A 288,358-nucleotide genomic window follows, 5' to 3' on the forward strand; every position below is an offset into this window, starting at 1 on the left:
GCATTCACTAGAGCTTGTGAAATTTCTGAAGGGCTTAGTGTAAACATATATACAGATAGCCAGTATGCATTCAGGGTGGTTCATACTTTTGGCCCACTATGAGCTGAGAGGGGATTCTTGACATCACATGGAACAAAAATTCAACATGGTACTCTGATAGTCTGGTTGCTATCAGCACTTGCACTTCTAGACAACTAGCAATAATGAAGTGCACCGCACACCAGAAAGTGACGGACAATGTAGGAAAAGGAAACACTTTTGCGGATAGAATAGCCAGACTGCTACTGATCTGCATTTGAAAATGTATGTGCTCGATTCAGCAAGATGGGTTACTGATACTTGCATGATGGAAGAAGGGATTAGCAATGTAAAAGATATTCAGGCTGAAGCTACTCCAGAAGAAATCAAACAGTGGGCTGAGGGTCCAGCGGGTCTAGATGATGAAGGTTGTTGGGTGGACAATGAGAAACAGAGATGGATTTTGCCCAACGCCTATGTTACTGCTATAGTCAACATGGCTCATGGTCCAACACATATGTGCTAAAATAATTTGTCAACAGTTAGATCCCATCTGGCATAATGCGAATATCCAGAAATTTGCTGAAAGCTTGGTTCAGAGTTGTATGATATGTTTACACCATAACCTCGGAAAGGGAACACGAACACCAAAGGGTAGTTATTTTGAAGAATAAACTTGCTACAGTATGTGGACACAGCAATTTGAAATGGCCTGACGCTTTAGCAATAGCCTTGCTATCAATGCGGACGACTGCACAGTAAAAAAAACAGGGCTCTCCCCCTATGAGATTGTCATGGGGAAACCAGCCAATGTATGGCATGCACCAAGACCACAACGATTAAGGGACATTAAGTATACACTTCTGTCTGATTAATGTGATCAGTTGACTCAAAACTTGTGTTTGATTCACCAACAGGTACGAGCAGCCCTCCCTGTAAAATGAGGGTCCAGGTCACTGACTCCGACCAGGCGAGTGGGTCTTGGTGAAGAATTTGGAGAGGGGCACCTGTCTTGCACCTCGCTGCAAGGGGCCCTACCAGATGCTTTTGGCTACGCAAACAGTGGCACGAGTGAACGGCAAGTGACCCCGGATTCATGCGACACATGTGAAAAGAGTTCCTCATCCTTTGCCATATGATAAAGGGGATGAGAAGGAAATTGATGATCCCAACACTCCAAGTGAGCCAGCTCTGATCAATACCAAGGAGATCGAGTGTGCTATAAAATTGCTTCTTGAGCCCCTGGGGCCTGGGGAGACCGCAGCTTCTTCTTCATTTTCTTCTTCACCATCGACCAACGTTGCTTCTTCATCCTTTTCAGAGTGTGACAACGCACTATTTGCTGACCATTCTGTACCTGGTGTTTTAAGGTACAATCTGCGACCACGAAACAGGATTTAGATTTAGCGCTTGACATTACGTTAATGTAATAGAATAGGAAAGTGTGGCTAAGATTCTGCACCTACAAGAAACCCACAGGAAACCAATGTTGAGCCAGTCCCTCATTATTCCTCTTCTGCATACGATAAGAGGCAGGGACTGGTAAAGTTACCTTCAAGCAAATTTGGCCACGTGGCGAAGTGCCACCAATGGATGAACTGAAAAGAAAAAGCCTAACAGTGAGGCTTCTTGACGGACACTGAGAAACTATGCCTGTGTTTGAGGCCCCTCGTATTAATGATGAAATTGACCCTTTTGCTGACAATAGGCCTGTCCATTAAAGGTCATGGTCCCCTAGGACCAAATGGATACTGATCACAATAACAGCTTGTATTGTAATTACATTGACACTCGTATTTTGGTATTAGGAAAGTATGCATCCACTTGATACTCTATTGCCGACTGCAAGTTTATCTACCATGTCTCCACATGTCTGCATTCACATACTCTTGGTCCTCGGCACATCCGATATAGAGGGGGTTATCATAACAACACCCTCGTGATGATTATGAACGCCACACATGCCATTTTTGAATAGGACAGACTTCTGGGTTGGCACATGGTTCTGGGATCTGTTACGAACTTGGGACTGGAAAATATTTGCAGTTCTGATGCATACAGTGTCTTCCTGCCATTTGTTCCATGATAGGGGGAAGCTGTGCACAAGACATTGGTAAACTAGAAACAAATACACATCTGCGGGAAAATGTTACTAATGCCTTGGTAATGCAGGAGGTCACCATAAAGGAATTTATGGCAATCAATGTTTATGAAAATGACGATTCAGGATGTTCTGATGATGATATGTGGTCCTTGGATGATGCTAATGTTTGAATAATGCTCTTGGCTTATGCCAAAAGGAGGGTTTGTGAAAATGTATTTTCTATAATACCACCTGATAGTAAAAATTGGCCTAAGCACATTTGCATCACACTGTAATATCACATTGAATGAACGTGAAACAGGCTGACTACGCTGCCATTTTGAGTTATCCACCATTTTGATCGCCTCCTGCTTTCTGTTCCATGTTCAGTACTTGTGTTTTCATCTTCATAGAGCAAGATGAACTTTGTGCTGCTTTATGATGTTAACTTAGATAAGAATGTTGAAGCTGCTAAGGTGGATTGTTTATCCTGCACTGAAGAACCTTGAAGCTAAACAAAAGCTGTACTAATCAGTAATTTAGATGCCATCTGTCCCAACAGTGCCTTCCATGTTCATATAGTAAAGTAGAATAATGAATAGCTGAACATGCTCTTCTGCAGAAATCTTTGTTTCTTTCCTTGGAACTAACTGACTTTAAGCTCAAGAACAAATGGTAGACAAATATAAGTGAGTAAAATGAGGAATGTTACCTGTGTCTTGTATTTGTAAAACATGTGAATTGTTTAATGGAAAACAGCACACTATGCAATGATGTTTGAATATGAATTAGTTATGTAGTTAGGTCGCAAACCCTAGGCTCTGTATTATATGAAGAGCGGCTGGAGGATGTGTCCAAGGCTGTGAAGAATTTGTATAAATATGTGTACTTGTGGAATGTTCAGTAGTCTCTCATCTCACAGTGTCTGCTTGCACACATTGTGGGTTTTTGAGAACCAAGTAGCCACCTGCTAATAAATACCATTGTAACTTTGACCTTGTGACTGACGTATTTCTATTATGTGGTAGTCAGCCTTGATATTTTCTATCTTTCTGCGATGATTGGTGCTCGGTCATAATGTGTTGTTTTCTTGAAACGTGTTTTTAAAACCTGTGATTAAAGAAAACGAGTGTTGGAAAAAATAAAAGTGAAGGGTTAAGAATGAAGGATGTTACTCCACTTGTGCACCTTTGCAAGCAGGTGCCGAAACATGCACCTAAGCTTAGCCAGTACAGTGCAGAAGGGGATAAAGGAACCGCAGACAAAATGCTTATGCTGTGGCCACAAGGCGGATCACTATCGAAGGCAGTCTTGCAGCATATGACGACATATCTGCATGCTGTATATACTGGAAAGAAGCTAGACAAGCGCCTAGTGAGCTTAGAGGTTTGGAAAATGTACCAACAAGAGAAGGAAGAGGAGCCTCCTTTAGAATGGATACTTAACGTATGCAGAGAGGGGGGTGAAGAGCCTTCTGTTCCGCCCGCCCCATTTGAAATAGAAGACGAGAACAAGAAAGGTGATGGGTTATACCCATGAAGGGAAACTTAAAGCAGCAACAGGGTATAGCAACCCGGCTTATGAGTCACCTACGCAAAGTAGTGACAAGAGCCCAGAGAAAAACAGTGAGAAAGATATCATCTCTAAGGTTCCGAGGGAGAAGGAGAGACGCGATAAGGAGAGAAGTGATTGAGGAAGCACATCTATATATACTGGTGGAGAAATAAAGAGATGGAAGGGAGAAAGAGATAAAACTGATGAGGTAGCGCTCTTACAGAACGAATGGAAGGTCAGATTTTGCTTAAATTCGATGGTAAAGGCATTGAGGATGTAAGACAAAGGGGAGATCAAGACGAGCAAGATAAAAAAGATAAAGAAAGAGAAGAACGATTAAAGGACTAAGGAGCTAAAAGAAAAGAGAGACAGACGAGAGCAGTTCTATCAAGATGAGCAACCTAAAAAACATGAAAGCAGAAGGGAAAAGAAAATGTGACAATAAACAAAGAGCAGTTCATGAGCAGGAGAGGTTAGAAAGAAAAATAATAGAAGAGGAGAAAAAGTTAAGGGATAAAAGGATGCAAAGGCGAAGGGATGAGGAGATACGAAGGGCAAATGAAAGGAGGGATATGAAAAAGAAAGAGGAAGACAGAGTGAGAGAGGAAGCTATCTTGAATATTTGGAGAAGGAAGTAAGGGATCCTAATGCAAAGGTAGCATGGGAAGACATAGAGGAATTTTATTCCAGGATACAAGTCATTACCAGGCCTGTCTAAAGTAAATCTAGAAGATGAGTTTGACTCAAGGAGCATTGGGGAAGCGATGGATAAAGTATACCATGACATGAAAGCTCAGAAAGAGCCAAAGGGGAAGGGAAAAAATGACTGTCTAGAGAGCCCTCAGTTATATGACACTGGGGAAGCCTCATGTAGTGTGAGACAAAAGGAGCTGTCTTTGGACAGACGGTCTCTAAATAGACATGAAGACGAGAGAAGTTGCACAAGTTGGGCACAAGAAATGTCAGATGAAGAAAGGGAAGCTTTCCATGGGGAAGAGCGAGATGACGTATGTGGTTCTGAGGGATTCTTTTCTATGGATAATGAAGTAAGATTGTCGGATTTAAAGGTGCCTGTGTCTAAAGCGACAGAGTCCTTGACACAGTCAGACAGACCTAGGGGGCAACTCCATGGTCAGAGGGGGGAGGCACCACCTTATGTAAGTAGGTTAAGATAATTGCCAGGTAGTCGGCGATGTGGCAATATTGTCCCTGCAGTGGACAGACAAATGATGACAGATGAGAATGAGTTTGGGGCATCACAGTTCACTTTGTTAGAAAAAGCAGGGGCCAGACCACAGTATATATGTGGCCCCAGATGGATAAAGATAATCTAAGGTGTAAACTCCCAAGTATAACTTCTGGCACTGGGAAATTGATACATGCATTAGAGAAAATGACGGGAGGAAACACGTCGGCTATAGGGGATATAAAAGGTCTTCAAATCGCAATACTTGGTGAGAGAGCTGAGGACATGTGGACGAGGGTAGGGTACCCTGGTGTGACTACAGTCCGCACCGCTCATGATGGAGCAACGTTCAATAACTGTAGAGCGGCAGTTTGGAAAGTGCATCGAGTATTATATCCGGACATGTCCAATATGGGAGCTATAATGACAAAAAAGATGAAGCAAGGAGATGATCCGTTGGTTTATATTCAACATTTTCAGGAATCTTGGGTGTTGGAAAAGCGCGAATCTTGGGGGAAATCTATACCAGTATTCTACCATATATTATGCCAAGGACTGCCAGAGCCAGTACAGAAACAGCTCAATGAGTTAGTGAGGATATAGGCTAAGCCATGGTCGGAAATTCATCTGATCTTTGTGCATTATTGCAGACTCCTACAAGAAAAGAATCACAAAAAGGATGATGCTCGCAAAGGTGAGGAGGCGAAGTTGGTGCAGAAAAAATTATCCAAGTACGCCATTGAAGGGGCAATGTTGACCAGCGTAGATGGGTCAAACTCACAGCAGACAGTAAACATGCTGCAGGTGAATAATCAAAGACAGTTTGATCAAACCAATGGTGGATTTACTCCATGAGGAAGGGGATTTCGAGGACAAGGTTGCCAAGGTTATCAAGGGAATAGGCAGAGTAATCAGGGAAACTTTCAGAATAACCAAGGTGGGTTTCAAAATATGCAGAATGGTATTCCTACGGGTGTCCTCTTTTCGGAAATGCATGGGGTTCCCTGTTTTCCTTGGTGGCTTGGACACCCTACGCCCATTTCTGTATGGTGTGCACTTTTGAAAAAATCCTGAGATTCCGCTGTTGGAAATACTTGGTGTTAGCTGCCTTTTCGGCTTTCCCCTTGGAGCCCAGATAGGTGCACCCACACATGTGAGGTACCGTTTTCATCGTGAATTGTTTTTTTTTTGACACATTTCGGGTTTTGCTGGGGTTTCTGGGTAATACATTCTGGGCCGATTTGCGCAAGTTGACCTCTGTGGATTCCCATGGGTGTCCTCTTTTCAGAAATGCATGGAGTTCCCTGTTTTCCTTGGTGGCTTGGACACCATAGGCACATTTCTGGGAGACATGAAAATCTTTGCTGGAAAGACTCCTCTGGCTGTACCCCTACACGATGAGGCAAGTACAAGCATCTGGGAAGAACCACAGCATGTGCCGACAAGATCGATGATGAGGAAGAAGGACGCAGAAGCTGAAAAGTATATGGACCAAGTGGACTGCGGCTTTGTTTGGGACACTCTTTTTAAGTCATTTATAAAAGGGACAGGAAATACAAATTCGAACACTCTGTGCATCTTAGTTGCAGGGATAAGGGAAATAAAGTTGGGGGTTCTGGGTAATAAATTCTTGGCCGCTTCACTCAAGTCAGATTTCTGCGGATTCCCACGGGTGTCCTCTTTTTGGAAATGCATGGGGTTCCCTGTTTTCCTTGGTGGCTTGGACACCCTAGGCCCATATCTGTATGGTGTGTGCTTATTAAGAAATCCTGAAATTCAGCTGTCGGAAAAGACTTGGGGTTAGCCGTGTTTTTCGGCTTTCCCCTTGGCGCCCAGGTAGGTGCACCCACACATGTGAGGTACCGTTTTCATCGGGACACCTGTGGGAACATGGGAAGGTATGACATTTGTTGTGTTTGTGTGGTTTTCATAACATTTCGACCCATTTGCCGGTGCCCTTTGTCACACAACCCTTTAATTTCCCAAATGTACCCTACATTTAGTTGCTGCTTTAGGCACCATACACTTTTTGTAACCTGCACAAGTCACCTACCCTTGAAAATGTCTGCCTGTGCTTTTTCAAAAAATGTATGCAGTCCATTCCTCACCACATTGGTTTTCCTGATTTACACATGCTAAGTACGTCTGTTCAGGCCTTAAGCATAAAACTCCTGCGTAACATGGCTCACTTTTTGGCTTGTGGTCTTGCTTGTTTTGTGAAACACTACACAAAATGTGTGATTTCCTAACTGCAAGAGTTGGGGTATGTAGCTGAGCATTGTTTTTCTCAAAATTCATGGAAGCCATTGCCGTACCAAGCCAACCATGTCCACCACATACCTTTTTTTCAGTCATGTTCCCGCTTTTTCCCCAAACTATGGAATTTTCCCCAACCTAGTTGTTGCCTGACCTGCAGAAATCACTCCTTCCTAAACTCGGAATTGTGTCTACTTTTCTGAAATGTATGCCTTTTTTGTCCTCCAATTTGGCTTTCCTACCCTTTTCTTCCATTCCGTCCATGCATGTTCAATTGGCATAAATGGCCAAAATCGACTACCTCTCACAAAACGGTTGATAACCACATCAAAATAAAAATATATAATTTCCACTCAACCTGTTCTTGAAAGCCAGGAAATTGGGGAATTCAGCACAGCAAACCATTTGTTCCTAGCTCTTACAAGGAAAAAACCACAGGCTTCTTGGTACATCATTTTATTGGCATTTTCTTGAAAAAACCCAAAATGTTCCCCCTTTTTGGTTATTTTCCCTCACCCCCCCTATAGCAACCTAGGATTAGGTTACGACCGCCTACATGTGGGAAAAAAGGGGCCAAATTTGGCCACGATATCTCATGTAACAAAAAAGTTACAAGGCATTGAATGGCGACATACCGAAGTCACCAAAAAAGGCCTTCGCACTGGGGGGGGGAACTCCTGGCACTTAAAGGATCAAAGAAGGTGTGGTTGCATTGCCTACCACTGGCACTATATGCTTTGAGGAGCCAACCAGGTTCTGACCACCATCTCACGCCCCACGAAATAGTGACTGGGAGACAAATGAGAACACCCCTAATACCTCCATCCAGAGTCAGAAGTGATGCTCAGCCAACATCAGAACTGTTAGGATTGGAACTACGTGATTATTTGAACTGTATGACTTCCAGTATCTCTATCATTTCCCAACAGTTTCAGAGACAAGGGTGTAGAGCAGTACAGAACACAGAAGGAGATGCTTTGACAGACTAATTTAAAGAACTTTCTGTTCCCAAGCTATTCTCAGGAGATGCAGTTCTAATCCGCAATCACGAAAGAAAAAAGTGGGATGAGCCCCGCTTTTGTGGTCCTTTTATTGTAGAGGGCATCACTCTGTCTGCTGTTAAAGTGCTGAGTAAGTGTACCTGTTTTTTTTCTGGGAGACATGAAAATCTTTGTTGGAAAGACTCCTCTGCCTGTACCCCTACACGACAAGGCAAATTCAAGCAGCGGGGAAGAACCACAGCATGTGAAGACAAGATCGATGATGAGGAAGAAGGACGCAGAAGCTGACAAGTATAAGGACCAAGTGGACTGCGGCTTGGTTTGGGACACCTCTTTTAAGTCATTTATAAAAGGCACAGGAAATACAAATTCAAACACTCTGTGCATCTCAGTTGCAGGGTTGTTGTTCTTAATGCCACAGTAGCTTATTGACTTTGGACTGAGGTATGCTTAAGCCTTGATAAGATGCGGGTTATGCCAGATTTTGATCGTGGACACAGCAATTGGAAAAGGGTATAATACCCAAATTCATATAACACAGAGTTCCTGTTTGGATTTACTTATGGTGTTACCCAGTGATGACCTTACGTAGAAACATTCTCACCTATTTTGAGTTAGTACTGAACAATTGTCCTTCGCTGGTGGGGAGAACCACCCCCATTCCAGCCTTTTTACAAAATCCTAAAAATGAAGAAGTTATAAAAAGATTGCTCATAGTCATCACTGAACAGTTCTTGCAATTACCTGAATACAGTGCGGAGAGTACAAATGCCCCTATCAAATGAAGCAGCCCATAGACTAGTCAGTGTGGTGTTCTTTCGTCTAATTGAAGAGTATCCGGACCTGGTTGGGAGGCACACTGATGTGCGGACCTTTCTCCGGGATCCAAGAAACACTGCCAATCTGAATATGATTCTGGAAGGTATCATTATCCAAGTGACCATCTATTCTGAAAGAAATCACAGGTCGGTGTAGAAACTTTCCGCTAAGGGACAGATCGAGAAGTTGTTGATAATGAAAGACTTTTAGTTCCTGCTGAAAGAAATTCGATATGTCATCAGGGCTGAGGCAGATTCGAGGCATAGATTGGGAGATAATCTGTCGTTCAGATTGTATAGATTTACCAAGATCATTTTTCTTCATACTAAAAAGGCCTCTATCGTTCGACTAGTGAAAGACTGATCCCAGAGACACAGAGACAGTGTTTTCATCATTTAGTAAGCAGACAATTGATCAAGGACAACTTGCTGAATCAAGACAGCAGTTTCCAGAAGCAGTTAACCATACAGAAACATCAAAGCCTGTTCTAAAACATTAAAATATTTAGCCTTAGGTACAGATCATCATTTGTCCCCTCATACAATCATGATGGGGAGGAGGCTGTACATGGCACTTTCACCTGCACGCACAGCCTCCGATGCACACAAGTCAGCAGACATCCTAGGGGAAGTGTTTCAGGGCTGTTTTAGGGATCTCACCAAAACTGCACAAGTTATATCTTCACAGATTGCATCTTCTTGTCAACAGCTGGCTGCATCTGAAAGCTTCAAGCATGGGTCCCTGCAGCAACCTCAGCTCTTTCCTGGGGAGGAACTATTTATTCATACTTTTGTTCGGTGCTGGATCCAGAGAAGATTCCACGTGCGTCCTGCCACTCAGAGTGTGTGAAGGTCGAAGGCCAAAAGTGTTGTACACAGCTTTCGGATGTTAGACAAGACACTAGTACCAGCCCACATCCGCAAGAGCAAATCCTTTGTGAAGAGCAACCAGAAAATACATACGGTAAGTATTCTTATGAGACTTGGGACATTTGTTAGATTAGGGCATCCTTGTGGACAAACTGACAATGACCATTCTCTGATTACTCGAGGAGCTGCAAGCAGGAACGAAAATGTTATAATGAGTATTTACCTGTTGTTTATCTCTCTTCGTTTTGTGTTCATACATGTGTAATGGGAATTATATGGGCGGGGGTTGGGGAGGCTAGGTATGGAAAAGTTGAAAAGTCAGCAGTCATTGATGTAAAGTACAGTGATGTACCAATACACAGGAAAATAAGGGCCACAAGGGTTTGTTGAAAATGAAGGTGTTGTTTCAGATAGTGTCGTTGATGTGCATTACCATCCGATTCAGGTAATATGCAGAGATTAGAAGAGACAGGTCTACAGATTCCTGTTACATCTGTTCCCTCATTCCACATGTTGCAGGCCCTCCCAGACTGTTAATTCCCAGAGAGATACCACCTCAAATAGCACAATGTTTAGTGCATCTGGCCCTGTGTAGAGTATGTGGCTTATTTCAATGGCAGACAGTACAGGCTACGATAGCACCTATCGATGAAACTGAATGTGCTAAAAGAAATGGCAGAGAACTGAGCAATGTGAGGTGCATCTTACACCCTCAATTGGAATTGGAAGGGTTCCTTGTTTTCTCACAATCGATGGAAGTGGGGAATGGTAAGTTGCAGAGCATGAGGATTGCAGGAGCTCTAAGAAGAAGTGGCACATGTGAACGGAAATGTTTATCAGATATGGAACTTGTATATTGGAAAGATAGCTTGGCTGAAGCAAAAAGAAAAACCTGATATTATCCAGTTTCTGACACATTGTTCCATATGTTTCAGAAGCGAAGGCACAGTGCCAGTGGGCATTAATCAGACTTGCAGTAAAATCATCTGAGTTGCAGACCTTGCTGTTGGGGTGTCTGCTATTATGGATACTTACTGGAACTGTGGGGACTTTGCGTATCTTCAGCTCCCACGAGCATGGAATGGGGTGCGTAGGATGTCCACCTTGCATACTCATAGTACCTGACTCTCATCTCACAGTCGTTAATGTGCCACCTCAAATTACACCTATGTGCCCTGTGCCCCCGCCTCTACAATGTGATATCAACTCATGACTATTGAAGGACATAATTTGTTTGACCTTGCAGAGACATAAACATTCCAACTATATTTCATCGACGGCTTCAGAGACACTTCAGAACATTCCTGAGCAGTTTAAATTATTCAGTGCCACTGAGGTTTTCTTTGCCTCCCACTTTGTGTTCAAGCTGCTGCAAATGCCAAGTGGCTCCAAGTGACTCATTACAAACTGCTCCAAATGTCTAATCACACCGAGGATGGCTTCAAGGCCATTAGGAGGAAATGACAAATATTAGGCTACTGGCGCTCCAAAATAGTTATATTCTGGACCTCTTTACTGTGATGGAAGGGGGTGCCAGAAAATAGGTAGCTCTTGCTGCACATATATTCCTCCCAATGACCTGGACAATGGCTCTTTAAGGCATGCTATTGGAGCTTTGCATAATGTATGTGTTTGCCATGGATAAGGAGGCTGGAATACAAAGCCAAACATGGACTCTTTGTATTCATGTGTACCTTCTTGATTGAGGCTAACTGTCAAAATGGTAATGCCTATCATTGTATTTATGCTTGTGATTTTTTGTTCCTGCCACGTACTTTTAAGGTGCTGTTCTGCAAGGTGACCTAGAACAGCCAAAATGATGTTGCTTACTTTGACCACAGTTAAGGGCACTCCTATCTTAAAACATGTAGGAACACAAATTGAATTTAGGATGGATACAAGTTTGATTGATCCTTCAGGTACTCTCTCTTACCCTCCACTTGATTCTGGTAATTATGTGGAGTTGTGTGTAGATTGTGCAGGGTGGTTGTTTTTGTCCTGTACCCCAGAGGAGTATGCTCATCATGGGGAAAGCATGCACGATGCTCGTAAGGTTTGGGTCCCCAAGGATGATTTTATCAAACAGAGAGATGCAAATAAATTAGTTAATTAATTACCTATAGGGGGGAAATTGGAATGCACATACAGTGTCGTAAAAGGGAAAAGAGGTTCACATTGCGTACATTTGAGTAACCTGCATGTGGCTTATTTAAAAAGCGGTAATATTGCAGTTGGTGTGTGTTCTATGTAAGTTGCTGATTTGATATGTGTTATTTTGTAGATAGTTTGAATACATTTTAGTTTACATTGTTGCTTGTTATGTTGCTACATGATGCAATCGCAAATCTCATTGTGTGAGGTACAAATTTGTAGTGCATAGATGTGGGGTGAGGTAAAATTATGAAGTAGATACACGAGGACTTAGGATAAATGTGTAGTTAGATTGCTATGGTCTCGACAGTTATGCCATCTTTACATACGATTCTTCTCTAAGATTGCATCATAGTTAGAGCCTTAGGCTGCAGAGTTTCTGGTTTGCAGCAGTTGAGTGCCCTTCCCCAGCAAGTGTTTTGGATGACCGAGGTCAGGAGAGGGGGAGGAAGTGGAGCACATCAGGCAGACAGCATAGCAGGCCAAATAGTTGCTGGAGGCAAGAACGGAATGAACTGCCATTAGATTTGTTTTCATGGTCAGATGGATGTGTAGATGCGAGGGACCAACATCCTGGAACACAAATCCTTTTTATTGAATGACCAGTGGGTCCAGATAAGTTGCGAGGGTCGGATTGGGGATAGTCAATAGATACATTAAATGAATGCTCGAGGGCAGAGCTTGACTGGTGTTTTATATTTCCAGTTCGGCTCTCAGGAAGATGAGCAGGATACGTGCTGGGGAGGCCATATGATTTAAGATGGAAATCACATGAGGTGTTACAAAGGAATGCTGAAGGAGAAGTTTGGAGCGCCAGCTGGTCTGGGTTAATGAGAAGACCATTGTTCAATCAAAGGAATGGCCATTTTTCTCATTCATCCCTCTCTTGATGTAAGCTGTCCAAATGAGCATGTATGGTTCATGATTACAACAGTTTTAATGTTAGGGTGAGTATTATGAACCAAGCCATGCAATGGTTATGCATTTAGAGATTCACACATACAATCCTTTTACCACAGACTTGTTTATCAAGTTTGATTGATCCTTCAGGTACTCTCTCTTACCCTCCACTTGATTCTGGTAATTATGTGGAGTTGTGGGTAGATTGTGCAGGGGTTGGAGGGTGGTTGTTTTTGTCCTGTACCCCAGAGGAGTATGCTCATCATGGGGAAAGCATGCACGATGCTCGTAAGGTTTGGGTCCCCAAGAATGATTTTATCAAACAGAGAGATGCAAAAAAATGTGTTAATTAATTACCTATAGGGGGGAAAGTTGGAATACACATACAGTGTCGTAAAAGGGAAAAGAGGTTCACGTTGCGTACATTTTAGTAAACTGCATGTGGCTTATTTAAAAAGCGGTAATATTGCAGTTGGTGTGTGTTCTATGTAAGTTGCTGATTTGATATATGTGTTATTTTGTAGATAGTTTGAATACATTTTAGTTTACATTGTTGCTTGTTATGTTGCTACATGATGCAATCGCAAATGTCATTGTGTGAGGTACAAATTTGTAGTGCATAGATGTGGGGTGAGGTAAAATTGTGAAGAAGAAACACGAGGACTTAGGATAAATGCGTAGTTAGATTGCTATGGTCTCGACAGTTATGCCATCTTTACATACGATTCTTCTCTAAGATTGCATCGTAGTTAGAGCCTTAGGCTGCAGAGTTTCTGGTTTACAGCAGTTGAGTGCCCTTCCCCAGCATGTGTTTTGGATGACCGAGGTCAGGAGAGGGGGAGGAAGTGGAGCACATCAGGCAGTCAGCATAGCAGGCCAAATAGTTGCTGGAGGCAAGAACGGAATGAACTGACATTAGGTTTGTTTTCATGGTCAGATGGATGTGTAGATGCGAGGGACCAACATCCTGCAACACAAATCTTTTTATTGAATGACCAGTGGGTCCAGATAAGTTGCAAGGGTCGGATTGGGGTTAGTCAATAGATACATGAAATGAATGCTCGAGGGCAGAGCTTGACTGGTGTTTTATATTTCCAGTTCGGCTCTCAGGAAGATGAGCAGGATACGTGCTGGGGAGGCCATATGATTTAAGATGGAAATCACATGAGATGTTACAAAGGAATGCTGAAGGAGAGGTTTGGGGCGCCAGCTGGTCTGGGATAATGAGAAGACCATTGTTCAATCAAAGGAATGTCCATTTGTTTCACTCCTCCCTCTCTTGATGTAAGCTGTCCAAATGAACATGTATGGTTCATGATTACAACAGTTTTAATGTTAGGGTGAGTATTGTGAACTAATCCAAGCATCGGTTATGCATTTAGAGATTCACACATACAATCCTTTACCACAGACTTGTTTATCAAATGTAGAGAACTCTGATCACTGCAATAGTCCTGAAATGCTCTGTGATTTAATGCAAAGCATACAGGAATCCTCATTGGTGCTATTTGTCCCCTTTCCCACTCCCAGAGACGTATTGTGAAAGAGTACAATAAGAGTGTACCAAACTGTCTATTTTGAAATGATAACCTTCTATCAGAAAATAATTCATATGGTTAGTCTAGTATTGCCCCTTGCAAAATACATGTGAGAACAGAACACCTGCAACACATAGCCCAGTAGTCAGTGAGCCCTCAGACCTTGGTAGGCTGATCACGCGCAGTGTGCTAGTACGGACAATTTGGAACTGTATTCAGGCAAGGCCTTCCCTAAGAACAGGTGACAGAAAAACCATGTACTTGGGCAGCAACAGCTATGTTTTCACATTAGAATTCTTCTGTGAAGTACTTGAATTACAATGTAATGAAACTATCTTCATCTATATAGCAATTATTTATTGATACTGAGGAGGGGTTTTGTTCACACGACAGAGGTGTAGTTTGGGAGTGAGGTGAGCCAGGAGGGGAAGGCGCATTCTGATGTTTCACCCTTGGCACCAAGTTGGCTAGAAACTGCCCTGGTGAAGAGGTTGGTGACATTGCACAAGGTCTGGGAGGATGTTTGTGATTTGTTGCCTGATGTAGGGTTTCTCATTTCCTTGAAGATTTTAACAATTTCTTTCTCCAAGTAAGTCGCTCTTCTTGGTGCGTTCTGCGTAGTGAAATGTTTTGCGTTTAATAATAAGTATTGTTGAAGGTGTCTTGCAGCTTATAATGTTTTCTCCAAGCTTGTCCTAGTTTCAGATTTGTTTTCTTCTGGGTTCTTAGATGTGTGTGGTACGCTACCTACTTTCTGTCTTTTGTTTTGTCAGAATGGGTGCCTGGTTTCAGAAGTGTCAGGATTTTCAATGCTTCTGAAATCCTTTTCTGGGGCATCTCAATATATTACCCCGGGATCGAGTTGTCTGCTCCTTGTGGATTTGGTTTGATGTACTTCATTAATGTTCAGAGTTGTCTAACTTTTTGTGTTTTCCTGTTTCTTCTTGTGATGGTGGCTTGTGCGTTTTTGAGTCATGACCTTGTGTGATGGTGTGTTGATGACAAAAGATACCATGAGGTTGTTGCCCCACAGAACATAAATGGGAGGGGCAGAACTTCACAGAAAATTGCACGGTGCATAGTCAGCAGAATGTGTTTCTACTTTGACAATTTGTTTAGAGTAAAACTTGGCCATTTAGAGATCTGGTAGAGGTGGTGTTACACCACAGAATTAGCCACTCTATGGTTTTCTGCGAAGGTGGGATTGTATGAGGGTGGTCTGTATATAAGCAAGGAGAGGTTGGTTTGATGGTTTAGGATAAAATGGAATATGAGTGCTTTACAGATTGTGATGTACATAGGTGGCATTGTCGCGATTGAGGTGCTCCCAATTTGCCATATCATTACTCCTCTTTTACCTACTTGGGCGGATTAATGGAGTTTGAAATTGTTCAGGTTCATTCCATGTGCTATCACTTTGTAATTATCATATAATCAATTGGTTGTAGTGACTAGAATGCCAGTGATTCCTGCACTGAGGATTGTGTGAATCTCCGGGCTGTGCTTAGATATAGAGTGAGCATTGATCAGGGTGTAGTATATCTTATACTCCTAGGTCCTATCCAGAGACGGGCTGAAGATGTGTAAGGCCTAGTGCATCCTTTTAATTATGGTCCTCTTAATTTGCATCTGATGACTTCACATGAGGTGACAATACTCCAATCTAATCCCGGAAGAATTAAAAATGCTGGGATTGGAACATATGCCCAGCCGTTTAAACATAGATTTTAGCAGCAGGCGTATTAACCCACTGGCTGTCATTACTCTATGCATACTGATTTTTGACACACTGGGCCAGATTCATGGAATATTTTGCATGGTTCAAAGTGATAGCACTGGTGACGCAAACCCTGATTCGTGGAACTGTGCAGAGTGTATTTTTGCAGTGCAAGGTGTTTTTGTACTGCAAAAATGACTTTGTGGCTCCATTACGAGTTTGGCGCTGCAGGAAAAAAGTGGTGGTAATACCGTTTACCTCAATTGTTCCCGCACTGCCAAACTAGAAGTTTGCTGGTATTACCGCTGCCAGGAACCACTGCAATTTCTGAAGGTTAATTGGAGGAGTTACCTCAGCTGCATGCTGGAGGTAACTCCTTCCTTTTACCTCCAAAGATTGCTGGTATTACAATCCAGCAATACCGGTGGCGGTAATACTGACACAAATCCCCACTGGAGTCCTATGGACTTCGTTAAATGGAGATATACACTGACAAACTGCCACTTGTATTCAATCAGGTGGTATTACCACTGGAGGTAATACCTCCGGTGGTAAATCGTCTCACCAAGTGGTGGTATCTGTAATTCTGTTTGCTGCCATTCCGGCAATCTGCCGGAATACCGGACAACTCAATGAGCCCCTTTGTACTGAATTTGCACTGCAAAAATACACTTTTCACTGTTCCATGAATCAGGGTTTGTGTCGGTAGTGCAGGCAGATGGGGAGCAGGTGCAAGTGGATCTAAGTCACCTGGCCTAAGCCCCGCCCACCTGGTGCCTTCCTGCCTGCTGTTCTTTTTCACCACTTAGCAAGCCCCGCCCAACTGGTGCCTTCCTGCTTGCTGCTCTTTTTCACCACTTAGCAAGCCCCGCCCACCTTGTGCCTTCCTGCTTGCCGCTCTTTTTCACCACTTAGCAAGCCACGCCCACCTGGTGCCTTCCTGCTTGCCGCTCTGTTTCCGTACTTAAGGAGCCCTCCAGCTTCTTTTCCTTTGCAGATGGGGAGCAGGTGCCAGTGGATCTAGGTCACCTGGCCTAAGCCTCGCCCACCTGGTGCCTTCCTGCCTGCCGTTATTTTTCACCACTTAGTAAGCCCCGCCCACCTGGTGCCTTCCTGCTTGCCGCTCTTTTTCACCACTTAGCAAGCCATGCACACCTGGTGCCTTCCTGCTTGCCGCTCTGTTTCCCTACTTAAGGAGCCCTCCAGCTTCTTTTCCTTTGCAGATGGGGAGAAGGTGCAAGTGGATCTAGGTCCCCTGGCCTAAGCCCCGCCCACCTGGTGCCTTCCTGCCTGCCGCTCTTTCACCACTTAGCAAGCCCCGCCTACCTGCTGCCTTCCTGCTTCCCACTCTTTTTCACCACTTAGCAAGCCCCGCCCACCTGGTGCCTTCCTGCCTGCCGCTCTTTTTCACCACTTATCATGCCCCGTCCACCATGGTGCCTTCCTGCTTGCCGCTCTTTTTCACCAATTAGCAAGCCCTGCCCACCTGGTGCCTTCCTGCTTCCCGCTCTTTTTCACCACTTAGCAAGCCCTTCCCACCTGGTGCCTTCCTGCTTCCCGCTCTTTTTCACCACTTAGCAAGCCCCGCCCACCTGGTGCCTTCCTGCCTGCTGTTCTTTTTCACCACTTAGCAAGCCCCGCCCAACTGGTGCCTTCCTGCTTGCTGCTCTTTTTCACCACTTAGCAAGCCCCGCCCACCTTGTGCCTTCCTGCTTGCCGCTCTTTTTCACCACTTAGTAAGCCACGCCCACCTGGTGCCTTCCTGCTTGCCGCTCTGTTTCCGTACTTAAGGAGCCCTCCAGCTTCTTTTCCTTTGCAGATGGGGAGCAGGTGCCAGTGGATCTAGGTCACCCGGCCTAAGCCCCGCCCACCTGGTGCTTCCTGCCTGCCGCTATTTTTCACCACTTAGTAAGCCCCGCCCACCTGGTGCCTTCCTGCTTGCCGCTCTTTTTCACCACTTAGCAAGCCATGCACACCTGGTGCCTTCCTGCTTGCCGCTCTGTTTCCCTACTTAAGGAGCCCTCCAGCTTCTTTTCCTTTGCAGATGGGGAGAAGGTGCAGGTGGATCTAGGTCCCCTGGCCTAAGCCCCGCCCACCTGGTGCCTTCCTGCCTGCCGCTCTTTCACCACTTAGCAAGCCCCGCCTACCTGCTGCCTTCCTGCTTCCCACTCTTTTTCACCACTTAGCAAGCCCCGCCCACCTGGTGCCTTCCTGCCTGCCGCTCTTTTTCACCACTTATCATGCCCCGTCCACCATGGTGCCTTCCTGCTTGCCGCTCTTTTTCACCAATTAGCAAGCCCTGCCCACCTGGTGCCTTCCTGCTTCCCGCTCTTTTTCACCACTTAGCAAGCCCTTCCCACCTGGTGCCTTCCTGCTTCCCGCTCTTTTTCACCACTTAGCAAGCCACGCCCACCTGGTGCCTTCCTGCTTGCCGCTCTGTTTCCCTACTTAAGGAGCCCTCCAGCTTCTTTTCCTTTGCAGATGGGGAGCAGGTGCAAATGGATCTAGGTCACCTGGCCTAAGCCCCGCCCACCTGGTACCTTCCTGCCTTCTTCTCTTGTTCACCACTTAGCAAGCCCTGCGCACCTGGTGCCTTCCTTCACCATCACTGTCTTGTGGCCAATGCTGGATTTGACTTTTATGGACCATTCATTCACGGTGCGTCACTCTTTCTCAACTCTCATGCTGGACTTCCTTTGCATCTTGTACTCATGGTGGCCCTGAATCATGCTGTTCCCATCTTCATCTTGTATCCTGGCTTGCAACATTATGTGTTACTAATGACTTCTGCAATTGTATTCGCTCTCCACTCTTGCTTCTCCACTCTTTTTGACTGCTTACTCTCTTTTCTCTCCTCCTTTCCCTTCTCCCTTTTCCTATCTCCTACCCTTACTTTCTTCTATGCACTTACTCTATCAGAATTGTCCCTGGACCTAATATGATAGCAACCTCGTCTGTTTCCTCCACCCTCCCATTGTTGTTGTTTTCCTCCCCACCACGCCTTCAGCACTATCTGAAATGTCATCAGCCCTAGTATGATAGTCGCTTGTTTTGTTCCTCCCCTCCATTTCTGCACCCCTCTCCCTCACCTTTTGTTTTTCTCCGGCTCTACCAGAAATGTCGTCAGGTCTAGTACGGTAGTCGCCTGTCTGTTTCCATTTCCTTCCCACTCTCCCCCTCCCTTCCTTATCTATGTCTTCGCTCTTCCACTATCTGAAATGTCGTCAGGCCGAGTACGATAGTAAATTTCACATCCTTACTGTTCATGGCCTGTCAGAATGTGATTGTATTTTCCCTTGTTCCCTCCCTTGCCTTGAAGCGCTTCGAAACACATTGTGTATAGCTGCTATATAAATAAACGATCATATCATAAATTCAATTTTCAGCAGTGCAAAGTCACCTAGAACCGTGCAAATAATTCCATGAATCAGGGGCCACTTTTTGTTGTCATCACCCTACCCCTTTACCCAACGCATACAGTTACTGTGACAATTTGTAGTTTTGACAAACATTTAAATCAGGCCCTTGGTATCTTTCATGTTACAAGGGCAGATAGACTATTGGCCCAAAGTTGCAAAATGTTATTAAATGTTGATCACCTGACATAGGCCTATTACTCAACGCAGACTTAACGAATCAAATCCGCTAGCCTTCTGAGGCTCAATTACATATGATTGAACATTTTTGGGCCATGTAGCAATAAGTAAAAAAGTGTGTGATAGCTCATTGGGTAATACATATGTGCAGAGATCAGAAAGCAGCCTGAAATTCAGAGTGTAATCCCAGCATTGCACCGCTGCCTTTTGAAAGCCTGTAAAATGAGTTCCATTGCTTTGAATAATGAACACTTGTATAAAAGGTTCATCACAAAAGTGTCCCATCAAAGCATGCATGCAAGGAGGTGTTACCTAATTCCTATAATGCACACAGAAAGAAACTGTGTGCTATAGAAATGATCAGTGCTACTTTTCAAAACACTGAAAAGCTTTTTCAGTCAGATTTACCAATGCAACAATTTCGAGGATGAAAACAGAATATTGCACTATATTCAAGTAGGGGGGAGATCATTTGGCCCTGTTTTGTAAACGGTTCTGTAGCCAGTATTTTCCAAAATATGAATACCTCTCTGCTGAGAATACATGGGGGAGAAGGGCTGACGACACGTGTGGGGGAAATGCTCTTGACATGGTGGGGGGGGGTGCAGCACGGAGGGGAAGGAGTTTGTAACAGCGGAAGAAGAGTCTTTAGACACGGGGTGGGGGCGTGAAGGGGCTGGTGACACTGGTGCCAGGGGGAAAGGCCTGTCATGGGAAAGAAGGGTGTGAGAAGGGAGGTGACATTGGGAAGTAGGGGCAGGTAAATTGGGTGTAGAATGGGCAGTGACAGACAAGAATGATTTGGTGAAACGGGGGAATGGGCAGTTGTCATGGGGAGAAGGGTCTGGTGACATGGTGGAAAAGGGACTGGTGACATGTGGGAAAGGGAGTTAACATGAGGGAGAATGGGTAGGTAAAAGGGAAAGAAGGGGCATGGGGGAGAAGCAGCAGATAACACAGGGTAGAAAGGGCAGGTGACATAGTATAAAGGGGCTGGTGATGGGGCAAAGTGGGTGGTGAAAATAGCATGACCTTGTTTCCTCTATACAGAGGAATCGTAGAGCACGCCTTCAATTAGAGGTGAAGTGGGAGAATGGAACAAAAGGCTCCCACCAATCCCCTCACACCCCTGGCCTAGAGGATTGCGGCCCAGACACTCGCCACGAGAGGAGTTTGCCCATCTACCAGACGACCAAATACCCTGGAACAGGAACATACGGATGTGCCCACCAGCCTGCCCACCAGCCTGCCCTGCCCATGCCGACACCTAGCCAACGGTCAGTACACCCGTGCAAACATGCACACTGGACACTCCCACACCAATCCATACAAAGAACATATTCAGTGCTATGACGTAGGTGACGGACACACCCACTGACACGCATCTTTATTATTTTTCACATAGGTTTTTTTTAAAATGCAGAAACGCAAGACGCACAATGAACTCATCTAAAATGCTTGCTCACGCGTCTCCTAAACCCATGCATTGCAATAAGAAATATAACAAAGACATGATACTGGGGATCAAAACGTCTCCACCTATGCACCAGGCCCAAGTAGGCCGCAAGCAAGAGCCTCCATGAACATTGAACGAGCAAGAGTACAGTTGCTGACCCTGCAGAACGGGCCCGGCGAGAGCAGACAGTCAAGGGCACAATGTTGCAAACTCGCATGCCGCAAGCCGACGCCAAGGTCACACCTGCAAATTAAGCCAGGCACACAGTGGAAAATGCAATATTAAATGTGCAGAATTCTGCCTCAACCACGGTCTCTCCTCACGTGACCAAGCCGAACCTGACAGGGTGCCAGGCCCAGGAGGAGGGAGGCGCCTGGATCCCACGTTTTAAGACACAGGCAGATACAATTAAGCGACTCAATAGACATCTGCGGCGGTGGGAGTAGTCTGCCTTCCAGCATATGAATAAATCCTCACATTGTCTGCACATACCCATAGTGATACATTGTTGCAAATGACAGGTGCACCGCGAGCTGGGAACAGCGATGGTCCCAGACTGGGGGGCTCGTGAGTGGACCAATCACAACATGGGGCTCTTATCACTGACGCCATTAACATTAGCCAATCCACAGGGGTCTTCATGTAACAATTTTCATGTATCAAATTGAAGGGACAACCCAAGTATACCACCTGACTGACCCTCAACCACTAACAACATTCTCTATACGTATGCTATACTAACCCTACCACTCGAGGAACCAATCCAGAGTGGCGATAGGTTTTTTGCTAACTTTCCCAGGTGACGCAAATAGCGCGTCATACTAAGGTAAAAAGGGCCTGCGAGCCCCACGATCGGAGAGAGAGTGTCAGGACGGACGCGTACGATCCTTGACCCATCCCTGCCGTTTTGTTTAATAAACAGCAGAATCACCTTGCTTCTTGCGTGTGCCTCATACTCATTTTTTGGGATACACGGGAGGAGTTGGGGCCTCCCTGCCCGGAGGTCCGCGGACGGCCCAGCCGACCCCGGGAGAATTTCCCCCCGACAAGTTGGAGGCACTGCTGAGATCTGTTTAAGATCTGCTTTTATTTTATTTTTCCGAGTACTCCCGTTGCGAGGAGGCCCGGCGGCGCGGCCCCCTCTGCCGCTGCCCCCTTTTGAGGACTACAGGACCATCGCGGAACTGCGAGAAGACCGAACAGCGCAATCCGGATATTGGCCTTCGGGAGCCGGTTGAGAAGTATCCCGCCCGCGGTTGGCGAGTGTCCAGACGTGGTCCAGACGAGGGGAGGTGGCGAGCCGCTTAGAGGGGTGCACACAGTCGAGCGGCCCCGCATCAAGAGAACTTGGTGAGTATGCCACGCACAACAAGCAATGTGAAATTGTGAGGGAGGGCGGAGGAATTGAATACGGGAGGCGGGAGGTGTTACACAGGTGCGCGGCGAAGGTTGATAAAATTAGTGTTGACGGTGAAGTGAATGGTAGCTGGACAAGTGCGAGAGCAGTCCGCTACGTTACGGAAGAGGAGGGGGCGGAGCACGAAAACATCATGTGCGGCCGCTCGTAGACACTGATTGGCCCAGGTCGCGACCACGTGTAAGGGTGTGTGTGTGTGCGGCTTCCTACAATTTGGTGATTATTGATCAATGAGTAGATGAGGATCCCTATTGATCGAGCAGGAAACTCGATAGATAGATGACGTTTCCCTGTAGGCGGTAGCTAGCTGGTTGCCTAATACGGAAGATAATTGGCTGGTTAAGCCCTCCTGTCGAAGGGCGTATCACACGCGAGGCGACGCAGCGTGCGCAGTCCGATTATATTGTTGATTACCTTGTTCCAGGCGTGACAGGAAGACAGCTATGGGGTTAACGGGGGTAGATTGCAAGCGTATTTCGTACTTTTAAAAACATGTAAAGAACTTACCAGTAGTTTTTGAAGAGATCGGTGACATCACCAGTAGGGCTTTCATAGGATATCTCGAACACAAGGCATTTTTCTTTCGGAGTGTGGTGGGGAAGAGAATTATGGTAAGGGAGTGGAGACGGAGATAAACGGTAACGAGTTTATCGGGGAAGGGTGAAAAGGGGGACGTGGCTGCGCACGGAGAGCGCCGGCCACGGCAAGTGAAGAAAGAGGAGGAGGGGTAAAAGAAAGTGGGACGGCTGTATAAGAACGCCACACGGGGCACGCAGCCGCAGGGGGCTACGTGCGCCTTCGCCGCAGGGGGCCGTAAAGGTGTTTGGTAAAGGAAGAAAAGAAAGTAAAGAGTATACAAATGCAAATGCTATATTTTTCTATTTTTCCTTAGCGGACAATCGCAAGTCCCCAAAATTACGGGGCCAGGTAAAGATCTAAGATTGTATAGTGTACACTGTTAGCAAGATGACCGCTACCAACTAGGGGTAGGATAACAAGTGAAGTGATACTATGTCATACGGGACAGGATCGGGAGGGTGGGGGAACACCCTCACTACCCCGCTACAGCACATATGTAAAACACTGTCACCCCATAGGGAGAAACTGATCAAATATAGCATAGAATGGACACAGGGGACGGACAACTAAATGACGACACCATGGCCGCCTAATGACAGTTTCGATCCATATACCCAACATTCACTGTTAACTCATCTGCAAACACATACAAGGGGAGGAAGCTGATACACCACGTGGAGGTGTTTAACTTGTGGAGGATGTTTCAAGGGTCCCGACCAGGACCAAACGGAATGTTCGTTATGGGGGAAGCAACGGAAGAGGAGAAGATTAAGGAGGAAGGAGAGAATGGGGAAAAAGCAAGTGAAGGCACACAGAACACGGGGAACGGACGAGAGGGAGGAGAAAAGAATAACAACCTAAACAAAAAGGAAATAAAAAAGGAACAGAGAAACAATATGCCCCTAGCGAAGGTAGTGAAAAAGGTGGAAGGGGAGTTATATCCTTTAACAGAACTACGAGAAATAGTACAATTAAGGGCGGCTGAGGGGTACTCGAACCCGGCATACAGCCCGCCACCATATACAGCTACAGGTGGCCACACGGGAGGGGAGCAGACTAGTACGACGGGATCAGCTTGTACGAAGATGCCCGCAGGGGAGGGGAGGACTGACGAAGAGCAGGTTGCGGAAATAGGGCATGATGAGTGGACAGCTGCGCAGGTACTATTAAAATTACGAGGTTCATTAACAGGAGAAGAGAAGGAGGCAGTAAGGAAAATGGACAAGGATAATACCAGGAAGAGTGAAATGAAAGGGGAAGTGGGCAAAAGAAAGGGGGGAGAGCTGTTAAGAGAAAAGGAAGAGATTTTGGAGGAACGATTAGCAGAATTAAGGGATGAGCAGAATGCACTGATCAAGCAGCTTGAGAGAGAGGAAAGAGAGAGAGCACGGGAAAGGAAAGAAAGCAAGAACGAGGTGGAAAAAATGAGGGAACGAACTGAGGAGCAAAAGAGAGAAGCCGAAAGGGTGAAGGCATTAGCAGAAAGGGTATCCAGAGCAGCACTGCGTGACAAGAAAAGAGAGGAAGAAGAGAAAGAAAAAGAAATGGAAATATGGAAGAGGAGATTAATATCAGAAACGACAAGGAAATAGGAAGAGGGGAGGATGATAGAGGGTATATTAGAGGACAACAAGGGCCTACAAGGGAACAACAGGACATCCAACAACAGCAGGCACTGCAACCGGGAAATGTGCAGCAACAACTAGTAACACATCAACAGCCACAAGCATATTCACTGCCACAACAACAGGTAGCGATAACACAACAACCCCAAGTGCAGCAAGTACAGCAACCTGCCCAAATTCAAGACCATAACATAACCTCTACCAATACACAACTACAGCAAACACAACTGGGAAGGGTGACGGTCCTGGGACACAACCCCTACACAGGAAGTGGTCAGTCATTATACCCACAATAGGACAGCCCACAGACGGCCTTGGTGTGTCCCATCCTGTCGGTAACACCTAATAGTGCGGAGGAACCACGCATAGAGGTAACGATAGGTGACAAAAAATTATCATTCCTTGTTGACACCGGGGCGACCCGGTCTTGCATAAGGGAAGGTAAATTTAAGATGTCAGGTGAAGCCATGAACACCCAAGGATTCTCTGGGGCTAATGGGTTGGTTCCCTTTACTGATAACATTCCCTTATCAATAGGGGATTATGACATGTCCGTCCCGCTTTTATATTCTAGAGCCTCACCAGTAAACATACTGGGGAGAAACATAATGAGCAGGTTGAATATGACGATCTCCTTTACGAAGGACGGCATAATTTGCTCCACTCCAGGAATAAACATGCTCACTGCACAACAAATTATGCAAGCGTACTGTGGACAGATAGTGATTAGGTCTGAGCCAGTAGATGGTGAACTGTTCCAGTACGGAACAGACATGGCATTTGCATGGATGCCAGGAATAGAAGGAAAGATCTGGAGGAGGCCAACAGCCTATTTGTTTAGACCAGAAACACCAGCCAATGAACCAGAAGGAAAGGTGATTTCAGTGAGCATAGAGAGCATTATAGCAACTGCTGATTATATCGCAGTACATGCCCAAGACAGAGAAGGAAGAGCCTGGAGGGCAGTGATAGCCCTAGTAGAGGGATGCAGGCTCACCCAGGTGTCAGACGAAGAGCTCTTCTCAGAAGAAAAGGAAGAAGGTGAAATGGTATTTATGATGAGTGTAGAAATATGGCTAAGAGTGACATACAAACAAGTGGCACAGAAAATTGCAATGGCACTTGAAGCACCCACATCCACCCCAGTTCCCTTCTTTGAGGAGGATATGGCAAAGGTACCAACATCATTATGGACTACTAGTCCCTATGACGTGGGGTGCATAAAAGTTATAGGGGGAGTAAGAATAAAATTGAAAAAAGGTGCAATACTCCCCAGAGTGAAGCAGTACCCACTATCAAAAGAGGCAGATGAGGGCATATGTAAAACAATAACGGCCCTTATAAATAATGGCATATTGGTACCATCAGAATCACCATGTAACACAGCTGTATACCCAGTGCGCAAAGCTAAAGGAGGGTCTTGGCGCTTCATCCAGGACCTCAGGCCCTTGAACAACATAGTGGAAGCAGAATACCCCATAGCATCAAACCCGGCCACAATATTGTGTGGCATTCAAGCAGAGGCATCACGATTTACAGTGATTGACCTCAAAAATGCCTTTTTCTCAATACCCCTGCATCCAGACTCACAAGATCTAACAAGCTTCACGTACAGAAACACAAAATGGAAACACACCAGGTTGCCACAAGGGTACTGCGAGTCACCCTCAATTTTCAACAGAGTAATACAGATGGACTTGGGTAACATTGAAGTGGAAAGCACAGTGTTGCAGTATGTTGATGACATAATAATTTGAATACAAGCGAAAAAAGATGCAGAGAGGACTCATTGAAAATGCTGACAATATTGGCTGAAAAGGGTTACAAGGTAGACAAAGAAAGGTTACAGTACTGTCAGGAACAGGTACTATACATTGGTCAGCTCATATCCCAATACGGAAGAAAGATTGCACCACAAAGAGCACAGGCCATATCAAAAACGCCGTTGCCCCAAACAGTGAGGGAACTGCAGCAGTTCCTGGGACTGTGCAACTACTGTAGAGCATGGGTATTTGATTACAGCTCATACATAGGACCCCTACTTGAGGCCTTAAAAGAAGCTAACAAAGGGGAGAAAAAATTGGGGTGGACAATGGAAATGAAAGAGGCCTTTGATGAACTGAAAGATGCAATATCAACTGCTCCGGAACTGGCCACCCCAGATTATGAACAACAATTCTTTATATTTTCACATTGCGACTCAGCAGTAATGAAAGCAGTGTTGGCTCAAAAAACAAGCATGGATTACAAACCAGTAGCGTTTTACAGTGGTCACTTGGATCCTGTCATGTTAGGACATTTCCCTTGCGAACAAGGTCTCGCCACAGCTGCCTTTGCGGTAGAGAAAGCATCATCAATCACAATGGGGTGCCCAACCACACTATTTGTGGAACATGCACTATTTGCAATATTGAACAAGCCTAAGTCCACACTAACCACGCAGAGGGCGTCAGGTTACGAGATCATCTTATCTAGACCAGAATTATCAATTGTTAGATGCAGCACAGTTAATCCTGCAAGGTTTATAGCAGAGGTAATTGAGGAAGGAGACTATGCACATGATTGTGCACAAACTACCGAAATGTACTCATGTACTAGAAAAGTTGAAGAGAACGCACTAGATGGAGGAGAGCTCTTGTTCATTGATGGGTCATCAACAATTGACCAAAGTGATGGGATAAGGAGAACTGGGGCAGCAGTGGTAAAAATGACAGAGGAACCGATGTGTGTGGCGGTGAAATGCGTACAATTACCACAACATTACTCTGCTCAAGCAGCAGAATTGGTTGCACTGATCTTGGCGTTAAAGGAAAGCTTTGACAAAAGAGTGACTATATATTCTGACAGCGCATATGTCACATCTACTGTCCACTCAGGATTGTCCAAATGGAGGGGAAGAGGGTTTAGGAGAGCTGACGGCACCCCCGTGCAACATGCTCTCTTATTAGCTGAACTAATTGAAGTAATAAATGACCCACAAGAATTAGCTTTGGTCAAATGTACTGCACACACAAATGGTGAAGATCATATCTCAAAAAGAAATGCAGCAGCAGACGCACATGCGAAGTATGCTGCATATTTTGGTGAGATTTGGAACCCCCCAGAGTCAGAGAGAGGGAGAGGGAGGGGGATAGCTAAAGAGATGTTGATAAGAGAGGGGTACACCCATCTCCCAGCCACACAGATAATGGAGCTACAAGCGGCTGCACCAATGGCAGAAAAAGAAATATGGGTAAAAAGAGGATGTACAATGTCACCAACTGATGCACTATGGCGCCAGGTTAACACTGGAAAGATGGTAATGCCATTGGCACTATTGAACACCGCCCTGAGCCAACTCCACCACCCGGCCCACACAGGCAAAGAAGTTATTGCAGCACAAATAGGGAAGATTGGTTCTGTCCCGAGTTAAATTCCCATGTGACAAATTTTATCAGAAATTGTCTCACATGTCAACAGTTCATGGCCGGTCACACGCTGAAAGTGATAAAAGGTACTATACCCCGGCCAGAGGGACTCTTCCTGCACATCCATATTGACTATGTTGACATGATCAACGTATGTCAAGGAAATAGGTATATGATTGTAGTAGTATGCCCATTCTCCAGGTGGATTGAGGCAGGACCCTGCTCACACCCAGATGCATTCAGAGCAGCTAAATTCCTAGTGAGGGAGGTTTTCCCCAGGTGGGGAGTGTGCGAGGTACTGCGGTCGGATAATGGCCCGCATTTCGCTAATGAAATGTTCCAGCACATCACATCCTTACTGAACATCAAGCATAAATTTGCATGTGCATATCACCCGCAGGCCAATGGTATTTGCGAACGCCTGAATGGCCTACTGAAGGAGGCAATTGCAAAGATACAGCAAACAACAAAGAAGAGTTGGTTGTATTGCCTTCCGCTAGCTCTATTTGAGCTGAGGAATAGACCAGGCTCCGACCACCACCTCACTCCTCACGAGGTGGTGACCGGACGTCAAATGCGCCTTCCTCTAACGCCAACATCAAGAGCATTCACAGATTATGAAAATACTGCAACTGTTCTTGGTGATGAAATGTACCAGTATGTGTCTTCTTTGATTACTAGTGTAGTGTTTGTGTCCCAACAGCTCGAGCGCACGCGGGGCGGGTCTAAGAGTGATCAACAAGAAGACACGGATAAAGAAGTGGAAAAGGAAAAACTGTGCAAAATTGCTAAAGGTGACCACGTGCTGCTCTGCAATTTCAATAGAAAGTGGAACAGCCCACGCTTCACTGGCCCCCACCTGGTAGAGGAGGTATCTACGAGAGCAGTAAAGTTGCAGGACAAACGTGCTTGGAATCACCTACACGACGTAAAGATCTGTAAACTCCAGACCCGCCCTGGCGTCACCGACAGGGCCATTGGAAGAACAGCAACAGCGTCACCCACGGAGGAAGAAACTTCTACCACAGCTGACGGCCTAAGTGTCTCCATACCCTGCCACCCCCCAGATTCCCCAGAGACAACTACTGAAATAGAAAGGGGTAATTCCCATACCGCCCACCCCATGGTCACACAATCAAAGAGTAAAGAGTCTTCCGCCAGTTGAGCCCCAAACCCTCTGCCCATTGACCCCCTACCCACTGCAGTAATCACCCAACTGAAGGACATTGTCTTGCACATATACACATGTAAACACTTGAATGTTCTCTTTTTTCTTTCTTGCACATGCAGGTACCGCGTATTATTGTATTGCTAAGAAAACAGATAACTAACAAAGTTCATTGCCCAGGAGTAGATGCTACCCTCAGACGATAACTACCCTGAAGAGCTATCACACCAATTTGTCTATCACATAAAAAGGCCAAAGTACCTGAAAAGAAGGAGGGTACGTGTCTACTACATAGCATTTCTCTTGGCCATAGAACAATCAATGCCCCATCTTCACCAACACTTGCCTGCCCTAAGAGATAGATCGCTTAGATTGGCTTGGGAACAGCTCTTCGCCTGGGCACTGAACGACTACTTGATAGGGAGAGCTTGAAAACAACAATTAACACTAATAACAAGCATATTGAGAATTTTCAGGCGGGCAACTTTAACGTCGCAAGAATAAACTGCCGGACTGCAGCAAGGTAAGAGCAAAATGCCGGTGAGACTAGCCTCTGTAATAAATATGATAGAGATTTTGATGATCACCGGGTTTTTGGCTGCCTCTGTATGGCAGAAAAGTTATGCTATCAATATTTTGGCTGTACCCAAACCTAATATACCCCCACCCACGGCTGCAACAGGTGTTCCGCCAGGTGGTACTAGCAAAATTCCACACAAGGGAAATAGAGTTAAACGCAGCACATACTCAGATAATAAAGGTATCGGCAACTACATACAAGATTCAGCACACGTCTCGAACAACATGTGGTACCAACACATGACCCAAATAGGTAAGCAGACAACAGAAGACAGCTGCTACGTCTGCTCATTGATCCCATACGCCATGAGCGCTTCTCGAACTTTTGTTGCCACGGAAATAGATGAAAAGACAGCACGATGTATAGTATACTTGGCACTGTTCCAAACGAAGGGGAGATTTCAAGGGACGGTGGTGCACCTGGTATGGAAAACGCGAGACACATATCCATACGAAAACAACTTCCTCAAGGCTTATTTGAGTTACCACAAGACCAGTGTGCATGCTGAAGCATTCAGATACATGACAAGTGGCCCTGAAAAAGGAGAAACAAAGAAATTAACACTACAATACCTACCATGTGATTGGTACGCCACTGAAGTTCCTGGTAAACACGGATGTTGGGAAAGACCACTGGTAACGATAACAGGGAAGGTGTACATGGACAACAAATGGGAGGTAGGAGTGGTTGGCAGCAACATGGTAACGAGAGAAAATATTACAACTATTGCTGAACACAGTGACAGATGTTGGATGACTTGGGTCAAGTACGTACCCATGCTAACGTGGATAGAGAAGGATGAAGACCCAATAACAATACTGCCGCTGTCTGCACCTAAGGTATGCTACCAACATAGAGGAGAAGTGGACGTGGGATACAACACCAACTGTGCAAGCGTGATGGAGCTACCTGAGGGGGGAGCAGGAACAGCAGTATTAATGGACCATTACTGGGCCTGCGGAGACAAGGCATACCACACACTGCCCCCTTTGTGGAATGGTATATGCACAATGGTACACGTTAATGTACCATCAATAGTGGTGCCCCAGAAACATGTGAACGTGGCGAACTTCCCTAAAATGGATGAAGGAAACAAGAGGAAGAAGAGATCTGTACAACCTCAGAAGGGGCCAGAGAACCAAAACAACAGCAACAACACTGTCCTGAATAGAAAGAAAAGACAAGGAGAACCTCTGACAGGAAATTACCTATGGGGAAGGTCGGAAACAGCACTCACTTCAATCCCACCATAACACAGACTATTCAGCAGAGCAGCAATGTTCTTCTCCTCAATAATACATGCGGGACTACAAGCTTACGCAAACGCAAAATGGCTCCAGATAACTCGATGGGAACTAATGATGACAATTAATTCTACAGTAAATGGATTCAACGCAATAAAAGAGGAACTGCGAGCAGTAAGGATGGTAGCACTACAGAACAGATATGTACTGGACCTCCTTACAGCAATGGAAGGAGGAGTTTGCGCAAAGATAGGACAATCCTGCTGCACATTCATTCCTGCTATCGATGCTGACAATGGTACACTGGCAAGAGCCTCCATGAACATTGAACGAGCAAGAGTACAGTTGCTGACCCTGCAGAACGGGCCCGGCGAGAGCAGACAGTCAAGGGCACAATGTTGCAAACTCGCATGCCGCAAGCCGACGCCAAGGTCACACCTGCAAATTAAGCCAGGCACACAGTGGAAAATGCAATATTAAATGTGCAGAATTCTGCCTCAACCACGGTCTCTCCTCACGTGACCAAGCCGAACCTGACAGGGTGCCAGGCCCAGGAGGAGGGAGGCGCTTGGATCCCACGTTTTAAGACACAGGCAGATACAATTAAGCGACTCAATGGACATCTGCGGCGGTGGGAGTAGTCTGCCTTCCAGCATATGAATAAATCCTCACATTGTCTGCACATACCCATAGTGATACATTGTTGCAAATGACAGGTGCACCGCGAGCTGGGAACAGCGATGGTCCCAGACTGGGGGGCTCGCGAGTGGACCAATCAGAACATGGGGCTCTTATCACTGACACCATTAACATTAGCCAATCCTCAGGGGTCTTCATGTAACAATTTTCATGTATCAAATTGAAGGGACAACCCAAGTATACCACCTGACTGACCCTCAACCACTAACAACGTTCTCTATACGTATGCTATACTAACCCTACCACTCGAGGAACCAATCCAGAGTGGCGATAGGTTTTTTGCTAACTTTCCCAGGTGACGCAAGTAGCGCGTCATACTAAGGTAAAAAGGGCCTGCGAGCCCCACGATTGGAGAGAGAGTGTCAGGACGGACGCGTACGATCCTTGACCCATCCCTGCCGTTTTGTTTAATAAACAGCAGAATCACCTTGCTTCTTGCGTGTGCCTCATACTCATTTTTTGGGATACACGGGAGGAGTTGGGGCCTCCCTGCCCGGAGGTCCGCGGACGGCCCAGCCGACCCCGGAGAATTTCCCCCCGACAGAGGCAGATGAATCAAGCCATCTAAACATGGATAATGACTCGCTGTGTGTCGAAATCCGGGAGGGCCATGATCTAACTCTTCCACCTATTATGATTAATGCATATGCTAAAAGCACATATTCCAACTCTGCAGCCACCCCAATAATAGCGAATTTTTTAGAAAACGGTCCGAAAATTCAAAAGATACTAATACTATCTTCTAGGGAAAATAACACTACTATTAAATGCAGACTCCTGGATACACGCTCTGTAGTGATGCATGCAATTGAATTTGGTGACTGCATCCTGGAGAATAACTTTGACATCCTCATTTTAACTGAGACATGGCTCCATGATGCAGCGCTGCATTCTATAACACTTGCTACGCCTGATGGATATAAATGCCAGCACACCGATTGAAAAACTGGACGAGGGGGTGGGGTGGCTATGATTTTTAGACTAACTCTAGATTTTTATATTTCCACAATCCCACAACTGGATTTGCGCTAGGCACTTAAACTTCAACTTAATATCGATGCAACACACTCACTCGCCTAATCATTTTATACAGGCCACCACGAAGCACCCCTCTCTTTGAAGAACAATTGCTGGCACTTATTGGAGGCTTGTGCAGAACTAATACCGCAGTCACCATTCTGGGGGACTTTAATTTATAGGCCAATAATTTTCAGGGTGTGGAGGTACTATCTCTTTTACAAACATTATCATCTCATGGGTTTTTACAACTGGTGGATAAACCAACTCAGAAAGCAGGACACACACTTGATTGGATATTGGCCAAAAACCTGGCACTAACTCTACAGAGCGTAGAAACATGTCCATGGTCGGAACCTCTTTTTGGTACACTTCAGCCTACCACTAAAACTTGAGAATGTTTCGAAGGAAAAAGCTCCACATGGGGAAATGCGTAATATAAAAAATATTATGGCTGAAGCCTTCCAGTCAACTATACAACCTTTACTACCACCTCTAAGTGGTGGACCCTCATTGGAAGAATGTACTTCTGCGGTTAGGGACGCGACCAATAATGCGTTCAATATCCTTGCTTTCCTCTGCCCCTTTAAAAATAAGAAACAGAAAGGCTATAAACTTTGTTTCCCCACGAGTTAATCCTTGCCAGAAAAATAAGAGGACATTGAATGCTGTTGGCGAAATCATCCCTCTCCTCTTACTCTGACTACATATAAACTATCAGTAAAGGAATATAAGGACCTGACAATGGAAGCCAAACGTATATCTCTTAACACTAAAATTGAAAGAGCCTCCCTCAAATCTAAGGAACTCTTTGCAGTTCTTAAAGAACTTAAAGGCCCTTCCACTGAACCAAGACTAAGTATTAATGATGACTGGTGTCAGGACATACTGTATACTTTCTGTCAGAAAACTCAACTTCATCAAACACGCATTAGGAAGACCATAGAGTCACAATGTTTAGTCGGGGATACAGTGTTCCCAGGTTTGGATGATTCTGTTCAAACCATAAAACCCTTCGCCTTCACTAAAATGACGGAACAAGAGGTTTTAGAGATTATAGAAGGGCTTAAGCCAACGTCATGTAAGGGGGATATATTTCCTACTACCCTGTTTAAGCAATTTGCAAGTACACTCACACCATGGGTCACAGAACTTGTTAACCGTTCTTTCGCTGAGGCTGTGGTTCCAACTGTTATCAAGGAAGCCTGGATTACCCCACTTTTAAAGAAGGATAACCTAGACCCTTTGGTACAGGAAAACTATTGCCCTATTACAAATGTTCTGTTTATACTTAAAATTCTCGACAAAATAGCTTACATGCAACTTCAAGCATTTCTCGAGACAAATAACATGTTGGCAAAAGAACAGTCCGGTTTCCGAACCAATCATGGAACTGAGACAGCTCTGCTAGATTTGGAAGGCAGTATAACGGAAATTATAGAGGGAGGAAGTTCTGCATTATTGCTTCTGTTCGTCCTCTGTGTTGGAATTGGTCGATAACGACCTTTTAACAGACAGACTTAAAAAAATATGTTTATTGTCTTCAGAAGCAATATCTTGGCTAAAATCCTTTCTGGGCCCCAGAAGTGCCTACGTTGCTAATGGAACCTCACAGTCTCAGAAGGTCCCTGTTACTTGTAGTGTCCCCCAGAGATCTTGCCTATCCCTGTTGCTATTCAATATATCGATTAAATGCCTATGTGACCTGCTAAAGTCTATGGGTGTGCAATTTGCCAATTATGCTGATGATACCCAGATAGTTCTTAAACTATCTGGGATCTACAAGGATGATCTGGTTACCATCAATGAGATATTTGGGGCAATCCAGAAGTGGATGGCCCAAAATTCTCTAGCTCTTAACTATAATAAAACAGAGCTGCTTATCATTAGCACACCATACAGAATGAAGAACCTGGGCACTTGTTATAAGGCCTTTGAGATAAGTGGCAACAATATCCCGGTGTCTGATTATGTAAAAACTCTGGGAGTATTTTTTGATGCCCACCTCACTTTTCAGAAGCATGTATTGTATCTTAAATCATCATGTGCCTTCTTTATACATCTTCTGTGGCCAATCTGTCCCTATTTATCAGTACATAATAGAGCATCAATTGCAGCAGCCATAGTCAACACTAAATTAGACTACTACAATAGCCTCCTTATGGGAACAACTATGGGCAATATCAGGAGACTTCAGATCATACAGAATGGCACAGTTCTGGCTGTCTGTGGGCTGTCGCCAAACTCACATTAAAGAACACCGGAAGAAACTACATTGGCTCTCCATAGAGCAACAACTAAACTTTAAAGGACTAGTTATTTTTTTTAAGTCTTTCAGGTGATGCACCAGAGTACCTTAAAACTAGATTTAAAAAAGCTATACCAAAGCGGACTCTGCGATCGAATAATCAGATGTTACTGATTCAGCTGCGTACAACCCTGAAGAAAATGGGCGGAGCAAGTTTTGCTGCCTGTGTTCTGGAAAACTGGAATGCGATCCTGCTACATATAAAACAGTATGCGACATTGCAGCAGTTTAGGAAGTGTCTTAAGACATTTCTTTTTGAAGCCTAAGTTTAACAATAAGTAACTGACGAAACTCTGACGCCGTGAAATGACTCTGCTAGTCACTATCGTTAGTGACTTTCCTAATCCATTACCACCTTGGCCTGTTTTATGTTTTACGTTGTTTGTCTATGTGAGCGCCCTGAGACCTTTGGGTTAGTGTTGCGCGATACATGAATGTATTTAGTTAGTTAGTGACGAGATGAAGAGGTATGGGGGCACAAGGGCCTAGTGACAAGGGGGAACAAGGGCCTGGTGACACAGAAGAAGGACCAGATGACATGGGGAGAAGGGCTGATGACATAGCAAGAAGAGGCAGGTGACAGAGGAAGAAGAGGCAGTGAAAGGGGGTGAAGGGGCAACGGGGGAAGAATGGACTGATGACGCGTAGGAATGGGCAGATGATATGGGGGGAAAGGGGTGATGGCTTGGGTGGTGGAAAGGCTGGTGACAGAGGGAGAAGGGATAGAGGACCCTGGAGAGAAGGGAGGAAATATGGGAGAGAAGGGGCAGGTGAGGGGAAGAAGAGGCTGCAGACATATGGTGAAAAGGGAGTGGGGTTGACCTGGGTGTGGAAGGAGAGGTTGCGACAAAGGGACGAAGGGGAGAGAAGAGAGGTGAGACATGGGGAGAAGCAGATGTGGTGACATGTGTGCGGCAAGGGAGAGGCTGTGACACTGGTAAGAAGGGATATGAAGAGAGGTCACTGGGTAGAAGGGGCAGTGACACAGGGAAGAATGGGCTGGTGACATGGGGAAATGCACAGATGACCTGTGATAAATGAGCAGGTGACATGTAGGGGGGGCTGGGGGTCTGCATGTCACACAGGGGCATGAAGGGGCAGACCGACACAGATTGGGTGCAAGGGGATGACACAGAGGAGGGAGGTAAGTAACATGGGGGAAAAGAGGCAGCCTGACAGGGAATAAGGGGCAGGTGAAAGAAGTATTGTGGGGGAATGAGAAGCTGGTGGTGATAAACCGAGAAAGAAGGGCTAGATGTCATGGCATTCAGGGAAGAGGACTGCTGGGGTGCGGGGCTGTAGGCTGTGGTCACCCATGTCACACCGGGGAAGAAATGGCAGGCACAGAATGGGGATAGCGAGTTACCATGGAGGGGAAAACGGGTTAGCTTGACAGGGGAAGAAGAGGCAGGTCACAAGGAAGGAAGTGTAAAAGGGGAAAATGGTTGGGTACACAGGGAGGGAAGTGGAGACAGATGAACGCGGAACAAGGTTCAGGTTGAAAGGATGGGCTGGGGATATATACAGGGAAAAGGGGCAGATGAGGCGGGCCAAGGGGCAGTAGAAGGACAGGTGAAGGACAGATGCCCATCCATCTGGTGCTGCAGGTGAGTTGAATTAGTTGAAGACCCTCCTGGGCCTTTGTTTTGGTGCCTTTGCCCGTTGTTTTGATCCCCTGCCCCGGCTGGCGCTCTTCGTTTCCCCGGCTTCTCTATTTCCCTCTTCCTTCCCTCTTCCCTCCCTCCTCCCGTCTCCCAGCCCGCCCACCGAGCCTGATAGGCCATTATGATCTGCCTTGGCTGGCCTAGTCGCCAGCGCAGCTCCCTGCTCGCCTCCTTCCATCTGGCACTGCAGGTGAGTTGAATTAGCTGAAGACCCTCCCGGGCCTTTGTTTTTGGTGACATTGCCCATTGTTTGAGCCCCCTGCCCCGGCCTGCGCTCTTCGTTGCCTGGTTTCTCTATTTCCCTTTTCCCTCCCTCCTCCCACAGAGTTGATGACGTAATTGTAGCAATAAACGTGCTACCAGTAAAATAAAAATGCCTTAATCAGCTCTGCCATCAGCCACTCGATATATTAACAGTATGCGTGTCGCTCACTCAAGGGTGGTGAAAGCCAACATTTTTGGTTTTTGTATAAGTATTAGGCATTTGCCATGCACTGCTATTAGATTCCCAGGTACTCACACCATTTTTGCACCTGCTACCATCAATGGGCAGTTAATACCAATACAGCACTGCCTGGCAAGTGCCTTTGCCACGCCTAAACAAAAGGCCACACTGCTGGCTTTACCAATGTTTGTCTATTTTGGAGTGTGACTAGTGGCTTTGCCTGTGCCCTCCGTGAGCGCGGACGAGCGCTGGAAAGACTGTGAGATTGAGCGAACACTGGGACTGCAGTCACAGACCTCAAATGCTGGACTGCGACCTGTGCCGGTGACACAGACCCCGTCAATAGCTCCGCCACACGCCCTCCACCAACGAAGAGCGCGCGAGAACCGTAACACGAGAATGCCAGAAGATGGCAGTAAAGTGCACCCCAGAGAGTCACTGAGCGCTCGCTCTTATTATTTTTATTAAGATTTCCTTTTACCGAATGGCAGCTAGATGGCTCTCTGCGCCTCTTTATGTCACTGAGAAGGCGAAGGGCACATTAATTTTTAAACACATACACTTGTTTTATTTTTCATTGAGTGCTAGGTTGGTAGTCATCCAACAAAGAATAGTCATAAATGCAGTAATTGTTTTAGTTCGTCGTTTGGACTGATTAGCAATCTGTGTAATAAACGAAGGACTCCATTTATAGAGAATTAACTGTCGCTGTGACTTAGTCGAAAACAAACTTAGAATACACGGGACGTGGGCGCAGGCTGCTAGCATTGGCTTGATGGACGTTATGGGTACTTTTGCACTTCGGCCGCTATGTCTGCTCCATGGACGCCATGCACTTAACTATTCTGTACGTCTAATTGATCTTCAGCACTGCTGAGTGTCTGGGCAATGTGGCGGGTGTACAGCAGACGGAAAACGCACCATGCAAACACGTGCGGAATTGGTATGCTAGTGTCATTCATGAAATCAAGTTACGTTTGAATAACGCAGTGAGAATATGCTTTGTCCGTCAGACAAAACGTGCAGTATTTGTAGAGCTAGAAAAAAAGGTATGTTTCGCCCCATTGTTTCCAGCACGTCGTCCTCTTTAGCGAACACTAGACACGGACCTGTTGAATGCTAGCACGGGAATATGGGAGTTGCACCCAAAAAGTATGCCTGCAAGGTGTCATGTTTTTAGAAACATTTGAGTACGCTTTTACGGCCGTTCTATACTTGAATTCATCTTGGAGGAGAGAAGGCACGGGGTGAAGACGTGTGTCAGTTGAGAGAGGAGCGCCTTCTCTGTGAGTACTTGAGTTTCTGTGTGGGGTGCTGTGCCCCTGTCCGGTTGTAACACGAAGCGGAGCATCTAGTATCCCCCGAACGTGCCAACTACCCCCGGCCGGGATGCCCAGGTGCAGAGACGAGTGGCCAGTCGTGCCCGTCCTTAAGTGGCATAGAGCCCTCCCCAGTCAGTGCACACCCTCAAGTCACGGTCTTCCCGCGGTACTTTGCGGCTCCTCTCTGCGATGTGCCTCTCCCCTGGGGGCCTGTAGTAGACGGATGAATGGACCGGGCGAGTCCCTCAGCGCCCAAGCCCCGCCCCCGCGAAGGCTAGCCCCGCCCACCCCCCTGATATACCCTCGGCCGGGCGTCAGGGCTGCCTGCCGCACAGGTTCGGAGGGGGCGTGCAGGATGTGCCCCTCTGCGCCCTGGCTCGCGCACACTCCCACCCCCGCGCAGAGCCAACATGCCTCCGCCGCCGTGGCAGCCCCTGTGCACTCGGAGTAACTCCACCGCCAGGAGGATGTGGGACCCCAACTCTTCCAGCCTGCTGAGGGAGAAGGCGAACGGCACCAGGTTGGAGGGCTGCGGCTCGGTGTCCGTGCTCTTCCCGCTCACCATGATGATCACGGGCACGGTGGGCAATGCCCTGGCCATGCTGCTGGTCTACAGGTCCTATGGGAAGAAGGAGAACGCGCGCAAGCGCTCCTTCCTGCTGTGCATCGGCTCCCTGGCGCTCACCGACCTGACGGGCCAGCTCCTCACCAGCCCCATAGTCATCGCCGTGTACCTGTCCGGCCGCCAGTGGAGCCGCATCGACCCCTCGGGCAGCCTGTGCGCCTTCTTCGGGCTCAGCATGACCATGTTCGGGCTCTGCCCGCTGCTCATCGCCAGCGCCATGGCCATCGAGCGCACCCTGGCCATCCGGACCCCGCACTGGTACTCCAGCCACATGAAGACGCGCGCCACCAAGTCCGTGGTACTGGCCATCTGGCTGGGCGTGCTGGCCTTCGCCCTGCTGCCCGTGGCCGGCCTGGGACAGTACACGCTGCAGTGGCCGGGCACCTGGTGCTTCATCAGCACGGGGGACACGCACATCCCGGGCAACACCTTCTTCGCGTCCACCTTCGCCTCCCTGGGGCTCCTGTCGCTGATCGTGACCTTCTCCTGCAACCTGACGACCATCGTGGCTCTGGTGTCGCGCTGTCGGAGCAGGACGGCCACCTCGCAGGCCAGCAAGCAGTGGGAGCGCATCACGATGGAGACCATGATCCAGCTCATGGGGATCATGTGCGTGCTCTTCGCCTGCTGGTCCCCTTTACTGGTGAGTGGGGGGGGGGGGGCGGTCCTCCGCCGTATTGTGTCAGAGAAAACCTAATGCTTGCGACTTTATTCACGCAGGAAGTTGTCAGTGATGTTGTTTTCTTGCAAGGTTGCGTCTGCTATCAGTGGTCATGGAGCCCTTGCTGTGTGGAGCAGGTCACTTTTTTCTTTGTGCCACTGGGTTGTGTGTGTGTGTTCGCCTGGGATACGGAGGTACGGCTATGTCTCCCACATATGACCGTACAACCTGGGTGGTTTTCAGGGATAACTCCACTGGTCTGTGTTTTCCAGGGGTAGGGGTGTGCTTTACAGGGACAGGTCTGCAGCTGCATATTTTCTAAGGCTACTGGTGTGGGTTTTTCAGGGATATTTATTTATTTATTTGCATTTTTTAAAGTTCTGGCGGCGAGCTGTTACAGGAATATGTCTTAGTTGCGCATTTATAACACGCTTAAAGTACCCAGAGGTTTCTAAGCGCAGACACGGAGATCGAACCTGTGTTGCCTCGTGTCGTCTTGTTTCCAAGGTGAGCACGTTGCCGCTGAGCTATCCTCCCGGGACATTTGCCACTGGTTGGTGTGTGTGTTCACCTGGGATCAGGGCCGCAATGAGACTTTTTTTGTGGGGGAGGCTAACTGGTGATGGGCGGGGCTAATTTGGAGGCTCTACCTCCTCTGTAACTTCTTGAGGCATCCTAACAATACTATTCTGTTGAAGCTTCAATGTTACAAGTAGTTAACCCTCTCAGTTACTTCAGAAAGCACCAACTTAAGAAATGCTGTGAGACTGAGTGGTCACCTACCCCTCTCCCCTTCCCACCTACCCTCTCCAATCATCCCCTGGCATGCAAGTAATAACCCCACACCACAATTTCAATTGCCTATAAATAGATGCATATTAATGCAAGTGCACAATGCAATGCTTTATCTTAGTAATTGCACAGCCTTTGTTGACAGTGAAGGCCCTGGCACCGTTTAACCTCAGTGTCCTGCTCTGTCAGCTCTGTAGGTCAGCCAGGCTTAACCATTTCGACGGGTGGTAGAGCTAGAGCCCGATCAGCTCAATGGTGTTGCACCACTGCCTGGGATACAGGTACAGGAATGTCTGACCCGTATGATAGTAGCACCTGCCTACATTTGAATTGCAAAAGCCCGGGAGACTGACGTAACCTGACGCAACGCCCACACCCACTGAAGACCCTGCCAACATGGTTAAAGATGTTTTTTTTTTAATTACACATGTGGGTGGAATACTGGCTTGGCTGTTAAAGAAGGGGTCGACGCTGGGTGTAACTTAGACCCCTTCTGTACCTATTTACACATTCTGCAGCCTGCATCCAAACACGTCAGTCAGCAATGCAGTTGCTGCGAGTGACATTTGCCCTCTGCACAGGCCCACTCCATTTATAAGGCCCGGCCAAGGCTGAGCTGGAGAGCTGAGTTCGATGCAGTGTGACCCCAGTCTGCGGAAAACCCCGGAGACTCACGCTCTTCCCCGGAGACCCGGAGAAGAGTGTAAAAAACAGTGGTCGAAGTACACGAAAAGAAGTAGTGGAACTATGTTCACTGCTGGGCTGCCCCCAATGCCCACAAACCCTATCACCATGCCCACTCCCACACACAATACAAACCCCCAAACACATGCACCTGCTGTTTAAAGGAACGTTCACTGCAGTGCACTGAACGTGCACGTTTCAATTTTTTCCTACACCTTCATTTTAAAACAAAACCATTCTGGAGCAGTTGCTTTTTAAAATTAAAGGTTAGGAACAGTCAAACTTAATTTTAAAAAGTATATGCGCACCGCTCCCAACCACTCCTGCTCACTTCGACCACTGGTAAAAACCCAGAGTCTCTGGGCTAAACCCGGGGATTAGGCAGGCGTGAGTACAACCTGTGTGTTTTCTTGGGATAGGTCCACTGGTATGTGTTTTCTAGGGGTAGGTTAATTGGTGTGTGTTTTCCAGGAAATCGGTTCTCTGGTGTGTGATCTCCAGGGACCGATCCGCAACGGTATGTTTTTTTAAGTGGGTAGGTGCACTGGTATGTGTTTTCTAGGGGTAGGTTTCTTTGTGTGTGCTTTACAGGAGATCGGTCCTCTGGTGTGTGCTTTCCAGGGACGGGTCCGCAGCGGTATGTTTTTTTTAAGGGTAGGTCCACTGGTGTGTGTTTTCCAGGGATATGCCACTGGTGTGTGTTTTACAGACACAGTTCTGGCCTATCTTTTTTCTACAGGGATATGTCCACTTGTGACTGCTGTGTGTTTTCATTGTTCCACCAGTGTCCTTTCTAGGTCCACTCGTGCACATACCCCATGGCTGGAGCAACGTGCGTGGGCTCATTTGGGATCGATTCACTGGAGTGCCCCACCGGTTTGTTTGCTCCCCTAGTATGGAACCGAGGCTGGGCTCAAGTGGAGTGTACACACAGGTGGACGCAGTCACCCCACTTTTTCAGAGAGCAACTTGATATGCTAATTTCTGGTGACACCACATTCAATTGGTATGTTAATGAGTCCCCACATTTTTTTCAGGCTTGACCCCTGAACCGAGGGGTTGTTTTCCTTAGGTTTAAACACAACGAAATCAAGTCATATTTTCACTATAACTCTTCACTAGACAGCAGTGTGTTGGTCGCTGCCCCTACTTCATTTGATGCCTCTGCCAGCAGGATAGGTCGTGGCTGCACTCACAGCCCCCACTCCCTGCGCCAACCTAAATTTGAAGCTTAGCACAGATTGCACGGGGTCGTGTTTCCAACCACGTGCTCTGTAAAGTCATCTGATGCCAGGTACCCAGGGCACACTAAAGACCCGCGACCGCATTAGCGCATCGACGGTCAGGTCTCAAGAGTATCTAAAAGAACCAATGCTTTCATTTTTTTATTTTTATTTTGTGTTTAAGTGCATATGGCTATGTCAAGCCTTTTGCACTACCTACAATAATAAATATTACATTTATAGTACATTTGTATATCAACAAATACAAACATCTCATAGTTCTAAAATATTGAACCAATTATAAAAATAGTAATACCATTGTGTTAAAAAAGAGAAAAACACTTAATATTGCAAATTTAATATCAAATACATGCACTTAACACTTCTAAGCGTATCATTCATGATGTTCTACGCAATGGTAAACTTTGATAATGCTATTTTCCATACATGATATGACGCTTTCGTTATGCCAAGTGAAGTGGCAAAATACAGAGTAGCCCAGAACTGGTCTGAGCATACATTTTCCAAATTGTGGCAATAACTGCCATATGCTCTTAAGTTTTGATTTGTCAATCTGGAGCAGTTTGTTTGAATATGTCTGGCGGTCTCAATATACTTGTTACATAAGCGACACTTTCTTTCTTCGCACGGTCCATGCTCCAGTATACTCATATACAGGCACAATATGTAAAAGTAAATGGAGTATGAAACCTCTTAATAATGGGTTGGTAAGTTTGAGTAAATAAGACAGCGGCTGGTTCAATGTATGTCTCTGTCTCGAATATCTTTTCTTAGGTGATAGGCTCGCGGTGGATTGTCTGCGATCCCAATCTATAGTTTGTATTTAGACTCTTTAATAAAACTTCCAAACTCAAGTTCAAATGGCATTTTTGAATCAATATCTGCCAAGTGTGTCTCCACTGTATTTACGGAGGGTCTGATTCATGGAATGCTTTCCTATGGGATTGCACCATTATAAAACACTTCCCTGAATCAGGCCCTAAGTGCATATGCACATGATTTCTACATGGAACAGAGGCATGCTTAGCAAATAGCAATAGCAAATAATAAAGAATTTAGCTTATCCTTCGCCCGTTCAATCTTGACAAAGAACTTACATCGTGCCGTCTTCCATAAAGTTTGTAAAGACAATGGGCCTCATTACACGGTAGGCGGTAACCATGGTGATATTAGTGCCATGGTTGCCGCCGGTATTTTACCGTGTCCGCCTTGGTGGATGGCGGAATTACCGCCCTACTCCAAGGTGAGCGGGGGCGGTAATTCCCCATTCACCAAGGCACTTCCCCATTCCCATTTTTGCCCCCCTAGGGCATAATGGGAATGGGGAAGGAGCTAATTACGGTACCGTAAATTGCGGTACCGTAATTAGCACCGAGGTCCCTTTGCGGCCCCCTACTTTAATGGCTGGTAAAACCAGCCGTTAAAGTAGGGTCCTGCAAAGGGAACTCGTAGTAAGGGTTTACCAGTACCCTTACCAGTACCGGTAAACCCTTACCGCCTACCGTGTAATGAGGCCCAATAAACCAAGTTCTAGACGTGAGGCTTCTACCGGCATCGAGCTGGGGAGATTCAGCAGGGAACGCAAAAGCTTGCCTTGAACATAATTTAGCCATGTTATATGCCTCGCGGATAGAGTTTCCAGACCATACATCATACTGGGAATAACTCCCTTTTTGTAAACTTCAAGCTTACGTTCGATTGCACCTCCACATCTGCAATTAATGAAATTCTTAAGCACTTGCCATTTCGTAATTATCTTTGCGGTGATAAATGCCTTGTAAAATCGCAGGTTGGGTGAGCTTTAAAGCGTAAACCCAGCTATATGTATGACTCAGTGTTGTGAAGCCTTTCATCTCCAAATCACCTGGAAGGGGACTGCCTGCAAATTCTATTAGATCCAATAGTCATATGGCTTTGGCGTGATTCAATTCAAGACCGTTAAGGGTTACATAATCATAAAGAGCTGTGTTGGAGTGTTGCAAGCCCAGAGGCATGTCATCAATTAAAATCGTATCATTTGCATAGCAGATCCACGAAATCGGAACGCCAGACATTTCTGGAGGGAAGTTTCTGAATTTCTCTAAGTATGTTTTAAGATCCGCCATAAAGTTTGTAAGGAATAGGGGCAAGCGCACATCATTGTTTAAGGCCGATATTGGTGGTAATGGACTTTGTGAGAATGCCTTCTTGGGAGGTCCTTACGCAGACCGTGGTGTCTGAACATAATAGCTTAATGTAATATAACAACAAAGGGTCAATTCCCCATTTTCCAGTTTGTTCCATAGTCTAAGACAATGAACTTGGTCAAAGGCTGCAGAGTGATCTATGAAACAGAGATAGAGGCGTGCATCCGGATATCCTTCCAAGTCAGCCGCCATGAGATCAAATACCATGTGTTGTGCTGCATCCCTTTCGAAACCAATCGGTTGTCTTCTAATGAGGTCTATTGACTCATCCAATATATTTAGTTGTTGCAATAAGAGCGAGGCAAAGGTCTTGCTGCTAGTGTCTAACATAGCAAAGAGACTAAAATTTGATGGGTCCGCATAACTACCCTTCTTGTGTATCGGGATCAGAACGGAAGTACGCTAACTGTCTGGTACGTTAGCAGTTCGCATTATTCTGGTATACAGTGTTTAAAAAGTTGTGCCCACATTTCACAGTGCTCTTTATATACAATATTTGGTAGGCCATCAGATATCTTGAGTTTTCGTATTTTGGCAAGTATATCCTATGCGTTAATTTTTATTTTAATTGACTGACACAATGATTGAATACGATGCACGTGCATGGCATGTTTGGCAAAGTTAGAGCATTGCTCGCTCGTGCAAATTCACTACATCCTGCAAAGGTGTTCCGCACCGTCAAATTTCACGCAGGTTTCAAGGAAATATGGCGATACTGCAAACAGGCAACATTTTCAAATAATTGTGTACAGTCCTCAGGAAAACCCCAATGCCACACACAGCAAAATATTCGAACTGAAACTGAATGGACCGGCTGCAGAGATTTGTATGGTTGTGGGATTTGGGTGAGGGTGTAAAAAGTTAAACTAACACAGTTTTCCTGGCTCTGGCACATTTCATATTTGGGCAAGGCTATATTGAGTTGGCTTTATGAAAATGTGTTCCTTTTTAAGCAAATTGCTGGCAAAACACAGTGGTGTAACACAAAATGTGGCTGCCCCCCCAAACACGGCAGCAATAGCCCTGGCTGCATCACACTCCGTGCTGGCCTGGACCACCAGGCGTGCGCAAGGCACATAGTGATCATGCTGCATTGCCCGCACTGCACTAGATGAAAGATGCAAGTATGTGCTTTATCCAAACTTTAAATCTATTACCCAGTGTAGAAACAAGGGGGCTGTGCCTGGCTCTGGAGTCTTGACACCCAAATGTACTAGTCAACTCTGTTCATGGCCAGTAATAATACCATAAGAAAACATGTTCATGTTGGCTCTGTCCGTACATGGGGATACTGGCATATACTAACATTGGGCCTCATTACGAGGTTGCCACCAACCATGTAACACCGAATCCGGCACCTGACTTCCTGGTGGCGCGGGAAGTCAGGCACCAGATTTGAGAAGTCTCCATTCCAATGGAGTCCGAGAGAGACGGAAGCACCGGCACCGTTGCTAACAGTGCCAGTGCTTCCGTGAGGACTCTGCCTACTGGCGCCGATGCGCCCAGCATGGTCAGACCTGTCGGGCGCAGCGGCCCCAGCAGACAGACGCACAGTGTGGCAGTCCAGAAACAAGGGTTGTTTCTGGACCGCCACGCTTGTAATAAGGCCCATTCTCTTGTTGGCTTGGCCCTTAATGCCAGTAGAAATCTCCTGCCACAGGAAGAAAATATGTTATGCTGCACAATTTCCTGCGCAACCCCCGCACTACCATGTAATAATACTGACACATGCATACACCTGTTCACACACAATTCACTTGCTCATTTACAGGCGCACCTAACCACCCATACATCATACACTCACTCACTTACTACATAATACATTACACAGCCCTGCATACACGCACGCATACATCAAACATGCAGCACACTTGCATACACTTACAACATTTTGTTTTTCTTACCTGCTCGGACCTGAATCCGTTTGGCCTCTGCTCTGCTGTGGTTGCCGTGCGCTAGCCTCCACCACACAGACAGGAACCAGGAAGCAGGGAGAACTTACTGGGTCTTGTCATGGGCACTGGGGACGGAGCACCAGGCGGCACAACTGGAAGTTTCTTTTTTCAGTCGCTCTGACTTAACAAAGAAATGAAATCATTCCTTTCGGAAGTCGGAGCGCTTGCTCTCTGAACTCACAAAGAAACGAAGCAACACGCCTGAAGTCTGAGAGCACGCACTCTGACTTCAGAAAGATAAATGTGTTCCTGAAGATTGCTGGCCGCCCACCTCCAGGACGTGTGGCGTGTGCACCCTCTAAACTAGTGGTAAATAGTGTGTAGCGTGTAACGTAACCAGTGTATTTACAGAGTACACGTTCACAGATGTGTGGGATCTTAGCCTTGCTAACTATTTATTGTATCTTGTTAGAGGTAGGAATTGTGTAAACTATGATCTAAACATGTTCAGGGCGCCTTTCTGTCCATGTTTGTGCCTCCCACTGGGTACATACAGTTGGAAATCGACATGCAGAGTGGTCCTGATGGGTACATTGCCATGGCGAATTGTGGTATGTGTTGATGCAGGTTCAACTGCACAGAAATAAAATCCCTGGTTCGTAAGTGTTTACCGCTACTTTTTATGCAGGCCCTGGCCTCTGACTTCGTCCTGGTGTCTTCATTTTTAGCGGGTGACCTGCATTCTCCTGTGCTGATTACTTTTGTTTCTGGGGGTTAGTAGGGGGCGGGGGCTCCTTATGGGTAGGTAAAGAGGATGCTTGCTTGTTCTAGCCGGTGTGTTCTTACAGAACCCGAGGACTTTGGCAGGAGCATTTTCTCCTGGGCTGTCTACTATTGTTTGGAGGTGGTTACTGTTAGTAGGTAACGAGGGTGGTGGTTTGTTCTTAGCTGATGCATTCGGTTGCTTTGTGGTGTGCAGTGTGCATGTTACTCCAGAGCCTAAGGACTTTAGGAGCAGCATGTTTTACTGTTTAGAAACTTTAGATGCTACCATTTGAAAGATAGGCTTATCCCACAGGCAGATGCTGTGGAAGAAAGTATGTGTGCGTGTCCAGGGGAGCCACATTTTCCGGGGGTGCCTGGACTTAAGCGTCATACTCTGGGCCCTGCCCATAATTGCTAACAATCTTGAGAAAACGGGTATTGGCTGGATGCAGGACGGAGTTCAGAGGAGCCACGCTCCTCTAGTTGAATTTGCAAAGTCCATGACAGCACAGTGGACGAAGCTCGTCCTGCAGGGAGCTGAGTGAGCAAATGTTACTGTGTAACGTTTACACCGGTGGATCACCCCAACCGGCTGCTGTCCCAGGGCACTCAGGAGTAGTGTCATTGTTGTAACCCGTGCTCCGGTATGCAAGCCTTTTAGAGCTGCAGCGTCAGCCCTGCGCCTGGATCTGTCATGGGATTTGTGTTACCACGCTCGTTGCGCTGCTGCACAGCACCAACAGGCATTTCAGTTTGTGGCAGGCTCGGACTGACTTATAGGGCAATAGGCCTATGGTTGAACCAAAAACGCAAAACGCTGACGTGGGCCCGTTTTTTTGGTTAAAGTGGGCCCGTTTTTTTGGTCAACGTGGGCCAGTTTGACGAGTTACTTTTATATGCAGCTAATAGTTTTGACCAGCGCTGCTAAATAAATATTCATGAAAATTCACAATTTGCATCACATTTTATCCCAAAACTCCCCTTTGGGTACTACTCAGTCTGTCACAAACGGAATGAATAGCCACTTGCAACTGCGGGCCATTTTCTTAATGGTGCATAGTCCATTTTATGGCCCATCCGACCCTGGTTTGTAGTGCACGCTCTACAAATGCTAGCACATGTATTCCTTGAAGACAGGACTTTTTCCATGACTTGTGCTACATCTATCGGGCCACAGGACCCAACACATCCTCATATTAAGTTGAGCTTTCAGATAATTTCCTGCTCTGGGCATCGGGCATCGAGATGAGAACATGTTATCCAGATACTAACACTTTCCCTTTCTTTTTCTCTGGTTTTAGCACTTCTCTTCCACATGTTATGTGAATGGATAGAGATGATATCTGCTTGCAGTTAACTCACAATGTTTTATTCAAATTAGGTTATCAAGCCATTCACAGCTTGCAGAGGATTTCAGTGTTGGCTTTTGTGTAAGCATGTGATATGCATTTGTCAGGCATTAAGATAAAGGTACTACCTGGCTATGAGAAGGAAACAGCTGGAAAAAGGTGTGAGTACCTCGGCAAATGATGTCAGTTCTTGGTAAATGCCCTATATCTATACACAACCAAAAACTGCTGGCTTTGCCACTTCTTATTTTTAATAGGACTTCGGTGCATGGAACAAATGTATATAGCTTATAAATCAAGTTGCTGAACCCACGCTTGGTTTAGATATTTTATGACGCCAAGAGCTCATGTAGAGCTGCAATTAAGTCATTAATTATCAGAAGACTGTTTTGGCAGGCCCACACAACACTAAGGGCCTCATCACGAGTAGGGCGGTAACGCTGGCGCTATCTGCCCTACCGCCAAACCCACCGGCGCTATTAGCACCGGATCACGGGTTTGGCGGATTTGGAATTCCCCATTCCCCATTGAGCCCATTCGGGAATGCCCCATTCCCCATTGGGCTCAATGGGGAAATTTCACTCTCATACCGCCGGCAGATTTCCCGCTGGCGGTATGAGCGTGAATTTTTCGGCAGATTTCCCCCCAGCTCAGAGCTGGGGAGAAATCCGCCAAAGCCCTGATTTGGCGGACCCTTAAATCCGGCGGTAACAGCGCTACCGCCGGATTTAAGGGTTACAGCCAAACTCGTGATGAGGCACTAAGTCTGTTACAGCGTGATAATGCTAGCTCAATGAGATCCCAGCAGGGTCTGTTGTGTTCTGGGAGGGAATAGGCTCTGGGATGAAGTGGACATAGAGTTTGGCATGGACTTGTGCCATCGACGGATGATGACTAAAAATCCAAACAACATCCACACAATGTGTTTCCCTCCTCTTATCGCATCTCCTTCTTATCTGTAGTCCAATGAACTCGTTTTGGTTTATAGCCAAAACTAAAAAGGGGTTATACAGAGGGAGAAGGAAAGAGGGCAAGATGAGAGGGAGAAAAGGCCTATCAGGGGCTAGATTACAGAAACCTTGCACTGGCGCAAGTGCAAAGTTGCACCGTAGTAGCACTAGGGCAAAGTTGCCCTAGTTTAAATAGCATTTGCACCATATTTGAAAACATTTGCACCCTGACAATCGCCATTTTTCATTTTAGCACTTGTCCTAGTGAAAAAAAGAACATGCACTTTCAGTGCATTTTTGAAGCAAGGCATCGTTTGACCTAGTGGTAATAGCATTCCTTATTATCACTAGAGCAAACTTTGCCCTGCTGGAAACATGCTTTGAAAGTGCATGTTTTTTGCACTGGGACAATTTTAAATACAAAGAAAAATGGCAGGGTAAAAAGGCGCCTGTACGACAATGATTGGATTGAGACTTTGGACCTTGTGGCCTCATCAAAACTCTATGGAAAGTACTGCACAACACTAAGCAAACGAGGGACCATACCCCCATATTTGAGTAAGTTTCCTTCGGCAATCTTACAACAGCAATTCCTCAGATTGTGCTTCAACCTATTCCCTACTAAGGAGATTCTTGAAGTAAGGAAAGCCAAAGAAGCAAGAGATTATGGCTGCAGGCTGTGCGGCCATGAACTAGAATCACTACACCACATGATTATGAATTGTCAAGCGGTGGATGATACTCGATTCAATTTACTACGAAAATTCTTTGTTGACAATTGAACTTTAACCAAAGATGAAATTTGGCAACTTCTTTTGCAGGGGACCCGGTTTTCACTAACGTTTGCTTTGCTTTAATTGGTGTCAATCATATTTCTAAAGCTGGAGGAGAAGAGGAAAGACTAAACTAGTCTTGCATCAACAAAGTGAGAAGGAAATGAAAGATTCATTTTAAAGTATTCTTTCACTCTCCATTTCAAGGAAATGTATTAATGTTATAATTTTTAATCCATTTTACTGTCAGAAGGATCTCATTCTTTATTTGTTCTTCTCCTTTTGATCTTTTATCTTTTCTCTTTTCTATTTCCTTTTCTCCTTTTCCTTTTTTCCTGCATTGTTGCATTGTCGTTTTTGTTGATTGGAAACACATCATGTAACAGCAAAACAGTTTCTATGGGCACTAATGCTAATAAAAAAAGAAAAAGTAATGGCAGTCAGCACAGTGAAAATGTTTTCAAATATGGCCACAATGTTTTTATTACATTATTTGAGTGCATGCGATGCTCTCTATTAAATAATGTACTACTGCAATCAAATAATGTCCTACAAGATGGGGTGTACAGCATTCCCATGCAACACAATTTGGCCCATGCTTTATCAATGGTCTTTATAAAACAATGCTTTACTTTAAAATAGCAACTAATTCATGTTAAACAGACAAAACATACAATTCAGCACTCTAAAAAATATGCTATGTTTGTAGGCTATATTGAAAGAAAAATATAACTTAAATGTGATTTTGCATTTTTGATGAAATTTCAAAGATATTGTGCAACTTGAATTTTGGTGTTATACAAGACAAAGATACTCAAAGTGTTTATAAAAAAAATCATATGAAAGATAAAGTCATATCTTTTGATAGACCCACATATTGTCAGATTGTTGTTAGAGATAAAATTAGTGTAACATGCAGATTTGTCTGTTAAGATGACAGTATATATCTTTCATGCTGCATTTTAGGCTCTGAACTCAAAATTATCTAAAATGTACATGTCATGTAGAAACATCCATTATTTAAGCTCTTGGTTAAACAAGAATAGCCGGATCCCATTACACAATACTCTGATCAATTAATACAAGAAGTAATGGCCCATCCGTGTTTACCAAGACAATGGCTTGTTATACCAAATGTAAATAAAAAAGAACCTTAATTATGAGCTTAATATTGGAAGTTTAGGCTAGAATATATTCTTGTTTTTAGCTAATCTGAATGACCATCCTTGATTGATGTGCGTCTGGTCAACCTATTAAATATATGTTGAAAAAAGTAGATGCCTAGAAAGGCTCATGAACTGCGACTTTGGAAATCATTAGTTTTACCAAGCATGTGTGTCTGTTACATTAAGCTGCCTATTGAAATGTTCCTTTGTTCAACAGATCATCTTTCTCAAAACATTTGGTTTTTGTTTACACAGTGTCAAGTCACACACACACATATAACATGAAACTAAGAAATGTGCAATCCAAAGTCAATTTAAAAATGGTTCAGAATAGTTTACAATTAGACATATATAATTAGTTACCGTTTCTGAACCATTTTCAGGATTTAAAAAAACACAATACAGAGCTGCATTCAGCAGAACATAGATCATGTGCACATAAAATGGACATATTAAAATATATGACATGCATAATTTGCATAGTTGAATAACTTCATCATGCATGAAGTGGAAGAAACATACATTATAGCTCTGGATTCAGAATATTCGTACAAACCTAAATATGCTATATTTTTTTACTAATGTCACTTGTCCATATAGATAATTATTTCAAAATACCGAAATATTATTTTCTCACTCATTAGGGCAAGGATAGTTCATAGATGACACATCTCCTAATACATTGAAGAAATGAGGATCACCATAGTGGCTGTGAGAAAGTGAAATTCACATATCAGGCACCTACCACATGGCCTACCTAACCCAAAACATTGTCAAATGATGCTGCATATGTGGAGTTTTCTGGGTATTTAGGCTCAAACACATTGATGGAGGAGCATTTTTATGGACAACGGAGAAGCAAGAGAGTGCTGCGTCTCATAGCAGAGAGACAGATTCGGATTCCACATGGATGTAGCTGATGGGGGAAATCTCTCTAAAAGAGCCTTATTCAGACAGGGCCGATTGCATAAACCCTTGCCAAAGCAGGAGCATATTACCTGAGATGGATTTTGGAGCAGGTGCACTGACTGAAGAGAGAACCTACCGGGCTGAGCAGCCTAAGGCCAGTCAGTGTTATTACCTGTCCTGGGCCTTTGAAAGGCCACCAAAAAAATTAGTAATCAAGCCTTAAAGTAATTAGACATTTTTTTTAGAGAATTAATTAAATCTCAAATAGCACTTAAAGGTACTTAAGAACGCTCTTTAAAAGCTGTATCAGTGAACAAGGGAATATAGTGTAAAGTGTATATGCTTGGTGATTTAGAATATATCTTTACAGACCTGTGAGGGCCTTTAATGAGGTATGAGGGACCATAATGCCTGGTATGGTGTGAGCTGCAGGTTTATAGAGGCATTAGAACACCCCCAGTATTTAATTACATTAGAAAAAGACCACTGACCAATAAAAGCTTAAGAAATACATTTTTATTGGGAAAAGGGTTAGCATTGGGGGGGTTAATTATGGAAAGCAACTGCAGGCGTGTGTTTTTTTATCAGGCAGTGCAATGCAGGGGTAAAGTTACATGTATTAAAAGTAAATATAATATTGAATTATTTCAACACAAACTCAAGTGTATTGTTAACTTTCTGTTGGTGGGCACTACAGGATGATTACTTACTTTTGTTTGCAGATTTTGCTCTTTTCTTGTTTGCTGTGTTTGTATTACACTGTTCTGGAGTGCAGAAAAAAAGGTTTCCTTTACTTAGTTTTGTTGAGGGGGCCGGGGACACGTCAAATATGTTTGCACGGCAATGTTGCCCGAGTTACTGAGAAAGCTTTAATAATGTTAGCTTTCGTGAGGGGGCTGAGCTATGTTGTGTATACTCACACTGTAAAACGCAGATAAATTGTTGCTGGAGTTCATTACAAAGCTTTCATTTGAAATGTCTTATAGCCGGTATCCATAAGATGGAGCGTCCTGGGCGAACAGCAATGTCTTGAGCTGTTTCCACAAAATCCAGTACAATAGTTTATATGGAAGTGAGTTCCAGTTTTCAGAGGCAATGACTGGGAAGCTTGAGCCCCTAGCCCTTTGAGTTTGAATCTGGGGGTAATGGGACGGTTGGTGTACATCGTCCTCGTGGGTCTGGTTGATGTGGCCTTTAGGAGTTTTTGTGACAGGCATCTGGGTGCCGTGTTGGCTAAGTATTTATGCGTGATGGCCAAAGTTTTGAAAATAATCCGCCGTGGAATGGGGATCCTGTGGGCTTTTTTTCTGGCGGTGGCGATATGCTCTCGCCTGTGGATGTTTAGTGCAGCCCTGAGAGCATTATTTTGTATGAGCTGCAGTTTATTGAGATTTCGCGCAGTGTGGAGGAGAGTGTGTTTTTCATGCTCTGGAACTTGCCTTGGAGAACGGGAGTCATTCTACAGTGTTCATTCCCTGCTGCCTGCATGTCTGGAGGAGGAAACACATATCCCTATAGTCGGACACGCAGAGCGTGTCACGGAGTGTGGAGGAGCGTGCGTTTTTCGTGTTCTGCATGTGCTGGGTGACGTCTCCCATCCTGTCCTCATTCTCCGCTCAGGATTTCTTGGATTGCGTTGCAGTATCCTCTTCTCCGGATGAGCCTTCTTCTTACTGTTGAGCCAATCTGAATTTCTCCTGCATTGCTTAGAGAGCCAGTGACCACCATTGCCCCTTTGGCCGTCTGAGTTCCCAAGCTTCCTCTGCTTTTTTGCATACAGCACTTCTTCTGTAGTGCGGCCTAACTTTATTTAACATCATTGGCGGAGTGAAGGAGAATCAAATGTGAGCAGCAAAGTGACCCTCGGGGACTCACCTCTCATTCAAAATTCTTTGTGCGAATCCTTGGATAATTCTGTTGTTAGGGGGACTCGTAGTGAAACCGTAGCAGCAGTGGCTGCTGCTTCTGCTTTATTTGATCTGCCACCTGCTGCTGCACTCCTTCCCCCTGAGGATTTACAGTCTGGTCTGGGGCATTCTACTGTCTTTGCCGCTGAGACATCGGGGGCAACTGCTGGGATTGTACTGGTAGGGGGGTTGGTGCATGTTCCTAATGTATCTCCTCTACTGCCTGCATGTACTTTGAATCTTACAGCAGATGTTGTAAGCCCTTCATCATCCTTCAAACATGAGATCAAATCATGCCCAAGGAAGATCTATCGTGTAGGGGTAACCAAAAGGGAAAAAGCTTGTAATCCTTCTCCTCCTTGCTTAAAATCACCTCTTAAAATTAGCAACTACTATGCCAAGCTCACAGTACCTGTGAATCAGCTATAGACAGGGTCCTTGCAGTGTCTTTGGTATCACCACCCCAGCCCCCCTGTAAGCTTATCAGTGAGTAGGAGGCAGAGGTATCTTTGTCCATTCCGTGCTTGGGTTCTAGGCTAATTAAGTTTGTTTCATCTGTGTTGGGGGGCAGGAAATGGGACTTTGGACCTGCCCCTTACTCCCCATATTCCATCTATTTCTACATCTTTGCAGGCTCCGATGGATGTATTTGGGATCAGCCCTGCTACAGTGGACTCTGGATGGTTCCACCTATTGACCCCCCCCCCCTGGTGGTCCTGTTGTTGGCCCTGCTGAACATGTTACTGATGCTGTGGCTGCTGTCACTGCAACCATCTCTGCTGAGCATGCCTGCATGTCAAGCAAGGGGGTGGTTTTGGTGGTTGTCGTCCCCGCTATTCCTCTCTTGGACCTTGATCTTTCCTTCTATCCTGACAACTCCAAAATCGTACCTGCTTGTCTATCCGATGCGCATGAGGATATTCATCCTCTTGACTTGGTGGCTAGTTCTCATTCCACTCCAACTACACCAATTCCTCCATGGCAGAGTAGTGATAGTATGAGAAGTTGTGATTCCACTGCAATGTTCAATGCCCTGGATAATCTCCTGTCTGCACTTCTTGCAAGATCTGACACTATCTTACTACATCTTGATTCACAGGATTTGGCTATGGTGTCTCAGACTGCTGCTTTAAAAACACTGGAACATGCTGTGTCCTCACTAACTGTCCATGTTAAATCTATTGGTGACCAGTTGGATCGAGGAACTTTGATTCCTATTCCACCTGGCAATCCAAGGTATCTGACCCTGGCTGTGGCACCTATATTTTTACCAGTGGCCCCTTTAGGTGCTGTAAAATTTGACAAAACTTAACAACGACTTTTCTCGGAAAAAAAGGAAAGTCATATGTCAAGCCAGGAAGTATGCCAACAAAAGATCTTCTACCCAGAAAGGGGACAATGCAAAGGTGCCCAGTGTCAAGCAAGTCCCTCTCTTCATCTATGGCTGTTTTTCCTACTGATACTAACTTTTCCTGGACATTAAAACCAATCTGTCAATTGCCTATTGAGGTGCCCACCTCAAGCACTCACAAACATTGTGCCTCTATAGTAGGAACAATTGTGCAGTCCAGACTTACTTGTGCATTCAAGATTTTGGATCCATCCATGTCACTGAAGATGTCCAAGGGTCCTCTTCGTCGACTAAAGATATGAATGCTGGGGCAAGGATTACTTCTCCCCCAAAGGACAGTGGTGAGAAAAGAAACAAGCACAAGGACTTTACACCTGTCTATCCTTTTTAAAGTATTTTTGACGACCCCAAGGTCGTATGTCCATCTAAAGCCTTGATGGGTCTGGCTGCTGGCAGCATGTGTCCATCTTTGCTGTCGGTGGGGCCACCGGTATTACCCAAATTACTGGCTCTGCCCCACTGAAGAACGGTGTGAGCTCTTCTGATAGGGCACTATTAATTTGCAGTCTCTTTCGGAGAGATCAATTTGATTACCTAATCGAGCTCAAATCTTGGAGTTGTTGTACTCCATCATACCTCTTCATTCAATTAGCAGCAATGACATCAAGGCTGTGCTGCAGCGTGAGTGGTGGAGTATGTCTTCCCTTATGTATATTTTTCTACAGACTCTATCATTGACTATGTTGTGGATTACTCACAGTTGTTGTTTAGGGCTGGCTACGAATGTACATCCCTGAAATGCAATTCCCTTCCACATCTGAAGTCTGGGGGTGGCTTGGTAGCTGGGCATACACCAACATCTGATCACCAACTAATGAACCCATCCCCTTTTGCCATTGGGCAACGTAGTTTCCCCATCCAATTCCATGCACGGTGGGATGACCACTGCAAATCAATGGGGGGGAGGGGTCGCCGCTGGTCTCCCAGATGAAGATGTCACTGGGAGTGGCTTGCTGGAATGGTGAGGCAGAGAAATCTGAGGTGTCCCTAACCACTCCTCGTATATCATTAGTTGGAACACCAGGGGGAATAAACATGTCTGAGGACGAGGGGTTGTATGAGAAAGTGAATTACTTTAGTATACTAGCCCTCTTGGAAAAGTGGATGGTTGATCCACTGATATTAGATGGGTGGGTAATTGTGCAGAAACTGGCACTAAAAGGTCCTCTGGGTAGACAAAGAGGTGGATTGATCTTGGGCATCAAAAAACCTCTCTGCCTGACTGACATTTCATGTGACTCCCCTAATATCCTGATTGAGACAGTGTCGGGGCAGGGCACGTCAGGGTCAAAGGACATCTTAGTAATTGACATCTATGATCCTCCATTTGTTGCCCCCCCATTGTGCCCTAATAGGAGCATTGGAAAGGTGGCTCGACTCTCAGACAAACTCAGTAACATATTCTGGTTGGGGATCTCAATTCAAGGCTCCCCACTGACCAGGAATCTCTGCATGGGCAGTCGGAATTCATGGCCAGCGGCTCAAAAGGCAAATCTAGAATAGACCGCCGTTGTCCTAGGCATCTGTGTTGGGCAACCCTTCTCTATTCAAGGGGATTCTCTATGGTGAATGGGGCGCGCCCCTCGGATTGCCCCCCACAGTTTACACAGTGTGCACATCTCAGCTCCAGTATCATCGACTATGCATTCGTGAATAATATTGACCCAGTAGTTATCGACATGGGTATTCAATCGCGTGAGGAGAGTGATCACTTTCCCATCATTTTATTATTAGATCTGGTGTCTCCGAATTATGGTGTCGGTAACATTGGGTCTATAGGGGTCAGCAGAGTTGGGAATAGGGTCAGCTGGAACCACATAGGTATTGAAGCTGCACGGGTCACCAAACAAAGGGTTCTTTTGAACTGTCCCGATTACAATCAGGGGGGTGACGTGGCAGAGGCTTTGAAGGCAATTAAACAATTCAAGGGAGTGATTGATGAAATCCTGGCACGTGCGCCAACCGTTAACAAGAGGCACAATCGGAGAGCAGATGGGTCATCCTTACCATATAGTCACCTCTATGATAAGTCTATTCGTGATAACAAAAATCCTTGCGTGTTGAACTGCGCCCCCCACTAAAAGAAGAAGCAGACCCCACAGCCCTTGCAATCAGAAGGAGGGAGATAAAGTACTCCCATTCCAAGTGGCTTCGGTAGCAAAACTATCTAAAAGAATGCCAAAAGTGGCGTGACCTAGTACTATTCTCTGCCATAAATGAAACCAAAACACTTTGGGAGATAGTAAATGGCCATGGCACATCTAATTTAGAACTCAATGGAGTACAGGAATCTGAATGGATTGTTTATTTTTCTTCAACCCTGGGACAGTCCAAGCGGATTCTGTCCACTGTTCCAGGTGATACAGGCCATTGGATGTTGGAAAGGAGTGTACAGGAGGTTGTAGGGATTATTGGCGCCAGTAAATTATCTAGAGCCCCCGGGCCTGATGGGCTATGTAATCTTGTAATTAAGGCGGATGTTGCCTTATGGGCCAGGGCCCTCCATCAGCTTTTTAGCTGTATTTCCATCACTCAGATGGTTCCCTGTTCTTGGCAGGACAGTGTTTTGGTTCCTGTATACAAGAAGGGCGCTCGAGCCGACCCACGTAATTATTGCCTTCTGGCCATGCTAGACGTCTCGTCCAAGATATTCGCACGGATTCTGTTGGACGAGCTGACTGCGTGGGCAGAGGCTAATAATATCATTCCCTGGAATCAGACTGGTTTTAGGAAGGAATGTTCTACGTCGGTAAACATACTTGCACTGACCTCCGTTGTTGAACAGGCACGGCTGGTCCGCAATCGCCCGATATATGCAACGTTCGTACATTACATTTCTGACTTTGACACAGTAGACCGAACCAGGCTGTGGGGGAAGCTTGTCGGTTGTGGGATCGCACCGGGCCTACTAAAAATTATTGTATTGCTCCAAACTAATACACGTGTCAAAATAAGGCTGGGGGGCGAAGGTGGAACCTCTGCTTGGATCTCAACAGAGGTGGGCTTGAAGCAGGGCTGCCTTCTGGCCCGATTCTTTTCAATCTCTATCTTTCGGACATGGACTTTAAATTGGTTGACCAGAAAACTCTTCCACCAAAGCTAGGTGACGTAGTTGTATTATGGATGGGTTATGCGGACGACATTGTCATCCTGTAATTGATGCCAGGTGGCCTGCAATCTTCCTTGGACAACCTTAACTCTTATTCGACCTTGAACTCTCTAAAGGTAAACATCAACAAAACAAAGACCGTGTTCTTTGAAACATCATATAGGCATGCAGTTAGAGTGAGGTGTAACCTGAAGGGTGTGGTGGTCGAGGTGGTGTCCCAAAACATATACCTGTGTTTTGTTTTTGAAGCTTGACCTAGAGGTATGTCCCATCTCTGCAGTCTTAAGGTGCGCATGGCACTAATTGTGGGGGCTATATGCTTTTTTGCACTACGGGGAGGAGGTTACTCATTGGGGATACTCCTCAATTTGTTTTCTGCCAAGGTTGTGCCAATCCTGTGTTGTGCAGCGGAAGTCTGGGTCCTGGGTACTTTGGATGCAATATTCAAGATTGAGGTTAGGCTTCTAAAGTGTCTGCTAAGATTACCATCCTATGTTTCGGTAGAGATTATCACTTTGGAATTTGATCTTATTATCATCTATGAGCGTATTATGCTCAGCAGCTTGATGTTGTATTGGAAGATTTCGCATGTACAAGTTAACACCCTGATGGGGATCCTGTTCAAAGCTCTTGTCACACAGGCTGCTTTTATGAGGAATTCAATATTGGGTAGGATGTTGAGTATGGTCAATCAGTGGGTTGTGAGTAACCGGACGGGTATGCTAATGTTAAGTGCAACCCAATAGAAAAACGTAATGAGAGGGAAATTGGTCTCTCTTAAAACGTGAGCAAATGGTTGTGTCTCTTGCTGCCAATCCACTGCAGCCAGTTTATTTCCATATATACTTGAAAGACAACTGGTGCCTACCTACATTAGCAACTTTCTGGGGAATTCCCTTGTGTGGGACTATCTATGCCTTAAATTCAATGCAGTACCCACTCTTGAAATTGTCGGTCGGTGGTCTAATACTCTCCAGGGGGAGGGCGGGTAGATGTTGCCGGCTCTGTGGTAATGGTGAGGTGGAGATGGTTCAACATCTCCTGACATATTGTGAAGCACTGGTTGTGTTGCATGACAGGGACCTTAGGGCAACAGGACTGGACTTCCGAAGCCCACCAACTGTTCTAAGGGGCCTCTTCATATCTGGCTCCCATGAGGGACTGATTGTCTTTCTCACTAGGTTGTGGAGAGAGGTACATGGGATATTCAAAGTTTTAGCGGATTGTATGCATCTAATCTATATTGTTCTCTCTAGAGGATGATTTGGTTTTCCTTTTTCGCTTCCTCTTTCCCTTTTTTCTTTTTTTTCTGATGTCATGTTTCAAAAGTTATTTGTTTAACTGTTTGATATTTAAATTTTAAAAAATGATTTTGCGCAGATGTGCCTGCAAATAGGGTATTGCAGTAGTCCAATTCCGAGCCTACAAGTTCACGAGCGATAGTAAGCTCTGAATGGGTGAGTGACGTCCAAAATATCCCAATATTTGAGGTCTGGCATATTACTCAAAGCATCATGTCTTTGCCGCACGATATCCATGTGCCAAATAGAAAGCCATGCTCCTTGTGGGAACACTGGATGGGCACTAGATAGGGATAATTTCTACTCCTTAAAAAACAACGATCTGCTTCATTGTGACTGGCAGTAAAAACTCCATTACAATCTTGTTGTATCAGAAATGCCATACATTTTTAATAGAATACAAGTTAATTTCTCATGACAATCTGTCTGCCAGAAAATAAAATCCCATCATGATTTCTGTCATCATGGCTAGTCCCTGCCATTAAATGCCAAAGGCCTATTAATTTATATGCAGTTTTATTCTATCCAGGCAATCCCAGTGAGTGACATCAGGTTACTTACTGTACAATATGTTAGGAGTGATGCTCAGTGTGCTGCAGGACGTTACCAGCCATGTCCACCCCCTCGCCGGGGCATGAAAGCCATTTGCACCCCAGGGTTCATCCGGGGTGCAAATGTTTATTTCCCCTCCATGTCCGGGAGATTCATGCTGCTTGGTCAAACGATCTCCTGAGCGAAAAAAAAGATGGCCATCACCATAGGGAAAAGTCCCTTTTCCATGTCTATGGCGGCGGCCAGGAGAAGCACCGGGACCGGAGCACAGGGCTCTAGCCCAGAAAGTAGGTAGGTAGGGAGGTAGAGAGTGGGGAAGGGTATTGGATTGTTTTGGGGGAACAGAGAGGGTAGGGAGGCAACAGGTAGAGGCTCCCTGTTGCCTGCCCACATTAAATAAAAAATGAAATGGCGGTATGCTTTGTTGGGCCTCAGGTGGCTGGAAGCACTGGGCGGAGAATATCTATCTCGCGTGCTGTTCCATCCACCTTATTGGTTGGCATCCCTTCCCTGGGTGCAAATGCATAATACTCCAGTGATACTGTTTAATATCCAATATGGCATACATTGATCTAGTATAGTGCAACCTCTGCTATTATATCAGCATCTTGGTAGTAGGTCCTTTTAGAGAGGGGGGTGGAAGGCAAGAACAAAAATAGTAAGTGTGGTGATTACAGACATAAAGATCCCATGTCTTGTGTGTGGTATGTTTCTTGCATATTTCTGCTTGGTTATGTGATAATGAGGTCAACCTGAGATACATGGTTGGTGAAAGCTTGTTGGAGGGCTCTGTGTGACAAGCTGGAGGGGGTGGTGGTGATGGCTCATGTCTAATGGGAGGTGTATGTGTTGGGTTAGTGTTAGTGTGAGTAGGGGGGGCACGTACTAGCTTTTGTCCAATGTGCAAGTTGCTAGTTGATGTTTGTGGGATAAGGTGGAAAGACAATTGGTGTGCATGTCAATGCATACCGAAGCACAGCAGAATGTGAATAGGTATAAAAAGGAACAGCATGGCCTCCCAACCACACCTCTATCACTGATCTCTACAGAAATCTCTCATTTTCACATTCTTACTTTGCAGAGTCAAAACCTGTCCCTCTCTCTCTGATCATTGTATACTGTGTGCTGTAAGATATATTTTGGTTGATATATGTAGATCACATCATGTCGGGAACCTTCATCTAATACGCCCTAAATATAAAGTCCATACCACAATTCTGGGCAAGAAAAAGGCTTGATCAAAACTTTAATTACTTCAATAAAGAAATTAAAGGTGAAATCAAAGCAAAAGTGGTCTCCAGCGTTATGCAGGGAAAATCACCACAAAATTACACAGTCACAGACAGCTGGGCTACGAAAATGAAAATGACATGCCTGTATTTATCTCACTATTTATCACACTTAACACCATTTACATAAACAAATATATAACTATTGAAGCAAAACAAAAGCCAAATGCCTGCGCTGGGGATTGCACTCTGGGGAAAAAGGCTCACCACCTGGTGCCGAAAAATGAAGCTCGCCAGCACAAAACGAACCGAAATTTCAAATTCCAGTTTATTGGCCTCTCAAGGGACAGAGTAAAACAGATACAACGTGTTTCGCAACCACCTGGTTGCTTGTTCACGTACAATTCACCAATCAGGTTTAAAAATGGAAAAAGAAGGCCGGGCAGCTGAAAACTCTATGACACCAGAGGTCGTAGTCCTACCTTTACCTCGAGGAGTCTGTTGCTAGCAAATTGAATGAAGTAGACCATTAAAGTAATGTTAATGGCGAGTCACTGAACAGATTTCTATTATTAGCAAACGTGTACATAGTGCACCGTGACTACTGAAACAATGGCAATTAGGCTTAAAAGCCTCTACTTTGCTAAACTAAGGCTCACATCCACTAAGTCCATTACAACAGTATATTTATAAATATGTAATCACAAAAGGCTGCTGCCTTCCAAGAAAAGTGTAAAGTACTTTTAAATACTAAAACACCCAACACAGTACATGCAAAAAGCTATAACACGCTACAAGAAGAGTCTGACTCTAACGGAAAAATCAACTGCGCATTGGTTATCAACTGCAAACACAAACCAATACAAAAGATATGAAGTTAAAACAATGTGTCTAATCATTAACAGTCGAGTAACCTAGTTACCTAAAACCTGATTACATTTAATAAAATACATGTAAGAAGCATTTCCTAGCAAAGCTCAATGTTCCTTATCTGGATACAGACTTCACAGCCAACGAACCAAACAAGTAAGTAAAATAAGTACATGTGAAACCCGTTAAACTGTCCTGTATTTAGAGTGCATAGTGCCTTAATAAAAACCTAATGGGCAGTCATATGTTATATCTGACCCTGAATACATGAGGGAAACTACTCCCAACTAAGGTGCAAAGTGCATGTTGTACCTGAAGGGAAGGGTCTAGCCCAATCAAACTAATCAGTGCATAATTATATATTTCAACTAGCCGGTGTCAAGTAAGGCAACCCTCTGGCTGTCCTGTATCTAAATTGCATAGTACCTAGGTAAAAACTAAATTGGCAGTCACATTTTGTAAATGGTCCTGTATCTGAAGTGCATAGTGCCTAGATAAAATACAGAATAGGCAGTCAATACATTTTTGTATATGAACCTGTATGCATAAGGGAAGACTGCTCCCTGTTTTGTTGTATCTAAAGTACGTGGTTGCTAGATAAAAACAAGATGGGCAGTCACGTTTTGTATATGATCCTGTGTCTAAAGCCCATAGTGCCCAGGTAAAAACAAAGTAGGCAATCTCTTTGTTGTATATGACCCTGAATGCATAGGGGAATAATTGTTCCCTGCTAAAATGCAGTGCATGTAATACCCTAAGGGTGAGGCCTAGTCCAGTTGAACTTGTAAGCGCATGATCTCATATTGCAACTTGCCCATATCCAAACTGCAAAGTGCATATATAGGTACTGCTAGGCAACCAAAGAGATGAAACAGACACATAGAGCATAAGACGTGAAGCCCTACAATTGAACCTAGTGCCTGACCAGGTAAACCGGACAGGACCAATCTAAATGATAGAAACTAGAACACAATAGCTGAACATTGCCTTATGCTACCAGGCCATAACTAACACAGGAAAAATTTAATTCGAACCAAATGGGCAGTTGTGGTGCACAAAAGTGAGAGTTTAGATTAAATTGATCAAAGAAAGTCATAAATGCAATTCCAACTAGAAAAACAAACAGAACATACACATTATAACAAGACCATAACCAAACTATGCATAATTCATAACAGTAAACTGTCAAGAAAACACCAAAAATATATTTTAGAATTAACATTGGATGAGTTACATTCAAGAAATTAAATAATTAAGTAATTTGAGGGAGAATTGGAAAACAGCAAGCAAAAAGCAAACAAACAAAAGAAACAAAAAAGCCTTTTGAGAAGATTAAGAAAAGTAAAAACACATAAATTAATAGGCATGGTTTTAATGTTCAGAGGAATGTGTAAAGTTCTTGATCTATATTATATCCTTTGGGCTTCTTTGTTTCCAGATCCAAAATGCATTTTGTCTTGAGTTGCTGCAACATAAATTCCTTATTACCTCCTCTGCATGGCCTCTTGACACTGTGAATTGCAAAAAACCTAAAACTTTCAGGTGTACTGTCATGTTTGTCTTTAAAATGTAGAGCCATAGGGTACGACAGATCACAGTTTTTGGTGGCTCTCATGTGTTGAGGAATCCTAAATTTGCCAATCATGCTTCCTACGTACCATATATTAGATGGGAATGTGAGGATATAAACCACAAATTCTGTGTTGCAGGATATTCTTGACATGATCTGCACCTTCTTCACAAGTACAGGGTGTATGTAGCTCATTTTGTATTGTGCAAACTGACAAGCCTTGCACTTGTTGCATTTGTAGAACCCTGCAGGCCACGGGTTCAGCCTGGTTGCCTGTGCCCCTAATCTCTCAGGTCCGCATAATCTCTTAGGAGGCATATAACTGGAGTCTAAGAAGTCTTTCAAATAGGTAGATTTTCTATATATTATGTTCACTCTTTGGGGATAGGTTTGCATCCAGTTCTAAAACATGCCAATGAAGATGTAATATTTGGCGAATTACATTGGAATGAGCACCATATGTAAGAATCAGTCTTATCACGCCCGTATCCTGGGTGGTTTCTGTATTTTTGCTGGAATGTAGAATAAGATTTCTATCAAGCCCCCGTGCTTTCAAGTAGGCTTGTTCGAGAATAGCCTTCGGGTACCTTTGCTTGTGAAAGTTTTGGGCTGTTTTTCTCCACTCTGTGTGAAAGTTTTCCAGCTTTTTACATTTCCGCCTGATCCTGATGAACTCTCCATATGGTATACTCCACTTTAACATCAGAGGATAGTTGCTGCTAGCAAAAAGTGGCAAATTGGAACTGGTTGGTTTGTGGTATAATTTTGTAATAATCTCTCCTTGTTGTGGTTTCACCCACACGTCCAGAAAGATTCTACATTCCCTGCAGTGCATTTCTGTGAATTTGAGTTCTAGTTCATTATTGTTAAGAATATGTGCAAACTTCTTCTGTTTGTTTTCATTTCCATTCCACAAGATGAAAAGGTTATCAATATAGCATTGCCATAAAATTATTCTTTCAGTATAGCAGCTATTCTTATCTGTCCAAACAATTAATTTTTCCCACCAACCCATGGTGAGATTAGTATAGCATGGGTTTAATATGGTGCCCATTGCTGTTCCTTTCAGTTGAATATAAAAATCATTGTTGAAGTGGAAGACGTTGTTGGTAAGATATGTGTCTATCATCTCTATAATCATTTTGCCATGGCACATGTAATTTAGACACCTAGTGTTAAGGAAGTACTTGCATGCTCGTTTTCCATTGGTATGTTGAATAGAGGTGTACAAAGACACTGCATCCAATGTTGCTAGCATGAAGTTTGCTTCCCACGGAACGCCACTGATTTTACTCAGAAAATCCTTTGCGTCTTGGAGAAATGAGGGGAGGCCAGGGGCAGAAGAGTTTAATTGACGTATTTAGAAACATTTTCAAGCAAGGCTCCATTAAGGGTCACTATTGGTCTCCCCGGAGGTTTGGTGATGCTCTTATGGAGCTTAGGAAGATAATAGATGGTAGGCATCACCAGGAACTTGTTATCAAGAAAGCTGCTGAAGAAGGCCTATATCAGCCCCTTTTCTTGAGTACAGTTGTGAGCTTAGTACTGATCTCTGCAGATGGGTCGATCTCCAGTTTCTTTTAGCACTGACTGTCCGACAGTTGTGTTGCTTCTTGGATATAGTCAGTTTGATTTTGAATGATATAACTATATTAATTTCTCAATTGCATTAGGTTTTCCAATATCACATTTGCCATTTATAGGCCAATATTTCAACACTTTCACATTAAAACATTTCAGTTACACATGAATTTACATTTGCAATTGATACAAAAACAGTGCTTTCTCCAATATACAGGCTAGAATCACAGAACATTTTATGGCCTCTGGCTTCCCTTATAGATGTGGTGCTGTGGCCTGCTAAAAACTGTAATTTAAAAAATGCTGATAATGACTTGCATTAGAATTCTGCAGTTTGTGATTTGGGGAAGTGATGTTTTCAATTTAAAATGCAATTAATATTTTGACTCACCCACTCAACCTTAAAAATACCCCTCCCCTTTCAAATCACATATGAATCTCTCTGTGCAATTTCAGAATGGGGGGTTGCATGGGATGAACTGCATATTCACACTATTTTTATGGGAATAGAAATGACTCCTATTCCTTATTATAGAGCTATGTTCTTCACATAATGCACATTATCAAACATATCTTCATTAAGCTCATATGGATTCCTTCGTATCACAGCCCAATCTTAACTATTTTCTGTGAAAACATTTTAAGTAGACTTTAGCAAGATTATGATTTTTAATGGGCGTTGCGCCAAATGCACAGAAGGACTATCAGTTTGACAAAATACTCACAGCGTAATGCAATCAGTTTTCCTGAAAGAAAATCTAACTTCGCTATAGTGAGGAGCAAAACACATTTCCTATTATAAGACTCCTGCATTCTATTTGAATTAGAACACCCTAGAGGGTGTTTGACTGTTGTGATTGGTCAATCTGCGGGCTATACAAACTGGTATAGCCTGCAGATTGATTACAGCCCGCAAATCCAATTGTAGGTGCTGAACTGTGGTCTCGTCGCTGCCACCGCCCATTGAAGGCTGTGAAGTGGCCACGTTGGTGTCTGTGTAATTTCAGAATGGAAAGAGTTAAATTAAAGAGTTAACTCGTTCCATTCCGTATTACACGTTCTGAACCAACTTGTGCCACATAGCCAAGCCCACTCATATGAAGCATGAAGAAACGCTTTCCATTAGCAAGGAAAGCATTTCAAGTTGGTGAGAAAGAGAAGCTGAATGTTTTAGTAGTGTGGAATGTGCCCTCTAGCTTATTTCACAGCAATTAAGGAACATGCAACCTTGCCCTGACATCCTTAGTGCAGCTTTGTAGGGGAATGAGTAACCGAGAAGAAGAATTTGAAAATGTAATTTGTTTATGTGCATGCTATGATTATGTGTGTGCAGATGCATGTTGGGCATGTTTTGCTACTCTATGTGACTGTGCAATGCTTGAATGCTTATGTTTTTTGTAGTGTAAAAAAACCCCTGAAATGTGTTTAATTAGCACACTGGGCAGACATACACACAATTGCATACTCCTCCCACCCAATCACCTTCCACCACCCTACAAAAAAAACACAACCAAGTCAATGTGACTGCAACATTTATGTATCATTTGGCAATTCTTTCTACTTCAGTTAAACATGCCTCATGGATTGTACTTTAATTAAACATTGAGGGTGTTCAAATATCTTTATAGACCTGCAGCTCAGGCTGTACCGGGTATTATGGTCCCTCATGCCTCGTTAAGGGCACTCGATTCACTCAGGCCATTAACTAGTTCTTCAGGGCCCATAACACCCGGTACAGCCCTCGCAACAGGTCTATAAAGCTATATTAGTGCCCCCACCCCCCAGCTTCCAAACCACCCATTCCAAGGATTTAGCATAGATGAGGCTGAAGGGGAAATCTGATTTGCTTTAGGATATTTTTGTACTTGCTTTGGGGTAATTCTTTTTATTCATGGAACCAACATCAGTTATTAGGCATCTGGTCACCCCTGATCTCTGGTCCCCTCTGGCACTGCTGAAATCTGTTACCATCAGCTTCCGTCCCTCTCCTGGATAAGACTCATTTCCACATATTGGCAGCTTTGCACCCTTCAAGTCGGACAGACAACTTGTTAACAATCCAATGTCAGAATCGTATCCCCTCTGTGTTCACACTTCCCACACATTTGTAATAATTATGCCACATAATTTGTTTGGTCTCACCCTTCCATTGGCTTAACTAAAGGTCAGACACTCCCACAGAATTCACACCCTGAATCTTCTTTGGATGATTTTAACCTCTATATTTAATTTACATAAGCAATGGGTGGAGCTTATTTCACTCCTACACCCCATAAATCATGTCACAAAAATGCAATTCAATGACATTAAGATTTATTGGAATTTGTGGGTATGCGACTTACTGTGTGGCATATTGCTTAATACGTCATGTTTTTTTCTTCTCGTTTTAATAGTTTCTGATTAATGGTTTCAGATTAACCAGGAGTTTCCAGTCTTTAAAACACACCTGTTCATAGGTCTTGTACTTCTAGAATTATGAATAATATTTGATTTTGCATATAGAGTTAATGGTAAATGACATGTGCTGTTTTAATTTAACTTGGAGTCTCGTGCTCTTGGTTAATGATTGATCTGGCAATTTTGACAGGCCCTATTGCTCTTATTGCATTAGTCAAAGCAAACACCTGAATTTTTTGAGAGAGCAGGGTGAAAAAGTGCAAGTTCATTGATACATTTGCTCTAAAGGTGGCATGTAAATCCAACCATATGTTCACCATAGATATAAAGCTTCTATGAAGCCAACTGATGTAATATTCATGGATTTTTAAAGTATTTTTCTAACATTCTCCCATGGAAGACTCCCAAAGGTGGGAGAGTAGCTGGCTCTTAGTTGATACCCAGGTCAAACTGAAGTCAGCACAATATCAGGCTGAATTAAACTTAATGTATTCAACCCAACACAAGAGAATCACGTTTTTTCTAAAGATTATACTGTATGATATTATTTATGTCCACTATATTATAAGCTTTGTAAACAATCTGGAAGTTGTTGGAGAAATAACACTTTACATTAAAATACTCTAAATGATAACTCCTTCCCTTCATTTGATACAGCAGGAAATGTCTGAGTGTGCCATTCAGAACAGTTAACAGCATCCTACCATAGGAATTTTATAATTTTACATTTTGTGTAACATAGTCTGTGTTGTCTGGTTAACAGGATACATTTTTTTAACCATTTTGGGCCTTTTCACGCTTTTTAAAATGAAATTCTGTTTCAAACTGGTGCATTCTGCATCTCCTGTTTTCCTTGACATTGGTAAAATCCCAGTTTTTAGGTGGAATACTCAAAGGCCCAATGTGTTAAGCACGTCCTTCTAGGTGCAGAGGTGATTACCTGCATATTGTAGGAACAACTTTGTCATGGTAGCAAGTAAGAGGTGGAATTCATATCTAACATGCTGCATTTTTATGGCGCCTCTCACATTTAAACATGGACTAGGCTCCATTGGCCTTTGATTTTCTTTACAGTCATTGGCTTCACACTTGAAAGGAGCAGTGCAGTTCCCAGATTCTTGGCATCAGTTTGCTGTAATGACTCAGTCCTGGGTTCTTTTTACGTTGACAGTGAAACAAGGATGAAAGCATCAGACAAAAGCAGTTGAGGGAAGATGGTGACTAGGGACTGCACTCATTGCCCTGGGTGACATCCTAATGATTCTGAGAGGCTTTAATCTTTTGTTTCAAGGAAAGAGCAAATGGGTGATGAAAAACAAAGGCACTCATTTCCCCTACTTTGGTATGTGGGTAGGCATTCCAAGAGCTGTCACAAACCTCAGTCTGGTTTGCTCATGTGTTGTGCCCATAGAGGCATGCTGGAATTTTGCCTGCCAGGACAATGTCAGCCTGATGAATAACAAGGTTAATCAAGCAATAAGGGTCAGAATTACAGTTCATTGTTTTCCAGAGGTGTACCCAACCCAGTGTCTCCAACAGGAATCAAACCCCTATCATATTGCACACACAACCACAGGAAAAAAAGGGACCGTCCCACTCACCTGGATTTAGTTTGCTTCATAATCTTGGTTACATAATGTTTCTGAAGTCCTGCAGGGGTTTCTTCATGGGAAGATTGATGATATAAGGAGCAGGACCTATAAAGTGTGGACTGAGGATTCCTCCTTTTCCTACGAAGCAGGATGCATCACCTTCTGACTTAATTCAGGTGCTATGGCTGCAGGAAGGTTAAGAAACATTAAATGACAGTGGAAAACAGAGCATGGAGACAAGAATGTGCAATTCAATAACACTGCAATCTCGAATTAGCAATATCTCAGACCCCTTGCTAACTCTGTGGGAGAGCTCACTGGAAAGGTCTTCTCAAGAGCAAACGAATGAAGCCTAGATTCAACATTTCCTAACAATTGTGTTTGCAGCAATGTACAAGCACAGGTATATGTTCAGTATATGTATTCAGTTCAAAATAGGCACTTCAGTGCATCATCCTCTTTATGGCAAAGCTACGGAATATCTTAAAGCCCTGGTTCTACCTTATCAACCTACAAGAAATTTCCCATCTTCCACCCTTGCCCAGCTGCAGGGAATTAAGTTCACAAGATCCAGAGGTTTCGGAAGATCATTCCTGGCCATTGTGTCCTACTTTTGGAATACTTTACCCCTAAATTGCCTAACTTGAAGCGTTTTAATAAAAACCCTGAAAACACATCTTTTCAGGTAATTCCATGGCCTCACTAGTTATGCCTTCCTGTGACCCTTGAAATTCTTACAGATGATCACTGTCCTGTCCTTTAGTTGTCCTTTTGGATTTTTGTTGCGCCCGGATACCTGCGGGCTGTTGGTGCATTACAAATTTAAAAATAAAAGAAAAAAATATATATGCTTTTAAAAATCCCAGACCGGTGGGACAGAATCAGTACAGATCCCTTTCAGTCTTGTTCTTTGGGCTCAACAGCATCCCTAAATGTGGGCACTTTCTGAGGTATTGATGTGGCATCAAGTTGGCGAGCTGTCAACTGTGTCAACTGTGTCAACTGTGTCCAACAAGGGGCAACATCACTTGGCACAAACAAACTTGGTATGTGCAGGTGTTGTTTGGGCTGGAATAGTTTGCAAGCACTCAACACAGTTTGAAAGTTTGGAGAAAGCCACAGTCAACCTCTTTTCTTCCTGGGGTGCTTGTGAGGCCCTGTCCAGGGTCTTCAAGTTATGATGAGTCCATCCTCAGCTCTTTCCAGTCAGGAAGCTTGCCAGCGAACACTTGAAGGGCTCCCACTTCCAGTAGGCAGAGTCCTGATGACCTATGCTCTAGTCGCAGTCAGGCGTTCAAGAAACAGGTTTTTGGTGCGATGTAAGACCCTGACCTGTGTCTCTTAAAAAAGGTGAGTTTGTATTCTGCCCTTCCCAGACAGGAAGGTTGCCAGGTGCCACCTCCAGAAGGAAGGTTCCTGTGTACCGATGTCTCAGCAGGCTTTTGGATTTTGAAGCAGCAGGTCGCTCCAAATGGTCCAATGAAGTCAGTGGGGGAACAATCTTGCGCTTTCCTTGGAAATCTTTATCTCGCCAGCAATGTCTGAGTACTTTGGGCAATCTGTACCCCAATGAAGTTTCAATGAAATGCTTCTCTTTGTGCAGTCCAAAGATGATTCAATTAAGGGGGGGCTGAACCATTATATAATCATTCTGCCATTGTGGATTGCTCCACTTCATGCCGTCTGTAAAGGGCCAATACAGGCTGCTGGGACTAGAGGCTTTGCCTAGTGCTGGTAGCCCCAGCGTGTTTTATCTGCAGGGATGGGGCACTGGAAGTATGGGTGACCTAGGATTTCCCAAAATGGCAGGACCCAAAATGGCAGGACAATGCTTTTTTGTAACAAATCTGCCTGTCTATCTTCCTCCCCTTTCTCCCAGTTTTCCTTACATTAAAGAGACTCCAGTCATTATTATTTCCTTGTGTGATATCCCTATTGTGCTGGCAGGATTTCTTTTGAAAAACCAGTCCCTTTCTTACTCCCTGGCGGTGAATACTGACCTCTTGGGAAGGTGTTAAGCCTTCACTGGGGTAGAAACCTTCAGCCACATACAGATAGGCAAAACCTCTGGCAGCGGTATGGAACACTAGTACCAGTTTGGCAATAACATACCATCAGATGGTTTTGGCAATTTGTAACTGGAATTCATTACCCGATATAGTTTATGTTTAGTCTTAATCAAACCAGTCCTTGGCGTTCAACGGACAACAATTGAAAGCTGTTTGTTTACTTTCAAAATAAGTCTTTAGTGAACACATCTGCTAAGAGTGAAGACCAGTTGCTGCTAACATGCGTTTGGCATGACAATTTCTGATGGCCAGCAGCAAATATACAGGTGTATTATATGTGGATGTTGGTATATTCAACTGTATGCCCAATGTCTGGCAGGGCCATCTGGGTACAAACCCACCAACACCAGTCTGTAAAACACAATGCACCATCTGAAAGTGAAACTGTGTAGCAAATCTGAGTTTCATGGTTGAGTCCATTTACATGGGCTCCTAAAATAAAAATAAAATAAAAACATCCAGCAGATGGAAAACTCTCATAAGGGGGTTGCAAGTTATTAGACTCTATTGAATAAGAACGCATATGGGGGTTTTCGCCAGATTCTGGAAATGTAAACACGTCTTCAGGTCATGATAGTGAAAGGTCTACATTAATCTGGTACTAAGTCAAAATATCTTTTTATTTTTTGCAAAAACAAAATAGACCAATTTAGAAAGACCACACTGAGACCACCCCGAGCGGTCTTTTTAAACCAAGCTGTCATGCTCTTGTCACACACAAATGCGCACAGACAAGGCTGGGATGGGCAGGGGAAGATGAAAGTTGTAGGTGTGAGAGGTGTGTGTCTGTATTTGTCTGTGTGTATGTTGTGGGAGAATCTTTGCAGTGTGGAGGGGAGAGGGTGGGGGAAAAGTAAGTGTAAGTGTGTTTGTGTCGGTCAAGGAGGAGTGGATGTTGTGTAGAAATCAGGGTTGGGTAGGCAACAATGTGTGTGTGTTTCTGGTTGTATGCTTGTCTGGCTGTGAGGGGAGTATGGATTTGTGGATAAATGTATATGGTGAGAAAGAGCAGGGAAGCGAAGGGGTATTTGGGGGTGTAACCCCCTATTTAAAGCTTGAAGGCAGGCAGTGGATCACATTCAGCAGAGGTTTGGGGAGTGAACTTCTTCCCCTGGAAAAGTGATTTTTCTGAAAGTTAAAGGCCACACCAAATCATCCGAAAACAATAGGGGGCTGATTCATGGATTTGTTAAACAGGGATTTGCGGGCAAATTGGTGCACAAATCCCTGTTTTTCGGCGCACAAATTCCATGAATCAGCCCATGTGTCGTTTTTGAAAATATCACATTGGGTCATGAGTCCTTATCAAGACGTTTATCATTAGTACATTCGGAAGGGTAAATAGCTGTAGGAAACACATTAAACTCCACTCATTAGGAGATTTGGAACCAGTGCATCTGCGATCCTTTTAACTAGTGGGTTGTAAATGTTTCACACAAACATGGAGAAGTAATTAAGCATATCGAGGGAGCCCAAATAAACTAAGAACATTTTGAGGAGCTGTGGGTTCTCTCTCCTCATGAGAATATTTGAAAAATAATGGGTTGAAATGGTGTATTCTAAAGCACACTTTCAGTGCTCAGTAGCATTTCCCAGTGTATTTTCATTTTGCCTATATAAGGGGGAGAGCCGCACTTTGTTGATTCATCTTTGGACGTGTAAAATTGGAATTATTCACCTGGAATTCTGTTGGGGCTACAGTCTATTCCAAAGTCCTCTACCATAGAAAACATAGACTTCAAAGCAAGAGGCAGGCCCTTCTCCCTTAGCCTCCTGAATCCCAGGTGGGATAACCAGCTGGCTGGGCAAGGCCTAGTGCATCTGAGGCAATATTACCCTAGACCATGCCACTGGAGGTAACAGAACCCTGCCTCTCCAAACCTCTGTGGCTAGGAAGAGCAGAAGAAAGGACTCCATTTGCCCCTGACACCCAGGACAGGGTCTCCCAGCAACCATAGATCCAAGGACGGAATCCCTGGCTCTCCCTGAATTTTCAAACTGCATTGGCACCAGTTTGTGTATCTTTGATGCAGTCCACGCTGCTGCACTGAAACTACTGGAACCATCTTCAACCTCGTTGCTTGACCGCCTCCATATCTTTGATTCCCATTTGCCACCAAAGCTCCGCTGTCTCTGGACCTGAGACTTTCCGGATCTTCCAGCATCCCAAACTCAACAGTACCTGCTTGGTTAGCAACTTCTTTGATCTCCAAGCCGACCCCACCAAAGTACTGTGACACTGCGTTGAGCATCATTGCAACCCACCGCTGCCCTTCATTGGCGGTCCATTGCCGAAATCAGTCTCATGGTTCAATGCCAAAAAAGCCTGGCTCAATCCTGTTGCGCCGCAAAGACAAGAACATAAGGTGGCCCTATCCCCCTTGTCCTCCTCAAAGGACCCTAGTGATTTTTAAGTCCATTTTCTGCCTTTTTAAACACACCTTCATAAATGTTTACATTTAGCTGCTTACATCCATTGGCTACTCCCTGAATTCACCCACAGTGCCCATTTATTCCAAAGTCTGCATTTTCTGTCTTTTGTTTAATCACTGTGGGGTTTATGTGTTTTAAATTAGTTGTGGGCATTGTTAATTTTTATTAAAGTTCACATTTTTCGAGAACCTTGGTTGGAAGTTCTTTTTCTTTTAGTACCATCGCACTATTGTTGTTTGTGTTGCATCTGTAGCAGCTCGCTCCCCTGATGAAGAGAATTGTGTGTCCTCAGGCCCGCGTTACCAAAATAGGCGAATAAGGTGTACCTGTCTTAATTTGTCTGGTTCATCTTTAGGATCAATATCAGTTTAGTAGTAGTGTGGGGCTGAGTAGGCACTTTTGCAACTACTCATCCTTCTACTTCTTCAGATCAGCAGTCATTTCAGCACACTTACCTGCAGCCGGAATAGGCCAAAGCTTTAGCACATAGGTAGGAACTGGCCAGAAAAGTAGACTGCAGGTAGAGGTAGAGGACGGTAGTAGTAAGAAGTAACAATTTTGCACGATAAACTCCACTACATTGTGTGCAGATGAATTCCGTTTGTACATGTGCTAACACCAAATGTTTTTACTTGTATCCTGCATCTTTGACCCCCAGGCACAAGGACAACTTGTTTTCCGATTAAACAGGCATACGTCGCTTGTCCAACGCGCAATTCCGTATTGTCCAATCTGAGATAATGTGAACTGCTAAATATTTGTTCCTGGGCTGAGATTGCGTCTGTTTGTCACAAGGTTTATTCCTTCTTGAGCTCAGTTACACGTTTGATCTATGTGGGGCCTTTTGCCAAACCCCATTCAATTTATTTTGGCGGGCATCTTGTTTAGAGACAGTTTAACTTGACAGAAGACAGTGCCGCATTGTTTTAGGATGCCAGAGAGCCACGCTCTGTTTGAGGTCGTACTCTCCATTCCCCTAGCCCCTCCACCCACTCTTTCTTTCACTTACACACTCTCTTCATGTTTCCCTGAGGCGAGAAGAAAGCGCAGGGGTGGAGGCTCCTGTAACATTTTTCTGTTTGAGCAGCATCGCGGAGACTACATGACAATTTGACACTACAAAGCCTGTCATTCTTTTTATTGTGTTGAACAATGTGCATCTACTGCTGGGTTTGTCATATCTCCCACATGTTATATTTGTGTGTTATTGTAAGGGGAAATGAGCTTACTGGATTCTTAAATCGGTTCTTTCTTTACTCGTAGAGCGATTGCGTGTTCTTCTGAAAATGTTACCTCTGAAAATATGGAGTGACTGCCAGTATGACCGTTGGGCTAATCTATGCGGAGACCCTTTCAAAGAATGCACCCCTGCAGCGCCCCATAATAGCATCTACATTGTGGAGGTCCCTGAATAGCCTTTAGTGTTTAAAGCCTTTTGGTGTAACTCGACTTGCCTGCAAATTTCCCTGACAGTTTTAACTATCTAGCATCATTTGCTTGCCTCCAAATCAAGCAGCCTCCACGTAAACACTCCTTACATTCCAATTTAGAAAGAAGAGTTCCATGCCCCATGTCCCATCAGACGGTATTACCCAAATTGTTCGTTTACAATTGTTCCAATGAACAATTGACCGAATTTAAAGGGTCACAATTGACCTTTTCACAATTGACCGAATATTTATATATATATATATATGTATACATATATATATATATATATATATATATATATATAGGGGTTTTGGGGGGTTTGACATTGGGTGGGGGGTTTTGGGGGTTTCCCCCCACCTATATGGTACAATTGACCTTCACAATTTGGTCAATTGTGAAAAGGTCAATTGTCATTCGAACAGTTGTAAAATGAACAATTCGTATACAACCCATCAGACTTTGCATCCCACCAGATCTGGGGCCAATTGGAAGTTTGATTGCAAGATGTACCACTTTTATTAGTCCCATGGGCCATGTCAACAAATGAGGTGACACATTTACTGATGCTCTGCATGAGTATAGGCAAGAGTAGCAGCAAAAGTGCCTACTCAGCCACTGCACTACGAATAAACCAGCAGTGATCCCAATTAAAAAGGTGAAACAGGTACAGCTCGACAAGTATAGCTCCTTTATATTTTAGGGTCGTGCCTTACGAGGGTAGACTGTACACTTCAGGACGGACGTGAGCTGATACAGAAGTAAAACAAAAAACAATAGTACTGGGGTTCCAAAATAAGACTTTCTAATCAAGGTTCTGTAAAAATAAGGTACTTTAAACTAAGAATGCAAACACCAATCAAAAACATTATAACCCGCCCCTGTAAAGGAAATGCAAACAATGCAGACTTTGGTATAAAGGGCATGCTGGGGAAGAGATGGGTGCACAGGCACTTATTTCAGCAGAAAATGTCAAGGTTATTGCAGATGCCATTAAAAAGGTGGTGAGTAATTTCATGCAAGTCAGTAGGCCTTTTAAGGTGGACCATAGGGACAGAATCATTGTCAGTACCTTTATGTTTGCTTTGCCGGCTTTTCGGCATCAAACCAGGAGTCTGGAAACTTTCAGCATTGACCCACGATCAAGTTGGAGAGCAGTGCTGATTTGATTCAATGACACAGTGCAGTTCGGAGGCGGTGACGTCTGATGTCTTGTGGGTCAAAGATGCTTGGAAATGGCATGCAATGTCAGGTTAGCAGTGCTAGAAGACTTGGTGGTTTTGGGTGCAAGGAAACAGAGGCTTGGGTCAGTGGTAGAAGTGTATAAAAAAATGTAGTGGAGCTGTGACTCTGGCAGGGGACAGAATAGGTAGCAGGGGAGCAACATGCAACACATTTTTCAAGGGTTGCAACCATGCTCGTTGACAGCCAATTGAGTTAAAACAGATCTAACTTTAACTGGAACTGCTTTTGGGTGTTAATGTGTAGAAGTGTGAAAAAAGTAGTGGAACTGTTAACAGTTAAAAATAAAAGTAGTGGAGCGCTGCTCCAGACCGTTCCTGCTCACTTCGACCATTTGCTTGGCTTCAGCGGCAAGCATGCTCAACTGGCTGAACACAGTGTCATGGTACTGCAGCAGCAACAGCTTTATGTTTGAAGAGGCTGTGAAGCTAGATGATCCAGCAGATCTCGGAAGACGGAGTTCAGAATCAAGCAAAACTCAGAGATGCAGGAGGTGGTCGTGTGGTGAAATCAAAGCTGACTGGTGAATTCCTTGCAGCAGCTGGCATGGGTTTGAAGAGCCAATACTGGCGTTGAGGCAGTTCACAGTTCAGAGCTATAGGGAGCACAAGCGGTTACTTGGTTACTGGGAGGACCAGTCCAGAGTCTCAGGGGCAACCAGGATACCAGGGTACGAGCGGTCTCAGTTGCAGTAGGCTTTGTCCAGCCAGATGGTCATGCCAAATATTCCCTTTGGATGAGTAGGGAGAAGAGCTTGCCTCTTCCTTGGAGATCCTGATCTGTACCTCTAGGGCAGAGGACTTTGGAACAGCCAATACTCATAATCAGGTTCCAGGTGAATTCTTCTTCAAACAGTGTCTAAAAGCAGAATCCTCTAAGAAAAGGGACTTCAACATTATGTAGAAAAAATTCTGCTTTGGAGTTGCCCTTCTAAGCCAGTTGTTAAGGGTCAAATCCTGGCTTCCGTAACAAGTGTCCTTTGCTTTTTAATGCATTACCCAGAGTGCTCTGTCTATATAAAGTGGGGAGGGGGACATGAGGCTTGGCTAGCTAAATCCAAGATGGTGGGAGCCCTCCTTAGACTAAAGCGTTGGCCTGGGCTACTCTACCGCTGCTACCTTCGCTTGTCTGCCTTCTTCAAAAGGACTCAGATAATCATCACCCTGTGAGAGGTGGCCATGGTAATGCCAACACTATGGTTGAAGCACTAGTTCACAGCTGAACCCACAGTGAGCATTCCTGTTCCCTTGTGAATGTATAAGCATTCTCAAGGGGATCAAAAAGAGGAGGGTTACCTGAGTGGGACCCACATGGTTGCTTTGGGGCACCCAGCCCAGAAAAACTGAATACACACCAGGCCCTGTCATAAATGCGTCACTGTCTACCAAGCAGGCAAGCGAGTGCTTGTGGCTGTACAATTGCATAGCCCCAGTAGCCACTATGGCAAAACCAGACTTGTCTTATAAGTAGTTTTAACCAAATGTGATCAGGCTTTTGGGGGGGTGCACAATTATGATATTTGAATGATGGGTGTTTACAGTTTAAAAGACAACTCCTCCTATTGGAAAGTTGTATTCTAGCGTCTGTGTTCAGGAATGCACATGTGGCATTTCAACCTGCCATGTTACCTATGTAAGGCTTTTGCATCCTCACAGATGTCATTATGACACTATGACTTGCTCAAAAGAGCCACTTGAGCTGGGCCACTTGAGCTCTTTAACCCAATTAGTGTTTTATCATCATTTCCAGGAATGGACCATGTTTAATGCAAAGGTCATTACTGATCAGTCGGACCAGTATACTTGGAAACAGCAACACTTCCTCTAAGCATCCCTACCTGTTTGTCCGTAACGTCTTGCGAAAGTCTTGAAGTGCACATGCGTAGCCTGAAAGTAGGCCCCACAACTCACTCTGAACACATCCCTGTTTCCTAGACCTTCTTCTGATCTGCTCTGGCAAGGAGGTGCCTGCTTTTGGGTGCACACTGATGGTGGGTGAACCATTTCACAATGCATGCAAAGCAGGGGACTTAGAACTTTCTCTTGGGCTGAAGACTTTAGAAGAGCAGCTCTTTGGAGATCCTGCCACAGCTGAGAGCACTTCATTTTTTTGCTTTAGTGAAAAGTATTCTGAAGATTTGAGAAAAGTGGTGTAAGTGAACTCACATAGGCAGCAGCTGAGTTTCAACATTGGTAGAAGTGCAGAAGCAGTCTCCCAAATAAAGGCGCTGCGAAAAGTTAGGAGGATTATGCTGGTGTCTGGCACCTATTACTTAATATAGGGGAGATTCATGCACTAGTAGAGAAGTCTTTGGCCTTTGCTACCTTCTTCCAAACCTCTGCTGATTGCTAGATATGCCTGCATCCAGATTCATGGGCACTGACCACATTCCACACACCCGAAAAGTTTGTTCCAGCACGTACACATGATGTTCCACTTGGTAAGTTGTTAAGAGAGAGTAATATTCTTCATGGATGATGTGTTAGTACATGTTAGGCTACTCCACTTAGCATGATGCCGGATTAATCAGAGTGCTATCCATTCTGTTAGTGGTTTGACTCTCAGTGAAGAAAGGTGCAAGTTTATCAGATGTCAAAAGAGTACCTGGGGCAAGGGATTTAAGCACAATAAACTCTTTGGTGTGTAGGATTACCAATATAAAGACTTGTGTTGAAGGTCACATAGAGCTCTAGGAATATCAAAAGGCTTGTGTGTTAGTTATCGAGGAGGAAAGAACTGGAAACCCAGCACTTATTTAATGGAATGAATGATAAACAATCCAATCATAGACAAGCTCGCAGCGGGTGAATGTTTCCGGTCGTGGAGCCTCTGCTCAGGACTCCAGCAAATAGGAACAAAGACAATGAATGATACAATCACACTGCGTGTGTGTCCTCAAATTTGTTTAATGCAACTGATCAAAGTTCATCCTGTTTAGACCAGCCGACACATGTTTCGAGCTCTGCTCTTTTTCGAGTGCTGAGGTATTTTACAACATAAAAAATCATAAAATATTAATGATGGAGAAAAACAATAGAAGAGGAGCCAAAACACAAAGCCAGAGCGGCATAAGGGTGCAGTGTCAATTCCAAAAATTCAAGTTATATATATCCTAATATCTTGCAAAAAAGGATACATTTCTATCATCCGTTGCATATCCCGGAGAGAAAAAACCACAACGATAGACAGACATGTATGTCAGTTAGTACATGTGAATTAATTAAATGATATAGTGTGTAGTGTGTCACATGAAAACCTGGGTACATTGGGCAACCATGCCCCTGCATGTACCTTACAATCTTTTGTGTACAGGATCCAAACTAAAAATCAAAAGAACATGGTTTGCTTAGTTATTATTGAATTGCCTCTTCGTTAAGCCTCAAACACAGATAAACTGCTATTCCAATATATTGTAAAGATACAAGGTCATAACTCATCATACAAGCAACTTATCTAATTATTTCCCAGGCAGACAAAAATATGTATTTAAACAAGTAATGGTATGCATGCGGCAAAATGTGCTTCATATGGCCAATAATAACTATTCAATCATTAAACAATAGTCAGAAAAAGAGAATTCTGAATTACCATATATTTCCTCACAAGTGCAGCACTGCGTACCACTGTTAGCGGTCCAATATATCAGCGTGATGCACCAGAAGCGTGTCAATGTTCCAATTCGATCGATGGTAGAAACACAAACAAACAAGAACACACACGTAAGCGATATGGGTGATTACCCAGTGTCAACATATTCACATCCATTTGATTGCGCAAATCATTGCTATCCTGATGTGAAGCTACACAAATAAAATCAAGCGGACCATACCTGGATGGAGCCTTTCGGCAGCAAGATCTAAACGCGATAAATGACTTCTGCCGTTGCCATTGAGCCCTAATCCTCACAAAACTAGACTACTGCAATATCTTACTTCTAGGCACTTCTAAAAAAAACCTAGCCAAACTACAACTTCTGCAAAACAAAGCCCATAGAGCTGCCCTAGGCATTAACAGAAGAGAACACATCTCTCAACACTGAAGAGATGCACACTGGCTACCAGTGTTCTCCCTTGTTCTCATCCCTAGCCTTGTCACGGTCTGAAACACTTGTGTATGAGCGCGATAAAAATAAAGTATCGTATCATATCATAACATGGGGAATGAAAGGCAAATATAATAACAATGAAGAGAAAGAGAGGGGTTGTCCTACTAGGCCTTGTGAGCATTCAGAACCTGCAAGTGCAGAAAGAGAGAAGGGATGAGGGAGGGGGGTAAGTGCTAGGAGTTCCATGGAGTGAAGTAATAGGGAGTGAGTTGCAAACAGCTGTTAAGTGCCTGGTAGAGATCACTTGGTAAGAGTGGTCAACTGCCAATACAATAAGAGACAGCACAGATCAGTGGGTGCCCAAAGGCAAGTGCTGGGAGTGGGCGGAGACTGAAGGCGATTGGAGGAGAAGGCCAGGACCCACAAGGACACATACATGCTCTGGTGACCAATCTCATTGACTGTGGGGTTTAGCAAGAGAGGGAGAGGGGGAGGAGGAGATGAAAAGGCAAGTCTTGAAGATCTTCCGGAATTTGAGGAGATCCAGCTCAAGACGGAGAGGAAGGGAGCCAGCCGAGGAAAGAGATCGGCCACCAGCTCTCTGTTTAGAGAAGCACGTGACATGCCGAGAGTTGACGCTGGAGGAGCGTAGAAATCTCGAGGGAGAGTATTTGGCAAGAGCTAGTTGTAGATAGCCTAGTCCCTGGCCCCAGACATCCTTATGGATGATGTGGAGGGATTTGAATTTGATCCTTGCAGCAACCGGGTGCTAGTGGAGAGATTTTAGGGCTGGAGTGATGTGGTCCCTGGGCTTGAGGCTCACAGCTCATTGGATTTTATCCAATGAGCCATGCAAAGCCAGGGGCATTTTATTTTCCCAACCTTGCCTGACCCATTGGGGATGCTCGCTGAGGAACTGCATGTTTGTATGTGCGAGGGAGGGGCTCCTGCACCTCCCCCCACACACAAATGGAGCAGGGCTCTTCATCATCAGTGCTTCGGCTTTGGCACGCATGTGCAGGAACTAGGACGTGCTCTTTGCTTCCTGTTCATGCTATGCGGGATCTGCAGCACTTGGAGGAACCATCAGGACCAGGCCAGAGGTGGGGAGGAAGCCCCAAACACCGCTTCATTGGTTCGGCCTCCCTTGCTATGCTCCATCACACTGGCATATTGGGTGGAAATATTTACGCCCCTCCAATTTAGTACACAATTGTACCAACACCAGTGCTGTAAACCATGGTAATAAGCAGTATAGAAAACACACTATATTGGTTATACTTTCTTTCCATGGCCTGTACATACCACCTGTGTATGATGCTTCAGAGAAAAGTATCGTAAAGAGAAGATTCATTTATTGCACTGGTGACAAAGCAGTGTTGACCGTGGGTATTGAAGTCTTTTGTGATAGTACTTCTGAACGCAGAGATGTTTTGTGGTGGCGTGTGGTGGATGCAAATTTGAAGGGTTTTCTTTAAATGTGATGGTGTCCTATGATGCCGGTGGCCTCCCAGTCTGCCCATACTGCATCTTTGTAAAGTGCAAAGGGTTGGAGGCGGCATTCTCCTCTAAGACCCAGAGGCAAAGCTTCCTCATGTAGTCATTAATGTGGGCAGATCAATCGTTAGCCACACCTGCACATCTCTTTTCCACCTGTATGACAGCTAGTTCTGTTAGGTTATTGCTGCTGGGGGTGCAGAGATGATTTTGTTCTCGCAATATTGATAACCTGTTGAAGCCCAGGGGCAAATCAGTTTTTCTTCTGGCTTGGTAATAATGTGTGCTGTAGAATTGAAAGCACAAATAGCAGCAAAGACAAGAAGTACACCTCAAAATGCCTCTTTGTTCCCCCGCATATTTACTAAAAATGTCTGCAAAAACTAGTTTTGCACCCCCTGCCTTGAGCTCTACCATTGCTATAATCAACCCCCCCTTTGAAAGGCCTCTGATCACCCTGCGCTGGCAAGTATAAAACCCATGTAATGACACATTATCTACCAAAGATGTTTCTTGTAGAATAATCACATTGTGAGTACATAATAGTGCACACAATTCTTCAGAATTGAGTAAATGATAAAACCCTTGTGAATTCCATGAGCAAATGCTAAAAACCCAGGCGATGTATGGAACCCGCACTAATTAGCCTGTACAGCGACCAGGGCAGCATGACCAATCTTCAGAAAACGCTTTCCAACTTTTCCACTTGTTGAGGTAGCGTTGCTGTGCAGACTTGATTCGGTTCAGCATAGCATGCAATTCTCAAACATGACATAGACGGCCCACCATTCTCTCCCAAAGGTGTATATTTAAAGGACTTATTAGGACAAATATAAATGTCGTAGCCTCTTAGACAAAAGTCTTCGGTTTCAGCAAAAATAAGATCTCTAACCAGACATGAACTAGCCGTTACTTCTACCAAGTCCAGGCTGCTTTCATCATAGAAGGCAATTAGTGCAATGTCTCTTGCGACTGCCGCATTCAGGAAAGGTATTTCATGTAAAATATCTAGAACAGTACGTCTATTCAAAATTACTCCGTCTTCCTGCGGGGAAATGGGCACCAAAATGAAACCAGGGGAGTCCAGTTATGTGGCAGACCTTGTTTCTTTCATTTGTAATGTTGAGCCCCTATGTTTCATCTGGTTAGCGTCCCTGTCTTGGGGAATTATCTATTGCAGTGAACCTTTCTACAAGCCATGGTGTGTTGACTGCTCTGGATCTGATTGGCATTCAGCACTTGTACGAAGTTGCTTTCCAGTACTGTTGCTTACTCAATAGCTAGGGGATGGTTTTTCCTGATAATGTGGAAAGTTATGTTCGTACACACAGGGAAGCTGGTTGTCCTATCTGGTGTCGTGGCAACTGTCGAATTGCATGGTAATTGATGGGGGATTACTTTCCAAGCCTCTTTCAAAATACCACATCATTTGAATAATAGAGCAATGTTTCTCTGACACTTTGTAGTGTTCTTATGGCTAGTTTCTGCTGACTCAGATTGTAAATAAGGGAGCCGATTCATGGAATTAATGTGCGCTGAAATTTTCAGCCCAAGCGTGTGAAAGCGTGTGAATCGCAGTGCCAGTGCGAAAATCGCAGCGAAACCCGCGCACAGCGATTCATGGAAGTCCGTGCGTGAGGAAATTCCAGGATATGCGCCAAAATTCTGCGTGGCGCACGCTGGCGCACACGTCTCCAAACAGCGTGCGCTAAGCGCACAGCGAAATCGCACATAGCATGGCGCACACAACAAAAGTAGGAGGAACAGGGGGCGTGACACGCGGAATGGGGAATAACTCGTGAAAATGTGGGCGTCACGGGGGATGTACAGGAGGCAAGTGCGTGGAACGCCCACACGCACGTTCAAAACACATATTCATGGAATCAAATGGGGCTAACGCATGCGCCAAAAAAGACGCGCTAATCCGGAAACACGTACGCCAGCAGGAAGCAGGCGTGTACGTGGACAGGCGCAGCATAAAAGTACGCGCAAACAACAAACAAGCACAGACGCCAGGATGAATATACCGTTCCTAGCAGCAGTGGTCGTGGGATACCGCAGGAGGAGGAGGAGGATAGTCAGGCCCAGAATTTTTACACCCAGAATTTTTACACCCAGAACCAGCCTTTTTGGGATGCCTGATGACCAGGTGTATGGGAGGTACAGGTTTCCACCTCACATAATACTCGACCTGGTCAGTGAGTGGGAGGATTACCTCACATCACCCACCCTGTGCTCCCAAGCACTCAGCCCCCTGCATAAGGTCCTCAATGTACTGCACTTCTTGGCCACTGGATCATTTCAACGGACAACTGCTATAGTGGGGGGGGGTGTCACAGGCCACGCAGTCACGCTGCCTACACCAGGTCTTGGCCATCATGACTGCACGCCCATCTGTCCGCAGGCACATATACCTGCCCAGAACACCTGCAGAAAGGCAGGCTGTCGTCCAGGATTTTTACGGGGTGGCACACTTCCCCAAAGTGCTAGGTGCCATTGACTGCACCCATGTGGCTCTACGTCCCCCCATGGCATCAGAGCACATCTACAGAAACCGCAAGCACTGGCATTCCATCAACGTCCAGGTAGTATGTGATGCCAAGGGAATCATCACCTCAGTATATGCCAACTATCCAGGGTCCACCCACGACAGTTATATTTACAGAATGTCAACCCTAAACCGGGACCTAGAAGCTGGGCGGCATGGCGATACATGGCTGCTCGGTGAGTATAAATGCCACAGCACATGCATGCATGTCAGATACTGAGCAATGTCACAACCCCACTAATGATACCCATCACCACCTGCCGAGGGGACAGTGCCTACCCTCTGAGCACCCACATGATGAGGCCAATTCGGAACCCCACCTCGCCACCCGAGGTAAGATACAACACAGCCCACATTGCAACCCGGGGCATAGTGGAGCGCACATTCGGAGTACTCAAGCCACTCTTTCGCTCCCTTGACCATTCTGGCGGGCAGCTGTTATACGCTCCCCCAGTAGTGTGCAGTATCATAGTGGCAGCATGTGTCCTGCACAACGTTGCAACAAGCCGGGGCCTGCCTGTGGACATGGTGGTGCCCCCACATCCCCAACCACAAGCACGCCCACTGCGCATGGGAGGGGAAAGGGCACGGGGTGAGGCAGCCCGTACACAGCTGGTGGATAATTACTTCACCTAAAATCACACCCTTGTGGAGTGCACACAGCCCTCGCACATGCCAGCTGACAATCAATGATGATGACATAAGGGACAGCCAACTGTCACTACCATACCAGCCTGAGATTGGTCACCTGGAAGTGTTACATTGTGTGCCCTACCTACACAAACACCAGCAATGCTATGTCATCAAAGGACACACTTCTATGCTGCAGAAATCATTACCCCCTTGCAAAATACAACATGACAACAGTGCCATGTCACGCAACCCCTCCCCAGCACCGCCACCCAACACACCATGGCATGTCATGCTATGTGAGAGCAAACAAAGGAATCCCCAAAACATCACACAAGTGTCAAAGTACAGTATCCTCAATGGAAACTGCCCACACACAATATGCTCCCAGTAATGTAGAACTAACAACACACATGACCAAATACTTACCAACAATACAATGCAGCTACACAACCTCAAACATAGCATAATCATGATAGTACTAAGTGAAAGTAGTGGTAGTCTTACAACCTGATCATGCCAGCACATCGGCCACTTCCAACTGTACAGTGCTGCTGCCACGCAAATGTCCAAGTGCACTGCTTACAACATGAACTCCATCTCCAAAGTAGATGGCCTTGTGAAGACATGAGGAATTAACCTGCAAATTAGGCGAAAGACATGGATGCACAAACACATAGCAATACACCATGCAGTGTAAAATTCAACAACAATATCCACTAGGAATGTATGCACAGTATTGACTACAGACTGCTCACACAGCTCATGGGAGTCCTACATCACCGTGTAAGTCAATGTCACTTGGGCACACCCTTTGCAAGCCCATGGAAATGGGAAGCAGGAGGGGTGTGTGTCTCACGAACCCAAGCATCTAACCCAAACTCAGGACAAGCCTGTATGTGCCCAACCGGAATACAGTGGATGCCCACGGGAGCCACACAAGGCAACACACTGCAACAAAAAAAAATAATAAAAAATCAAAAATGGCCATGTGGGGGGCAGGGGAGAAAGCCACCCAGGGGGCCCGATGACAGGGTGCGCACCAACACCCACCTGTGTGGATGTTGTGAAAAAAAAAACACCTCCATGGGCTCATGGCCTGCACGGCTATGCCAATGTGGGAGAACTGCTGCTGTCGCTATCATCACCCTCTGCTGCTGCCACAGGAGGTGGTGCTGCCACAGGAGGTGGTGGTGCAATGGGAGGCAGCCCACGCAAAGCCCTGGTATGGTCCTCCATGGCATCAAGCATGCAGGTGTGGAAGGTCTCGTTTTGGAGGATTATAGTGCGGAGATCCCCATGCAGCACCTGACGTGATGCACAGATCTCCTCCCGAGTTGCCTGCATCTCAGCTGAGAGCGAACGTGTGAGCCGCTCCAGCTGCTGTTCTGTCCTCAAGTTAGTGGAAGCCTCAAGGTCAACAAGAGTCTCCCTGAGGTGATGGAGTTCTACCCTCAGGGCTTCCCTGTGGCCCTGGGACTCCATTGATATCGATTGGCGTAGAGTCTCCACTGCCACCCGTCTGCCCCTGTTGGACGCCAACATGTCCTCCCTGTGTGATTGGCAAATGGAGTCTGTTGCCTGCTGTAGTAGCTCCATCTGCCTGTCAGGGGGGATAGTAGAAGTGGCCACCCTCTCCATTGCTTGAGCCATCATCTCAACTGATGCTGCCTGTTGGGTTGCCATACCGTAAATGGATTGTTCCCATGCAGTATTGCCTGGTGGCGCACGGCCACCGCGTCGGCGGGCACCACACCTGTTTGGGGCAAGGCTATCTGCGCCTTGCTGTGCCGGCACTGCCTGAGGCTGCAGAACTGCATTCCCCCTCTGATCTGCTGGCCCAGGAACAGGATCAGATGTTGTGGAGTGTGACCTTGCATCCGTAACCGCCAAAGGCAGATTTACCAACACTGACATCCCCATAGAGGGTTCTACCCCTGGTACAGGTGGGTTGGACAGAACAGAATCCCTGCCAAAAACACTTACCTGCAATGCCACATAGGTCTCATCATCCGAATCAGCACCTGAATAGAGGTCTGGGGAGGTTCACCCAGAGGCACCCCTCGATAGAATGTTCTGCAGCAAGATTGGGTTCTCACCCACCACCACGCCACGTCCCCCACTGGTGCCCAGTCGTGCCTGAGATTCCTCCTGGGTCTGCACCATCTCCTCAACCTCAACAGCATCAAGTGAGTCATCCCCTGCAAAAACATGAAAGACAAAAAATGGAAACAGACATTAGCACCATAGCACACAAATAGGCCTGACAAGCTACATAACCAGTACATGATTTACACAATTTACACATGTCCCACATGACTATAACCCTCCCATGCATGCACTGTCACTGAGTTTGAAGGGGACCCAAAAGGCAGACACTGATGACACCTACATGGAAGAGCAACACATTTGATGCATGCTGGGTAGCACTGCCATCACACTTTGGCCTGTGAGTGGCATGTCCAATACACATACATGACACATGCCATCACACAGATGGCATGCACCATAGCCATGGTACATTCCACAAGTACATCCATATGTCAGTGAATGAATACTCAAAAACAAAGAGGTGATGGCTGGAAGGTTTAGACTTAATCTTAACCACTGGCAATGCTCTGGGCAACCCTCCAGACCACCGTTCTTCGCCTGCCAAGCCATTACAGAAGGGAAAGACCATATGCAAATCAGGCTTGGCCCCACCCCAAAAGGGGCAGTCCAGCCCGAACTGCTAGGCCACATCCCTTCTGCACGAGACCACAAGAATCCCCAAACATGTTTCTCCCTTGCTGGGGCTCATCAGTGAGGAGTAGCTTGGGTCTCTAGAATACTGTCAGCCATCCATGTGAGATGGACATGATGAGATGAAAAATGCTACACAGTGTGACAAAATAGGCATGTGCCACACACTGCAACACATCCAGTGTACACAAAAATACAGTGATTACAGGCCGATGTACACATCAATGGTTTGTCACTTCAACATGACCGGAAACAACTATCATGTTCCACATTCAACAGGCCCCCAAAATTCCTTTGATCAGGCCAATACTCAATTAGCCTGAATGCTCAAATCATTCATCTAACAAGGTAAAACATGTGGTCCAATGTGGGGTTCATCAATGACAGAAGCATTTCACAAATGTGACAATAGGGCTGAGGAATTCGTAGCCAAAGTGGGAGAATTGAAACAATCAGCCTGAACGAACACTGAAATATACAAACAATGTTGTTGCAAGATGCCACTTCAAGGGCAACTGCCGTAATGTTGAGCCAAATTACTAATGTGGGCAGAAGGGATACTCCCAAATCCAAGGCCACTGAATGTTTTGGATGAAGCACATGGGTGACCCATACCACTCAGGCAGACACACCCTCACCTGGCACTCAATCAGAACCCGTCACCCAAACAACATACACATGCATTACACACACATGCATGGGCACTTACCGGACAATGCTTCATAATCAGGTAGTCCTCCCACATCTTGGATCTGTTTCTCTGTGACGAAGGCCCCGGCAACAGACTCATGTTCAGTGCGTTTGTTGTCCTCTTGTGGAGACCCACCACCAGTCACCAGAGTAGCGGCATGATTTGAGGCCAGCTTCTTCTTTGCTCTGCGTTTCAGGTCATTCCACCGCTTGTAGTAATAATCAGTTGAGCGCCTCACAAATCCAAGGGCACTTATGTGGTCGGCGATGGTCTGCCAGTGTGCCTTACGTTGACCAGGTGTGGTCTTGTACCCTGCAGTCACCAGCATTTCGTGGCTATGTGCCGACACATACTGCACAAGTGCAAAAATGTTCCGGATCATTGAGGCAAGGCTTCCTTCAGGTACCGGAGTGTGTAGCCGTGTCTGGGGTCTCAGCCTGTCGTGCCAGAGCACCCTTCTTCCTCTTCTTTAAAGGTGGAGCAGAGCCAGAGTGTCTTACGCCGCTCTGGTCAGTAGAGGCAGAATCACTGGTGGACTGGGTAGTAGGAGTGTGGGAATGCACAATGACCATAGTTCTTGATGCAGGCATTGGTTGCTGGGTAATGTTGGCAGGGGGAACGTCAGTTTGATGGACTGGGACTGACACTGTCCTGGCTGGGAGAGTTAGAGCTGGGGTGGATGGAGCTGCAGCTGCCCCTGCAGCCTCCCCACCCTGCATTCTTGGGGCAGCAGATGACATAGCTGCCCCAGATCCACATGGATTGGTGACAATAACTTGCACTGCCACATGTGGCCTAGACTTGCTGACCTAGAAGTCAGCCAGGGAGTCATCCTGTGCCAGGTATGGTGCCACAATGGGCTGGTCCAACAGGGGCTGAGCTTGGATGGTGTCAGCCACGTTTCCCTCAACCATGGGGGGGGCATGGGTGTCCCTGATTGTTCCTCCACACATGGGGGCATAGGGGCACCCTGCAAATCCCGGCCACGTCCCCTACCGTGCCCACCACGCCCACCTTTTGAGGGTCGGCCACCTTTGCCTCCCTTACCGCTTGGTCGCCTCCCAGCCATGGCACTGATGTTGTTGTGCGTATGGGAGTTGCAGTAAACTATTGTCCTGGGCAATTGGGAGTCAAAGGGGTAGGATACCAGATGGAATTCGTACCCTACTGCTCTAACAAGGCTGTCTGTGACCTTGGGGGAAGATGACGGGTCACGCAATGCACAGGCAGCCCAAAAATAAACGTGCACACAACCCCTCGTAGACCACGTGCGTGAAAAAATGAACTCGCACTATGCTGTGGCACCCAGAAACACAAAAATAAGCGTACGCGTAATACACGCAGCCTACAATGACCTCTGACGGGGAACGTGACACACGGGGCAAGCACTGTTGCTAAGTACATGCAGAACTCACCGTCTGCCTGGAAAAAGAACGTGAAAAATATGCACGTGTGCGCGTTGGCAACACCCCCGCCAAAAGAAGAATTGTACGCTGTCTGAGGAGACGGGACAAAAGGAGAAGTGAACTCTGTTTGAGGAAACAGGCCCAACAAAAAATCCGAAAAGAGCTGTCAGAGGTAACAGGGAGTACGAACTAGAAGCGCTGTGAAGTAATCGCGTGTGAACCGACAAGAAGTACAGATTTCACCCACTCGCTCTCCACGAAAAGCACGTACAAGGAAATGGCATCCTACACGCAGCTTTTAAACCGGCCCACACGTACACGTCAGAGATGCATGTACGCGGGCGCTTTCATCCAATTACACGCGATGACACTCGGACGTGCAGTTTTTCCACGTGTGCTCTGTCATCACGTGCTATGAAGGAAACACCTGCGCGCGTAATGTAACTTACGCGCCTACGCACTAAGGGCCTTTGGTCCAATGGAATCGCGTGCGTGCACTGACGTGCTTACGCGCTAAGGCCATTTCCTCGAATTACACACTGACGTGCAAGATTGTCACGTGCCGAATCACTCCGTATCAAACTGGCCACGCGAAAACACACGGAAGACCACGCTCCTGCCCTGAAGGCCATTTTCCTGCCGCCCAGAGCCCGAGCACGCTCCCACCTGCCATCTGCTGCTGCCTGACTGCCTGTTGCCCACATGCCCTGCTATTTGGTGCCTGCACATCAGCCATCTGCAGGGGTCCAGTTGCTGTGTTCACCCCTTCTGGAACTGAAGACTCCCGACTGGGATACCATCACTCCACAGCCCAGCCCCAGGACACAGTTGCCCACCCACGCCTGCCTCGGGGGTCGCCATGTCGGGGCAAACACCATCTGAGACCACTGGTGACCCCCAGCCAGAGGGGCAGAGGGCCACCAGGATCAGTCAGAAGGAAGTTGGTGTCCTGGTGGAGCATGTCCTGGGGCAGTATGATGCCCTCTTCGGAACATCACGCACCAACAAGGAAGGACGGGATAGGATCTGGGATGACTTTGTGGTTGCCATCAACACGGAGGGGGTGGCAACCCGCAACATCAAGCAAGTCAAGAAGCGCTGGGAGGACTTGAGGTCCAGGACCCTCAACAAGGCCCGCCGCCTCGTGGAGGGGGGCCGGGGCAGCATGAGTACCATCCAGATGAGGGTCCTGGAACGCATAGGCCCAGCGCTCCACGCCCATATCCTTCGGAGGCAGACCCGTCCGGAGTTGAGCGATAAGTGGCCAAGCATTGCTGTGCGAGACAGTGCATGTTGCAGGTTGCTGGTTGTCTGATACTTGCCTGTATGTGTGAACTAGGCCATGTACGTATGTGTGTGTGCAGGGACATCATGGTCATGCATGTGAGACCATTAATGTGTGAACCACATGGTTGGTGCATGTGTTGCAGTGCAACATGCGGAGCAGCATGGGGAATGCACATGCCTGTCTCTGTTATTGGACATGGATGGGGTGTGAAGGATGGGTGCTGCTGTCATGGACATGTATGGTGTCCATGTCTGTGTGTCTGACTTGCGTGTCTGTGACTTGTAAATGCCATGGATGCGTGACACATGTCTGTGACAATGTTCAGATTCACTGATGCAGCCTACTCATCCTTGTATCCACTGTGCCTGGGGTGTACGAGGCCAGATGGATGAAACTACGGTGACGTGTGTGCATGTGATAGGCATCACCCATGATGCATGTGAGTTTCAAACCAGCATTGTATGTTTCAAGAGTCCCTTGGACATGTATGCTAATGTTCATAGCATGCGCCATGCCTGTTAATGCATGTGTTTTGCCTGCACTGACCCATGTGTTGTTGAGGGACATGATGGAATTGATGTTTGACAGTGCCACTCATCTGCTACTGCTTCCTGTCTAGGGGACCATTGTACAGTACCCTGATGCTTGTGTTCTATGTCTCCCTCTACACAGCGGCAAGTGATGAAGAGGGCAGCGACGGCGCTGTGGAGCAAAGAGGCGGGGATGCCCCCACCGGCCGGCGACGCAAGGCCCAGTCACCCTCCCAGAATTTACCATCGTCTGGGAGTGAGGGGACTGGTGCTGCGTCTGCCACTACGGCTGCAGCGGAAGGGGTGGGTGAGCCCCCACAGGGGCTTGCAACGGCGGAAGATGGTGTGGAGCCATCCAGGTTGGTGGTTTCCACAGAGGAGGAGGAGGCCGCTACTGAGCCGCACATGGGGCCTGGTGGGGGTGGTACCACTGGTGCAAGTGGTGCAGTCCAGGGCCAGGGGCAGGAGGCAGCACAGGTCACCGTGGAGGGGCCTGTGCATGTCGCTGTCCCTGACCCTGTGACTGCACCACCATACACCAGCAGGGATGCCCCATCCCAGGCCCGTCCGCAGGTAGGGGGGGTGTCCATGTCATCTGACACTTCTCTACCTGTGGACGAGGGTACCCCTGGCCGTATGGAGAAGGTCCTGATTGGTGTCACGTTGCGCACGCGTGACATTCGTGATGACGTGCGTGCTTCCCGGGGGGAGCACGCACGTCATCACGAACAGCAGCGTGCCAACGTGGCCCAGTTGGGAGTGTCCATGGTCGGGGGTTTTGTACATGTGTCGGCCACTCTGGCGGCCCTCTCCTCCTCTGTGGAGACTATGCGCCAGTCGTTCTCCATGCCGTCTTCCGGCCCAGATGCCACCAGGGCCCCCTGTGGACCTGCCCTGACCAACGCAGCCAGCTCGGTGGGGATCCCATCCCTGCCACAGTCGGGAGTCGGAGGTCCAGCAGGGGTGGACACCACAGCAACTGGACCCCAGCAGATGGAGGATGTGCCGGCATCATCGAGCAGGGCATGTGCACGACGGCATCGGTGGATTCCATCAGCCTAGATGCCGTTGTGCTGGCAGAGGCAGTTACGTCGGAGGCAGTGGCAGGCTCAACGTGGGAGGCATCATGGCTCGGGGCCATCTACACCAGAGGGGCAGGCATCGGCCGAAGGGCAGGAGGACCCTGGAATGGGAGTGTCTTCCGTGTGGCAGCCGTTGGGCCAGCAGATACGTGTGGAGCGGCGGCGGGCGGAGGAAGCACGGCTCACAATGGTCAGGGCGGAGAACTCCATGCGCAGGGTGCTGAGGCGGGCTGAGTGCCTCGAGGGAATTCGCAGGGAGTTGGAGGTGGACATGGCGTTATCGCTGCAAGACATCAGGGCCAAAGAACAGGCCAGCCTCCAAGACATTGAACAGGAGTTCGATGATGCCCTGGCCCATGACATCCACAAGTTAGACGTTGGACTTGCCCACCGCCATTGTATATAGTTCATTAGTGTTAAGATTCATTTATTTATTCTTTCATTTGGGGCGCACGGACTATGCCCCACATTTTTTGTATATAGTTAGTAATTAGGTAGGTTTCATTGTAGGTTTCATTTATGTCGTTGGGCTCATGGACCCTGGATTTGCTATTTGTACATAGTTTTACAGTGGATTTTTCTCATTCATCTTTATTTTTCTTCACCATGGAGCAATGGATATTACGCTTTTCTTTCCCTTTGGATTTGCTTTGTTGGACGGTGACTTTGGACACATTTTCATTTGAATTAATTTGGATTCTCATTTTTTTTATTTATCATTTTTTGGGACATGCTGCATTTTGATTATTATTGGCATTATTGTGTATTTTTATTTCATTCCCTTCATTTTGACTTGAATACATTTTTGTTTCTTACTTCAATGTGGTCTTCTCTCATTGGTTTCATGCATGCTGGGGGGTGGGGGTGCAGAGGGTCATGAGTGGGACATGAGTGGGGGCCTGCTGGCAGGTGCCCTGCACTGCTGAGGGGTGGGGGTGTAGGGGGTCATGAGTGGGGGCCTGCTGGCAGGTGCCCTGCTGGGGGGTGGGGTGCAGGGGGTCATGAGTGTGGGCCTGCTGGCAGGTGCCCTGCACTCCTGGGGGGTGGGGGTGCAGGGGGTCATGAGTGGGGGCCTGCTGGCAGGTGCCTGTCAATGATGGGGGGTGAGGGTGCAGGGTGTCATGCGCTGTTGATCAGTAGTGCAAGGTGACATGTGGCTTGGCTGGGGGGCATGCCCATGGTGGATGGGCTGCCTGCGGGACATGACCAGGGTTGGGAGTAGTCCCCTGTGGTGTGGGCTGCCTGCTGGGTCCGTGGAGGGTGCAGAGGGAACACCTGGGAGGACCCACACTGCCAAATCACGTGTAGGACTCCCCTGCACCCCTGAAATACACGTATCCTGCTGAAATCGCGTGTAAAACTTTCCGCGCACCCCTGAAATACACGAATCCTGCTGAAATCGCATGTAAAACTTCCCGCACACCCCTGAAATACACGTATCCTGCTGAAATCGCATGTAAAACTTCCTGGGCACCCCTGAAATACACGTATCCTGCTGAAATCGCGTGTAAAACTTCCCATGCACCCCTGAAATACACGTACCCCGCTCGCACTGGGGCAATATTCCAGGGGTGCGCGGGAAGTCTCACACGCCATTTCAGCAGGGTATGTGTATTATGGGGTTCGCGGGAAGTCTCACACGCGAAAGGGCCCTGTGCAAGCGGGGTACGTGTATTACGGGGTGCGCGGGAAGTTTTACACGCAATTTCAGCAGGGTACGTGTATTACGGGGTGCGCGGGAAGTTTTACACACGATTGGGCCTGGGCGAGCGGGCTACCACTCACCGTCTGCCTTGCGTGTAGAAGAACGCGTAGCCAACACCCACCCACTGTGAAGTAATAGCGTGTGAACCCCAACGCCTGGAAAACACACGCACTGCACCCCACGAAAAGCACGTACAGAGCAATGGAAATCCACGTGGGATCTTCAAGCCCTGCCAGGGCAACGCCCGTGAGCGATACGTCACAGACGCGCTTACGCGCCAAGGGCCTTTGCTCCAATGGAATAGCGTGCGTGCGCTGACGTGCTCACGCGCTAAGGGCCTTTCCTCGAATTACACGCTGACGTGCAATTTTTTCACGTGCCAAATCACTCCGTATCAAGCTGGCCACGCGAAAACACACGGAAGACCACGCTCCTGCCCTGAAGGCCATTTTCCTGCCCCCAAGAGCCCCGAGCACGCTCCCACCTGCCATCTGCTGCTGCCCGCCACCTGCTGCCCACGTGCCCTGCTATTTGCTGCCTGCACATCAGCCATCTGCAGGGATGCAGTTGCTGTGACCACCCCTGCTGTTTCATGTGATGTCTGGCTCACCTTTGGCTGCTCATGCTGTTGTATGTGTATGGATGGTGCTGGCTGTTGCCATATGGCTGTGGAATTGCTCAGGTGTGTGAGTTGACATGCCATGTGTGTTGGGGATTGTGATGCCATGTCTGAAGTTTGACACTGCCACTCATGTGCCACTGGCATGTGTGTATCAGTCCATTGTACAGTGTCCTGATGCCTGTCTCCTATCTCTCCCTGTCTGCAGCGTCAACTGATGAAGAGGGCAGAGAGGGTGCTGTGGAGCACAGCGGCGGGGATCACACCACCAGCCGGAGATGCAAGGCCCGGCTCCCCTCCTAGGTTGTGATCTCGTCAGGGAGTGAGGAGTCCGGTGCCGCGTCCCAGGCTGCAGCTGCCGAGGGTAGGTCCAAGAGGTCGGAGTTGGACTCCTCGGCAGCAGAAGGGGCAGCTGAGACCCCACAGGGTGCGATGAAGGAAGATGGCACGGAGTCATCCAGGTTGGTGGGGGGTTTGGTGGAAGAGGAGGCCGCGCAAGGGACAGAGACGGGGTCTGGAGATGGGGATTCCACTGGTGCCAGTGGTGCAGTGCAGGGGCAGGGATAGGAGGCAGCACAGGCCGCCGTGGAGGTGCCTGTGTGTAATCCTGTCCCCGAACCTGTGACTGCATCATCCCGCACCAGCAGGGATGCCTACGTCCAGACCCGTTTTCAGGGAGGGGATCCGCTTACAACAACTGGCCTTCCTCTCCCTGCGGACGTGGCTATCCGGGACCGGGTTAAGCCTGTCCTGGGTGAGGTGGCGTTGTGTCAAGGGGACATGCGAGGTGACCTGCAGTCTTTTCATGGGGAGACTGCACGTCATCTCGAATGGCTCGTTGACCACGTCAGCCTACTGGGACAGGTCACCCAGGCCGGATTCTTCCGTTTGCTGAACCTTGCTTCTACCCCCTCCTCACCTGAACCCCCTATGCACCAGTCGTCCTCTGTGCCATCTTCCCACCCATGTATCACCTGGGTACCCTGTGGAGCTGCCTCTGACCATGCAGCCAGGCTGGTGGAGGACACATCCCTGCCACAGTCGGGAGTCGGACGTCCAGCAGGGGTGGGCACCTCAACAACTGCACCCCAGCTGGAGGAGGATGTGCAGGCAGCAGGAGCCAGGGCACAGGCAGCGGCACAGCAGCAGCAGCAACACGGTGGGAGCCATGATGTCTCAGGGCCTTCATCATCAGAGGGGCAGGCATCGGCCAGGGGGCAGGAGGACCCAGGACTGGAAGTGTCTTCCGTGTGGGAGTGGTTAGGCCATGCAATAGATGTGGAGCGGCAGTGGGCGGAAGAGGCACGGCTCATGATGGTCAGGGCGGAGAACTCCATGCAAAGGGCTCTGAGGTGGGCCGAGTGCCTCGAGGCAATTCGCAGGGACCTGGAGGCCCGGATGTCATTGTCCCTGCGAACCCTCGGGGCCTTAGAAGAGGACCGCCTCCAGGACAACGAGCAGGAGTTCGATGATGCCCTGGCCCGGGAAATCAGGAAGTGAGCCGTCGGACTAGCCCGCTGCCATTGTATATAGTTAATTAGTGTTAGGTTTCCTTTTGGTTTTCATTTCATTTGGGGCGCTTGGACAAAGCCCCACCTTTTTGTATATAGTTGTTCATTAGGTAGGGTTTTTGTAGGTTTCCTTTCAATGGTTGGGCTCATGGACCCTGGATTTGTACTTTGTATATAGTTCTACACTGGATTTCACTTCATTTAAGTTTCTTTTTTACCATGGATCAATGGATGTGTCTTATTTTTACACTTTGGATTTGTTTGGACGGACAGACTCTTTGGACCCATTTGCTTTTGATTGATTTGTATTCTGCTTTCACAATTTTTTTTTTAAATATTTTGGACATGCAGCTTTTTCTTCATTATTTCCATTATTGTGTGATTTTTTTTTTATTCATTTGGTTAATTATTGAATACACATTTATTATATACTTTACTGATGTGGTCTTATCTCTTTTGTTTTGTGCATGTCACAATGTTGATCTTTTCACAGTCATGTGTCACCATTGCGTGGGTTTGAGGGACATTGATTCATGGCCATGCTGCTTATGTATTTTCTATCATGACTTTGGGAATTCAATTTGGGGTGTTTGGACTGGGGTGGGATTTGGGTGGCCAAGAGGAGCATGGGTCTGGAGTGTGATGACCTGTTGGGGGGGACATGAGTGTGGGCCTGCTGGCAGGTGCCCCTGACTGCTGGGCGGTGGGGTGCTGGGGGTGCTGGGGGACATGTATGGGGGCCTGCTGGCAGGTGCCCCTGACTGCTGGGGGGTGGGGGTGCAGAGGGACATGTGTGGTGGCCTGCTGGCAGGTGCACCTGACTGCTGAGGGGTGGGGGTGCAGGGGGACATGTGTGGGACATGAGTGGGGGCCTGCTGGCAGGTGCCCCTGACTGCTGGGGGTGGGGGTGCAGGGGGACATGTGTGAGACATGAGTGGGAGCCTGCTGGCAGGTGCCCCTGACTGCTGGGGGGTGGGGGTGCAGGGGGACATGTGTGAGGGCCTGCTGGCAGGTGCCCCTGACTGCTGTGGGGTGGGGGTGCAGGGGGACATGTGTGGGACATGAGTGGGGGCCTGCTGGCAGGTGCCCCTGACTGCTGGGGGGTGGTAGTGCAGGGGGATATGTGTGGGGGCCTGCTGGCAGGTGCCCCTCATTGTTGGGGGTGGGGGTGCTGGGAGACATGAGTTGGTGATCATATTGCAACGTGACATGTGGCTTGGCTGGGGGGCATGCCCATGGTGGATGGGCTGCCTGCGGGACATGACCAGGGGTGCAGGGTAGTCCCCTGTGGTGTGGGCTGCCTGCAGGGGCCATGGAGGGGGTAGAGGGGACACCTGGGAGGACCCACACTGCCAATTCACGTGTAGCGTTCCCCGCTCTGACAGCAAAATCACGTGTGAAACTTCATGCGCAGCCCAGTAATACACGTACCCTACTCCAATCCCATGTGAAATTTCCCGTGCACCCCTGAAATACACGTACCCAGGCCAATCGCATATGACACTTCCTGCGCACCCCTGAAATACACGTACCCAGCCCAATCGCGTGTGAAACTTCCAGCGCACCCCTGAAATACACATACCCAGGCCAATCACGTGTGAAACTTCCCGCGCACCCCTGAAATACACGTACCCAGCCCAATCGCGTGTGAAACTTCCCGCGCACCCCCGAAATACACGTACCCAGGCCAATCGCGTGTGAAACTTCCTGTGCACCCCTGAAATACACGTACCCAGGCCAATCGCGTGTGACACTTCCCGCGAACCCCTGAAATACACGTACCCAGCCCAATCGCATGTGAAACTTCCCGCGCACCCCCGAAATACACATACCCAGGCCAATCGCATGTGAAACTTCCCACGCACCCCCGTAATACACGTAACCCACTCGCACAGGCCCTTTCGCGTGTGAAACTTCCAGCGCATCCCTGAAATACACGTACCCAGGCCAATCGCGTGTGAAACTTCCCGCGCACCCCTGAAATACACGTACCCAGGCCAATCACGTGTGAAACTTCCCGCGCACCCCCGTAATACACGTACCCCACTCGCAGAGGCCCTTTCGCTTGTGAAAGTTCCCGCGAACCCCATAATACACGTACCCTGCTGAAATCACGTGTGAAACTTTCCGCGAACCCCAGTAATACACGTACCCCACTTGCACAGGCCCTTTCACGTGTGAAACTTCACGCGCACCCCAGTAATACACGTTCCCCGCTTGGTGTTTGCTGTTTGGCAGCCCTGTAAACTGGTCCAGGGTTAGTGCAGCCCTTTGCGCTGAATTGGGAATTTTGATGGCTTTTCCTTGCGCGAGGGCGTTCTTGGGGGCGTAACTGGCACTGCTGCAGGGTCGCTGTGCTGCTCTGCGCCACGGCTGGTTTTGGAGGCTAAAATCCATGAATACGCTGTGCGCGGAAATCGATTTTTGCGCACGCGGCTGGCACAGACATTCGCACGCGCACACTGTGCGCCAGCCGCGTGCGCCACTTTTGTGCGAAATTCTATGAATTACCCTGTTAATGATCTTGCAAATGTCAACAAGCAGTTTCTATTCACCTACTTCGATTTTTGCTTCTTTTTCTTTTTGCATGGTTGAACCACCTCTTTAGTTTCGTTGTTCCATTTCCCTTTCATCTTTTGGGGAACCACATTTTCATTTGGTGATGTGACTGAGTGGTCCATAATCAACACAGACTGGTCCCCTAGGTCAACTATTGCCCCAAGGCATAGACATTTCTCAATTCATTCTACCGACAGAGGGGTGTCAGGGTAGCCCAAATCCTGTATGTACTGATTCTCTTCATATTCACTTACTGTATTATTTAGATCAGCAGAGACCAAGGGCTTTCCCTGGCCTTCAGCAACCATTAATTTGTCTGCTGTCCCCTGATGGACCCTGATTAGAAAAGGGTAATTTTTCTTGATTTAGCTTTGGACAAGGGATACAGAATTTGGAATTTACACAGAATGAGCTGCAATGCCGGAGACCTTCTCGTAAAAAGGCATTATGCAGAATTCTTCGTGGATCTTAGTTAACTTTTCCACAATTCCTAAAACCTTGTTCTTGAAGAAGCATCTAACTTCTTCCTTTTTAGGAATCTGTAACACTGTTCCGTAAATTTCATTTATCTTTTCACAATTTGAGCGAACCTCTTCTTTTAAAATATCAAACACTTTTTATTAGTGATCATAGGTGAGAAGATAAGATTTTAGTGATTTTATTTATTTTTAGGACATAGATAGTGAATGATCAAGAATGAATCCAAAATACGTACCTGCTTAACTATGCTGCAACTAGGACCCAGAAGAGTTGGCCAATACCTACTAGTCTCTGTATTTTTGGAGGGCTGCACCTCTCTATTTCTGTTTTCTTGGCATTCGGCTTTAAACATTCTTTCTCCGCTAACTTACTGAAAATGGTCATAATGGCTAAGAATGATGTGCTAATGTCTGTGTGCTTGTGGGCTTGTCATCATATTCTCATTGCCTTTCCTGGGCTGCAAACCTGCTTAGAAACTTCACAACGAGATACCAATGCTCCTCAAAAGTACTTGAGCTGAATAATTGCTTTGGACTCCAATAATTTTCCAGTCAATGGGAGGTTGGGCAAAAGTTAACAGGATCATTCACATCAAGGAGCGTTTTAGGTGAGTTCAGTAATACAGCTTGGTTCTGAATTCTGTAGGTGCCAAGCCTGTAACAAATGATGAATGTATGGTATTTAGGATATTTTCTATACATGGTAGACATATTTTCAACCCACCCATGTCTCCCGTCTTTCCACTGCTGGTCTGCCTGGCCACGTCCTCGACTGGTTCAGGGCCTTTCTGGCCAATCGTTCCCAGTCAGTTTCCCTCCCTCCATTTCGTTCTAACCCTGTTTCACTTTCCTGTGGTGTCCCACAGGGGTCGGTGCTGTCCCCTATCTTGTTTAACGTCTACATTAGACCTCTTTTGTGTCTCATTCAGTCTCATGGGTTTTGTTACTATTCTTATGCTGATGATACTCAAATCCTGGTCCGCCTTGACCACACTCAATCGGATACAGCTATTCGGTTGAGGAAGTGTCTTGAAGATCTGGGGGCCTGGATGTCGACAAATTGGCTGAAGTTTAACAGCAGCAAGACCGGGGTCTTGGGTGTTGGGTCTACCTCCCCCTGTCTGTTTCGCACTGACGATTTCTGGCCTCTATTTCTTGGCCCTCTCCCTAAGCCTGTGTCGTCTGTTAGGAACCTAGGCGTTAAGATCTCCGCCTCCCTTTAAATGGACGAGCAGGTTGCGGCGGTCTGCAAAACAGGCCATTTTAAGCTCTGCATTCTCCGAAAGGTCCTTCCCTTTATTCCTGTAAAGTATCAGTCCCCGGTTGTGGCAGCACTGGTCCTGAGTGTGCTAGATTATTGCAATTCATTGTATCTGGCACAGCACCGCTATCTGATCAACAGGCTCCAGCATTTTCCAAACACGGCCGCAAGAGCTATTCGTCGCCCCCCGATTGGAGCCCATATGTCTCCACTATTAAGGCAGCTTCATTGGCTCTCAGTCGAAAAATTGATTTTGTTTAAGTCCTTATGTATTGTCCATCATGCCTTTTATGGCCTAGGGGCAGAATATCTGCAGGCGAAATGTCTGCACTATGTGCCTGCTCGCCCCCTCTGCTCTCAGTCTGCTCTTCTGGTTGTGCTCTCTCGGATTAGACCGTCACGAACCAAGTGGGTAAACTTTATCGGTGACAGCTACAAAAGCCTGGAATGTCCCCCCCTTTGCTCTAGGGGGACTTGTAGGGGGACTACTGATCACCTCACGTTCCGTCGGCTACTGAAAACTTTATTGTTCTAAACTATCCTGATATTTTACTGGAATTTCTTTCACGCAGCCAGCGCCATGATGCCTTTGGGCCTATGTGTGCTTAATAAATTCGAATAACATAACTTAACATAACATATTTTTTTGAAACCATGGGCTGTGCAAGGATTGTTTGGGAAAACCGGTGCTTCAATAAGGTGAGTAAGAGTTTCTACTTGTGTTTGGGATCCTTGATATACGGCTGAGTGGCTGCAGGAGTATTGTTTACTCTTCCATCTGTTTTTCTGTCTTCGGTTCCAATGAATAATGCTTGGGATAGGAATAAGAAAAGGAATAGGAATGATAATAGGCTTGGAAATAATAATTGGTATAGGTGGGCCCCATAACTTCTTGATTTGTTTTTTTAAACACAAATCCCATCCAATGTTAATGCACACACTTAGGGGAGGGGGAAGAGGGGCACATTATATGATGAATAAAAGATGATTCAGTTCCTTTAAGAATTAATATTTATTTTGCCATATTGACAGGACAAAAGATTCCGTTTCGGAATCAATACATTAATGACAAGGAAAGGTATGTACTGCACACAATTGTAATAGACCTGCTCCTGTGTCCTTTTGCTGGCAAAGAACACGTTTGTCGTGCACTTGCCACAAAGGCACAGAAGCTTCCTTTGACAAAAATGGTTCTAGCTGGGCCTTGGAGAAGCATATGCTATGCTGCATCCACTTATGCGTCCATGGGTGGTGTGACATTTTGTTATTTTGTTTTCCATTACTGACCTTTTTAGTGCACTGCCACAAATTGTGTGCCTGGTTTTAGCCGGTGTAATTTTATTGCTTTCTGTGTACTCTTGAATTTTCTACATGTGGATAGATACTTTGGGTATACAGTGTTACCATGCGTTTGCGGTTAGTGTGGCCTTTTATTTAGACATTGGGTTGTGCATAAGTGGTACATTTTGCATGTATTGTTTCTCCGACTGCCTCCCAAGGAATTTGCATGTTACAGTAAAACGAAAAACAAGGCAGTGAAGAATCATGTGGTCAATGAGGACTGCGGTCAATTCAGGAGCCAAGGGGGATGACCACAGCAGGATGTAAACGTGCATCCATAATGCATGCAAGTGATTAGAACACAAGTGCTTTGTCTTTTCATCTAGGGAAGTGAGTGAGTGTTAGTGACCATCAATTGTTTTTTTAATTTCCATGTTACATAGTGTTATAGCATCCCATTAAAAATGCAATCCCGTTGCTAGTTTTTTTTTTTAAGCAACTGAAACCGGGGGCTATGATAATGTGATCTGGGTCTGTAAAAATGATGATTTGTCTTGGCGTCCCTGATTTAAATATTTGTTTTCTCTCGGGGAAACAGAACAAAGCAATCTGTATTTCGGCCAGGCCTTCTGCCAGGCCTTTACACAGCACTATTTATCATCAATGCTTTCTGGCAATTAACATCCAAATTACAGGAAGGAACCCCACTGAGAAGAAAGTTGTAAACTAATAAATTAAGCACAATAATGCAGCGTAATTCCATTGTTCCTTTGCAGATAGCCAAATGAGAAACCTAATTCCGCAGGTTGTCAATTTCTTTATTGTGAGCAATCAATTACCGTCGTGTTTGTATGTTTCAAACTCATTGTTCACTGATACAAAGCTAAGTATGACTCCAACAGATGCTTTTGCCTCGATAACATTAATAAGAAGGCTGCTCATGATTCCTGACTAGCCAAGCTATGGCATTTTAAGTTAGAAATCGTTCATAATGTATTGGTCTCAAAGTGCACACGCTTGTCTGGAGGTTGATATAGTTTGGCTCTACCCTGGCTATGCGTTCTGTAGTCTGCAGAGACAAGAACAAGGAACAGGGTGCAGTAGTGGTAGAAATGGGGTATAGGGAACACAAAGAGGGGGTTACAAATGGAGTCAAAGCAGTTTAATGGCAGAAGGATAGTTTTTGCAATTATTATTTTTACTATTGGGGTATTTTGTTTGAGCGCAGACCTAGCTTCGAGAATCAACAGAGTGCTTTACAATCATAGGGGGGAAGAACATGGTGAGGGGAGCAGAGAAACAATGGAGTTGGTAGTTAACAACAGGGGAGGGGCAAGGAGGGACATTCGTCAGTAAGGGAACTACAAGCAACTACGGGAGGAAACTGTGCGGATCAGATCACCAAGTCTCAGGTAAAGTGAGGAGTGGGGTGTGTCCATGTAACCAGGTGTTAGGTAGGAGCCATTCCTTGACAAGGAGGGTCTAGAGCTCCTTCCTGAGCTGTATATGGAAGGGAGCGAGTCTGATCTTGACATGGATGAGGTTCCAGAGTCTTGGGGTGTAGACAGAGAAGACCTGCCATTTTCCGGTTCTTTCCTTCCTGCTCAGAGTTCAGGTTTGAACATGTCCTTACTTCTTTTGGATCATGGGCCTCCAGAGATGCTGAGTTTCTCTGTGATGTAGCTTAGCTTGGGGACTTAAGGGTGACAGACTTTTGATAATGCAGTACGCTATGAAGATGGTAAGAACTTGCAGTGGAAGCCAGTGCAGTTCAATACGGGTCAGGATATTGCCATCGTATTTGTGGTGTCCTTTGACGAGTTGTGTTGTTGCATGCAGGACACATTTCCGGGTTGTCAGCATAGTTGCTGGAAGGCCTTCCAAAGGGGCATATCCACCATCCAAGTGATAGAGGGCTAAGGCTTGGACAGCAAATCTGAAGTGGTGCTCTTGGATGAAGGGCTTGATTTTCAGCAGGAGAGGAAGTTGGTACCAAGCTGTTTGTGTCTTCCTTGCTATGTGCTGTTTGGAAGAGAGGAGTCTGTCAATGTTGAACGCAAGGGACCTGGGGCAGTTGGTCAGCTGGGGGTATGAAGCCCTTGCGGTCCATAGCAGAGAGCCAGGTCTGGATGTCAGGCTATTCAGAGTTTTTGGTCAGGAGTAGGAATTCAGTCTTGGAGGGGTTGAGCTTCAGGTAATCACTAAACATCCATGAATGAGACGCAGGCCTTGAGCCTGTGGATGTCTTCGATGGAGGATATCTTGAGGTAGCACTACGTATCATCTGTGTATTGATGGATGTGGATGTTGTGTGGAGCAAAGAGGGTACCAAATGGTTCCATGTAAAGATTGGACATCATGGGTGGGAGGAAGGATCCTTGTGGGACTCCACAGGTGATAGGTTGAGTTGGTGATCTGGAGGAATTCATTTGTACAAACTGTTGGTGTTTAGCAAGGTCTGGTTTGAACCATCTGATGGTGATCTCACTGACCCCCATTCTGCAATGTAAATTGTTGGTGCATGTCTGGTGCTCTACTCTGTCAAATATGGCTGAGAGGTCACAGAGAACCAGGAGGCAAGGATAGCTTTGTTGGGCTTATGTGGATCTAGCCAAACTAGATCACAGATCAGGAGTGTAGAAATAAAAAGGATACATTCTAAGGCATCTGAAGGAGAAGAGAACATTTATGTGAGGCTAGATTCAGGGAGATAAACAGGTATTACTGAAAGTCGTGTGTGGCTATGTGATTGTACCACTGCACCTACTAAAGTAGTACTGTGAGTAACAATAGTATTACTAGCAGTAATTCAGTAGTAGTAGCATCAGGAATAATAAGATGTCTACCACGACTAAAAACCGTACTACCACTAATGACAGTAGCATCACTACTATCTGTAGCAGAAGTAATAGTTCAATTACTACTAAATGAGTATTACTGCTAGTAGTATTGATAATAGTACTAAGGCCAGTGGTAGTACTGTACCAGTAGTACTAGTACTAATAATAGTTTCAACAGTGCAACAGCTGATGATGCTAGCAGTTGTAATGCAGCTGCTCATGTGAACCCTCATAATACTACTACTGCTAGTAGTAATTGTAACTTTACAACTACTATTGGTGTTACTAATACTACATCTGCTGGTAGTAGAAGTACCACTGCAGTTACTTTTGGTATTGGTAGTAATTTGGCTACTGGTATAAATGCAATTACTACTACAAGTAGCAGAAAAGGAGAATGATTATTAGCACTGCTACATCGGCTGGAAATAACAGTACCATTACAATTAATTTTGGTGTAAGTAGTAATACAGATACTTGTATAAATTAAAGAAGTAGTAACAGCAAAATAGTTGCACTAGTAGCATCAGAATTAGCAGTACTGCAACCATGAGTAGTAATGGTAATGCAACTACTCTGGCAGTACTACTGCTAGTAATAGGATTGTTGCTAACAGTACTACTTTTGGTAAACCGTTATTTTTACTGCCACCTGCAGTAGTGCTATTACTGCTATTTGTACTGCTAATACTGTTGGACACATTTCTATGATTAATAATAATAATAATAATAATAATAATAATAATAATAATAATAATAATAATAGTAGCACCACTACTTCTATTATTGATTATTGGTGTGGCCATATTAGTAGTAAAAGGAACACGCAACCCTTTACCTTACCCCTTGGCTGCAATAATGAATCTACAAACGTTCTATCCTCATCCGATGTTACGCCCCCTTTAATGGCTGCAAGGTATCTCACGACTAGAAGGTCAAACGTAGCAAGATACATGCTTGCAAAATATTAAATTATTAAATATATGATGGGTGAGAATGTTTTCTACATTTTATAATATTTAGAAGATAAAATATGATCAGTGAGCAACGACATACTATTTATAAAACCAAAGTCAGGCAATCAGATTTGGAAGGGAGGATTGGCCAGTCCTGAGCCCCAATTGCTTGGAAAATCACGGAGTTGCCTAATGAGTCTGGTTTACTATGCCTGGGGCTCATACTACATGGTGTAATACAGAGAGTCGGTGTATGATTGATGTCATTTTCTGATCATTGCGTATTCAGGTAATCCAAGGGCGGCAAGTGTGGGCAAGGGTGGTATTATACAACCGTGGCATCTCTTGGCAGTTATGAACAACCCCACCCATGGGAATGTTATACATGAACAAAATGTTCCTGCCCTTTCCTCTGTGAAGAGACGTGTGTGAACTGGCATACAATCATAAGTCACAATTATGCAGTGCAAGTCTTTTAAAATACAAAACCCTCCATGCAGGTCCCTTCAATAGTTTTCCAAGTTTGTTATGGGTCATGGTTGACCTTGTCAGGCATAATTGGCGGGAGGAGAAGGCGATGGGCTGAGAAGCTTATAATAAGAAGCTGCCCTCATCGATAATGTGGTCATGTGCCTCTGGTAGAGGCGCAGAAGTGACCCGAGAATAATCAATAATCAGCACTTATTCCCTTCTTCATTGTCCACGTGATCCTATAAAGGTGATGGAGATGATTTATTTTATTTTAAATGGTGCTGCATTCCTCATTCAACACTTCAGAGCACTTCCATGGAAAGTGTTTGAATCCAATTTGCTTGGACAAGTCTTGTTCCCCATTTGCTTGGTTAATTAGCATATTCGGGGGCCATATGGAGACATGAACAAAAGGGATGCGCTTAAAGACAGTACAGAGAAAGGGACACTGAAGAGGTGACTCACAGGTAAGCCAAGAGACAGAGACAGAGGCAAGAGAGGCATTTATAGAGCGACGAGGAGAAAGAAAAAAAGAAAAACACATAGAGACAGAAGAGAGGCAATTTAGTAAGCAGGGGTCCCAACCAAGAGAGAGCTGTACACAAAGGGGAAAATAACAGCGAGGAAATACAGTTAATGTCACCAAGTGTTAAAAATATAACTGTTTTTGTCATCAGAAAAAGAAGCATGGGCCCCTCTTTCTGTGATGCTTTGGCTCAACTCTATTGGCAACATTGGCTGAGCACAACCTTTTGTGTCGCTGTTTCTTATTTCACAACTGGGTGGCTCCTTGCCGTTGAATGGTACCAGAGAGCCTGTGGCTCCATGGCTGGCCACATGAGTGGTGCGAGCAGGAGGTGATTGTGACGTAAGCATATCTTGGGAGGATAGCTCCGCGGCAACGTGCTCGCCTTTGAAGCAAGACGACACAGAGCAACACAAGTTCGATCCCCTGGTCAAGCTTAGAAACCTGTGGGTATTAAGCGCATTATAAATAACCTATCTATCATAACCCATCATATTCAAGCACATAGACGTTCAGATGCCTAGTGCTTTAACTGGCAGCAGTGGCAATGGGTTATAGTTATGGCTGCCTTGCTACCTGCAATTGCTTTGGGAGAAAGGGTAAGAAGCTTCTACTCACCAATTAATTATCAAGCGACTCATACATTGGTTGCCCCACATCAACTTGTCGCAGTACTCGATGCTCACACCTCTATCACTTCTTTATTTTATTGAATCTTTATACACTTTTATGGACAATTCACAAAGTAGGTCATAATGTCACTGGGATCCGCTACTTTACAGTATGTACAGTATGTACATGTAGTCAACATATTTGCTCCTTTGTGGAGGCAGGATTTGGTGGTGCAGGCCTGGTCCTAGCAAAAGAGGGGAGATACTGTGTACAACATATTGCGTAGACTGAACTGTATGTTATTAGAACATTTACTGTAAAGCAAACTATGTGCTGTATTGTAGTAATGCCCACTTCTCACCTTTGTACTCTTTCCAAAAGCAGTACTACTGTACATGTACCAGAGGGCAATATGATGTTTGCAGGAGGGATCCAGTGCATTGGCCATGCGTCTGAGTCAGTACCCCATACCCCCACATGTATTAAATCTGACTTCCTCAACAATGCCGGCAGCCGCCCAATGCACAACTCCCATCTTTTTTAGTTCACTCCTGATCTTCCGGAAACATTTTGCTCTTGGCAATGTGTCATAAGCTAAAAGCTGGGGGGCAAAGGAAAGTGTGCTTGTTGCAGCAGTGATTTTCTTTTTAATGTTTTAAAATGCGAACCATGCCCCATCAAAACCTGCAGACTACCAATTAAACATATATCAGGACAGCATTCGAAGATAGATGATTGCTCAGGCATTTCATAGTGGGTTATAGAATGTAAGCGCCAGGAATACATGAGTGAGTAGTAGTAAAACCACGTACTCAGTCCTTAAAATTCTACAAACAAACAATGATTCAATCATAAAAGTAAAACAGACACATTTAAGAGATATACCTCCTTTGCCTTTCATTGTAACGTGGGCCAAGTGAAGGCTATATTATCAAAAGTATAGCAACCCAAACAGGAAAGTATAATAGTTTTAAAAAAGGGACTGTCTAATCAAGGTTATATAAAAACTGATATACTTTGATTAAACACACCAACTGCAAGAATAACTAACTAGAAAAAAACACTGTACACAACCCACCCCTATGGGTAGAACGGAGAACATGCAAAGAACAATGCATCACTCTGGCTAAGAATACAGGAGAGAACAGATATTTAACAATAAGATATTTTGTGTGATGAGAAAAGTACACAAGTGACCGAACCAGTGTCTAAGGCCCAAAATGGACATGGGGAAGTTATGGGCCAATAGAACCTTATTTGGTTCTTTGGTGGGTCAACAGGATCAAACCAGGTTTCAAGCTGTTTTGAGAGTGGATCAAACCCAATTCAGGTGAAGCCAGCTGTGTTGCCTCAGGCAGAAAGCTGACGTTGACCTAGTTCATATGTGGTTTCTCAGAGCTGTTCAAAGGTGGCCTTTCAGTGATGCAGGTCAGAGTACTTACCACAATCGATTCAGGGTCGAGGCGGTTTGAGACATGCAGTAACCGCTTCATAGGATTGATGCATGACTCTCCAGTGGTTAATTGTGGATGCCAGCAATTGTTTGAACAGGTGAGCTAGATGTTCTGCTGTAAGGTGTGATGAAGCAGTGGTTCGAGACAAGCCGAGTCGAGTTGTTTGGTAATTGCTGGTTTGAGTCAATGAGTGACACTCGAGCTGTTCTAGGCGAGTCGGATGATGAGCGGTTGATTTGTGACAAGAAGGTGAGGGGCTCTGCGAGGACAGGATGCAGCATTGAACTGGTTCGAAGTTGCAAACTCTGTGGCTCAATGGCAGCAAACTGGGTTCACATTCACTTTGACTGGTTTGATGCAGTAGAACAGAGGGCCTTAACTGATCTAGTCCACCGCTCTGAAACCCACTTCAGGGGCACTAGGACAGGAAGATTCCATTCAGGGTTTGCACTCCCTGCCCAAGGAGGTTTTGTGCAGAGTCGCAGGTCCTGGTGCACAGCAAGAGTAACACCCAATGGGCTTGGGAGAGAGTCAGGAGCAGAGCTTGTCTCTGCCTTGGACTGCTCCTTCTTCACCTCAGTGCTTTCGGGCTTTGGAAAGATCAACTCTCCCAAAAGAGGTCCACATGAATTCTTCTTCAGGTGTTTGTCCAAGATTGAATCAAAGAAGGTGTAAGAGACCCCTTCTTTTAAAGGCAAAAGCCAGAGGTGATTGGACTAAAGCAAGATATAGTGGTTTAATCCCTACCCTTAGAAACAGTGGACCTTTCCTTCTGACATCATAACCAAAGTGATGTGTGTTAAAGGAAGTGGAGGGCGTCAGGGAGGAAGAGAGATACAGAGTGAAAACATCATGGTGGAATCTTCCTCTTGCTGGTCTGAGCTCCCGATAGCTACAATTCCACCCCTTTTCTGGTGCATAGCATCAAAGGCCCTTTTGGTATGCAGAAACCTGGTCCCCTTTTGGGATGGTGTGCCCTTTGATTCCTGTTTCCCAGACCACCTCCTGCTGGGAGCCTGCCTCACTTGAGAGAGGTGTTATCTGACTTCACAATGGTCCAAAAGGAGAGGCATAGCCCTCTCACATGGGGGGAGGCTGTCTAACAAGAATACACACAACTCTTCCTCTGCCGAGCTGAGCTCACAGTGCTGACACATTTATGATAACAAATGGTGTGGCTCTAATATGTATGAGAGATGCTAGCCACCATACCTCAACTCAGGCATTGCTTATATTTAAAGTTTACATCTGCCACCAGGATAGCCACTCTCATACTTATATAGTTTGTGAACAGAGGTGCATTTCTTAAATGGGCCCTGACTCTGCACTGTGCCTAGGGAAAGAAAGTGCAGGCTACCGAATCAGCAGGGCACATATGTGCACTATGTTTTTGGCATAGAGTTTGTGGAGAAGGGAGTGGGCCAGCAGTCCAACTTATCTGAAAGAGAGTTACCCACATCATTTTATATATAAAACAAATCCCTAAAACAGAGCTTCTACACCCTTCACCATAAAACATTTAATGACATTGTACTGTGTGCTGCAACATATGCCGCAGAGCATTTGATGATGCCGAGAGTGGTCGGATAGCAGTATTAGTTATTACTGCGACAAACGATTCTATATAGGGTGTAATTCCACCATAAAATGAAGAAACTGTTGCAGTGGCTCCTCAGAAGAGCACCAAATATCTAGTATGGTTCGGACTTTATTAGCCTTCTATGTCTACAAGATGGGGGCTTACGTTCCATTCCAGTAATCCCCACAGCTTCTTACTGCAGCTCTCTACTTCAGATTGCAGTAGCAAAGGGGGCCACCCAGCACCGCCACACACCAGGGTGCCTATCAGCCACAGAGATCCTGCTCGAGAACTCTACTCTTGGCTCATTGAATGGAATATGATGCGTTAATGGGTACTCTAGCAGTCCATCAGTCCCCCAACCGTGGGCATCACAATAGCCTTTCGACGAGAGCTCAGCCACGTCCCATTACAGTGTATTGTGCACATACATGATGTAGATACTTCCGTTCAAGCATTGTGTAGAGCGCTGGTTACCCATTTTAATTGCCGGACTCTGCAGTAGTGCAAAATATAGAGTTAATTCTTATTATCTACTCGAGTTCCATACAGCACGGTGGGCAACCTTTGGGCAGCAAGTGAAATGTGAGATGTGAACATTAGAAGTTATTTCGCCTAGAAAAGGTCACAGAGCAGAGGGCGTGAAGTGTGAGCCATGTAAAATACTCCATACATGGAGAGAACCAAGTTGATTTGTGCTGCAAGATCAGGCACAACGCAAAGTCCTCAACAGTCTCTGGCAAAGTCTTAAAGACTTAAGACTTTTTTTTTTTTTTTCTTTGTTGATGTCACGGATCCTGTGGATGAAGAAAAAGTCATGTGCGGTTTTGATGAATTCTTATGAACAGAATCAACCATTACTGCTGTGTTAAAGTGGGTGAAAGCACACAGCTTACTGTAGCTGCATATCTGGCAGTGACTACATGTCTCAGCATGCACCGCATTAATAGCACAAAGCTTGTGGTTGGCACTGATCTGGCAGAGACTACATATCCCTGCGTGCACTGTTAACAGCACACATCTCACTCCGGGTGAATATCTGGAAGTTACTTCATGTACCAGGATGCACTTCATTAAGAGCTCAAAACTCATTTAGGTGCATCGCTTGGAGAGACTACACTTTATGTATGTGCCCTGAACCAGAGGCAGCCCCCCATTGTATACTGTACTCTACATTTACACATACCCTCACCGTACTGTTATCCATTTCCTCCCCAATGCCCGATTTAAACAATAGATTTCTCTGTGATTAACTTCATCCTATGCTCCAGCAATAAGATTGCCTTAAGATGCCAAACTGTCCTCTCATTTTGTTGAAGGAGCTCATGTATAGGAGTGCATAGACGCTTGAAGGGAAAGATGGAAGAGAAAGTCAATGCCACATACCACAATATTTACTTCTTAAAATTCTTGATAGTTCTCTTTTCTGGTTTGGTAGTAGATTGAGTGCAGTGTTATGAAAATCCTAAACATCAGCGCCCATTGATGGATCTGCTGAATGTTTAGCCAGTGCCACAAAGTGCCTTCATTTTGTCGCTCATTGTTGGAATGATTGACCTACCGAATGCAAGTAGAGCAGTAATTGACGTAATTACACTGTGATACCAATGGAATTCACAATTAATGCTTGTACAAACCTGCCAACAAAGTGCCCTTAAAAATGGATTGCATGCTACAGAGGAGGGGCAACCATGGGCATGATATTGAATCGGGTGGATCATTCTTTGATCAATTACTGTGTGACGATCAGCCATTTATGCATGGTGCCACCATTAAACACCACATTAACAGGTGAGCCTGTTTACCTGAGTTTAATGCTGCTCAATACATTTCAATCCTTCTCACAAATTATGAACGCAAAGTATCCCAAAATGCAGTGAATTAAATAGAATCTGCCTGAGCGCTTGTTCACACCACACAGAATAAGCCCAGGGCGGTGCGCTTGCTTTAGAGCACTCGGGTGTGGATAGCTCTGTGCTGTCCATGACAAAGCCCTGTTTTAGCCAAGGCACACTCCCAGGTAAATGCTCACTAAAATCTCCCACTTCATAGGTTCAAAGAAATCAAGGGCAAGCTCGCAAATTTTATTTCACTGGGATGAGAGTAGTAGAATAGTACATTTCCAGCCTCAACTCCTCATCCTGCGAGGACACGATATACAATTAAATAGATAAATAAATGAATACATGGAGCCAAGATTAACCCCTGAGAGTCCTTACAGTTGGTGGAATTGAGATTTGTAATTTTGACCAATACGCTGTCCACGTTGTCCCCTTGTATTGTACTTGGTTATTTATAACGCGCTAAACACCCAGAGGTTTCTAAGCACGGACAGGGGGATCGATCCTGTGTTGCTCCACGTCGTGTTGCTTCCAAGGCGAGCGCGTTGCCCCTGAGCTATCCTCCCGAGCTTGGTCCGCGATTGTTAAAATAAAATTAAAAGAAATGTCAGATATATACTGAACTGTACTCTACCTTATATTGACCTGAAAGAAAGGGATGTGACCGATTCCCTATTGTACAGTGTGTACTTTAGCACACTTGTTCAGCAAAACATGCATCACTTGCCGACATATGCAAACGAGTACCCTCCGTGCTTTACAGCACTGTTAAGCATGCTATAGTGTCTGTCACCTTTATTGAACACAGAACGCGTATCATTTCTCTGATGCTTCAGGTGTCCCACTATGAAGAGAGTGGAGAGGTGCACATATTTTCTCTTAAGGCATGTTAGCAATAGGAAAAAAGAAATTGTCACCAAGAGGTGACTCAAAATTACAAAGGGCCTTATTCAAGAAGGGAAGGTGGCCCCAAAGTATTCGCTGAAATTACAAATCTCCTTAACTCCAGCTGTAAGATGTTTAGCTATGATATGTTATTTATAATGTGCTTAATACCCAGAGGTTTCTAAGCGCGGACCCAGCGATTGAACCTGTGTTGCTCTGTGTCATCTTTCTTCCAAGGCGAGCATGTTGCCTCTGAGCTATCCTCCTGAGAGCTGTGCAAAGTCAGACAAAAGAAAACGCTTTGTGCATATTATAGAGATACAAGAGAAGGAGTGGGCAGTATTATAAATGTGAAGAAAGAAAGAGACGATTAAGAAAAAGACAAGACTACCTGCAGAAAAGAGAGAGGAATCTGTGAGTGAGGAAAAAAACAGAAATGATGGAGAAGTTGGAGGTGGAATAGTCAACGCAGGAAAGACTACACCTTTATTTTTAGAGTTGTTTGTGGTCAACCAGGACTGGATAACAAGACGATGGGCAGAAAGAGTACAGTGGATAGAATCCAAGAACGAAGAGAACAAAAGAAATATCTGCCAATTATCAACATGGAAATTGCATGAAAGACTGAAATAAGAAATGATAGCAGACAAAGGAATGGTGTAAAGAGAGAATAGGAGAGGACTTAGTACAGAATCTTGAGGGGCACCAAACTGAAGAGTGTGAGGGGAAGATTGCTGGCCATCCCAGGAAATGGAATAGGTGTAATCAGAAATATAAGACTGATATAAAGCATGACCAGCACCACAGATTAAGTTTTATAACGTGTTTATTCAATATAACACATAACAAACCCCACCACAGCCTCCTCACATCAACTCTGGCCCTCCAACTGCTTTCAGCAGAACACAGCTACAATCCCCCATACATATTCCGTTCCTCCATTTCATTTTCTATCCATATATCAAGACACATCATAACAAAGCCTGAAACCATAGAAAAACCGAGCTGTGAGGCCTAAAACAGAAAGGGGGGAAAGAAGACTAGAGTGGACAACTATATAAAATGCTGCAGAAAGATCAAGAAGAACAAGAATTGATGAAAGTTTAGAGTGGCATGCAGAAAGTTGGTAACATATAGGAAAGCAGTTTTGGTGGAATGAAATATACGGAACACAGATTGATGGAGAGGTAGACAAGAATGGTGTCCAAGATATGTAAACATTTGAGAGCAGATAATCCACTTAAGTACTTTAGAGAGAAATGACGGAAGGCAAATAAGGGAGAAATTAGAGGCAAGCGAAGAATCAAGAAAATGCTTTTTAAGAATAGCAATAACAATGGCATGTTTAAAGAGCGTAGACCTGTGGTATAGGAGGAGATTCGGACAGAAGAAGATGCAATCAGATCAGCATGGGATAGAACACAAGGCCGTGTCAGAGTCTGAAAGAGGGACAGAGAGGTAGAAACAGAAGCAGTGGATAAAAAAGAATTTCATAATGAGGTGGGGGAGAAGAGAAAGAGGTGCAGAGAAGAGCGACTTTCGAGTTAAAGTAATTTGCAACATTCGTAGACGAACAGGAGGAGAAAAAGAAGGGTTAGGGATCACATGATTTGACAGAACAGCTAGAAAAGGTGATGAGGATGGGAAGAGAATGTAGAGATGAGATTAGAATAATGCTCAGAAAAAAGAGGGGGATAGGTCCACTCCTAGACTCCTCACTAGAAAGTGAGGGTATAAGTCCCCTTATCCTCTGTTGTTCCCTCACTGCTACTTCATCATCATTTGAGAATTTAAGGAAATATATGAACTTAAGATACAGGGACTCTTGATATAGATATGATTTATGTTGAATTCAAATCTAAATCTCAATAGTGGGGTACCGTAGTGGCTGATCCTTTCACAAACACCTTTTTGCTGAAGGGAGTACTTGACATCATGTCTGGTCAGCAATGGTGATCTGGTTTTTAAACAAGCATTGGCAAAGACAGTTTGCCAAGCGGAGAATTATGTGCTTTGTCAATACTGGTTCTACTTGTCAGGTCCATACCAGGAACAGCCTCAGATGAGAACAGTGATGCAGACCCACTGGCTGAACATTTATATATTTTTACTGTTTTATTCTCTGTTTTCTCCTCCTCTCCCTTTTCCCTCTCTCTTCCCGCCCTTCTTTACTTTTTTTACTTTTTTGTATTCACTTACTCTTATCAGAATTGTCCCTGGACCTAGTATGATAGCAACACATGTTTGTCTCCTCCCCCCTCCCTTTACTTGTCCCCACCCCATCACTATCTGAAATGTCGTCAGGCCTAGTACGATAGTCGCTTGTTTTGTTCCTCTCCCTCCTTTCTCTTCCCCCTCCCTCACCGCTTGTTAATCTCTGACTCTACCAGAAATGTTGTCAGGCCTAGTACGGTAGTCGCCTGTCTGTTTCCCATTTCCTTCCTATCTGTGTTTTAGCTCTTGCACTATCTGAAATGTCACTAGGCTGAGTACGATAGTTAATTTCACATTCTTGTTGTTCATGGCCTGTAAGAATGTAATTCTATTTTCCCTTGTTCCCTCACTTTGAAACACATGATGTATAGGCGCTATATAAATAAACTATCATATATCATATCATAGTTCCTTTTCAAGGTTCTGCAATATTCATTTATATATTCTGGATCCCTGTGCAAGTCTGGTTTATCTATGAGCATGCCACTGGCCTCCCTTCTTTCACATGTTGAACTGTATATGCCGCCTAAGGCTTCACACTAGTAAATTCTGCATAAATAGCCTCCCCGATGAGGAATGGGTGGCTGTTCTTGATGCTGCATTACGAGTGTGGCCGTCTGGAAACAAGGGTTCCGGTAAGCTTACAGGCACCCTTGTTTCCAGACCCCACTGTATAATTTTGCCTGCCAAGGCCGTTGCGTTCGGCAGGTCTGACCCTGCCGGGCGCAACGGCCCAGTAGGCAGAGTTGCCATGGAAGCACTGGCACTGTTAGCAACGGTGCCGGTGCTTCCGAGTGCCCATTCCCGTGGAGTCCTGCTTCCCGCTCTGCTTGAACTTGTAATTTCCAGGTGGCACTGTGAAGTCAGGCAGCAGATTCAGTGTTTCGAGATCAGCAGCAACCCGCAATCTCGTAATGAGGCCCCATGTCTCTGGTAAATGAAGAGTGAGAAATTAAGGTTTCTTGACATTCTAGCTTATGTCATTTCACTCCATGTAAGTGCTAGTAGACTGGCGCAGCAGTAGTAACTACGTAATAGAGAAAAGAGTCTGCTCACAGGGTTGTGAGTGCATGGTTCTGGCATTGGTGCTTTAAATGTGCTTAGAGGCACCTTCATGTGACAGATTTCCAGGTGTATGAATTGGATTACACAATGAGCGTTGAACGCTTTTTCCTGGAGTGATGTTTTTTTCTTCTCTCCTCTAAAAGCTTTTTTAATTTGTGGCACTTAACAGTTACATAATGATTGACATAGAAGCGGTTACATTTTCTGGCATACATGTATACATACGAACAGCCCACACTGCATTTATTACCTTAGCTTACAATAAGTCTCTGTGACCCGAGGTACCCAAGGTAGTGGGGTAGTTCCCCAAAGCTGCCCATTTCCTTGGGGCACGTCCTACACCGGGTTCATATTGCATTTGTTTAGACATATGTATTTGCCATGCCTGTTGAATAATTGTTGAGGTGTTCAGCATTTATTTTGTTTTGAGTTGCCTTTTGTATGAAACAGCAATTTACCATGAAGTTCAAGCAAACATTGGTAGTCGTATCATATAGCTGTCAAGTTCCAAAAGTTCCATGCATGACACCTCGAGCCAGTTCTGTTTATTTCTCACAGCATGCTGGGACTTGTAGGCCCATCCTTGCAAAAGGGAACACAAAACTACAAGTTCCAGCATGCAATTGGAAAAAAAAAATCAGGACCGGTTCGAGGTATCACACATGGAATTGGGAAACTTGGCAGCTAGGCACTTGACATATGCATAGACACTTATATGTTTAGATAAATCGCAAGGATAAAGTATAGGAATTATGTGATGGGAATCTGGTGCAGTGGCTGAATTGCTGGCCTTGAGCATAGAGGGCAGGGCTATATCCCTAAATTTGCACTTCATTAAAAGCATGTTTGTCTGTGAGTAAATTTGAAAATATGTGTAATGTATGGTGTAGTATTTAGTACTGTCTTAATTACATCCATTCTTCTCTTCACATCTGTAATGTGGTTTCAGTGGGACCGCACATTATTTTCTATTTAATTTAGAGCACCTTCTCTTTGAGTTTCCGCAGCAGCATTAAATGTTCCCTATTTATATTTAATGAAGAACCCCCTCACCAAAAATATGGAAAATGTTGGCATATGCCAGTAATATGGCATCATAAACGGCTGGCTTAAATGGCAAAGTATTTTCTGGGGAGGAATGCTTTCAACTCTTTATCTGAACTTGATCATTGACTGGACATAATTGATTTGCAATTGAGTTGTAGATTTTGAGAGCACCCACAGATAATATTTTTGTAGTGCTTGTTGTTTTATGAATCGTGGGAATCCCAGTTTTAGTTGGTCCTTGCTGCAGAAAGGACATAACACAATGAATTATTTGTAGCTACTTATGATTTGGCATCCACAGTTTGTTTGTAAATTTATGGGAACAAAGTTATGTCAATTATGATAGTGGGTCTTCATTGTGAAGGGTAGCCACATCAGGGGAAATTCTTGTTTGACCATTCATTCACCCTTGGCCTTGTTATTTCTGCAATTGAAATGCTCCACAGCCTACCTCTCAGACCCTGTGATTGGATAGGCCAGGACTTGCTAACATGTCTATTCAGCTTCACCACACTACACTAAACCACCACAGCCTATTTAAACCAATCAAGAAGCCACACCGTTCATGCAAGAAACTCACTCTGTCAAACATATTCAGCACTTGCACATGAATAGAACAAGGCCCTCTGCACCCTGGTACTTAAGCAAGTACTCACAAAAAATATCACTCATCAGTAGGCAGCAAGAAATAATCTGATGGCAATTGCATCAAGAAAAATACCTGAGGAACCTAAAATCCCTCCTTTCAGCATGCAAGGAACTCATCAATTGTATTCGCTCTCCACTCTTGCTTCTCCACTCTTTTTGACTGCTTACTCTCTGTTCTCTCAACCTTTCCCTTTTCCCTTTTCCTATCTCCTCCCCTTACTTTCTTTTATGCACTTACTCTATCAGAATTGTCCCTGGACCTAATATGATAGCAACCTCGTCTATTTCCTCGACCCTCCCATTACTGTTTTTTTACTCCCCACACCCCCCTCCAGCACTATCAGAAATATTGTCAGGCCTAGTATGATAGTCGCTTGTTTTGTTCCTCGCCTCCCTTTCTGCACCCCTCTCCCTCACCTTTTGTTTTTCGCCGGTTCTACCAGAAATGTCATCAGATGGTTGGAGGGGAGAGGTGAAAGCCACCAATGCCCTGTGAACTGACTGCTGCCAACTCACTCCATTTGAAAGATTGTACACATTCTAATGTCAGCCCCTGACATTGAGCTTTGAATGACTCCATAGTCAATGCCCAGCCCAGCTGGCTGGCATCCATAGTTATCAGGATCATATCCAATGTATCCAATAGCATTTACTTTGCCAGGTGCTGTGCATCAACCACCACTGCAGGTCTGAGGTTATCTTGTTTTTTATTGGAATGTGGTCTTTGTAACTAGTGTTGCCCAGCTACCAAAGAGTCAGTGTAATGTATCACCAGCTTCAATGTGTACCTTGCCTAAGGGCTGGAAAAGTGTTGCTGTATTATGAACCTGGATGCTCAGCCAATTCCTGGCTGAAGATGATGGTGAGACTCAGGAAGAGGTCTCACAGCTTCACCCTTTATGCTTGGTGAAGAAACACCATCTGTAATTTGGCATAAATCAGCACCCAACTGTAGTCTAATCTCTGTACCGGTTTTACCTGAGACCTCTTTCAATTCACTGGAAATACCTGTTGGGCTAAATGGTTGCAGATCCTCTGGGAGTGTTTCCTCTCCCCCTTCAGTCTTATTGAGTATTAATCAGTCATGCATTTACATATTTATCTGAATACCTTCTTGGTGAGGAACTGACATGACTGGTGCAACCAATTCTTGGTGTGGATTTCAGACCAAAAAAAAGGACCACATACTGGAAATGTCTCACTAAAATACTAAACTAGATATATTTCTTTTTTTTTGTTTTTTATTTATTTATTTATTTGTTTTGGTAGCAAAAATAAATTTGCACCTTTACAAATTATACAAAACACATATAACACATATAAAATCTTACAATACAACAGTAGCACACAGATGTTTATACAACCAAGCAATACTAAAATCTATATCTCTTTAAAATATTAAAACATTACCTAAAACATCAACAAGCGTCCTCAAAGTCACCAACTCATAGGGTCACAAAATCACAGTAACATCGCTGCATCGCCGAGACACCACCTCGCAGAGTCGAAATGACACAAAAGCACAAAATCGCAGGAAAGATCAGTGATACTAAATAATAAAACTAACCCATCTTAGACTAACCAAACCTGGTAGAGGTACTAGAGCATCACAAACCGCCACCAATGGTGGCAAAACCCACTATTCATCGAGTATGCAAACTCTCACAGATGTAAAAGTTTACCCACTCCAGAACGTCCTATTGAGTGGCGTCAGATGTTCTTCAATTATTACAACGAGTCGAACGGTTGCTAATATAATGGAGTTGGAGTTTCCCTGCATACATCGCAACCATACTAGGTGACGTTCAAACAGGGAAAACGACGAAAGGTAATCAGCCAAGCAGCGTTTTCGGTGCTTGGAAAAAAAGCTACAGAACATGAAAAGGTGAGGCAGGGTTTCAGGCTCAGATGTACTTAAATAAAATCTGCAACCCTCCCTTTTTGTCAATGTCCTATAGCATTTCCAATTTCTGATGCGAGCACCCGTGTGGATAAGATCCATACGGAACCGCATGTAATGCCGTCTTGCTCCTTTGTCTGGAAAGGCTAGAATGTATGGCAGGCGTGGAGCGACTGCATGTCTAAAAGAGGCATATGTAATAAAGGACGAGTAGCGTCCAATACAATCACAATTTTGGGCCCAGGAATTTTTAAAAAAACGCCTTTTGACTTTAACAGGATTATTTACCAGGTCATTCTGTGTCATATTCAAGGAGATTAGGACCGCTTGTATCTTCTCTTTCACACATGTGATCGAACTAGGACACTTTCCAGCTATCATTTCCTGGAAGTCCTCATAGAGTGAGTTAGTCGGAGGGGAAATCATTTTAGAGAAGGTAGCAACCATCCGCCAAGTTAGTCTGTCTTCTAGTGGGTATAAACCTAGTTCATGAGTGATAAGAGCATTTGGTAAGAAACCGGGAAGCCCCAAGATGTTCTTCCAAAGTTTACCCTGTAGAATATTTAAAAGGGGCCCCAAATTCAACAGGCAGGTGTCTAATGCATAGAGAAGAATGGGCTCTATCTTCATAGTGTAATATTGTATCAAAGGCAAAAGAGAGTAGCGACAATATTTGTTAAAGATGATTCTCATTTGGGCCAAGAGGGGATTAAACTTTGCCATCAATACGGCACGCCACTTGTTGATTGATATTCCATTCGATATATGGTAGCCCAAATACTTAATCTCATCTTTTCTCAAGATCACCTGATCATTTATGGTAAAGTTAACTCTTGGAAGCTTTTTTTTGGCAGAGAAGACCAGTATATGCGATTTGCTTGGATTAATAATCATATTGTTAAGCTTACAATAGTCTCCAAAAAGGTTTAATTTGTTTTGGAGTCCAAACGGCACTCTGTCAAATAATATGATGTCATCAGCAAAAGCAAGCCAATGAAGCCGCATGGATCCCAGTGTAACCGGAAAAGAGTTAGATCCCTGCCAAATCGCCTCTACGTCAGCGAGATAAAGGTTAAACAGGACTGCTGCCAAATTGCAGCCCTGCTTTACTCCAATAAATGTCGGTATGTTATCAGACAGGAGTCCTTAATACTAAACTAGATATATTTCTGGTGAGCTCCCTTGATTGAGAGTGATAGTAAGCGTCCTAGACAACCAGAGTCACATAGGGATGTTTGCATTCCAGAGATCCAGTAATGTAAGCAATAGCCTTTGGTGTAACATAGGGAAGATCCCAGTCTGGTTATCCGGTGATTAAAGAAATATTCTCTGGTGTGTCATAGGGAACAAGGCATCCTGGAGATCTAGAGATGTAAGGGATAGACGCTAGTGTAAAATAGGACAGATTTTCTGGATTGTCTCCAAGACTAAGTGGACTTATAGAACTCAGGTATTATACTTGTGAATCCTTTGGTATGAAAAATATATGGGAATAAAAGCCCTTTCCTTCTTCTCCCTTCAGGTCTTGCTCCACAGCTGACTTGATGACATGTCTTTGATCATATCCTGTAAAATCTACTTGCAGTTGGACATATTCATAGTCTGAGTCATATCTAGGCTCCTAGACAATTCTATTGTGTGGCTCTGTGTACCTATTAATGTCATCTGTGATGAATTCTTCAATGTCAGTCCTTCTCTCTTAGACGGGGACCTTTCCCGTGGAGCCAGGGCGGTGCAGCCACAGTCCAATAGTCTCCCTGGGAATGGTGAAACCTGGGAAGATCAAATGGGGAGGGGAGAACCCTTATGGGACAAGGGAGGACCATCCAGAGAGAACACAGTATCCCATAAACTTGCCTCACCAGCCCCGTATCACCAACTCACCTTGAAAAGGATAATATGGTTCACCTAAGTTCAATCAACCTCTGTAAGGTAGAATATGTGAATACACCATCCTATTCTCAGACAGAGAAGAAAAAGAACTGTATATTTGACTCCCATTATTTCACTGAGACGAAGAAGATTCTGAACAACATGAAGCAGTACGACATTGGAAGTACTGCAAGGAGGAGAAGGCGCAGAGGAATGTAGTGCCCTGTGCAGAACTTGAAAGAGCAATCTAGTCGATTTGAGCCTGTTATATACATAAAAACTGAGGAAGGACTTCAACAGAGGTCGAGTACTCCCTCGAGGAACAGAGTCTTTGAGACAGGGAGAAGTGGAGAGAATACTGATTGGGATGCCAAGCAGGTAGCACGGCAGCAGAAGACTGGTCTAGTGGAAACGGACATCTGAACAGAACATGAAGAAACTCCTGGAATCCCATGATGTAGATTGAGGTGTGGAAAGAGAAATTGGTCAGCGAGAAGGAAAGTTGGTTCACGGAGCCGCTGTGTAATAAAACAGGAGCGCTGCTCGAGAAAGAGGCACTGAAGCGGTCTGGATGCAACGCGAGAACCTTAACACCACCGCTGACCACAGACACAGCTATATGGGCGTAAGGGGAAGCAGAAAAGGCCCACAACAGAAATACTATAAAGGGGAACCTGAGGGAATACAGGAATTGCAGACTTGAAACCCAAAGCTAACACATTTAGAAGTTGGGAAAATATCCCTGGCCTCCCCTATAATCATCATCATCATCATAGTTGCAGTACCTGGCAGGCTAGTAAACCAGCTGGACTAAGTAACAGAGAGGACAAGTGTGAGTCTGGGACCCACACCAATACAGGCTATCTTGTCCTCCAAGAAGAGCTTCATAGTCACAGTTCCTGGCAGGCTATTATACCAGGTGAAAAGAATCATAAGATAAATACTTGCATTTCTGGGACCTGCACCCATGGAGAGAATAAAGGTCTCCAAGAAGAACCTCATAGTAAAAGTACCTGATAGGCTAGTATACCAGGTGAAAAGAATCATAAGAGAAACAAGTATGTACCTGGGAACCGCACCCATGGAGAGAATCAAGGCATCCAAGGAGATCCTCTTAGTCACAGTACCTGGCAGGACAGTATAGCAGGTTAGCTGTGACTCAAGAAAGCCTAAAGAAGACAAGAAACCACAGTAAATAATACTGAAAAGGGCAAGTCAGTAAATTGTAGTCACATGAAGATTAAAAGCCAGAACAATCTTCATAGTCACAGTATCTGGTAGGATAGTGTACACGTTAGATGTGAGAATAAGGAGGGGTATGGAAACCAGTACCCTGTAAGGACATTGTACTAACAATAATTATCCTAGTCGACACACCTGGAAGAAGAGTAAACCTGGTTGACTGGGAAAAAAGACACTGGAAGGAAACTAGGGGAAGGGAAACATAACCCCTCATACTTTGTTGTCCTTGTAGAATGCCAAGAGCAAGTAATCCCCTCTTCACAGTGTGGGTATACAACAACATGCTTGTACAGGGTTGGCCATCATTTTGTAAGTTGTTTTTGCACCATTTTGTAACTTTACTTTATGAACTGGAGAAGGATTTTTGAACCCCATAAGCAGAAGAAAATTCCCTTGCATTCTAGTTTAGGTTTTTAGTGTGAGGGCCGGAAATAGGAGTTTGACACAATGGTGGACTTGTTTTATTTTGACATCCTGACATTAGATCATTTGTTTAAGGCAGGGAAACCCCTTTTAGTTTTAGGGGCAGGGAGGCACTGACCAAACCTTCATTTGGTTAAGAAAAGTCTATAACCACCAACATTTCACCACTGCGTTGGTCTCTTAATTCCACACCCTTACATAGGGTATCAGTAGTGGGATTTTGCCCAGTTGACACAAACCCCGGGAACCCACATAAGCAGTAAACTGGATCATGTGGTCTCTACCCACACAAATACTACACCTGGAAAAAAGTTGACCAACATCATCTATTCCACAAGTATGTCAATGGTCTTAGAAACCACGGCCAATTAACCCCACTTCATTGGGTCAAGACTGTAGAGTCAGGATCGGCCGAGAAACCCAGATCCCTACAGCCATAAAAACCCTGGGATGGGGATCACCTTTCCTCTACAAACCTCCCAAGCCATTCTTCCGGTGAGGAAAACCATCGAGGGGAACATTATAATCTTTTTTGCCCCCGATAATATATGGTTCCGGCCAGGTAAAAGATGATATTTTCCTTAAACCTGCAGATAAACCTCCCCACTAGTTTGGTTAGCTCTATAATGCCTCCTGGGGGAAGTAGGCAAAAGAAGGACAACACATTGCTACCCCTCCTATCTTGTAAAGAAGAAATTAAGTTTGCCCTTTTGAACTTCTCCTCAAGCCCAGTTAAAATTAAAAGGGGTGAGTTGGTGAGTACCTGATATATGAGAACCTCTGGGAGCCCTCATCTAGTCAAACTCGTGGTGAGAACTAAAAAGGTCACCCTGAGAATCAACCTGGGAAGAGTAAGGTCCAAGACAAGTTTATCCTCGACTCAAAAGGGGAGACTAAACCAAATTCTAACTTTGAGCAGGCAGTGAACATATTAGCATGGGATAAAGACAGCCCTTTAGGATATACAGGGTAGGAGACGGTTAAAACATCCGAACAGCTGGTAGGGATAATCCAGCCTGCTCTCGAGATCAGCGAGACCCTATTCATAACACTTCTCAGGGAATACGCCAACCCCCCTACATCCAACGTAGCACCTCGTCCTTCCATTGGGGAGCCATTGTATAGTACAAGGGGATAATTGAAACAGGAAATTGAGACTTATCCTCTAACTCCCCCGTCCACGCAAGTGCAGTTCCCCATACTTACAGGAAAAGAGCTAGATCCGTATTTCCGGGAAGAAAGTAAAGAGGTCCTCAAAGGTCCTCCCGCACAGCAAGTCTTCCAAATAGGACAGAACAAGAGGGAGAACCACCTGTCCTATTAAACCCGCCTCCCCCATAATTAATGGAAATTAGAGACACCCACGAGAACCAGGGGTAGGGAACAGTATACCCACGCTCTCATAGAGGGAGATGTAGGAGGGAACATATCTTCTTCTAGACTGTCATCCCCTACCTGAAACAAGATGTGTTCCTCGCTCTGAGAATGTGGGCATCTTGCAAGGCCTTTCTCTGAAAATAGGATGGATTTCTCAACCCTATCATCATTAAAAGAACCTAGACAGGATGGGCAAATTAAGAAAGTGAGGGCTCAACCTTCCTATCCTAGTATCCTTTACGCCCAAACCAATTACATTTGTCCCAAAATGGAAGAAAAATAAGTGCAGGAGAAAACCCAACACTTTTCTGTGTACAGGGAGTAAAATCACTGTCAGAATTCCAGCCATCCTTAAAAGGAGGAAAATATGGGCACAATTAGTGGAAGCAAAGATGTGCCGTAAGACCAGAACTACTTCCTTGCTGGTAGAAGACGGTAGGAAAAGAAAGAGTTGGCTGTATCCATGTTCATTTGGTGATACACCTACAGATACGAGTCCCCGTTACCATTCTGTAAAAGAACTGTCTTACAGTGGCAGTAATCCCCAATTTAACGACCCAGTTGGTTATTAGCACAGTACCAAACTTTCATCAGTGGCTATCCCAAATCACAAAGATAGGGATGAAGATGGAGAAACAGAAGGATAGCCTTATGACACTGATCAAACTATCCTCCATAACACTGCCAGCAATCAGTGCTGTCAGCACACCGATACTAATGACCCGTTAAACCAGCATTAGTTCTTAAGTGTACCCTTGGAGATACATTGCGTATATCACCCACCTTTTCCACTTCAGAGATAAAGCCATCATTGCATGTCCAAGGAATATTACACGGCAGGTCGTTCAACAAGCCAGGAGTATAACATACCCTTTCACCCACACTGTGGATCTTCCTTAGGGGGAGCCAGCCCCACCAGGCCCTGCTAGAGAATTAGCTGTCCTCTGCCACCCTTCGTTGTCTTTGAATTTGAACAGAGAAAGTCACTGCGCTCCTTGTTAGCATCTTCCACACACCACCGGCCTTGCTGGCATTGTGTCACTGTAACTATAAAAGCAAAAATGACGTCACGGGGACAGGTGTATCCTCTTGGGGGAGGAGCCATGATGGAGCCACGGAGAAAATGGAGCAGAGGAGCGAAGAAAGCTTTACAACATTTCTGTTGTGAGTTAAGGGCTACATCAATGCCTGAGGAAGGTGACGAGGTAAGGAAATTGATCGGTGGTAGGAACATACAACAAGACTCGCATAGGGGGGATTAGTATTCCATTGGTACATTGTGGCAAGCATTTGACTGTGAGTTGTCTGCATGTACATGAATCTGGCTGCCACCAGTGAGTATGTGTTAGCTGACCCTCCCCATGACCCCATAACACCTAGACGTCTGTGCCTTACTAGGTGTACGTCTATGGTGGGTAGACACGGATGCGACCTAGGGAGATTATTTTTGGGGACATTCTGAACAATAAACCCAATGTTTCTTTTACGGGTAAACTGAGTGAAGAGTGGCCGTTTAGTCACGTAGATAATGTTTGGCTGTCCAATAGGAGTAAGCAACATTTTGGTTTGTGGTTCCGGGGTTCAAGAGGGCGTCAACATATTTTAAAACATGAATGCATTTCGTTGACGCTGCACAAGGTGCTCACATTTCGTGTCCCATGCCATGCTGGCCAGCCTATGGTGTTCTGGACTCAGTCTTAACACGCAGCACAGCATGTGGTCACTCTTCACTCCGTAGACAGTCACTGAAGGGTTACAATTGCTTTTGTCTGATTCTGGAATCGTAGCGGATGGGCTGGCAGCCAATAACTTCGCAATACACAGAGCACATACATTTTTTTTTAAGGCGAAATAATTATGATACATTTTGCTTCTATTACTTGGGATTAGGCAGCTACGTTCCCCACTAACTCCCTGACTCATTGCTCCCTGGCTCCTGGGCAACCTACATGTACAACGCACCCTGTTATTGCCACATCATCCTGGCATGGGGCACTGTATGTACCATTGCTGTGTGTTGAGGTGTTCCAAAAGAAAACTGTCAAGACGGCACCCAGCCTTGAATCATTGCACATGTGAGCCCCCGAGAAAAGCCTGGAAGCAAATGTGCACTTATCTTAGGAACACTTCTGACAAGCCATGGCTCGCAGGGCAGATGTAGTGAATACTACAGCAGCAATGAACCCACACGGATCAATAGGAACAAAAAGCAAGTTATTATTATTATACCCGTTGAACGCCCCAAAGGGGAAACCCTTTCATCTCCACAACACAATATCAACCCTAGCCAATACACACCAACACCAACAACCCTCCAACCAAATCAATCAACAAACTCCAAAGTCATAAGCAGGGGGAATAGCTCAGGGGCAGTAGTTTGTCTTGGAAGCATGACAACACAGGTTCAAATCCTGATCCCGCGCTTTTATAAAAGAACAATTATAATTATGCACCCAAATGGCCAAACCATCTTACACAACCAAGGACTGGCTAAGTACCAGTGCTTTATATGTGCTGGTCCTACCCGGCCCTCAGTACCTGCATTTCTTATTTTTGAGCATTTGTGTACCTGCACTTCTCCATGCCTGAAAGAGAGTACCGGTACACAACAATGTTGCAAGGTGAAATTGAAAACTTTTCATTTCACTCTATGGCAATTTAAAGGACTTAGCTTCTGCAGCCGTTGCAGGGAAAAGCAGCACTCTCTCCCTACTCCTCTCTCCACCACCTGCAGTGACCACCTGGTCTTCAGGGACCAGCCTGCAGAAAAAAGGAGAGACAAATATGCATCTACTGTGTTCTCAACTTGCTTGAGAGAATGCCTGGTGGAATGTTATGCCTGTGGAATGTTGTGGTGTGAATGCCCCTGTAAGTTCCATGAATGTCAGTTGGAGTGAAGCAGCCTGTGAGAGTGGAGGCTGGTGGATGTCTCCTGTGCACCTTCCTACTTATTTACCCTTGGTTTTACCTGCTGTAAATACCTTGTCAATGTAACTTAGTAAAGAAGTTCCCTTTCCTCACCTGCAGTGTCAGGCTTTCATTTCACACTGCTACACTGGCAACGAGCTGGCTTGAGGGAAGGGCCAGGAACCTGCAGCTGTCCAGAGTGAGCAGTACCTAGAAGCATGGAAGGATGGCGTTGAGACCATAGGAGGGGACATTCACCGCCCCCCACCCTCCAAAGGTGAGCTCACCCCTGTCCCATAGCCCAACTGCTGTTGCATGGCAGGAAGGAGGCAGCTGGGGCTGGAGTTAATTTCTACTACCAGTTAAAGCAACAGTTGCCAGTTGCCAGTGGGGCCACCTTGCAGTATTTGGCCGCTGGAGGCGGAGGGTAATACCAGCCTGGGAGAGATTGAATAGTTGGAGCAGCAGCTCCCAATAGAGCCAATGAAGTATTTTGGCCACTGATCCAGCACTTCCCAGTGGTGCCACCTTACAGTCTTTGGCCACTGGAGCAGCACTTCCAAGTGGGGCCACCTTACAGTCTTTGGCCACTGGAGCAGCACTTCCCAGTGGGGCCACTTTACAGCATTTGGACAATGTAATTTCAGCGTGGGAGAGAAATACCTGTGTTTTGGAAAGGTTTGGCGTAGTGTGCAGTGAGCTGTTTGCCTTTCTGTTGTCCCGGGGATCGTTGGCCATTGTGAGCCAGAGCTCTTCACCCTGGGACAGCCCCTCTGTAATGATGATGTCATCAGTGGTCCATGTGGACATGGTGATTGCTGTGGGAACGTTCCGAGAGCTACACTATGTGCACCAGTTCGGAAAAGTGAATAAGTTGTTTTAAGATGGGCAAACTCATTAACCTGTGGGAAATGTCAATTTTTTTTTACCAAATGTTCGTTTGGTTAACATACTTGGTAACCAGTTTAAATGTCTTGTGAGGCCAGTATAATTTACAGATTCGGTCTGCATTGAAGTTGGGGCAGTTGAAATGGGTGTGTCCGTGCTAAATTGACTTGGTTGCAAAATGATTAGCGATGTAGTTCCTCATGGACATCTGACGTGGCCTCTGTTTATGGAATAATAGCTATTTCCAGCAAAATATTGTGTAACAATATCTTGCCTCCACAGGCCCTCCTATGTTTTAAAGACTTTAATTAGCTCAAGGCTTGGACTCTATTAGAGTAGGGTTTTTTGTTCTTTCACTTGCAATGCTTTAAATGTAATCTTGCCAATGCTTGTGTGTTGGGGCTGTTTTTTCAGTTTGTTTGGTGCTGTAAACCCAAGCTGCTGGCTTAGCAAACCACTAGCTTAGATTGTGACGGCTCATATAGTGTGTGTGTGTTTGCTGCACAGTGTCTGCTGATGGAGCTCGACCTGTCTGTGGAGGTGCAGTGTCCACTGTCAGAGCCTGACCTGGCCACGGGCTGTCCAGGGTGTTGTTATTGGCGTGTGGAACCTGGCACACGTTTTTAGCGGTGTTCTGCAAACCGTGTCAACAATATTGGGGCTTGGAACCCAGCACAATTTTTTTGGGTTGTTCTGCCACCCGTGCCACAAATGTTGGGTGTTGGACACTATGCCTGAGGGGGTTTCCTGCCTGCGCCTTTGGGGAGTTGGATGCTGGTACTTTAGGGGGTGTTCCTCTCCACCTGCTTGTGTTTGTGCATGGCAGTGGGTGCCTGTGCTCTGTGCCTTTTGAACCTTGATCATTTCTTCTGTTTTAGAATAGTAAAAGGTTAAGTGTGTGCTGGGTTTCAGTGCACCTTAGTTGTTGGCAGCAGGAGGAATGAGGGTGCTGTTCTGGGATTGTCTGGAATGGTGGTGTGTTGAGAGTTAGGGCTGGTTCCTTTCTTTGAGTGTCTGTTGTTAGGCCTGCAACAGACTTTGAGTGTATTGTATGGTTGCTTGACTTCATTGTAGGTCGTTGAAGGGACGTGGTAGCTGGGAGCGTGTCTCTTTGTTATTCGGAATGGAGTGAGTGGGATTGGATTGGAGTTTGGAGTAGTGGTGGCCAGAGTGTTGTTGGTTTTATACGTTGGTCACATTACCCTGTGTATTTCCCTCTTACTTCTTTCCATACCTCCGGCTTGGTTTCTGTTAAGGAGGGATATGTGTCTTGTGTTTTCTGCCCTGGTTTTGTATGACTATTTGTGAATTATTACATGAATGTTTGATTATTTTTATGTAAAGCTGACTTGTTTGGCCAATAGGTAATTAAATAATGTTAAAAATAAATACAAAGAGGAGGTGACTGTGTTGTAGAGCTCAACTGATTGCCTTGCAAGGGAAGTTTCCCCACTGGAAAACAGGTTTCTCTCAGTGAAAGGAGAGGTTACTAGAACTGAGTCGAAGTTATTACAATGTACGTTTAGTTTTAAGCCAGAGTCGGTAGTGGGCTCAAGTCTAATAGAACTAACAGAGTCTGTGGTGGACTTATACCTGATAGGGAGACCCGAACCGGTGGTGGTCTCATGCCAGAATGAGAAACCAGAGTATGAGGTGGGTTGATGCCTAGAAGAGATACCAGCACATTTGACCCACTCAAGTCTAAAAGAGATATCAGGGCCTGTATTGGGCTCCCGTTTGATACAAGAGCCTAGGATTGGCTCAGCCTATAAGAAAACCAGAGGTGGCAAGAGGCTCTTGCCTAGCTGCGCCGTCATTGTCTCGGGCCACAATAACTGGGTCATGAAAATCATATAGGCAAGGGGCAGAAAGGCCTGCCCGTCTTCATATAGTAGACCCTAAGGAAGGGGCTTAAAGTACAAGCTCTTGTCTCAGTAGGAGTTTGTTGGAACCTGACTTCAGAATCCCAGGGGATGACTTCTCACAAAGAGAACCATGAATGATAAGGCAAGAAGTATGCTAAATCACTGAATTTCTCACTGATTATGAGTGACTTATTAAACCACCATGGGGTGATCGTAGATTGGGGATTGGGACTTGGGATCTTCTTTTAGAATTCACTGTTTACTTTGTTGTGCTTACTGACACTGTTATACTTAGACTGACTATCCTGTGTTTTAGTTGTTATACCAATAGGTCCTGTTGGCATTTCTCCAACCCTGTTCCCAGAAGTCTGTTCCCTAGGGATAGAACAACTTTCTGGATAAAGCTACAAGGGATCTAAATAGTCCTGGAGACATTTACATTTTCAAACAATGGTGTTCGGTTTTCTCTCAATGTGTTCACTGTTTTCTCAGACCCATCAACTATGCTGTGTCCTACTGAGTTATTCCCTTCCATATGGGTCATCATTCACCCTTTTCTGCTTTTCTGCATAATAAAGTGTGCAAGCTAGGTGGGCTGTGTATGAGCTTTCCCCCCTCCTCTATCCGACCGCTAACTTCATTGCACCCAGATAACCTTTCCCAGGCCCAGAACAGACAACCATTGATAACATAATAGGAGTGATGTATGCATTCACTGAGAGGCCATTATGCTAGCCACCATTTTTAGAACACCATCAAATGACATGCAACATTTATCTGGAGTACCAGCATTATGCTGTTCTGTCTTGCATAGCATCCATGATGCACATTCTCCGGGCATGACCTCTATAACAGTGATGCCTATGGTGTGATGCAGCCCACCACCACCTGCCATGCAGCTGAAGTCAATGCACCATGTCACGTCCATGTCCTTGGCTATGCTACACTTCCAAGTCAGAAGAGGTAACTTTGGTTTACACAAGAGTGGGAATGTTGTGCTGATAAGAGAGGCAGATTAGTTTGTGATGCCCTAATGTATATGGTTACAAGAATGATATTCCTATCAATAGTATTTATAACTTCACTTATATACCGATTATCTCACTCATTCCTAGGCACAAACAACCAGTGTTATTAATACCCAACTCAATGATACATATCTTACCGACCTCCAGAATAATCAGAGGCAAACACCTGCCCCCGCCCTACAGAGGATACATTATTCTATTGAACTCTCCATCAGAGAACAATACTAAATTGTTAAATGTTTAGACTGATTAAATTGTCAAATTATGACATTATGCTTTTAGTAAACTTGATACTATCCTTTAGACTCCAAAGCAAACCGAAATGACAGAAGTCACACTACACAAGATCCGTTTACATTACCTATTACTATAAATTGGGTACAATTTGTATGCATCTATTGTATTCTGAATTGCATGATCTATCTGATGCTGTCAGTGGAATAATGCCAGAAGCACTTTGTGTCGGTGACCTGATTCTGGCAGAAGAATGCAGTCCTCCTCCTGTTTTCCACACCGCCCTAGCAGATCTCTCTTACACAGGTGTGTTATCCTCCCCACCTTTTAGGGGCTTCCACCACAAACCCTCTGTCCTACCCTACCCCATGAAGCGGCCATGCTTGCCCCACCCACCTGACCCACCTTCACCTAACCTGATTCTCCTTTTCTCCTTACATGGATTTTAATCTCTTTTTGGAGAGTCCCACCTGGAACTCCCTCTTGTCTCTGTTAGGCAGAATTACAATCAGTACCCTTTGGGAACACTACACACAATTAAGACTACAGATGTAAGCACAATCTCACCTTTGGTATAAGTCTGTACTACACAGTTTTGTGTTAGCAGGGCTGAGCAGCCAGGCTTATCTCAAGAGCGATGTGAGCAGTACAAGGTGTTACACAAAGGACTTGCAATCACAGTGGTTCAAACAGACACTTACTCAAGGTTTCTTGGTAAAACAATATACATTTATTTACACAGTTAGTTATAAAACATTACACTACTGACACACAGCTCAAAATCACACTATAATACACTACAGTACCAAACCAATACGTTTCTGAACAAGTTAGGCTCCCCTGAAGTGGGAGCAAAATGGCACTTCAGAAACTTTCAAAAGGGATAGAAAGACGAGGTTATAAGAATCAAACACAGTTACTTTCATAGGCAGGGCAAATAGTTTCAGTTCACTACAAGAGGCCGTTCAATTCAATAGGCCTGGGCCAAAGTCAATGGAGCAGTGTCTTGGATAGGATAGCACAGTTCTGGTAGTAAACGGTTAAGTCTTTGCCAATGTCCTTAGAAGAAGTTTGCACGAAAAGGAGTTGTAGGTTGGTTTAGGAGCGAACAAGACTCCAAAGTTGGGAAAGTTTCACAAACTTTCACTGCGGCAAAGAGGATTTCTCTACTGTATTTGCACCGTACCTTTCAATGAAGAAAAGCTGTAGCTGAGGCAGTGTTTCCTGGCAGTTCCTGCAGATCTCGCTGTTCCTGAGCCTCAGTCACGGGGACAATAGGCAGGACGTCGGGAGGTTCCTGCACTGCACGCGGAGAGATCCACAGACTTGGCAAAACATTGGTTTAAGGTGTGAGTGCCTTAAAGTCCACAATCTGGTATCCTTCTCACTGGCTATCCGATTTTCAACAGCACTCTGAAGAAAAATCGACCAGTATGGAGATGGTTTCCAGGTGGCTTGCGAGTTGGTTGTTCCCACCAACTCAAGGGAAGAAGTCATCCTTGAAGGGCTTCTGTGTCGAGGGAGTTACAGGCAATTCAGACCTGCAGCTGGGATTCTCCGGGCAAACCAGTGGTCCAGGAGTTGCAGCAGTCGTCTTCCTTCAGCTCGTCTTCGGTTCTTTTGTTCCAGTGGTCGACTCTGCCTTGCAAGTACAAGAGACCTGCTTTAAACAGTTTTCTCCATTTTTTCCAGCCTAGCTGTCACTTACCCAGCAGGGTGGCTGTCCTTGCTGGACAGTCAGCCATCCCATCATGCCAGAGTGCAGTCAGGTCTCCTAGGAGACTAAGCACATGGAGTTTCGGGCACCTTCATTATATCCTGTCCACCCCAGACACTCAGGTGCCAGAGGGGGGCTTCAGTACAGAAGCCCGCCAAAGGCAAATTAACAAAGGGACCAAACCTGGTTTGGCATGCAGAGACACACACTAGAAGGACCTTTCCAAAAAGAAATGGTGAAAAAAGTATATTGGAACCTATTTTTACAGAGGGGGCTCAGACGCCATCTTGAAAAACATGACTCTGGTGGATTTCAGCTACCGGAGCATTTAAACGGGTCACAGTCGGGGAAATCATGGTAATACCACTGCAACCACCCATTCTGAGAGGAAAGAGTAGCTTTTGAGGGCTACATGAGTTTGCTAGGCATAGGGAACACTAGGTATTCCCCCCAGCACTCTGACTGTAAGGCAGTGTGTGCTGGATCTAGCAATTTAAACATACTAGCAAAGTCAATTTAACTTTACATTCACTGGGAGACAGCAGTTAGCCCCAGAGAAGGTATTTAAACCTTTGGGAAGTCTGAAAGACATCCCTGTGCCACTGCACTGAGGGTGCTGTGTGACACACAAGAAAAGGATGATGCCTATGGAGTTATCGAAAACTCCATATCCAAAGAACACAAAAGTAAAACACACATCAAAATACATGAAAGAGTGGGAAGAAAGGCTCACACTCTTTCCATGTAAAAATGAAAGTCCTAGAAATCCAGCAAAGTTGTTGGGGGTCTCAAAAGGTAAGGGAAATTAGCACATTTATGAGCTTTCTCGCTAACAGTATCTACCTATAAATCCTCCAAAACCAACATAACCCAAATGTTCATTGCCACTGGTGTTTGTTCTTCTCCCCAGATATTCTACCCCTCCAACAACAGCCCCCCCACCACCTCCATCCTTCCAGAAAGAGAGCATATAGCTGATTCCAGTGTTTAGTATTAGGAGGTGATATTAAGAGACCGGCGTTTCGCTGCTGGCATGCTGACCCTAAATAGAATTCCCCTTGTCTGGCAAACATACATTGAAATATATCATGTAAACCCCTCACGCTTTCTCTGGGTCTTCTGTTGTAGCTTATAATACATAAGTGCTCATATAGTATACAGAAACCTGATACAGAATATATTATGCAAGCACATGACATTTCAATGACCTATTTCATGTCATTAACATTTTTTGTCATTGCAACCTTTCACTGCTGAAAAAACATGCCGAAGAGCTCTTGCTGGGATCGACTATACACAACTTTTTTCTGTTTGCTTTCTTTAACAATATGCAGATCCACACAATCAGGGAGGTTGTATTGCCTCATGGCCAACTTGTTTAAAATGCATGGTGATATACATAGAATATTGTGTGATAAAGGAGAAATTGCCTTAAATGACACCCTGGAATCTGGTCAACATTTATATGTGGTAGATGGAGAAGATGCCCTCATGCATTGACTCAGAATGTATTGCAAGGCAAAACATAAGCAAACTAATATATAAAATGTACTATAATCAATGACAACTATCAACTCTAACTATGAATTCTAGCCTGTGTTGCATCTAGACAGGATTGCAAAGGTTAGCCAGTGCCCTCATTTTGGTTATGTCTTCTGAATGCTGATTCACGTCACATCTGGACGGGATTGTGAATGTTAGCCAGGGCCACATTTTAGTTATGTCTTGCAAGTATTAGTTTGCTTCAAATTCAGACAGGATTTTAATGTTGGCCAGTGCCACATGTATCTCTAACTGTCAAACTCCCCACAATCACTCTGTGACTCCCTCTCGCTACATCTCATCAACTTCACCGGACGGCAACCCTTCACTACAAACTGTCCTTGCTGAAACCCTACTCTACACTGACCGCTCCTGATTCCATTAGCCGACGCCTACTCGACCAACCTTCGACTCTTTCAAACCCATTTCCAGAGACAAGTTCGTTGACCTACTAACAGCCAGCAGACCCTCCGGATCACCCCTCAACCCTTGCTGTGCCTGCATACAGATCAATAATATTTCAAAAGCTGTCACTATCACCTCAAACTTCTAAGATGGATTTTTCCCTACCTCTCCTAACACATCAGAGTTGCCGCTGTTATGTCTATTGTTATGTCTAGACTGGATGATGACAAATGCTTATACCTGGGAGCACAGGCATACCAACTCAACAAAATACAAAGCGCCCAAATGCTGCCACCAAACTCCTCCTTGCCCTCCATTGGCTCCCAGTCGGATGAAGGACCACCTTCAAGACCCTATGCATTACCCACCGAGCAGTGCACAAAACCGGCCCAACATACCTGCAATAAAATTAAACCATACCTCCCATCACGCACCCTCAGATCAAGCTTCGCGCTCTTTCTAGCAATCCCAACCTCCAACTCTGCCAGGATCGGAGGATCTGCTTTTCAACCTTAGCCCTACTCTGTGGAACGTTCTCCCCGGTCATATTTGACACACCCACAACTACATGGTGTTTCACAAAGTTCTAACAACCTGGCTCTTTCCATAATGCCGAGTATGACCATCTAAGACTGATGAAAGCTTGCCACCTGATGACAAATCTTAGGAAATCCTGTGCAATAACGCCACTGAAGACAGTGATGAAATCATGAATAAGTTTAGTTTGAATGCGGCAATCGCAAACGCGGAACCTAATTCCAGAACAGCAAACCCGCAAAATGAAACCCTTCTCCAATACACTCACCGCTCATATCGCAACGCTAACTCTCTTCTCTACACAACACACAATTAGAATGCAGCTACACTCCTCTATCAATTTTGGCCTAGTTGCTCACATACAAACATTACCTCATGAACACCTCAACACTCTGATAAAACACAGCTATACCCCTCGAATTCGGCCTAGCTGCAAACATAAGCATCCTGAACGGGCCTAACGCAGCCAGAACTCCTCCTGGTGACCTTCGCCCTGAATGCACACATTTTACTGATATCAATACCACCACACCTAATGCTAGGATGTAGTTATCATTACACAGTTCCTTCAGCTGCACACATAATCGGTGCACCCAAGCACCCTATGCCACCTTACTCTCTCAACTGACCTGGACCACAGATCCTGAGGGCGTTCAACCTACCAGCGCTTTGAGGTCATACAAATGATATATAGAGCACTATATTAATGCCAAATAACATAACAATGGTACTCTGTGTTGAGGTTTGCCACACAAGAACATTGTCAAGGGTGCCGACCAACAGCGCATCATTGCACATGTGAGTTGCAGACATTAGCAGGAGTGCAAATGTGCAGTAACCCTATCAACAGTTTTGTTCACCTGACAAGATACCCAGGCAACATATCATCAACACAACAGCAGCAGTAAACATACTTAGACTACTATGAAGGGAAAGGTTGACCTTTTGCTGCAGTCTTTGTTGTTGGCTACATGTGTAGATGACATAACCGTTAAAACTGCTCTCCTTTCTATATCTGCCCTTCCGTCACTCCTTCCTTACATGCCCACTCTTCTGTTTTTGCCCCACCCTCTCTTTGCCTGTGACTACTGGAGGCTGAGGGTCCTTCGCAGGACAAACGCTTCCTCGGAAATATGTTTTGCCTTACCTGTGCTCATGTCGCTGTGTTACTGGGCGATCCTTGGATGGAGTAGGAAAAGTGACTAACACATCTCTGGGGTCTCCTTTCCTTCCCCTGTCTCGCTCTGCCCCATTTGGGGGGTTTTCTTCAGACGTGGGCCCTTATGCTTTGAGTTTTCTAGCTGCATCCTTCTAGTAACTGAAGGCAACCCCCTACGTGTGCCGTATTGTCCTCTTGGGCCTACTTGGACCTCCTGATTTTTACTTTATTGTGTAACTTTTGTTATAGTTCGGTTTTGTCTTCTTGTTCTCTTAATTTAATGTGCTTTTTACTGTGCCATTTAGCAAATATGTTACATCTTCCGGCAAGCGCCAAGAGGTTTCACGTTGAGTTCTCTTTCATAATAAAAATCAAATCAAATATTATTGTTCAGCGCATTGAAGACTCTGCTTCTCAGACATGATCTGACACATTCTAATCGGATAGTTCTGTTTTGTAATAAATGTAATATGTACACACCTTCAGCAGTTTGAAGTTTTATAAAACTATCCCTCTCTTTTTTCCCTTTGAAGCACAATATCACTTTCCGACTAATACTCATTTTAAGTAGGCTTGCGTTGCCACTGTTACAAGTTGGTCCCGGCCTTGCGTGTTGCCGTGAGGCACCTGCCGCCACAGACCCACACGGATATCAGTGCGTACTGTTCGGGCTCTGCGTGGCTGGGAACGCCCCTTTTATTTATAGGCACGCGGCGGAGTGCAATAAATGTTGGGGGTGTACTTCTGGAGAAAGTATCAGGCTATCCAAACCGGGCTGAGCGTTTGGGCCTCAATCAAGCAGGTAAGTCACTGGCGATTCATCATAGGAAATTCTGGAAAAAGCTTCTTTCACTATCCAGAAGCTTGAAACCAGTGATGGATTGTGGCATTTGGAACGATTCTGGAAAGGGAAATGATGCCCTGCTTAAATATGCAACAAAGGGTACACATCAACATCACAAAACCAGGTTGGTATGGCATGTAAAGAGCATCTGGCATGTCTGCAACCTACCAAAAAGCTCACATCAGTTCAACAGAATGATGAGTCATGTATCCCAATAAACGTGACTCTTTACCCTATGTTTAACATTATGAAATACTTCCAGGCCATAGGCAAAAACACCAATGCTTGATCCAGTTCAGTAACCTGGGGGCAATGAGCTACGTTCAAGAATATACAACATTCCTTTGGAACCTCAGCAGCAACGTGGTCGCCTTGGAAGCAAGACGACACGAAGCAACACAGGTGCGATGCCCAGGTCATTTGTCTCTTGCCTATATGGCATGTGATGGATGGAAGTTATGAATTATTCCTAACCTTATAGCTCTGGGCAACCTTCCACAACTTTATTTTTTATCCCATCTGTGCCATTACAGAAGGTGACCGACAATATACATATCAGTCTTGGTCTCATTGGTAGCCGGACCAAGACTGATTTTCGTATATTTGGTGTGACAAAATCACCTGTACTCTGCAGGAGTACCAGGATGAGTAGTGGCAAGACTGGCTAGTTTCAAGTTGCATTGTAGCAAATAAAACATGCATGCAATTGATCCTAATGAAAACTGCACACTTATTTTGGCTGACTAAGCTGCAGACACAGTCTGTCTCAAATGCCAATTTCTGCCAGAAATGTGACAAAATGACTACTGCCCCACAGGCGTACACGGATGAGTAGTGGTAAACAACCCACTCAGCCCTCACACTTCTACAAAACAAGAGTGATACCAATCATAAAGATGAAACAGGCAAGGTTAAGAGATACACCACCATGGTAACATGCAAGGAGGGAAAGATATGCTCTCAAGAGGGGTGTGAATGCGATCCAGAAGTAACCCAAACAGCGATATATTACAGTTCCAAATAAAGGAATGTCCAATCAAGCTTCTATAAAAATATACGTGTACTTTAATCAAAGACACCAATGTACAAATACCTACACAACCACTAGAAAAATCCACACCTGTAAGAGAGAACACGGTAGAGGCAATCTATAAAAAGATATAGCACTGTGAGTAATGAACAGGGGAGAAAGGGGAAAAAGACAGTGGCCCTCATTAGGACCTTGGCGGAGGACCATGGCGCTATTTGCACCATGGTCCATGGCGCAAAGCTGCCAACTCCGCCATGGGGGTTGGCGGACTTACCGCCCCATTCCGAGGTTGGCGGGGCGGTAAGTCCCCAATCCCCATTTACCCTTCCCCATTCCCATTTCTGGCCCCATAGGGCATAATGGGAGTGGGGAAGCCGTTAATTGCGCCACCGTAAATTACGGTGGCGTAATTAACAACAAGGTCCCTTAGCGCCATGGATTTTAACGCCTGCTAAAAGCAGGCGTTAAAATCACCATGGCGCTAAGGGAACTCGTACTCAGGCGGTAAGGTGCGCCATGGTTTACGCCGGCGTAAACCCCTTACCGCCTGGGTCCTAATGAGGGCCAGTTTTCTAAAACAGGATATGCTCTTGTCAAAGTGGGGATTAAAGGTTACCTAACTAGTCTCTATGGTTCAAATATGGACCAAAGGTAGAGTTAGCAGTCAATAAAAGCTGTTGTGCTTCGACATCATTGAACCAGGCTTCACTGTATTTTCCGTCCGGTTCAAAATAGGCCCAAATGCGGTTGTCACGTTTTCCCAGACAGGAAGCAGTTGTTGAGCTGACGTTAGTTGGGGTTCAAAGAGGTGCGGATCATGAGTAACACCAGGGGCGTTTCAACAGTCTGTTTGACAACAAAGATGCTGGTGACTGACTGCCAGTTCGAATCGGGAGGTCCGATGTGGAATTTGAAGGCTGCAATCTGATGAAGCCACCAGGGTTGGTTTGACTGCCAATGTATATCAACAACGAAGATGCTAGTGTTTGAAAAGCAGTTTGAAGGGGTGTTCAAATAAATGGGTATCATAAGGGCCATCAGGGTGGGTTTTACAGGGAAGATGCAATTGACCGGATGAGCAGTTCGAGTCGGATGCAGCATTTGAAGTTCACGGTTCGATAAGGCCACAAGGGTCGGTTTGACTGTTGATGTGGATAGGCAATGAAGATGCTGGTGGTTGAAAAAGTGGTTTGAACACAGTGGGTGCAGCAATGAGCTTCAAGTTTGGGCTGAGGCAAGGATGCATCTAGCTGGCACAGTGCAACAGCAAACTGGTTTGAGAGTGCAGTACAGCGGCACAAAGATCGGCCAAGTAACAAATGCAGCCCCAGAATGTCCTACTGGTTCAACGAGGTTTGAAAGGACTTGAATCATGGTTTGCAATGATTTGACAGTAGAACCAGAGGAATCCTGGCTGTCATGGCTCTCAGGTGCTGTGTGTCCTGATCCAGGGTCCCAGAGAAAAGATAGGTACTTGTGCTCATTGTCCCAAACACAGAGGAGGCTGGTTAACACCTGCAGGAGTCCTTCACCTCCAGTGAGGCCATGGGTACTAGTGTGGCTGGCAGAGAGGCTGGTCTTGCACAAGCAGCAGGTCATACGCAATGTGCCATGGGGATGGATAGGGAGCAGAGCTTGCCTCCGCATTGGAAACTCATTTTTTTTCCAATGTAACATTTTATTGGTATTTATAAACAACAGAGGCTTCATTATTCTTTGTGACATGCTTTTGAGTGAAGCATAGTAAACAAGAAAAAGAAAACATGCCTCAATTGAGGTAAAAAGAGCAAAAAGACAAAACGAAAGGGGAGAAAAGAATGGGGGTGAGTTCTGGGGTGGACTGGAGGAGGGGTCGCGTCAGTCTCAGATCGAAGTTACAAGGGAATGGGCGTTGTGGTTGTGATAGGGTAGGCAGCCATGTGCACCAGTCAAGGGGGCCGCTAGGATGTTAGTCCATTTTAGTTAGCTAGCGTAGCGCTGGAGGTTGTCTGGCCTCTCCTGTGAATCTTTCCACAAAGTCGAGGAATGGGCCCCAGGTGCTGTGGAACTTGTTTTGGTTGCCCAAGCGGATGGTGGTAATTTTCTCTGCTGCGGCGATGTCCCAGCATTTGACCCGCCACACGGGGTTGCTGGGCCTTCCTGAAGTTTCCACAGCTTGGCGATTGAAATCTTGGCTGCGGTCAGAAGGTGTGTGCAGAGGTCCACCAGGTTGCCGGTCATCGGCAACTGCCCTTCTCCCGTGTCTCCCAGTAGGACAATCCTGGGGTCCCATGGTATTGATATGCCTTTGATCTGTCGTATTTGCTCCAGGACCTCCCTCCAGAACCTCTCTGCCTTCGGGCATTCCCGAATGAGGTGGAACAACGTTCCTGTGTCCGTGCAGCCCCTCCAACAGTGTGGCGGGATAGCAGGGTTGCATTTGTGAGAGATTCCTGGAGTCATGTACCACCTGTAACAGAACTTAATAGTTGCCTCTTTGTTTGTTACGAATTTAGAGGTCTTGTGGGTTCTTCTCCAGATGCGCTCCCAGCTGGTCCTGTCTAGTTCTTGGCCTAGGTCTCTCTCCCACCGTGTCATGTAGGGCTCCTTAGAGTCGGGGTCTGCCCAGTCTAGCAGCCTGTACAGGGTGGAGATCTTCCCTTTGCGTGGGGTTGTCGTTAGTGTGAGCTCCAGTGCTGACAGTTCTCTGCGCCCATGTATTCTCATTGAGTCATGTGACAACCAATGTCGGAGCTGGGTGTAGTGAAACCTCTCAGTTTCTGGTACCTGGAATTTTCTCTTGCAATCCTCGAAGGTGTGTAGAGAGTCTCCTTCGTAGAAGTCCGCTATGCACTACAGGCAGCCCGCATTCCACTTAGAAAAAACGTTTTGCCCTTGGCCTGGGGTGAAGTCTGGGTTCTTCCAGATCAGAGAGAGTGGACCCACCGTGCTCCTGCAGTTCAACCTCCTTGCCGCCTGTTTCCAGCTGCTTACCATGTAGAATCTCAGTTTTAACCCCACACAGAGGATTTTGCAAAGTCAAATCTCTCAAAAGATGTCCAATGAATTCTTAAGTGCTTATCCAACGGTGAATTAAAGAAACATTGATAGACTCTTCCTTTTATCAGAAAAAGTCCACAGCTGATTAGACCAAAGCAAGTCTGCTGGGAGGCTTTATTGCTGGAGAGAGGAGTTACACGACCTTCCAAAGGATCAAAGTGTCAAAGGAGAGGAACAGTTAGAAATAGGCTGTCTGTCCAGAATACAAATAATCCTTCCATAATGGGTCTGGTCTCCTAGTGTTGACACACATATGATATCACACCAATGTTAGTTTTCAACCCACCTGTAAGCACTGGTTTGACATTTCGCAGCCCTGTGCTGTGATTTTGCATTTTACCTACCTGTAACCACTTGATTGGCATTTCTCAGCCATGTGCTGTGTTTGGATTGTACCTACCTGTAACCACCGGATTGACATTTCGCAACCTTGCATTGCGTTTTTGCATTTTACCTACCTGTAACCACTGGCCTGACATTTTGCAGCCCTGCACTGTGCTTCGCTTTTAACCTAACAATAATGGTTTTGTCATTCTTAGGCCCACACTGTACTTGCAATCTTACCTGGCTGAAACTTGCTTTCCTGCACATCTAGGTAGCCCCCCGTATCATGAGGCATGGCTATGCCAGATTGTGCACCCACGTTGACCTTATATATTATATCACCTGTATTCATTGTTTTGCACTTTATAAATTGTCTCTTCGCACTTTCTGTTACTATGACTGTGATACCCAAGGGTCTTGGGCTCTGCTATATATGCAAAAATAAATAAATAAAATCAGATGTGACTTTCTTATTGTTATGTCGATTACTATACACCATACCCTCAACTCTGGTATGGCTTTATGTTTAAAGATTAAACTGTCCTGTGCCACTGGAGAACAGGCACTACACATTGGGATTCTGATTCAGCAGGGCACAGGTGTCCACTATGCTTTTGGCATGTAGTTTATGAAAGGGGCATATGGTTTGACACTCATCCTTTCTGAAATGCAATTATCCACATAATTGTACTAATTAATACACATCAGAAAAAGCCAGGTCTGCTACACCCTGGTTAGATGGCAATTCCTCACAGTTGGTCCCCTCCTGCAATGGCACAGATGACCTGAATAGCAATGCTGTGAAAGGTTGCACAAAGCAGTGCCAGTGCTTAAGATTAATTTATAACCATCCACCCATCAAATGTTATGGTTTACAGTTTCTCCCTCTAAGGGAGAGGGAGGATGCCTATACGTTGGCCCTTTGCTCACTGTGCCAGAGGAAACCAAAATTCACTGCACTGATGAGGCCCAACAATGCTGAAACATGACTGGGGTTGCTTGTGTTTCCATACAGAGGGGACATGGCCTAGTAGTTCATCTGGACTGCTCCACTTTGTGGCAGAACCAAGACTAATTTGCATATGTTTGGTCACCTTCTCCATTGTTGCAGATGGTCAAAGAAACCACGGGGTGGAAGTTTGCCACAGCAATGCCAGTGATTTAGCTTAATTCATTCCCTTCCACCCATTATGTTTTTTTTTATTACAGTTTGTGTCAATATGTGAGAGAGGGGTATGCCTAGACGAGGGTGCCTTGCTCGCTGAACCATATGAAACCAGACTGCTCATCTCTAATGGAGCCCAACAAGGACAAAATATGTCTGGGGTTGCTTGTGTTCCCATACAGAGGGGATGTGGCCTAGATGTTCGGGCTAGACTGCTCTTGTTGGTGGCAGGAACAAGACTGATTTTCATGTGGTTGGTCCCCTCCTGCAATGATACAGATGGGCTTAAAAACGATGTTGTGAATGGTTGCCCAGAGTAATGCCCATGCTTTTGATAAATTCATAATAGGAGTTCGACTGCAATCAACTTTTACATGTGTGTCCCAAATCCAGGAAATCACAGATTTGACAACTGGTTTCAAAGGTCAGACACTGGACCTACAATGCTCCTCCCTTGGACTACTGGCAGGACACTGTACAAACAGCAAAAAACAAACATGAAATGGAATAGGTGACTTGTTACACACACAAAAACACAAGAAAGAAAACTGACAAAAAACAGCGAAAGTGAAAGAAATACTGGTGAACACAGCGGAGCTAATATTACTCGTTAATATAATTTAACGGCTGGAAGCGTTACGTTAACACTTTAATGTAGGCAGCTCCCTGCCACCAAATGTACGTCATTTGCGCTACATACACCACCTTTTGCCGTGCACTTTTGCACTCTGCAGTGCAAAGTGAGTTCACGGTGTCTGGAATGCCAGCCAGTGTTTTCTTTTGATTGTGAGCTTCACTTACTATGCTCGCATGGCAAGCAGCGCTCACTATTACAGTTTAACAATCTCTGACATGTTTGCATTTTGGAGAGTGTTTAATGTTTATTTGTGAACACTGCTTACCATGCGCGCATGGTAAACTGTGTTCACAGATACAATTAAACCCAGCATGTTGGGCAGGGTTTAGTTGTGGCTGTACATGCTGCAGCTTGGCAGGGAACATGTACAATGTATCCCTATGGGGTCTACACCTGCTTTATGCTTATGCATTGAGCATGCGCACAGCATAGGGATCTCCAGCATTTGGGCCGCCATGAAAATCAATGTGGGTGCAGATGCTGGAGCATTTATATGGTGGAGAGGAAGGAGGTAGCAAAAGCGCAAGTTGCGTTCTGTCCCTCCTCTTCGCATACTAATGATTGCAAATGAGCCATGGCGTGAATGGAAGGCGTAAAGGTTTTACTCAAGGCTTGTACGCAGTCCGTTTACATTACAGCTCTCACGAACATGAGATCTACTGTGATACCTGAGGATAGTATTAACCAAAATGCAGGCACAAACACAAATGTGAAAGGCTAACTCTTAAAACGATGTATTCAAGGTTTTCTAAAAGGCAAATGGAGGGTGGGTGGTGTGTACATTTTTAGTGTGGATGTTATGTACCATTTGAAAAAGAAGGGCACCTGGTTAAGGCCCTGCTCTACCCAGGTAGGTCAACATTTATCAAAACACAATTGAGCAAGGTTCTGGAACCCAAAGTGGACAACACTAGATCCTGACTGTGAATACACAAATAAATGATAGTAGTGACTGCTACTTAGATCAAAATTTAATACACATGAGGGATCCTATGTGATCGTAAAGAGATGCCAAAGGGCAAACAGTCTAAGGGTCCAAATCATCAAAAATAGGAAACAAAATTCCCAGTGTGTGTCAAATCCGCTGTTAGCCAGAGTTGGAGATAGAAGGCTCGGGGGGTCAATCACAAGGGGGTTAACATCTAGGAATCATATTATAGCTGTGCGGCTCTGAGCGAGTCCGTGTGTTGGCGAGGACATACATGTTGATAAATGTTATGTACCATTCCCATGGGAAACTTCAGCAGAAAAGCCTGAATAGACAGCGATAAACCTAGAGTTGTCCAACCTGCGTGTGATGGTGGTTTTATATCCACGGGAAGTCCAAAGCTTATAGACCAAGGGCCTGATTTACAAAAGCGTTTTTTACAAAGTCCCCAAGTGTAGTGAAATAAATAAATATGTACAGGGGCACTACGCACGTTATGATTTCTGAAGAAACAGAAGAAGTTTCTTATTTGTTATTGGAAACATAGAATCTCAAGCATTCCACCTGCGGTAATTTCCCCACATGGGAATTCTATGCCTGGTGTTATCTGGGCTAAGTAAGGAAAGCACACATAGTACCTGATCAATACAATTGAGTTCATTAGTATATTTCCTTAAATCTATATACAAACTGTAAAGCCCTAGTTCTAACTCTGCGACTTGCTCATCACAAGTCACCCACCGCATCCTCAGTGGGTCAATCTGTACACCGGCGTTTGAGCCCAACGGGGCCTGGGACCCTGCAGAACCATTCACCCCAAGTGTTTTGAAGTCACCAACGGACGAGAAAAGAAGAGAAGAGAAGGGAAAAGAAGAGAAGGGAAGGTGAGGGAAGGGAGAGCAAGGCAGGATAAGGGGTGTGAAGGGAGAGGAAAGCAAGAGAAGAAGGGAAGGAAAAGGAAGGGAAGTGAATAGAAAGGTGGCAATGGAGGGAACGGGGAAAGGAAGGCCTGGGAAATGGGGGCGGGGGGATAAGGGGATGGGAAAGTTAGGGGAAGAAAATGAAGGGAAAAGAAGAGAGGGGAAATAAGGGAGTAAGGGAAGAGTAGGCAAGGAAAGGGAAGGGGAAGACTTTGTGACTGGAATTGTTTTTATGAATAAAGCGGTATTAATTTCCTAATAATGATGGTGTAAATTATTAACACATCTTTATTTCGGCGGAGACTGTCATAAAAAGATTACAAATCACTATACAAAATTGCAAATTCAACCACATACATTCCATGAAAGAAAACCATAAAATCCTCGAACAAAACACACTATTGTCTTTCACTGTCATCCACATAGAGATACAGTCGATTACGATAACAGAAAAGAGAAAAAGACACGCGCACCACAGCATTAATACCATAATAAATACCCAGATGGTAGGAAAGGGTTAAAATCATTAAAGTGCCTGAAAGTGCACAGAAGAAGAGCTAGGTGCTCATGAATGGAGCCCAGTATCCATTCATCAATGCCATATATTCTGTGAACCTGCGTCTCGCTTGTTTTTGCTTAAAAAGCGGGTCTGCTTAGAAACTGTTACATCCTGCGCTTTCTGGAAGAACAGTGTATTTGCTGCTTAAAAAGCAAATACAAAATATGGAAACAAGGCTCTCATGTCTGAATGTGGGCGACAAGGTTTACAAGAGCGATTTCTTCCTGTTCTCACGTTGGCAGGACGAGATGTACTCTGGTCTCCTGACAGCCTTATCATGAGGCCACAGCTGGCTTCGTTGTGTATGCCCTTCCACACGCGTGCGCCCTAGTAAACTTTTGTGGGACTTGTAAAATTATGCAAAGTAGATTTTCAAAACAAACTCCCTCACATAGAGCACATAACACCTTTCATTGCGCTATTTGCTGCCACCGCCCAAGTCACGTGCTGGTGGTTAGCTGCTTTAACCGTATGCTTGTCTTGTTGACATTTCAATGGCCTTCTCCTCACACGAAGGCACTTTCTAAACAGTCTCTGTTTCCAGAATCTCCTCACATAATTCCTAGTAAAAAGATGCGGCAGCAGTACCTGTAGCCATTTTCCCTTCTGCCTTCTCCTGTTGGTGGTGTGGACAGAAAATGGCAGGTGCACTAATGGTGCCAAATTGACACCTATCCAGCATCCGTTATGTTTGAGCGGGCAGGCCAGGGTATAATACGCGTAGGTTTCTGAACACGGCAACCATCGCCACTTAATCCCCAGGCCAGGGGTGGGTTGACATACACTGCGAAAATAAGAAGGGGTGAGTCTGGATTGGGTGGGGGCGGGGGACTGTGAGGGAGAGAGAGAGGGAGAGAGAGAGAGAGAGAGAATGAGTGAGAGCAGAGTGAGAGAGAGCGTGCAAGCTTTTCATATCTACCGGTTGCCCTGCTTTGAAATACTGTGCTCTTAGGTTTGTTAAGCCACAACGTGCTATGCCATGCTGCGCCCTGCTTTGCTTTGGAGCTGCAGGAACATGTCTTGCAATGTTTGTCTGTTAGGATCTATGGCTCTTTGTTCCCAAATCTAAATGCATGTTAAATTGTATCAGTACTTTCGATTTACACAATTCCCTCTACTTTTAGGTGAGTGGTGTTCTCCTTTTTGTTTGTTCCTTATTTTTAAGTCCCATTTTCAATTGCGGTCTTGTAACTAAATTTGAATTTCTTTTTTAAATGAGTCTCTGATGCCTTTGCATTTGTATTCTTATGCATTTATGCACCCCTGATTTTTCTTTTCTGGTACATAATGCCGGTTTCTATTATATGGGATGGCTGGGTCATGCTTTCCCGGGTGATATTTGTGTGAAATCTAATTATCGTTTGGCATTAATGTCGAATGTTTAAGTGCTTTGAAGCAGCCACACTGTGGCTATTAGCACTCCCCAAAACACCCACATACATTAAACACAAGAGCAGCACTCAGTTTATGCAAAGGGCATCTTAACATCCAACGTGGACCTGCAAATGTAATTTGGACCTGATTCTGACATAAGATTGGCATGATGACCTATATTAGCAGCACCAGGTTACTGCAGCCCAGTTGGAGAAGGCTATACAAAGGTACATTGTTCAGATTAATGCCTAGAATAGCCCAGCCTCATCCTAAGAGGACTCCTGGCTCACCTGCCACTCTAACCAACCCCATACGGTTCCAAGCAACACCCACACACTTCTAGGAAGCCTGGTCAGGGGATTTGCTCCCAGAGGAGCCATGTTTGAAAACCCACTCTCATATTGTCAAAAGTGATAGTATTTACTTCCAGCTTTTCTGTCTTTAGAATCTGACCATTTGTGATATAAGTCTGTAAGTAGGTAGAAGGGCTTTGCCCTCCTCCTATTTTGAACAAGGTTTTGACATGTCCAGTCTTACAAAGGAACCCTGGCATTTAGGAAGGTTTAAAGTATCATGCTCACTGTCCATAAACTTATTGCATGAAAGGACAAGCCTAGACGCTCTGGGGTTACTGCAGTGATGCTTTGATACAGTATAAAAACGGGTTTCATTAAGCGTTTGGTGGTATTTCGACATTCACCTTTGCTGCCACATGATTCCATGGGGTTTCCACAGGATTGCAAGTGATGCTAATTCTTCCTTTTTGGTGTCCAGAGGTCTCCCTGAGGAATTCTGGTGGATTTACCACCAGTGGAATTACTGCACAATAAATCTGCCCATTTTTGGCAGTAAAGTGGCAGATTTACTGCCAACTTTATGTTGTAGTGAAATCCTCCACTACGCTTCCAAAGTTATAATTCAGTGGTGCAGGCAAAACAGTGGTAATTTGGTTACTGCCAAAGAAAGTGGTGGTAACAGAATTACCACCACTTTTTTCCTGCACAGCCAAACGTGTAATGAGGCAATATGTAATCGAAAAGTTGGAAAACAAAAGGGAATGTTTTGCTAATTCTTCTAGAAGTTGCAAACCTGGCAAATTCACCTCTCCGACATACAACAAGCCTTCTCGTTCTCAAACAGTTTCCCTTCCTCCTTATAGTTCGTCCCTAACTGCAGTGACCTGTGGGGTCCCACAAGGTTCAGCCATGTCCCCTCTACTCTTCAATTTATATATCCGTCCACTGATGGTACTTATTAATTCGTTCAGTTTTAGTTTTTTTTCCTACACGAATGATACCCAAATCTTGTTTAGATTACATCTGGACCAGGCAGACATGGGCAAAATATATGAAAATTGCTTGGACACCATTCAGGGCTGGATGGAGGAAAATTGGCACAAGCTGACTGGTGGGAAGACGGAGATCCTGATCACTGGCCCGCCGGAGGTGGTCAGTGACTGGACCTCCGACTTCTGGCCAGCCTTGCTTGGCCCCCTGCCAGAGCCAGCCAAAGTGGTGCACAAGTTGGGTATTAAAATACCTGAATATCTGCCTATGGAGGTCCAGGTCAGTACAGTGTGTGGACTGGGGGTTTCTTAAACTTCAGCAGTTGAAGAAGGTCCTCCCTTTTCTTCCTGAAAAATTCCACACCCAGATAGTGGCAGCGTGTGTAAACGGGAGCATTGATTACTGCAATGCGATTTACTTAGAACAACCATCTTACCTCATCCAGTGCCGTCAAGTGCTGCAAAATTGCAGCACTGCGTCTGTTGAAACATATTCCATTTGGAATGGGGGTAACTAGGGCATGGCAATCCCTTCACTGGCTGCCTATCAATGCTAGCATTAAATTCAAAGCATTGTGTTTGATTCACCACGCACTGAATTGTAAAGAATGTTTAGCCATTCGGGAGAAGCTTCACAGCTATACCCCAGGCTGGACTCTGAGATCCACCAATGCAGCATTTCTGCGCGTGCCTTAATATAGGAAGGAGCGGGCGGTGGAAGAGCCTTTTCTGTAGCTTGGCCTTTGCTTTGGAATTCGCTGCCCTACTAAGAACCACTGCAGATTTTTTATTTTTTAAACACAGGCTTAAGAACTTCCTTTTCATGTGAGTCGGCCTCTCAGCCTTTTTCGTTCTGTATCTCCTGACAGCGCCATGATGTCCTTGGTGACAGTGCGCTATAGAAGAAACTGATTGATTGATTAATTGAACAGGTGTTTCCAAGTGTCAAAGCTGCAAAGATCACCAGTTGTCTTGCCTCTGAGTTTGTCTTTTGGAACACATTCATTTATGTTTCATACCCATTCTCTCCACTTTACCTGGTTGTCTGAGGAATCCCTCAGTGATGATCTTTGAGGGCACTGGTGCTCACCATGTTGGCCTGTGACCTGCATGATTCCCTCCCTGACCCTCATCCTTTTCCACCTTTCATTCTTTGTAATAAACTCAGACTGCATAGGAACGTCACACTATATTGTCTCGCTATAGATTTCTTAATATTACTATACTATGACTCCCTGTCTCAACTTGAACTAAAATAAAGTCTATAAGGACGTGACATGGAATAAACTCTTAATAATAACCTTTTTGACATCAAGGTGCCAGGCTTTTCTCAATTTATAACATCGATTTCTCCACCCTGGTTCACTTACCTTCTGTTCCCAATAACATTTACCTTAATACAGTTTATTTGTGACTGCTCCTCTCTTGGCTCAGGCTTGACAGTCACAGATATAACATTCTGAAGTTTAACGTGGGGTGCAATGAATCGAGATGATTGGGCAAAAAGGCCACCAAACATTCAGAATTATCCAAGCACACCCTCAGGCTCCTCATGCTGCCAACATTATATCAAATACTAACTTATAATTCACAAAATGTACTTTGGAAACACAACACAATTACTACAACACTTTTGGACGTATCCTCCTGTTTTTGAGAACTGTGGTCCACCTACCAGGACTGATAAGCACCCAGGCTATCACAAAACATTGTTAGCCAACTGCATCCCTCCCTCTGTTTTGTTTTCAGAATCTGACCCAAAGTTCCCATTCTCTTCTCTTCTCTCTTCAAGCAGTCCAAGGTCGAGGTACCCCTGTAGGTTCACAGTAAACTGCTCAACGGCCAAGCCTAAGTTCTCTGAAACCACTACAGTGGTGTTTTGACACAGTATGAATGAAGATTTACACAACATAACACATGTAAGAAAAACATATCAAAGGTGATGAGATCCTATTGCTCGATCATTTTACAACATTTGTTTTTTGGTAAAATTGCCTTGCAGCAGTTCACTGCATGGTGTGATGACAGGTACATTCTAAATCTAAAGCAGGGGGCTTCCATGTATGCTTCACACATGCTTCAGCACTTACCCCCACTGTGCCTCTCTTCCGCCCTTGCACATTCTGAATACTCACAAGACGCAGTAGGTTCGTCCTTTTTTCCCCCTTGTCTGTATTTATTATCTCTATGGGGGTCATTATGACCTAGGCGTTAACCATGGGTCTATTAGCGCCATGGTTGACGCCGGTATTTTACCAATTGCGCCATGGTGGATGGCGGAATTACCGCCCCATTCCAAGGTTGCCGGGGCGGTAATTCCCCATTCACCATTGGCTCTTCCCCATTTCCATTTTTGCCCCCATAGGGCTCAATGGGAATGGGGAAGGTGGTAATTACGGTACCACAAATTGCGGTACCATAATTACCTCGAAAGTCCCTTTGCTGGTTCCTTCCTTAACGGCTGGTAAAACCAGCCGTTAAGGTAGGGACCCGCAAAGGGACTTCGTAATTAGGCAGTAAGGGGTTAACGGCACCGCCACCTTTTACGGCGCCGTTAACTCCTTACCGCCTGGGTCGTAATGAGGTCCTATGTATTTAATGTGTCTCATTCCCATGTCTTCTCCCTGATGCCCTGTGGGCGCTTTGAAACAGCATTTACTTTCCTAACAAGCAAACAATAAATAAATGAATAATTGAGAAATGAGCCAAATAATCAGTCAGACAGTGTGATGTTTTCTTAAAATGTGTATCTGCATTTGAGGAGGTCAATCTGGAAAATATATGGAGTCGATTAAAGAACATCATCTAGAAGAAGTACCCTTCATCATAAGCAGCTGGGCTCTGTGTTTGCCCGTGTTCTCCTGGGACTCCTGATGCAGACAATCTACAGCGATGGATAAGGTAAGCGTGGTGCGGGCAGGGAGTACAGCCATTACTGTCCTCCAGTAAAACCCCTCCACTATTTAGCCTAGTGGTACAAGGTAGCCATATTCTCCATTTAGCCGCATTGTGTAAGGTAGCCATGTTCTGCATCTGGCCTAATTGTGTAAGGTAGCATTACTCTGCATTTAGCCTCATTCTGTAAGGCAGCTTTATTATGTATTTAGTCTAGTTGTATAAGGTAGCCGCATTCGGCATTTAGCCTAATTGCGTAAGGTAGCCATAGTCTGCATTTGACCTAATTGTGTAAGGTAGCAATATATTGCATAAGGTGTTTCAAATATCAACCACTCAGTGTCTAGCGATGCATTTTAGCTCTGCTCCCCTTTAAGTCTAGGCGTTTAACTAATTTTGTTCATATTACGTCTTTCTGTGAATTTTAGACCCAGCTCTCCTTTTTGAATCTATGTGGTACGTAGCACTGCCCTTTGTACATACATGGAACCCAGGATGTAACATTGTATGTGCAGCTACCCCATTTTCTCCCCTCACATTCCGCACATCCGTAACTTATCGAAAGGCACAGGCTCATTCCACACACCCTTCACTCACATGTAACACAGACACTATTGCACAACACCTCTGCCATATGAATGAAGCTACCTTTAACGACAAAAATTGGAATTGTAGGTTTCCACATTATTCTCTATCTCCTTAAACACAAACCACCCTGTTAGTTTACCTCAGCTGTACCACATGCCATTCAGACATGAGTGACTATCAGGGTCTTAGCCACCCTCACATAACTGTAATGGCTGAAATGCACACAGCCATAATAGCATCTCCCAATTCTCCTAAATTTGGTGCTATACAAAGGACAAACATTAATGAACAAATGAATGAATAATTAGGACCCTCTGCCTACAATAATAATTAGGACCCTCTGCCTACATTTCTTCTAATGCCTCGTGTTGAGTGTAATGCTTTTTTCATGTCTTGCTATGCCATGTTATGATCAGCTATATGGGGTTTCAGGTTTGGCTGCCCTCGATGTCTCTGACTGATGCTTTTACCAAGGTGCTCATATTCTATGTTCCAACACACAATACACATACCACTAAGCCACCCACACATGACAATTGAACATCACCCTAACAGATATCATACATCAGAACACTACAACTCTTCAATTAGCTTATATACCACACCATGGTCCAATACATCCCAGCAACACGAGCACACCAAGTTGCCCCTCAGACAGAAATACCTCTGCACTCTTGACATAGACGACCCAGAAACACACCTGCAAGCAGAGCACAGGGTACTTCCAGTCTGCACGCATCAAAACAAGAGCAACAATATTTCGAAGTTGTCCCATCCCCCCACTGATCTCACCCATGCTCTCTATTTCAGATCCAACAAGATGCCTGGAGACCAGCGGAACACATTATAAAGAGCAATACCATAATATATCTTAACACACACTGAAATCCAAGACACGTTCGGTGCCATTTCCCATTTACACGAGGAGGTAAACAGGGTTGTCTCCTCACCAAGTTGTTTCTTTGTGCTGTAATCTCCACATGTTGGCCCTAAAATTGAAGATATGAAATTCAGCTATTACATGTGGATGATTTCTCTGTGATTACAAAATCATGGAATGCTCCTCAGAATCAATTGGTAGCCATTTCCAAACTAAGGATAGCAGAAAGGCTCATAACAGAATAAACCTGTGTACCCAGATGCTCACACAGGGCTCCACCTTTTTTTGCTTGTTTTGGGGCTACCATAGCTGCTAATAGAACATATGTAGCTGGCCTTATGAAAGCTATGGGGGAAATGACCTAATTGGCACATGCTAATATTTGTTTTGAGAGGAAGCATGGTATCAAAATCAGCAAACATGTGTATACATGTTCCTAAGAACAGTAAGCAACATGCTGACATACAGGGCTAAAATATAGGGACAGGTGCAATAAATCTCCAGCATACGTTAATTTTACGACATTTTCCGGAAGAGCCTCTCCCACATACTCACCTGTTTACCTACGGTTCTACTAACCTGTCATTGCAGGATATGGTCCTCCATGAGGAGAGTACAAAATCAGCTAAAACAACAGCAGCATCTATGGATGAACAGATCACCTAGCCCCGAGGGGGTGCATAGATGAAAGCAGATCACCTAGAGCTTTGAGGGAGCTGGTAAAGATGGACATAAAAGTTGTTTCTCAATAAAGGGGTAGAGAATGAATCCATGGTAGTAAGATGTAAACAATGGGACCCCAACTGAACCACGAAGAGGAGACTGAATGAGTAACCAAGTGGGGACTATAATTATAATGATAATTTAGCATTTATATAGCGCTTTGAACCCTCAGGCCTCTCCGCGCTGTTTATTATTACCCACAGTGTGTGGTGCTCATTTATCGACCTCGGGATTCGAACCTGGGTCAGCTGGCTCTGCACAGATGTCAAAGGAAGCACTCTACTCGCTGTGCTATCGCACCGGCATGTGACCTTTATTATGAGGTTGGCGGTGAGGTAATGGATCAGTAATTCTGTTTGCATTGGAGGATTTACCTAAGCAGAACTACCGCCAGCAGTAGTTTCGCCAAAACCCTTATGGAGTCCTAGAGACTTCAAAAATTGGGATTTACATCACCATGCCACCACTTGTGATCCTGTGGTAAATCCACGGGACCAAGTGGCAGCATTGGTAATCGATTTTGGTGATAGTTCGGCAGAAATATCAACAAACTATCGCCAAATTCGTAGTGAGGGCCATATATCCCCAGAAAACTTAGGCAACATGTAGAGCATCTCTTTCCAACTACAGCCCTGCCTCTCAAAGGTAACAAACAAGAAAGAAAGAAAGAAAGAAAGAAAGAAAGAAAGAAAGAAAGAAAGAAAGAAAGAAAGAAAGAAAGAAAGAAAGAAAGAAAGAAAGAAGACTGTTTACAATGTTGAGAGCAAAGTCAATCCCTCTCTGAAGTCTACTGGCAAAAGGGAAAGGAACAAATACTGGGAAATGCTCAGTGAGGTAGAAAGAAAACGTCCAGCACTTTATGCCGCTATACCCAACATTTTAATACTTCCAGATGAAAAGAGTCCTTGTGTGGTTGGGAAAAGGGAGATAAGAAACCAGGGGTTGGCTAAGGCATTTTTGCTCACACACATTCATCCAGTGGTAGCAAAGATCAAAGCAAGCTCCGTTTTGGTGGCATTGAATGTAAGAGGCATGGCTTAAAGATGACCACCCAACAGGTGGAATTGAAGATGAGATGTCTGGCTTAAAGGCGACCCAACTGGTTGCATTGAAGGTGAGAGCCCTGGCTTAAAGACCACCCAAATGGTGGCATTGAAGAGAAGATGCCTGGCTTAAAGATGACCCAACTGGTCGTGTTGAGGATGAGATGCCTAGCTTAAAGATGACCCAACTGGTGGCATTGAAGGTAAGAGACCTGGCTTAAAGATAACCCGTATGGTGAGATTGAAGATAAGAGGCCTGACGTAAAGACAACCAAACTGATGGCATTGAAGAGGAGATGCCTGGTTTAAAGTCAACCCACATGGTGGCATTGAAGCTGGGATGCCTGGCTTAAATACAACCCAAATGGTGGCATTGAAGATGAGAGGCCTGACATAAAGACAACCCTACTGGTGGCATTGAGGAGGAGATTTCTGGCTTAAAGACGACACAACTGGTGGCGTAGAATATGAGATGCCTGACTTAAATATGACCCAACTGGTTGCTTTGCAGAGGAGATGCCTGGCTTAAAGACAACCCACTGGTGGCATTGAAGGTGAGAGGCCTTGCATAAAGACAACAGACTTTTTGACACTGAAGTTGGGACGCCTGTCTTAAAGACAACCCAAATGTTGGCATTAAAAATGAGAAGCCTGGCTTGAAGACAACCCAACTGGTGGCATTGAAGAGAAGATGCCTAGCTTAAAGATGACCCAACTGCTGGCAATGAAGATGAGATGTCTGGCTTAGAGGCAACCAAACTTGTGGCATTAAAGATGAGAGGCCTGGCTTAAAGACAGCTCAACTGGTGGTATTGACAATGAGACACCTGGCTTAAAGACCATCCAACTGGTGGCGTTGAAGGTGAGAAGCTTAGCTTAAAGACAATGACTGGTAGCATTGTAGCTGAGAGGCCTGGCTTAAAGCCGACCCAACTGATGGTATTGAAGATGAAATGCCTGGCTTAAAGATAACCCAACTGGTGGCATTAAAGAAGAGAGGCCTGGTTTAAAGCCAACCCTACCAGTGGCATTGAAGAAGAGATGCCTGGCTTGAAGATGTCTCAACAGGTGGCATTGACGATGAGTGGCCTGGCTTAAAGATAACCCAACTGGTGGCATTTGAAGATGAGATGCCTGGCTTAAAGGCAACCAAACTTGTGGCATTGAAGATGAGAGGCCTGGCTTAAAGACTACCCAACTGACGGTATTGAAGATGAAATGCCTGGCTTAAAGATAACCCAACTGGTGGAATTTGAAGATGAGATGCCTGGCTTAAAGGCAACCACACTTGTGGCATTGAAGATGAGAGGCCTGGCTTAAAGACAACCCAACTGGTGACATTGAAGATAAGACTTCTGGCTCAAAGACAGCTCTGCTGCTGGCATTGAAGAAGAGAGGCCTGACTTAAAGATGGCCCAACTGGTGGCATTAAAGATGAGAGGCCTGGCTTAAATTAAAGCCAACCCTACCAGTGACATTGAAGAAGGGATGCCTGGCTTGAAGATGACTCAACAGGTGGCATTGACGATGAGCAGCCTGGCTTAAAGATAACCCAACTGGTGGCATTTGAAGATGAGATGCCTGGCTTAAAAGCAACCAAACTTGTGGCATTGAAGATGAGAGGCCTGGCTTAAAGACAACCCGACTGACGGTATTGAAGATGAAATGCCTGGCTTAAAGATAACCCAACTGGTGGCATTTGAAGATGAGATGCCTGGCTTAAAGGCAACCAAACTTGTGGCTTTGAAAATGAGAGGCCTGGCTTAAAGACAACCCAACTGGTGACATTGAAGAAAGGAAGTCTGGCTCAAAGACAGCTCCGCTGTTGGCATTGAAGAAGAGAGGCCTGACTTAAAGATGGCCCAACTGGTGGCATTAAAGATGAGAGGCCTGGTTTAAAGTCAACCCTACCAGTGGCATTGAAGAAGAGATGCCTGGCTTGAAGATGACTCAGCAGGTGGCATTGACGATGAGCGGCCTGGTTTAAAGATGACCCAACAGGTGGCACTGAAGGAGAGAGACTTGGCTTAAAGATGTCCCAACTGAGTTGGATCGCCATTTACGGTAAAAACTAATATCATTAACAGAGAAAGGTTAAAAAATATGCTCAGACCCAAGAAATATGGTAGCCAGCGATATAATTACTGTATGCCATTTCTTTGTTCTTCTCACATAAGGACCAATATTTTTAAATGTGCCATTCTTTTTTTTTTTATCAGCGCACAATATTTAAGCACTTTTTATTTTTTCAATGACATTTCTATAACATAATGCTTTAAAAACAATGTCACACACAACCAAGAAATATATTAGAAGGGACTTTTGGTACGTGAATCTTACAAACGTAGTTATAGGGTCTGCAAACGTAAGACTAAACAAGGATGGCAAGGAAAGCCCACAGGATTTGGGAACTCAACTGAGTGGGATTTGTATGTATGCTTATGCTAGCTTAATTCTCTCCCTCAATATACTTTTCACAGATTAAAAAAAAATATATATATATACTTTTCACAAATCAGATTTAAGGGTTATTGGGAAGGATGCAGCATATCATTTCAATGTAAAATGCCAAATACACTGCGTTTTAGTAACCACCGTTAGCACTTTTCCACTCTCCACTTGACCTGACACTTTATCGGCACCTCATCCCACGTGATAGTCTCTCAAGCTGCCTTTTGTATGGAAACACACTTTATTGTTTCTTCTGGAGACGATTTATTCTTACTAGTACTTTAAATGTGCTTCGTAAATGAGTGCATAAAGGGTTCGCAGTGTTAATTGAATTGTTGTTATACTTTTTTAATGTGCATGCTTTAAAGACAACTACTAATAAAAATAAAAATAAACTCATTTACTCCTAGCCACCTCATAGCTCTCCAGTCCACGCCCAGCAAATGATCCTTCTTCTCCCATCCCCAAAAAGGGCACTTTATTGGCATAGAAAATGCTGTTCGACCGAAGGACCCTGTTCTGTCTAGTCTGGGGAAGGCTGCCAGATATGTTCTGACTGCGGTGCCGTTCTTAGCGTGTGCACTGCTTGTATAGTTTTGCCACATGACGAGGTTGGATTCCGTAAGAGACGTCCAGTCTGCCAGTTATTTTGGGCAGTGTGAATGACATCATGCTTTGCAAATGCGGTGGTGTACAAACGCAGGGTTCTCGGGCCTCGCCAATTTCTGCAGACACCCTCACAGCAAGGCATGTCAAGAGCTGCTAACCATGACGTTTGCGAGTGTTAGGCGATAGCGCACTACTCTGAGGTAGTGTTCAGAGGGTTCTGCGTTTGGCCGCGTTGTGGACTCTGCTGCTCTGACCTGCATTACAGGCCTTTATCCTTGTATAAGGCCGTTTTGTCGTTTGACAGGTTTATTTTTGTACAGCGTGAAAACGTGCCCTCTTTAGGGGACCACTATATTTTCACTTGTGGATTCCGAGTGGACACTTTTCCTTGGTGTTAGACTGAATTTCTGAACTCTGGCCTGCAGGGTTTGACTGGGCCATACAATTGTCTCGGGCACCAATGAAAAAGTGGCCCGCAGTTGCTAGTCAGTCCTTTAGTGACACTGTTTGAATAGTATCCAATGGGGAGTTTTTTGATAAAATGTGATGCAAATTGTTCCTTATAAAGAAAATGTATTCAGCAACACTGGTCAAAACTACTAGCCGTATAGTGAAGTAACTCATACTGACCCGCATTGGCCAAAGAACAGGCCCACTTTGACCCCAAAAACTGGCCTACACCAGCATTTTGCATTTTTGATTCACTATGGGCCTATTGCCCTATAGGCCAGTCCGAGCCTGCTGGCCTGGTGGAAAGATGTTGCAAGAGGCCACCCTTGTTAGATGAACAGGGGAACACTTCTGGGCAGATAGCCAGACCAATTCACGGTAGCTTGGGGAGGAGTCAAGGCTAAATCTCAGGAGGGCTGAGAGTGATCAGGGGTCTCTGATGAGCACACACAGAAAAACACCAATAATTACAATTAGACAGTCATACATAATACACTATTTATTACAGGCCCAATAACCACATGAGTGAATCAGGAAATGCACTAGCAAAATATCACACAAGCAACACACAATGTTATATATATACAATCACTGGAGTCAGTGTGAGAAAGTAACTCCACTAATACCTGTAAAGGAAAAGGGTGAACAACATTCATAGCACAGACAACCTTAGGAGATGGCAGCCCTAACGTTATAGGTCCAGCCCTAAAATGAATGGAGCCTTGTGCTTAATGTTCGATACATGCTTAAAAGGTCTCGGTCGTGCGTAAAGTTCACAAAGTACTTCTTAGGATGCAGGAAAGAGTTAGGGAAGGAATTCTGAAGGGATGAAACGGCTTCCAAAAGTCAGGAGAGGATCTGGTACGGTGAAGAAAGCAGTTCCCGACTTTCTGAGGGCTGCAGGAATCGGATACTAACCAAACAAAAAGGAAGACCAAAATAGCCTTCTGTGCGTAAATGCGTTTGGATGAACAAAGGGCCACCGGTAAGTGATTACACTACTCACTGCCCGTAGCTCGATTTTGGTCCAGGCTTCGCAGGTCTGGAGGTGGTCGTCAGTGGTTCAATTTCCCACCCCTGGTTCCCTTTTCAGATGCTCAGGAGCTGTGGGTGCTGACGGAGGACCTGTGTGGGACTGGAGCTGCTACTCAGAAATGTGTTTGAAGAATTCAGCAAACACGGATGCAGCAGGGCTCAGGGCACTGGAAGGAACGTGGGAAAATGGCCTTCAGTGACAGTCATTGTTGCACAGTGACGCAGGGGCAACCAAATCTCATGGTACGATGCACCCCCCTATCTCACGTCCCAAAGGTGCTGGAACAGCAACATTTGGTAGAAAGGTGCTTTGCAGGATAAGCTGGGATTTCCCACAGTCTCGGGTCAAAATGGTGATGCTCCTGCACTGTACCCAAGATTTCGGATGGTCAGTCCACTGGATGGCCCAGGAACACTTCCGAGGAGGCTTACTTGCAGGGTTACCAGGAAGCATCGAGAGTGATAAGTCCCACCACTCAAGCGCAAAGTAGGGCTCAACCGGGATAACAATGGGATTGACAGCCCTCTTTAGTGCCTCTCAGGATCGTCCTTTGTTCTGCTCGGCTCTTCAGGATTCTTGGTTCCTTCTACAGATTTGTTCAAATCTGTTGCTGATCTGCTGGAATGGACACAGGACCCCTCCTCATATCCAAAGTCAGGTGAGTACTCGCACCAAGCTCACAAATGAGGAGATCTGCTCGATGCATGCACGCCAGCAACGGTCCAATCAGGGACCACTGGGGTCCTCATGGTCTCATGCACACCAGACACCCTGGTACCAGTAGTGTAGATTGGGACCAGACAGTCCCAGTTCACTTCCTGGGTGCCTACACACGTGACCTGTGGGGACCCGCAAAAGAAGTGGCTTTTGTGGGCAACTGCATGCCCAAATAAGGAATTCCCGCACATGAAAAGGTAGGGGGAAGGTCGGAGAATGAAATGGCCAAAAGAACATACAAAAGATCTTGTAGCACGGCCATATTGGACACTATCCACAGTCTTGGGTCAAATGCGATAAGCGTGTTATGGCACAGTAAAAATTTAAGAAAAAGCTACTGCTGACACCAGTTTGTCTGTCTAAAGGCACATTGTACAGCCACCAAAGTTCCTTAGAGAGTGCCGAGGCCGAAAAACACAATGGCCCCATTGTGCAATACTGTAAGGTACTTTATGCAATGATAAAATGTTACCAACACGTGGCAACAAAGTCATTAGACAAAGAGAAATACAGTTTCTCAGTACTGACAGCCTGAAGGATGTGTCAGTTTCACCATAACAAAGAGAAAAGGCCAGTGCAGAGAAGCAGACGTCTTTACTGCACCGCTTAACGTTCAGGTCAGATTCGGAAAGATGAAGCAAAAAGTTTGGGTGGTCATAGAAATGGAGGGAAAGTTGATACAAGAGAAATCTTTCCTAACACTTGGTAAAATCAATGGCAAGGAATGTTCGGATTGCAATTCCTTGTGGATGATGTAATGGAGCTTTATGGAGATTTGCGCTGTGCAATGCCCCACAGTCTCCCTGGTCCTCTGTCTGTGAAGAAGAAAGTGACCCTGCATGTTATCCAGATATTGAGGTGGACTTTAGCCTCTACTTTACTTCATGCCCACATATATACATCACAGAGCGATACAAAAGCAATAGAACTTGAGCCACACATTCGATGACATTTGCAGATAAACGCTACTCTCAGGAAAAGTGCCTTCTAAACGTACCTTCTCCCCATGCTGGCAATGTTTACACATACACTCTTTAAGGAAACGTTGGTATACACATGGTGGTGTCCACTGCATCCTGGAAGGCTGCCCTCGACATGCGATCAGTTTTCACCACATTTACCACTGCTTTGCATACAGAGGTTGTTTCGAAACACAGAGAAACTAGTCAACGAAACACTGCTGCGGTTGCTAATGGCACGAAGCAGTGATGGCTATATACACCTTACAGGTAAAGGCATCCGCATCAGCAAAAGGCATGCAACACGATGGGATGGTGCTGATTTACAAAAAATACCGAACACCACCAACTGAACTACAAATCTTTTTACATGGGATGCGCCTTTAGTATGAGAGCGAATCAAGCCCTTAATATTAATCCCACAGTGCTATTTACTGAACCGAGCTCCAGCACTGAAATTGTTCACTACTTTCCTGCTCCCTTCACAGCTCTTTTTTCCATGCACAAGCAAATTGTCCCTCAAAATCCTTCACGAAAATGACCGTTTTGATGGCCTAGAAAATGTTGAGTGACTTAATTTTGCATTATAAGCCGTGACACTGCAACATCTCCACAGACTGGTCACTGAACATAGACAGTAACAGAAAGAAAAATGACACAAGACCACTCTAGGATGCGCATTTCACTATCTAGCTAACTATTGTAGCACAGAGATTCTACACTTGGTCTCCAGCTTCCCCCTGGCTGATGCCCCTCTAATGCAGCATGAAAAAAGAGATCACATTCCTTAGAGGCTTATCACATCTCTAAACATTACATAATCACACATCGCTTCTGGAGTTTGCCCTTTGACCCTTGCAGATAACATGAATTCTGGGAAGTAACATTAAATCTGAGCTTGTGTCACAGGTTACTGTGAACTCTCAGATGGGGATGAGCTCCTCCTATCAGTGTCCCTTCAGGATTCTTGACCTTTTCCCGCATCTGTTGCAGGTATGGGACCCTGAATATTTGAGGGTGTCGGTCGATGCTGGTTGAAAGACTTGCAATCAGGGAAATCTATGACTATACCTGTCACTAAATAATGATTCACTCCCATCATTCAGAAAAAATATCCACAAAAGTAAGAAAATAATGTGTGTGATATTGGAGGCCCTGCCGCTGCAGAGAGGCTCTGTTATTTAGCTCCCGTACACCGGCCTCCCACAATAAGCACGTGGATACCGGTTGTCGAAAGAGGGTTCTTTATTCCATTATCTCCTACATAGTGCTGCTTTTCACCCCGCTTCCACGCTGCATCACCTTTCTCCTCCTCCCTCATGACCCCACCACTGGCACATCACAATGTCATCAGGTCCCAAAACCACAAACTCCCTGCTTTATAAACATCAGGTCCCTGCTTAGCCCATTTCCTCAATGAGTCTCTGTGGTTGAGTTCTGGCTCACTGCCGTCTCTCAGCTCGGGCATCTCCATCTCCAGCCCTTGTTGATGTACCCTCACCCTGTATCTCCCAAGTGTCACTTTCTGACTCGTCTCCATCTCAGAGATATGGCACATCAGAATCATCAGGATCCATGCCACTGTCTCCAGATCCTCACATTATTCTCCCTCCCATTCTCTTGAAATGCAAGGAGTTCCTTGTGACCTGACAGTGTCCTTCAGCCATTATCATTGACCCTTTCTTCTGAACAATCACCATAGGCTCTGCTTGAAATGTGGGAGAATGTTTGTGTGTCCCTGGTTGTCGCACAATCACCCCTTCTCTGACAACTAGCCTCACATTTCTGTGTTTCTCGTTTGCATCCGCAAATGTTTTCATCTTCTCTTGAGCCTTCTCATCTCTCTCTCTCATCTGTCTGTCCTCTCGCTGTTTCTCCTGGGTTTGCAGAAGATGGGATATCCTTGTTCTTACATTTAACATGACCTCAGATTGGGTTTTCCCAGCCGTGCTATGGTGCTTGTTTGTGTAATCACTCAGTGGTTCGTAGAGTAACTAACTGTTCAAACTGTTTACCTGTCAGATGTGCAACCTGGAGTGCTCTTTTTAAGTTGCCCATTAATCTTTCTACATTTCTGTTGCCCCGAGGCCACAAGGGGATAACTCTTCTGTGCTTCATCCCCATATATTCTGCAAATGTTCTGAAATCCTGGCTGGAAAATGGAGGTCCGCTCTCTTACTTGACCTCTCTGGAGATCTCATATGCCGTGAAGATTCTGTCGAGAGTCAGGACCACATGGTGTGCAGCAGTGGACCCTACTAATTAGGCTTCCGGAAACCATGAGTATTCGTCCAATGCTACCAAAATGTTTTTCCCCCCATAAATGGGGCCAAAGAATTCAATGGCTAGCTTTTCTCAGACCCTCTAGGGTAGCTCCGTCATTTGTAATGGCTCTGTTTGAGTGTGCAGTGTTATGACACTGCAGGTGGGACATGGTTTCAGTAACTCTTCTAATTGTCGAATTGCGGGAACCCCACTTTTTTCTCAATAACCGTTTGGTTGATACCATGCCCCTATGAGCTTCTTGAGCCAGCTCAACTGCTCAGCATCTCAGGGTCTCCGCGATGATGATCTTCATTCCTTTCAATAATAATCCATCTTCTGACCTTAAAATTCTTCTTTTATCAACAGTAGGCTCTTGATGACATTCTGGGTGCCTCTTCCCCCACTTTCTTAGTGTGTTTCCAGGGCCCTGTCTTTAGGCACCCTGTTATAATTTGGAATGCCCGATCATTCTCAGTCTCTTATAGAATCTGTAAACTGTCCACACCATTTGGCGTTGCCTGGTGCACCACATAGTGGATGTAACGATCCTCTGTGGATGGTTCTGGTATTACAGTAGCCACGAGGTATCCGGAAATAAAGTCAGCGTGGCTATCTTCTTTGCCTGGATGATGTATTATGTTGAATGAATAAACTAAGATGCATCTTTGCTTGAGGGTTGCCATATTTGAACGACAAGGCCTTATGAGCCGTAATGATAGTAAACAATTTGCCATGTAAGAACAGATGTAAGTGTTCACATGGCCAGACTACTGCTGGCCCTTCCTTTTCTGCTTGCGAATACGCCAGTTCTGTTTGGGATAGACTCCGGCTTGTACTGGGCACTATGTGCCTTCTTTGAGATGTGTCTTTATCCACCTGCGCTAGGATGGCACGCAGCCCCACTGGACTGACATCTACCATTAGCTCTGTGTCTCTTGCCGTATAATAGTAGGCCATGTGTTTGCTGACAATGTTCTCCTCCTAATGAGCTTGAAGGCTTCCTGACATTCTTTGACCATTGAAATTAGACATGTAGTTTTGTTAAGGCTCTCAGGGTCTCACTCACTGACGCAAAAATCTTGGATGTGTCTAGCGCAATAGCTGGCTACCACTAGCTCTGATACATTTGTGGGAGGAGGCATGTCACTGAGGGCCGCCACTTTTTCCAGATCTGGAGTCATTCCTTGTGCTGAAAAATGTTTCGGAAGAACTGGATGTGCCTTTCCTGAAATCACATTTCTCCTTATTGAGTATGAGCCCAGCCATTTTCAATGCCATACACACTCTTGCTAGGGTATTGTCATGCTGTTCTTTGCCCTTGCGGAATAACAGGAAGTCTTTGCTGTAGTTCAGATATTCAGGGATGTGCTTTATGATGTTGTGAATGTCCTCCTGAAATATTTTTGCTGCCGGTGATACCCTAAAACGGAGTCTTTTTTAATCGATATAGGCCTAGGTGAGTCACAAACATTGTCATGTATCGAGAGTCCGGACTCAGCTCTTGCTGATAATAGCCCTTCTTGAGGTCCAGCTTTGAGAAGACCTGAACCCTGTTTATTAGGTGTAACATGTCTGTGATGCGGGGGTCTGATGTCTTTCCCTCATGATGACTTGGTTTGGTCTTCTCATGTACATGCACACCCTGATGGTGTTGAACCCTTTTATCAGAACAGGTACAATGGGGAATACCCATGGTGGGGGTTCTGTGGCAGGTTCTATAATTTCACGCTCCAGGAGCTTATTTAGCTCTTCCTCCACTTGGTGCTGTATGTTTAAAGGTATGCCCCGTTAATGTTGGGCAACAGCAGGGACTGACGGATCAATTCACAGTTGGATTTGTTTATGTTTGAGTTTTCCTAGTCCTTCGAATTATGACAGGTACAGCTGTTCCATTCTTGCAACCGTATCAATGTATTTATGCACCATCAGATGATACAGTACATGTATAAGTCCCATGTCCAAGGCTGCTTTGAAGATGCAGCCACTTTCTGCGGCCACCTCCAGTACATGTATTGGGAGCCTGCTAGATTGTGTTTGGTACGGACAGGTGTCTTTGAAGTATCGCTTGCATAACAATGGTGTTTTAGATCCGTAGGGGTATATTTCTACTTCTGATGGTTGGAGAAGTGGATCCTGCAGGATATTCCTATATATTTCCTCCCTGATCACCTTCACTGTGGCCCCTACGTCTACTTGGAATTCCACTTGCAATTGTTAATTTTAGGGTCAGGCTTTGTTCCTTCGCCTCCTGGTTACCCAGTGCGTATAGCTATCCCTTGTGTCGTGGCTCTTCCGTTGACAAGGTCAGCCTGCTGTCTTAGGGTGACTGTTCAACGAGGTATCTTATGGGGCGTTGTGTCCTTGGGGGTGACGAGACATTGAAGAGCAACTTGTTCACCATTCCGGTGCTCTCCTTTCCTCTCGTGTTGTCTCTTCTCTGTGGGTACTTTCTTTGTGGAGTCCTGTGGTTTGTCCCGATATTGCACCATTGTTGCTGGGGTCATCATAGTCTTTTCTTTTATTCTTGGCATCTTCAAGCCTGTTCCTTCTCCTTTTGCGACACTGCTGGACATGCGACACACTGCCTTGAAGTGCTTTTCCCCTCTGCCAATGGCACATAGTTGTCCTTTATGCAGGAATTCATACTGGCAGAAAAAACATAACTGGTCGGTATATCCCTGTGAGTGAGCAGTAGTCGCCATCTTGTTTATCACTGCAGGCATTGGTTCAGGTATTTCTAGCTTGTTCATTGCTTCTGCTTGATGTTCCACTTCTGCACTGAGCGTGCCAGTCTTAAGATCTCTTCTAGGGATCTGGGTTTCTGAAGTAGTCACTTCCTGAATTGTGTAGACTCACACTTCGCTATTATCTGTGATATCAGGACTTCCTCATTGGATTAGATGTTGAATGCGCAGTGCTTCGTCCTTATACGAAGGCGCATCACAAAAGCATCCATGGTCTTGCCTTTGTTATGATTGTGATGTATGTTAGTGTGTGGTGTGAAGTACTCCATCAACACCGTTCTGAGCCCTCTGTAGGTATGGATGGAATTTTCCAGTAGTTTGTCTACCAGGTCTCTTATGGTTAGACCTATTGATAAGGAGAGCAGGCATCTCTTTCTGTGCTCATCGAGTGGGCCATCGCTTCAATGTAGACGTCGAAGTCTCTCACACATCTTGCCCATCAGGTTCCTAAATTGCTGGTTTCAGTGATATCAAATGCGCCTGGTAGTTGCATGGTTAGAGCTTCCTGAAAGCATTCCTGTAGCACGGTTGGTGGAGTTTCTGGCACTGTGGCTGGAAAATCCTCTTCCAACATGTTGGTTGGCAGTGTGTGAGGCACTCTTATCACCTGACTCAAGGTTGTATTTTGTATTTTGTATTTGGTGTCAGACGTGAGTGATGGCCTGTGCTGTGCAGCAGTGTGTTTCTCATTGTCTTCTCGGTGGGACCGCCACACCCTTTTCCTGATTGGCACTTTGATTCAGCATGTGCCAGGGTTTACTGGGCTCCACCAGTGTACCAGCCTTGCGCTTCTGGTTGCTACCAGCTTTGTGCTTCTGGTGGATGCATGACATATCAGGTCTCTGGTCACTGCTGGGATTCTGCACACTTATCATGTGTTATCTGGCACCGCCGGCCATTCCCCATGTCCTGGAGCTGACCACTTCCCTTATGGTGTCTTCCCCCATGTCACTGCCACTTCTGCAGGTGCCTTCAGCGGCCTGCAGGCTCCTACGTGAGTCCAGGAGGCACTCCTGTGCATCAGCAGCACCAGCCGTCAATGCGGGTAAAGCGCAATGCCGCCAATGTCATAATGGAGGTCCCAGGGCTGATGTGGCTCTTCTTTACTAGCTCCCGTATGATGCCTTCTCACAATGAGGACTCAGACACCGATTGTCTAAGGATGTTCTTTATTCCTATACCTCTAACAGAGTACTGCTCTTCCTTCTGCTCCCATGTCACATCCTCTTTCTCCTCCTCCCGCTGACTTTCGACACCTATAGCACCTGGATGCAGACCCGTTTAATCTAATTCTCCTTGTAACTTTTTAATTGACCCACATACTCAAAATATGCTTAATTTACTATTACTTTGCTTAGATCTTTGCAATATGCGGATAATTATGCTTTTTTGGCATGGATAGTTTTTTCTAGGTTCATATAGTCTCCATAATACTATGAACTGTATGTTTTGACTGGCATGGGAGCTGGTGACCTCTACAATACTAGGTCCTGGATTCTTTGGTAGGCGTGAGTGTTGGTTGCCACACTCTTCTGCGTGTTACACTCTGCAACCATTGTTTCAATGAAAAGTTAGGCTGGTCTCACATCATATTTCTATAGAATGTCAGTACACATTGAAATATATCCTCCCATGATGTTGGATGCAGCTTTTATAGTCCTCTTTTAGTTTCCGCTGTTACTTGTTTTAACCAGTAACCAAAAGATGTCTACTGTGTATGCCTGGAACAGCTCCTGTTCCCATGGTGACTGTTACTTGAGCCCTCGAGTTTCAGAAGAGACCTGCTGACTAGGTTGAGTTTCGATCAGTGTCTGCTTTTGAAGTGAGACATCGTGATTACATATACAGACGTAGTCTAGACACGGTCGTTTGACACTGCGGTACGTTTCATTTTCTCTTTAGCTTTCACCACGATCGTCTATTGAATATTGCGAATTAGCTGTGACAGTGACTTAAGAGACTGTCACCTTCATACTAGAATCGCCATTCTGAGGACAGTGTTGCCGTACTTCGGGAGGATTTGCATCCGGACCCCTAGGGGGAGTAAGTCTTGTTTTTATGGAACCTGGAGTGGACTAGTTAATCTCCCTTTATCATATGATGTTAAGGGGTGATCTCGTGTTTTGTGTGATTATGGGAGGTGTCTCCACTCCCCCAGCTGCACTCTACTTGGGGCACTTGGAAGGTCACATTAGGATGGGGAACCTGTTGTCTGACAACCTTATGGGGATACAACATGTTGAGCATTTGTAAATATTAGGAATAGCGCTGCAACTAGCGTTGGGTGCATGTCTTGGCACCTAGTACTCCTATTAGTCCTATTCTCATAGTTATACAATTTTTGAGCCTTCTGCAATATTGGGAATAGCATTGCATATTAGACATGGGGGGCATCTTGTCTAAAAGCCTTATGGGGATATATCACGTTGAGCCTTTGTAAATAGTAGTAATAGTGCTGCTTTTATCGTTGGGCGCATTTCTTGTCACTTAGCACTCCTGTTGGTCCTAGTTGCATAGTTATACAATATTTTGACAACTTTTGTAATATTAGGAATAGCGCTGGATTTTTCATTGGGCACCTTTCTTGTTGCAGGGCACCCTAATTGGTTTTTGAACACTAGGGGCCTCATTACAAATCGCCCGGTATGGAAACAACGGTGGCGGTAAACCCGCCGCCACCGTTGTTTCCATGCCGGGCGATCACAACTCCTGCAGGCGGGAGGTGTGACCTGGCGGGTTTAACACCGCCCGCCTGCAGGCGGACGAGGAAACACCGGCAGCATTACGAAATGCTGCCAGTGTTCCATGATCCCCATTCCCATTGAGTCCTGTAGGACTCAATGGGAATGGGGATTAACACCATTCCGCCTCCGTGATTCCCGGAAAACCGGGGTTGTAATGCCCCGGTAATTCCGGGAATCACGGAGGCGGAATGGTAATATGAGTCCGGCGGTAACTAGGCGGTTTTTCCGCTGCGGTTACCGCCGGACTCGTAATGAGGCCCTAGGTCTTCCACGACCACCCATAGGATAGCTAAAGTCTTCTTGTGGTTGCTGCTAGCCGGGAGTGGAAGTTTGGAAACCTGCTCAGGTTAGTCTCTTAGATTGATTGGACTCTCTCTATCTTTGATGTTACACATTAACAATTCAACCCATTTATGCTTGTCCACCGTGCCTTCTTCAGTAGGAGTTTTTTCCGCCGTCCACTGCCCTTGTACATTCCTGGTGCGCCCACCTTTTGGCAACCCAGGTAACCCTGTTATGATCCTTATAACATCATGGTTCTCCAAGGCACTATATGCATGAGTGATTTTTCTAAGAGGTGGTTAGATAAGACTTTATTTTTATACCACTTTATATTAGTAGATTGAACTGATTATAGATTTAGGGTCATATCCAGTTCACTATTGGTGATGAAGGTTTTTACACTTTTAGTCTCTAGTAAATGGACTGATTGAACACACCGTTAATTGAGTTGTCTGTAGATGATTTAATTGTTTTTTTAAATTTGATTTAAAAATGTTAGCACACTTTTTTAACACATTTTTTGGGCTTTATTCCTTAGTACACCTGTTCAATTCCTCTTTCCTTGGTTAATTTCGAGGGTCTTCTTTCAGCTTCAGGGTTTTCCATATGTTGTAAGAATTGCGTCACTGCAATTATTTCCTTTGTACCTTCTCCCTCCATTAAGCATTACCACCATTCCTGTTCTTCATAAAAAGAAGAGCCTTCGAACTGGTGTTGCATATGAGTGGTTCTTAGTTCAGTCAGACCCCTACAATTCAGAAGGAGATGTCTTAGTGTTTCTTTAAACACTTTTTCTTCACAGAAGCGACAGTTGTTCGTAGATGACCTTAGTCGGTAAAATATTGAGGCGTGCTCTCATAGAATGATTTAATATTGCTTATCTTGAAGAACATATTAGAGTGAATTAGTGATTCATGTTTTTTTCCCCTTTCCAGTCCGTATAGCTCTTGAAGAAGAGATGTTTACATCGAAACGTGTCTGCCACATACAGATGTTACATCAGAACCAGAACATTTGAAGCTATTCAAGTTATTTTTCTTGATTTTACAAAATATTCATACTGTTTTGTCTTGACAATACATACCGAATTACTCAAATTTATGTATAACACTTGTTGAATTTTGACTGTTTTACAGTAGATGATAGTTTGCAGGGGGGACAGGATGATTCTACTAGTGGATTTTCTTTGCTTTCTTTACCTGCTCTGATATTGTGAAAACATCATGTGGTGCAAGAAGAAGGTGAGGGGCAGTCTCACGTAGCGAAGGATGTATTATCCTACTGCTCCCAGTATGAAATGTAGCCACTTTGACCTTAAAAAGGGGGGCAACAAATGGTGCCAAAAGATACTTTGTTTTCTTTATTGTGTTTTGTATATGGGACATTCTAAAAGATTTACCACAGTTCTCTCAAGGGCTGCACAATACCTGACTGGCTTTTGTTATCATGTGCAGTTGCTATTCTGGACAGGTTAATTTTGTGCAAGTAGATCAATGAAAGTACCCCACCCACTGGCATAGAACCTTGTCTCACATGCTATGTTGCTTCCCCAAAGGGCTATAGCAAATATCAGACATTGTGCATAAGCTGCCATTGAGTCAGGGTGAAGGTATCCCCAACCCAGTGCTCTGCTGTGACTGTAGCTATAGTTACTCACATTATTCATATGCTCATACAGCCTATCATGCATGTGCAACGTTGAATTACAGCATGCTGGAACAGACATTTCTAGCTGGTGATGTAAGAGAGTTTGCTGCACCTTAAGTGCCCTCTAAGTATTTCTGGCACTTTATGATTGGTTGACATGAGAGCGGATCTTGTGTGCCAAAGCAAGCATATCATGGACAGGATGGCAATTGCTGAAATAAAATGTTGCCACAAGGCAAAGAACTTGCAAATCATGGCAAATGCATTGTGTTCCAGAGCTTTAGTGCAGCAATAACCTTGGAGCCATTGTCTGCTGCCAAAAAGACTGGGCCTCATTACACAGTAGGCGGTAAGGGTTTACCGGTACCGGTATTTTACCGGTACCGGTAAATCCTTACCGCCTTACTACGAGGTCCCTTTGCGGGTTGGAGCATTTAACGCCTGCTTTTTGCATGCGTTAAAAACCAACTCGCAAAGGGACCAGGGAGCTAATTACGGTACCACAATTTGCAGTGCCGTAATTAGCACCTTCCCCATTCCCATTATGCTCTATGGGGCAAAAATGGGAATGGGGAAGGGCAATGGGGGAAGGGGGAATTACCGCCCCACCAACCTTGGAATAGGGAGGTAATTCCCCTTTCCACCAAGGCGGTGCCGGTATTTTAACGGCATGGACCAAGGTGCTAATAGCACCTTTGTCCACCGCCGTCCGTGTAATGAGGCCCTAATACTGGTTGCCTCAGAGTTAGCTACTGTCCCACTACTTGTGCCACTTTATCCCAGATGTCTGCTCCTGTGTGGCTCCTACCCTCAAAACATTGCATATGAAATATGACCTGTCGGTGTACATCATAAAACTGTTTGGGTGACCTTCCATGCTCTCCAATAGAGGGGAGAAGTTGACCTACTGCCATGTAACAGGCATGTGCAGGCATGTAATCAGCATTTGCCCACTTGTCCTTCTGAACTGTTTAAGGACTTTCCCACCCTAAGAACTACTGCATCAAAGTATGAATGAACAGCCTTGCCTGATAGTAAGTCTAGTTTGGAATTTACCAGCAGGAATCAGCCCTTGCCATCAGCTCTCTGAAACCATTGTTTTCTACAAAGGTGTATAGCAGGAGGTCTACGTCTAGCATTATTGCAAATAATAGAACAAAGGACGGTTCTGATGATATTTCTGAATGAGTTCAAATGGCTTGCTTAGGCTCCTCTGGCACATATACATTGTTCCCCCTCACTATTTTGTGTTTGCATGCTACTGATGGAGCACACAAAAGCACTGCTTTAATGCGGAACTGGCACACCTCTAAGTTTTGTGTTCAACATGTGAAGCAGTGCCATCATGCTGGTGAGTGTTAATTGGCTCCTGGGGCTATAGTGTGTAATATGTTTGTTCCACTCCAGTACATGATGTTGCTTCATATGCCCCAGCAAGGATGACATGCCAAGATCTGTCCCTGCCTTCCCATGGGACAGAGTGCAGGTGGATAAATGTTGCTCTTGACCCTGCATAGAGAAATCCCACTTCATAGTGCTGCCCTGGGGACTCTGATTAGGTGTCTTTACCTATTGACTTAAGGCAGAAGAAAAGGGAACATGATACACCACATGGAGCACAGTTGCAAGAGGTGGTACTAGTTGCTGTGATTGCTTTATAGATGATGCTGTTGCTTGACGTTCACCACTGCCATCTCATGATAAGTGAGGTGTCACAAAGAAAGTACGAACAGGATGTGTGCTTTGTGGTGGGATTTCTACACTATGGAACTATGCAGTGGTTGTGGTGGTAGTAGGCATCCTTTCAAGCCTTGTTTGTTCCTCCAACTCACCTTCTGGCCCACTTCTGTTGTTGGACTCACTATCAGTGCTTGCAGCCATCAAAACCTCTCTTTCTGGGGCTTCAGCAATGTTCTGGTAATCATCATCACCATCACTACAACCACTGCACTCATTGATATCATAGGCCAAAGGGGTGGAAGGTGTGGTTGATGCAGGGACTGTGCTAACCCGAGAAACATCCTACCTCTCTAACATGAGCAATTAAGCATGGCTCTGCTACCGATGACACACTGCTGAGAGATGCAAATCTAAACCACTCTCAAGAACATCTGCCCCTTCCGGCAATCCCTTCAGTTGGCAGCCCATCAGATCACTTCAGAATGTGGATGTGTATGCTGGCCTGTTGCAAGAAGAGAGCATTAGTGTACCATGCAAAGTTTCTATTTCACCTTCTTCTCCCCCTCACACATTTTTACTTTGGCTCTGAGGTCTTAATTGGTGATGTGATTTTTCAAATGGAAGCAGTGCTGTTTGCCTCCCACCTGTGATCACATACCACCACCACAACCACCACCACTGCCTTCAACCAACAATTTTTCTGGCACTGCGATATATTCTCTTACCCAAAACAATGGAACTGCTTGTTGTGTGTGCAAGTGCACCCCTAAACTAGCTAGCACAGCACAACTTCCTGCTCCGAAGAACAGTCCACAGTGTGTTCAAGAAGGTGGTGTGTTGTATCACACAGCCTATAAACCTGCCTCTAACTGCCCACCACCACCTCCAACAATTTTCCAGCACCCCCAAAATGTTTACTTCCCCCATATTAATTCAACCATTTGTTTTGGGTGGGAGCATGCCTGTTAATACGAGCTGGCCAAGTGCAAATTCATCCTCTGGCCTCCTGCTCACAGTGTGCACAAGCAGGCGGTGTGTTGCTGTATACAGACAATCAACTCACTACGAATTGACCACCACAGCCTCCAAAAATGTTTCCAGTATCTCCACATTGTTTTCTCCCCTCCAAATGTGTGGCAAATAAATTCAATGGCATGTGTGTGAGTGCTTGTTAAATATTCTGTAGAGCACTGTCGAAAAGTACTCTTCCCCAAATTCTCTCCTTTAATATTAAATGCACAACATGCAATGTTAAATCTCTGCCAAAAATATAAAGCAAGATGCTATAGCTCGCTAACAGCAACAGACACTTAAAGCCTCATTTTATTTGAAATGTTCCTTCTTTCTGTCGCTACATGTAAATATATTAAATGCACATGCCCAAAAAGATCTGCCTAGAAATAAAAGTTAAATGTTCCAAACAATAACAATCTTCCCTCTCTGAAAGATTCCCAGCGACTGCTGAGGAGCTCAAGTAGCTTCACTGTATAGTACACGGCCCACGGTAGTGGCCATGTAGTTATGGTTAAGTTGCAAATCCCATTGGAAGAGCACTTTTTGGGCGGCTTATAACTTCGCTCTCCATGGACGAATCCTCACCAGACTTTGCAAATAAAGTACATGGCCCACTCTGAATTTTTTTTTGCAAAGTTTAGTGCGGTTTGGTGCAGGGAGAGTAAAGGTATAAGGGGGGTCCCAAATTTTTTTTTTTCTGCATAGAGTGAATGGGGAAAGAAAATGGCTCACTTCTACAGCTCAAACCGCTTGTAAATTTGGTAGACATCCGTCTAGTAGTTTTTTTTAAAATGACCAAAAAGTAGATCTAAAAGAATTGGTGATATCTATGTCCGCTCCGCGGACACATTTCCCTGTTCGCTCCGTGGACAGGGCACAGATTGGGTAATCGGCTTGCGTCATGTCCGTGGATATGCAACGTGTTCGCTGATTGGCTGGGTTGAAGCATGAGGTGCGTCATATTGTTTTGATGTGTTCTCCATCTTGGATCTGCTGACATGCGCGGACAGCGCTACAACAAACGGGGGAAAAATACAACTTTGGGAAGTGTGTTGGTGTGTAAGAGTGCTTGGCGAGGGTGGGGGAGTAAGAGATGGGTCAAATGCTGTATTTGTTTAGGTGGCAGGTGCCCCTAATGTGTTCGTCATGTCTGCGGTCACCGTGGGTGTCCGCGGACATAAGAAATGCAGTAGCCCATATAGCAGAGTTAAAATGTTTGATTCTATGGGTGTGTTATGCTGCGATGGTTGTGGCCAGGTCCTAGAGTCTTGGGTGCATGGGCAAAGGCCGTAGTGTGTGTTGCTTCTTTGAAGAAGTACCTGAGTTACTTTGAGTAGTAGATTCTTCTTTGGTTGTAGTAATTGATGAAGTATTAGCTTCTTTTACTCTTTTTGGAGGATTTGCAGTGAGATCCTGTTGCATTTCTGTTTGAAGTAGTTTTCTTTTACAACGTTTTGCTTTTTGTGGAACAGGATAGGTTTTTAGATGGGGGTGTACAGTGAACGTAGTCTATTGTATTCTAAAATGCAAGGAATATCAGTGTTTACTTTCCTTGCATCAAAGTTGATTAGAAATAGACCGTCAAGTGTACGTAAGCGTGATAATGCTACGTAGCTCATGCCTTCTTTAAAGACTGTGTTCCCAATATCTATCAATGCTTTATCTAGGGTAAGACCTTGGGCCTCATTACGACCCAGGCGATGGACCATGGTGCTAATAGCACCATGGTCCATGCCGGTAACTTACCGACTCCTCCATGGCGGAATGGGGAATTACCACCCCATTCCGAGGTTGGCGGAGCGGTAATTCACCATGCCGCCATGGCCCTTCCCCATTCCGATTTTTGCCCCATAGGGCTCAATGGGAATGGGGAAGGCGCTAATTACGGCACCGTAAATTATGGTGCCGTAATTAGCTCCTAGGACCCTTTGCGGGTTGGTTTTTTAAAGCAGGCGTTAAAGTGCAACCCACAAAGGGACCTCCTAATCAGGCGTTAAGGGTTTAACAGCGCCGACATCTTTTACGGCCCCGTTAACCCCTTAACGTCTGGGTTGTAATGAGGTCCCTTGTGATTTGTGAATGGTGACTGCGTATGCTAGAGTTAGAGAAAACTGCTCTCTGCGTACATACATGTCTTTGAAAAGAAGGAATCGAACTGTTGAGCATCCTATCCTTTTAACTTCTGATAGATTGTCAAAGAGAATATTGACAAACGGAATGTTGTTGTCACGTGGGTATGTTTGAAAACCAACATGTGTACCAAGTGCTCCATTAACTAGTCTTTGCTCCACGACAGGGTTATGTTTAAGCATTACTCTACAGTTTAAAGATAATTTTAATATTTTCTCAAAACCAGCTGTGTTGGAGATAGAGTTTTCTAAGGTATTTAGTCTTGTGGCTTGTTGACACATGGGTAGTGTCATACCATGTACGTCCAGTTTGTCTGTGGAGCAAATTTCAATTATTAGTTGCATTTCTTTTTTCAACATTGTTTCATTGAATTTTGAACAGCTTGCAAGAGTTGGCATCAAGGACATACAATTGATATTTTTTGTGTGCTAATTTTTCTATGACATCAGTGGCACATGAGTTATGGCCATACCGTGCATGGATGTGCCGGGTTTTTAATATTGATTGTGCTTCTTGAGGTAGTACACCAACTGATTAATTAAGCTTTGTTTGGTAAGTTTCACTAAGCTGCCTTCACAATTTGTCACTCTGTATCTACCTTTGTTTTCATCTGGTTTTATATTATTTTTGTATGTGAAGTTTTGGGCTATGTGGTATAGACATATGGTTTCCAGAGTGGTACTCCCATTTGGGTAGCATGTGTCTAGTAAATTGTTTGTCAAAATGTCTTGGCTGTTGGGATCATTTTTGGATATTGTTTCTATGTCGTTGTATGATTTAAGAACTCTTTTTCTAGATTTAGCAGGACCAAGACTTAACCATACTATATTTTTACATTTTCCATACAAAGCAGTACCGGTTAAATGGTCTGCAGCTTCATAGCAGCTTCATGGCAGCCACATTCTCTATGAGAGAGCATTTTTATGCCTAAGCTGTACAATTTATGAGACAGTGTTTTGTCCAATGATAGGTCTTCCCAGAGGACTTGAAGCACTGTTTTTTCTGCTTTGGTTAAGTTGGCTGTAACATATCGTGCAACTGCAGTGGAATTGTCCGCAATGTACTGCACATCTATGTTTGCATTCCATAAGAGGGCAATGATTGCATTTTAATCATTGATATATTTTGCTTCTTCTGTTCTTTTCATGTAATATGTGTTCTTACGTGATTTACCTTTAACACTATGGGCCTCATTACGACCTCGGCGGTAGCCATGCCGCTATTGGTGGCATGGCTGCCGCCGAAATCGCGTCCAGGTTCGGGTCCTCAGAATGAGGAATAACCGGGCCATTCGGAGTTCGGAAGGCCCGGTAATTCCTCCCTCCAAGGACCCGGACCCGGTCCTTCCCCATTCCCATTTCAGCCCCCATAGGGCGGAATGGGAATGGGAGAGGGAGCAAACAATGAGCCATTTCGAATTGGCCTGTTGTTTGCTCCCTTTTCCCCTCGCGGGACCCGGTAAGCACGCCTGGTTTGACCAGGCGTTGCTTCCTGGGTCCCGCGAGGGGACCTCGTAATGAGGCAGTATGGGGTAAACGGCGCCGGCACCTTTTATGGCGCCGTTTACCCCATACCGCAAGGGTCGTAATGAGGCCCTATGTCTAACTGAAGACATGGGGCCTCATTACGGGTCACCCGGTATGGAAATAACGGTGGCGGTAAACCCACCACCACCGTTGTTTCCATTCCGGGTGATCTCGAGTCCTGCAGGTGAGGGGTCATTTACTCCAGGTCTGACCTGGCGGGTTTAACACCACCCACCTGCAGGCGGTCATGGAAACACCGGCACCATCACGAGATGGTGCCAGTGTTTCCACTTCCCCATTCTCAATGGGAATGGGGATTTACCGAATTCCGCTTCCGGAATTCCCGTGTCACCGGGGTCGTAATGCCCCGGTTATTCTGGGAATCACGGAGATGGAATTGTAATACGAGTCGGGCGGTAACCTGCCGGAATTTCAGGCATGGTTACCGCCGGACTCGTATTGAGGCCCATGAAGTTGTTTACTTGACCTGTTGCTGTAACTGGTCTAGGGAAACCAAAGTGGCATTTGATGTAGTATTTCCCTTTGTTTTTGTATTTGCAACAACAATATTTCCCACATTTGTATCTTTGAAATTGTAAAATGTGTGCATGAAGATCACTATTTGTTGTTTGTGCAGGAATTTCACAAGTGACATATTTTACGATAAACTGTAAAACAGTGGCATCACTGTCTTGACCAAATTTAGGAGCATTTTTTTTTTTAAATCAAGTTTTATTGGCATTTCTTTGGTTATTACAATATGCATTCTGCTTTATCAATATTCTCCTCCAAATTATTTTAACAATAACCCTTATCTCCCCCCACCCACACCCTAAACCTCAGCCGTTGATCGAGCGTTGGCATCTAGTTTGTCCCACAGGTTGACAGAGAATGTTCATGGTCAAAGTCTGACATAAAATTCTTGTGCACAAATGTCTTGGGCTTAGCTTGTTGGTGCCCCTGTGGAGGGGTTGTCTGCCAAATATCTCATGCCTTTAAGGTGTCGACCCATGTGCTCCTTGGTGTCTGGGTAAATCACAAGTTGTGCCTCTGTCACTTCAGGTCGGGCGCTCATACTTCTCGAAGAAGGGAGCCAGAGTTCTTCAATGTTTGAACTTGATTCATCGAGGACGTGTATCAGAAACTCCATGTCATAGATAGCCCGGACCTTGGACACCCAATCTCTCTCCCCCAGCATGTGTGGGTTCTTCCACTTTTGGGCTAGGCAACACCTTGCCGCCACCAGCATAACCTGTAACATGTGGCCCTGGGTCTCCTCATGGTTATCCCCCACATCGATCCCAAAGAGGAGCAGCCAGGGGCAGAGGGGCCTGCTGATTCCGTTGACCCCTTTGATCCAAGATAGGACCTCTCCCCAATATATTTGTACCTTGGAAATATGGAAATAGTCTCCCTTCATTTTACGGCATTTCCAACAGTGTGGGCCATATCCCTGTCTCATTCTGGCGATCTTCTGGGAGGGAGAGTGCCATCTGTGTAGTACCTTTAGAGCTTGGTGTCGGTACTGAAGCGAGGTCGTTGAGCGGTGGGCTGGGATGCACATTTTAGACCACCTCTTATCATCTATTACCCCTCCCAGGTCCCTCTCCTATTGTGTCTGGGCTGGTGGAGGTTCCCCAGGGGCCGAGAACAGAAGGAGTTTGTAGAGGCAAGATATGACCCCCCTGGAACTCCGAGTGGAAATGAGCATTTTCTCGAAGTCTGTTAGGTCTCTTCTAAGTGTGTCACCCCATGAAGGCTCAGTGAGAACTCCCTTGAGCTGGAGGTAATGGAAGGGTGACAGCTTGTGCAGCCCCAGGGCCCCCAGGGCCTCCTCTAGGTCCAGTAGGGGCATAAAGGATCCCCCCACCCACAAGTGACTCACCCTGGTGAGTCCTGCCTCGTAACATTGTTGGTAGGCGGCTGGTCCGGCCACCTTGTCTATAAACGGGGGGACCCAAATGCAACTCAGCTAAGAAGGCCAAGTGGTGATATGTACTGGAAATATTCACTGTAAAATCACAGTGAATAAACTGGGGCACAGCAACAGGCAAAATATATTGCAATAACTTATTTCAATTTAAAGAATATTTGAATTTAATTCAATAATTCAAAAAATGTAGGCTTTCAATTTAGCATCATACACAAGTTCAGTTCATTACACACATTAAAGTCAATTCTTATGAACAAGAATAATTTCTTCCAAACATAATATAGAGTAAACATGCACATTTGTGTATACAACACTTTCAATAAACATATACAATTGTCAAAATTCCTAGATAAGTCCCAATATCTGACACAAGTTGTTGAATGTTATTGTAACTGTAGTTCCCTCTTCACAACTACGTGTTTCGGGTGTTTAACGCCCGTCTTCAGGTTTTAAATATTGGGTGACTGTCCTTTCTATTTCACCTGCAATTAATTATAAAGAAAACTTCATACGTACTTGGAAATTCATGTCATTGTATTCAGATGCTAAAGAACATTAGGGTACTATATAGCAATAACCTTTGTATCAGACTTGGAGTGTAGTCCGGATATTTTATTTTCAGAAGAATAAGGTAATCCCTGAAAAAAATATATGTATTGGTATCAGTGTCAATCACACAAAATAAATGGTGTGGCTCAAGGGGAGCAGGTGCCATAACATAGCGCTGGGTCCCCCTGTAGCCACACAGGATTACATATGTCTAATTTCTAATTACAAAAAAACTTCTTGCTTACCTAAAATACGTGATGGTTGTCACACTATATGGGTCAATGGTAAATAACCAGTCAAATCCCGTCTTCTGGAAAGTTTATGGCGGTACTGTCCTGTAAACAATATATTTTACGTGTAATTAGGGGATGACTGAAGCTAAAGAATTCTCCCGTTAATCGTTGTTAAAGGTGGAACTGCCTACCTGCGGTAAACGGTTGCACTCCACATACGATTGGGTCCAGAGCTTTTTCTATGTACACTTGGTAGCTCGCCGGCAAGCGTGTTTACCGCCAGGTTTTCTGTTCAATAATCAAAAAGCAATGTTTCAGATGTGTATCGTTCCTGTTACTGATAACTATAATGTTACAGTGTCCCAAAAGGAGATTTACCTGAGTTACTGTCTACGATCCTCACGCCGCTCGGAAAACACTTCCTCCATCTAGCATTCTCTGCGTTCTCGGGTGATTTAAATCTCCTCGCCCAGAGGAATCTAAGGAGAGTGCATTTTATTGTGGTTAGAAAGGTCTTAGGCACCTGGATGGGAAGCATCTGGAACAGGAATAGGAACTTGGGGAGGACTACCATTTTAATCAGGTTGAGATGCGCCATCCACGAAAACCCCGAGCCCCCCCATCTCTCTATATCCAATTTGACTTCTGTCCAGAGTGGTGTGAAATTATTGGAGATGCGATCCATGGGGCTGGCTGTGACTCGGACTCCCAGGTAATGAAATTCGTCCCTCTGAAGTCTAAAGGGCAGCTCCCCCACATATTCTGTCTCAGTTTCCGATAACTGCCCCCCTATGAATGCCACCGATTTACCCAGATTAACCTTGAATCCCGAGAGGTCACCGTAGCGCGCCAAACCTCGCAAGATATGGGGGACCATTTGTGAGGGTTTAGTGATGTAGAGGAGTGCATCGTTGGCAAGTAGGCTTATTTTACAGTGGGAATCCCCTATCCGTACTCCATTGATTACTTCATCATTCCGAACAGAGACCGCTCAGGGCTCCATTACCAAGGCATATATCAGGGGGGATAGCGGGCAGCCTTGTCTCGTTCCTCTTTCTAGTGGGAAAACCTCTGATTCAGTTCCATTTGCGACCACCTTGGCCGAAGGAGCAGAGTATAGTGCTGACATCCATCCCAGCCACCTTTGTCCCATCCCTATCGCAGAGAAGACCTCCCCCATGAATCCCCAACTAACCCTGTCGAAGGCCTTCTCTGCGTCAAGTGACAGCAGTAGGGCACCTTCATCCCGGACCATCTTTGAATTTAGTACATGGAGGGTTTTGTGCATCTATTGAGGATGAATCCTGCCTGGTCTGGGTTGACCAGGCGGGGAAGGCATTTCTCTAATCGGGTGCCAGGATCCTGGCAAAGATCTTAACATTGAGGTTCAGGAGGGAAATGGGCCTGTATGATCCGCAGTCTGTCAGGTCTCTGCCCGGTTTGGGTATTACCGTGATGAGCGCCTGCAGAAATGTGGGAGGGATTGTGTCTTGATTTCTAATTTGGTTGAACAGTTTAGCTAGGGGCTCCGTGAGGATGGGTTGGTATTGTTTATAGAAATCCGCCGTGTACCCATCTCCCCACGGGGCCTTCCCCACTTTTAATCTCTTAATGGCGGCCTCAACCTCTTCTCCCGTTATATCCCCCTCCAGTTCTTGTAGTTCCACCTCTGTCAGTCGGGGTAATTGGTGTTCCGCTCCGTATGCCCGGATCTCCTCCACTGATTCCCCCCTCTGCTTTGTGTAAAGCTTCCGGTAAAAATTCGCAAAGCAGCTCACTATTTCCTCATTTTTGGTGCGCCCATTGCCCCCCTCGTCCCTGGTGGGTCCCACCCTTCTCTCCATTCTACATCCCCTAGCTCTGCGCACCAATAGAGTCTCCACTTTGTCCCCCCTTTTGTAGTATCTTTGGTGTGTGTATCTCAATTTCTTAACCGCCTCCCCTATGAGGACTGTGTGCAGTGCTTGTCTTTTCTGTTTACCCCGGCGAGGTCGAGCCTTGCACGGAGGGCTTTCAACTCTGCTCGTATCCTGTTTTCAATGAGCCCTCTCTCAGGCTTGTCCTTAGAACCTTTCGGCTATAAGGAGACCCCGGAAGGTAGCCTTCGCCACCTCCCACACCGTCACCATGTCGGTTTCTCCATTGTCATTTATCTTAAAGTAGGCTACCATCTCGTTTCTTAGGTAATCTCTGAATTCTGGGTCTCCCAAGAGTATATCGTTACAGCGCCAACGTGAGGATCTCAGAGACAGGGGCATTGACCAACTCGCCACCAGTAGCTCGTGGTCTGACCATGTTATTGCTTCAACCCTGGGGAGCGAGGCAACCCCTCCACCCTCCTCTGAGGTTAGGAGCAGGTCGATTCTCGTGTAGGTGTAATGTGGGGAAGAGAAGAAAGTGTATCCCCCAGGGCCCGGGCAAGCCGCACGCCATACATCCACCCAATAGTGTTCTTTTAGAAGGGTCTGTAGTGCTAGATTGTCTTTGGTGACCCCTTTTGGCCCCACTCCCCTAGCCATCCACCAGTCCAGTTTGGGGTCTATAATGAGATTGAAATCACCACCCAATATCATGGCCCCTTCCGCCCATTTGTCCATCACTCCAAAGATCTGGGACAGGGATCGTATTTGTCCTGAGTTGGGAGCATAGAGGGTGGTCAGAGTGATGCGTTCACCCTCACAGATGCCTTTGATCCCCAGGAATCTCCCCCCAAAGCCCCTCTTGGTTTCTATGTTAGTGAGGTGGAATGTCTTGTTCAGAAGTATCCCCACCCCTTCCTTCTTTGAACTCCTGTGGGATGCCCAGAAGTTGCTCCCAATTTCCTTTCCTCTAATGGCCGACTCTTTCTCCTGTTTTAGTGGGTTTCCTGTAAGAAGAGTACCATTAGCTGTTGTTTGCGGAACATGTTACTGGTCAGGGATCTTTTGTTTTGGGAATTTGAGCCCTTGACATTGAGTATGCCTATCCTTCCTCCAACCATTGTCGTCCTTGGTATCGTTCTCTTGCTGCCCCTTCATTTGATTTTGGTATGGGACCCGTTGTGAAGCACGGAACCCAGGCTACATCTGGCTGACCCCCCTTCCCTGACCCCCGTAGATGTCTCCCTCGTACCCCTTTCACTGATCTCCCCCCACCTTCCCGCCCTCTCCCACCCCCACCCCCACTTTTCCTCCCCCACTGTAAGACGTTCGTGTACGCCCCCCAAAACTTTGTCGGGGTTGGTTAACGAACCACCAAGGTCTCTACCCCAGCCCCAGGTAGATAAGGTATGTGAGGTTTCCATCCCCTTCATCGTGGGTAAGGTGATCCCACGTTATCCACGATGTGGTGTCCAAAGCAGGATTGGTAGTTTATAATCCCCTCCCTCTGCTCATATTAGTGCTCACTTGGCGCCGTCATCCTGAAAAGGAACTTGACCCATTCCTGGGAAGTAGTACCGTGGTCACTTCAAGTGTCCCTCAGAGGCCGTCGATGGATGTCTGATTTTTTGGAACTTGCGGGCACCCTTAACTTTCGCTTTACCACTGAGGTTATCCAGTCTCCCTCTCGGGTGCCTGAGTAGCCGGCTCGGTCGCTCACCAAGTCCTCTGTAACCCACTGGATGTCCTCCTCGGAGACCAGGTGATGTCTCTCCCCCATCCATTCGAATGCCAAGTAGAAGGGGTGACCCCAGCGGTATCTGATACTCTTCCCCTGAAGCCATCTGGTGAGATTACCGCGCTTCTTCCTCATCAACAAGCTGAGGGCTGAGAGGTCCTGAAAGATAGCAACCTTAGAGTCCCCATATTGGATGTTTCCGAGGTTCCTGGCTTTCTCATGGATCTTGACTTTGTCCTTGTAGTAGTGCAGCCGGGCCAGCACCGAGCGAGGACCCTTGCCTCCCCCTCAGGCACGGTGGACTCTGTCGAGTTTAATCTCCGCATCGGCCTACGCCCCTAGGAAAATTCATATAATGTCATGAACCTTGCCCTCCAAGCCCTGTGGGCTTTCGCCCTCGGATTCCATCAAACCAAAGATGCGCAGGTTATTTCTCCTCTCCCTATTTTCCATCTTGTCCACCATAGTTCCTCCTCATGGCGTTGTACCTCCTGGAACCTCACTTCCATTTGAGTCTCCAGGAGCGCCGTGGAGAGCTGGTTGTTGTCGACTCCTTCGATGCGATCTTCCAGGGTGGTGACTTTTGTGGTGCGGTCTGCCAGCTTGGCCCCCATGTCAGTTCTCATTCCTCTGATTTCTTCTAGGATTGTTTGGATGTTATTCTGGATGGCCCCAAGATCTGGGGCCAGCGTGGATGGGCCCCCAGAGGCCATCCTATCCTCAATAGTCTGGAATCAGTATCTAGAGAGGGTTTCCCTCCAGTTCATGGGAGTCGTGACTGGGCTAGGTGGCTGGGGTGGCAGTCGTGGTTCCACGGGGAGCTCCTCAAGGGCGTCTCCTTGGTGTAAGGCATCAGGGCGCTGCACTCGTGGGGGGCTTCGGGGGTGGCATGACCTGTTTGGCAGGCAGCTAAATGATCTTGTAGTGTTCACATTTGGTGTCCCCAGGTGGGGGATGCGATTTCTTATTATAGCCACTGGTGGGCCCCTAGTGTGTACCTGGGTCGGTGGGGTCCACAACGTGGATGTGGGGGGCTCTGGTCGCAATCAGGTGGGCCCACCCCACCTGGGTCTGGGCCCGTAGGCACGTTGAAACCCCGCCTCCTGATGATGTCCCAGATATGTCCCCCCTTATGGTGGTGAGAGGGGCGCGCTCCCGCGACGGCCCCGGTCGGGGGGTCTCCGCCAGGGTTATGTGGCTTGCTGGCAGTGTTGTGGTGCTCCTGGGGCTGCCCCGCGATCAGTGGGGCATGTGGGGTGGCAGTCCATCGAGAGTAGAGGCCCAGGTGCAAAACTGTGTGCTGGGGGATCCTCGTGTGGGCACTTTAAGGGTGTCTGTAGGGCAGCGCCTGTATGGGCTGCAATGTAGCCTCAGAAATCTGATGTCCCGTTGATGCCCCCTCTCCTCACCTTTCTCCTTAGGGTCGTGTGTAGGGGGTGTCTGGGCATGCTCCTGCGTCGGCCAGACGGTGATGGGCCCCCTTGTGTGGGGAGCGAGCCCCTCAGCTGGTGTGGGGGGGGGAACGTAGGCCCACTTCCGTGGCGCAGAGCGGTGGCGTTGTGGGACGCCGTTCGCGGGTCTTCACTACCACCTCTGTAGGACTGTGGATGCAGGTCTCAGGCGGGTGGGCCCCCCCCCAGGAGCAGCGTGGGCACAGACACCACAAGCTGCACCAGTTGTTTTCACGCTGCAGGGCCTCTTATCTTTCCGCTCGCGCTGGCCCGGGGGTGCTGGTGACCAATTCCTTTAGAAGCACAGGGGCTCTGCAGGCCTGCAGCGGATGCCAGTGTTGCTGTGCGTTGCCTGAGGCGTGCTGGTGGGGGAGGGGAAGCTTCACAGCTCCGTCAATGTTTCTCTGCTTCGGGGCCATCTCCAGGCTTGGGGATTTTTTCCTCTGGTGCGGTGTGGGTTCACCGATCAGGGTCGTATGCTTATTAACGGGATGGTTTCTCTGCCGTTTTCCCGGGGCTGGTTGTGGAGCTAAAGGCTCAGGCAGCCATCATGCCTGCGCCCCTTGGTGGCCTCCCAGGAGCATCTTTAATCCATAAAAGCATGTGGATATGTGGTGCTCCTCTGGCTTGGTATTCTTTTCTCCAAAAGAAGGTTTGCACTTCTCCGAGGGGAGGAACAGTTTTATTACAAATAAAGTGTAGCATAGCAATGAAGCGATGATGAAAATATCTTGAAACATTAACAGGATCTAGAGAGCAAAGTTCTCCAGGTGTTAGTATATCTATGTTTGTTTTGTTTTTGTTTGATATACGTAGGAAATCATGTAAATCTTCCTATGCATATTCTGCACAACTTACTATAACAAACCAAGCGGGTGGGCCAAGGGTTCTTATCATACAACGTATATCTCCGTGATGTCGGAACCAGAATTCTTTAGTACCACGCATGTTTGCTAACAGATTTATAATGCTTGATTGTAGAACCTCATCTTTTTCTTGCACTTTTTGTAGTAATTGCATAGCTGACATATTTTGAAAATGGGAGTTGCTAGTTCACTTTCAAAGAGTAGGTGGAATATGTATTGCATATTTTGTCTAAATCTGGGATCTTCAGAATACATTCGTAACGAGCGGTATTCTGATGCTGTTATCTGAGTGGGTCCATCATCGTACCTTCCTCCTTTTCCAGTAGGAAAGAGTAGAGGAAAACCAGTAATTCTGTTTATTTTAAAGAAGATGGCATTTCTTTATCTTTTATGGGAAATGCCATGCTGTTTTGGAATGTAAGGGTTGCTTTGGAGAAGGTTATGTGAAGAGTTTAGGAGTAAAGTAAGAAAAAAAAAGAAAAACAAATACAAAATTCCAGGTGTCTGTCAAGCATCTGCAAGAAAACAAAAATAACAGCTCTTTTCAGCGCCAACCTCAAAGGGGAAATGGGGCACACTATTTAAATTTAAATTCATCACGCTCAGATTTTCAATATGTCCGCGGACATGGTGATTGTTCGGGGACAGCGCATATTGCATACAGGGATTTTGGGGTGGAGAGGCATGCAAATGAGAAAGAGTACAACTAGGGAATGGTCCATAAAGTTTACTGGGTGTGTTGTGTAAGGAGAGAGTTTGTCAGAAAGTCTTTCCTGAGAGAAGAACAGATAGCTATGGCTGTGTGTTTTAGAAAACAGATTGTCTGGATTTTGGGAGACTCATGGATACATTGGTTGGCGGAGCATGCAGAATGCTGTTGAGTAGCTGTAGATCTTGCATTCCCTCACGTGGAAGTGCACTGGCATGGAGTGCGTGGAATGAAGTGGCTGGACTTTGTACCGCTCTGTGCTACTTTGCAATGAAAGAAGGACTTGGGAAGGTCATGGACATGTTTCCAAATTCCCAACTAATTTTTTCTCGTTTTGCGCAGAGACAAATGTGGATGCATTCTTCTTCATTTGGTCCACAAATGAGGAAAGCGAGGCACAATGTCAATAAGGCTGTTTGTGCCTTTTGAGAGATGTTGGCATGTCCTCTTTTCACAATGAAAATATTATGTTTCGTAGCACATGCATTTTTTGCAGAGATGGAGTCCATCTTACTTATGCTAGCAATCAGATTTTTCTGAGAAATGTACAAAATGCATTTTGACCTTTTTTGGAATTACAGCCGTCTGTTTTGCAGTAGGTGTTGACCATTTGAAGTTTTTCAAACACAAAAAAACACCACCAAAAGGCTCTTTTCAGAGCCACTACTTCCTCCGATTGAAAACTGCAATGGTTATGATAGGGCAGCACCCCAAAAAATAAATGGCCACGGACTGTCCGCAGACTTATAAAAAATGCACAGGGCCCTGCACTATTTATTTGTCACTTCTATTTTTAAACTGTGAAAGGCGGCTCTGAAAAGAGCCTTTTTCGTTGTTTTTTTTTGTTTTATTTTTTGGGGGTTTTTTGCACACGACACATAAGGAAAGGAAGGTAAGGAAGGGACACCAACCACGGGGATAAGAAAGGGCAGGTGGCGAGGGGAAGATGTAGGGTGAGCCTTATTCAGGTAGTGGGCAGACCTTCTCGTGCTCCTTGACCACAGTCTTGAAAGCCCTCTGGAGTTTTTCCGCCCTGCAGAGTACTGCATCGCAGTACATACACAATATTGTGACAACTGAAAGGTAAGGGTCAACAACATCATGAATGGCCTGTGAGGCAGCTGGAGGGATGCGCTGTCCCACAGGAGTTTCTATTGTTGTGACAGGAGCGGAAATGGAGGATGTTGTAGAGGAAGGTTGCTTCACTGATGTCGTACCAAAGCTATACGAACCAGGCCTCCCACGACTCAGCACCATGTGGCAATGATTGCAGGTGACCTTATTCGTACGTGCTTTTGGCACTCCACCAAGAGTGGTAAACGACCGCCACACCAAGACTCATGGCGAGTTCTGGTAGTAGTGACTTCCACTACCTCATCCTCTTCATCCTCTTCATCCGTCTCCTCTACATCCTCATGCCTGTTCCCCTGTGCAGACCCTTGGGGAGGTGGTGGTGGTGGAAGTGTTGGGGGTGGTGATGAGGCAGAAGTAGCACCAACAGGAGAAGCAGCAGCCATGGATGCCATCAGGTTTGATGATGCAATCGCAGCAAGAGCAGCAAAGGCAGCAAAAGCAGGTCAATCTTCAATAGTAGAAAGACAGAATGAAGATGAGCTCTGTGGTGTGGCCTTTTATAGGGGTGCAGTTGCACGCTCCGTGGACAGCCGCTCTGTCCGCAGACAGATCAAACACCCAAAAAAGGCTCAAAAAGTTCCAAAAAGTATGTAGAATACCAGGGACATTGACTTGGAAATGTGCAATGGTGAACTTTTACTGTAAAATACTTTGGATTGTCCCAAAAAGTACTTTTAAAATGTTCGGGGACCCAGACAGTGTCCGCAAATCAGGACACACACTCAGCATGGGTCCGGTCACATGATGACATCGCCGACACGTGCACAAATGGGAAGGCTGTCCACAGGACACCAAATGTGCAGGGACAGTTGTGCGCATGTGCGCGGGTGTTTGGGTCCTCAAAATAATTAAAAGTGCAACACACGTGCGACGGACAGTTACAGAGAGGCGCGATGTTCGTAAGACCTATGGGTGTAGTGCGCATGTGCGGAGATGTTCTATGGACAGTACGGACACTACCATTATAATCACAAACAGTACGAACAGGTATAGTGTCCTTAGGACACCTCCATTTTGGTTAATTGCTGACATTCCGGACACCGAGTGTGTTCTAAAAACAGTTCCATCTTGCTTGTGGACAATACGGACAGCTATAGTGTCCTTAGGACACCTCCATTTTATTAATTGTAGACATTCCGGACACTGATTGTGTTCTAAGAACAGTTCAATTTTGCTTGCGGACAGTACGGACAGGTATAGTGTTCTTAGGGACACCTCCATTTTAGTTAATTGCGGACATTCCGAACACCAATCGTGTTCTAGGAACAGTTCCATCTTGCTTGCGGAGAGTACGGACCGGTATAGTGTCCTTAGGACACCCCCATTTTGGTTAATTGCGGACATTCCGGACACCTGCGCTGCCCGCGGACACCCTAACTGCCTTTTAAAAAAAATAAGACACAAAGGACTGAATTAAAACACAAATCATAATTTTTTTATTATGTACAAATATATAATTTATGAAAGAGAGGGGGAAGCAGAAACTGACACAAATACAGGGGAATTAGGGGTTTGGAGAGGATGGATGGGAGGGGATGAAGGGATGGAAGTCTCATCATAACGTTTTTCTAGGTAATGATGGTTTGGGGATAGTTGACTGGGACATGGAGAGGGGAAACAGGTGCATGTGGGACAATGATATTTAATTTATTCTTTTATATTGTCCTCCACAAAATGTTTTAAAAGATAGAAATTTTCCATAAGCATATCCATTTTTTGTTCCATGCGCTGCAGAACATTTTCTAATGTCTCTTTTGCTATATTATTTTCATTGTTTGTATGGTCTGTTAAGTACACATAAAGTAATGATTATTAATTTGCTTATATAGAGAAGTGTCTACCATTAGTATCATTGTCTTCAGTGATTTCCTCACATGGGAAATTTTCTTCAAGCCATTCCAAAGTATTGGACATTTCTGTGTGCAAAACATATATTACTTTTAGTGTACCTAATATAGAAAGTTTTGAAATATATAAGAAAAATGAAGTTTACTTACTAGTTTCTGGTAAGTTTTGTTGTTACTGTTGTGTAGGTCTACTGTTGCTTCTTGCTGTGCAGTTTCTGTGAAGTAATTATGTTGGAGGCCTATCTTTTTTGTTTTGGTATAGTCTATTTTAGTACATGTGCTATTTAAATGGATGTTTGATGCGTTACATATATAGGTTCCACTTCCTATTTATTATTACATATAATGTGTTTATGTGCTGCTTTTTGAACTTGTTCAGTGTTTATATGGCATGATAGAACAATCTAAGATACCCTCTGACTTTTTGGGTAGTGTTGATGTTGTCCGCATCCGTCCGTGGACATATGCACAGTCCGCGGACATCAAAATCACTACCAAGGGTTTCTATGTTACATGTATATAAAGTAGGGGAATCCTAGTAAATATCTATCAAATTCACAATATGTATATATATATTCAGTAAAAAAAACTTTGATAAAGGGAGGGTATGGTTAAGTTGCGCTATTAAAAACCTATGAAATTCAGTAAAAAAACTTTGTTAAAGGGACGTTATGGTTCCAAGTAAAGCCGAAAAACCCCTGGAATTTGCTAGTTATGGTAAACTAAGCAACCATAACTCGCGCCACCACCGTGCATTGCCTGGACTAACACCCAAGGCATCAAAGATGACATCAAGGTTAGACATTGTATACATTAATAGTTACAGCGAGTAAAGTTTGACATGTGGGATTCAAAGCATAGGTACTAACATTTTCAACAAAAACCTTAAGGACTATTTAAGAAATCACTAGATCACAGCTTTCAATATAGTAAAAATAAGCGGGCAAAGGGGGTGACAAACAATAATGATTATGCAACAGTTGGCAGCATATCAAGTGGTGAGGGAGATAAAAGCCCAACAAACAGTCTTCAAAGCCACATACCTTAAAATTCCAGAAGCCATTGCATACCATTTTTATGAGCCTTAACAGATGCTAAATGATCGCAATTGGAGGACATGCATGAACATCTCAGTCATGCGACCAATTGCTTGAAATAGCGAGCGACAACCAACCTAAAGATGAATAATGTTTAGCAGTCAATATTCATTTATTAAGAAGCAGTGTTTAATTTATGGGGTTGTTTGCTGGGACTGACCCCAGGGACTTATTAAGGATCACTGACACTTATGGTGTCAGACTCAGGTCAATTATGATGTGCTTTTTTGTCAGCTTTCATTTTTAAACGGCTATCCAGTCTTAGGCACACAACAAACAACAACAGTGTGAGCTATGCTATCTCTACTGTGCCAGTTTGTTGGTTTAGCAAATACCATTGAGCTGGACGGTGACAGCGATTGGTGCTCATGCTTACACAACATTGGTGCTGCTCTGCTACTGTAATAACTGGTATCATTGCTGCAGCAGGACGGATGGTACAGATGTGTGGTGTGATCATCAGCCAGATAACCAGGGTCCCAATGATATGATTCTTGTTCAGCAGGAAGATGGGCAAGCACGTTTTTATGTTCCAGTATTAGTATGCAGCTCTTTGTTAAGCTGGGCATTTCTACTTTTTCTTCTATTATGCAGCCAACATTGCATGCACCAATACCCAGGTGTGTGCCAGGCTACCAACTTAGTAAGTCTTAAATAGACACCTGAACTTGACTGTGATCAGTGCAGCACAGTTGCCAGTGTGTTTAGTGATACAGTGGTACAACCAGCACAGGGAGAACAGAAACAGGTCAGCTATCACACCACCATACGAGCAAGAACAGGGAGAAGGCCAGTAGGGAAAAGGGCACTGGCAAGGAGATGGGCCTGTGCTGACCGTCAGCACAAGAAGATCTTGCTGATGTTTTAGATAGTCAAGTTCATCAATTCAGTAGTAATTTTGTCATTTATCCAACGCTTTACTTTAAGAGCATAGCATGTTTGCTCTATTTTCTGTGGATAGATGTCAAAATTTTACAATTGCCACTAATTGAATCAGAGAAAATTGATAGCGAGGATTAAATGCTTAAAGGAGCAGATACACAGTTTATGTCTCATTGCAAGACACTAGCAGTATGCTATGTTATTTAGATTGGAATTTGTAAATTGCACATTTGCCATGGGTAGTGCACACATGACCCCTAATGGGTTGTTTGCCGTTGTAACCCATAATATGTTGACACTGTGGGGAGCAGCATAGGTTGGGGGCAGCAGAAGTGGGGTTTGAGTTGCAACCCCAATGTGGCACAGGCATGGTATAAAGAGTTTGCATTCTGGAACTCATTTATCTATTTTCAAATTAAGCTCTGGTAAAAAGTGATACTGTGGGGGGTGTGGGGAAGTGATACTGCTGGTCTACATACGATTATATATAGAGCATGTTCCCAAAGACTAGGGACCCGATTCATGGAAGTTTTTGCATGGTTCAAGGTGACTTTGCACTTCTGAAAAGTGACTTTGCACTGCCGACAGAAACTCCAATTCATAGAACTGTGCAACGTGTATTTTTGCAGTGCAAAGTCATTTTTGCATTTGTTGCACGGAACTTGCATTGCAAAAATACACTTTGCACAGTTTCATGAATCAGGCTTTGAGCCTCATTACACGGTAGGCGGTATGGATTTAACGTTACCGGTAACAGAATACCGGTAACGTTAAATCCCCATGCGGATTACGACCCGGCTCACCGCTATTAGCGGCACCACGAAGTACGGTGCCACTAATAGTGGGCAGGCCGCGTGCGCGCAACCTTCCATCCCGTAAATTACGCCATGCCGCTATTAGCACAGCATCACAAGGCTAGTGGACATGCCAATAGCGGCATGGTAAAGCCCCCCAAAACCCTTACCGCCATGGTGCTAATACCGGCATCGCAAACCACCCGTTAAGAGAACTGAGCAGTGTTCCCACCTGCCACAGGTGGACACAATCAGCACAGGTGGAGGCAATGGAGACTGTGGCAGCTCAAAAGGATCACACCACACCCCTTCCCACACCAAGATGGTTCCAATACTGGCAGCATTACATGGCCTGCAGGACCTCATTGTAGCGCAGCTGCAACAACAACAGGCAGCACAAAAGAGACGCAGGAGGAGGAGGCGGAGGAGGGCAAGACAGGCACAGCAAGCACCACCACGGCATCTAATCATACCACAGAGGCACCCACCAATCCCCAGGATCAGAGCCAGTCCATTTAACCTAACCCCTAAGCAAATACACACCCTGTACCGTCTGGACCGGGTTACCATCACCAGAATCGTGGACCTGATACACGACGACATTGTGAGCCTCATAGACATCAGAACTGCCATTCCCCCGCTACTGAATGTGGTGAGTGTGCTCCACTTCCTGGCCACAGGCACCTACCAGCATACAGTGGAACAGATGCATGGCATCTCACAACCAGTATTCTCCCGCACGCTGAACCAGGTACTCGATGCCCTCCTGAAGCATGCACCTGAACACATATCCATGCCACGGACTGCCCAGGATATTGCAAACACAAAAGTTGGCTTCTATTCACTGGCAGGCATCCCAAGTTGCATCGGGGCCATCGACTGTACCTATGTGGAATTGGTGGTCCCACATCACAATGAAGTAGACTACCAAAACAGGAAGCAATTCCACTCCATCAATGTCCAAATGGTATGTGACGCCAACAAGATAATCACACATTGCTTTGCCCGATTTCCCGTATCAACCCATGATTCCATGGTCCTGCGGAACTCAACTATCCCACGCTACATGGAGCGACACACCAGACAACGTTTGTGGCTACTTGGTGAGTAGCAGGGCAAGCACATGGCAGCGTGAATGGGTGCGGGAGAGATACATACTCCAACTGGGTGTGATTGGGGGGGAGATACATACTCCAACTAGGTGTGATTGGGGGGGAGAGATACATACTCCAACTTGGTGTGATTGGGGGGGCGAGAGATACATACTCCAACAGGGTGTGACTGGGGGGGGGAGATGCATACTCCAACTGGGTGTGATTGGGGGGGAGAGATACATACTCCAACTGGGTGTGATTGGGGGGGAGAGATACATACTCCAACTGGGTATGATGGGGGGAGATACATACTCCAACTGGGTGTGATTTGGGGGGGAGAGATACATACTCCAACTGGGTGTGATTGGGAGGGGAGAGATACATACTCCAACTGGGTGTGATTGGGGGGGAGAGATACATACTCCAACTGGGTGTGATTGGGGGGGAGAGATACATACTCGAAATGGGTGTAGCTTGTCATCTGTCGGCAAAATGCACATACAGATGTACGCCAATGTCCATCTGGGAAGGCGGCAACGTACTTGAGATGAACCGACATGCAAGTATAAGCTACACAACACAGATGACATTCCAGGTCTAGTAACATTAAACATCCATCCACATACACATTGCACAAAATTCCAGGCCACAAAATACAAACATTTCACACATGCCATCAAGATAGTCATCCTGAATTAGTCCAGCACAACATCAATAATGCAATGTGCCCTATAATGCATGCAAAGGGATCACCCCTAGCCATAGCATTTCACCACACACCTATACCACCACTGAAGTGATGCCTCTCTGCATGGCAACATCAATGTTGGAATGGCAGTACACCAGCAGGGTTGACCCAAATTTGCCTGGGCCCAGGGACACCGAAGACCTCGCCTCACCCAGGACATGTCAATTACGGTTGGAGGCATTAATGGGGCATGTCCACTTGCAGGGTCGACCTCCCCCTTGCACATTGCTGTCACACAGACCATCTGCATGTATGCTGTTAATTGTGTACTTGAATCACAATGCAATGTCAATTTGGGTGATATGAACAGGCCGCTCTTGAGGTGATCAGAAACAGGACCCCGTTTGTTCCCCCATACAGGTGATGCGGGCTATACCCTGAAGACCTGGCTCCTCACACCTGTACGGAACCCACAGAACAGGCACGAGGAGGAATACAATCGTGCACATACCCGTACCCGCATCGTGATCGAGCAGACTTTTGGCCTTTTGAAGTCACGGTGTAGGTGCATTAGCAGGTCTGGTGGCGCTCTCCTGTATGGACATGAGAAGGTGGCCAAGATCACCATGGCATGTGTCATGCTGCACAATATGTGTATCAGACGGAATGTGCCACTGCCCCCTGACGTTGAAATAGAAGCACCTGATGAGGATGATGATGAGGACGGAGGTGAAGGGGATGGAGGTCTTGCAAGAGAGGATGGGCAGGAGGGACGTGCTGTGAGACAGCATCTGATCAACCAAATATTCTGAGGAACATGTTTTTGTACTGTCACATGGATATGGGTAGTAATGCACTGGTGTATGTTTGGAAGCACGCAATGGACCCTGTCACCAATAAAGTACACAAACACAATGAAGATGTCCAAGCCTGTGTTTTGATCAGAAACCAGTGTATTGAGTAACGGAAAGGTGAAAAAGTGCAAGTCCCCAAACATCCCACCACCCTTCCCCCCACCCCCCACAACAGACCCATAACACCCTTCCCCCCACCCCCCACAACAGATCCATAACACCCTTCCCCCCACGCCCCACAACATACCCATAACACCCTTTCTCTCACCCCCCACAACAGTCCCTCATGTGTCTGCCATGTTTGCGTTGGCCCATGCACGCAGAGGAATCTCCATTAACCCCCTATTTGCCATTGTCTGTAGCAGCATTTGGAGGATGGGCAGACGTGCGCTTGGTGGTGCGTGTTGAGCGCCGGCAGGGGCTTGTCTGTCTTGAGCCGGAAGATGACGATGGGGCAGACTGGCATGGTTGTGAGAAGTGGCGGTCCATTGTGTCGGCCATGCGAGTAAGGACCTCCCTGAGCCGGGATATCTTGTTACACAGCCTGTCAGTGTTTGCGTCCATCCTCTCAGTGGAGTGCCTCGCCGTCTCCACAATATTCTCCCTGAGATGGGCAGCCTCCTCAACATGCTGGCCAACCAGCACAGTCAGTTCGTGTTGACGCTGCAGGATGGTGGTCAGTTGGAGGGCAGCGCTGGGTGATGGTGTACTGGATGCTGTGCCCTCAGATGCATCCACTGCAGCAGGTGAAGCCACCATGGGGGGGGCATTATGGCTGGATTGTTGTCCTCAACAGTCACATCAGACCCAGGTGTCTGGAATGGTGCTGGCTCTGGGGTTCTAGGGGGGCTTGGGGTGTGCATCTCCATTGGCCCAACTAGGGTGTGCTCAGGATCAGATAGGGGGGCAGTGGCGGCTGCCTCACCAGCGGAGCTTGCCGCAGCTGATGGTGGGCCCTCGGTGGCTGGTATTGGTGCCTGTGGGTTCACCTCCGGTGGTGGGGCTGCAGTTTGTGGTGCAGCTACTTCTGCTCTGGCAGTGGCACTCCTACGATGTTTCCCGCTCATCAGGTGTGACATTCTCCCCTTGCCCCTGGATGTTGTGGGGGTGTCCTCCGAGTCCGGGGCCCTTGGCCTCTTACTCATAGCTGGTGCCTGGGATGCATTAGCGGCATCCTCACCATCTGTATGTGAGCCTGTCAGGGACAAGAAGGGGGATGGCATTGGTTGCGTTTCAATATACTTAATGCAGATTACATAAATGATGCAGTTGTGGCCATTGGGACTTAGTAGTTGTGGATGCAGGTGATGTGCCAGTTCAGTGCCTCATCCATGCATGGTTGTGTTTGGAACTTGTCTCTGGTGATGTGTGCATGTGTGTGTGTTTGGGTCTGACACTGACATGGTGAGGGATGGATGCATGTGTGGATGTGTGTCCATGCATGAGAGGAGTCTGTGCTCATATATAGGGGGAACAGTACATTCACATCGCATCCTGTCATGGGTACACTCACCTCCATCCGAAGTGGTACCCACGCCGAGCTCCATGGTGCCTACTCCCTCAATGGATTCCACAGCAATCAGGTTTCCACAGGTCTCCTCCCATTCTTTCAGTCTGATTTGTGAACCAGCTCCACCTGCACTGGCAATGCGGTGGTTTTCCGCAAGGATGCCCCTCACCCGCAGTCTGAGGTCGCCCCACCTCTTCCTGCACTCACACACAGTGCGGGTGCTGGTGCCCACTGCACTGACTTTGACTGCAACTTCCTCCCAGATGGCTTTTATTTTTAAGAGTGTTGGCCGCCGCATGTCATTGGCAAAAACAACCTCTGCATTCTCAGCCAGGGTCTGTGTCAGCATATTCAATTCTTCTGCTGTAAATTCCTCCTAGTGCTGCGTGTCAGTGCTTTTTTTTAATGCCCTGGGCATGATGCAGGTGTCCCGGATGATTTTGAACTGCTAACGACTCAAAACAGGTCCAGGGTGCAGAGGATGGCAATGGATTGTGTTTTTAAAGATGGCCGCCGTGCCCTTTCCCATTCCTGTGCGATGATGCTCTTGCCGGTTCTGCAATTTAACGGTGACCGCAAATAGCGGTGACCGCTATTTGCATGCAGCAGGAGGGCGGAGGTGCACTCTGCACTTTCGTCGAGGGCGGTAGGTGACTTTTTTGGGTCTTTACCGCCATGGCGGTAGGGAGTTTACCGGCATGGCGCTATGCTCGTGTCCGCGTATTCGTAATGGTGCGTTATTAGCGCGCTCTTCTGAGGGCTGACACGTTGATAGCGCCATGCTGGTATTTTGGGATTTTTACTGCACAACGTGTAATGAGGCCCTTTGTGTCGGCTAGTGCAAAGTCACTTTGAACCGTGCAAAAAATTCCCTGAATCAGGCCCTATGCCGGTATTCTGATGTTGAATAGTGGCCATTTTAAGCTGGCAAGATTAAAATTAAAGCTTGATCTGCAGTTTGTAGGAACTTGTTAACATTCTAATTTTGTGTGGTCTAGTATCCATGTTGACACACGTTTCTGAGCGATCTAGTCATTTTTAATGGAGCAGACTATAATCCATCAGTTATTCTTTCAATTGGATTCGAGTACTTTAATGACTAATGTCAACAGCATCCGTATCAACCTCCTGTAATACAAATCGTGAAATTCTGGCAACAACATCGAACCAGAAATCACAGGATACCAAGTAAGCGAACAAGTAATAACACGAATAAAACTATTTTCTTTTTCCATTAGGCTTTCCAATATCTTCATAAATTAAATTAGCATATGTTGCTAAGTACCAGATTCTATTTCCCAAAACCAGCATTTATCCACTGCCTTCAGACCTAAGTGAAACATCTTATATGGGGCATACGGAATCTTAGATTCCACCCAGAAGAGTCTATGGAATTGAGGCGTTGCTGGATCCAGCTAAGCACTCTTTTCTAACAAAAAACCTTTGTTTTTGCTCTCAGGCACAGTCCCCTTCGTGATCCCATAGTAGCAGAGTGGCTTTCTAGCAAGCCTAAGCACTCAAACTAATGTGGACACCTCATTGTTGCCCATCGGATCTCAGGAGAAATCTGGTCACTATACGCCAGGGGTCCCAGTTTAACCTTTTGACCCCTTAGGGCTGATTTTTAAAAAGCAGACTGTATTTGCCGATATGTTACCAGATATCAGCTGCAAGAGAGTCCATGTAAGCTACCCTCATGTCTTCTGGAGTAGGGGCACATTTAATGGCAAAGCATTTAATGACTTTAAGTCTTCAAGTCAAATTAAGAAATTGGTACAGCACAGGGGAGCAGTTCGCTAATCAGGTACATTTACAATGGAACAAACACTGCTTTATTAGTCATATAGATAAGGGCATAAGCAGCGTACATTCACACCTGCTTGTTTTTAAACAGTAATTTGATGGGTCTTGTCTTCTGAATCAGGTAGTTCCAGAACCAAAATATTCAGGGTGAGTGACACTAGGCAGCCTTGTTGCTTCTCTTGGGCAACATGAAACACATCTGATGAGGATCCAGTAACTGTCATTCTCGAGTATTGCATCCTATTTTACTTTATTGTGCAGTGCTGGTACTACCAAGAGTGTCTCAGAATTCCTTGCAAGTTTCAAAGGTTAAAAAGGTGGGAGGTGAAACAGAAGTTACAAAATGTCTTCGAGATAGGATTGAAAGATTAGGATAGACGCGTGGTAGCAGGGGAGATGAAGGCGTGTGTTATGCTTTGAGGCCCTTTCAGAAAGTGGTGATAGGGAGCACAATGTGGATGTGAAGAGGTAGGGGGCGTTTCATGACCAGCATGGCCAGTGGGTAAATGCTTGTTTTAGTGTGCATGATCGTTCGCAGGGAACACTGCATAGGAAATGCGTGCTTGCTTGTTTGGTGTGTGTGTGGGTGATGTGTTTGAGTTTGTCATGAATGTAACTAAATTATGATGTCCGCCCATACTGTCATCCAGCGCAGCTTCTCCATTAGATAGTCCACTCAACCTGGTCAAAGGCTTTCAGCTGCCCTAGAGGTCTATCACACCTGTTTACATGATATAGGCGATAACTCAACATTCTAGTGTTGACATGTTCCAGTTGTACTTTCAAGATACTGATCTGATTTATAGAAATAATATTGGGTTATTCACATTAACGAATCTCATTATCCTCTCAATGTGCGATACTGGAGACAATTGTATTGGGAATTTCACATTAGAGTGTCAGTAGAGCATTGCAACTGGTCTTCCAAATAGCTCCTCGACAACTACAGAGTTTCACCCCAGGATACATTGATATGGAGTAATATCAGGAGTTTGCAAGGTTGATGGCAGGCATGATTCTGACATTTACCTTCATTTCAATATGTATCCAGGTTTGCTTCCAAACATCAGAGCTGGCTCATTAATATAGGGTATAAGTAGGACCGAGTCTAAATCCTGCAATTAAATAAATAAAAGCACCCACCTCAATGACTCATCTTCAAGGCGAACAGGGAACAGGGATGAAACGTTTCAGCTTTTTATACTCAGGAAATTGTAATAGCTCAGTGCAGGCTTAATATCAAAACGATTCCTTTTGGCTTTTGTGGCGTTTTAATAGGTTTCTACATTCCTCCACTTAAATTATTATTAATATATCCTATGGGGAAGTCGACCTTGGCGTTGGGACCTCTTGGACCGTCTTTTGAGATTTACAATGTTTTTAGATAACGTCCCAAACGCAGTTTCTGGTTCAATGACATTAATTCTTAGTTCTTGAAACCTTCATGCAGGTCCCACCTAGTCAGTTTGCCAGCACACTAAAAAATGACGAAATGTAATTTGATATGAATTAGGTCCCACTGCAACATTGTTTCAGCAAAAGTGTCTTTTGTTGATATGATAGTTCCTGTGGCCCCCTGGCCCCTCTTTCATGTGGGTGCTTCTGATTAAGCTACCCCTTCATCTAGTGATGTTGATTACAGAAGCAAATCATGATGCATAGCTCAAATAAATGTGATGCTAATGACTGAGGACTGCAAAGCCTACAGATAGATAAGTAAATACTCTGGCTGAAAGTTTAAACTCGAGACAATCCTCAAACTACATTCATGAAACATGATCCAACACATGGTTACTCCTTCGATTAGTGCTTCATTGCATATATGCTGATCCAAATACTGATGGCAGCTGTCCTCTTAGATATCAGGTTTGATGAGCGGCAGGCAGCCCAGCAGCAACCCCTCAAGATCATCTGTAACCCCACCAATGTATTGGAACAGAAATACCTCCCACCCTGCTGACGTTTGTTTGCAGTATTGTATTTCTGTTCAGGTGGCTCAACCCAGCACATCTCCCCACTTTTGCAGGGTCCTAACACGAGTACTGTTCACCATGATGACGTTCATGTAGTTGTGCGTAGTATTTTCACGGTACCACTCTTCTATATATATGCTATGAAAGCCAAATTATATGCCATTTCCGTTTTTCCAATGTGATTTGGACCCCACTCTGCACACATGTGTTACCTAAGGGCAGAGAACACGCTTTCTGGATTAGGCACATACTGCACAGCATCATCATGCAAATGACATGTGATGCAGACTTGCCATTTACCCATGTGTTTGCATGCTTTCCAGTGTCAATCTGTGACTCAGCAATCCATTGATTTTGAAGAGCAGCTGCCCACCATACCTCACTGATGTGGTCAAGGTCTTGTATGGCTGTTTCTGTCAATCATTCACATTACACCCGATTGTGAGATTGACTGGAGGAACAATATTGATTGTTGCACATTGTTAAAGGACGACTCTAGTAAAGCATATGGATCATTCAAGTTAGTCGAGAGAATCCATTTGAAAGAGGTTAGCCATTTCTTGTCTGTACCAGGTGCTTTTCAAGGGATTCACATGGTTCAGTACAACGAGCTGATTCAGACAGAGGTGTCTGGGAAGTGTGTTTTTAAACCTGTCACCATTTCATATGGTCACTCAATGAGGACTTTCACGTGTGTGCAAATGCGTGCACCTTCGATGTAAATGATGTCAACTACCATGCAAGGTCATTGCTGACACAATTGGAAATTACTGTTGTGGGCAATACCTGTTTCAAAGCAGGGACGAATAATGGCAGTGCAGGCCATAGCGACCCGGCCTATCTGGGGTGATCTAAATACTGATCACCTTGGCTTGGATTTGGCTTTTGTGAGTCTGAGCAGGAAACTCCTTAGCGACATTCTGGGCCAGGGCTTTATTGTAGGTTTCTGGTCTGTGTGGGAATGTGATAGTTAATGTAGCATATGTGGGTAAACATACAGAGGCAAGGGCTGCAGGATCTTGATGTCTACATCTACATACTAGTGGTATATTTTATTTGATATATATTTTGTTAGCTACTGATCACCACATCTTGTGTTTGTGCCTCCAACTCCCACAATGCCAGCCATGCTCATCACTGTCATGGCTTGCTATTTTCACAGCTGCTGCTTCATTTGTTTTGGTACCAAACTACCCCTCACTGCTAGGCATGCCTTCTGGTGGTACGTGCCTATGCTGAGGATCCACATCTGCAGGTCTTGCAACCACTTCTTTATATCATGCTAGGTGATGAGGTGCCCACCACTGCACTTACATTGATGCGCTTGCCTCTCATAGTTTGGTGCAGACAGGTTGCAGGGTCTGGGAGTTCTCGGACTCAAAGACGTGGGTATTCCCCTTTATGATGCAGCCCTCAGCACTTGGAGAGCATGCTCGTTGAATTTTGCATTCCGGGCCTTGGATATCGGGCCCCTGGTGGATACCAGATTCAGTGGAGCAGGTCTGAGAAGGTGTAGGCCACACCATTTTCTTCTGTAGCAGGAAGGTGGGTACTTTGGTGGAGGAGGGGCGGATAGGGTAGGGTAGGTGCATAGAGGCAGTCGCCAGCTGGGGAGACATATAGAAAATGGCTTCATGACAGTGTGTGACAGGATTATTGTCTGTACTATCCTTCTGCAGACGTTGGGCTGCATTTGTTAGGCTTTGGGAGGGTTCCATCATGCTCAGAAAGGGTTTTGCTATCTCCCACTTTTATTGGTTTCCACAGAAGTGAAAATATGTTTGGCCGGATTTACTGGACAGATTATCAATTTTAAGCATGTGAGGAGGACTATGCATGTGGAATCACGACATCTGTTAGCACTCTGCAACCAAGGCCATATTCATGGGAGCCTGGGTAGAGGTCTTGGATTGCCAAAACATGACCTAAGATTCAGGACAGTGGGCCCCCCCTCACCCCCAGAATAATGATATACCACTGCATATCAGTTACAGATAAACTGATATCTATTTCAACTCAATTGCGTCAACCAGCATGACTGAATACCTTGAAAAATGTGTTGCACGCTGCTCCTTTCCTTCCTACTCTATCCCCCACTGGAGTCACAGTTCCACTACTTTTGTGGTACACTTCTATCACTGCATAAAGGAAAACAGGGATAGTAAATATACATTTCTCCTTTGCCTTTTTTGGTAACATGGGCCGAGGGAAGACTATACTCTTAAAATGGGTGTGAAGGTGAACCAGTAGCAACCCAAACAACACAGTATCATAGTCCAAAATGAAGGGATTGTCCAATCAAGGTTCAATAAATATATATATATATATATATATATATATATATATATACACCGTGGCCATGTAGTTATGGTTAAGTTGCTGTTTCCATAGGAAGAGCACTTTTTTGGCGGCTTATAACTTCGCTCTCCCTGGACGGATCCTCACCAAACTTTGCAAAAAAAGTATTTGGGTCACTCTGAATATGTTTGCAAAGTTTGGTGAGTATTCGTCCAGGGGGGGAAAAGTTATAGGGGGGGTCCCAAAACTTTTTTTTTCCCATAGACATAATGGGAAAAAATTTTGCTCACGCCTACAGCCCAAACCGCTGGACGGATTTACACCAAATTAGCGGCAGGAGCGGCGGCTTGGTCCCGAAAGCGTGCTTTGCTTTATTTGGTGTAAATCCGTCCAGTAGTTTTTAAAAAAATGACAAAAATGTAAGTGAAAAAAATAAGTGATATCTGTGTTCGCTTCGCAGACACACTTCCCTGTTCGCTCCGCGGACAGGACGGTGATTGGGCAAGCAGCTTGCGTGATGTCCGCGGACATCTGACGTGCTCTCTCATTGGATGCGTGAAAGCGTGCAGTGCGTCTGGCTTCAGAGACGCCCGCCATCTTTGTTCCTTGCATGAGAGGCTTTGTATCCCGCCTGCACAGTAAGTCCCCCACCCCCGCTCATGCCCGTGTCTGTCTCCTGTTCCTCCCACCCCCCCGCTCATGTCCGTGTGTCATTCTTCCTCCCGCCCACCCCCTGCTCATGTCCGTGTGTCTTTCTCCCTCCCTCCCGCCCACCCCCTGCTCATGTCCGTGTGTCTTTCTCCCTCCCGCCCACCGCCGGCTCATGCCCCGCTCGTCTCTCCCAACCGCCCACCCCCCGCTCTTGCCCCGTGTGTCTCTCCCATCTTCGTGTGTCTCTCCCACCCCCGCTCATGTCCGTGTGTCTCTCCCCACCCCCGCTCATGTCCGTGTGTCTCTCCCCACCCGCCGCCCAACCCCCGCTCATGCCCCGTGTGTCTTTCTCCCTCCCGCCCACCCCCCGCTCATGTCCGTGTGTCTTTCTCCCTCCCGCCCACCGCCCGCTCATGCCCCGTTCATGCCCCGCTCGTCTCTCCCAACCGCCCACCCCCCGCTCTTGCCCCGTGTGTCTCTGCCACCCCGTGTGTCTCTCCCACCCGCTGCTCATGTCTGTGTGTTTCTACCCACCCGCCGCCCGCTCATGTTCGTGTGTCTCTGCCCACCCGCCGCCCACCCCCCGCTCATGTCCGTATGTCTCTCAACACCTGCCGCCCACCCCCGCTCATGTCCGTGTGTCTCTCCCCACCCCCGCTCATGTCCGTGTGTCTCTCCCCACCCGCCGCCCACCCCCCGCTCATGCCCAGTGTGTCTCACCCCCTCCCGCCCACCACCGCTCATGTCCGTGTGTCTCTCCCCACCCGCCGCCCACCCCCCACTCATGTCCCGTGTGTCTCTCTCCCTCCCCCCCACCCCCGCTCATGCCCCGTGTGTCTCTCCCCCTCCCGCCCACCCCCCACTCATGCCCCACATGTCTCTCTCTCTTCTTCCCCCCACCCCCCACTCATGCCCCGTGTGTCTCTCTCCCTCCCCCCCACCCATGCCCCGTGTGTCTCTCCCCCTCCCGCCCACCCCCCGCTCATGCCCCGTGTGTCTCTCCCCCTCCCGCCCACCCCCCGCTCATGCCCCGTGTGTCTCTCTCCCTCCCCCCCACCCCCGCTCATGCCCCGTGTGTCTCTCTCCCTCCCCCCCACCCCCGCTCATGGCCCGTGTGTCTCTCCCCCTCCCGCCCACCCCCGCTCATGTCCGTGTGTCTCTCCCCACCCTCCGCCCACCCCCCACTCATGTCCCGTGTGTCTCTCTCCCTCCCACCACCCCCACACCCCCGCTCATGCCCCGTGTGTCTCTCCCCCTTCCCCCCACCCCCGCTCATGCCCCACATGTCTCTCTCTCCTTCCCCCCACCCCCTGCTCAGGCATCGTGTATCTGTCTCCCCACCCCCCACCCCCGCTCTTGCCCCGTGTGTCTTTCCCCCTCCCGCCCACCCCCGCTCTTGTCCCGTGTGTCTTTCCCCCTCCCGCCCACCCCCGCTCTTGCCCCGTGTGTCTTTCCCCCTCCCGCTCACCCCCGCTCTTGCCCCGTGTCTCTTTCCCCCTCCCGCCCACCCCGATCTTGGCCCGTGTCTCTTTCCCCCTCCCGCCCAGCCCCGCTCTTGGCCCGTGTCTCTTTCCCCCTCCCGCCCACCCCCGCTCTTGGCCCGTGTCTCTTTCCCCCTCCCGCCCACCCCCGCTCTTGCCCCGTGTCTCTTTCCCACTCCCACTCACCCCCGCTCTTGCCCCGTGTCTCTTTCCCCCTCCCACCCACCCTCGCTCTTGCCCCGTGTCTCTTTCCCCCTGCCTCCCACCCCCGCTCTTGCCCCGTGTCTCTTTCCCCCTCCCGCCCACCCCTGCTCTTGCCCCGTGTCTCTTTCCCCCTCCCGCCCACCCCCGCTCTTGCCCCGTGTCTCTTTCCCCCTCCCGCCCACCCCCGCTCTTGCCCCGTGTCTCTTTCTCCCTCCCGCCCACCCCTGCTCTTGCCCCGTGTCTCTTTCCCCCTCCCGCCCACCCCCGCTCTTGCCCCATGTCTCTTTCCCCCTCCCGCCCACCCCCGCTCTTGCCCCGTGTCTCTTTCCCCCTCCCGCCCACCCCCGCTCTTGCCCCATGTCTCTTTCCCCCTCCCGCCCACCCCCGCTCTTGCCCCGTGTCTCTTTCCCCCTACCGCCCACCCCCGCTCTTGCCCCGTGTCTCTTTCCCCCTCCCGCCCACCCCCGCTCTTGCCCTGTGTCTCTTACCCCCTCCCGCCCACCCCCGCTCTTGCCCCGTGTGTCTCTCTCCCTCCCCCCCACCCCCGCTCATGCCCCGTGTGTCTCTCCCCCTCCCCCCGCTCATGCCCCACTAGTCTCTCTCTCTCCTTCCCCCCACCCCCTGCTCATGCCTCGTGTGTCTGTCTCCCTACCCCCCACCCCCGCTCTTGCCCCGTGTGTCTTTCCCCCTCCCGCCCACCCCCGCTCTTGCCCAGTGTGTCTTTCCCCCTCCCGCCCACCCCCGCTCTTGCCCCGTGTGTCTTTCCCCCTCCCGCCCACCCCCGCTCTTGTCCCGTGTGTCTTTCCCCCTCCCGCCCACCCCCGCTCTTGCCCCGTGTGTCTTTCCCCCTCCCGCCCACCCCCGCTCTTGCCCCGTGCCTCTTTCCCCCTCCCGCCCACCCCGATCTTGGCCCGTGTCTCTTTACCCCTCCCGCCCACCCCCGCTCTTGGCCCGTGTCTCTTTCCCCCTCCCGCCCACCCCCGCTCTTGCCCCGTGTCTCTTTCCCCCTCCCCCCCACCCCCGCTCTTGCCCCGTGTCTCTTTCCCCCTCCCGCCCACCCCCGCTCTTGCCCCGTGTCTCTTTCCCCCTCCCGCCCACCCCCGCTCTTGCCCTGTGTCTCTTTCCCCCTCCCGCCCACCCCCGCTCTTGCCCCGTGTCTCTTTCCCCCTCCCGCCCACCCCCGCTCTTGCCCCGTGTCTCTTTCCCCCTCCCGCCCACCCCCGCTCTTGCCCCGTTTCTCTTTCCCTCTCCCGCCCACCCCCGCTCTTGCCCCGTGTCTCTTTCCCCCTCCCGCCCACCCCCGCTCTTGCCCCATGTCTTTCCCCCTCCTGCCCACCCCCGCTCTTGCCCTGTGTTTTTCCCCCTTCCTCCCACCCCCGCTCTTGCCCCGTGTCTTTCCTCCTGCCGCCCACCCACGCTCTTGCCCTGTCTTTCTCCCTCCCGCCCACCCCCGCTCTTGCCCCGTGTCTTTCACCCTCCCGCCCTCCCCCGCTCTTGCCCCGTGTCTGTCACCCTCCTGCCCACCCCCGCTCATGCCCCTAGTGTCTTTCCCCCTCCTGCCCATCCCCGCTCATGCCCATAGTGTCTCTCCCCCTCCCGCCCACCCCCGATCATGCCCCGTGTGTCTCTCGACCTCCCCCCACCCCCGCTCATGCCGCGTGCGTCTCTCTCCCTCCCCCCACCCCCGCTCATGCCCCATGTGTCTCTCTCCCACCCGCCCACGCCACGCTCATGCCCGTGTGTCTCTCTCCCTCCCGCCCAACCCCCGCTCATGCCCCGTGTGTTTCTCCCCCTCCCGCCCACCCCCCGCTCATGCCCCGTGTGTCTCTCTCCCTCCCACCCACCCCCCGCTCATGCCCCGTGTGTCTATCTCCCTCCCCCACCCCCGCTCATGCCCCGTGTATCTCTCTCCTTCCCCCCACCCCCGCTCATGCCCCGTGTGTCTCTCTCCCCTTCCCCCCCCGCTCATGCCCCATGTCTGTCTTCTGTTCCCCCCGCTCATGCCCCGTGTCTGTCTCCTGTTCTCTCCACACCCCGCTCATGCCCCATGTCTGGGTCCTGTTCCCCCCACCCCCTGCTCATGCCCCGTGTCTATCTCCTGTCGCCCCCCCACCCTCCTGCTCATGCCCCGTGTCTGTCTCCTGTTCCCCCCACCCGCTCATGCCCTGTGTCTGTCTCCTGTTCCCCCCACACGCTCATGCCCCGTGTCTCTCTCTTGTTGCCCCCCCGCTCATGCCCCGTGTTTGTCTCCTGTTCTCCCCACCCCCTGCTCATGCCCCGTGTCTTTTTCCTGTTCCTCCCACCCCCCGCTCATGCCCCGTGTCTGTCTCCTGTTGCCCCCCACTGCCCCGCTCATGCCCTGTGTCTGTTCTCCCCACCCCCCGCTCATGCCCGTGTCTGTTGTTCCCCCCACCCCCCGCTCATGCCCCGTGTCTGTCTCCTGTTCCCCCCACCCCTCGCTCATGCCCCGTGTCTGTCTCCTGTTCCCCCCACCCCCGCTCATGTCCCGTGTCTCTCCTGTTGCCCCCCACCCCCGCTCATGCCCCGTGTCTCTCCTGTTGCCCCCCCGCTCATGCCCCGTGTCTGTCTCCTGTTGCCCCCCACCTCCCGCTCATGCCCCGTGTCTGTCTCCTGTTGCCCCTCTCCCCCCGCTCATGCCCTGTGTCTGTCTCCTGTTGCCCCCACCCCCCGCTCATGCGCCGTGTCTGTCTCCTGTTGCCCTCCACCCCCTGCTCATGCCCCGTGTCTGTCTCTGTTGTTCCCCCCACCCCCCGCTCATGGCCCGTATATCTCTCTCCCTCCCCCCACCCCCGCTCATGCCCCGTGTGTCTCTCTCCCCTTCCCCCACCCCCCGCTCATGCCCCATGTCTGTCTTCTGTTCTCCCCGCTCATGCCCTGTGTCTGTCTCCTGTTCTCTCCACACCCCGCTCATGCCCCATGTCTGTGTCCTGTTCCCCCCAGCCCCCGCTCATGCCCTGTGTCTAGCTCCTGTTGCCCCCCACCCCTCCCGCTCATGCCCCGTGTCTGTCTCCTGTTCCCCCCACCCGCTCATGCCCCGTGTCTGTCTCCTGTTCCCCCCACACACTCATGCCCCATGTCTCTCTCTTGTTGCACCCCACCCCCCCGCTCATGCCCCGTGTCTTTTTCCTGTTCCTCCCACCCCCGTTCATGCCCCGTGTCTGTCTCCTGTTCCCTCCACCCCTCGCTCATGCCCCGTGTCTGTCTCCTGTTTCCCCCACCCCCGCTCATGTCCCGTGTCTCTCCTGTTGCCCCCCACCCCCTGCTCATGCCCCGTGTCTGTCTCCTGTTTCCCCCACCCCCGCTCATGCCTGCTGTTCCCCCCACCCCCGCTCATGCCCCGTGTCTGTCTCCTGTGCCCCCACCCCTCGCTCATGCCCCGTGTCTGTCTCCTGTTTCCCCCACCCCCGCTCATGTCCCGTGTCTCTCCTGTTGCCCCCCACCCCCCGCTCATGCCCCGTGACTGTCTCCTGATGCCCCCCACCCCCCGCTCATGCCCCGTGTCTGTCTCCTGTTGACCCCCACCCCCCGCTCATGCCGCATGTCTGTCTCCTGTACCCCCCAACGGCCGCTCATGCCCCGTGTCTGTCTCCTGTTGCCCCCCCGCTCATGCCCCGTGTCTGTCTCCGGTTCCCCCCACCCGCTCATGTCCTGTGTCTCTCTCCTGTTGCCCCCCACCCCCTGCTCATGCTCCGTGTCTGTCTCCATTTCCCCCCACCCCCTGCTCATGCCCCGTGTCTGTCTCCGGTTCCCCCCACCCGCTCATGTCCTGTGTCTCTCTCCTGTTGCCCCCCACCCCCTGCTCATGCTCCGTGTCTGTCTCCTGTTCACTCCCACCCCCTGCTCATGCCCCGTGTCTGTCTCCTGTTGCCCTCACCCCCCGCTCATGCCCCGTGTCTGTCTCCTGTTGCCCCCCACCCCCCGCTCATGCCCCGTGTCTGTCTCCTGTTGCCCCCCACCCCCTGCTCATGCCCCGTGTCTGTCTCCTGTTGCCCCCCACCCCCCGCTCATGCCCCGTGTCTGTCTCCTGTTGCCCCCCACCCCCCGCTCATGCCCTGTGTCTGTCTCCTGTTGCCCCCCACCCCCTGCTCATGCCCCGTGTCTGTCTCTGTTGTTTCCCCACCCCTGCTCATGCCCCATGTCTGTCTCCTGTTCTCCCCACCCCCGCTCATGCCCCGTGTCTGTCTCCTGTTCCTGCCACCCCCGCTCATGCCCTGTGTCTGTCTCCTGTTGCCCCCCACACCCTGCTCATGCCCCGTGTCTGTCTCCTGTTCTCCCCACCCCCCGCTCATGCTCCGTGTCTGTCTCCTGTTCCCCCCCACCCCCGCTCATGCCCCGTGTCTGTCTCCTGTTGCCCCCCCACTCATGCCCCATGTCTGTCTCCTGTTCCCCCCACCCACTCATGTCCCGTGTCTCTCTCCTGTTGCCCCCACCCCCCGCTCATGCCCCGTGTCTGTCTCCTGTACCCCCCACCCCACGCTAATGCCCCATGTCTCTTTCCTGTTGGCCCCACCCCCTGCTCATGCCCCGTGTCTGTCTCCTGTTGCCCCCCTCCCCCGCTCATGCCCCATGTCTCCCTCGTGTTCCCCCCACCCCCCGCTCATGCCCCGTGTTTCCCTCGTGTTACCCCCCACCCCCCACTCATGCTCCGTGTCTGTCTCCTGTTCTCCCCACCCCCCCGCTCATGCCCTGTGTCTGTCTCCTGTTCTCCCCACCCCCCGCTCATGCCCCGTGTCTCTCTCCTGTTGGCCCCACCCCCTGCTCATGCCCCGTGTCTGTCTCCTGTTGCCCCCCACCCCCCGCTCATGCCCCGTGTCTCCCTCGTGTTCCCCCCACCCCCCGCTCATGCCCCGTGTTTCCCTCGTGTTACCCCCCGCCCCCCACTCATGCTCCGTGTCTCCTTCGTGTTCCCCCCACCCCCCGCTCATGCCCCTTGTCTCTCTCCTTTCCTCCCCACCCCCGCTCATGTCCCGTATGTGCCCTGTACCCCCCCGCTCATGCCCTGTGTCTCCCTTGTGTTCCTCCCCACCCCCTGCTAATACCCCGTGTCTCCCTCATGTTCCTCCCCACCCGCTGCTCATGCCCCGTGTCTCTCTCGTGTTCCCCCACCACCGCTCATGCCCTGTGTTTCCTTCCTTTCCCCCCCACCCCCTGCTCATGCCCCGTTTGTACCCTGTTCCCTCTCACCCCCCGCTCATGCCCATGTGTCTCCCCTGTGCCCCCCCAACCCCGCTCATGCGCCGTTGTGTTCTTTATACACCCCGCCTTCCCTTTCCATGGTGGCCATCTTGGTAAAAGATTTTCCTTCCTACACCGAGACGGCGCAGGCGTCCCGGCGTAGGAAGGAAAATCTTTTTGTTTTTTTTACCACCCGGCATTCCCACTTTGAGGACATAAGATGTTAGTGGTCTTCATCTATTGAAAAGGATGTTATGGTCACGTTGTACTAATAAAAACCTTTAAAATTTAGTAAAAAAAAAATGTTACAGGGACGTTATGGTTAAGTTGCACTAATAAAAACCTATGAAATTCAATGAAAAAACTTTGTTAAAGGGATGTTTTGGTTAAGTTGTGCTACTAAAAACCTATGAAATTCAGTGAAAAAACTTTGTTAAAGGAACGTTATGTAAAGTTGCGCTACTAAAAAACTATGAAATTCAGTGAAAAAACTTTGTCAAAGGAACGTTATGGTTCCAATTAAAACCGAAAAACCCTTGAAATTCGCCAGTTATGGTAAGCTAAGCAACCATAACTCGCGCCACCACCGTGCACTGCTAAGACTAACACCCAGGACATCAAAGATGACATCACAAATGTCATTGATGACATCACTGATGACATCACATGTCTGGCTCACTCTTTTTTCTTTTGCTGACATATCTAGGCCACATGGTTTTCTTCAGTAACAGTCAGAAACGAAACATTTTATTTTATTTGTAGACATATCCTTCAAGTAGGTTCTTACAGTAATTCTGTTAGAGTCCAGTCACATCATATGAAACATATACATACGGGAAGACACAAGCTTGAAAGACAGCAATCCTTTTTGTGCATAAAGATAATCAATAGACTTATGAGCACTTTCTGATAGTTCTGTTGTTTTTTTTTTATGGCTGTACTTTCCCTGTGGGTCCAATCACATCAAGTGATACATATACATAGGGTGAATAGCAGCTTTGAAACAGAGCAATCATTTATTTGCATGAAAATAATCAGTTAAGTTATGAATTGTTTCTGCTACTACTTGTGCTTTTTTGCTAACTTCACTTTCCCTGTATATACCCATATTGGTATGTGTTCTTGTGTCTTTGTGTTTTGTCTATAGTAATGTTTTATTAGCTACGTATTACATATTTCACAGTACACAAAAATCTATTAAGAAAACAATTATCATTTAATTATTCAACATATTAACATTACGAATATTATACCTTCATCTTGTACACTGCACACCATGTTATGTTTCTGTATCAGTAGCTTAGTATACTAGATAGAACCCCATAATAGAATGCTATTTATATCAATGCATCGTTCAATGCACTAATTAGGGTATGATATTTATTGCAATGATCCTTGACACTTGTTTCGCAACATTATAATAAGAATCCCTTGTACACATATTTCATGAAAAGTACATACACATGTGATGTCATCAGTGATGTCATCAATGACATTTGTGATGTCATCTTTGATGTCCTGGGTGTTAGTCTTAGCAGTGCACATTGGTGGCGTGAGTTATGGTTGCTTAGCTTATCATAACTGGCGAATTTCAAGGGTTTTTCGGTTTTACTTGGAACCATAACGTTCCTTTGAGAAAGTTTTTTCACTGAATTTCATAGGTTTTTAGTAGCGCAACTTTACCATAACGTCCCTTTAACAAAGTTTTTTCACTGAATTTCATAGGTTTTTAGTAGCGCAACTTAACCCTGTGTCTGTCTCCTGTACCCCCCACCCCTCGCTCATGCCCCGTGTCTGTCTCCTGTTCCCCCCACCCCCGCTCATGTCCCGTGTCTCTCCTGTTGCCCCCCAACCCCGCTCATGCCCCGTGTCTCTCCTGTTGCCCCCCCGCTAATGCCCCGTGTCTGTCTCCTGTTGCCCCCCACCTCCCGCTCATGCCCCGTGTCTGTCTCCTGTTGCCCCTCTCCCCCCGCTCATGCCCTGTGTCTGTCTCCTGTTGCCCCCCACCCCCCGCTCATGCCCCGTGTCTGTCTCCTGTTGCCCTCCACCCCCTGCTCATGCCCCGTGTCTGTCTCTGTTGTTCCCCCCACCCCCCGCTCATGCCCCGTATATCTCTCTCCCTCCCCCCACCCCCGCTCATGCCCCGTGTGTCTCTCTCCCCTTCCCCCACCCCCCGCTCATGCCCCATGTCTGTCTTCTGTTCTCCCCGCTCATGCCCTGTGTCTGTCTCCTGTTCTCTCCACACCCCGCTCATGCCCCATGTCTGTGTCCTGTTCCCCCCAGCCCCCGCTCATGCCCTGTGTCTAGCTCCTGTTGCCCCCCACCCCTCCCGCTCATGCCCCGTGTCTGTCTCCTGTTCCCCCCACCCGCTCATGCCCCGTGTCTGTCTCCTGTTCCCCCCACACACTCATGCCCCATGTCTCTCTCTTGTTGCCCCCCACCCCCCCGCTCATGCCCCGTGTCTTTTTCCTGTTCCTCCCACCCCCGTTCATGCCCCGTGTCTGTCTCCTGTTCCCTCCACCCCTCGCTCATGCCCCGTGTCTGTCTCCTGTTTCCCCCACCCCCGCTCATGTCCCGTGTCTCTCCTGTTGCCCCCCACCCCCTGCTCATGCCCCGTGTCTGTCTCCTGTTTCCCCCACCCCCGCTCATGCCCGTTGTTCCCCCCACCCCCCGCTCATGCCCCGTGTCTGTCTCCTGTTCCCCCACCCCTCGCTCATGCCCCGTGTCTGTCTCCTGTTTCCCCCACCCCCGCTCATGTCCCGTGTCTCTCCTGTTGCCCCCCACCCCCCGCTCATGCCCCGTGACTGTCTCCTGATGCCCCCCACCCCCCGCTCATGCCCCGTGTCTGTCTCCTGTTGACCCCCACCCCCCGCTCATGCCGCATGTCTGTCTCCTGTACCCCCCAACGCCCGCTCATGCCCCGTGTCTGTCTCCTGTTGCCCCCCCGCTCATGCCCCGTGTCTGTCTCCGGTTCCCCCCACCCGCTCATGTCCTGTGTCTCTCTCCTGTTGCCCCCCACCCCCTGCTCATGCTCCGTGTCTGTCTCCTGTTCCCCCCCACCCCCTGCTCATGCCCCGTGTCTGTCTCCGGTTCCCCCCACCCGCTCATGTCCTGTGTCTCTCTCCTGTTACCCCCCACCCCCTGCTCATGCTCCGTGTCTGTCTCCTGTTCCCCCCCACCCCCTGCTCATGCCCCGTGTCTGTCTCCTGTTGCCCTCACCCCCCGCTCATGCCCCGTGTCTGTCTCCTGTTGCCCCCCACCCCCCGCTCCTGCCCTGTGTCTCTCTCCTGTTGCCCCCCACCCCCCGCTCATGCCCTGTGTCTGTTTCCTGTACCCCCCACCCCCCGCTCATGCCCCGTGTCTCTCTCCTGTCCACCCCCTACTCATGCCCCGTGTCTGTCTCCTGTGCCCCCCCACCCCCCGCTCATGCTCGTGTCTGTCTCCTGTACCCCCCACCCCCCCGCTCATGCCCCATGTCTGTCTCCTGTTGCCCCCCCTGCTCATGCCCCATGTCTGTCTCCTGTACCCCCCCACCCCCACGCTCATGCCCTGTGTCTCTCTCCTGTTGCCCCCCACCCCCTGCTCATGCCCCGTGTCTGTCTCCTGTACCCCCCACCCCCCGCTCATGCCCCGTGTCTGTCTTCTGTACCCCCCACCCCCCGCTCATGCCCTGTGTCTGTCTCCTGTTCCCCCCACCCCCCGCTCATGCCCCATGTCTGTCTCCTCTTGCTCCCACCCATGCCCCGTGTCTGTCTCCTGTACCCCCCACTCCGCGCTCATGCCCGTGTCTCTCTCCTGTTGCCCCCCACACCCCCGCTCATGCCTTGTGTCTGTCTCCTGTTGCCCCCCACCCCCTCGCTCATGCCCCGTGTCTGTCTCCTGTTCTCCCCACCCCCGCTCATGCCCCGTGTCTGTCTCCTGTTCCTCCCACCCCCGCTCATGCCCTGTGTCTGTCTCCTGTTGCCCCCCACCCCCCGCTCATGCCCCGTGTCTGTCTCCTGTTCTCCCCACCCCCCGCTCATGCTCCGTGTCTGTCTCCTGTTCCCCCCCACCCCCCGCTCATGCCCCGTGTCTGTCTCCTGTTGCCCCCACCCCCTGCTCATGCCCCGTGTCTGTCTCCTGTTGCCCCCCACCCCCCGCTCATGCCCCGTGTCTGTCTCCTGTTGCCCCCCACCCCCGCTCATGCCCTGTGTCTGTCTCCTGTTGCCCCCCACCCCCTGCTCATGCCCCGTGTCTGTCTCTGTTGTTTCCCCACCCCTGCTCATGCCCCGTGTCTGTCTCCTGTTCTCCCCACCCCCGCTCATGCCCCGTGTCTGTCTCCTGTTCCTGCCACCCCCGCTCATGCCCTGTGTCTGTCTCCTGTTGCCCCCCACACCCTGCTCATGCCCCGTGTCTGTCTCCTGTTCTCCCCACCCCCCGCTCATGCTCCGTGTCTGTCTCCTGTTCCCCCCCACCCCCCGCTCATGCCCCGTGTCTGTCTCCTGTTGCCCCCCCACTCATGCCCCGTGTCTGTCTCCTGTTCCCCCCACCCACTCATGTCCCGTGTCTCTCTCCTGTTGCCCCCACCCCCCGCTCATGCCCCGTGTCTGTCTCCTGTACCCCCCACCCCACGTTAATGCCCCATGTCTCTTTCCTGTTGGCCCCACCCCCTGCTCATGCCCCGTGTCTGTCTCCTGTTGCCCCCCTCCCCCGCTCATGCCCCATGTCTCCCTCGTGTTCCCCCCAACCCCCGCTCATGCCCCGTGTTTCCCTCGTGTTACCCCCCACCCCCCACTCATGCTCCGTGTCTGTCTCCTGTTCTCCCCACCCCCCCCGCTCATGCCCCGTGTCTGTCTCCTGTTCTCCCCACCCCCCGCTCATGCCCCGTGTCTCTCTCCTGTTGGCCCCACCCCCTGCTCATGCCCCGTGTCTGTCTCCTGTTGCCCCCCACCCCCCGCTCATGCCCCGTGTCTCCCTCGTGTTCCCCCCACCCCCCGCTCATGCCCCGTGTTTCCCTCGTGTTACCCCCCGCCCCCCACTCATGCTCCATGTCTCCTTCGTGTTCCCCCCACCCCCCGCTCATGCCCCTTGTCTCTCTCCTTTCCTCCCCACCCCCGCTCATGTCTCGTATGTGCCCTGTACCCCCCCGCTCATGCCCTGTGTCTCCCTCGTGTTCCTCCCCACCCCCTGCTAATACCCCGTGTCTCCCTCATGTTCCTCCCCACCCGCTGCTCATGCCCCGTGTCTCTCTCGTGTTCCCCCACCACCGCTCATGCCCTGTGTTTCCTTCCTTTCCCCCCATCCCCTGCTCATGCCCCGTTTGTACCCTGTTCCCTCTCACCCCCCGCTCATGCCCATGTGTCTCCCCTGTGCCCCCCCAACCCTGCTCATGCGCCGTTGTGTTCTTTATACACCCCGCCTTCCCTTTCCATGGTGGCCATCTTGGTAAAAGATTTTCCTTCCTACACCGAGACGGCGCAGGCGTCCCGGCGTAGGAAGGAAAATCTTTTTGTTTTTTTTACCACCCGGCATTCCCACTTTGAGGACATAAGATGTTAGTGGTCTTCATCTATTGAAAAGGATGTTATGGTCACGTTGTACTAATAAAAACCTTTAAAATTTAGTAAAAAAAAAATGTTACAGGGACGTTATGGTTAAGTTGCACTAATAAAAACCTATGAAATTCAATGAAAAAACTTTGTTAAAGGGACGTTTTGGTTAAGTTGTGCTACTAAAAACCTATGAAATTCAGTGAAAAAACTTTGTTAAAGGAACGTTATGTAAAGTTGCGCTACTAAAAAACTATGAAATTCAGTGAAAAAACTTTGTCAAAGGAACGTTATGGTTCCAATTAAAACCGAAAAACCCTTGAAATTCGCCAGTTATGGTAAGCTAAGCAACCATAACTCGCGCCACCACCGTGCACTGCTAAGACTAACACCCAGGACATCAAAGATGACATCACAAATGTCATTGATGACATCACTGATGACATCACATGTCTGGCTCACTCTTTTTTCTTTTGCTGACATATCTAGGCCACATGGTTTTCTTCAGTAACAGTCAGAAACGAAACATTTTATTTTATTTGTAGACATATCCTTCAAGTAGGTTCTTACAGTAATTCTGTTAGAGTCCAGTCACATCATATGAAACATATACATACGGGAAGACACAAGCTTGAAAGACAGCAATCCTTTTTGTGCATAAAGATAATCAATAGACTTATGAGCACTTTCTGATAGTTCTGTTGTTTTTTTTTTATGGCTGTACTTTCCCTGTGGGTCCAATCACATCAAGTGATACATATACATAGGGTGAATAGCAGCTTTGAAACAGAGCAATCATTTATTTGCATGAAAATAATCAGTTAAGTTATGAATTGTTTCTGCTACTACTTGTGCTTTTTTGCTAACTTCACTTTCCCTGTATATACCCATATTGGTATGTGTTCTTGTGTCTTTGTGTTTTGTCTATAGTAATGTTTTATTAGCTACGTATTACATATTTCACAGTACACAAAAATCTATTAAGAAAACAATTATCATTTAATTATTCAACATATTAACATTACGAATATTATACCTTCATCTTGTACACTGCACACCATGTTATGTTTCTGTATCAGTAGCTTAGTATACTAGATAGAACCCCATAATAGAATGCTATTTATATCAATGCATCGTTCAATGCACTAATTAGGGTATGATATTTATTGCAATGATCCTTGACACTTGTTTCGCAACATTATAATAAGAATCCCTTGTACACATATTTCATGAAAAGTACATACACATGTGATGTCATCAGTGATGTCATCAATGACATTTGTGATGTCATCTTTGATGTCCTGGGTGTTAGTCTTAGCAGTGCACGGTGGTGGCGTGAGTTATGGTTGCTTAGCTTATCATAACTGGCGAATTTCAAGGGTTTTTCGGTTTTACTTGGAACCATAACGTTCCTTTGAGAAAGTTTTTTCACTGAATTTCATAGGTTTTTAGTAGCGCAACTTTACCATAACGTCCCTTTAACAAAGTTTTTTCACTGAATTTCATAGGTTTTTAGTAGCGCAACTTAACCATAACGTCCCTTTAACAAAGTTTTTTCATTGAATATATATATATATATATATATATATACTTTAATCAAACACACCATCTGCAAGTCAAACCAATAGAAAATACTGTACAAACGCCCACCCCAAAGGAAGAACAGAGAAGATGCAACAGACAGGAGAAATTAACACTCTGAGCTTATTTCCAGGGGTGGTAGGAAAATCACGAGTCACAAAAAGGATATATCTTGGATGAAAGCAGGAGCGATCATGACCTTACCAGTCTGTAGGTTACAAGTAGAAGTAAGAGGGGTCAATTCAGAGTCAACAGTACCTGGATTCAGATCTTGGTGGGCAGACGCAGTGTTGAACATAGATGTAAGCGGATCAAGGTCAGTTTGGGCACATTAGAACGTGTGGGCCAAAGCAGCAAGCAGGCTTCGAGGACGAAGGTGGTCACTCGCTGCAGTCAATGGGCAGCTCTTAAGGATCCAGGTTCGGGGCGGTCCAAGATTGCTTCACAGTTGGCCAGGCCGAGTCGGGCTTTAACCGCTGGACAGGGTCAATGAACAACACTCCAGCGGTTCGAGTCAGAGGGCAACAGTGGTCGAAGTGGTGATCGTGGGGTTGTCGATGTGCAGGTCGATGAGGTGGTAGTTAAAGGGCTTGCTGGACCAACCTGTGGTTGTAACACAATGCAGTGTCAAGCTGGTTTTAAAGTGCGAGCAAGTTCAAAGTGGTGGCGCAGAGCACAGCAATCAGCACTGCCAACATCCCTCTTGTTCCGGGTGCAGTGAACATGAAATGACCATTTTGTTGCAGTGGAACAGGGAACTTTGGCTGGTCTTGTCCTCCGGTTGCTGTGTGGCCCACTCAGGGGGACACGAGGACAGGATGGTCCCATTCTGTGTTGCTCTTCCAGCTTTAGGAGATTCCGGCCAGTTGAATGGTCCTGGCCCACAGCAAAAGGTAACTTCCGATTTGCCCTGGGTGTGGATAGGGGACATATCTTCCTTCTGTCTTGGATGATTCCTTCTTCACCTCAGGCTGAGGGCTTTGGAAAGTACAACTTTCCCAAAGGAAGTCCAGTGAGTTCTTCAGAGTGAATCTTCAGTCTTAAAGGATCTGACATAATCTGAAGTAGGGGTGGAAGACCCAGTTTTTAAAGGCAAAGGCTCCTCGTACTCCCCTCCAAACCACTGTACGGTGGTTAATTCAAAAGATCTCAAACTTAACATAGGATGAATGATTGGCTACCTGGGTGGTCAATCAATGCTGCCATGAAATCGCTGCTTTCTACGAGCAGGTGTGAATTGAAAAGCCAAAAGATAAGCGGACAGTCAACACCCATGCCTGAGTCTGCCTTTATCCGCAATGAGCAACACCAGGGGCCAGTCAACCGTCCACGCCTGCTTACTGGCCTACTGGACGAAAGAGGACCCTCTCACCCATAGCCCAGGTAGCACAAACATAGTTCATATATTAAGTTCAAAATTGGTGGAAATGCCCATTAAGGACATCAGGCTCCAACTATACAAGTTGCCCTTGCCAAAGACAGTGTCTGCATGCCTCCGTAGTTCAGAATGCACCCATGGTCAACTTCCTCTGCATAGCTTCTGCAGACATGTATTCGCGCTGTTATGCTTCCTTTCAATAGATGACTAGGACCGTCCATGATCTGGTCTGCCATGGGCAGACATTCAGAGTTATTCTAAGACACTCTGTCCCGATAATGAAATACATGGTGCACCCACCAAATTGCCATAATTACCAATCTGTCTGGAGCAGCAGTAAGGAAGAAACTCCTAATCCATTCTAATACTTGAACATCGAAAGAAAACCCCCTTATGCTTATACTGGTTATTACTAGGGTTATACCTCCATCCTGTGAATATGCCACTACTTCAAATCAATGAGAGGCCCTAGATATGTGGACTTCTAGCTTTTGTCCATACCGCCTAGAACTCCTGGTATTACTGTACCACTCCCACAAAGTTGCCTAAAAAGACCAACTGCAGGCAACTACTCAAACCCGTGCAGAGCAGCAGTAAGTAAGACTCGTTCAGTTAATTCCCCAACTTGAACAGCCAAATGAATATCATATGCAACCAGGTAATAACCTGGCTGCTAGTGCAAGAAAATAAGCCACTTCTTAGGGTGCTAATAAATGCTGGCATAAGCACATTGGTCCTTTAACTGCAGCCAACATTGCCTTCAACTTCTAGGATTATTGTACAGCTCCTCACATAGGGAAGGATGCATAAAGGTACGGACAACCGCAGTAGGCCTATTGACGAAAAGATTTCCTTGAATTTATATGTTTCACCTTCCCCACCGATCTGAGAATCCTGTAGGAGGCTAAAATAAATCCATCGCATCAGTGTCCAGCTGCACACCACTTGAATAGTTGAATAGGTCAAGACTCCATTATGCCATTGGTACGTACAACCGAAATAATCTCTATTTTTTTTTAACCAGGAACTCCAACAGATAACACTCCCAATATTGAACTCCTCTTGTGCTTCACACTGCTGGTGAAAATTCCTATAGTTAGCCTAAAAATAGTAACAAGAAGAGGAACGTTCTTCCCCAGGTCTGCCTACGAAAGGGTAAGAACATGGGCGACCTCTGCTAGCTTGATAACGGATACCACGATCCTTGCCTCACGGAGTGGCTCGACTAATTTATTGAACTGCTCTCACACATAGAGGGATAAGACACACAAACTAAAAATGTATTCATCTTCTTATGGTGCCATACACAAGTAGGGCAACACCCAATAGTGGATCAACTCGTCACAGTCGAAGTTATCCAACGTTCCACAAACTTACCGCTGGCCAAATTGCTGTTAGCCCCTGAAGGCAACAAGCGCCATCAATCCATCCTCCACCGTGTTTCACATCTCACCTCAAGAAAGAACTTCCTACTGTAATTCTCTCAATTGCCATTTTATAAACACCCAACCGGAACATGCACCCCCCAGGCGAAAACAAAGATTTACTCAATATTGGCTACAACCCAGTTCTGCAACAGTGCATAACGGCACCAATAAGGCCAAATTACCACCTTGCCAAGAAAACCTGCAAGCATGTACTGAATTACCATCCTGGGGCACAGAGGAGCTACTGCCTGCACATGAGCCGACCAACCCGATTCTCAATAAGTCAATGCACTATACTAATCCAGCACGTCCCAACCGATATTCTCATTTGCCTGAATTAAATATGAACAAGCATTCCTCCAAAGCATTATGCTAATCCCCGAAAGACCTTCTCCCAATTAATAGGAAGGACCTCTATGCTATGCTTGCCACAACCTAATGCAGCAATTTGGCTACATCGAAAAGGGCAATAAGAATGACGGTTGACGTGTGTTGACTCTTACTTGTGTTTGCGTCCTACCTTTTGACAGGACAAAAATATCCGGCAAGATATACTGTGTGCCAAAGAAAAAAAATATATGAAATTGACACAGACCTGTTTACTATTCTATCTTGAGTCATCAAAAACATACCTTCCTGACAACCCAGGCACTCACTAACCAGATGTGTGCCCTGCCAATAGACGACTATTATCATTTACTATGTTGGCCCATCTAAATTATTATTATTGTTATTATTCCTTTATTCTTAATGTAGAGCTTTTTGCCATCGTCTCTAAAAGCTGAATGCCCTCCTAGTTCATAGAACATCGGACTGACCTCAAAACCATTGACCATGGTAAGCACTCCATGCTGGACCCAATCAGAGACTACGTATACATTTGTCTCTGATCCCCTCTCCATATGGGAGCCAAGGGCCTTCTTCCCACAACCACGTTTATTTTACACATTACTGACAATGGGTAAAGACCCCCATATTCCATCCACTGGAACTGTCCACCAATCGTTGCAAGATCTCCTAATGCCGTGGGGAGGGGGGGGTCAAAGTTTAAATTTGCAAGCTAGTAGCGAGCCTTCAAAAAGTCGCTTGCCGCCTCAGTTCTACACGTATAGACAGCACATCAATTCCTACTCGCCCAGGACCGAATTTCCTTAGCCAATGGCTATCGACAAGTGCATAGTTTGCACCCTGCTTATACCGCGTCACCTTCCTGCTGCCCATAATGCCGTCCTGCTAGCGCAACTCTAACCCTAGCAGATCACTACCCCACAACACTTAATGACCCCTCACCTGCTGCCTGGGATCCTGGTAATTTTCCATTACCACTTCACTAAGCCATTTAAGCAGCAGAGATCAACGGTGGGATAAGCCAACCAACCCAGCAGAATAAGGAAACGAGAATTCACTGCGCCCATCTATGACCGGCCTTTCTCCCACTTCAAAAAAGCCATAACTTGTTGTCCTTACCGATTGCAAATATAACATACCAGCTGCATAAAACAATTGCGAGTACCTCAAGAACATATCAATATGAGGACCCTAGAGATCACTCGTGGAGCCAGGTAGACCTTCACAGAAAGTCAGCCCCCTCATAATGCTGACTGCGGCCTGGAAACCTGTGCGTGCTATTATGTGATTGCAACCGGACACCTTTTGAGTACCACGTTATAGAAAAGGCTAGTTGCCCACCCTAGGCCATGTAATTGAAACCACAAATAGGGGTAGCTCCATACATGCAAGCTATTGGAGCATCGCGGAGAGTGGCACGCCATTGTTGACCTGATCAACACATACCCACGCACGCACAGCATGCAACCCAAAGGGGCTAGATCCATACTTGCAAAAACATGTGGAGCCGCTGACAGTGGCAAACACACGATTGTGGACCCGATCCACACATACTCTCTAAAGAAAAGTCTGCAACCCACTGAATAGAGATATAGGGCCTCATTACACGGATGGCGGTAAGGATTTACCGGTACCGGTAAAATACCGGTACCGGTAAATCCTTACCGCCTTACTACGAGGTCCCTTTGCGGGTTGGGGGATTTAACGCCTGCTTTTTGCAGGCGTTAAAAACCAACCCGCAAAGGGACCCAGGGAGCTAATTACGGTATCGCAATTTGCAGTACCGTAATTAGCCCCTTCCCCATTCCCATTATGCCCTATGGGGCAAAAATGGGAATGGGGAAGGGCAATGGTGGAAGGGGGAATTACCGCCCGCCAACCTTGGAATGGGGCGGTAATTCCCCTTTCCGCCAAGGCGGTGCCGGTATTTTACCGGCATGAACCATGGCGCTAATAGCGCCATGGTTCTCCACCATCCGTGTAATGAGACCCATAGGGTCGGGTAATACATAGGGTAAAGGACTTAGGGCCTGATTCATGGCATTTTTTGCACGGTTCAAAGTGACTTTGCACTGCTGAAAAGTGACTTTGTACTGCCAACACAAACCCTGATTCATGGAACTTTTTAAAAAAGTGTATTTTTGCCGTGCAAAGTCAGTGCAAAGTTGTTTTGTACTGCAAAAATGACTTTGTACGGCAAAAATACACTTTGCACAGTTCCATGAACCAGGGTTTGTGTCGGCAGTGCAGTCACTTTGAACCGTGCAAAATATTTAATGAATCGGGCCCTTAATCAACTAGTCCTCGAATATTTGATTCAACCAAATAATTAGCCCAAAAGACCCGATCTGCCGCGTTAGCAGCAGAAACGAAAGTGCCTAAGCCATTCCTCTCCCCCACAAGCTGAACACCGAGTCGCAGACAGCCACTCCTGCTGCCTGTGCACCCCTATCCTCGCACACCCAAATCGATAGGGTGAAGGAATTCATCAATCCGTGAAGCCTGACTTTCCCACTATGGGGCACACATTAGATGCAATTCCAGAGAGGGAGACCAGTCTGTCAGCGTCACTCAAACATAGTCCTGAGCCAATTGCAATTACCCGACTGTCCCATCCACTCACGAATCGCCGACGCCACTTGGACCATCCCTGGCAATTCCCACAGCCCTCACTCAGGGAAGTATGAAAAGGAGCGACATGAGGCAACTAAATGACATTGACATGTGTTAGTTTCAACCAGCAGTTTGATACATTTACATCCATTGCTTTCAGTTGGTATCTGGTAATAATGTTCCCATTGAGGCTACTTGCATATTGGTTTGGTCTTTCGCAAAACGTGACTGGAGTTTTTGTATTTGGCGGGTCGACAAGCCCAGACTAATTCTCGTGTAAAACATGTGCACACAGCCTCTGGGTGGGTGTACAGTAACATGCATAGCCAAGGAATTGCATGTAGCTTTCAGATGGGTCAGTAACAGACACAGCCATGTAAAAGCATGTGGCTTTAAGAGGGGTCTGCCTTCCAAGATTGTCTTATGTTCACTTCTCAGAATGCTCTGATTTTGTGGGTATGTAATTGTGTCCTGAAAAGAGAAGAAAACAACCCGTGCACAATCTTCTAAACATGATCTTTTTTGTTTTCCTTATTTCAGGTGATTATGCTGAAAATGATATCTAATCACAAGTCTGCGGAACACTGCAAGACCTCTTACACATCTCACAGCGAAGAATTGCAGAAAGAGTGCAATTTCTTCTTGACGGCGGTTCGCTTGGCCTCGCTGAACCAAATCCTGGACCCTTGGGTTTACCTCTTGCTGCGAAAGATCTTCCTGCAGAAGTTTTGTCAGGTCGCAAACGCCGTCTCCAGCTGCTCGAATGATGGACAGAAAGGGCAGGCCATGATATTAGCCACCGAGGTAGCGCAGACGGAAACATGAGGAGGAAACTTCAAAGGATGATCATTCTGCGCAAATAGGATCATTATTCCTGACGACTCTAGTCTTAAGCAGTACTGTGAAATTTGGTACACATGACATTCTTGCAAAGGGGATATTTCAGTAAATGAGATCAGAAGGTCCTGAAGAACCCTGTGGCTTGAGCTAGAAAAGAAGTTTGGTTGGAAGCTTGCTGAAGTAGTCTTAAAGGTTCTCATCCGTTACTTTATTTATTCCACGCACCCCAATACAATGCAATAGCGTTACCTCAACCTGCTTCTATGTTCTCTGTTCCTACACACCCCTATTCCTGTGTCCCCCAAGTTTGGAATGCCCAAGGTCCGAAACACTTTAAGATGATTTTGGATAAGATCAGAGGCCTTAAATATCTCTGATGCCATCTGAGGTGCCCTCTTTTAAGCCCAAGGGCCCTGGCATGAACCACCACCAAGTGGTAGTTTTCATACAAAGCTAAATGAGTATTGGAATGTAAGAGAAGTATATACATAGCTTTATGTAGAAAGTTGTTTTTTTTAAAAAGATAACTGAAGCGGCTTGGAAGAGGGCAATTTCAGCAGTTTACATCTTCATGTAATCGACACCCTAAAGTTGACCTCTCTGGCCATTTTGTAGCTTGAGAAAATAAAAAAAAGAACTGTGACTCAGGTTTACTTTCCGAATGAAACTGACATTTGCATCAGCGGTCTAGTCCTTAAATTAGAGCTATGGTTGCCTGCCACGTATAGAAGGTAAGGTATGGTCCAGAGTGAAATCTGAAGCTATATTTAGGAGCCAGCAGAACCCAGCAGTAAAATCTATCCTGATCTTTCACAGGAGATCGTATGGCTGCGTTATTTTAGTGCACGAAGCAGGCTCATTCATGCAGTGTTTCCAAACAACAGTATTTCAGTGTATTAATGGGTTGTCCCAGAAGCCATGTCTGTATTTGGTTACCCACTTTAATGGGTGCCCACTGAAGATGAACGTGTACCTCGTGTGGGAGGAGTGTGCTTAGAGGGCACAGGCTGTTGCAATGCTCACTGGCACATGTCACCAATGGGAGGATTTCAGGCACTTTGCTCTTCAATTGGGGCAGATTTGCATAATTCACAGGTCACAACACCAAAAGTCTTTCCTTTAAAAAGGGAAAGCAAACTTCAGATGTCAACAGAGTAACTGTTGACATTATCTTGGTGGCCAAATCGCAAAGCATTTTTGTAGCCACAAAAATACACACATTGTGCCCAATCCACAAAGCTAAAAAAAGGCCACATGCGACCAGTCGCAGAGCAAAATGGGCACTGGCGCAGAAAAGGGCAGAAGGAGGTTTTACCTCCCAACACACCCGCGTTTGAAGATATACATCAATTGATAATGTTCCTTGTTGCATCCTGGCGTGCGCCACATGTGGAACACTGGCACATCTGCATGAGTACATTTTAAATGTTTCCCTGGAAGTGTTCCACTTTCCCAAAAGGTTAATTTCAGCAAACAGATTTAAAAAATAATGATAACTTTTCACTTTCAAGCACCTGTGCCTCATTTTTATTCTGCTTTTTTTGTGTGTGATTTAAGACAATTTGTAGATCTTGTGTGTGTTGCATGAGTGGTCCTCCATCGATCACACGAGTAAGTCATTTGTTTACAGAGATGCAATGTGTACGTACACCACTTTAGACACACTAGTGCAAGTCTCTGTGAATTCACTCCCCTATGCTTAAATTACTATATTTGTGTGAACAATATTGAATTAGAATGTCCACTCACAGTGCACGTGCCAAGTGGCCTTCAATGCAAGCACAGTTCTAGGAAAAGCAACACATGAGTTTAGTTTTGCATCCAGGTACAGTCCTTCATTCAAAACTTCAATTTGAACATTCATTATTTTGCATTGCTAATTAGGAGAATTAGTATCTGGGGCTAAATTACTGAAAAATCACAGGGGCCCAAATGTATTTTGCGCCTGCGCAAATGGTGTCTGTGCATTTGCATTTGTGCTAAGGCGGACAGCATTTGCAGTCACAATGACGTAATTTCGCATGCGTTGGAATGCTTTGGAGCTTTCATGATTTTTACGTAATACAGCCCCCGATTTACCATCGCAGAGCATCTCTTCACCAATATTTAACATAGACCACCTTGCACTCGGAATCAAATCAATGATTTTACAAGTCCAGTTAGCAATGATACTTCAGCCCCCACCCCACTGACAGTTTCGCAGAATGAGTTATAGGACGAGAATCGTCATTCACCTTCCACCCCACCCAGTTCCAAGGGACATTAAATCATAATATTAACATTGATCAGTAAAGCTGACATTGCACTGAACGCGCGCATCAGAAACAACGCACCTGTCCAGGTTCCCTTTGGACGAGAGATCTTGGCGGCGCATTGTCTGAAGAAGTCTGCAGAGGCATATTTATTGACTGAAAAAATGCAGAACCTTCATATTTTGAAACAGTCTGGTAGTAACAGTGCCAGTAAGCTACCAGAACCGTTGCTACCAGAACGGCAAAGTACAAGTTGTGCTTGTGGGTGCCTCTCTGCCCGCCAGGTCTGACCTGGTGGGCAGACCGGCACCCACAAGCAGAGCATGTCGGATGCACCGGCACCATGCATCCAACCTCCCGTTCCCATTGAGCCCAATGGGGCTCAAATGGGAATGGGGAGCATTTTTCTTCTGGTGCCCGCGATTGGGCAATTACCGGGTCCGGCGGGGCTGTAATGACCTGGTAATTGTCCATTTGCGGGTGCTGGGAAAAATCTCAAGTTTGTAATGAGGCCCATTATTGTTTAAAGAGTTGAGACGTCCATATAATTGAGCCTCCATATATTCCATGGTCTCGAGCCGTACCCAGAAAGCCCACCAACTCATATCTACCATAGCATTATGTCCCACCTTCGGATGCAGTCTCGGTCATTATTGACCTAGAAGAATGGAGCCTGGCAGACTGAGCGAAGTGAAGGCTTCTGCAGGGACTCAGGGCTCTTGCACTTACCATAGCTCTCAACCTTGTGTTGCCCTTGGGCGGGTGAAAACGCCCGACTTTGTATTTGGCGGGTGAAAGCCCGTTGATGTATATGGGCGTCTAAGGGTTTGGTGAGGGAGGGAGATGGCGAACTGGCGGGTGAAACCTGCTAAAAACGTGAGAGTTGAGGGGCAAACAACAGTGACTGCCCCTGGTTGTGGCTTTAACACTTAGCAACCAGCATGGCACCTAGGGTGATAATAATGTTTTGTTTATTAAAGATATTAAGTATTTAATCATGTATGTTGTAATGAATAATATTTTGAAAGGTTGAACTTCTTCAGCCAACCAAAATTAAAAAATAAAAAAAAAGATATTAATGTTCCCTTTTATGAAAGGGGGAGCAAGACAGTGTAGCCATCCATCAAAGGGAAGGGTACACAAAAGCAAAATGGCTGCCACGGAGATACAAGAGTGGCCTGGGAGCAAGTCCCTTCTTGCTTCCCATGGCGGTGTCTGTGTGGGGGAGGAGGTGGCAGAATGGGGGACTCAGGGAAGGTGCAGCAGGTAGGTGGGGGTGCTCATTGGGTGGCCAAGGGGGCGTAGAGAGTGGTGGTACCAGGGCAAAGGCAGGCAGATATGAGACAGCAGTGTCGATACTGGTGCATGGGGGGGAAGCATCAAGCTTCAAACATGGGCAAATATTGCTGGATTCTGCTTGACATGTTGGTAGCTGATTGGCTGGCTCCTCTGCGCCAGATGCTAGTATCCTACATATTAGATGCATGCCCCACAGAGCCGACTTACTCTTGTGCAAGTATTCTACATATTTGGGACATGCTTTGAGAATGAGAACACAACACCTGTAGCTTACATCACAATATTTGAACATTTTAAGCTTCCGTTTAGAATCAGTGAATCTAAAAGTAGGAATTCCTGGTGAAACTGTACAGACACACTGTGTGGCCTTTCACGGGCCTTCTAGCGAATGTTGTCCCAATTGGTTGCGCAACTCCACCACACATCATCAAACAAAGTGGCAGTCTGGAATCCGAACTGCAGCCAACATGTATATTACAATGACCAAAATGAAATCTGTGCATCGTGGGGATCAGACATTGAGGAAAATAAACTGAAAGGTTTCTCGGTGCTGAGCACGATGGTTCAGTGGAGGTGTGGTGAGTAGAGTTGCTCAGAGTGCAGTGGTGGGATGTGGAGTCTACTGATGTAAAGCAGAGGGCAGTGTTCAAAGTGTACGAAAAGAAGTAGTGGAACTATGTTCCCTACTGGCCTGCACGGATCCCAACAAACCCCATCCCCACACACCATCCCATACACAATACAAACCGCAAAACACATGCACCTGCTGTTTAGGGGAATGCTCAGTGCAGTCCACTGAAGTGCAAGTTACAACTTCTTCCTACACTTCTATTTTAAAACGAACCTATTCTGGAACGGTTTCTTTTTTTAAAAAAAGTATAGGAACTGGAAAACTTAATTAAAAGAAGTAGGGGAGCACTGCTCCTGACCGCTCCCGCCCCCTTCGACCCTGACAGAGGGACAGTGATGTAAGTAGGTGTCAAGTCTGAATTTGGAGCAGATGGCATGCCTTGGCATCCATGCACTTGCATACAACAGACATCCTGGCATTTTAAACACATTCATGCACCCATGAAAAGCCAGACAGCACATTCCTGGATGCCAATATGCATCCAGACACCCATGGTCACATACATACCAGTCATGCATTCAGACACCCATCTTCACAGAGAACACACAGAGAGGCAGCCATGTCGACATGTTGTCTCATAAAGTGACACTCTCACACTACACCAGGCAGTCCAATCATTGCGTTTAGTTCTCTCCTCTTGTGCAATAATATGGTGACAAATTCTCCTCTTATGCCAGATTTTGCTACCACGAGCCTAGGTAGTTGCCCAAAATACACAGGTTTAATACTCGTGAACCCTTGTGCTCTGTAATACGAGGTAACACTCTACAGGGTGGATGGGGCTGGAGAAATTACTCAAACATCAATAATAACACCAACTCAGGAAGTTGGCAAAAGACTTGGGAGAACAACGAACATCGTCGGATGTCTGACAGCAAGATCTCAGCGAAAAAAATAAAAAGCACATTTATATACTAAAAACTTGTCATTATTGACGTCACACTATGTGGCAAACTGAGAAAACAAATGTGTGTCTATGATTGGATAACGGGGGACATCTAGATATACTTTATATGAGGGTTGATGATGTGATTGGGTCTCTACTGTCAGGTGGGCAACTCTGCCCACCCCTAGTGCAAGTCATTGTGAGCATCATAAAATACACATCTCATGGGACCTTTAAACTATAAGGCTCTTTGGTAAGTGGCGCTTCATAATTGGTTGGCACACTTGTACCATTCTGGAATATTCCACCCGTTAGCAGCATGCAAGCTAGTACCCCAAGTGCTGGTGGTTTTGGCCTGGTCATGCCTCCCCACCCAATTAGCCCATCATCCATCATCACTCAAGCTGTCTGCCATGAGAACTTGTCCTTGCAAAGTATCACTGCTCCTGGGAATGAAAGGGAGTGCGAGCATGAGTTTATCTTCTGGTCTCAGTGTCAAGTCTATTTCCATCCGATCATGTGACTGGAGACCATGTTGTGAGCTTCCTTGTTGTAGTTAATAATCTTAAATGAATACAACTTGGCACTCAATGTCCTTCCGCGACACGTTAACAGGAGCTCGGCTCTCACCTTCTCTTCCATTGTATCTTTTCCTTATAATTAACTGGTTACTTGGCTGCCTCATCCATTGACACTGGGCCAAGCAGGCCTCTGATTCTTCTTCCATTTCCAGCCAGGCTTATTCTTCTGCCCCACACTTTTCCTGCCCTTCTATTCATGGCATCCAGTTTTCCCAAATACGATGTGGAACTTCCAGATTCCTATGCATATATATACCTTGGCACGATGCCGCAATCTATTCACTACATAGCCAGCCTTATGATTACTTTGTCTACTTGTGTTACTGTGTCTGTACAATTATAAAATGGTTGTCTGCTTCTTCTGTGCTCTTCACACGTATGATCATCATCCCATATATGCAAGTTTACTTGATTCTTACTTCATCAAATTCTATATGGTTTATCATCTTCTTTCTTGTCATCTCTTCTTAGGTGTGTCACTTTACTTCATGTGACATCACCAGTCTCATCTTTCATCCGTCTTCATGTGCTCTTCACGGATCTTACCCAAGAGGCTGTCAGTTCTCCGTGGATACATAACAATTGGCTTCCTTAATGGATACTTTGCTTCAAAGGCTGCACGTGTTATAGACATCATTACAGGTGTCTTGGTTGTCTCTATTTCCGGTTCCCAACATATAGGTAATTTAGGGGCAGGACTTCCTGTAGAGGCTTTTGGCTCCTCCTCTACACTCACATGCCAGGTACTGTCATAATATGGCCAGCTAATCGGCTCATGCAGTTGTTATTGCCATCACATAGAAAGGTACTCCTTCCTTAGAGCATGTATTTCAGTCATATGGCCAGGTGCTTACGTTATACACTATTTAGTGATATTATAGGTGCAGGTACTTCCCATTAATGCCAGGTATTGGCATCATATTCTCACATACTGACATAATACCTCCAGGTGCTCCCACCACCTTACCGGTATTTCTATCATGTGATGTGATACTCCACCCAAATATCTGTAAGTTTCATCATATGACCAGTTACCCCATTTAATGCTACGTACTAGCATAACAACATGCCGATGGTACTGCTACCAGCTGTCAGGTGTTCCCACGAAGTGCTTAGTTAGACACATCATAAACCACATAATTCCATCATATGCATGGGTACACACACACCCCCCTAATGCAGGTGTCAACTTAAGCACTATCTTCTTGATTCCGTTGCCAGATGCAACATATGGCAAGTAAATATTGGCATTTTGTGATTAGTTGATGCTATAAAATGCTAATTTCTCCACCACCTATTAAGTATTGCTCTCACCTGCCCATGAACTCACACCCTATGCCAGTAAGTGCCATCATCTGCACAGGCATTGCCTTGTAATTGAAGCAATTGCCCCCCGCCACAAACACTCAGACACACTCTCTCACACACACACACACACACACACACACTCTCACACACACACACGCACGCACACACGCACGCACGCACGCACGCACGCACACACACACACACACACACGCATTAAGACGTGTACATGCCCATCCAAACGCACTGCAAATTACGCCCAAGCACACACCAACGCACTGACAATACATATCCATACACTATTAGGTTCACACGAATGCAAAGGCACAGCTGCCCGCATATAGTTGTGGGCATGTCACACAGATACATTATTTAAGGAAGGTCGAGTTCAGAGTATCAGAAATTCACCTGCCATTAAGCTCAGCTTTTCAACCACTAAATCAGAACAGGTCACATTAGGAAGAAGAATACCTGATGAGTGTCACTCATGGTGGACAGCACAGGGCAGTGTGTTGAGGGAGGGTGCTGTGTCTCTTTGTTGAAGGGCGCTTGATGATAGTGTGCTGTCATGCTGCCCTTTGGCAGTAGGTGGTGGGACCATGGTATCTGCCTGCAATGACATGTGTCCCACTCGGGCCTGTACAGACGCAGAGCAGTCATGCCACAGCTCCTTGCACTGGTGCCATTCCTTGGGCCCTGGCCTAATGGAACATACCAATGCAGAGAACCACCCTTGTACAATGTGTTAGTAGTGTTGTGTCAGCACAGTGCCCCTGATATGTCCACCGCATTGCTTTCAGTACCACTGGCTGAAGAAACGAGGCGCGACTCACTTGCCACCAACTCTTTTAACATCTTTCCACATTCATATGATGTAATGATATATATTACTGGTTCAACACACAACACACTTCATCATACAACGTGTTCCACTTTCTGATGCAGGTAACAATTAAAATGAAAGAGATAAATTGCATTCCCGGATGTCCCGTCTTTCATTTTTATCTGACTTGAGGGTTCCGTCTTCGTGGCACTTAACTACCACTAAAGATACAGCTGTGAGGAGACGCTGCGTACACTCCGCGGGGAAGATACTTTGTTTTTCCAGAAATATGTTTTCGTAAAGTGTTTTATACACATAATTAGCAACCAATGAAGTATGGGGGTGTGGCGGCACCCAGAGGCTCATGATGGCTAGGAACAAGGTCTTTACCTCATGGTAAAGTCCCCTTTCCTTGGATGTGGGGTGCTGCCATCTTTCCTGCCGGGAATCAGGTAAGTGCGCCCCAGCACTCCCTTTCCCCTCTTACCCCATGCCCCAACAACAATTTCTAAATCCCCCATTTGCTTCCGCCCCTTCCCGTCCGACTTACCTTGCGCTTCTTTGTCCCTCGATGCCACCGGGAACACTCAGTGTACCCGGCGCGTATAGTTCCCTTCTTCCTATTACATGGCATCCATCGTAGTTTGTAGTTTTCTTTCACGTTGAGAAGCAGGAAGCATGCCATTTCTCAGCTTGAAGAAAAATCTATTAGCATCCCGATAAAACATGCTGAGATGCTAATAGCAATAACCCCCTATGGGCGGGGGTTTTCCTGGGGCAGGTAATGCCCGAGCAACCATTAAAGTCTCACTTCGATCCGATTTCTAACTGGTCCAGGTATTACCTGGTTCGATAAGGGCCCCGCCAGTTGGGGTTTATTGCTTCAATGTACAGTGTTACAGGACTTACAAAATAAACAAAGTGATACTCTTGTAATCGATCCATGGAGACTGTTGAAAAGAACAAAAAGCACATAATAATTTGTAACAGTCCTGCAGTTCTGAGAAGATTCCAGAACGCAATTAAGATGCACTTAGAGTTATGGTAAGATATAAGATGCTGGCCTACTACACAGGGTATTGAAGGAGTGAATCTAGGTGTCCACTTCTTGTGGAATTGAGACCACACTACCATCACTACACAGCACTACTGGAGTCTAAAAGACCTCAGCGAGCATTCTGTTCATCTTTGAAGACTTAACGCAAAATCTAACATTACATTTTAACTTTACAAAATGACAGGCTGATACCTAAGTAAGTGAATTTACAGCCAGTTCAACTCCAGTCATGCGAACTGGACTCAGTAAAAGGCAGTTGTAAGCTGTTAAAGTAACCGGAAACACTCTACCTATGTGCATTGTCCAGATGTAATACCTGCATCAGTCATTGGAATTGCAGAGCCACTTTGTTGAGAACAATTTCTTGATAAACTGGTACAAAAAAGCACATACACACAGTGATATGTTACAGGGCTAGATGAAACTGTACTTCGTTCTAGCACATAGTCCGAATTATACAAAGTGACCTCCTCGGTTCTTTACAATTATCATTGCCAAGTTATATAGCTAAGCTGTTCAAAAACAACATCTGAGGCCCATGTCTGTGGAACGCCTTCCCATTGGCTACCAGGCCTAGGGCTGGATGCAACCAGGGAAATGTTGTTTAAGTAGTTCATTTTTACCCACTCGCAATTGAGTGATGCCCCATTAACAAGGGGATTCCGGATATTGCCACTTCTGAAACTATTGTGCTGAATTCTGACTTCATGGCTTCCTTTGGTAGGTTCCTCCATAAAGTTTCTTCAGTGAAGGGTGGATTAGGTGGCAATTGGGGCAGAGGTGATGACAGGCATGGCCAACGTGCATTATCCATTTTGTCCATAATGAAAGACATGCACATTGTGTTGCGTGGTTGCAGTCTAATTTAATGCATTATAGGCTACCCACAATGCCTCTCTTTCCTGCATTGAAGAAAGACATGCTGCTATTAGCGACTTGGCTTGCATGGACTTCACATGGCCACTCCACCTATGTTATTCTAATGTTTAATGTGTCACAAGCCAGATTGAGTTTAAGCACCTGAGAATGCACAAGTAATATTTGTAGCGGTAACTTGAGTGATATTTACCATCTGGACAATTATCAATTATGATACTTACTAACAGTGTTTGTGTTTGCACAACTGTTCGAGTTAATCAATCTGCATACCACCCCTGTATTATTCATGCTTTGTCATAGATTTTTTAAGTCTGTCCTATTTTTTCAATTGTATCATGTGCCATCTCCATATATACTGGAGCCAGTTCTGCTGTGATTAGTTGATTGCAATATATTTTTACTGACCGGCTTTGAATTATTCTCTGTCAAAAACCCTGCCAGAAATCTGGGCTGATGTTTATATATGAAACACCAACAAATTGTTCCCAAAGATTTGATCTAAAGCTTAATTCCATCAATTTGAATATGTGTTAACTGTACCACTTGCACAGTTGCCATTTAAAAAGTCAATGATCTGACATGCACGACTGGATCAAGAACCAATTTCCAAACTGTAATTGAAAAAATACATTCCTATGTATTATTGACACACACACACACACAAAGACATACAGACACATATTATCAATCAAATAAATAAAAACAAAGGAAAGACACATTGTCACTCTACTTGAATCTCGCCTATTCATACATATTCACAATAAAATATACATGTAATACAGTGCATTAGATGACCATGAAATATGAATACATCAGTCTACTGTATTTTCAATGCTTGATCCACTAATGTATCACTACCTCTAGATTGCGTCATTAATTAATATTTGTTTATAGCAAAACGCCAACAAGTTTCAGCTGTGTTGACCGTTGCTTTCTAATTACCCCATGCTTACTCAGAGAAATCCAGTTAGAGAGAAAACGGGGCAGTCTGTATACCTCATTTGTAAAACATTCGAGAGAAACATAAAAAAAAATACCAATTAAACCTCCTTTTCCTGCAAAAAGACAATTTCTTCAAAAATATATGAATGTTTAAGTAGTTAGCTTCCTCATCAAGTTGATCATCAATTTCTTCAAGTGCAATCGTCATCTATGGCAGAGTAAAAAATACCATATATAAATTTGCTCAAATGTTGGAGCGCAATAAAGGTGCGTTCTCCTGACCACTGCACAGAATAAGCTCAACCCTACAAACAAGCAAGGTATCATACAGCTAATCCTGAACTATATATAGATTTGTAGACTGGAACAAACAGAAAAGAAACACTTAATTTATTTTTCATATTTATGATAATGTTTATTTCTTTGATCATGCCCGTACAACATGCTAAGCCTTAAAAAAGCCTGGAAGAACTGAACATCTCAATGGACATCTATCTGTACATTTCTGAGGTGGAAGGGAAATGTCATTTAATACTATTAGTGGTGTTTTATCTACCAGATGCACCCCTATGTTTCCTATTCATGAGGACTGTCCTCTGTAACATGTTGCTCAAGGGAAATCAGCTGACTCTGAGTACCTCCTAGTCATAAGCAAATTTAAATGTGGAGGAAAGGCTCTATACCTACTGTTTAAATTATGAGCTATCTTACACCTCCATCAAGATAAAGAAGGGATACTTGTTTCTTCCATAGCACACCAATTATTACGGGTAAGAAACCTAATTACTATTTTAATTCCTCCCTGAAGGTATGCAATTATACACTCATATCCTTCTTCCACTCCAATAAACCACCAAAGATTATCTATTTGTTATAGATACACCATTTCCGCTTCATCATTCCTAGTCCAAGAATTAACAAGGATTACCTACAAAGAAGTGGTACCTCAATCCCATGCTCAAATCATTTATGTCCACATATCTCCTCTTGGCAGCATAGGTGTCTGTCAATTTGCCTGGTTATATGTGAAATAATCGCTGGAAAAATCCTAGAGGGTGACTCAATATTATTTTTAAAGGCACTAAACACCCCTCCCACCATATTGTAGGACTGTTGCAATTATATAATCAAACTCCTGTCATAGAATATTTGAGTAAGTTTTGGATAGTGCTGTTAAAAAATATTGAGTCACACAAATGTTGTTTTTTTCCAGCGATGATATCACTGGATACTAATTTGTCTACTACTTATATCGCCAACAACATAGCATCAACAAGTATCCACATGTATGACATGTTCTCATTTCCTTTCTATAACTAATTTGGCAAAAATGTATAATGTGTTCTATTAGTGACAATATTCCCATTTATCTGTTCGGATGCTGACATCTCTTTACAAACTGAAACAATCATTCAAATGATCTACTCTAATGAATGTGAGGATTGCTAAAAACAAACCAAATCTTCATTTGTCATCATGGGCACACAGTGGATCCCAATCTTGCAAACATCTTGCTATAATCAATTTTCTGTTAATAACCTGCTGGTAAAGTTTGGCATTTAAAAACATCTGTTGTTCTCATTTTTTATGGATAATTTCAACTGGCCTATTTGAGAAAAACTAACTATTATTAAGGCCAATCATATTTGTTCTAACTTTCTAAATATGAAGTCTCTTGCATCCCATCTTTTCTTTTTCTCTTTGACTTTTCATTATGAAATGATGAACCAATTACACCAACTCTTCTCTTAATTAGTCTTAGACCTATGTGCAATAGTCCTTCTACCAACAGCCCTCATAGTCATCCCTATGTAGACCAGGTGACATAGACAGACATTTATGTAAATGGTATGTAATGCCAAATTTGCCATATGCATATTTTCATTAGCTACAATTCCCAGAACTCCCTGACTACCCCCTTCAGCCCAGTCCACAGTTGGTCCCGAACATTCAAGGTAGCAAACATGCAATGGAAATGATAGAAGACCAGGTGTCATGCAGTAATCTCTATGAGTCTGGATAATGTGTCCTCGGATAAACTGCATTTATTTGTTCTCCTCATTATCAACCTCTTGACCAATGATGTTGAGTAGAGATCCTGGATCTAGTACACTTTTGCTGGGGGACTTCCTGAAATCCACCGACATTTATCATTTTAGCCATCATAATCACACTGATTAGTCAACAACTTCTCCTCTCAAATGCCCAGATTTTCCCAGAGGGTGTCACCCCATAGAATCAATATTGCCAAGTAATTGTCCAACCTCCGTAAAGCAGTTAGTACTTCCATAAACACACCTCAAACATTTTGGACCCATCTGTACTCCATATAATTAGTTCCAAAAATATTGGTGAATCGGACTGGCAGTCTTTTTGCTTTTTTCAATTACATTATTAAGTTACTTTTATTGAATTGTCATGCTCTGCACATATTCCAAATCAAATAACATAACATATTCCAGACACAAGTAACATGTTCAACAAATAAAAAGAAAATACAAACACCATAAAGAAAACAATGACTGAAAGAAGATAATTATTTGACACAAATGATGAGTTGTTTTTTTATCTACTTCTATTTTAAGAACAGTGCACTGAGTAATGCATTTTATAGACAGACAGGTCATGGAGATTTGGTTATACATTTGTTAACAGGTATGATCTTCCATAATAATACTGATCTATGACATCTACATTTTTACATAATTAAATTCCACTCTGTTCATCATGTATGACCTAAAGAATTGATACATTTCATGATGAATTGTTTTCCAACATGTTCTTAGGCCTTCCAAAGCATGAACAATTATCTATACAGTTGACAAAAGAAGTGTTATGAGTTAATGCAAACTGATCCATGTTTACTGCAGCTGGTGATATTTCATCTTTTTATGGAGATGCAATATTGAGTAATATTCATTCAATATATGATATTTGCATATATTGTGATCTCCTGTTTTTTAAAACCATCTTTTGAAATAACACCTGCTTTCCATGTGTATTGATCAATGTGTGTGTTATGTGCAATGGGTGAATATTTTCCTATATAAGGTATGATCATAGTATGGTGCCAGTGCATGAAATACAAAGTGTTTGGTTTGTTCACATCCATTCCAGATTTAAGGCAGCAATTTGTTTACACCAACAGAGAGACAAATTAAGCAAGAGTGAATACAACTAACTGGTGAGAACATTAACAAGGGAATACAGCCTACAATTCCTTTTAATTCACACGCTTGATCAAATCTTTGGCCCCTTTTGTATTTTTCATGTTGAAGGGTGACTTTAGTTTTCTTCTGGTGCTAGAGTCCCTTTATTACAATACATTACGTTACACAACATTGTTGCTTTTAGATGCAGAGCTACCGTAGCTGTCATCAACAGAACCCTCAATTTGATGAAACAGCAATCTGTTGTCACTAGGGCCAAAAGTAACTTTTTTCTTGTCTTGCTCCAGTGTAAAAATTCATTGGGAAATTCCCTTAAAACTATGTCAAACACGGACTGTAAATAACACTCTATGAAAATGTAAAACAGACAAATGTATGTGTATAACCTGGAAACCTTTCCCTAACTAAAATTGCAAATAGCGAAAATGGAAGAGAATGAAATGCCACATAAAAGGTTCCATAATACAGTAAGGAAAATCCAGACATGCATGAGGATATTTAGTGCTTGGATCTTACACTCTGCAAGTGTCATATTGTACCATCTAAGGCATTTCAAAATTAAAACCTAACCAACAGACAACGAGGATTATGATGGAGACAAGGGTGGTAGAAAATATGACAAATATAACCAAGAGTATACAGTGACATACATTTTTCATGTGAGCAATGACAAAAGTGACACATACTTTTATCAAGACCACAATTTGAAAAGTCACTATATATATACATATATATATATATATATATATATATATATATATATATATATATATATATATATATATAAAATACTTTGTGAAGAAAATGTTAGATAACATGCTGCATATTTTGTCTGTGTTTATGCAAAATATGCAGGATAATGGATCATTTGATTGGCATGGAAAGTCTTCAAATTGGTTAGTTATGTGTTTTGCTAAAAGCTAGTTTGTAATAAAATAGTTGTAATAAATTGAGTGCTCACAGCCATATCCTCCCATCCTCCCAGCAATAGTAGTGTCTCCCTTTATTTTAAGGATATATATGTATATATATATATGTATATATACATATATATATATATATATTATTGCAAGTTTTTTGTCACACTTCCATTCAAAGCCCCATACGTCTGCTTTCTTCCAAAGAATATCAAGATAATATGGATTTTGGTTCATGTGTTTAGACAAAGCATTACTCTTGTCTTCTTTAACCAAGCTTCAACTGAAAATGTTGCAAAACCATTACTATTTTAGAAGGAAGCAGGACAAAATAGTGGAAACGCGAATGTAGTTGGCTTTAAGAAAACAATGATTGTAAGCACTTTTTCTCAGTAACTACTGAAAACCAAAGCACTTTTACAAAAAATAATGCATACTGAAAGCATATTTGTTATAACTATAAATCATTTTATATCAAACGGTCTCATGTGCATCATTGTGGTTCTTTAATTAAACAAACAACTGGGTACTAATGTATCTTTATTGAGAACAAAAACAACCCTTACTGTGTGCGCAATATGCTGAGGTTTATAGCCATGTTGTATATAGATGTAAAGCTTGAATCACACGTTATTGTTGAACCAAGTTGTGCACTTATTGCCTGTCAAGTAATTGAAAGCATTTTAATGCAAATAAAATGTGATGTTCTTGACTAAATCTGTTTTTTGCATGATTTGACAGGATCTCCATGTGTGAAATCAGTTATTATTTAACATGTAGTCAGATAAAAGATTGCGATTTGACATTTGGATGTAGGTCTTATTTTCCCTAACCGTATATTCACCATACCATATTTCTGATATTTTTACTTCTCAGACAAATACGTTGGCATTAAAAGTGTAATGGAAAACATACCAGCACGACTCTCATAAATGTAGACATTTTAGAAAAATAGTGACCCACCAATAAATAAAAAAAAACAGAGAAGACTTTCCATTACTAAAGAGAAATACATTGCATGCAGGCTACCAACATTCTACAACCCCAACAAACCAAGAAAATAGGAAGAAAATACAAGAAATTATAACGCTTGGGTCAGCCAGCATTTGGGCCCCGAATGACAAGAATTGCTTGACAGATATTTTTTCTAATAAAATATTAAAAACATTTATTTTTAAAAATGTTAGTCCCCAAATACAAAACAAGAATAATAAAGCATGATTGCTGAGTGCTCTGCAAGATACAAAAGAACTTTAATTCGTGAAACAAGGCATTTGACACTTTTATTTTTCATCCAATACCTGATTCAGAGTGGATCAGGCAAGTCATCCAAGTACAAATAAATGATGCAAACAGGTAAGTGACATAAAAAGGTAAGTAACTGTTTTACCTAAATTCTTGTATGATATTAAAAGTATGATGCTATTATGATTGAATAACTGATGTATGAAGAGCAATACTTATTTCAACAGTTTGTCCACATTCTCACACACCATTTATTCTGTCCTATTGCATATTCAAAGGCGTTCACACAGTTTGTTGGATTAAGTTAATAATTTAAGTAGGCAAAGGTCCGTTTTCTATTTTAATAACAGAACTGGCATTTTGATATAATTGTTAAAAATCTGAAAACATACGGTACTCAGTTGCCTTGTTGCCATTGAACAAGGTCAAAAGGAAAATTTTTTGCATAATTGACTTTGCCCAAGCCAAACTTATTTAGTGTTACCGCAACACATTACCATGGGTTTACCTTGGGCTTAGGTTGGTGCAAAAGCATTGTGCATCCCCATTTTTGGAGTTCTAAGACTCCATGGGGATTTTGGTGGAATTACCACAAACGGTATTTGTCCTGCAGTAATTGACTTGATTGTTTACTTTTGGTGCTGGAGGTAAACCCTCCACCTCAAGGTTAAAGTTGGAATTTGGCAGTGAGGTCAAATGGCACTATTTTCGTTACCACTAAAAAAACAGTGGTGGTAATGGAATTAGTTACTGCACAACTGGACTTGTAATGGGGCCCTTTGTAATCTAATGTGTAATAGTACTTTTGTTGTAAATGTGTTAAACATTAGGTGGCTAGTACATGTACAAAGGCTTGAAGGCTTGTACTTGAGGCTAGTTGCAAAAGACCGACCATGCAGATTCTAGACCAAATTGGCTGCATGTTCAGCCTTTTTGTATCTGGCCCTCTTACGGTCTCTTTAATGGTGGGCCCCCTGCACCTGCTGGCCATTGACCAGCCCACTACCCCGGCTTTCCCCCCTCACTTACCTACTATGCTCCAGTTCAAAAGCCATGCACTCATCTGTCTCTTCTCATTCTGCGCCCCCTAAAGGCCTAAATACGGGAGCCTGTTGCAGGCGGCCTCCGGTATGTAGGCCTTTAAGGGGCACAGACTACAGACTGGGAGCAATGCTGTTATCGTAGGAGACTTCCGGAATCTGCTGTCACTGTATTGGTATACTGAACATGGTGAAGAAGACGTAAGAACACTGTAGTTTGTGGGTATCCTAAAGATAATGATCGGGGAGCAGAGGGGTGATGTTTAGAAAGAGTTATGGCAACAGATAACAAAAACAATGTTGTTCGTCAGAACGATATAATATGGTCTAAAACAGGATCACGAATTACATGGATTTTTGTAATTATTATCAGTTAGGATCATGTTCTTATCATATGAATCTTAAAAACGCTTTATTTACATTCTATTTTCCCTATGGTTTATTAATGAATTGTTTTTTTAATTTAGACATGGAAATATATTGAGCAGATGTGCTATTAGCAAGCTTTATTGTAATGATACAATCAACTAACATGCATAAACACTGAATAATATCAGGAAATTGTAAACAAATATATGTAGAACAATATGAGGAATTGGAGTAAGGTATACTCCATCATGGGGCCCGCCTTAAATCAAAATCCACTTTTTTAGTTCACTATATGTAGCATGTTGAAAGCAGATGACACTCAAGTATTACAAGATACGAAGGACACATAATAATAGATTTTTGCATGATTGGCATAATAATTGAAAACGAATTGAAAACTAATATGCGATATACATGTTAACCAGACTATAGATGATGAAGCACACCACCCTTGGGAAAATACAAAGCTACTGCCTTCTAAATGGGAACAGCATAAAGCAAAGTTATTTCTTGATGATTATTATATACCACCGTATATTATATAAAATGCAAGCAATATCTATGTAAACCAGATTCTAGATGCAAATAGCAGTCACAGCTGATTTTGTAGGTGCAATCAGGATGTTATGTACAGAACACTTTGCAAGGGTGAGAGGTGACATGACTCGGGTTGTACCGCATCTTTCAAGATTAATGCAGGGATCAGGCAGTGGTGCATGTTGGCACCCCTGCTGTTCCCATTTTATGTAAATGATTTGATAACAGCTATTTCTTCTACCTTAGAGGCAGATGCCCTGAGCCTTAGAGGTCAAAGGATGACTACTCTCTTGTTTTGTCAATAATAGCATTCTAAAGTCACCAATGGGCTTCCGATGGCAATTCATAACTTTTTTATAATTTAGTGAAGGACAAAGGGCTGAAGCTAAATGTTAGTAATACAAAGATCATGGTATGCAAGCCTCTGTGGCAGATGTTTCTTCGTCCTAGGGTCTATATAGATGGCACAATCATAGAAACAGTGGTCAACTGTGATTATCTTGGCATCAGAATTTATAATTCATCTAGCTGAAACTCCCAATTTGAGAAAAGCAGCAACATTATACATCATAGAGGTGAGGCAATGCTAAGATATGTGCATGGACCAAAATCTAGAGTAAAATTACTTTTGAAGCTTGAATACACAATAATAACTGATACAGCACATTAGACACCCTAATTTGATAGTGGTGCTAACCAGTTGACATGTGGTTGGAGCCCCCCCTTTTGTTTTCCACTTTGTATGAGCTCTATTTCCTTCCACACCTCGTTACCATTTCAGAACCATATTAGTAGCAAGTCTAGCACCCACACCCAGCTAGGACCCGCACCAAGGGGAGGCAATGCTCAAGAGAGGTCAAGCAAAGAGAAAGAAAACCCATCACCTCGTGAAATTTTGCAGAAACATATTAGTAGCAAATCTAGGGCCCCGGACCCAAGGGAGGCAAAGCCTGAGAGAGAGATCAAGTGTTGGGGGACGGGGGGTGGAGAAGAAAACCCCTCACGTTGTGAACGTTTGAAAAACCATAACAGTTATGAGTATGGAACCCGTACCCAAGGGGAGCAAAGCCTTAGAGAGGTTAAGGGGAGAGACAGAGAACCCTTCACCTTGTGAACAATTGCAAAACAATAAATCTGCAAGTGTTTGCAGTGTGCCTATGAAAAAGCCCTGGTGCAAGTCTGAAGTATGTTCATGCAAGAACCAGGTGAGCATACCAGGCATATGCAGGTTGTGTCATCATATGAGAACATCCTGGCAGGAAAGTATACCAGACAAAGCCAAGTTGAACAGAGTGCAAAGTACATAGCATATAAGAAAATGCCCTTGCAGGAGAGTATACCAGACAGATTCAAGTTGCAAGTGTGTTCCTATGAGAAAGTCCTGGAAGGAAAGTATACCAGGCAAGGTCAAGTTGAACAGTGTGTAAAGTACATCATATAAGGAAGTCCTGATAAGGATAGATCAGGAATAGTCAAATAATGTATTTAAATCATATAAAGAGGAGAAAGCCCTAATAGGAGAGTACATCAGATATCTTACCAAATCAAAACTAACAGGCAAGTTGTTTTGCATACCGTTTTTTTATTGAACAAGAGAAACTCCGGGAAACTGAGGTCTATAAAAGGGTAAAGCACAGTGAAGAAGAATCATAGGGAAGGGAACAATCCCCTGGAACTGTGAACTTTATCAATTGGGAACTTTTATGTTGGAGTCATGCTTTCATTTTGACCTTCATCTTTTTGTGCACGTTCAAGTCCATATACATTACCCTTTTCACCTTAGAGTTAATTTTATTAGAATGTGAGGACGAGAATAGTACTTTAGACACAGGACAGTTTGCTTTGGACATCTTGACATCGAACAGACCATTAGTTTTATCTTAGGTAGGGAAATACCTCTTTGAGTAGAGACAGAGAGGCCAACACCTGTCTCCACGTCTCATTCCTGGCTCCTCACATATAGTGTCAGACAAACTAGCAATCCCACACAAATAGTGTACATTTTTATCCCAAGACTGATTAAACCTACAGGTACCAAAACCATAGGATGGGGATCACCTTTCATCTTCTAACCCCACAGGCTATTCTACCTGTGAGGAAGATAATGGAGGGCAACACCTACCACCTTTTTTGCCCCCATGATTGTCTGGTAACAATCTTGGGGAGTGACAACGCAATAGTCTCTTTCAATTTACAGATAAACGTCCCCATCAACTTGTCTATTTATGTTATTTGCCTCATAGAAGGAGAGTTAAAAATACTATCCCTTCCCTCCTGTGGAGATGAACTGAAATTTGTTTTCTTAAATTTGTCTTCAACTCCTATGAAGATCAGCAGGGGGGGAGATAGTGGGAAAACTAGTGTATGAGATCTTATGGGAACCACCCACGAGGAGAAACATAGGGAGACTACGGGAGAACACTCAGTGAGCTCATCTAACGAGAGCAAAGCTACAGAAAATTGTTCTATCCCTTAATAGCAGAAATGGATTATAAGAAGTCCAAGGCTGAATCCTTATGGGAAAAGTCCAAACTTCCCAATGTTTTTAGATCTTTGAAATGTTTCTCCCCCCGAGAAATAGAACCTGAGACCAACAGGAATTCTCCTCCACACTCCGAGGAGGTTAACATCCCTCAATCCAAAGAGGAAAGTCTCAGCCGCCCTATCCCCTTGGTTTCCTTATTATCTTCCATCGGATAAGCCATTTATTATCTTGGGCCTGAGTTAAGATACATAGAGAGGCCTGAGTTAAGATACATAGAGATGGGAGAAACACTGATCCTGTTAAAATGCCCTTAAATCCCCCGAAAACTGGGAAGCCCCAAAGACTCCAGTGATAAAGAAACAGACACGGACGCCCTCATAGTAGGAGAAGAAGATGACGAGACACCATCCACTGGATCCTCGTCCCCTACTAGAGACAAACCAGAATACATTGGATTCCCCCTAGAGCATTTTCCTTGCAACCAAGAGGAGCAAAATCCAGCTAACCCAGAGTCATCCCTTAGTGCTTTACAGGGAGTGGAGATACCCAATTAACCTAAAGATGGTGGACTAGGTTTGAACCATTGTTACTCCATCTTCTACCTTGGATCAGCTGGTGTGTTTCTCTTGTAGGGAGTTTTGCCATCCAACAAGGCACAGTCCCTTGAATAAAATTGACCACCCCATCATACCATCATTGAAGGAACCCAGTCAGAATGAGCAAGATAGTGAAGCAAGGGCTGAAACCTCTTATGCAAGTGTCCTCTACACCCTACTTAATGAGAGACTGGCAGATTGGGAAGCAAATCCAGAGAGGCATCTCCCTAAAAGGAAGGAAAATACAAACAAGAGAAAACCCCAGATTTTCCTATACCTGGGAGTAAAGCCACCTATAGAGTTCTTGCACAGTAGTACTGCCCCAGGGATTAAAAATGAGAAAGGAGAGGATAAGTTGTGTCCAAGGCCATATTCAGAGACACCAGACACAACAGTAATTTCCAACCTCCTGGCCCCATTAGTTGTAGAAAGTGACATTCCTCAGTTTGACCAGTGGGTTTCACAAGTAGCACAAATAAAAAGAAGAACTCACAGGGCTGCATTGCCCCCACCTAAAGAAGCATCTAACCCACTTGTGGAAGAACCCTACGCTATTTCCTTGGGGAAAAGGACACCCTAAAGAATGTCAGAAACTCTTCACTTTCTTATTCCCCTTTTCAATCTTGCAAGAATAGGGATTTCCGCCAGAAGGTCGTATTTAGGAATGGGGAACTAAAATTGACAGAGAAGCTGATCTTCTGTGGTAAACACTAAGTCATAATCTATCCAGGAACCCTTGGCCAGGAAGGCAGAGAATTAGGGTAAGTATTTGCGATGAAGCTGGCAATGTCATCACTGCTTCTGTGGGGGGAAGCCTTGCCTACTGTGTCCAGGGTAAGGTAGATGTTTTCTGATCCAAACCCTGGGGGTGGTTATTTGAGGAAGTATGACACAGGGGGAGAAGGTCCTCATGGAGGTAAAGTTGAATTGCCAGATGGAATGCCCCCTTTTCATCAGGGACGAATGACAACCCTGTAACATTCAAAGCCCTTATGGCATATAGTGTTATGACATTAGAAATCTCTCCTTGACCCCAAATCAACTCAAGGGACCATAGACCCCCTTCCGACAACCCTAAAGGCAACCACTTTGCTAATGGATACATGAGTTGTGCTTATCCTACCATTACCCTAAAAAGTATGGGGACGAGGAAGAATAGGTGTATCCTGAATGAAGATAACTTTCCCAGTACTGTGACTAGAAAGATTCTCAATGACTCACAAGAGAGTTATAAGATCAGTACGTGACAAAGGAGAAGAATTGAGGAATGAGGATTACTTGTAACAATATACAGAAGTCTAGTGTTTCCCAAAATTCTACTGGGCAGAACTAGTATAAAAGCAAGGAAAGACTCAGGAACGGTGAGAGCGACCCTTCCTGGAGGACCTGGGGGTATGATGTTTATTCATCACCCGTTCTTTTTCTGCTGCATTTTTTGCTGAAGGTTTTTACCTGAAATAAAATAATATGACGATATAGGGGTGGGGTTTAAGGGCTTATAAGGGTTGGGTGAGGTATGGAGAATACATTGGATTGCCAGGACTGTATTGGGAGCAACCCCCCCCAAATAAAAAAATATGTGATGAGTTTTTTTCAGGCAAATAGTTTTGGTTAAAAAAGCAGCAAGCAAAAAAATGGGGATAAACAAACATAGAACCAAGCAGGGACCGCGAGGGTCACTGAATCTACAGAGCCGATGCAGCGAACTCGTAGAAAAGACACAGGATGCTGAAGAGCTGATACAGGCTTGCCGCGGGAGAGACAACACACAACATAGAGAGCTGGTGAGTCCACCTAAGGGAAGCAGGGAAACCGGGCGCTCCTACCGAATGCAAAAAGAAGGAAATTAAACACATGAGAATGAATAAGAGACTCAGGCCCTCATTCCGAGTAGGGCGGTAAGGGATACCGGGTACCGGTAAGGAGACCGGTGCCGGTAATCCCTTACCGCCCTACTACGAGGTCCCTTAGCGGGTCCCTTCCTTAACGCCTGTTCTGACGAGCTGGACGGGACCCGTTAAGGGACCTGGGTGCAAATAACATGCTTGGTATACGCCGGCCCGTTATTTGCGCCCTCCCCATTCCCATTGAGCCCTATGGGGGCTCAAATGGGAATGGGGAATGGTTTGGTAAATGGAGACTTACTGGTCCCCCCAAGGTCGGAATGGACCGGTAAGTCCCCATTGAACCAAACCGGATTCCCTTATAGCGCCAAATAGCAAATAGCGCCATGACTACCACCATACTCAGAATGAGGGCCTCAATATCTCTTAAAGAGATTCCTTTTTGGGAGGCAAAGCCTCAAGAGAGAGGTCAAAGGAGGAGAAGAAAACCCCACACCTCGTTAACTTTTTCAGAACCATAATATTAGCGAGTCTAGAATCCCCACACAAGTGAGGCAGAGCCAGAGAGAGATCAAGGGGGAGAAGAAAACCCCTCATCTCAGAAATACTAGCAAAACCATAACAGTTATGAGTCTGGGACCCGTACACAAGGGCAGCAAAGCCTGAGAGAGGTTAAGGGGAGGGAAAGAGACCCCTTCACCTCGTGAACATTTGCACAACCACAAGTCTGCATGTGTGTGCAGTCTGCCTATGAGAAAGCCCTGGCAGGAGATTATACCAGGCAGGTGCAAGTCACAAGTACGTTCATATGAGAAAGTCCTGACAGGAGAGTATACCAGGCAGGTGAAAGTAACAAGTACGTTCCTATGAGAAAGTCCTGACAGGAGAGTATACCAGGCAGATGCAAGTTACAGGTGTGTTCATATGAGGAAGTCCTGACAGGAGAGTATACCAGACAAGGTCAAGTTGAACAGTGTGAAAAGTACATCTCATATAAAAAAAAGCCTTGGCAGGAGAGTATACCTGGCAGATTCAAGTTGCAAGTGTGTACCTATGAAAAAATCATGGCTGGAGAGTGTTTCAGGCAAGGTCAAGTTGAACAGTTTGTAAAGTACATCATATGTGGAAGTCCTGATAAGGATAGATCAGGAATAGCCAAATACTGTATTGCAATCTGTTAGGCAGAATTGCAGGCAGTACCCTCTTGGACCACTACCCACAATTAGAACTACCAGTGTTGGCCAAACCAACCTTTGGTATAAGTATGTACCACAAGCTGAGCAGCCAGGCTTATCTCAAGAGTGAATGTGAGCAGTACAAGTAGTTACACAGAGAACTTTCAATCACAGTGGTTCAAGTAGGCACTTATACTCAAGGTTTCTTTGTAAAAAACACTTATTAATTTATTACAAAATTATTTAGAACACATTTCACTAGAAGAAGTCAACTTAATATTATATACCCATACACTTCACTACAAAACTGTACGCTTCTGGGATGGTTTGAGCTCCCCTGAAATAGGAGCCAAATGGCAGTTCAATTACTTATCAGTGAGCAAAAAGGACAAAAGTAAGTAGAATATATCAAATATTCTTTCTAGGCAGTGCAAATACTTTCAGTTCACCAGGCCAATGTCACTGGGCTAATGTTCTGGATAGGAAAGAGCAGTTCTGGTATCAAATGGGAAAGTCTTTGCAAAAGTTCTCAGAAGACGTTTAGACGAAAAAGGATCATTTGTAGGGTCACAAGATGATTAGGCCTGCAAGTTGGGAAAGTTTCACAAACTTTCACTGCGAGAGTGGCGTTCTCTCAATCGAGTTGGCACAGTACCTTTGTATGAAGAAAACAAATGTTGCTGAAGTCGTGGTTCCTGGCAGGTCCTGCAGATCTCACTGTTCCTGAGCCTCAGTCATGGAGACAAGACGGGAGGACGTCGGGGGACTTGCGCACTGCATGGGATTGTTGAAGAAAGCAAACAAGATGGGAGTCACTTCAGTTCCAGTAGCTGTAGATTCAAGAACACAAAATTGTTTCCCTCTCCCTGGTTAATCCTAACCAGCCTTGAGAATGGTATCCAGGTGTCTTATGAGTTGATTGGTCCCACCAACTCAAAGGAAGAAGCCGTCCTTGAAGGAGCTTCTCTGTCGAATGGAGTTTGGCAATTCGGACCTGCAGCAGGACTTCACCGGCCAAACCAATGGTCCAGGAGTTGCAGCAGCCGTCCTCTTCCAGTTCGTCTTTGGTTCTTTTGTTCCAGTGGTCGACTCTGCTTTCCAGTCCAAGAGACTCACCTTTTAAACAGTTTTCTCCATTTCATTCCAGCCTAGATGTCACTCACCCAGCAGGGTGGCTGTCCTTGCTGGACAGTCAGCCAGCCAATCACACCAGAGTGCATTTGGGTCTCCTAGGAGACTAAGCACAGGGAGTTTCGGGCACCTCCATTACTTCCTGCTCACCCCAGACACTGAGACGCCAGAGGCGGTCTTCAGTCCTGAAGCCCACCAAAGGCACACAAACAAATGGACCAAACCTGGCTTGGCACGCAGAGACAAACACCAGAAGGACCTTTCCAAAAGGAAACGGTGAAAAAGAAGACTGGGACCCGTTTAAACAAAGGGGATTAAGGCGCCATCTTGAAAAACATGGCTCTTGCGATTTTTAGTTACCGGTGTTGCGGTCGGGAAAAATCATGGTAGTTTGTTGTAAAACCACTGCCACCAGCCTTTTCATTAGGACAGGGTAGCATTTGACTGCTACATGAGTATTGAGACACAGGGGATACTATGTAACCCCTCCAGCACTCCATTATTTATTTATTTATTTATTTATTTGCATTTATAAAGCGCACAGAACTGCCCTGGGGCATCGTGGCGCTGTTACAGCAGACTTAGTCATGAACACAAGCCATTGTAAGATGGTGTGTGCTAGGTCTATGAATTTGGAAAGACTAGTAAAGTCAATTTCACTTTACATTCTCTGGGAAACAGTAGTTTATCCCAGATAAGGTATTTAAACATTAGGGAAGTCTAAAGGGCTTTCCTGTCTCACTTCACTTAGAGTGCTGTTTGATACAAATAAAAAAGATGATGCCTATGGAGTTGTCTAAAACTCCATAACTAAAAGAAATAAACACAGACAACAAACAAAATGAAAAAGTTCAAAGTCTCAAAGTCCAGCAAAAGAGCTGGGTGTCGCTAAGGTAGAACGGAATTAGTACATTTTGAGAATTCTCCCTAACACAATCATATAAAGAGGAGAAGAAACCTGTCAGGAGAGTACATCAGGTCTCTTACCAAGAATTAAACCAACAGTCAAGTTGTTTTGCATACCAGTTGTTTTGTTGAACAAGAGGAACTCCAGGAAACTGATGTCTTTACAAATGTAAAGTACAGTGAAGAGGAATCATAAGGGAAGGGACCAATCCCCTGGAACTGTGAACTTTTTCCATTGGGAACTTTTATGTTGGAGTTACGCCTTTCCTGTTGAACCTGAACATTTGTGCATTTTCAAGGCCAGATACCTTTCCCTTTTCAACTTAGGGTTAATTTTGTTACATTGTGAGGACCGGAATAGTACTTTAGAAACAGAAAAAGCTTGCTTTGGACATCTTGACATTGGACAGATCCTTTGTTTTATGTTAGGTAGGGAAATACCTCTTAGAGTAGGGACACAGTGGAATTTGCTAACCCTTTTTGTGTTTCAATAAACGTTTATGGCCAAAATCATAAACCCCCTGTGTGTCACACTCAGCCCCCGGTCTTACCTGTTTGCCCTTTGACGTCTTCTTCTTTGAAGGTCTTTCTGTATTCCGGGATGTCCGGGACTTATGCAGGTAAGGCTGGTGATCCTCCGTATCCAGTGTGGAGCGCGAGCATATTCGCAGGAAGACAAGAGTTCAGGATTCCAGGAAGGTAAGAAATGAGCAGTCAATATCCGGGATTAAGTGCGGAACCAGGAAGGGAAAAGCACTACTCGCAGAGTACAGGGATGTGTCTGCCACCGCTGAAGAGCGGATAGGGGTCCAGGAGGGAATGAAATGAACGGCCTCAGGTGAAGGCGACAGGCCGCTCATGGTACTCCAGGAAGGAAGAGGAAATGGAAAAGTATCAGAGAATTGGCACAAGGGAAAGGAAGGAAACAATGAGCACACTAGCAGCAAACTCGAAAGGGAGCGTTGAGACGCTCAGCGCTGTGGCGGCGTGCCCGTTTTCTAGGAAGCCAGGCCTCCTGCGTATGCCTTAGACTGCAACGTGTCTGAGGCGCCGGCCATTTTGGGAGGAGAACGGCTCCAACGTTGCGGTGCACCATGGACTAGGAACTCCAAAAGGGGCGTAAACGGCGAATCATGACAGCATGCCCCCTCCTAAACGCTGATCCACTGGGTTTACCTGGATGAGCTAGATGGAATCTCCGCACTAAGCGAGGGGCATTCATGTTGGAGAATGGTTCCCATGTTCATTCGCTGGGGGGATATCCTTTCCATTCCACTAAGTACTGTAGCTGACCTCTTCTATATCTAGTGTCACAAATCCAGGAAACCTCGAATTCAATCTGATCATTGACAAGCACAGGGTTAGGTCGATGAGCTGATCTGGTGGATTTAATATAAGGTTTGAGCAAGGAAGTGTGAAAAACGGGATGAATCTTCTTCCAGCGGTCTGGTAACTGAAGTCGATATGCCACTTGGTTGAATACCTCCTTGATAGAAAAAGGCCCATAGAATTTGGGGGCCAGTTTATTAGGATGCAGATGTTGAGGCAAGAGTTTAAAAGACAGCCAGACCCTGTCACCGATTCCATTTACAGGAGCAGGTCTCCGTTTAGCATCAGCGTGTCTTTTGACATCCATTCTGGCCTTTATTAAATGTTATTTAGCATCCTCATGTATCGTGACCAGTCTTTCAATCCAGGAATCGACCGATGGAACCGGGGTGGAATGAGGTAGGATTGTCGGCAGGACAGATGGATGGAAACCTTGACTGCAAAAGAAGGGGCTAGTCTTGATAGCAGAGTGATCAGAATTGTTTTAGGCGAATTCAGCTACTGGAATTAAAATCGACCAATCATCCTGGACCTCGACTGAAAAGCACAGCAAATATTGTTCTAGGGTCTGATTTACTCTCTCTGTTATCCCATTGGTCTGGGGGTGGTATCCGGAATTCAAGGCACATTGGATGCCTAGCATGTGGCATAGGTGTTTCCAGAATTGGGAAATGTATTGAGGACCACGGTCTGAAATTATCTTGGAAGGGAGGCCATGTAGTCTAAAGATGTGCTTCAAAAATATTAATGCCATTTCTTGTGCTGAAGGCAACTTGTACAAAGGGGTGAAGTGAGCCATGTGGGTGAATAGATCGATGGTAACCATAATGGTAGCAAACCCTTTAGAAGGGGGCAATTCCACAATGAAGTCGGTAGCGATTATTTCCCAAGGACGCTCTGGCAATGTGGGTTGATGGAGAATACCTGCAGGTTTTCTATTATCAGACTTATTCTGACTGCAGACAGGGCAGGCTTGGACATACGACCTTACTCCGTCGATCATGTTAGGCCACCAAAATTGTCTCTGAATGTGGCGAAGAGTAGCAGTAACGCCTCGATACCCAGAATGGAAGGTATCATGACAGAGGTTTATAATCTTGGTTCTCAATTTTTGCGTGGGTACTGCCAGTCTCTTATCTTTGAAGAAGTAGGGATCTTTAGCGACTAAGGTCCATTGGTTTGTCTTGATGTAGTCCTTCCAGAGATCAGAAGGTGGTGTTTCAGCCCGGATATTTTCCAATAAGGAGTTGGGTTGAGCCATGAACACCGTGTCAGGAAACATCTTCGGAAAGGCGCGGGCCTCAACTGCCTCGTAATCAGGACGCCTGGATAATGCATCAGCGATTACGTTGTTAGTTCCTGGGACATGGTGTATGCGAAACTGATACTGGGCAAAAAAAAAAGGCCCAATGAGCTTGGCGACTGTTCCAGCACTCTAAAGATTGCAGGATCTGCAGGTTTCTGTGATCGGTTCGCACTTGAACAGGGAATTTGGCACCCAGGTGTAAATGACGCCACTCAGTAAAGGCTTTCCGAATGGCGAGCAATTCTTACTCCAGGACTGAATAGTGGGTCTCGCTGGGAGTTAATGTTCGGGATAGATAAGCGATTGGATGTCCCGCCTTATCCTCGGATTCTTGTTTTAGCACAGCCCCCATTGCATGATCTGAGGCATCAGTTTCTACCAGGAAGGGTTTATTGATATCCGGTTGAGCTAGGATGGGACCTTGAGTAAATCTTCGTTTTAGCTCCTGAAAGGCTGTCTCTTGAGCATCAGACCAAATGAAGGGAATGTCTTTCTTCAACAATGCAACTATCGGCTGTACAATGTCAGAGAAAGTGGGAATGAATTTCTGGTAAAAATTGGAAGGATTGAAACTGTTTTACTGTTGTAGGGGCTGTCCATGAAAGGATAGATTCAACCTTGGCGGGGTCCATTTCTATTCCCTTGGAACTCAGAACGAACCCTAGGTAATGAACTGCTTGGACATGAAATATGCATTGTTCTGGTTTAACCAGGAGTTTGTTCTCTCGTAGACGCTGTAAAACCGATGTCACATGTTCCTGATGTAACTGGGAATCATTGAAATAGATCAATATGTCATACAAGTACACTATGACAAAGAGAAACAACATATCCGAAAAGACTCTATCCATGACTCGCTGAAACACTGCAGGGGCGTTGGCAAGACCGAATGGCATTATCAGGTATTCAAAATGTCCAAAGGGGGTCCTGAAGACAGTCTTCCACTCATCGCCTTCCCTTATTCGGATGAGATGGTAGGTGCCCCATAAGTCGAGTTTAGTAAAGATTACAGCACCCCGAACAGCTTCCAATATGTCGGAAATGAGTGGCAGAGGGTAACGATCCTTAAGGGTGCATTGGTTAAGGCCCCGATAGTCCAGGCAGGGTCAAAGTTCCTTAGTGTCCTTCTTGGGCACGAAGAACAATGAGGCACCGGCTGGAGATTTAGAAGGTCGAATGGTTCCATTGGCAAGATTGGTGTCCAGGTATTCCCTTAATGTCCTTTTCTTGGGTTCAGAAAGAATAAACATTCTTACAAATGGTATCACTGCAGAGTCTTCAGTATCGATTGCGCAATCTTCCGGTCGAGGGGGTGGTAGTGATTGGACAATGGCTGTTGAAAATACATCCGAGTAGTGTTGGTAGTTCTCAGGTACTTGGGAAATGTTGGAGACACAGATGGTTGATTGTTCGAGGATCTGGGGTTCCATAGATTTGGTCTGTACCATGTTTTGGGATAAAAAATGGGATAAGCAGAATTCGGAGCCTAGAAATAATGATCCGGCCGCCCAATTGGTGTATGGGTTGTGTTTTTGTAGCCAGTGCATCCCCATAACCATGAGGTATTGTGCTGCCTTGATGATATCAAAACAAAGCATCGCCTGATGGTTGTTGATTGAGAGCAACAACTCTGTGGTTTGCTGGGTTATGGGTCCCGAAGACAGTGGTTTCCCGTCAATTCCTTCGACAGCTTGGATTGTTTCCTTGGATTCTCGAGTTATATTGTGCTTCAAGGCCCATTGTTGGTCCAAGAACATTCCCATGGCACCACAGTCCACTAGGGCCAGGATGGAATGAGTCTCCTTATTAGCGGTAGACAAGGATGTTTGCAGGACCATCAAAGTATTCAATCGGGGGCAATTCAAGGAAGGAGCAGAAGCGGAGCAAGCATTTTTCTCCCAAAGCTGGGCTCCCGAACACCTTGGTGGAGCTATAGGACAATTCCTTACAGAATACAAGCAAAGTCCAGTATTGGAGCCCAATTGCATAGGCTCGGGATCAGGAGAGTGCCATGTGGTTGTTTCCTTTGGGCTAGGATACTCCATGGAAACTTTTGGAGAAACAGTTTTTGTCTTTCTCTTCTCTGCCTTTCTTTCCTGGATTCGGAAGTCGATTTGGAGAGACAAATCTATCAAAGCCTGGAAAGAACTTGGACGGGCTACTCTGGCGAGTTTGTCCTTGATTTCGTCATTTAAGCTTCTGCGAAACAAGGTAAAACTTGCCTCCTGGGACCAATCAGCCTCTTTAGCCAACTGCTTAAAGCGGTTTACATAAGATTGCATGTCTTGGTTCCCTTGTTGGAACTCCAGGTGCTTTTCCCGAGCACTGTAAACTTGTGCAGGGTGGTCAAACATGGTTTTGAAGGCTTCTACAAATCTGTCATAATTGTCCAGGAGTGGATCTCCAGCATTCACCAAGGGAGTTGCCCAGCTTAAAGCATTACCAGAGAGATGAGATATTATAAATCCCACCTTGGACCAGGGAGTGGAAAATAGTAGGGTTTAAATGTGAAATGCAGCAAACATGAATCAAGGAAGAATCGCAGTGTTTTGAAGGAACCATCATATTTGTCAACCATGCCCCCTACCAGAGCACTTTCCTGGAACGCCGAGTCTCGGGAAAGCACAAGTTGTTCTAACGCTGCATTTTCGGCTTTGAGGTTTTGAACCTCTGTTGTTAATTCTAGCATTCCTCTCATTAGGTCCTGGACACCAGCCTCCATGTTCAACTCAGTATCAAGTCCTTGGCATCTCAAACTGTCACACTCAGCCCCCGGTCTTACCTGTTTGCCCTTTGTCGTCTTCTTCTTTGAAGGTCTTTCTGTATTCCGGGACATCCGGGACTTATACAGGTATGGCCGGTGATCCTCCGTATCCAGTGTGGAGCGGAGCAGACTCGGAGAAAGACAAGAGTTCAGGATTCCAGGAAGGTAAGAAATGAGCAGTCAATATCCGGGATTAAGTGTGGAACCAGGAAGGGAAAAGCACTACTCGCAGAGTACAGGGATTGGCTGCAAGCGCCGAAGAGCGGATAAGGGTCCACAGTGGCATAACACAAGGTCTGTGGGCTCCCCTGCAAGCCATGCTGAGGGGGCCCCCTAACTCTGCAACAAATCACGAGTAGCGCCACACTCTGGGCCGTCCTAGATTACCACGCTTGTGCAATACGCACAAACGTGTTGCTGAAGGGGTATTTGACACACTGCACTAGGAGAAAGATATAAATAGGTGTTGTCATGCCCGCTTGCCCAAAAAGACAACCAGAACAGGGCTCTGGGATCTCAGAACACTAATAGGCCACCATCCATGTGGTAACTGCACAGCCTGCAAGTACACAAGCAAAACTAAATCTTTTACAATCGAAGGCAGAGAATGGTACCTTCGACAATTCACCAATTGTAAGACACCCAATGTGATATATGCCATAGAATGTCCTTGTGGTCTCCGGTACGTGGGACAAACTAAAAGACCGGTACACAAACGCATTGGCGAACATCGTTCTAAAATAAGATGCCATGCCACCACAGCACCATTGGTTCCTCACTTTCTGGAATTTAAACACACACAAGACCAGTTGAAATGGTGGGTCCTTGATAAAATTCAGAACACCTCTAACATCAAAAATGCTCTAAACCATAAGGATGCTTGGTGGATTTTTAAACTACGGACAATTGAATACGGATTGAATGAAGCCTCCCCTCCAGATAATTACCACCACAACTGAACAATCTTTTATGAGTCGGCTGACACAAAATTCGTTTTGACACGCTGCAGGCCAGGATACAGTAAGAATGGTTACTACACTAAAAGTCCTTCCCTGTGTCATAGACTAATTTCACCCCATTACCCAGTAGATATAATATCCCCAGATGACACTAGGACTGCTTTTTATCGTGATATATCATCTACCCTATGTTGCTTTGCTACCCCCTCCGGGGCTTACACGCATAATGACCCTTCCAGAACCTCACGGATTGAACACCGCCCCCTGCAACTTCTCACCCAGGGATATAAGCCCATTGCCATCTCCAACTCATGGTTCCTTTTATATGGGCAGTATATACCTGCATTATAATACTCTGAGGTCAGTGGGAGACCTATACACACTTATTCTCCCCGTCCTCAGCCCTACGTCACCAATAGGGCACACTGAGCCAACCAACAACGGCCCGCTTCCTGAGCGAGTTGTTTATTTGAAAATAGCATATATCTTGTGCAACTAGAATCTTACTTTATCATCTCGGCTCCAGCCCTCCCCCAGGGCTCTCTTCATACGTCACTGTTACGGATCACCATAACCCGCACATATGAACGGACGGCTTTCAGCAGACGCGATCCTCGCAGCGCATGCGCGAGCTGAGTAGCGTCCCTGGTCGTCCACGGGTACAGCACACAGAGGCCCTGATCTACAACACCCACGTTAGTCAGGGACAGTATCTGCTGACATTTTCGGATGGCCCCATAACCTGAGCGCAAGGCAGGTACCTCTTGGTACACGCAGCCGTTACAGTGCATGCGCGAAGTAGATTAGCAGCTCGGACCTCACTTCTGACACATGCGCATTTTGCACCACTCTGAATATCAGTCGAAAACGCATGCGCGTAGCCCAGCAACACACCGTCCCGGTGCAATACATCCCGGACGCAGCTCCAAGCTCCCCACCATCACGCAGTGGATTATTAGAATCACGCTACTCCTTCCCTTCAACTCTGTTAAGGTAAGGCTTGATTTTATAGCAGATTCTCCCGGGGACTTACACTTCCCTAACGAATACAACACGGCTTTTTCTTATGCATTTTTCCTTAATCCTGCCCTTTTGCACTTTATAGGAAATACATCGATACGAACTGTCCTGTGCATTCTGCCCTTGATTGATTCTGGCCTCACACAACCACATAGTTACATGCCCGGTGCAGCCTTACAACAGCCTGTCCCAGTGCCCAGGTATGATTAAGCTGTATGCCCTACTTTGATACCTCCAAGCCTTATGACAACCAGTTGGCATAGTTTATATGTACATAGTAATTTATGCCTCGCATCTTCACACGCCTTTTCCTTTGTTGTGTGTTTTGATCTTTAGCTTCCCCAGCGGACATTCCCGCTTACACAAGATCCTATTGTGAAGACCAACATTAAGGTCACACACGCAGTCCACAAGTTCCATCACGACCCTTCCCTGCCCAGCCCGGACACACCCAAGGTGAGTCTAATTTTACTTCCCTCCCATTCCAGAACACACATTCACATGTGTTTCTGCGCTTTTGTTTTCCCCCCCTTTTTTAAACTGCAGACCCAGTTACACTTGCTCTTAATACAAAAATTAGAGCTAGTATACTTTTCAAAATAGATTATTTAAGTTTCTTCTTTCTTACACATTATTGTAGGCTTTCTCAATCCTACTGGCCCAGAAGAAGGCTGTCCATTCAGAAGCCGAAACGTCACTGCAGCAGGCCTCAACCTGCTGTTAGCTAAACACCAGGGATTTTCAGTTCCCGACGTAGACCAAGGATTGGCAACCACCCTATCAATACGCAAGATTCCACCACAAATAGAACTTTTCCTGATTCAACAGCCCTTAGGGGATAGAAAAGTTAGGCCACATACCTTGAATGTATTGAATCTTGGCCATTACTGTTTTGTTAATATTGCATCATAAATCTGCTGTGTTATTACTGTATGGATTACAATCCAGCATTGCTTCACTTGAAGATCACTATATTAGCAAAAATCACGTTTGTCTAGTTGGTTTTTCTTCTCTCTTTTTTTCTGTTTTTGAATATTAGGAGCTAATTGATTTTCAAGAATGGTTTTTATACAGAAAATAATCTACTACTAAATCCAGCATTGTTTTCCATTTCCAGATCCTATGTTTTGACTTAGATATGGGGAAATCTGGTCCCAAACGATGTCTCCATTCCTTGATTATATGTAATGTCAATAATTTTTTGTATGCTTATATGTTGTTTCTTTGATTTTTACTTATAATACATGTAAATAAACACATGTCCCCTGAAGTAAGGGATGTAGAAAAGTCGTTATGATTTATTCTAACAACATTAGTGATGTCTCTAAAATGCGGAGATAATTTGAATATTTAGTACGCTGGGGTTAAGGTGATTAATTCCAACACCACTACAGTTTCTTACAAACAATACTACATTCCACAATTTGAGAATGGTCTAATTTTTCCGGCGGCTACCAACCCCCTCAGTTATACATACTTGTACCTAGCCTAAGGTTCCGCCAGTAGGGCTTCCCCTTTTGTTACAACATCCTTTTTGATGCAGCAACTGCTGCAATAGGGTATAGCTATTCAAGCTTATTTTCGAGCATTGATTAGCTCCTTTCTGAGACTAGTTATTGTACTCAGTGAGGGAACTCTTTTATTCTGTCCTTGCCTGTCCGGCACCTTACCTTCACCCCACCACTCCCTTTTCTTTTCCCCTTACACATGATGGAACACACTCTGAGCTTTACAGAGGACCAAACTAATGAAATTATACAAGGCCCCTCATTGTTCAACATGCCAGGGGCTCTACAGGTTACAACCTCAATGGCCACGGGAGACGAGTTATTGAAATTAAAAAAGAAATGCTTCAGGACGGAGGTTCATGGTCATTTCCTTAGGGAATATTTGAAAGCTAACTTAATCCCAATGGGCCTTACGATACGCAATGAACCTGCTCTATTCCTTGAAGATCAAGAGTATATGATTGGGTTCAGTCGAATTGCCACTAAATGCAGCCGAGACCTAATGGTCTTAACGATCACGACGGCACAACGTATACACCTTCGAATTCAACAAGATCTAGATAAAGAGGAAAGGAAATTCCTTAGCAATACTGCATTGGATAATGCAAAGGACAAATTAAAAGAAATTAACAAAACCATGGATCAATTCATGTCAGATACATTAGAGAAAAAACATAAAAAACTAGCTAAAGACATGAATGAGTTCAAAATTGAAAAAGTGTACCCATATTTAGCACCCGAATTCAAGGAGAATAAGGAAAAGGAGAGAGCCCAAAATAATGCGGGGGCAGGAAGACAGAGAAAAAGATGGGTTACTTTCTCTGACACCTCTAGCTCTGGATCAGAATCGGGAGATCAAAACCAACAGCCCAGATCTTATCCACAACAGAGACCCCCATATTTTCAACACCAGCCGCCTTTTTTAGGCAGAGGGGGTCCCGGCAACATATTCTGGGGCCCCCCACCAATCCAAATGTACCCGCAGTGGCATTCCCCACAAGGGCGCCGACGCAATCGACGACGCTAGTCAATTCCGACATTCTGCCAATTTTCAATCTCTCGGATTACAATCTTACGGACGATGAAACAGCTGTCCTAAGCAAAGGCCTCTCATATGTACCTACCAACCCTACCAACTGGTTTACACTGGAAAGTGAACTCCAAGGTTTCTTTCGCAAGTTACGCCTGAAAACATTCTTCCAAGATTCTGAGCCACCCAACATGGAAGAAAGTACAGGACTTAAACCTAAATCTACGTTTTGTCCCAATGACAATGATACCAAACCAGCCCTTATTACATTTGAAAAATGCGTTCTGCAGGAAATTAGGAAACTGCAGAAGAAACAAACGCCTCTACGACACAACCTCACCAATGGACAACAACAAGCACTTAGACAATTGTCATTGAATAATAACATTGTCATCAAGACAGCTGACAAGGGAGGAGGTATAGTCATACAAAGCGTCAATCAATACAAGGGGATGGTTACAACACTTTTAGAAGATGGCAACAATTACAGAAAACTGGCTCAAGACTCCACCCAGGCCATACAACGGGAAATTACCAACAGCACTAACTATGCCCGGGAACAATGCAACTATCGGCTGTACAATGTCAGAGAAAGTGGGAATGAATTTCTGGTAAAAATTGGAAGGATTGAAACTGTTTTACTGTTGTAGGGGCTGTCCATGAAAGGATAGATTCAACCTTGGCGGGGTCCATTTCTATTCCCTTGGAACTCAGAACGAACCCTAGGTAATGAACTGCTTGGACATGAAATATGCATTGTTCTGGTTTAACCAGGAGTTTGTTCTCTCGTAGACGCTGTAAAACCGATGTCACATGTTCCTGATGTAACTGGGAATCATTGAAATAGATCAATATGTCATACAAGTACACTATGACAAAGAGAAACAACATATCCGAAAAGACTCTATCCATGACTCGCTGAAACACTGCAGGGGCGTTGGCAAGACCGAATGGCATTATCAGGTATTCAAAATGTCCAAAGGGGGTCCTGAAGACAGTCTTCCACTCATCGCCTTCCCTTATTCGGATGAGATGGTAGGTGCCCCATAAGTCGAGTTTAGTAAAGATTACAGCACCCCGAACAGCTTCCAATATGTCGGAAATGAGTGGCAGAGGGTAACGATCCTTAAGGGTGCATTGGTTAAGGCCCCGATAGTCCAGGCAGGGTCAAAGTTCCTTAGTGTCCTTCTTGGGCACGAAGAACAATGAGGCACCGGCTGGAGATTTAGAAGGTCGAATGGTTCCATTGGCAAGATTGGTGTCCAGGTATTCCCTTAATGTCCTTTTCTTGGGTTCAGAAAGAATAAACATTCTTACAAATGGTATCACTGCAGAGTCTTCAGTATCGATTGCGCAATCTTCCGGTCGAGGGGGTGGTAGTGATTGGACAATGGCTGTTGAAAATACATCCGAGTAGTGTTGGTAGTTCTCAGGTACTTGGGAAATGTTGGAGACACAGATGGTTGATTGTTCGAGGATCTGGGGTTCCATAGATTTGGTCTGTACCATGTTTTGGGATAAAAAATGGGATAAGCAGAATTCGGAGCCTAGAAATAATGATCCGGCCGCCCAATTGGTGTATGGGTTGTGTTTTTGTAGCCAGTGCATCCCCATAACCATGAGGTATTGTGCTGCCTTGATGATATCAAAACAAAGCATCGCCTGATGGTTGTTGATTGAGAGCAACAACTCTGTGGTTTGCTGGGTTATGGGTCCCGAAGACAGTGGTTTCCCGTCAATTCCTTCGACAGCTTGGATTGTTTCCTTGGATTCTCGAGTTATATTGTGCTTCAAGGCCCATTGTTGGTCCAAGAACATTCCCATGGCACCACAGTCCACTAGGGCCAGGATGGAATGAGTCTCCTTATTAGCGGTAGACAAGGATGTTTGCAGGACCATCAAAGTATTCAATCGGGGGCAATTCAAGGAAGGAGCAGAAGCGGAGCAAGCATTTTTCTCCCAAAGCTGGGCTCCCGAACACCTTGGTGGAGCTATAGGACAATTCCTTACAGAATACAAGCAAAGTCCAGTATTGGAGCCCAATTGCATAGGCTCGGGATCAGGAGAGTGCCATGTGGTTGTTTCCTTTGGGCTAGGATACTCCATGGAAACTTTTGGAGAAACAGTTTTTGTCTTTCTCTTCTCTGCCTTTCTTTCCTGGATTCGGAAGTCGATTTGGAGAGACAAATCTATCAAAGCCTGGAAAGAACTTGGACGGGCTACTCTGGCGAGTTTGTCCTTGATTTCGTCATTTAAGCTTCTGCGAAACAAGGTAAAACTTGCCTCCTGGGACCAATCAGCCTCTTTAGCCAACTGCTTAAAGCGGTTTACATAAGATTGCATGTCTTGGTTCCCTTGTTGGAACTCCAGGTGCTTTTCCCGAGCACTGTAAACTTGTGCAGGGTGGTCAAACATGGTTTTGAAGGCTTCTACAAATCTGTCATAATTGTCCAGGAGTGGATCTCCAGCATTCACCAAGGGAGTTGCCCAGCTTAAAGCATTACCAGAGAGATGAGATATTATAAATCCCACCTTGGACCAGGGAGTGGAAAATAGTAGGGTTTAAATGTGAAATGCAGCAAACATGAATCAAGGAAGAATCGCAGTGTTTTGAAGGAACCATCATATTTGTCAACCATGCCCCCTACCAGAGCACTTTCCTGGAACGCCGAGTCTCGGGAAAGCACAAGTTGTTCTAACGCTGCATTTTCGGCTTTGAGGTTTTGAACCTCTGTTGTTAATTCTAGCATTCCTCTCATTAGGTCCTGGACACCAGCCTCCATGTTCAACTCAGTATCAAGTCCTTGGCATCTCAAACTGTCACACTCAGCCCCCGGTCTTACCTGTTTGCCCTTTGTCGTCTTCTTCTTTGAAGGTCTTTCTGTATTCCGGGACATCCGGGACTTATACAGGTATGGCCGGTGATCCTCCGTATCCAGTGTGGAGCGGAGCAGACTCGGAGAAAGACAAGAGTTCAGGATTCCAGGAAGGTAAGAAATGAGCAGTCAATATCCGGGATTAAGTGTGGAACCAGGAAGGGAAAAGCACTACTCGCAGAGTACAGGGATTGGCTGCAAGCGCCGAAGAGCGGATAAGGGTCCACAGTGGCATAACACAAGGTCTGTGGGCTCCCCTGCAAGCCATGCTGAGGGGGCCCCCTAACTCTGCAACAAATCACGAGTAGCGCCACACTCTGGGCCGTCCTAGATTACCACGCTTGTGCAATACGCACAAACGTGTTGCTGAAGGGGTATTTGACACACTGCACTAGGAGAAAGATATAAATAGGTGTTGTCATGCCCGCTTGCCCAAAAAGACAACCAGAACAGGGCTCTGGGATCTCAGAACACTAATAGGCCACCATCCATGTGGTAACTGCACAGCCTGCAAGTACACAAGCAAAACTAAATCTTTTACAATCGAAGGCAGAGAATGGTACCTTCGACAATTCACCAATTGTAAGACACCCAATGTGATATATGCCATAGAATGTCCTTGTGGTCTCCGGTACGTGGGACAAACTAAAAGACCGGTACACAAACGCATTGGCGAACATCGTTCTAAAATAAGATGCCATGCCACCACAGCACCATTGGTTCCTCACTTTCTGGAATTTAAACACACACAAGACCAGTTGAAATGGTGGGTCCTTGATAAAATTCAGAACACCTCTAACATCAAAAATGCTCTAAACCATAAGGATGCTTGGTGGATTTTTAAACTACGGACAATTGAATACGGATTGAATGAAGCCTCCCCTCCAGATAATTACCACCACAACTGAACAATCTTTTATGAGTCGGCTGACACAAAATTCGTTTTGACACGCTGCAGGCCAGGATACAGTAAGAATGGTTACTACACTAAAAGTCCTTCCCTGTGTCATAGACTAATTTCACCCCATTACCCAGTAGATATAATATCCCCAGATGACACTAGGACTGCTTTTTATCGTGATATATCATCTACCCTATGTTGCTTTGCTACCCCCTCCGGGGCTTACACGCATAATGACCCTTCCAGAACCTCACGGATTGAACACCGCCCCCTGCAACTTCTCACCCAGGGATATAAGCCCATTGCCATCTCCAACTCATGGTTCCTTTTATATGGGCAGTATATACCTGCATTATAATACTCTGAGGTCAGTGGGAGACCTATACACACTTATTCTCCCCGTCCTCAGCCCTACGTCACCAATAGGGCACACTGAGCCAACCAACAACGGCCCGCTTCCTGAGCGAGTTGTTTATTTGAAAATAGCATATATCTTGTGCAACTAGAATCTTACTTTATCATCTCGGCTCCAGCCCTCCCCCAGGGCTCTCTTCATACGTCACTGTTACGGATCACCATAACCCGCACATATGAACGGACGGCTTTCAGCAGACGCGATCCTCGCAGCGCATGCGCGAGCTGAGTAGCGTCCCTGGTCGTCCACGGGTACAGCACACAGAGGCCCTGATCTACAACACCCACGTTAGTCAGGGACAGTATCTGCTGACATTTTCGGATGGCCCCATAACCTGAGCGCAAGGCAGGTACCTCTTGGTACACGCAGCCGTTACAGTGCATGCGCGAAGTAGATTAGCAGCTCGGACCTCACTTCTGACACATGCGCATTTTGCACCACTCTGAATATCAGTCGAAAACGCATGCGCGTAGCCCAGCAACACACCGTCCCGGTGCAATACATCCCGGACGCAGCTCCAAGCTCCCCACCATCACGCAGTGGATTATTAGAATCACGCTACTCCTTCCCTTCAACTCTGTTAAGGTAAGGCTTGATTTTATAGCAGATTCTCCCGGGGACTTACACTTCCCTAACGAATACAACACGGCTTTTTCTTATGCATTTTTCCTTAATCCTGCCCTTTTGCACTTTATAGGAAATACATCGATACGAACTGTCCTGTGCATTCTGCCCTTGATTGATTCTGGCCTCACACAACCACATAGTTACATGCCCGGTGCAGCCTTACAACAGCCTGTCCCAGTGCCCAGGTATGATTAAGCTGTATGCCCTACTTTGATACCTCCAAGCCTTATGACAACCAGTTGGCATAGTTTATATGTACATAGTAATTTATGCCTCGCATCTTCACACGCCTTTTCCTTTGTTGTGTGTTTTGATCTTTAGCTTCCCCAGCGGACATTCCCGCTTACACAAGATCCTATTGTGAAGACCAACATTAAGGTCACACACGCAGTCCACAAGTTCCATCACGACCCTTCCCTGCCCAGCCCGGACACACCCAAGGTGAGTCTAATTTTACTTCCCTCCCATTCCAGAACACACATTCACATGTGTTTCTGCGCTTTTGTTTTCCCCCCCTTTTTTAAACTGCAGACCCAGTTACACTTGCTCTTAATACAAAAATTAGAGCTAGTATACTTTTCAAAATAGATTATTTAAGTTTCTTCTTTCTTACACATTATTGTAGGCTTTCTCAATCCTACTGGCCCAGAAGAAGGCTGTCCATTCAGAAGCCGAAACGTCACTGCAGCAGGCCTCAACCTGCTGTTAGCTAAACACCAGGGATTTTCAGTTCCCGACGTAGACCAAGGATTGGCAACCACCCTATCAATACGCAAGATTCCACCACAAATAGAACTTTTCCTGATTCAACAGCCCTTAGGGGATAGAAAAGTTAGGCCACATACCTTGAATGTATTGAATCTTGGCCATTACTGTTTTGTTAATATTGCATCATAAATCTGCTGTGTTATTACTGTATGGATTACAATCCAGCATTGCTTCACTTGAAGATCACTATATTAGCAAAAATCACGTTTGTCTAGTTGGTTTTTCTTCTCTCTTTTTTTCTGTTTTTGAATATTAGGAGCTAATTGATTTTCAAGAATGGTTTTTATACAGAAAATAATCTACTACTAAATCCAGCATTGTTTTCCATTTCCAGATCCTATGTTTTGACTTAGATATGGGGAAATCTGGTCCCAAACGATGTCTCCATTCCTTGATTATATGTAATGTCAATAATTTTTTGTATGCTTATATGTTGTTTCTTTGATTTTTACTTATAATACATGTAAATAAACACATGTCCCCTGAAGTAAGGGATGTAGAAAAGTCGTTATGATTTATTCTAACAACATTAGTGATGTCTCTAAAATGCGGAGATAATTTGAATATTTAGTACGCTGGGGTTAAGGTGATTAATTCCAACACCACTACAGTTTCTTACAAACAATACTACATTCCACAATTTGAGAATGGTCTAATTTTTCCGGCGGCTACCAACCCCCTCAGTTATACATACTTGTACCTAGCCTAAGGTTCCGCCAGTAGGGCTTCCCCTTTTGTTACAACATCCTTTTTGATGCAGCAACTGCTGCAATAGGGTATAGCTATTCAAGCTTATTTTCGAGCATTGATTAGCTCCTTTCTGAGACTAGTTATTGTACTCAGTGAGGGAACTCTTTTATTCTGTCCTTGCCTGTCCGGCACCTTACCTTCACCCCACCACTCCCTTTTCTTTTCCCCTTACACATGATGGAACACACTCTGAGCTTTACAGAGGACCAAACTAATGAAATTATACAAGGCCCCTCATTGTTCAACATGCCAGGGGCTCTACAGGTTACAACCTCAATGGCCACGGGAGACGAGTTATTGAAATTAAAAAAGAAATGCTTCAGGACGGAGGTTCATGGTCATTTCCTTAGGGAATATTTGAAAGCTAACTTAATCCCAATGGGCCTTACGATACGCAATGAACCTGCTCTATTCCTTGAAGATCAAGAGTATATGATTGGGTTCAGTCGAATTGCCACTAAATGCAGCCGAGACCTAATGGTCTTAACGATCACGACGGCACAACGTATACACCTTCGAATTCAACAAGATCTAGATAAAGAGGAAAGGAAATTCCTTAGCAATACTGCATTGGATAATGCAAAGGACAAATTAAAAGAAATTAACAAAACCATGGATCAATTCATGTCAGATACATTAGAGAAAAAACATAAAAAACTAGCTAAAGACATGAATGAGTTCAAAATTGAAAAAGTGTACCCATATTTAGCACCCGAATTCAAGGAGAATAAGGAAAAGGAGAGAGCCCAAAATAATGCGGGGGCAGGAAGACAGAGAAAAAGATGGGTTACTTTCTCTGACACCTCTAGCTCTGGATCAGAATCGGGAGATCAAAACCAACAGCCCAGATCTTATCCACAACAGAGACCCCCATATTTTCAACACCAGCCGCCTTTTTTAGGCAGAGGGGGTCCCGGCAACATATTCTGGGGCCCCCCACCAATCCAAATGTACCCGCAGTGGCATTCCCCACAAGGGCGCCGACGCAATCGACGACGCTAGTCAATTCCGACATTCTGCCAATTTTCAATCTCTCGGATTACAATCTTACGGACGATGAAACAGCTGTCCTAAGCAAAGGCCTCTCATATGTACCTACCAACCCTACCAACTGGTTTACACTGGAAAGTGAACTCCAAGGTTTCTTTCGCAAGTTACGCCTGAAAACATTCTTCCAAGATTCTGAGCCACCCAACATGGAAGAAAGTACAGGACTTAAACCTAAATCTACGTTTTGTCCCAATGACAATGATACCAAACCAGCCCTTATTACATTTGAAAAATGCGTTCTGCAGGAAATTAGGAAACTGCAGAAGAAACAAACGCCTCTACGACACAACCTCACCAATGGACAACAACAAGCACTTAGACAATTGTCATTGAATAATAACATTGTCATCAAGACAGCTGACAAGGGAGGAGGTATAGTCATACAAAGCGTCAATCAATACAAGGGGATGGTTACAACACTTTTAGAAGATGGCAACAATTACAGAAAACTGGCTCAAGACTCCACCCAGGCCATACAACGGGAAATTACCAACAGCACTAACTATGCCCGGGAACAAAATTGGATCACGGAAGACGAAGAAACATTTCTGAACACTTCTGAGGGAAGAACCCCTGCGTTTTATGCACTTCCCAAAATCCACAAGGATGCCATCAACCCCCCCGGCAGACCCATTGTTTCAGGATGTGGTTCCATTTTGGAACCCCTGTGCAAATTTATAGATTTTTTTCTCAAGCCCCTCTGCCAACAGACACCGACGTATCTGAAGGACACCATGTCTACTATTAACATCTTCGAAAATCTTCCATTTGACAACAACCTCGACACTCTTGTCTCATTGGATATTAAGGCACTCTATACCAGCATCCCACAGACATCAGCTTTGGAGTGTATAAGACACCATCTTACTCACCATATGGAGCAAACCAGAGTGCCTATCAACTTTATCCTGGAGCTTCTAGAAATTGCATTGACAAAAAACTTTTTCACCTTTGATGAAACCTTTTATCTTCAAATCAGTGGGACTGCCATGGGAGCAGCATTTGCCCCCAGTCTAGCAATCATCTTTATGGCAGAGTACGAAGCTTCATTTGTGTTGAATCAACACAACCCATTTCTGGATAAAATCCAGAACTGGTACAGATATATAGACGACATCCTGTTCATTTGGAAAGGTACCACATCAGAGCTAGCCACATTTCACACATGGCTAAATACCCAAGCTCCTGAAATTCAATTCACTTTGAACAGCAGCCGAGCAGCTATACATTTCTTGGACTTAACCATCATCACAAATGACAATAAGCTTCGATGCACATTGTATGGCAAAGAAACGGATCGCAACACATTGTTGCACTTTAACAGCAACCACCCGCAAAGCCTAAGAACTAACTTACCATTCGGTCAGTTCCTAAGAGTACGCAGGAACTGTTCGGAAACTCAACAATATCGACAGCATGCATTACACCTTGAATCTAAACTTCTGGCACGTGGCTATCCTAGAAAACTACTTAAGAACACACGCAAAAGAGTTCTATGCATCCCAAGGGAAACTTTACTCCAACCTAAGAATCATGACATACAAGAAGACCGAATTACCTGTGTGACTACTTTTGGACCAGACACCAATAGTATCAAGAAAATTATCAAACAATTCTGGCCTCTTGTTCACCAAAATCTTCCGGAGGAACCATTACCCAGGATGGCTCTCAAAAGATCTAAAAATCTTAGTGAATGGGTCACTCATGCCCGCTTGCCCAAAAAGACAACCAGAACAGGGCTCTGGGATCTCAGAACACTAATAGGCCACCATCCATGTGGTAACTGCACAGCCTGCAAGTACACAAGCAAAACTAAATCTTTTACAATCGAAGGCAGAGAATGGTACCTTCGACAATTCACCAATTGTAAGACACCCAATGTGATATATGCCATAGAATGTCCTTGTGGTCTCCGGTACGTGGGGCAAACTAAAAGACCGGTACACAAACGCATTGGCGAACATCGTTCTAAAATAAGATGCCATGCCACCACAGCACCATTGGTTCCTCACTTTCTGGAATTTAAACACACACAAGACCAGTTGAAATGGTGGGTCCTTGATAAAATTCAGAACACCTCTAACATCAAAAATGCTCTAAACCATATGGAGGCTTGTTGGATTTTTAAACTACGGACAATTGAATACGGAATGAATGAAGCCTCCCCTCCAGATAATTACCACCACAACTGAACAATCTTTTATGAGTCGGCTGACACAAAATTCGTTTTGACACGCTGCAGGCCAGGATACAGTAAGAATGGTTACTACACTAAAAGTCCTTCCCTGTGTCATAGACTAATTTCACCCCATTACCCAGTAGATATAATATCCCCAGATGACACTAGGACTGCTTTTTATCGTGATATATCATCTACCCTATGTTGCTTTGCTACCCCCTCCGGGGCTTACACGCATAATGACCCTTCCAGAACCTCACGGATTGAACACCGCCCCCTGCAACTTCTCACCCAGGGATATAAGCCCATTGCCATCTCCAACTCATGGTTCCTTTTATATGGGCAGTATATACCTGCATTGTAATACTCTGAGGTCAGTGGGAGACCTATACACACTTATTCTCCCCGTCCTCAGCCCTACGTCACCAATAGGGCACACTGAGCCAACCAACAACGGCCCGCTTCCTGAGCGAGTTGTTTATTGAAAATAGCATATATCTTGTGCAACTAGAATCTTACTTTATCATCTCGGCTCCAGCCCTCCCCCAGGGCTCTCTTCATACGTCACTGTTACGGATCACCATAACCCGCACATATGAACGGACGGCTTGCAGCAGACGCGATCCTCGCAGCGCATGCGCGAGCTGAGTAGCGTCCCTGGTCGTCTACGGGTACAGCACACAGAGGCCCTGATCTACAACACCCACGTTAGTCAGGGACAGTATCTGCTGACATTTTCGGAGGGCCCCATAACCTGAGCGCAAGGCAGGTACCTCTTGGTACACGCAGCCGTTACAGTGCATGCGCGAAGTAGATTAGCAGCTCGGACCTCACTTCTGACACATGCGCATTTTGCACCACTCTGAATATCAGTCGAAAACGCATGCGCGTAGCCCAGCAACACACCGTCCCGGTGCAATACATCCCGGACGCAGCTCCAAGCTCCCCACCATCACGCAGTGGATTATTAGAATCACGCTACTCCTTCCCTTCAACTCTGTTAAGGTAAGGCTTGATTTTATAGCAGATTCTCCCGGGGACTTACACTTCCCTAACGAATACAACACGGCTTTTTCTTATGCATTTTTCCTTAATCCTGCCCTTTTGCACTTTATAGGAAATACATCGATACGAACTGTCCTGTGCATTCTGCCCTTGATTGATTCTGGCCTCACACAACCGCATAGTTACATGCCCGGTGCAGCCTTACAACAGCCTGTCCCAGTGCCCAGGTATGATTAAGCTGTATGCCCTACTTTGATACCTCCAAGCCTTATGACAACCAGTTGGCATAGTTTATATGTACATAGTAATTTATGCCTCGCATCTTCACACGCCTTTTCCTTTGTTGTGTGTTTTGATCTTTAGCTTCCCCAGCGGACATTCCCGCTCACACAAGATCCTATTGTGAAGACCAACATTAAGGTCACACACGCAGTCCACAAGTTCCATCACGACCCTTCCCTGCCCAGCCCGGACACACCCAAGGTGAGTCTAATTTTACTTCCCTCCCATTCCAGAACACACATTCACATGTGTTTCTGCGCTTTTGTTTTCCCCCCCTTTTTTTAAACTGCAGACCCAGTTACACTTGCTCTTAATACAAAAATTAGAGCTAGTATACTTTTCAAAATAGATTATTTAAGTTTCTTCTTTCTTACACATTATTGTAGGCTTTCTCAATCCTACTGGCCCAGAAGAAGGCTGTCCATTCAGAAGCCGAAACGTCACTGCAGCAGGCCTCAACCTGCTGTTAGCTAAACACCAGGGATTTTCAGTTCCCGACGTAGACCAAGGATTGGCAACCACCCTATCAATACGCAAGATTCCACCACAAATAGAACTTTTCCTGATTCAACAGCCCTTAGGGGATAGAAAAGTTAGGCCACATACCTTGAATGTATTGAATCTTGGCCATTACTGTTTTGTTAATATTGCATCATAAATCTGCTGTGTTATTACTGTATGGATTACAATCCAGCATTGCTTCACTTGAAGATCACTATATTAGCAAAAATCACGTTTGTCTAGTTGGTTTTTCTTCTTTCTTTTTTTCTGTTTTTGAATATTAGGAGCTAATTGATTTTCAAGAATGGTTTTTATACAGAAAATAATCTACTACTAAATCCAGCATTGTTTTCCATTTCCAGATCCTATGTTTTGACTTAGATATGGGGAAATCTGGTCCCAAACGATGTCTCCATTCCTTGATTATATGTAATGTCAATAATTTTTTGTATGCTTATATGTTGTTTCTTTGATTTTTACTTATAATACATGTAAATAAACACATGTCCCCTGAAGTAAGGGATGTAGAAAAGTCGTTATGATTTATTCTAACAACATTAGTGATGTCTCTAAAATGCGGAGATAATTTGAATATTTAGTACGCTGGGGTTAAGGTGATTAATTCCAACACCACTACAGTTTCTTACAAACAATACTACATTCCACAATTTGAGAATGGTCTAATTTTTCCGGCGGCTACCAACCCCCTCAGTTATACGTAATGCAATATACAGCACACTTTCTGAGAAAAATTGGCTAAAAAGCCACAGTGTTTGCTGTTGTTGTGTAGGGTATCAGCAATCCAATGCATGCAAGTCATCAACAGTGCACATGAACATTAATGCTTTGCTATTAAAAATGCCGTGCCACAATGAAAACATGTCAAACTGGCTGCACAATGTAGACCATTGTCGTCACATAATAACATTACAGTAAAGCATGCCAGGCTACATTAAGACATGCCTAGACTGGTTGCACCAAAATGCCAGTCAAAGCAATAAGACTCATCAAGAAGAGAGCACACATTCAAGCCTGCGTCTCTGCGGCCTCTAACAACACAGACAAACTCTTTAAAATCTGCAAGGAACTGGCCAATCCTGTTGCAGTTTCTACCTCTCCTGTTCCCTCAACAGGCCCTCTGTACAGCTTTGGTCTCTTGCTTCGCCACTAAAACTCAGGACATCCTGTCCACTATCTCCTCTTCCTCTCCCTCTTCCTCTCTCGGCCCCCTTTGGCCATCTTTCCCTCTCCCTCCCTTCGCCTTTCTCCTTTCTCCTCTTTTTCTCCAACACCTGATGAGGTTTCTAGACAAGTCCCATCTTTGGAAGTGTCGGCGAAACAGGTGCTCGCCTGCTCCTCCAGAACCATTAAGGACCACATCGATCCAGCCTTGACCGATTTCTGCAATTATTATTTTGCCACTGGAACTTCCCCCCTCCCAAACTCTTGGAAAAGCTGGCCAACTGCCAGCTTACTCTCCACACTGAATCTGTTGCTTGTCTCCATGACCATCAGTCTGGCTTAAGAGCTGCCAGAGGCATGGAAACTGCTCTCTTGAACACCTGCGAAGATCTGATCTCTAACCTTGATTCCAGCATTCCTTCTGTCCTCATCATCTTGCAACTTTCCTCTGCTTTCGACATGGTCAACCACGCCATCCTGATCAATTGACTCTGTGAGAACCTGGGCATCATGGATCAGGCCCTGGAGTGGCTGACCTCCTTCCTCGTGGACCGCCCCTCCCAGTTCCAACTTGGCCCCTTTCACTCGGCCACCTCTCTCTACATGTAGCATTCTCCAGGGCTCTATCCTCTCACCCTGGTTTTTCAACCTCTACTTGGCCCCTTTGACCCACCTGATCTCTACCTTCTCCTCTAACATACAGTGTTATGCAGATGACACTCAGCTTTCCTTCAGGCTCCCCTCAGCCTACTCTCCTCTCTCGCTCATTCCTGGTGTCATCTTCAACTACACTCGCTCTTTCTCTCTTCACATCTCGGACGTCGCCAAGAAGTCCCACTACCAGCTGCTCCTCCTCAAAGGGACTCTTCCATTTTTCACTTTCTCTCTAGGGTGGACTACTGCAACAGTCACTTTCTCAATCTGCCTTCCTCTACTCTCCGCCCTCTGCAACTAATCCAGAACAGGACTGCGAGACTTATCCTTGACCTCAAGCCCAGGGATTGTATCCCCCAGCCATGAAATCTCTCCACTGGCTCTCGGTGGCTGCAAGGATCAAGTTCAAGACCCTTTTCATTGTCCACAAGGCTTTCTGGGCCTGGGATCCGCACTACATCCAACGCTATCTTCTAAAATACCTTCCTTCCCAAGCCCTAAGGGTTAGATGCTTCTACAGGCAGAGTGTGGGGGTAATATCCTTCTCCCCTGCAGGTGCCTCCCTCTGAAATGGCCTCCCTGACCCTCCCAAACTTGAGCCAGACCACCTGAAGCTCCGGAAACAGCTCAAAACGTTCCTTTTCTCCTCTGCTTTCTCTCGCTCCCTCCCCTGCTGACCTACCTGTCCGCTGTACCAACTGGTTGCTTGGCTACCCTCTGTCTCACTTAGTCCAGGCTCTTTCTTGATCAGTCACCCTTGCATTGCCTCCAGGCCTACCACGCAGTTAGGGGCTGTAACTGTAACCCTACAGTTCCTTGTTCTGCTTGCACTAACCAGAGCCGCGCTGCCCTGGCAGCACTTACTCAGAGCATTGCTGCCCTGTTTTCCCCTCCCCTCTCCCTTGCACTTCCACCCTCCCTTTCCCCTTGCACTTCTTGTTCTTGCACTTGCACGATCTGAATGACACAAGGCTTAGTAAGATCATTTGTGTTGTCCTCCCTCAGTTTTCCTTCCCTTGTCTTGTCGTGCCTAAAAACACTTGTGTACAGGTGCGTTATATATGACTTATCATATCATAACATATCATTTTATCCCAGATGCCCAGAAAAATATACAGTGCCGCAGTAAGAAACAGCTAGACTGGCAGAACCCAAATGCCAGTCTAGCCAGGTAATTACACTTAGCAGGACTGCTTTATCAGAAATGCCCAGTTAAAAAAGTCATACCAAACTGAGGAATGACTAGACTGGCGCGCACCAAAATGCCTCTCCAGCCACTAATACCACATATCATGCCTGCTTAGCATGGAAATGGGCGACCATTATGATTTATTGCACAACCCCACCCCCACACATCCCTTCTCCCTCCCATCCCCGACCCCAAGCTCCAAAATCAGCTCATTGGTCCAGAATTACCTTCATGTCCCTCTTCCTTGTCCCAGCACTTACGTACGAGGCTCCTTGCCTCACTGGTAAGTACTGGGATGAGGAAGAGTGGGACTAGGAGTAATGAAGATTACAGGTAGCTAAATCTAAATCAGGCATTACCTTCATGCACCTCTACCTTATCCCAGTACTTGTGTATGAGGCAGAGTCCCTCATACACAAGTACTGCTTCATACACAAGTACTGGGATGAGGAAGAATAGGGCTAGGTGTAAAGAAGAGTAGCAATAATTAATCAAGGTATTAAACACAAGTAGTGGTGCAACATCATTGAGCTGACTGGGCTTCAGCACCCCCCCCATTGAAATTGTGGGCTATGTTGACTGGACCTGGGTGACCTACAGAGCAGTTGCCGGACAGAAAAGGACACAGATGTTAAACGCCACCTGGGTTTTGCCATTAACAAGGGCCCGGGCCACACATTACTAATGTACAGCATTTCACTGTTAGTACCTGCATTCAAATGGCAATTTTTTAAGCAATTGAAATTGTGATGTGGGTTTAGTACTTGCATGCCAGGGGAGTGATTGGAAGGGTAGAGTGGAAACAGGAGACCAGTCATTCTCACGGCAGCCCATAAGTGGGTGCTTTCAGACCTAATGGCGAGAGTTAACTGCTTGTAACATTGAAGCTGCACTAAAATAGTCTAATTAAAATGCGTAAAGAAGTTAGATGCCCCCACACAAATAGGTTTTCTCCTCTCCACCACACGTGAAGTTAGCGCCTCTCCCAACATTTGAAGGGTTAGCCCCCCTGAAATGTAGGTTTTGTTGCGCCCCTGAACACAAGCACACACACCATTCACCATATATACACACGCACACCCAGCCATCCATATATTTAAGAGTGCACTCTTTCACCATACATGCACACCCAGGAAACCACCCGTACATTTATGTGTGCAACCTTTCACCACACAGACACACACACCCAGACACCTACCCATACATTCATAGGCCGGTCAAGTGGCACAGCGAGTAGAACGCTCGCTTTGACATCCGAGCAGAGCCTGCTAACGCAGGTTTGAATCCCGGCAGGGCCAAACACAGCCTTTCATCCTTCCGAGGTCGATAAATGAGCACCACACACTATGGGTAATAATAAGCAGCGCTCAGATACCTGAGGGTTTGTAGCACTATATAAGTGCCTAATTATTATTTAAGTATGCACCCTTTGACCAGACAGGTACACCCAGGCAGCCACCCATACTTTAAGTGTGCATCCTTTCACCATACATGCACATCCAGCCACCCATACATTTGTGTGCACCCTTTCACCATACACTCACACAGGCAGCCACCTATACATTTAAGTGTACACCCTTTCACCATACCCTCACACAAACAGTCACCTATACATTTAAGTGTGGACACATTCACCATACAGGCACACCCAGGCAGCCACCCATACATTTAAGTGTACATCCTTTCACCGTACGCACACACACATGCATAACCAGCCACTCATACATTTGTGTGCACTCTTTCATCATACACTCGCACACGTCATGGGTTGAGGGGAGCCATAATACTTCAAAAATACATTGGGCCTCATTAGGACCCTGGGGGTGACGGTATGAACGGTGGCGGTAAGGCACCGCCACTGTTCATACCATCCCGCCGCATTACGAGTTCTGCTTACGGGTTCCTGACAGCCTGCCAGGTGTTACCTGGCGGGCTGTGCGGCACCAGCGAGCATAACTCGTAATTGTGCCGGCACTGTTAACAACAGTGCCGGCACAACCATGCTCCCCACCCCCATTCTGCCCTGTGGGCAGATTGGGGATCGGGAGCCTGGCAATACCTCCACTCGCGAATGGGCAATTACCGGCCCATTCATCTCGCAATGGGCCGGTTATTGTCCAATCGCGGGAGGCGGTGCCGGTAGCGAGCAAGCTGGTAGCCGTGCCTGCCATACAGGCACGGCTACCACCATGCTCGTAATGAGGCCCATTGTTTCTTTTTGAAGTTACTCTGACTTCATAAAGAAATTACTTCTGTTAAGGACTGAACCATAATGGAAATAATTAATTTATGAAGGCAGAGTGACTAAAAAAATAAACTATTTATTTTTGAAGTCATAGGGCTTCCCCACCCCATGACATGGAGGCCCCCAGCCTAGGGTCTTCATGTCATGGGGTGGGAGTAGCCACCAGACTTTTTGTATTCACTCTGCCTTCACAAAGAAATTACTTCTGTCACAGAAATCATTTCGTTAGAAATGCAGAGTCAATTCAAAAAGAAAATGTAAAAAAATAAATGTTGAAAACATTTGAAAAACTGTTACACCAGTGGGGGTCCAGGAGGGAATGAAATGAACGGCCTCAGGCAAAGGCAACATGCCGCTCCTAGTACTCCAGGAAGGAAGAGGAAATGGAAAAATATCCGAGAATTGGCACAAGAGAAAGGAAGGAAACAATGAGCACACTAGCTGCGAACTCCAAAGGGAGCGTTGAGATGCGCAGCGCCGCGAGGACGTGCCCATTTTCTAGGAAGCCAGGGCTCCTGCGTAAATGCAAGACCGCAACGTGTCTGAGGCGACGGCCATGTTGGGAGGAGAACGGCTCCAACGTTGCGGTGCACCATTGACCAGGAAGTCCAAAAGGGGAGTAAACGGCGAATCATGACACTGTGTCTGCGTCTCATTCCTGGCTCCTCACACATAGCTAGGAATATTTGGTTAAAACCCCTCCTATATTGGATTAAGATCTGGAATAGTGAGCATTTAAAAGTTTACACATAATCGCTTAAAGATCTTCTATTCTCGACAGGCCTTAGTTAAAGTATGCAAAAACTATTTTTTATTTACTACATCTCTCTGAGCTATGGATTAATCCATGTTGTTATGGCATAAGGCCACAAATATCATAAAAGGGGTTTACGGGGGATGGGCTAGATGAAAAAGCCTGCACACTTACAAGAGTATCCATATAATCAGTGATTATCTGGAAGTGAAACTTTCCCTTGACCTCAACAGACTGGACACAAATGAGAGGATTCTTTTAAATCATGGTTGGGGATTCACAGCCAGGTGGGGTCAGAACATATCTGCAAAATGTTACCACTGCACCACACAAGATGAAACGATAATCGATTTTCTTTGGTTGTCCCCCCTATATAAAGCCTTAAGGGGAAACTGGTTAAAACCCCATTTTAAATTAAAAGTACTGAGAAGCGTCTGACAAGAGCATGGAATGAGATTGAGATAAAAAATGGGGAATTCTTAGTGAAGGAACAAAATGGTATGTTTGTCCATCTGCATTCTGATTAAAGTTTACTGCTATCTGCAAAACACTTGGGTGTGAAATAAATAATACAGGGACTCCGAAATTGTCATAATGCTGTTTATATGAGGAAGGATCACATAATTACCACCATGAATTGTTATGTTTAGGCTATAGATCTTACCCATCAGGCACTATTGCTGCTATTGAATTCTAATTCTTAATTTTCTGATTTTTTTAGGGCATTGGCTTTTAAATATATTTATATATACTGACTAATGGCTGGTACTAGCCCATATCCATTTTTAAGTGTTCTATAAGAGTATGAGTAAAATAATGAAATGTGTAATCTTTTCAAATTGAAAATAATTAGTGCTTCTCAGCTGTTGTTATTATGGTAATTTTTATTGGTTTAATGGCAAAATGTAATTGTATCATGATGCTATTTTTATATTGATGATATTATATTCGCTTATCCCTTGCATCTTATTGAGAGGATGCTGCCATCATATGATTGTTTCTGTATTTTAATCATTTTAACTTAAGGAAACTTGATGTTACGGTAAAATCACCTGGCATTCAATACTTGCCATTGCTATTTTTATTTGTTATTATTATTCTTTTTCTTTGAATGAGAGAATAAAGTATCAACCCAGAATAAAGTTATAATGGCAATTAGGTAAGTGCTTCATAGACATTTATTACAACCAGGTTTACATCAGAATAATTCAAATATGGTGCCTGCTATGTGGGAACACAACAAAGAAAATATCTTACTTGTGATTCTCATTACATACGCACATTTACTATAATCATTACATGAAATTGAACCTGTACATTTGGAATGCTATCACCACACATGTGAAGGTCCTCCAGGAGATTACATACCATCCACTCCAGTGAAAAAAAGAGGTTGGAATGACCATAAGCTACATAACAAATATACTGAAATGATAAACTTAATTTTCTCCTATAAACCTTTGGATAATCAACAGACTGCTGAGAGCTAACATTTCTTGTTAGGCCCAGCAGAATAGCAGTTAGTGGAAGCAGCCTCTGCTTTGAGTCTTTGTGAGGTCGAGTTACACCTCTCTCCAGCAAACCCCTCAGCAGGAGATGTCCTGGAAAGAGGAATCAAAAGGCAGGCCCTACACAAAAGGACTAGCCTCACACCAGAGCGATGCATTCCAAAAGGGCCTTTGATGCTGTGGACAAGTGAAGGGGGTTAGGCTACTGTAGAGAGAGGGAGCACAGCACAATTGTGAGGATGGTTCTGCAATCTTGCTTCCCTATGTTCCTCTCCTCCCTTCATGTCTCCTCCAATTCCTTTAGCAGAAAGCACTTTGGTTATGGTGCAGGCAGCCAAAGACCACTTGTCTCAATTGCAGAGATGGAACCCTTTAAAACATGCTTTCTTAAATCCAGACACCTGTGGACTTTTGTATATAAGTGAGGAGGTCTCCCATTCCTTCTTTGATTCTATTTTGGACCTTTGGACTTTAAGACTTATGAAAAATAATTCATTTGGACCTCTCGTGGGAGAGTTGATCTATCCAAAGCCCTTAACCACTGAGGTGAGGAAAGAGTCCAAGGCATTGGCAAACTATGCTCCCTACCCACTCCCAGGGCCCAGTGGTGGTGACTCTTCCTGAGGACCAGGATCTGCCACTCTGTATCAATATATTGTGTTGAATCAGGAGATCACATCATTCTCCCCATGGGCAGCACTTCCCTGTTAGGCTAGGGAGGTGAGGCTGCTACCTGATATTACCCCTATGGGAGGTACAAAGCCGGAGGACCTCACAGGGAGGGACCTCCCTCATGGGGATGGTGACTCCCAAACCCTCTTACCTTGAGTCCCCAAAATCCTTAAAGTCTGGAAGAAAAGCCACTGATAGTACCACTGTATTTTATTGTGACACTCCTCCCTTTCTTTCTATACAACCTAATTAATTGTCTTTTGGAAATACTTTAAGGAAGAAGATTACAGGAGTTATACAAACTACTCCTTCATGTGACTTCCAAAGTACTGAGAAGAGGTGGCCCAGAGGAAGCTTTGAGAGTGTGTCATTGATACAGACAAGGGACTTTGACATTGCGCTTGGGAAGACCCAGCTACCAACCATAAAAATAGACAAGGGACTGCCTGAAAGGGAACCAGGGAAATCAGAGAGAAGCCAGCATGAAGATGCACCTTCCCGGGAAGTTCAAACCCAGCAACTAAGACGCGAGGCGGTGAAGCAAGTCCTCAGCCGAGAGGACATGGATGGAAGGTCAGAGGTAGCCTCAGGAACTCGAACGAGGCCCGACCAATGCAGAAGAGAGGATCTGGCTAATGGTGGTGTGACCTCATCGAGATGGACTGGTTGGTCCCTTCACAACGCCGATACCAGTGAACCGGAGGCCCTACAGAACCTAAGCAGGCAGAGAAATGTGAGGAAAGATCAGCAACCAACACTGAAGAGTGGCCCCAACGTCCCAAGTGGAACTGGCAATGTGGTTCCATGAAAAAAAGGTAATGGGTTCTAAGGTAGACCCAGTGGGGGCTTGGGGAATAACAAATTAATTGGGAGTAATCTCCCTCATCTCAGTAACGTTTGCAAAGTTGATCCAAGCATCAGGAGTAATCTCCGTCATGTCAGTCATTCTTGCAAAACTAATCAAAGAATCAGGAGTAATCTCCCTAGACTCAGTATTTATTGTGAAGAAGGCCAAAGCAGAGGGACTGATCTCCCTTGTCACAGTATTTGTTGTAAGAGGAAGCAAAATGGAATAAGCATCAGGAGTGATTTCCTTTCCCTCAACAATTGTCACCAAACTGAACAACACTTTGTGAGTGATCTCCATCGTCTTAGTAATTGGAGCAACACCTACCAAAGTCTCAGGAGTGATCTCCCTCTGCTCAGCGATTTTGGCAAAAATTAAGAACTCAGGAGTAGTCTCCCTCAAAACAATACTTGTTATTACGATAAACAAAGTAAAGCAGGAATACTTACTTCAACTCTGGAAAAAGCCTGGAGTGAAGTACAAAGATTAATAAGCACTGTTAATAAATATTGTCATCAAGGGTCAAGAGAACCAGGAAAAGATAGTCATTCTTCTGGTCTCCCAAAACAGTTTTGTTGATTAAGTTACTAGGGAAAGGGTTGCAAAAGATACCATTAAAGACACTTCATTATTGTACCAGGAAGAGGGAGTCATCCTCATGTGGTGGAACATGAACTCTTAGTTAAGACTTTTAAACACAATCCACTAGGTAGACACTAGAGAACCAGGAGAAGGGAGTAATCATCCTAGTGTTCTTTATGTTGTTTGTTTATATGGGGTGGGGCTAGAGTTAGGTCATTTTGGACATAGGACAGGACTTTTTCATTTGGACAACCACCCTGATGATGAGTACCCTAGTTTTCCTTCGTTAGGTGTAGAATATCCTTTAGAATTGGGAGAGTTAGGCCTTTTTTCTTACTGTTTAATAAAGAAGCATTCATATCATGCCACCCCCTTTGTCTGACTCTTTCCCCCAGCACACCACAATGCCTAGGTTGGTAGAGAAGAACCTTTAATCACTTTTCCTGTTCTGGAGCTCTTGGAGGGCTCTCACATAATCCATAGGCCCAGATCAGCCAAAGCTTACTGTTCTGCTTGCATTGGCCCTGTCAAACTGCATTCGGACCGTGTTCACCACACTCAAACCAGAGCGATTCACTGGTACTCTTTTTGGTACTCCATCAAACTCTAACTAATTTTGTATTGCAGTTGTTGAACCTGCTCACTGCCATTTCGTGCCATTAGCTCATCACCTGTGCACCTCAAACAACCTGCTCGCCGGTGCGGACCCAACTCGCACCACTGTCTCTTTGAACCTTGCATTGGAGCACAAAGGTCACAGCTTTGAATGGATGAACCTCAACTCGAACTGCCAGCGCATCACCTTATATACGACTCAAACCATCGGTTACCAAAATCTCAAATCGACTCCTGGTCCCACCCTAAGGAACCATTAGAACTGCCCAACCCGAATGCCACACTTGAACCTTACCAAGCTCCTTATTTGAACTGACTTGATGCCATCCCGCCATTTGACCCAGGCTGACTTGTCGCACCTGAACCTAGTTTGGCCTGGACCACAGATCTGATCGAAGCCTGGTTGGATGCTGTCGAGCCACCTAAAGGCAGTAGAAATGTACTATTCGCCCAAAACTTCCCCCTGCCCCTAGAAACTAATATGGTCACTTTTGCACCATTTTCCACAACAAGGAATATCCATTTTAAACTCATTGAGGTTGTTCATTGCCTTTTCACTTCTGATTTATTACCCAGAGTGCTGCATCTATTGCATATCCTGTTTTCTCTCATAACAGAGTGGGTTTTTATAATGTTTTTATATTTATTTGTACATTGCTATGTTTGGGGCCTCGTTACAAGTTTGGCAGTGTGGAAAGAGTTTACATTTCCTGCACCACCGAATTATAATATTTGGTGGATTTACCGCCTGTGGAATTACCACATGGTAAATCTGCCAATTTTTAGAGGAAAAGTGGCGGATTCACCTCCAGCTTGTTCCTGGAAGTCAATCCTCCAATTTACCTCCAAATATCAGCAGCTGTGCTGCACAGTATTTCTGCCAGTGGTAAATCCCCATGAAGTCCTATGGGCTCCAAAAATTGTGTATTTCAGCTGCTTGTAATCTCATGGTAACTCCACAGGACCAAATGGTGTTGACAGTAATTCCATTTGGTGGTATATTCAGCAGATTTACCTCTAAAATAGCGCCAAACTTTTAATGAAGCCCTATATACTTTTCCTGAACCTTTGAAGGACCTTCCTTTTGTTTTGGGCTGTGTAACTGTGCTGTTTGGGTTGCTAGTGGATCAGATTCACATCACTTCTGACAGTGTAGCCTTCCCTCAGCAGACATTACCACAAAAGGCTAAGGCGGCATATCTCTTAGCTGTGCCTGTTTTACCTTTGTGATTGGGAACACTATTTGTTTGCAGAAGTGTGGGGGCTGAGGAGGCACTTTAGCCATTACTCATCCTGCAGAGCAGGAGCCATTTCGTCACAGCAATGTAGTCCTGGGTATAGTTGGTGTGTGTATGCGAGTGTGCTGTGTAGTCTTGGTGTAGTGTTTATTCAGTATTGGAGTGGTTTGTCTGAAGTACATCTAATGTTATGTTATTGATATCCTGGTGCTAAACGAGAAAGGAACTTCAAGAGTCAGGACACTAGCGCTAACAGAATTCATTTAGGGAATTAGTAAGGTTTGAGCAATTTCTGAAATTTTGAAAATTCTGCATTTAACCTAAGGGCAAGAGGAAGCAAATTCCACAAACGAGGGGCAGCACCGAAAAGGCCCTGCCACCGACGGTGACCATCCTAAATGTGGGAACCATCAGTAAACCAAGTTTTGGCTGAATGAAGTTTCCTCGCAGGAGTATAAAGAGAGATGTTCTCCTGGAGAATAAATGCACCCTGCTTAGGAACGCACAGTGAGTCAAGCATAGGGCCTAAACTTGATTGTGCTACTGACAGGCAACCAGTGACCTTGAACCAAGATGGGAGAAAAATGAGAAAATTTAGGCAGATCCATAACAAGTCGTGCAGCTGAATTTTGCAAAATCTTTGAATATGATATTTTGGCTAGGCAAGAAAGACAGCGTTTCAATAGTCGAGGTCTACCGAGATTGTTGTGGCAATCACAGGACCCTGAAGATGCACAGGTAGAATAGGAATCACTCTTTAAAGATTTTTAAGATTACAAAAGCCAGTTTTACAGATAGCACTTATCTGTAATTCAGGCATCAGAGTAGAGGGTATTTTAACGCCAAGATTTTTCACAGAGTCAACCGTCACAGACAAGTTCCCTAAAGTAGAAGGTGTGATTTATTCTAATGGAGTCATCACAGATTTCTGGGGGGTGATCTCCTCCCATCTAGCCAGGGGATGGCAGCCGCTAACTGATCCTGACCCTAGGGGCGGATTTATGAGGGAGTATCACATGGGAGGAGACAACTAGTGTGGAGATGTCATGACTTCATTGGATGAGATATGTAATCTCCCCCTTTCCCATGAAAATAAAACGTTTAATACCTAAGAACCTTTAACATGAAGAAGACCCTCTAATGTCAAAGACCCTCATGGCATACTGCCCATTGCTTGTTCCTATATAAATCCGCCCAGCCTGCATGCAAGCGCTTCACGTTATTCTGCACTGATGGCAACGTAACACTCACTGCCGCCTGAGTGCATCTTACCTTTGATTCCAGCTACCAGCCTCAGCATTTACCTTGCGACCTGTTCTCGTCGGCAAGCATCACTGCTGACTCTGGAATTCATCATCCATCTCCAGAGCTCCGGAAAGCAGCCCTTCAACCCCGACATCGTGGCATGGCGAGCAGTTCATCCGAAGACGGCACCTGCAAGAGAAAAAGATAAAGACAAGGTTAGAAATTACAAAGACATTATGTTTAAGGTCGCGCTTTTGACAAATCTTCACGCTCAACCTTAAACCAACACTCACCTGCAGTCGGAGCATCTTGGGCTACTTTCTCTTCCATTTTGGCCTCGCTTCATGCATCACAACTACCGCAGGGCCACATTTTCACCTGTTGGAAGAAGGCATAAGAGAGACATTATTAAACGACACGGACAATAATCAGGAACTAACATCACAATATTTTAAATCCATAAGACACTTACCATCAGGAGTGGCTAAGCCACAGCTGGTCTGGGCTGCCGCATACAATGGACCAGTGAAGGAACTTGGTCCATCAAGAAGCGCCCCTGCAGTGAGAAGCAGGATGGAGAGCTCATCATTAATCAACAGGTGAGCCTATATGGGTCCGCGCATGTTCACCACACTTTGGGAAGAAGGGTTAGAGAGAGACAACAGTTACATAGCAGCATTCCCAAGATCTCATATCCATTCAGGAGCAGTGTCACCAATTGTCACAGCCCACAGCATATGTGCAGGGGAAGAAGCCTGACAGAGTTGATCCACCTTCAGGGAGGGCTGCAACCGTGCCCCAACGTCCCCGCAGAGACCAGGTGAGCATAACACTTCCCCCTTGTAGAAGAAGTAAAGAAATCTCTTCTTCCTTTCTTTCTGGTCAAGTGCCTATCTACGACACAATTACACGCAAACCAACACAACCTCTTTTTCTTCCAAAGTACCTTTTTGTAAATTCAGCAAGAAGAACTGTTCAATAATTCCTATGGACTTCAACTCCCAGAATTCCCCAAATACTGAGACGAGGAGGATTCAGGAGTTGGAACCAAATACCAAGAGCCTGAAACCTAAAGTGCTGTTTAATTGTTTTTCAACAGCACCTGTGCTTGGGACATTTAAACCTGGCAAGCGCACTAATTGGGGAGGCAATGCAGGAGTAGACATCGGCTCCTTCCACGAACTCAGAGATGCAAAGATCACGTACTAGTGTGGCAGAGCAGAGGAGGCCACCAAATGAGAGGAAAAGATGCCACATAAGGGATATAAGTGTGTGGAGAACTTGGAAGCCGTGTGAAAGGACCTGGTCATTCGGCAAGTCAAGAAGGTGGCGTTCTCCTTTGTGGGAGCTGCAGGAAAGCAAAGGTCTGACTACGGAGCCGCAAGGGAAGCCAGCAGAATGTCGACAGCCTGCAAGTTGGAAAGTGGAAAAAGCAAAGTACAAACCCCAAAGAACTATGAATACTTAAAGTGCAAATGTGGGGCACACTTTGAACAAACCTTAGCACAAACCTATTTATGAAACAAAGTACAATACCTACAGTGTTGGTAACACTGAGAACAGAAATGCATGACAAGTCCTGCCAAGCAAGATACCAGGCAAATGAGATCTATTCATAAAAAGTCCTGGCAAAGGAGTATATCAGTCAAATGAAATCCATAAAGTGAAGTGCTGGCAGGAGAGTTCACCAAACAGTTGACATTGTAGAAATAACCTTGGCAGGAGAATATATCAGGCAGTAGGAATTGCATAGGGACACTTGGCAGAAGAGTATACTAGGCATCTTGCAAGCCCCAGAAATGAGTTGGCTGAACCAAGGAAAGATTGGTGTTTGTAATTTGAATCAAGGAGAAAGTTGCATTAAAGAAAGACAGTGTTTTTTGGAAATCAGGAGAAAGTTGCATTAAAGAAAGACAGTCACAGAAATTATTGTTTCAATGCAAACTTTGAGAAGCAAAGCAGGAAACAAAGGAACTGCTAGTAAAATAAACTGTTTTCACTCTACTTAAGAATCCTGGGGAAGGGATCTACCCACTGAAACCAAGGGCTTCCACCTTGGAGAACATTTTTGTGAGTGTCAGGGTAGAACATTTTGGACACAAGGACTGTTTTTCAGTTATTGACATCCTGACACAGATGGATCCTTATTTTTTGGTTTATAGGTAAGGAAACTTCTGTTTAGCACCGGGTCAGAGTGGCATTTTCCCAACCATTTTCATTTAATAAATATCTTTGACAAAAACATGACAACCTTGTGTCATGTCTGATCCCTCAGAAAGGCCAGAAATCCAGATTCCACATCTGATTCATAGCTAGAGGGCCAATGATCACAACTTCGCCATTCAGCTTTAGACAGTTTAAATCCATCCAGCTACCTGTTGTGGTGATACAAGATCTAAGACGCCCAGCTGAGTCCATTGGATTCTTATCCTATCTAAAGATGAGCTTGGTGTCATCTGCATAGGAATAAAAGCAACACCCATGAGAGTGGATCAGCTTTGCCAATGGCCTAACATAAATGTTGAATAGCAGGGGGGTAACTGCACAGGTCACCGCAGATGTCTGGCAGAGAGAGAGACTGTGAGCAATTTGAGAGAAAGGAAGAAAACCATTGGTGGACAATTCCTCTGATGCCAACATATTTAAGATGTTGACACAGAGTAGGATGGTCAGTAGGATTGTTCCTGATTTAATCGAATCTGAAATGTCAGAGAAAACAAAACGAAAGTCATTTGAATGAAAATTACTTTCGATTTTCTCTCCCCCAGACATTTCTGGTAACCTGCACCCACAACCCCCTTATTTACCTTTTGGCGGCACACTT

The 288,358-nt window shown here is 45.7% G+C and overlaps 1 protein-coding gene across 1 annotated transcript; it reads left to right on the plus strand.

Annotated features, from left to right (window-relative positions):
• The first annotated feature begins 38,911 nt into the window (after positions 1–38,911).
• Positions 38,912–226,106, plus strand: PTGER3 (prostaglandin E receptor 3). The gene is made up of 2 exons (XM_069641916.1): positions 38,912–39,887; positions 225,164–226,106. Exons 1-2 carry the CDS (start codon positions 39,030–39,032, stop codon positions 225,446–225,448), a joined length of 1,143 nt encoding a protein of 380 aa, XP_069498017.1. The 5' UTR covers positions 38,912–39,029; the 3' UTR covers positions 225,449–226,106.
• The last annotated feature ends 62,252 nt before the right edge of the window (positions 226,107–288,358 follow it).

Source organism: Ambystoma mexicanum, chromosome 1q (genome assembly GCF_040938575.1).
Source record: "Ambystoma mexicanum isolate Mex_15411 chromosome 1q, UKY_AmexF1_1, whole genome shotgun sequence".
Lineage (NCBI taxonomy): Eukaryota > Metazoa > Chordata > Amphibia > Caudata > Ambystomatidae > Ambystoma > Ambystoma mexicanum.

Bases quoted from the DNA above. Each gene is read 5' to 3' on its own strand.
- PTGER3 (XM_069641916.1), top strand. From the start codon at position 39,030: ATGCCTCCGCCGCCGTGGCAGCCCCTGTGCACTCGGAGTAACTCCACC. The intron at 39,888-225,163 runs GTGAGTGGGGGG...TCCTTATTTCAG, and splicing joins CCTGCTGGTCCCCTTTACTG to GTGATTATGCTGAAAATGAT.